This window comes from Equus przewalskii, chromosome 10 (assembly GCF_037783145.1).
Source record: "Equus przewalskii isolate Varuska chromosome 10, EquPr2, whole genome shotgun sequence".
In the NCBI taxonomy this organism is placed as follows: domain Eukaryota; kingdom Metazoa; phylum Chordata; class Mammalia; order Perissodactyla; family Equidae; genus Equus; species Equus przewalskii.
Window position 1 is genome coordinate 23,022,948 of NC_091840.1, and position 256,619 is coordinate 23,279,566.

A 256,619-nucleotide genomic window follows, 5' to 3' on the forward strand; every position below is an offset into this window, starting at 1 on the left:
CAACCTGAGTCCCTTCTCTGTGCAAAGCATTGCCCTTCCCTGGACTAGGAGGGAGTGGGGATGGAGTGGCGTGACGTCGGATTGCCTGACTTCCACCTGCCCATATGACCTCGGCCAGTCAGCCTTTCCATCTCAGTTCTTCATGGGTGAAGTGGGGATAACAGTACCTACTTCAGAGTTGTGAAGATTAAAAGAGATGATAATGCACATGGTAAACACTCATGTTACCTGCTTTTATTCCCTTCCTTTCAACAAATATTTCAGTATGTAGTCTGTGCTAGAAGCTCCTAGATTGAGAGATACATAAAGGTTAATGGAACAGAGCCCCTATCCTTTTGGTGGAGATGAGCCGTGGAGTCAAATCACTGCCCTAAATTGAAATCTCAGGGTGTCTCCCCTGCCATGAGACATGCTGCAGAGCCCTGTGGAATGGTAGGTCCCACCTGAAATCCACTCATCCTGCATGAAATCAAGGCCTGGTCTGGACTGGTCATCTGGTGCCTACATGGTCCCAGTGCAACCAGCTGCCTGCTCAGTTGTCCTTACTGAGTCAGTAGTGGACGTGAGGGAGGCACGTTCTAGGTCTTTGAACTTCAAAGGATAAGCAAACTTGCCTTTCCCCCATCCACGGTTAACCAGTTCATCCAAGCGTTTAGAGCCTTCCTCCTTCCTACACCCCCTAGCCAGAGGCCACCTGGTTTTAAGACTCACTAAAGATGATCAGTAAATGATAACTGAGGTAAATAATCAATAGGAATTAAGCAGATTTTATTTTTTTTTTTTTTTTTTTTGCTGAGGACGATTTGCCTGAGCTAACATCAGTTGCCAGTCTTCCTCTTTTTTTTTTAAATGTGAGCCACTGCCACAGCATGGCTACTAACAGAAGAGTGGTGTAGGTCTGTGCCCAGGAACAGAACCCAGGCCACTGAAGGGGAACACACCGAACTTAACCAGTAGGCCAGTGGGGCTGGTCGTAGCAGATTTTCTTTTTTTTTTTTTTGAGGAAGGTTAGCCCTGCGCTGACATCCACCACCAGTCCTTTTTTTGCTGAGGAAGAGTAGGTTTGAGCTAACATCTGTGCCCATCTTCCTCTACTTTATATTTGGGACGCCTGCCACAGTGTGGCTTGATAAGCAGTGTATAGGTCTGTGCCCAGCAAACCCCTGGCTGCTGAAGCAGAGCATGCAAACGTAACTGCTATGCCACCTGGCTGGCCCCCCTAGCAGGTAATTTTTAAGAGGGCATCTTGGCCTGTCCACTCCTTGCATGTGGGTTTTCCCTTTTCAATATGTTTGAAATTTTTCACAAAATTTTGAGGGAAGGGGATGAAAAAAATAAAGACCAGAAGAAGATACGACCCAGTATCACTTACCTTTTTTTTTTTAGATTGGCACCTGCACTAACATCTGTTGCCAATCTTTTTTTTTTCTTCTTCCCAAAGCCCCCAGGTACATAGTTGTATATTCTGGTTGTGAGTTTGTGGGATGCTGCCCCAACATGACGTGATGAGTGGTCCCATGTCCGCACCCAGGATCCGAACCAGCGAAACCCTGGGCTGCCGAAGCCAAGCGTACAAACTTAATCACTCTGCCACGGGGCCGGCCCCTCTCTTACCTTTTTTAAAAGCGCTTGATTTAATATAAAATTGGTTTTCTAAATAGGAACACAAATCAGTTTCAGGTGGATTACAGACTTAAATGCAAAATTAAAATTTAAACTTTGAGGGGCTGGCCCCGTGGCCGAGTGGTTGGGTTCGCGCGCTCCGCTGCAGGCGGCCCAGTGTTTCGTTGGTTCGAATCCTGGGCGCGGACATGGCGCTGCTCATCAGACCACGCTGAGGCAGCGTCCCACATGCCACAACTAGAAGGACCCACAACGAAATATACAACTATGTACCGGGGGGCTTTGGGGAGAAAAAGGAGAAAAATAAAATCTTTAAAAAAAAAACATTTAAACTTTGAAAAGTAAGCATAGGAAGTTATATTTATGACCTTAATATAGGGAATGATTTCTTAAGACCTAAAAATTAAAAGATTAATAAATTCAACTATGTTTTTTAAATAAAGCCCCATGGCCTCAGTCTTCAAGAATAATTATAGTATTTCCCAAGTCTCTAGAGCAGAAGTTTTAAAATAAGCACAGTGATTTGATAGTTGAATGGTCTTTTGAAGGCTTTAGTGATTAGTTCTTGTGCTAACTGAAAAAAGATCAGCCTAATTTATTTATTCCTCTGTCCCAGACTCTGTCCCTCGCCCCAGTTTATAGTTTAAGCAGAAGCAAGAGGACTATAACACCAAGAAAGTTGAACAACACATTAAAAATATGTATCTTTTAAAATTAACTTTTAATTTACAAAAGGAAGGGATAAATAAAATTTTAAATAAACACGAATTAATGCACTCAGTGTTGAGCAGCACTGTTTGGGGCAGAAGCTCCTTATCCATATTGCCAGGCTTTTTGCCTCACTTGGCCAGCTCAGCTCAGCTTGGGAGGCTGTGTCCTGGGTTCCAACAGCTGTTGCTGCTGAGCAGAAAGAAATATGAGCCTGGGGCTGCTTGCCTCCTCCCCAGGGGTAGGACACATGATGGTTTGGCTCTTCACCTGGAGCCCGCTGAAGCAGCTGAGGATTTTAACAAGGCTTCTGGTCAAAACAGAGCTCCAGAGAACCAGGCTGGCATCCGTCGCCTCCTCTTGCAGCAGGGTGCCCCTGGGCCTAGGTCAGAACCAGGTAGTAGCCATCTGGATTCTGCACTGAAAGCAGTAAAAAGGGCACCATTGAAGTGAGGCAGGCTCCCAACCACTGCTAGTCTACCGCTCCCAAACCTCCAAGCCACCTGCAGTGCATCTGCCACACCCACGTGTTCTTCCACCCTCACCTGGAATCCACCTCTTTAGGAAGCCTCCCTGTGGCCTGTAGCACAGCAGGCATCTGAATAACCAGAACCACAAGTCAGGTGCTCTGCGCCAGAGAATGTCCAGCAAGCACCTACCCTTCTGCCTTGTATGGTTTGGAGCGGGTGGGCAGGGGGCCTTACCTTCCTCTCTAATAACCTGCCTGACGTAGAAACAGGCATTTTTTTTCTCTCATGAGAATGCATCTACTCGGTCACATTTTTCCTGAACAATAAATAGCTATCTTTTAGCTGTCTAAATCTCTGTCCCTTTAACACAAAGCTGACCTTCAGCAAATGTTTACCATTTGATTGGGACACTGCTCGCTGCTTCCCCCCCCACACACACATACACGCGTGCACCTTCAAGGAACCTTTTAATTTCATTAAGGAGACAATATAAATACAACCTTACCCTTTCTAGGGCCTGCCAGATACACTCCTCTCCCTCTAAAACCCCTACCTTTCTTCACTACAGCCACGAAGTATGATTCATCCTTAAGATTCTGAACCACCTGCAAGGGAGAAGGGGTCACTAAGACAATTCTGTTCTTAGAGCCAAACAGAATAAGCTGGGGCAGGGAGAGGGAAACTGGGCATGAGGTAGAAGAGTGATCGAGGCCTTTGTGGGGTCTTGTAGGGAACCGCTGCCCATTTACCTGGTCATTGAGGAGAATGAGGATGCCCCCAGGGCCCTGGTGGAAGAGGTGGTGGATCTGATTGGCTGGGAGAGCCAAGAGCTCTGCCAGTTTCCCCATCAGCTCCACAGCACTAAGTTCATTCAGAGAGATCTCTTGATAAAAGCCTGGGGATGTGGGCAGCACAGAGGCAGGGTCAGTGGGGGAGAGGGCCCAGAGGGAGCCCCAGATACCAGGAGGAAGGAGGGGGCAAGGTGACAGCCTCATGGCGGGGGTGGGAGGGAGTAAAGAAGGAAAACGCTTGTACATCCACTTAGTCCCCATCCCTATTCCTCACCTTTGGGAAGACCTCAGATTGAGGGGAGCCCCAGTTCAAAGAGGAGATGGGACATCTACATATGAATGACTGAAACCCAGATACAATAACAAAATTGTAATGTTCTAATCCCACAGACTCATGGAATGACAAAATCAGATGGGTCTAGGGAATAGAACATGGTGGAATCAACCCAGGGAAACACCCTGGAAGGAGAGAACTAATCTGATCATGGAAGACAGGAATGCCAAGGAAGACATCCTAGGTGCCAGGAACCATGGAGCATCACCCTCTCCCCAGGCCAGAAGAGGTTTGATGCAGCCACACCTGAATTTCTTGTCTGCTGGAGAGAGAGGCTCGAGCCTTACCTGAGTCGGGGTTCTCAGCAACCTCATTCTCTTGCCTAGAAGCCTCTTGAGCCACATATAAAGTCAGCCGATGACGGATGGGCCTGGGCCAGGAAAACCGTCTACGTATCAGCCCTTCATACCTGAACTAACAACTCCCACTTCTAACCGCCATCCCTGGGAGAGACCCTGCCTCCTCCCGAGTGTCTAGGGGGAGAGGTCACCAAGCATTCCTTCAGCATTTAATGAAAGCTGAACCCTGGGGGGAGAGAAGATGAGAAAAATCCATCTCTGTCCCCAGAAATTGATGCAAATGGGATACCTACACGAAGAGGGCACAGGAGCCTAACATTTTAGCCCAGCCCTGCCATCCTTGCTCTATGACCCCAGGCAGGTCACTCTCCTTGGGCCTTAGTTTCTTCCTCTGTAAAAAGAGGGAATGGAACTAAGTGGTCTTTAAGATGCCTTCCAGCTTGAACGTTGTATGAAACAGTACCACTAGCTGAGTTGGTAGGTGCCACTGAAATGGGGAGGGGACCCTAATTGGCAGTGCCCAGCACCTGGCTCTAAGAGTATTGAAAAGGCGGATCCCGTCGGCAGCCCCGCAGATCTGGATAAGGTCCTGGCGGGTAAGCTTCAGCAGATCCGTGCCTGCAGGGTCAGACAGGGCCAGATTGGGGGAAGAGACCTGGGATCAAGCAAGGGTGGCAAGGGACACTGTCCAACATTAGTCTATGAATGGCCTTAGTATGTCCAGACATGGGAGTCACACTTGGATTCAAATCCCAGCTCTGCCACTTGCTAGCTTTGTGTCCCTGGACAAGTTATTTAACTTTTCTGAGCCCTGTCCACAAGGGGTAGTGTATAAATTGCATGGGATAATACATGAGAAGAGAGTCAAGCAAGCCAGGACAGAGACAGGCTTCCTGCCTGACTGTCTGGCCCTCAGTCCCCTATTGGTTTGGTCCCTGCCAGACCCGAGCCTCACCAGTGAAATTGGCCAGCATCCGGCAGTAGGCTGAGAACCGGTGCCGATGCAACCACTGCTGCGTCTCTAGGATGGAGGCTCCAGGGTTCAGATCCTGAGGCATAAAAAGGACGGTCCAGATAACACCATAGACCCACGGACTGAAAACAAGGGGGAGGAGAAACAGCCCCTGCCGTTGGGGACCAGGTCTGAGAGGAGAGGTTCATCCTGCCACGGGAAGTGTCTGTCCATTCCTATCAGGGAACAGTTTTGCGATTTGTGGCCATACCACGTCTGTCCACCAGGGAGCAGGACCACCCTTTTCTGGAGAGCGAGATGAAGCCGCTGAGAAGGCTTTCGGATAGTGGGGTCGAGAGGGTTGGAAAGGGAAGACTCACTTCAGCTGGGCTGCCCGCCAAGCTGTCCAAGGCGAATGGTGGTGAGGAGCAGAGCCTGTGGGGGAGCAGAGAGTCATGGGCTCGGCGGAGGAGGGCAGCCAGTCTCCCGCCCGCCACCGTTCCCCAGGCCTGCCCTGGGATGCAGAGCCTGTTGGTGCATCTCACGTCTTCCCCAGAAGGCACAGGGCTGAGCCTCTTCCCCGCCTCAGCCACACCCGCAACCCTGCCCTTTCCCCGATGCCTGGGCCGAGGAGCTCTTCCCCTCACTCTCACCCCAAGGGCTGATAGGAGGTGCTCATCCCGCCTCACCTCTCAGGCGACAGGAGCTTGCAGGAGTAGGGGGAGGTCAGAGCGCGAGGGCTGAGAGGTGAGTGGGGCCCTGCACTGGGCTCTGGCCACGGTGGACACTGTGGGCAAACATACAGCAAGGTCGGCCTGGACGGCCTGAGGGCCATGGTGTCTGTGGGCTCACCTCCCTCCATCTGTCTATTAAGAGCAGACAAGAGACCTGCCTTGGGCCAGACTAGGTCCCTGCCCTAAAAGGAGACCCTGACGAGTAGACCAAGTTTCCACACAAAGGAAGAGAGTAAGCTAGCCTATAGATCTGTCTGGGGGAGTTGGGGAAGGCTTCCCGGAGGAGCTAGCCAGAAGCAGCAGCAGGATGGGGGTGCTCCAGGCAGAGGGAGCAGAAGTGAGGTGGTGGCGACGGCAGGGCACAGGGGAGGCAGCCTGGAAGGCGTCAGCTCCCGGAAGTCTTGAACAACACAGTGCAGTTTGTCCTTGCAGAAAACGGGTGGAATCACGGTGGGGCTTGATGATCCTGGAGCAGGCGCAGCCCTTGAGGCCTCAGTTTCCCCACACGCACGGTGAGGCTCTTTTCTCCGAACTTCCCCTCCTGCCCCCAGCGCCGCAACACACACACCTCCACGAAGACGGTGCTCTCACGGGCGACCTGATACTTGTCTCTCTCATGCAGAGGCTGTTTCTCAATCTTCTCCCGGTCAGTTTTCAGTTTCCGGTCAGCTCCTTTGGGCTACAGGAGGGTGACAAGGAAACCCAGAGGCCCCTTCTTTATCGGCCCACTTCTCATTACAAAAGGGGATCTAAGAAGGGAGCAAGTCCCAGCCCTCCGTGTGCAGAGAAGGAAACAGTCCCGGAGACTGGGACCGCAGGCTGAGCGTCCACAGCAAAGCAGGGCCAGAATCCACACAGCCAGAGAGGCAAGGTGACAGCCCTAAGAGGGAGGGGAAGGGGCCCCGGTGCTGCCGGTACCTTGAACACCTTGATGAGGCAGCCAGCCGAATGCAGGTGCTCGGGCGCAAGCTCTTTGTCACTGGGCTTGAAGGTGTCGATGCGGAGGCGGAAGGAGACTCCTTTCTCGCCGCCCTTTTTCCGCGGAGTGAACTCAGTACTGATACAGTGAACCTGAGGAGAAGAAGCCACGGGAAAGCGGGGTAACTCCAGGTCTCACCCACCTTCACGAGATTCCACCTCAAACCTCTTATCTGCCTGTCACCTGTCAGCCACTTACCACACCAACTTTCCATCCCCAACCAGTGTCTGTTTTTAAGCCTCACTTTTTAGGTTCTTTCCCTCGTTAGAAGTCCTTCAGTGGCTTCCCATGGTTAGGGGATGAGAAGCAAAGCTCCTGACCCTGGCGTTGGAACACCTTCCAGAGTCAAGCTGAGCCTTTCTGCAAGGCTGCTCTCTCCCAGCCATCAGTGAGCCCAAGGACCTAGCCAGCCACATCCTGACATCCTGACCCGCAACGCGCCTGCAGAGCTCTCCCGAGAATCCTTTCCCTGGAAAGCTCGTCCTGCTCACCTCTGCGCCTTCCAGGGTAGGGCTGTCAGTGGAAATGCGGCATGCTCGGTTAAATTTGAACTTCAGATAAACAACAAATAATTTTTTAGTGCAAGTATGTCCCAAGTATTGCATGGGACATACTTATAGTAAACTTATTTATTTATTTATTTATATAAAATTTAAATTTAACTGACTGTCCTGTATTTTATTTGCTAACTGTGGCAGTCCACTCCAGGAAACCTTGCTGGCCCACACCTCACACCGCGGGCAGCCTCTGTGTTCTGCCTGGTCCCGGGATTCCAAGGGCAAGGAGGGTCTCCCCGTCTGTTTACACCTGCTGCCCCCACTACAGCCTCCCACAATCCTGTGAAGACAGTTTGAGAGTCTGACTTGACAGGTGGGGAAACTAAGGCTCAGAGAGATTACGTGGCCTTGACAAGGTTCATGCTAGGAAGGGGTGGAACTGAAATTGTGCCACATCTGCCTGACACCTAGTCCAGGTGCTTAGACCATGGCGGGCACGCAAAAAAGGAACTTTCATGTGACTTTTGACAGTATTGTTTGATTATAAAGAGAAATCTATTCAACATAGGAAAAGTGGAGAACACCAAAAAAGTATAAAGAAGGATATAGACCTCTCCCATCCTTCCCCTTCTCCACGATAGCCCTGTCAACAGTGCAGTACTGTCTCTGCCCATCTTTTCCCTGGGCAAGAAAACAGAGAAAAAAAAGACGTGTATACACACACTTTTTATACATATAAAATAGAAATCAAACTTTAAATACAAGTTTGTATTCTGCTTTTTCTTTATTTATAGGAAAGCAGTTTCTCTTGTCAGGAAATATTTCTCAGAGACATCATTTTAATGGGTACACAATTTCCACTGTAAGCCTCTACTAAAACTTATTTTAAAGTCAATCCTCTTCCCATGGGCATTTTGATTGTTTAAAATCTTTCAATATGAAAAAGAATGCTGCCATGAATAGCAGGTAAATAGATCTTTGTGTACTTATTGAATGCTGCTATAGGATAAATTTCTTGAAGTGGAACTGCTGGGTAAAAGAGTATGAACATTAAATTTAATAAATTTTGCCCAGGTGCCACTCTGCCTACAGAATGGGTGCACCAATTTGCATTCTCAAGATATGAGGACGTCTGTTTTTCCAAATCTTACCAATAATAGTTTTTTAAAGTCTTTGGTAGTTATATATATGTAATTTTAATTAGCATTTTCTTTCTTTTTTTTTTTTTTTTTGAGGAAGATCAGCCCTGAGCTAACATCTGCTGCCAATCCTCCCCTTTTTGCTAAGGAAGACTGGCCTTGAGCTAACATCTGTGCCCATCTTCCTCTACTTTATATGTGGGACGCTTGCCACAGTATGGCTTGATGAGCAGTGCCATGTCCACACCCAGGATCCAAACCGGCGAACCCCGGGCCGCCTAAGTGAAATGTGCACACTTAACTGCTGCACAACCAGGCCAGCCCCTTAATTAGCATTTTATAAGGCAGAACTGCCTACATTTATTGATAATTTGTATCCTTCTTTATAAATCGCCTCATATATCCTTTTCCCACTTTTCTATTGAGGTTTCATGTATTTTTTCTTATTGATATAAAAACTTTCTATATATTTAGGATATAACACATTATATGTCATGTGGCAATTATTTTTCCCATTTGATATCTCCTTTTAATTTTGCCTACGTATCTCAGACCACTAATTTTTGTTTTGTTTTGTTTTTTGCTGAGGAAGATTAGCCCTGAGCTAACATCTGTTACCAATCTTCCTCTTTTTTTACCTTGAGGAAGATTAGCCCTGAGCCAATCTCCCTCCACTTTATATGTGAGTTGCCACCACAGCATGGCTGACAAGTGGTGTAGGATCGCACCCGGGATCCGAACCCACAAATCCAGGTTTGCCAAAGCAGAGCACACCAAACTTAATTATTATGCCACACGCCTGGCCCAGACCATTACTTTTCATGAAACTAAGTTCTGTCCTGTGTTTGGCAGTTTCTTCCATTGCTTGATGTTTCACAAGTCCTTCTCTGTGGTGAGATTCGATCAATGTTTATCCATATTTTTCCTCAAGGTGCTTTGTGGTAGTGATTCATTCTTGTTGTCCCCTCACCCCTACCCACACTCACCTTCCTTTCCCACCTAGGCTGCTGCCACTCCCATCTGACCTCCAGCCTCCTCCCCGTCCCAGCTTCAGACTTACCTGTAGGAAGATGGAGGTCCTCTTGGTCGGGTCCCAATGAAACTCCACCGTGTTGAGTTGTGAGGGCAGGACTTGGGGTTCTATCACCCCCACGGACAGGGGCACATCTGCAGGCACAGGGTGGCAGGCAGGGAACAAAGCTCAGCTCTCCCCACCCACAAGGGCTTCCCAGCCAGAATGCGGCCCTAAAGGGACCCTGCTCCCTCCCCACTCACCAATGTCCAGGATGCGGTCCCCAGGCCGGCTCCACCTCCACCCATCCAGCTGTTGCTGCTCCGTGTACTGTAGGCGCCGGTCATGGAACACCACACGCGCCACGCTCTGCAGGGACAGGAGGGCACAGCTCACAGGTCAGAGGGTGCCCGGGCATTTGGGAACCAACTCCCACACCTGGGGTAAGCCAGCCATCCCACCCTCTCCCCCAGCTTGCTTCCCACCCCCAGGGGCATAAGGACTTAAAACCACTAGATCCTGTCCAGATGCCCACCTGCCACTCACCGGCTGTGAAACTGGGGAAGTAACCTAGAGACCCTGAGCCTCAGTTTCCCCATCTGTAAAATGGGGGAGTCAATCCCTTCCCACTCTTAGTCACCCTACCCATGTCTTTTCTTTGCAGCACTTATCAATTTGTAATTTCATGTAATCTGTGTAATTGCATGTTGTCCCACTCAGTAGAATGCAAGCCCGCTGAGGGAGGGAACTACCTGTTTCTTTCTGCTGAATCTCCAGCCCATAGAACAGTTCTGGCAAAGAATGGGAGCTAAATAAATCATTTTTTTGAGAGAAGGAATCATGCGTGTGAATAACGCTATGTAAACGTATTTCTAAGTCCCAGTTCTGCTACTTACTGGCTCTGTGTCCTTGAGAAAATGCTTAACCTCTCTGCACCTGTTTCCTCAACAATTCCTGCCCATCACTGAGCTGTTGTGAAGGTCAAATTAAAAGTGGACTTGAGAGAATTCCACTTGACAAGTGGACATCACGATGGTGACATTGGCTTCCTGCCCAGAGGGACAGTCATGCCCAGCCTTTGCCAGTTCTGGGGCCAGGGGGGCGGATGCACCTACCTTCAGCAGCCGGGGGCACTGGGTGGCATCACCCAGCTTGGGGTTCCAGAGCATCTGCACCTCATAGGACTGGCCTGGGAGAGATTAAAAGGCTGTGTGAGCCCCACTCTGAGGGGCAGAGGCAGTGCTTGCCACTCCCAGACCACCCTGGGCCCGGCCTTCCAAGCCCCTTTCCTTCCCCAAGCCCAGCGAACCCTGGTTCAGGTAGGTGAGGGTCTCCTCTCCTTGCTTCACTGCCGGCGAGGTGGCTGCACAGAGCACATACTGGAACGCGGGGCAGGGAGGCTCCGGGCCGGGGACGTTGGGCAGCTCTTCCTGCTTCAGGTAGGGCAAGGGCAGGGACTCCCTGCCAGGGAGAGAAGGGCACCGCCTGCTTTCTGCCCCCGTCCACCCCACCCCCAGGGGGCTTGGACTCTCTCTGCCAGCTCCTCCCTCCAGGGAGCCTGCATTTCCTGTAGCAGGCACCCCAGCAGCAGCCAGGGCCTAAGGGGCCCCCAGTCAGCTCCTCTGGCCTCTGGGAGAACTCCCTTAAGAGGCAAATCCTAGATATTGCTAAACATCTGCAAACATCTGCCATCAATTACTTGTTTGCAACGTCAGGACTTGCATGATGCCCAGTAAGTGCCCCAAAAGAGTGTCCTGAGTGGGTGGGCGGTCAGGGTGTTTGAGACCTCCCAGGACCCACTAAACTCCAGGTACATTCAACCACTTCCCCACCCAAAAAGGAACCTGAGAGCAGGAAGCCCATCTCCCTTGGCTTGAAACAGACAGCCCTATCATGTTGACCTCAGTTCAGACCAGGGTCTTTGGTGGGGCTGGGGAAAGAGATCTGGCCCTTACCTGAGCAGGCTGCTTGGAGGTCCGGGGTACAGTTCCCCAGGACTGGGCCACAGGTGCTCCGGTTGGTTGTGCCAAAACAACATCTTAGAAAGGGAGCAGGGCCAGCTGTGTGACAGAGAGCTCTGCACTGGGTTGGGCTGGACCCACTGGGCCGCCCGCCCGCAGCCTCAGCCTTTATACACAGAAGCACACGCACGACAGGGTGGAGCAAGGCCTGGGGCCTCCTATTGGCTGAGCACCCAGGGCTCTAGGAAAGTCGGGAACCATTAGGCAGCCCAAGCTGGCAGGACTCAAGAAATGATGTCCCCAGGGCTCCCCACCAATCATTAACTTGAGGGGGAGATGGTGGTGCTGCAAAACAAAGTCACAAGGGTGAATATACACTCCCCCACCTTCCCCAAGAGGCCCAGGGACAATGAGAGGGCACCGTCAGGCTTCAAGATGGGCTCCAGACCCATAAGCCATGCAGAGCCCTGGAGACCCACAGCCCTGGACCCCTCACACGACCCTGTAAGAGGAGCCTGTCTACTCCAGGGGACAGGACAAGCAGACACACAGCATCACATGGGCCTACAAAGGGCCTTTGCTCCCCACTGGCCTCCCTGCTCTCTCCTATTACACACACACACGCACACACACACAGGTGCAGTGACGGCAGGACACCTGTCCTTTCACTGGGGGCTGCCAGGCTAGGAGACTAGAGTTTACAGAACATAGTCCAGCTTGCTGTGGAAACAACTCAGGGGGCAGCACTGGGAGGGAGACCCCACCTGTGGGGAGGAGGGGAGCATGCCTGGGAGCGCCCCCTCCTAGGGCAGTAGAAGGAGAGGAGCTCCAGTAGGGCTGGTTTCTTTGTCTCTCCTCTCCCTGGGACATGAGGCGGCCTGTGTTTATGGACAAATACAGTCTGTCTGGGGGACAGCTTCCTTCCCCATGCTCAGAACACTGTTGTCGCTGTACACAGGCAGCCCCGGGCCCCTGCGCCCACCGCCCACTACTGTGTTTAGTATAAACAGACCAGGAGCTTGCAGAGAGCAGAGGCAGGGCTATAGAAACATGGCTTGACTTCATGTGACCCTCGCTATCCCGGCTGTGTGATTCTGGGGGGCCTGCCTGGGAGAAAGGGAAAGCCAAAGAGTGCCCCTCACACACCGGGCAGGGTACCTCCATCTCCAGGTATCTGGGCCTTGTCCTGTACGCGCTTTCTCTTTCCATGAAGCCAGACAAAGTGCAAGGGGGGAGGACAGGGAGGAGCCCGGAGGGAATGGGAAACACTCCAGCCAGGGACACCGAAGGAGTCTGAGTCCCCAAGAGCACTGTGATAAGTTACCCCAAGACTGAAGGGACCCATCTGTTGCCCGAAGTTGGATTCAAGGCCAGGAGGCCCCCAAGGAACCCTGCAAGGTGGTACAGAGCGGGGAGAGTAGAAGGGGTGCAGGTGGGGCTTGGGCCTGGCCGGGGGTGGGGGGTGGCAGGTGTGGGAGTGTCAGTGGGGCAGAGGACATGAGGTAGAAAAAGAGACGAGGACGCCACAAGGAGCTGGTCCTAGAGTGCGACTCCAGCTCCCGGACCCCCACCCGCTCGCCCTCCACCCCCTAAGCTGTCTGTAACCTCCCCTTCCCGCCCTCAGTCCACCTCTCTGCTTCTCTCGCTGCTCCTCCCTCCTTCCACCCGTCTCAGAGTCTCTGTGCTTCTGTCCCTGTCCAGACATTGCTGGGCCTGTTCCTGGTTGTCCTTGGCCCCCAGTGTAAGGAAAAAAGCCAGGGCTTGAAGTGGATGGAGCCGGCACTCACAGCCCCCTACTCCACTCTTTCGCTCTGCCCCCTGGGCCAGGCACAGCACAGGGTCTGACCAGAGGCCTTAGGAATCTTCTGGTCCAGCCTTTCACTCTCAGAGGAGTCTCAGGCCCTGGGGGGTATGATGCCCCCATGAGGCAGGGTGACTGCCCAGACTCCATCTCTTCACCTTTCTGAACCCACTTTCCTCATCTGTAAAATGGGAGCAAGGCCTCCCTCCCACTTAGTGTGGCAGTGAGGATTAAAGGAAATTCTGTGCAGTTGCTTCTTATTCCAGGGTTTCATTCTCAGGAGCTCCCCTTCAGGGGAGCAGGGACACCACTAAGGACTCCAGTGTCCCCACCAGAGCCCCGTCCTAGCTGTACAGACCTGACTGTCCCGGAAGCTTCCCCACACACAGATAATTTCAGCGATAATTTCTTGAATTACCAGTTTTTTAAATGGATTTTTCCCATCCCAAATGCTTTGTCATTTTCTAGGCCATGGCTTAACCCAATCCTAATAATATCCTTTGGGATTCCCTAAGCCAAGGAAGTAACTTTTTATCTGTAAAAATTGCTGAGAAATAACGATTCAGTGTCCTTCTCCTCTAACCAAAATGTTTTGTTTTATTTCATTTTCTATCCCGAGGCAACATTCCAATCTGGAGGGTTGGAGAGTGAGGTTTACCCCTCCCTCACAGAAAGAGGGGCTGAGAGGAGAAGAGTTTCTCATTCATTCATTCAACAAACCATTATTGAGCACCTACTGTGCGCCAGGCTCACGCTCTCTCTCTTCCTCACACTAGTGTGTGGGACCTGGGGCAGGGGACCTGGGTGGATGGAATCCTGCCCCACCCAGGGCTCGGGCACCTGCTGTTACCCTCACATGGGTGGTCAAAAGAGCTGGGCCCCGAGTTCCAGGCAAAATAATTTTAAACAGGAACATATGAGAACACACACATGAGGCTGACAATACTATGTGTCAATCTGTGTGTGGTCAGTGTGTCTGTGTACACAAATGCCACCACCCCAGGAGGGTGGTCTTTCCTCCCAGCAAAATGTCTGTAGGGCAGAGACAGCTCCACAGGTCACCGCATGAAACAGCGCCCCCTGGAGTTAGCATGTGGCCCTGGCTCCAAGCCCCAATCCTTCATCCCTGAGAGTCCCTCACAACCGCCAGGAAGTCTCACCTCGGAAAGGGGCTCTCTGTTCACACATCAGAGGACACTGCCCGCTTCTTAACCCTTCCTGCAGCCCAGTCGGTTGGCGCTGATGTTCTCTATGTCCTGGCTCTGCCCTTCACCAAATTCTGCCCTAGCAGTCAACTGGTTGTGCAGTCCATTCTTTGTGTACTTTGTTTAATGTCTGCTTTCCCTTCAGAGTGGAAACCCCCTGAGGGGCTAAGAGAGGTGTGCTGGTGTTGGGGTTAAGAGTATGTTTCTTGAGACGGACTCTGAGTTGAAGCATAGCTGTTTCACTTCAGGCAAGTAACTTAACCTTTCTGAGCCTCATGCTGCTACTGTAAAAAGAGGATGATGAGAGCCTCCACTCCATAGGGCTAGAGTGAAAACTGAATAAGATAACAACTGAGCCCTCAGGGAACGCAGGTGTCTTTTTCTCCATGTGTCCCCAAGTGCCTAGTACATCATAGGTTTACTTATTTAACAATTAAAAGTAGAGGTTTATTGGGGCCAGTCCACTGGCATAGTGGTTAAGTTCACACACTCTGCTTTGGTCGTCTGGGGTTCGTGGGTTCAGATCCCGGGGGCAGACCTACACACCGCTCATCAAGCCATGCTGTGGTGGCGTCCTACATACAGTACAGAGGAGGACTGGCAAGATCTTAGCTCAAGGACAATCCTCCTCAAGCAAAAAGCAGAAGACTGGCGATGGGTGTTAGTTTAGGGCCAATCTTCCTCACACACAAAAAGTATAGGTTTATTTACATAACACTTACAAATGTAGAGGGTCTGATTATTTCATAAACAGTATGCTCAGTATGACTTCAGAGTGCTTTTCAAACAGTCTGCCTTGTGAGGTACATGCCATTTGTTTCTACTATTCTCTTATTGCCTCCCATTCTACAGATGGGGAAACTGAGGCTCAGAGAGGTTAAGTAGCTAGATCAAGGTCACAGAGCTAGGAGGAGAAAGAGCCAAGGTCTGAACTCAAGCCATCTGGGTCACAGTCCTTGCTCTTAATCACTGTACTATGCCCTACTCTGCCAGATAAACATGTGTGGAATTTTAAAACGAATCTCTAGGCAACATTCCAACCTGGACAGCTGGAGAATGAGGTCTACCCCTCCCCCCAAAAAAGAGGGGCTGATGGGGGACACGTTCCTCATTCATGCATTCATTCATTCAACAACTCCCAAAGAAGTATCAGACCCAGGAACCTGGATTCCTATGATCACACAGTGACCTCAGGCCTTTCTGAGATCCAGCCTCTCCAGCTGCAAAATGGGGACAAAATATTTTCTGTTCCATTCCTGGGCTGTGAGCCCTGAAGATGAGTAATACGAATGATAGAGGCTGGGCTGCTGTGGTTTTGATAGATGAGGGGGTGCCAGTGATGGGGCAGGACGGGCTGGAAACAGGATTTGTGGCCTCATGAAGTGTGGCTATGATAGGGGTCCTGCTTGACTGGGGAATTCCCTTGTGGAGGCTGCAGGAGGGAGGGCAAAGTATTGCAGGCAAGGGACGCAGCTTGCCCTGAGGATTTAGGGTTGTACAACCACCCCAGGAGGTAGGATAGTCCCCAGTTACAGACTAGGAAACAGATAGGTAACTTGCTCGAGGTTACTAGATCGTAAGGAGTAGGCTGGCACCTGAGTACCTCACTGCCCTGCACGCCTGCTGTCCACCCAGTCAGCCTGGCCAAGACACAGGACTCCTTCCTGTCCATCCCCGCAGCAAAGCCTTTGGCCAGAAGGAACCTAAGAGCCCACTACCCTGGCCCTCTGTTTCCAGTTTGCTGCCCTTGGGAGCCAGAGGAGTCTCTCTAAGACACAGGAAGGACCATTCCCCTGTGGAGACCCCCCATGGCCTCCTTTCGTTCTCAGCACCATTCTCAAGCTGGGCTGTGGAAACCCCTGGGTAACCGTGGCCTGTCTTCTAGGCATCAGTGGCACACAGAGGTTAGTGGTTAAAATCATTTTTTGGTAGGAAAACCAACATGGATATTCATGGAGTCGAATGCAAGGCTTGCACCGACATTTTATGTAGAGCCATGTCTTCAAATTCCTTTCAGAGTCTGGGTGCACCACTTTGCCTCTCCCCCTACCCCCATCCCTCCACGGCGCCACCGGCTTGCTCAGCAGGGCTCCTGTAAGTGAGACGGAGCAGCTCCTTTGTGCAGGAAAACCCAGCTCCAGCATTCAAGGCCGTTTGTCCACTTTCTGCTGCCTGTCCCTCTCACCACTCCTCCTCCTCCTTGCTTACCTGCAGCTTCCAGAACAGGCTGTTCTGTTTCACACCTCTGTGCCTTTGCCCGGGCTGTTCCCTCTGCCTAGAATACTCTGGTCCCTCTGCCTTCCAGCCCACTCCATAGCTTCTGTCAAACTCAGCCTGAGACGCACCTTTGTGCCCACGGCGCCCTATCCCGAAGTCTGCTTAGAGAGACCCTCTGTGTTACTGCGCTCTCTGGGTCAGAATTTGCTGGAAGGCCTTGAGCACAGGGATCAGGCGCCCCCAGTGCCCAGAGCCACTCCAGGCACTTTGTAGGACCTCCTGGTTTAGATGTCTCAAATGTAGACCCTCACAGGCCCTGCCTGGCAGCCCTCCCTGAAGGACGTCCACTGCTGATTTCTGTGCAGTCTGCAGGGGGCGGTGTGGGCCCAGGCTGGCCCCAGGCTCTCCCGTGCTGTTTTCAGCCGGGTCTACCCTCTTCCAGCCAGAAAATCTCTCCTTAGGAGGAGTTAACAAGCTGGACCTCGAAGGAGGAGTTAAAGGCAGTGTCCATCCTCAAAACCTCCTCGGCATCGCCACCCTCATGCTTCTCCCACGTAGTAATCCAGAGTCACCCTCGCCTCTAACGCCTGGGGCCAGTTGCTTGCAAACCTCACCCTCCCTCTTTCCCATCAGCTCTTAGCAACAGCCTCCACCCCAGTCTGTGCCTAGGACCCATGTGCAGGAAAAGATCCTCCTTTAAGAATCTGGGACCCTCAGGGCTCATCTCTCTCAAACAGCTCCCCAGTCACTGGGCTCCACCCTCTTGCTCACCCCAAAGTGATGACATTGCTGTTACCTTGGTAACAGATGCTTTGTGGGTGAGTAGGGGGAATGGACTAGAGAAAGAAAGTGGCTTCAGGACACTCTTAGAGGCATGGGAAGTGGGGGGTGGACAAACTGGCACAGGGCCTGGGGAAGGGCAGCCAGAGGCTGTGACCACCCCTACCACCACCACACCACGGCTGCTGTCAGTCCTATGTCCCCAGCCTCAAGGAGAAAAGAGAGACTAGAAGGGAATGTCTTCCTGGAAAGAGAGGTTTTCCTCGTGGAGGAGAGGGAAACATCCCAACTCATTATCCCCCTCGCAGGAGAGCAAGTCTCCCGGAGAGCTCCAGCTTGGCGGAGGAGTGGGGGAAGGGATTGCATAGACTAGAGCCCAGGTTGTTCCCCTTCAGGGAGCCTGGGGCACAGAGAGAGGGAACAGCTCACCCACAGCATGTTAGGGACAGTGCCACCGGCAGTGGGAGGGCAGCTCTATGCCAGTGTCCCGAGCTCCAGAGGTTGGTGGCAGCAGGGGGTGGAGGGGCCCTCCTCCAGCCCCTGGGGACCTGGCTGTCCCAAATGCCACAGCCGGGAAGTGTGTCAGGCACTTGCGTAAGAGCCTTCTGTATTTCCATAAAATCATAATTACCGATGCCTGCCATTGGCCTTAGCTCATTAGAGAGGTATCTGCCTCTGGGGCCCCGGGGGCGCCTGGCAGGGGAGAGAGGGGAGACTGGACAAGGCCAGGCCTCTCCTGTGTTCTCCACGTCCCCAGCCTCACTGAACTTGGGCCCTCTTCCTCTCCCAGCTGGGAGATGAGAACCCAGACTTGGCCTCAACTGTGACGGACGCCCCTACCCTAGGAGCCCCGATTCTAAAGCTGGAGAGAAAGGCCAGCCATTCATGTTTTCAGCTTGGGCTGTCCTTGGCAACCCATGGGGGCAGAGGCCACAGCAGGGAGGGGCTTGAACTGAAAGTGTTTATGGGAGAAAATAGGTCAGTCCTTAGGGAAGGAGATGCAATCCTTCACCTCAGAGAATCTCAACCTCTCAGAGTGGAGGGGCCCTGGGGGTCATTCAGGCTGGTGGTTCTTAATCTTTTGGGGATCTTAGATTCTCTAAGGAGCAGATGAAATCTCTGGACTCTCCCCAAGAAAATGCTTATCCTCCAAATTTTTACACAGCTTCATGGGGTTCATGAGCTCCCTGAAGCTCATCTGCAAGCCCAAGGTCAAGAATTGCTAATAGGGCCGGCCCCATGGCCGAGTGGTTAAGGTCACGTGCTCTGCTTCAGTGGCCCAGGGTTTTGCCGGTTTGGATCCATGGCACTGCTCATCAGGTCATGCTGAGGCAGCATGCCACATGCCACAACTAGAAGGACCCACAACTAAGAATATACAACTATGTACTGGGGGGCTTTGGGGAGAAAAAGGGGGAAAAAAAAAAAAAATCTTTGAATGGAATACTACTCAGCCATAAAAAAGGATAAAATCATCCCATTCACAAAAACATGGATGGACCTTGAGGGTATTATGTTAAGTGAAATAAACCAGATAGAGAAAGACAATCTCTGTATGACTCCACTCATATGTGGAGGTTAAACATGTAGACAAAGAAAACAGATTAGTGGCTACCAGGGGAAAGGGGGGGTGGAGGGTGGGCACAAAGGGTGAAGTGGTGCACCTACAACACGACTGACAAACAATAATGTACAACTGAAATTCCACAAGGTTGTAAACTATCATAATCTCAATAAAAAGTTAAAATAAATAAATTAAACTTAAAAAGAATCTCTAATAATAATAATAACTATCTGCACTTACTCTGTCCAGCTCTTTACATATATTAACTCATTTAATCCTCAAAAGAACACTAAGAGATATACAATTATTGTCCCCATTTCCACCTGATCTAGTCCAATTCTGTCAATCTAAAAAGAAGAAAACTGAAGTCCCTCCAGGCCAAGGTCACAGAACAGAAAGAAAAGTCAGACCAGAATGAGGACCAGGCTCTCTGAATGTGCTGGACATTGTGATGCATGCAGATTTGAAGTCATCTGGTCCATCCCTCTGTCCCCCCGCTCCACAGAGCCCAGCGCCGGCTCTGGTTCACTCAGCTCTCCCAGTAAGAGGCACCCCAGTGCTTCCATTAGGGCTTCCCGTCTACAGAGCCCTTCTGAGAGTGTGATCGCCACCATCCCTCTGCAGCACCTCGCCCCTTGTGCTGCCCATCCCTCATTTCTGCCCTCGGAACTTGAGATGGGACAATGTTCCTCCTTCCCCAGGAGGAGCTAGCCTGGCTGCTCCCGCCTGTCCCCAGCCACTGCAGTGGGAGTTGTCGGCACCGAGACAATGACTCAGACTCAGTTCATGAAAGACCGCTCTGAAACACGAAAGCTGCAGGCCAGAAAGGACATCCGGAGGTCATGGGATCCAGCCCCCGCCTCCTCCACATCTGCCCCACCTCATGCTTCCGATGCCAAGACCAGATGGGCCCCAAGGCCCACCAACTTCCCTGCCTTTCCTTGGTCACCGGTACCGCCGATTCCCGTGGGAATACTTCCCCGTGTCTAGTGAGACTTTCCTTCTGTGTCATTCCCCATGGAATAACAGGCGCCAAATGACCCAGGAAAGTGAGGGAAGGAAGCTGTTTCTTCTCTCTGCCTCAGGGAGAGCCCTGGGAAATGACAAGTCTTCCAGAAGAATGGAGAGAAAGAAGGAAATAACTTTCCCTGCCCGTCTTTCCCGGGCTAGGGGGCATACTGGGCTAGCTCATTTGTTCCCCTAACAGTGAGGTAGGCACAATCTCCATTTTGCTGATGAAGACATCAAGGCTCTAAAAAGCTTAATTTCCTACCCAAGGTCACACAGTTAATTAGTGACCTTACAGGTATTGGACTCTAAGGAAACCAGAGGCCCTGCTCTTTGGGGAGAAACAGGAGGACCTCCCCCCAGGAGGTCACCAAACACAGAAGTCCCCGATCAGTCCAGCTCAAGACAGGTGGAGGGCCAGATGACCCTACCTCAAGGTGCTCCAAGCATCCCTAAGACTGAGCTGCCCAGGGAGGGGACATTGGGCTGAGCAGGACTGGGCAAGAGGGAGGAGGGCAGCCCTCCGAGGGGATTGGAGGTAGTGAACAGGCCTTTGGAGAAAGTGGTTTGAGGGCTGAGGCTAGGTGCTATTACAGCTCCTTTCAGGACAGCTGGCACTCAGAGCATCTGTGGCTGCAGTGAGTGGATCTGGAGGGGGAGAGGACCAAGCCCCCACAACCACAAACCCTCTCGTCTGCCCTTGTCCTACTTCTGCCACTGGCAAATAAATCTCTATTCCTGGACACAGTAACCTGAGCAGTGCTCCAACGGTGAGCTCGTCCTCCGGAGGACAGAGATCGCATGAATGGCTATGTGCATGGGGTGGGGGGCAGGGGGAACACAGGGTTCAGTCCCTGTCTTCCAGGGCTGGCATAAAGTCAAGACCCTCTGGAGTGCCACCCCCCAACCTCATCACCCACAGCAGATGGAGGAAGAGGGAGACTTAGACTCAGAAGTCTCTCTGCCCACATCCAGGCAAGGATTCTCTCAACTCCCAACCTAGCTCCCTCTGGACAAGCCAGGAGATGAAGCTAGACCTTTTGGTCAGGGCAAGAAGGGACAGGAGGTGAGGGAGGAGGACCTGGGGAAGTGGCAGGTAAGCAACATGCATTAGAAGAAGCAGACAGGCCAAGTGGACAGAGGACACCTTGGAGGGTAAGAACCCGCCTCCCGCCATCTCTCCCTACCGGCCCATCTACCTCCATTTGCGGTAGGATCTTTAGGAGGGAGGCGTGTCTTGGCGAGGTCTGGGGACCTTAGGTGTGAGGATTGAGGCTTCTTCTCTCCTGAAGTCCAGACACCAAGACTGGAAAGGTATAGGGTTGTCCCACTTTCCATCCACAAAGGAGGGCTTGTCAAGCCTGGCCTTTGACACATGGTAAGTCGTCCTTTCTCTGCTTGAGGAAACCCCTACCTCATACTCCAGGGGTGTGTATATTTGGAAAGAGCCTGTCCAGGGCGGAGAGACATCCAATGAATGGGGCGCAAGGGTCCCCATTCTTCTGCCACTGCACTTTCAGAAAGTCCTAATTTTGATTTCACTCTCAGCTGTCCTTCTGCAGATCCAACTTATTTCTATTCTCCCCAACCCCATTCAGACTCTACTATGATCTCCGGAGGCTTCCTTCAACCTCGTCACGCCCCCTCATTCGGGGGTTTTCAGTGTAAAACTGGCCGCTTCCACTTCTTTACCCTTCAAGCCCCTCCCGGTCTTGTCGAGCCCCCCCCCCCCCAGGCTCCGCCCAGCTCGCCCTCCTGGCCACCGCGGCAGCCAATAGCTGAGAACCTGATTTGCATAGCGGCGCGGGGGTGCCGCGGAGGGAAGGGGGAGGGAGCAGACGACCTCCTAAATCAAAGTTAGGAGGCGAGGACTGGGCGGAGGGGCCGCGGGTGCCGGGCTGGGGCCGGCGGGGTGGTGGGGGGGAAGGGGCGGGGGGAGGGGGATGGGGGGCGGGCTCAGAGGACGGCGGAGCCGGCCGGACACGGACAGCTCCGTCTCTCCCTCCCTCGGCTCATCCCCGCGTCCCCACTTCCCTCCTCCCCTCGCTGGGAGCAGCATCCTCTGCAGACCCTCGGTCCTCACTCCTGGGCTTGTCCGGCTTCCGCGGCTCCGTGTAATTACCTTCCCTCACCGGCCAACCCGGGAACTTTCTCCGCCCGCGCCCGGGAGTAGGGGGTGGCCTTGCCTGGGTGGGTTTCAGCTGGGGTTCATTGGGGGACAGTCTCTGGAGAAGGGCTTCAGGGTCCCAGAGAGACGCCCGCCGCCCGCAACCTGCCCCCGGCGGGCCTGCCGTCGGGTCTCGGCACCCTCTCTTCCCCTCTCCCCGAACCATGACCGAAATGAGTGAGAAGGAGAACGAACCGGATGACGCGGCCACCCACACACCCCCGGGGACCGGCTCTGCCCTCCAGGAAACCAAGGTAATTCGGGAGTCACAAGGCCTGGACCTCTTGCCCGGGGCGCCCCCGGCCCAGGTGCCCTCCCGATGCGGTCGTCACTGTGGGCCCGGGTGCCCTGGGGTCAGGATGGCGGAGCCCCTGTGATCCTTAAGGCTCCGCGCGGCGACCCGCAGGGAGTGGCTTCGCGAGGAGGGGCCACAAGGAGCCCCCATCACACGAGCACGACACGCCCTTGCGCGCGTGATGAGCGGACGCGCTACCGTGACCCTCAGGGAGGTGGTAACTGGTCTTTGTTGGAGGGAATCGGCGCGGCGGAGGCGGAGGGAGTGTGTAGCTGTGTGTAGCGGGTTTGGGACGGTGTACGCGCCCGTGTGTGCGTGCGAGGCGCACCCCTCCCGTGTCTGCCAGGTCTCTGTCGTAGCTCCGTCTGTCCCTGTCTCTTTGCCTGTGTCTCTCTGAAAATGTCTCTACAACCTGTTTGTCTCTGTCTTGGTGTGTCCCTGTGTGCGTCTCTCCCGGATTCTCTTGGCGTCTCTCTGTGTTTATCGGAATCTCTCTGGATGGCTCTCTCGGACCCGCCGCAGTCCTGCGTTTTCCTGCTCCTAACCGGGTTAGGCTTGGGGACGTGAGGCCGCGGCACAGGGGTGCGCAGCTCCGAGTCGCGCTGGGGGCTGCCGCAGCGCGGGCCATCGCGGGCGGGGACCCGGGGACTGCTGTTGCGGCTCCAAAGCAGAAAGACAGGCAGCCCCACCCCCCACCCCGGGATCGGGACAGGGGGTTGGGGGGGCGGCGGGTAGAAGCAAAAAGAGAAGTCATCGTAATTAATGAATGTCATAATTAACCCTAATTATGTATGATTGTTACTCCTGCGGGAGTCACAATGAATAAATTATTCCCCAGCGAAGTCAGGCGGAGCCCAGACTCCTGGCCCTGGAGGGGGTGGGGGGAGAACGCCGCTGGCATTCAGCTCCCGCCCCCCACCTCTAATCTGGCAGCTCCCTCCCGAAGTTCTAGGTTTTCGCGGCTGACCCGCAAGAAGTTCTGCGGGAGCAACCTGAGCCGGCTGGAGATGAGGAGAGAAGGGCCGTGTCAAGGGTGCTCCCTGCCCCCTCCCAGACTTCAGGCCTAGACCTTCTCCCCTCTCCCTTCCACCCTGGTATTTGCTCCTACTCTGCTCCTGTCCTCCGGACGAAGAGGGGACAGCAAAACCCAGAAATGGGTGGGGTTTTCTGCTCCTCCTGGTATCACTTGCTCATCTATAGCTCTTTTCAATGTCGATCTTCCTCCTCATTCTGTCTTGACCACCCCCCAGGATATGAGGTTAATTCAAGGTCAAGGTCATCAAGGATGTGACCAGGGGGAGATGAGTAGGGCCAGGGTGGGGTCTGGCGGAGGTACCCCACGGAGCTCCCCATCCCCAAACCAGAGGGACCCAGTAGGTCTCCACGTCCAAGTCTTCAGAGCCACACTTGGCCTTCTCCTGCCCCCTCCAGAGAATGGAGACCCTGGGCTCTCAGACAACAGAGTTAACTCCCCCTCAGAGAGCCAAGTCTTCACTGGGAGCGGAGTGAGTTGTTGGGGTGGGAGGGTATTGCTTGGCATAGTTGTGACAGCTTCTTTCAAGCAGAGGGTCCCAGGAGCTGAGCCTCACTCTGAGTTCCAATGCCCCTGACCTTCTCAGGTGCTGTCTAGTCGCCCTGGACAGACATACACAATCCCCCTGCTTGCTTCCCAGAGGCTGGGGGGCCTCCCAGGCCCTGCCCGGCTCCTCACCCTGAGGCCTGGCCACTCCTTCCCCCACTTAAGAGCTCTCTGAAAGCAGGCAGGAGCACTGGGCAGTGCTGCCTCAGCAATCAGCAGGCTGCAAGCTCAGCTGTGTGACGACGGGAAGGTCAGAGCCCGGCAGGTCTTGTATCTCCCTCCGCCCAGCCCAAGGACCCTCCAATGCCATCACCTCTGGGTCTGAGCCCTGGAGATCCAAGGAACAGCGGAGGAGGTGGAGTGCACACCTGACCTGGCACCTCTGTCCAGGCCCATTGGAGCCCTGCCCCTTTGCCCTCCTCCCTTACACCTCACCCTTATGAAGAACTCAGTAATAATACAGGCTGGCCTGCGCGTCTGGGAGGGTAGTCATCAGGATGGCAGATGTGGGCAGAGAGAATTCAGGGCCTTTGCCAGCCTCCTTCCATCCCCCCATATCAACCTGTTCCAAAGAATCTTCTGTCTGCAGACTGTAGGGGTCGGGGAGAGGGAAGAGAGTATGTTGGTTGCTGCCCACCCAGCTCAGTTTGGGGCAGGTACAACGGGGGGGCTGCTGCCCATCAGGCAGTGAAGCCAACATTCCATTTATTCTTATTCTTCAGTGTTTGCAGGCCCCTAGGCATTTCTTGTCAGTCCAAGTCCAGCCTCCTGCCCACCTACGGTTAGGTCTCACCCTGCACTCAAGCTACTCAGTGACCCTCCTAGCGTTGGCATCACCCTCTTTGGGTACCCATCCCATCCTACTACATAGGGCCTGCCACCACCCCCTTTGGTGCCATCCATAGGTCCATAGGAATACCCCGCCATGCCAGCTCCGCCATCTGAGTCAGCTTGTGCCACGACTGCCAGCACCTGCTGCCTAGTGCCCTTTCTGAAGCTGGCAGGAAGTGAAGAGATGCTGTGGGGAATTGAGGAAAGAAGGGATTGTGCAGGGTTTGGAGAGATGGGGAGGAGCCAGGCAGGCCAGTCCCTGCCTCTGGGAAGAGATTCAGAAGAGCAGGACTGGTGGTCCAGGCTCTAAGCCAGAGAAACTCCTGGTGCATTGGGAGGGAATAGGATCCAACTGGGCCAACTTGCCAAGGTACATGGCAACTTCTCCCCATGCCAGGAAATGGGTCCTGGGACAGTGAGGGTGCCAAAAAGATAGCTGATGGGGAGATGGACAAAGGTCCTCTCTGGGAACTAGGAGTTTGGGAGTAGGAATACCTGGCCAGGCTGAGCCAAAATGAGGTTTGGGTGGCTAAGCCAGATGTCTTTGGAGTGGGCAGGCATCAAGCCACTTAGCAGAGGTGCCCCCATCCTGTCCTCCAGTCACAGCCCTTGACATCTGCCAGCCACCCTAGGTGGCATGTTGTTCCTTCCTGCTTCTCTGCTCTCCTGGGATCTGGGGCCCACAGCTGAGCCAGGAAGTTGGTGGGCAGAGTGGGGGCTGCCCTGGTGCTGGGGAACATTCTGTTCCAGAGGCCTCTGGTACCCTGCAGAGGTGGCTTTTGGCACTGAGGCCGAGTGGGGGGGGACCAGGAAAGAGCACAGGCCGGAGATTATGGAGGCTTGAAATCTCCTTCTGAGGATTACTATGGAAATAATGGCCTTGGGAGGGGGGAACTTGATTGATGTCTTCAAATATTTAAAGGACTGATGTGTAGAAGAGGGAGTAGCCCTTTCCGGAGCCAAGGGAGGAACAAGAGCCCATCGGCAAAAACCGCAGGGAGGCAGGCTTCAGCTCTATATAGGGAAGCACTTTCAGTGATTGCAGCTGCCCAAAGATGGAATGACTGTCCCAAGAGAGGGTGTGCTTCCTGTCACAAGAGGTGACCAATAGAGTGAGACAACCACTCAGGGGATGTGGCCAGGGCAGTGCAAGGTGAGAGGGTGGGCGGAGATAGCTCTAGGTGGCCAGTCTTTCAAGTCCCCTCTAAACCTAAATTTCCTGGTTGACCTGGTGGACAAGCCCATGGCACACTTGAGGGGCAGAAGCGAAGGCCAAGGCGGGACCCAGAGCAGCAGGATGCTTCTGGTCACTTGGGCTCAACAGCCAAAGCCACTGTTTCAAGTCCTGGCACTGCTACTTACCAGCTGAGGACTCATGATGAGTAAGCAGTTTAACCCATGAGCCTCAGTTCCTCATCCGACAAGTGAGGCAGTAATTGTCACCACCTCAGAGGGTAGTGCCAGGAGTAACGAGATGCCGCATAGAGTGCTAACTCAATTCCAGTGCTCTGACAATGACAGCCCCTCATTATATCTATAAGTTTATGTTTTTGCTTTTTGGACCAGAACCTTGTATTGCTTAGAGAGCATCTAGTCTTGTCTCATTCCTCTTGGATGTGGGGAAACTGAGGCTCAGAGTGAGGAAGTGAAGTGACTTGCCTTTAGCAGCAGGCTTAGTTTTGCCCCTACCTCCAGTGCATCCTCTCAGAGAACTCGTGTGCTCTATGCCCGTGGCCCCTGGGCAGAATGGTGGGTGGTTCACTCCCCTCTCTGCGCCTATCAGAGCTCCCAGAGCCACATTCGGCCCACAGAACACATTTGCATTCTAATTAATTGTCCCTCTGGCATCTGGGACCTGGGGCCCTGTTTCTCATAGACACACAAAGGAGCCCACAGTGCTGTCCAGGAAGCTGGATTTGGAAGGAGCTGGGCAACTCAGCATGCCAGACACCCCAGGGCTCTGGCCTCTCAGCTGGCACACCGGGGCCTGCCTTGTGCCCAAACATTCCCCTCTCTGTTTCCCCCTCCGTCTTGCTGCCTGCTGGCCTCCCCAGGGCTGGAGGGGCCACTACTTCCATCCCCTTGGCACAGTTGCCAGGCTGGCAGCCATGGCACACAGGCTGCCCAGTGTGCCAGCTGGGGACCCTGGCCAACTCTCCCTGCCTGAAGCCAGGCCACTGGCTCCCTTTTTTTTATTGCTGGTGGAAAGGAGTGGGCAGGGGTAGGGGAGCTCTCAACAGGAGGGGAGCAGGGCAAGGATCTGGGTAGAGAGGATTCCAGACCTCACTGTGGGCAGACTCAAGAAGGATGTGTTTGGGTGAGCAGTGGAAATGACTCCGGGCTCACTGCAGAATCCACCCTGTGCTCCAGAACATGGGCTCCATTTAGGATTCCAGCCATTTGCTCATCATTTATTCAACAAACATTGACTGAGTGCCTGTTATGTGTGGAAGCCCTGTGTGGGGATTTGAAGCAACTGTCCCTGCCCTCAGGGGGCTCACAGACCCCGGGGGGCAGTAGGAAGAAAATGACAACATAAACTGATTGGAGCTATAATAGAAGTCAGTAGTGGGTACAGCGGGCCCCAGAGGAGGGAGTGGTTCCACTAAACGGAATTCCTGCAAAGACAGCTCCTGAAGGAGGAAGAGTCATTGGAAACCCTGAAGGATAAAGAGGGTATTAACTGGATAAGGCAGAGAAGAGGACAAACACGTCAAAAGCTCAGAGGCATAAAACACGATGAGTTCAAGTCCTCCTGTCTGGGCTGCAGGTGGAAGACATGAGTTGGAAGGGCAGGTTTGGCCAAGTTGCAGAGTCTCTTGACTGGGGCAGGGGCTGGAATCCTGAGGAGCTATAAAGGTTTCAGCAGGATCAGGGATCACCATAAAGGCAGCTGGATGGAGAGCAGGTGGGCATGCTTAAAGTGGAGGCGAAGGGCTGTGGCCCTGAACCAGACTGAGGGTGCTGGGCCTGAACAAGGGCAGGGCTGTGGAGGTGATTGTAGGTGAGGGGCTGGGGAGGTGATTGTAGGCAAGGGGCTGGGGAGGTGTTTTGGAGGGAGAATCAGCCCTGAGGATGAGGGTGCAGGATGACCACTCCCCACCCCCTAGGCTGTTCAAGAACACAGCTGGAAACTGGGGACCTGGTGTGTTTTGTTTGGCCCCCAGAGTATTATTTTTTTTAACTCGAGTAAATGGTACACCCATACAATGAAATCTGTATAGCCATAAAAAAGAATGATGAAACTCCTTATGTATTCGTATAGAACGATTACCAAGATTTACTGTTAAGTGAAAAATCAAGGCAGAGGAAAAATAGTATACTGCTATTTCTGCAAAGAAAAAAGGAAATAAAACCTCCTGAATTTGTTTCTATCCAATTTCACATAAAAGTCTGGATTTCTTTTGAAAAACTGGAAAACCTGGCAACACTGGGCTGGCCATACAGAGTAGCCTTTATTGGCCAGAAAGGCCAGCAGCTGCTCCTTGGGTCTCTAGTTTGCCACAGGCCCCACCACTCCTATGTGCCTACTCAGCCAGAACTCCTTTACCCCTGGAGATTACCTGCCTGGCTCCTGCAGGCATCTGGGATTGTGACCCACCTGCTGCAACTTGGCAGCCTCTCTCTCCATACTTCATATCACCTCTGGCCCTCAGCCTTCAGGCTGCTGCTGACCAAGGAGATGTCCTGGAGGGAAGCCAGCCCCCTCACGGCTTCCACTCACAGGCCCTCTTCCTCTCTCAGCTCCAGCGGTTCAAGCGCTCATTTTCCCTCAAAACCATCCTCCGAAGTAAGAGTGTGGAGAACTTCCTCCTTCGCTCGGGCTCTGAGCTCAAGTGCCCCACCGAGGTGCTGCTGACGCCCCCAACCCCGCTGCCCCCTCCCTCCCCACCATCGGCCTCCACAGACAGGGGCCTGTCCACCCCAGCCCCCTCCCCCTGCCCAATCCCACGCCCCCTGGCACCACTCAAACCAGTGAGGCTGCACAGCTTCCAGGAACACGTCTTCAAGCGAGCCAGCCCCTGTGAGCTGTGCCACCAGCTCATTGTGGGTAGGTGCCTGAGACCCTGAGGTGGCAAGGGAAGGGGCCGAGGTGCATGCTGGGAGTGGGTCCAGGGAACTGCCTGACATTGGGGCCTGGCTACTCAGGGCTCCCAATCCTAACTGTGCCCCTCACCCTGGCTGGACAAATGAGCACCCTTGGCAGGGTGGATGCCCAGTGTTGCTGTGTTTACTAACAACACAGGCTTCAGTGCCAGTTCACATGCTGACTGTATGAGGGGTAGGCACAAGGCTCCAAGGCTGGCATGAGGATGCCCAACCCCCGCTCTCTCCCCATACCCTACCCGCCTCCTTTGCTCCTCACCCATGGGTGCATCCCCTCTTGAACAACTCCTCTTGCCGAACCCAAATTCTTCCCAGGAAACTCCAAGCAGGGCTTGCGATGTAAGACCTGCAAAGTCAGCGTCCACCTCTGGTGCTCCGAGGAGATCTCCCACCAGCAATGCCCAGGCAAGACGGTGAGTGGTGACCATGCGAAGACAGCTGGCTGAGTGCTCCCAGGACTGGCATGTGGGGGAATGAGTGCACCTCAAGGCTAGTTCTTCCTGTGGGGTGGTCCTTGGCCTTGGGCGAAGCCAAACTCTCGGTGAGTTGTGACCTCCCCGTGCCCTCTCTCTGCCCCCTCTTGCCACAGTCCTCCTCCTTCCGCCGCAACTTCAGCTCCCCGCTCCTGGTGCATGAGCCGCCACCCGCCTGTGTCACAAACAGAGAGTCCCCACCCACGGGTGAGTGTCCCCCAGTTGGCCCTGATCCCAATGTGGTGCCATGAGAAACTCATGTATTCCTCAGATGGGCACCTGAGTCATGTGGCACTGCCAGTTCTTGACACTGCTACCACTTCCCTTCTCTGGATGCTCCTGTCCTGAATGTCGGGTTCATTCATTCATCTGTCAACAGACACTTTATCGAGCACCTACTAAGTGCAGGCACTGTGCTAGACACAAGGACACAACACTAAAGAAGGTGGAGTTCACGGTCTAGGAAGGGAGCTATCCATCTAGAAATGGATGATCACACAAACATCACTTAGTCATCATTCGGACGAACGCCTGAAGAGAGACAGGCAGGAAATAAAGAGAGGATAAAGCAGGCACCGTCCTCATTTGCACAGACATGAAGGATGGGGAGTTAGTCCCCTGAGGATCTGGGGAAGGCTGGTGTGGGCAGAGGGTGGCATGAGGCAGGAAGGGGCACACAGTTAAAGAAAGGACGGTGTGGCTGGGGCTGAGGGAGTGAGAGCAAGAGGGTACAACGTGACCACGGGTGCAGAGCGGGGCCCATTTTAGAATTGTTCTTTGGACTTTATTCTAAGGGCACTTTTTGTGTCCTTGCAAGAGTATTCTGGCTCCTGTGTGGATTGGAGGGGCTGGAGCGGAAGCAGGGAGCCCAGTTGCGAGGCCGTGACGGTTGCTAAGAGAGTTTGGTAGCTTGGACCAAGCTGGTAGCAGTGGAGATGGAGAGAAGTGGGCAGATTCTGGAAATGTCTGGGCGGTAGGACTAGGTGATGGAATGAATCTGGGCAGCGAGGAGAGTGAAGGGTCAAGGCTGCTCCTGGTCTCTGCGTGGGCACCATGGGAGGACTTGGAGCTCTCACTGGGATGAGGAAGACCTGAGAGGGGCAGGTGAGGGGAGATGGGGAGTTCGGCCTAGAGCATGCTGAGCTGGGGAGCCGCGGTGGGGGGAGCCAGGACCAGAGATACGGGGCTTCAGGGCAGAGCAAGGCTGGCAGCTGGGTGCCTGGCCTTGAGGGTGGATCCTTGGCAGGGGCCAGCGGGAAGGTGGACCCTGTCTACGAGACCCTGCGCTATGGCACCTCCTTAGCGCTGATGAACCGCTCCAGCTTCAGCAGCACCTCTGAGTCCCCCACGCGGAGCCTGGTACGGTGGGCACCAAAGGAGAGCCTTGGGGGCAGGGGTCTCAGGGTGAGGCTCCAGAGGCTGAGCCCTTCCCTCTCTCTGACCCCAGAGTGAGCGGGATGAGCTGAATGAGGATGGGGAAGGCAGCATCCGCAGCTCGGAGGAGGGCCCTGGTGACAGTGGTGAGTGGCTGGGGACCAAAGGGCAGGAATGGAGCACAATGTGAACTGCTCCCTGCTGTCTCACACCCTGGCCCCACCCTGGCATCCCCAGTATTCACAGCCCCAGCGGAGAGCGAAGGGTCAGGAGCAGAGGAGAAGAGCCCTGGACAACAGGTGAGATTATGCTGGCACTGAGCCCCCGCAGGCCAGGCAGGAAGGGGATGTCGCTGGCTCATAGGTGGGTGAGAGCATGGTGAGTGGGGCCATCACTGCCCCATCATTTATCCTCAGTCTACACGGACAGGCAATGCCAGGGCGGGTAGGCACGGGGAGCAGGGGCTGTTACCCCTCCCACCACTGGCCTAACACCTATTGCACCCATTCCTGCTCCCCCAAGGGTGGGCAGCTCCAGGGTGCAGCAGGCAGAGGAGTATCCCCCTTCTCCATCCCTGGCCCGGTCCCCCCAGGGGTGTGTGAGTACAGCAAGTGGGAGAGTCTGACCTCTCCCTGTCATTGACCCAGGAGCACCGTGTCCCACCTCCTAGCCCCCCAAGGTAGGCAAGGTCAGGGCAAAAGGATAGTGGGTGGAGTGAGGAGGGGGTTACCCTCCCATCACTGACCCAGAGCTTTTCCACAGGTCCCCAAACCCCCCCTGCGAAAGGACGTGGGGCCCATGTATTCCTACGTCGCACTCTACAAGTTTCTGCCCCAGGAAAACAATGACCTGGCTCTACAGTAAGTCCTCTTTGCGGCCCAGCCCCACTGGGCAGCCACCTGCTCCCACCTCAGGGGTCTGCAGTCCCAGAGCTTGCAACATGAGTGGAAGGGGGCCCTTCAGGAACCTCCTTGCATGCTTGAGGCTGCTCAGCCGAGAGAGGAGCCGGAGCTGCACAGAGCCCAAGAGTGATTGGTGCTGATGTCTCCTGCCACCTGCCTGGGCTCTGTCGTCCAGAGTGCCTGCCATACCTGTGGTCACACAGTGTCCTCTGAGGGCATCGAGAGGCCTTCCTCAGCTTAGGGGGCCACGCAGGGGGTCTGGGGGCCCAGGATTGTTGGGACGCAGAGAGGGCAGGTCCCTTCTGGCCCATGTGTTACCCCAGCTCTCTCCTCCCAGGCCTGGAGACCGGATCGTGCTGGTGGATGACTCGAATGAGGACTGGTGGAAGGTGACTTGGCAGGGGGGTGCAGAGGGCCCACGGCAGGCGCCTCAGCCGACCCCTCTCTCAATGGGCACTGCCCCACTTTCTCTCCAGGCCCCAAACATCTCCCCTTCTCTAGCCGCTGGCACTGGCCAAGCCTAGGACCAACCCTTGGGCCTTGCTCTCAGTTTGATCCTCCCTGCCTCAGCTTTGTCCCTCTGCCCACCTTGTACCCTTTCCAGACCAGAAGCCACCTGACTGCCAGGAGGCTTGAACGAAGAGAGCCCACGGTCTGGAGGATGACGGCATGGGCTCCGAGTGGGCACTGGGTCTAGAGAAAGTGGTGCGGCCGGGGGTGGCGCTGGTGCTCATTGCCAACCTCGTCCCCAGGGCAAGATTGGTGACCGGGTTGGCTTCTTCCCAGCCAATTTTGTGCAGCGGGTGAGGCCAGGCGAGAACGTTTGGCGCTGCTGCCAACCATTCTCCGGGAACAAGGAACAGGGTTACATGAGCCTCAAGGAGAATCAGGTGAGTGCCTGGGCTCTGTGGTGGCTGGAGAGGTGGACGTGGGAGAGAGGCAGCATGGGCTCTGGCTGGGTGAGTGCCCTGGAGGAGGATACTCACAGCCTGGCAGCAGCAGGGAAGACAGGTTAGAGGCAGTGGGACGCAGGGTCCTCTTTTCCTTCCCTGCTGGGGAACTGGGGCTGCTGACCAACATAGGCAAGGGCAGCTTGGAGGAGGGGAGGAGCCCTAGATTAGGAGTCTAGAGGCTCGAGTTCGAATGCTGGCTCTGCCTCTGGCTTGTGTAAACTTCTCCCTCTGTTAGCTGCCCTGCGAAATGGGAGTGGGGCCAGGCATGACCAGCTGATCTCAAAGGTCAGCCCTAAAGCGCTATTCAGTATCTGCTGATGTCCTGGTCTTGCTGCTGCTCCCGGTACTCTCATGGGATCTGCTCCCATCACCCCAGCGGAGGGCTCCATCCACATCTGATGCTGGTCCCATCGTCCCCTGGGATGGCCCCCTGGGAACCATCAGCAGGACTCGGGCCCAGGGCTGCAGGCAGTGCCAGGCCTCAGCTCCATGTCTCTCCCGCTCAGATCTGTGTGGGCATGGGCAGGAGCAAGGATGCTGACGGCTTCATCCGCGTCAGCAGCGGCAAGAAGCGGGGCCTGGTGCCAGCCTATACCCTGACTGAGATCTGAGAGGAGCCAAGAGGACCCAGATGCCACCCCTGCCCATGCCCAGCCCTTGCATCTGGCCCTGGAGGGGGAGAAGGCCTCTGCCCACATTTTTCCTCCCTCCGCCTCTCTCCTAGGGGCCACTCACCGTGGCTTGGGAGCCTTTGGCACTGAGTGGGTGGGGTGCCCTGAGGGGGTTGCTCCTCTGGGACTTGGGGGGTGGAGAAGGAGGAGAAAGTGAGAGATGGGGGAAGTTCCAGATAGGTCCCCCCAGTGCCAGGCACCCCCTGTCCAGTTGCCATGCTGAGTCCAACCCTGGGGGCATTCCTGGGGAACGTACCTGCTGCTTCTTCCAGAGAGCCTTCCTGTGCCCACACCACCTTTGCATGCCTGACACCGCCCCTCTGCTTGGGTCTATGTGTGTGTGGCCATGCGGCTGCCCCTTTGGAAGTGGGGCCTTGGGAAGGTCCTTCCTGGGTCCCTCAGCCCTCCACCCTGGGTTGGGAGGGTCCTGAGTCCACCTCTTGGTCTCACCACCTCTGTCACTCCATCACTTCTCAGGAAAGTTCTGCGGGAATCTCTCCCATTACTTGAAACCTGGGCGGACAGAGGAGGGAAGGGCTGAGGTCCGGGGAGGGTGTGGCAAATCAGACTGTGCCCTCAGGTAGAACAGTCACCCCAGAGCCGCCTCACCTTACCCTTGTCCACTGGAAAAGGACACCCAAGAGCGGCTTGAACACAAAAACCCATCTGAGAACAAAAACTGACCCATGCTTGGTTCAAAACGATCCCCATTTCACTGTTAGGACTCTAAAAGCCCCCAGCGGCAGGACCACCAGCCAGGGGAGCCTGTGCTTCTCAGTTCCCGTCGCAGGCCTCCCAGGCTCCCCCAGGAGCCCCACCCTCAGGACTGACCTCGCAGTGGTCCTTCCTCACCGCTTCCTCCAGGCTGTGCCCAGGACAGGGCTGCCGCCTTGGGGGTCCCTTTTCTGGCTGTATCTGCTCCCTTGTCCTGCACACAGAGCTGTAGGAGGAAGAGGGAGTGGAAGACAGACAAAGAAGGTGGAACATTCTGTTTGGCCACGAGGAAAGGAAGGGGCTAGACAACCTGGGGGTGGAGTGGGCACACATAAAGGGGATCCTTCCCTTGCAGGTTGCTTTTCTCTGGTGCCAACTTCCCTCTCCTCCCAAGCTCAGAGCCTCCTCCTCTTGTGCCCCTGATCGTGCCAGCCAGTGCCCCATCCTGGGCACAGTCACACCCTCCCAGGGAGTGGGAGGGACACATCCTCATTCCCACTGGCCCCTGCCCCACTGCTCCCCTGCAGAGGTGGGGCTCAAGCCACACTGCCCTGTTTGCTGCCATGAGGCCCCCCCAGCAATGTCCCAGGGGCGGGCCCAATGCCCACTGTACATGAGGCTGCATGATGGGTCTGCTGGGGCACTGCAGAGCCCCCAGACCCCTAAGTAAATGTTTCTTGTCCCAACCTGTCTGCTCTGTGTATCTGCTTGGGATAGAGGAAGGAAAAGGGCAAGGAGTGAGGAGGGGGCTGGAGATACTGAGAGGGGACAAGCCTGAGGAGGAAGAATGTTGATCTCAGAGAGGAGGGGTGTGGGGCTGACATGCAGGGGTCTCCAAGCCTCCTCACTCGCTTCCACCCAAGCAGCCTGAGATCGGTGGGATTTGGGAGGTGTTTGGGAGAAGGGGCTGGGGAGAACCAAACGGGAGAACGTCGTGGAAAGGACCTGAGGAAGTGGGGGTGGGAAGAGGTCTGGGAGACGCTGGAGGGAGAGAGGGAAGGGTTGCGGTCACTTTCTAGTCGATGCGCCCCTGAGTCGCACAGGGGGCGGGCACCATCTCAGGATCACACACGTCCGGACTGTTCTCGCCCACCCTCCGAAACCAGCCCCGAAACCAGTTTCGGGCCTGGGGGCTCAATACCCATCGGAGATCAGTCCCATCCCCCGCAGCCCCCTAAGCCCGAGGCAAAAAAGCTGGCAGCGGGGACAGTGGCGGACAGTGGGGCCCTGAGATGACTCAGTCACGCCCGTCATCGGGAGCCTGGCACAAAGGGGGCCGGGCGGCGGCGCCCCTCCCGCCGCGGTGCCCGCCGCCCACCTGCCGGCAGAGCAGCCTCTCTCCCGGCCCGCCGCCCCGCCGGCCCGGCCGCGTCACCGCCGCGGAAGGCACGTCCTAAGCTATTTATAGGCGGAGGGGAGCGCGGAGGGAGCCAGAGGCGGGCTGCGGGGGTGCCAGGGCACCGCCGGTGCTGCCAGAATGCAGAGGGCGTGAGGGCTGCTGCTCCTCATAGGCACCCATCCAGTTCCGGCTTCCAGCCTCCCACCCCAAAGCAAGGTAGGCCGGGTGGGACCAGCCCCTGAGCTTTCTTTGGGCCCCTTCACCCAGGGAAGGCGCTAGAGCTTGGAGGCGCTGGGCGGGCGGAGCAGGAGGAGGATGACTCCCCCTTCCTAAGACCCCTGATGGTGAGAGTGGAAAAAGGGGTCATAAACCCAGTCCCTAAGGCTTAAAGAGAGGGGAGCTTGCATAAATAGGCACCTACTGTGCCGCAGGAACCATGCCAGGGATGTCTCAATGACCCAGTGAGGAAAGTGGTGGTACCCCCTTTCACAGATGAAGAAACTGAGGCAAAGATTTTAGGTGACTTAACTAGGGTCATACAGATTATCCAGGCCAACCTTTCCCCTTTTATACATGGGGAAACTGAGGGCCAGAGTGGACTAATAACTTGCACAAGGTCACCCAGTAAATTAGTGGTCCAGCCAGTCTCAGAAATCATGTCCCTTGGCTCCCAGTTTAGCTCTTTCCTCACCCCACCCTGGGTCCCTAGTGCCTTAAACCAACAAGATAGAAACACCCTGACATGCTGGGCCAGGGGCTCCAGGAATCAAGACCCCCATCCCATGGGAGACAGTGAGAGCCTTGCAGCCAAGCCTTCTGTACACCCCACTTGTGTCTGCCACCAGCTGGCCTGGACCTCCGCCTCCTCCCCAGCCCATTTGCCGCACTGCTGAGCACAGCAGCTTTTTCTGGTGGCTGAACCACTGACAGCATGCTCACAGCCTGGGGGCTGGGAACAGCTGGTGCCCCCACTATAGCCTCTGCCCTCCTCTGTGCCCACTCCGGGGGTGGCTGGGCCAGCAACACCACTGGCCTGGGGCAGAGGATGCCCAGGAACCTGCTGGTGGTGCCAACCCACATTTGGCTCTGTTGTCTGACCCACATCAGCCTGAGCTTAACCTGTCATGTACTGTGTGGGGATAAATTTTACCTAGGCTTAAGGGACACTCAAAAAGAAGGGACGTCGGGGAGCCAGAGACAGGAGGCCTCAAAGGGCAGAGAGATGGATACCAGGGGGAGGGGGGAGATAGACAGAGTGATCCCTCTGCGCAAGCCCACCCATCTTGCTAGTGCCACTCCCTTCGGCCCCTTCAGCCTTCTTCACCCTCCATCCTTAACCCCCTCCTCCCAGTGCTTGGGGCAGGCTGGGGGCATGTGGTGTACTTCCAGCCTCAGCCCTCCCTGTGCTGTGTGGGGAGCCAGCCAAGGTGGTCCCTCTCTTAGCCTCAGAGAGAGCACCAGGAAGGAGGCCAAGGACCCTGTAACCCCTCTCCAGCTCGTGGCCCTGCAGCAGCCACTGAGCTCAGCTCCCTGGCTGCAGCCCACTCTGAGTCACACCCTCCCACGTACGGAGGAATCAAAGGCAGGCGCTAGCGTCCATGCAATGCTGAGATTCTAGGGAGTCAGAGGCCCCTCCTGGCCTCAGTTTCTTCCTCCAGAAAATGAAGAGTTGGACTTGCTCAGGGAGTCTTTACCTGGGGGCCATGAACTCCTTTAAAGGGCATGCAGAATTATATGATGGGACCAGGTGTATGCTCTCGAGAGAATGGACACATCTTTTAAGCAGAATTTCACAAGGCTTCAGGACCTGGAAGAGATCCAGCAGTTACTTTAGGGGACCTGCCTGCTAAGGGGACCTCCCAGGCACTCCTCTGGGAAGGAGTTAGAGGCCCATGATGGCAAGAGGTGACCTCCAGGCCTGGGGTGAGCTTAAGAAAGAAGTGACTAAACTCAAGGCTTCCTAAGAGAGAAGCTCCTATAACCTGGTACCCTTTCCCTCCCCACCCTCAATAAACAACAGAAAGTCAGGTGGTTGCCCATACCTGCAGCGACCTGTGGGAGAACAGCACCATCTCCTGGTTCAGGCTGGGAACTGGTTTCGGTGCTGCAGGCTCAGGACCCTGATGAGGGTCCTGTGCTTGGGTTACCTTATTCTCCTTCCTGTCGTCCCTCTACTGCCTAGAGGGGGTGGAGGTGAGTGGCCTTCAATGCCCTTGCTCCTCTGGTCCAGGTCTGGGAAAGAGGTGTCCCCCGCTCCAAGCTGGGAGCTTGGCCGAGGCCCTTCCCCTTCTAGGCCACAGCACCCCCACTTGTGATGGCAAAGGACTGGAGCAGGAGCTAAAGGAGAAAGTGCACACAGGCTGCTGCAGTGGCAGCAGGGACCCCCGGTCAGTGTCCTCTCACCCCAGGCTCTGGTGCACCTGGGTGCTGGTGGAAGTCATCTGGGCATTTCTCATTGAGTCCGGGGTTCCATGCCTTGGGCTACGCCCCTCTCGCACCCTGTCTAGAACTGAACGAGAACACTAGAGGCATAGCTGGAGAGGGGTCTGCTACCCCCAAGACCACTTTAACCCTGCCTTTCCCAGGCAGGTGTGCAAGGGAACAGCTACCCGGTACATCCCTTGAAGGGTTGGCCTTCGCACCCCAAAACGAAGTTCAGCAGAGGGATGAAGGGCAGGGGGGTAACCAGGATGGGCATGCCAGTCCTAGATGAGCCCAGTACTAAAGGTGGCAGCCCCAACCCAGACCTCTCAGCGGAGTCAACACTCTTGTTTTCTTTTTTTTGAGGAAGATTAGCCCTGAGCTAACACCCACTGCCAATCCTCCTCTTTTTGCTGAGGAAGACTGGCCCTGAGCTAACATCTGTGCCCATCTTCCTCTACTTTCTATGTGGGACGCCTACCACAGCATGGCTTGACAACAGATGCCATGTCCACACCTAGGATCCGAACCAGTGAACCCTGGGTCGCCAAAGCAGAACGTGTGCATTTAACTGCTGCGCCACTGGGCCAGCCCCAACACTCGTGTATTTAACTGGCTGACAACCCCTTCCACCTGGATATCTGTCCCTCAGACCACCACCCACTCAATATATCCAAAACTCAACCCTTCGGGGTTCCTTCTCCTGATCACCAAAGGTATCTCCTGCCCAGTCCTCCCAAGCTCAAGGCCTTGGGACCAAGCCAGGCTTCTTCCTCAGCCCCCACAATCAATGTCTACAGTCCCATTTTACTTCTAAACGTCTTGAATCCATTTTCCCCACCCACGACACTGAGCATTAGTTCGGGTTGTCTGACTCCAACCCATCACTTCATGTCTGCAAAATGGAGAAAATAACCACCCTGCTTTACGTTATGAAGATTGCAGTCAATATAAGGCAATGCAAAGTGCCCAACAGTACTTGGCTCACCGAGCAACTACTTCATCGAAAAACTTATTGGCAGTTATGACTACCAGTTAAGTGGCAAAATAGCACCTCCTTCCTATTTGTAAGAGGGGTATGAATTCATTAACCAACTCACAATGGCTTAAGACAACGTTTTCTATGTTATGTGCCTTTATTCCAATTTCTGCTAAGCCTTTTCCTTTGGGCCCTATGTGATGGGTATAAACCAAACCTGATAGGACAGAAAAAAAGTTTACAAGTTGGGCTGCTCAAAACAGCTTCAGTTACACTACAGTAAGGCTGTTTAAAGGCAGCTCAGTAATCAGCAGTTGGAATACAGGTGTCATAGCTTCCAGACTGGTGGTAGTTGAAACCACCATTGTCCTGGAGTTCTAGAGCAGTCTATTTCAACCTTGGACTTGAGTGCACAGTTGAGAAGTGTAAGCATACTATTGTTGCTTTTTTTTTTTTTTTTGAGGAAGATTAGTCCTGAGCTAACATCTGCTGCCAATCCTCCTCTTTTTGCTGAGAAGACTAGCCCTGAGCTAACATCCGTGCCCATCTTCCTCCATTTTATATGTGGGACACCTACCACAGCATGGCTTGCCAAGTGGTGCCATGTCTGCACCTGGGACCCGAAGTGGCGAATCCCAGGCCACCGAGAAGCAGAACATAGCAACTTAACCGCTGCACCACTGGGCGGGCCCCATCTCTGTTGCTTTTTAAACAATGTGACAACTGTGTCACAACTATTGGTTCCCAAGCAACACTTGAGACCGCCTCCGAGGTGCCACCCCTGTTCTGCTGAAAAGGGCAGTTTTGAAGCACAGTATTTCGGAGGCTTGGGTAGAAGCCATTCCTAGGCCCCGCACCCCACTCAAACAAGGTAAAAACATCTCTCCCATGGATAGAGGGGGCATGTGCGTCCCCAGAGGCCAGGGGCCAAGAAGGAAATCAAACAGGCAGCCTATACAGGGCCTGCATCCCAGTCCTCAGTGTGTGGCCAGTTCTGACCCTCTAAACAGTGAAGACGCAGCAAGCAGTCAGAAGCTGTGGAAGCAGAGGTAGGCAGACACAGGCTTGTTTTATTGAATGGTTGATCTACCGAACTGTCGAGGCCACTATGTACAGACAAGAAAGGGGGAGGCTTTATTTCTTGGTCTCTTCCTCCTTGGAGAGAGTCTTGATGATTTCCTCTTTCTTGGCCTGGAGCCGCTCTTCGCGGCGCTTGCGTGCTTCCTTGGTCTTAGACCTGCGGGCCTCAGCCTGGTCCCTGGGTAATGGAAGAGAAAAGATGAGCTGCTGGGCAGAGAGAAGCACATGCCCAGACTTCTCCCTTGAGCCTAGACAGCTGGTGGAATACGAGTTGCTGAGACCACCAAGAGCTTCAGCTTCAACTAACCCAATTTCTATCCCAACAATGATGGGAGGTGGTGTGTGGGTGTGTACAGGACAGAGGAGGATATACCTGTAACACAACAGCTGAATTCTGGACAGACTGCAGGCAAGTCAAGATTAGGCATCGACACTTTTTTTTTTCAGGAAGATTAGCCCTGAGCTAACATCTACTACCATCCTCCTTTTTTTTTTTTTCTGCTGAGGAAGACTGGCCCTGAGCTAACATCCATGCCCATCTTCCTCTACTTTATATGTGGGACACTTGCCACAGCATGGCTTGACTAACGGTGCATAGGTCCCCCCCCCGGGATCGAACCAGCAAACCCCGGGCCACCAAAGCGGAACATGTGAACTTAACAGCTGCGCCCTGAGGCTGGCCCATCAGCACATTTTAAATGTCTCAGAAGATCCCTTATAATGAAGGTCAAAGAATCTGCCCCCATGACACAGAGGCCAATTCCTGAAAAAACTTACGCCAGAAGCTTCTTGCGAGCCTTGTCTGCCTTCAGCTTGTGGATGTGTTCCATGAGAATCCGCTTGTTTTTGAACACATTACCCTTCACTTTCAGGTACAGGCTGTGATACCTGAAGGGTACAAGCAGAGGATCTGGTCAGCAATGGATCAGAGTTTGGCCCTGTGGTCTACCCCTCCACACAAGGTCCCTAAGTACGCAGGGCTCCTTTCCTCTCTTCTGCTGCAGGGACTACTTCCCCTAAACCAAGACTGTGCAGTTTCTGGACAGAAGAGCTCAACCAGCAGACAAATTCAATTCTTGGGCTATCCTGATGGTTTATGGGGGGAAAAAAGAAAAATAGGACAGAACGGAAGAACTTTCTTAGAAAGGCCTAAGATACAGGACTCCGTCCCCAAGGTCAATGAGACAGAGCTTAAATCTGTGCAAAGATCAAGACATCAAAGCAACAAATGGGTGGGTAGGTGAGTGGGGTCCCACCCAAGAGGAAGCTGTGCTTACATGTGGCGGTCAATCTTCTTAGATTCACGGTATCTTCTAAGCAGCCGGCGCAGGATTCTCATCCTCCTCATCCAGGTTACCTTCTCTGGCATTCGAGCATTGGCAGTACCCTTTCGCTTACCTGCAGGGAAGATGAGTTAGGCCCACAATGTGCATCTGGGGCTCAAGTCAGTTACTAGAGCCAGCTAATGGTCACAATGATAGCTGGCAATTTCTGAAACACTTTATAAGTCACCGGGGTCATGTGCCTAGTGCTTCATCTTATTTTAAGTAGCATTATTTCCATTTTACAGATGATGATCCCAAGTATTTAATTTCTTTCCTTTACTCAATTTTTAAGGAAGCACAAACAAGGCAATTATCCCCCATTCACTCCATGCAGAAGGCGGACTTGACACGGTATGCACCAAGGCAGTATGCGAAGCTGGAAAGGGCTTTAAAGGTGGTGTGACCTTCATCTCCCTAAATCATCCTGACCCTCGACAGTGGTTTCAGGATTTACTGGACAATGGATTTAAGCACCCTGCAGAATCCTTGGCATAGTGCAGATGCTCAACAAATGTGACCTCTTTCTACTAATACCTTCAACTCCAACACTGTCAACTTTCTGATTCATACAGAAGAAAAGCACACATGCAGAGTAAGAAAAGGGCTCAAGATGAGATAGAATGGGAAGAAAAAGATCCTGAATATATCTCAGTCTAGACTTAAACATTTATTATTTCTTAAGTCTTAGAGAAAGGGGAAGAACACACTTACCGATGCCCATATGCCTGCCCTTCCGGCGGGCCAAGGTGTTTTTCCGGCATCGAGCCCGGGAATGGACAGTCACAGGCTTCCGGATGATCAGGCCATCTTTGATCAGCTTCCGGATCTGCTGACCTGGGAAAACAGAACAGACCTGGTCAGTCAGCTGGGGCCTAGCCCCAAGAACACCAGCCCCAGAGTCCAAACAGGACAGGACAGAGACAGTGCTCACATCCCTAGCCGAGTGGTCTCAAAAACGGTGGTTTGGCTTGGGGCTGGCCCTGTGGCCAAGTTCCCACACTCTGCTTTGGTGGCCCAGGGTTTCACCAGTTTGAATCCTGGGCGCGGACATGGCACCACTCCTCAAGCCATGCTGAGGTGGCATCCCACATGCCACAACCGGAAGGACCCGCAACTGAAAAATATACAACTGTGTACCAGGGGGCTTTGGGGAGAAAAAAGAAAGATAAAATCTTAAAAAACAAAACAAAACAAAATGGTGGCTATACTGGAACTTCTAAACATTTCTGCCCTGGTAGATGTTTTATAGCATACTAAAAATACATATATTTGGGAATGCGTGATCAAGATAGTGTACAGACACAGCCTAGTCCTTCAGATCCTATCTTTCTCACCGATTAGCTACTGGTCTAAAACAAGGTTAGGAGCTTTGAGCACAAACAATACCACAAATCCAAGCAGGTTGAGAAATTCTGTGATACTGACAAAGATTCTCTGCTTGACCAAACTTTCATCAATCTCCTGAACCTTCTCCTAGGCCCACCTGTGCATTTCCTTGTAAATTCTAGTTTTAGTAAGAAGCTGCTTAAGTCAGTTTAAGCAGAAACCCCTACCCTTGATGTCAGATCAGGTTCATCATCAACCGCCATTCCCCTGGTCAGGTATGATCACCCTGGCCTGTCTTCGCCAAGAACCCTGTTAGGTCAGTTTAGCCAGAATCTCTCTTACCTCTAATGTTTCCTCTTACTAATTTTCCATCCACTGACCCCCACACCATGCTCCTTGGCTATAAATTCCTACTTGCCCATGCTATATTAAGATTTGAGCCCCATCTCTCCCCCACATTGCAGTGGTCCCTATGTCTTTCATAATGGTCCTGAATAAATCATGCCTTACCATCTTTAACAAATGTCATTGAATACTCTTTTTCTGTAACCACGTTACATGGAATTAATGTGGGTATGTTGATGCTATCTGCAGGATGACAACTGTTTAACTGCCTTGAATTATTCTATGCCAATAGGCCTCTACTAAAATCTGAGGCCTCAGGTCTTTCAAACTCACCACTTCCTTTCCTTAGCCATCTCTACACCCCAGTCCCTGCACCTCTTCCTTCACATAGCTATACAACAGAATAGCTACTCTAGTAATCATCATTAAAACATCAGGTGGTTCCTTTAACTTCTATCCTGTCATTCTGGCAAATGACAGGAGGAGAACATCTGGCATCCTTGCACTCCTGGGACTCCTCCATTTTACAAGACCCCCAGACTATGAGCTTTCCTAGGTTTGTTAAGAGTCAACACAATTGTGTCACCTTTCATCTCATGGAGGAGGAAGGGGTAGGGCAAAGAAGGGACATAGACCCCAGGAACTCACGGGAGTTGGCATTGGCGATTTCATTGGTCTCATTGGGGTCCAGCCAGACCTTCTTTTTGCCACAGCGGAGGACACTGGAGGCAAGTCTCTTCTGAAGCCTGAGCATACTGTAACAAAGAGAAAACACCATCAGGCCCTGGAAGCCATTCCTGGGTGAGAATGAGCATCCCCAGCAAGAGCTGCCCACCAAAGTCTTCTGTGGTTACCAAACATGACATATGGGAAAGTGGATGTGTACGTGCACTTAGTATTAAGGGTGAATACATCTCCCCCAAGACTTTTGCCACCAACGCCACATCTTCAGAATAAGAATCTTTCCTATATGACGATCTTTCTTAAAGCTTAGGGCTGTGCGTTCCTGTAGGGGGCAACTGGCCACCCTGGGATGAAGACAAAGTCCAAGATGTGCCTCAGTTTTCTCTTCTGGAAAATGAGGTTGACAGATACAATTGGGATGAAGTGGGGGCTTATGCCCTTTTCTGGTATCCTGCTCTAAAAACAAATGTTTAAAGCGAAGAATCCGAGGCCAGTGGACCCAATTTGCTAGTCTAGTCTAGTCCTTTGCTACCCAGGCTCCTTTTCCTCGTCTTATCACAGTAATAAACTACGTTCAGCTAGCCTTCATCTTCTCATGAGCGGTCTCTGGGGTGGAAGGCGTCAAAGTGCTAGGGGTCGCCCAAGTCTCGGCAATCGGAGGCCTGTCCTACGTCATATGGAAGCAAAGACAGGTTCGGATCCAGGTGCGCCCAGCCAGTAAGGAGGCCACTGCCTAGTCCCCGCCGCTGCCTTTCCTCTGCCCGCGTGGATCGCCTCCGTCCCGCGCGGGGCCCGCCTTCCCCAGGCCCCGCGCTCCCGGGACGCTCCCCACCCCCACCCTCTAGAGGCCGGGGCCTGGTGTGCTCCGGCCTACCCCACACTCCGGGGTCGGCCGCGTCAGGGCCTCTCCAGCTCATCTCTCCCACCCAGGGCCGCGGTACCGAGCCCGGCTGTCCCCCGGCAGGCCGGATCAAACAAGACAGGAGACCCACATGCCCTCACCTCATGGCTGCGGCCGCAGCAGCAAAAGGAAAGAACTCCGTCTGGCCAGGCTCCTCCCATTATCTGTGAGGGGGAGAGCCCATCCCCCACTCCGCTTTCGCCTGTATTCTCCTCGGGTCCTTTCATCTCCTACCACCCCAACTTACTTAAACCTCTGTAAAGACGCGGAATAATAGAAGCCTAATATAGAGAGTCGGTTTTAAACTTAAAAACATAGAAAATATACCCCTTCGGTAAGGCAAAGTGGTATAGTCCGACTTCCTACTAGGCACGCGCAGTAAGGGTACCTGGTCACGTGGGCAGTGGCAGCCGGAAGTCAGGGTGGATTGCGCAGGCGGGATAGGGGGTTTTGCTAGAGTGGCCTAGTCTTAGCAGGCGTCCTGCGTCTTCCAGACTAATGCTTTATTAGCGGGAAAAAAAATTATGAATGAAGCGAGAGAGAACAATGAGCGCAGGTATCAGGAAAAAGCAACCTGTAATTCACTCTCCCGGTAGAGTGGGAGCCTCTGGCGTGCAGAACAGATCGCTAGATATGTTTTTTGCTTCACTACGGTGCTTAATCTGTTAGCGCCTCAGTTTCCTCCTCTGTAAAGTGTACCTAATCCTAATATTTCCGTCATTCATTTGTGAAAATCACGTGAGTTAACGTTTGCAAATTGCAAAGGAAGGCATCAGGACAACAAGCTCATTGATGGTGGGAACCAGTCTTTTGTTTGGTTCTCATGGAGCTGTGCACATTGTAGGCACTTGAGAAATGGTGCACAGTCTGAGTGAATGAACAGTTGTGAGTTAAAAGAATAAATTTTAAAAATAAAAAATAAATAAATTTGAATGATGGGACCACCCATAATTCTTTCCTCTTTTTCTGAAGCACCCAATGCAAAAACCCAAGGAGAATATTCTGGGGTCTAAGAAACCTAGATCTGAGTTCTGGCTCCACCTCCTTGCTTGGCTCAAGCAGATCACCCCATCTCTATCACAGGAAGTTTTCTGGCTGCCAATTAAAGCTGAGAAGGTCAAAAGAGACGGAGGGAAGCAAAATTCATGCCACTTCTTCACAACACAATCAGTGTCATCCTCATTTTACAGGTGAGTGAGGTAGCAGAATTTGAAAATCCAGTTCTGACTGCAAAACCCATGCCTTGTCTGTCATGCCAGGGTCTCTCGTGTCCAGGGAGCAAATGGGAACCTTGCTAGGGTTGGATCTGTTCATGGAACAATGCTAATGTGCTTCATCCTCACTCTCCCTCAAAGTAATGTGATCAGAGAAACGACTTAGGCTGCCCATCCACTTGTTGCAGAACCCAGAGCGAGGAGGAGGCGTCAGTGTATTCCACAGTCTCTCCTCCAGCAGAACACAGCAGGCTGGCCTTATTTTAGGGTCACTGAACCCGGGAACTTCTCCATTCTGCTTCTCATCTCTATGAAGCACGGGAAGGGGCACCTATGGCGGTAAGAGGTCCTCCTGTCTTGACTGACTCCTGTACAGCACCTTACAGCATCTCCAAACACCCCAGCAATCCATCATTTAATTTCATTCTCCCTCATCCTCCTAATAATCCCAGGTGACAAAGACAGCACAGTACCGGCAACCCCATGTTGCAGGAGAGGTGTGGTGATTTGTCCAGGGCCATGTGACCAGACAGACCCTTTACCAAATTGGCACCAGAGTCTCTTGCCAGAATCCCCTGTTCCTTTTCTCTCCACAGATCATGGTGTGTGGGGTCCAGGCCTTGGATATTTGTCCCCAAATCAAGGATGAAGGGGTAGCAATTCTAGGGCAAGAGCGTTAGACCTGATTTTAGCCAGTTTCTCCTCAGCTCCACATTTCTTCCTCCTCTTTCCTCTCTCTTCCGAGAACAGGGACCTCACCCAGCCCCACTCCTGGCCTTTTGGGAGGGCCTGAGAGATACTAGCGACTAGGGCAGAAGAACTCCTGGGTTCCTGGGATTTCTTGTTCCTGTCTCTGTTGGGACTCCCTTTGGACAGCCTCCCCACCCCAGCCTCAGCCTCCGGCCGGCCTGCACTACCATGTTGTAGGTGGAAGGGCCTTTCTGTTTGGTTCTAGGCGGCCCGGGCGCACACTGGGGAGAAAGGAGTTAAAGCCAGGTCCCAGGATAACCGGGAGCGGGAAGTTCCGGTGGCCCAAGCTGGAGTGGAATGGGGAGACCGCTAGGAAGAGCGGTTTGGGACGGAAGGGGGCGTAGGTGCCAGCCATGCTAATCCGCGCTTCACCCCCATCAGGGCTCGGCATCCACTGGTAAGCCGCACCCCCCGCCCCCAGCCCCAAGGCCGGTTTCTCCTCTCCCCTCAGAGCGGGCCGCCCTCACCCCGGGCCAGACCAAGGCCAGCGCCGAGCCCGGTCTAGAGCCAGGAGGGGCGTGCCTCCCTCCGGCCGCCCTCCCATTGTCTGTGCGGAGCCGCCGGAGGGGCTGCGAGGGGCGGGGCTGGGGCGGGCAGAGGGAGGGAGGGAGGGAGGGAGGGGGCGGGGGGAGATGCTGAGCCTTCAGGGGCGGAGGAGGCTGCGGCCGCAGAGGAGAGAGCGGGAGGAGGGAGGGAAGGCAGGAAGAGGGCAACCGAAGACCGGGCCAGGTGGCTGCACCGGTTGCTGGCTGCGCTGCGCTGCTCTCGGTTCCGACGGCCTTTCTCATGCGCTGAGGGCGCCCGGCTGGGCCGGGCCGGCGGCCGGAGGGGAGACTCCTCTCCATGGTCCAGAAGACCAGCATGTCCCGGGGCCCTTACCCACCCTCCCAGGAGATCCCCATGGAGGTCTTCGACCCCAGCCCACAGGTGAGGCATGGTGGCTGGGCCCGAGGGGAGGAGGTCGCCTCCGCGTTGCTTGTGGGGTCGGCTCGGGGGGCGCCGGGCAGGAAGGGGTTCTGTGCCCGGCGCCGAGGGGAGAGGGGCGCCTGCGCGCCCCTCATCATGCCGGGTTAATGATTGATGGGCGCTTGGCCCGGAGTTGGGCTGCGGTTTTGCGGAGCGGGAAGGGGGTGGTTGGGCCGCCTGTCATCCTCGCCTCCTCCTCTCCCCCGCGTCGGGGTCTCTGCTGCTCGGGTACTGGCTCCAGTGGGTTGAGAGAAAGGGTGCTGGCGGGGGGATCCGGAGATTGAGCGAAGCTGGAGAGCGAGCTCTGGCAGAGGGGGCGACGCAGAGCACGCTCAGGGGCGTCGGGCAAGGGTGGGTGGGGCGGGGGTGGCCCCGGGAGATGGCCGAGGAGATGGTCAGAGGGCGGTGCCAGCAGGTCTTCGGAGCCGCAGACACTGGTCCTGGAGGGTCGGGAAGGGGCCAGGCCCCCATCCCAGACACCTCAGCTCCATCCCTGTGTTGGACCAGCTCCCCTCCCCCAACACCCACGTTATCTCTCCCTCCGCACCCCACCCCCCAGCCCCGGAAAACGCCTCCAAAGTTTGGAAAGTTGGATGGATGCCAACTCACTGTCCTGGAGGGGAAGAAGCTGTGTTACCTTCAGGAGGGGTCTGCCATCCCACCCCCACTCACACTTTGCTGTGCCCCTGGTTTACCCCCAGGAAGGGGCATTCTTGGGTGTGGTTGGTGACCAGCAGAGTCTGGGGGGGTCGTGCCAGGGAATTTCTCTGGGATATTATGTCCTTCTCCAATCTGGCAATACCCCAAGGGTAGGATAGCATTAACTCTTTTCTTGCTGTGGCCAGTCTCGAGCAACTGTAACCATCATGATAATGTGGTTGATGGGCATGTAGGGGGGGTCAGATCAGACCTAAAAATACCTCCTTTCTCCACCCTAGGCCCCTTGGAGCCTGGGAGGCAGCTGACTGGGGCCTTCCTTTCAGCTGTCCCTTGTCCCTCTGGGTGCCACTCCCTTTTCCCAGCCTGGGGTGGTGGTGGTGTGAAAGAGTCTGGGGCTCACTGAGAGATCCTCTTAAGTTTGTAGGGGTCCTCGATCCTAGAGGTTGGGTGTATGTCTAGATTGAGAGAAGGGAATGAGAGGGAGGCTTCTTGAAGGGTTCCGAGGTGCCCTTCTGTCCCATCTCCATTTTCCTTCCTGTACTCAGGTCCAAGGAACCAGAGCCCCCAGCCTCGTGGTGGCTTATCTAGCTTTGTTGGCAAAGAAACTCTAGGATGGAGGCTGGCGGCGGGGGCTTGGAGGGCCTGAACCCTCAATTATTCTACCCTACTCTGGGCTGGCTTGGGGCTAATGTGTGTATGTGAGTAGGGGAGGGCAAAGAAGCAGCCCCCTTTACAGGAGGCCTGGAAATCCCTGAATGCATGGCTGCTTGAGATGTGAGGCAGCGTCCACTCCACTCAGGCCAGGAGCCCAACCAGTGAGACTGAGCCAGCCTACCTCAGGGACCTGTGGGGGCTCTGTCCTAGGCTGGCCTTGGGGCAGGGCCAAGGGGCATTTAGATTGACGTAGCCTGGTGGGTACCATGGGGACAGCGTGTGGGCAGTGGCAGCTGGGGGTTAGAGAGAGGAGGCTCCATCTCTCTTACCCCCTTGGGAAGAAGTGTGACCACTGTGGTGGTGAGGAGGGGGCTGAGACAAAGTCTTGCCAGGGCTGGGGTGGGGATAGCTAAATCTGCCCCATGGCCCTGAGCCAGAGTTGGGCTTGGGTGTTCACTTTCCAAATGCAGTTCCACACCCCCCACCACTCCCGGATATCTCGTTTTGGGTCTCCAAGAGCTGAGAGCTGCCACTCCCCTCTGCACTCAGCGAAAAATGAAAAATGAAGGCGAGAGTTGGGCATGAGGAGAAGCCTGCCTGGGCCCGGTGGCCATTCCTCTTTTCCTCTTCTCTGCTCTGGGGCCACAGCACTCTCAGGCCCGCTCTGCTCCAGTTGAGGGGGAGAGGGCGGGGGACTTTCCCCAGCTCTCTCTGCCTGCTGGCCCCCCCAGCACTGCAGGCAGCCTCTCCCTTCCCCCAGGCCTCTGCAGCCTGCCCAGCATCTTAATTAGCTTTGCTGCCTAATGAGCCTCCAGCTTGTCAGTGCCTCCCCCTTCCCAGCCTCTGCGATTTGGTTTGGGGGTTTCTGTGTGTGCTTCCCAGCGCTCTTGTACACTGTCCCCCACCCCAGGGCTGTGGTCTGGGCCTTCCCTCCCCCTCGGGCTGTACCATCTTGGGAAGAAGGTGGGGGGGGGCTGTTCCGATCAGGGAATGATATTCCCGAGGCTTGGCTGTAGCTCTGGGCCTGATGGGATGAGGGTTGGGAAAGGTGCTTTCTGATTCCACTCTTGTCCCTTCCTGGCTTCTCCAGGGCAAATACAGCAAGAGGAAAGGGCGGTTCAAAAGGTCGGATGGGAGCACGTCCTCGGATACAACATCCAACAGCTTTGTCCGCCAGGTAATGGGGAGGCTGGGCTGAGGAGAGGGAGGTGGCTGGCTGGTGGAGACCAGCATTGGTGAGCTGGGTCTGAGGCTTTCTCCAGGCACCCTCCCCCATGTCATTTGTCACCTGCCTGAACCACCCCATCACCCTCACACCCCATGACCTCTCCTGCATATACTTTCAGCTGCACCCACTCCCTCAGCCCCCGTCCGTCCAGCCCCTCCCCCAGCACCAAGCACCAGCCCCTACTGCCTGCCTGCCTGCGTCATCTCATTCAGGGACAGCCTGGCCTGCCTCCTTCTAGCTTGCTTCGGGCTGTCACCCACTCCCCCTGCCGGCTGTCTGCTTCCATGTCCTCCCCCAGAATCTGTGACAGCATGAGGTAGAGGCAGGTCCTAAGAAATGCGGAGCCAGGACATTGCAGAGCCTGGAATTCTGGTTAGGTATGGGTCCAGAAACCGCCCTTCTCACATCCAGATAGGACTGTTCTTTAATATGCGGAGAGAAAATGCGTTGAGGGAGGTGGGGTAGAGGCAGGAGGGAGTTGGTTTTAGAGAGGACTTTATCCCAGCACCCCTGACTGACGTGGGTAACTGAATAGCTTTCTGGGATCTGGGCTCAGTCAGGAAGGTGCCATTCTCGTCTCTATTCTAACTCAACCCCAGGTCATCTCAGGCTCAGGGAAAGGCAGCGAGAGAGGCATTTGGTTGTTATGACTACAGAGCATCTCAATAAAGCCTGGTACCCAAAAAAGGGGAGAGGAGCTCGGGAGCAGACAAGGAAAAGGAGTATGTTGAAGAGGAAATGGGCAGGGCATATGAGGGCAGAGGATGGTAGAGAGGTCATCGCCCCTTGGGCGGGAGAAAGGATGGTGCCAGGTAGATCCACCACAGACTGGAGTAAGGCCCTTGTTTGTGATTCTTCTGTCTCTACAACACTTGGCACATCTAAGCCCAGGCTTGACCCGAGAGGGTCAGGAAAGGGAGCCTTTATCCCAGCATCTCCTAAGTATGCATACATACAGGAAGTCCTTTTTTCAATCTCTCCCTCATCCCTCCTGTTGCAGGGCTGGGTCAGGACCCGGCTAGGAAGAATGACACTGTGCTTGGTGTCACCCCTCTTGACAGAAGAGGGCCTTGGTTCTTTCAGTGTTTGCCGACCCCAGGGGGTCAGACCCCAGCCTCCAATCCCTCCTCCTCTCATCTCCCCAGCTCTGACCCCCAGTAGGTGGCGGCGAGTGGGGGGGCAGTCCTTGCCACATCTCTGAGCTAAATATACCCTAGCAGTTTGCACATGTAGCAACTCTGCTTGTAACCTGAGCCCCCTGGGGGAACGGGCAGTTTGGGCCACCCCTTAGGCCAGCAGGGCCAGGCACTGAGGGCGCCAGGATGGAGGCGCCCAGCCGGACCCTTGCAGTGGTGAGCTGGTGATGGGGTGGGGGGTAGGGGGGTGGGAGCAGCCCCTCAAGAAAGCTGGTGGGGGGGCCTACACTCCAGCCTGTCTCCTTGCCTCCTCACTGTTTCCCTGCCTCCCGCCATTTCTTATATGTCCGTGTGCATGTGTGTGTGTTGGGGTCAGTAAGTGCCTCTCTATCACTCTATCTCTGGGTCTCATTCTCTGGCTCTCTGGGCGTCTGTCCCCCTGGCTCTGAGTGCTCCTGTCAGCAGGAGAGTGGTAGATTGGCCGGTTTTCACTCTCCTTCCTTTGGATCTCTTTTCCAGCTCCTTTTAGAGACCCCACCCTCCACCGTTCACCCACTTTCCCCTCACGAGTCTCCCATTTTCTTGGTTTGAGGAAGGGGATGGACAACAGCGCTAGCTAAGGACAAGGGCCCTCTGAGGAAGGTGGGACTTTGTCTTCGCTCTTTCCCAGGTCCCCTCCATACTAAGCTAATGGACATTCCTGGCCAAGTGACCCTTTCATGCCTTCAGGAAAGGACCCCCACATCTCTGCAGTTCTGCTCTTTCCCACATCATCTCCCGTCCCTTGCAGCAACACCACCGCAGCGTGGTCACACAAATCCACACCTCCTGGCTCCTGCCCTCACGTGCCACACACACCCTCAGAGACGCAGACACCTAGGACCCCCCTGTATGCACTCATGTGTACCTGTGTGCATTCAGTCATGCACATCCAGCACTTAATCATGGAACACACCGTCCTAAATACACTCGAAGTTGCACATCCAAGCAGACCCATGAATAAGTATGTTCATTCACACTCAGGGTCTGGACAGGCTACGTGTGTCTTACACATGTGTCTGCATCCCTGAAGGAGTTCCTTGTGCTCTGGGATGGTCAGGGTGGTCAAGGCCAGCTTCCTGGCACACCCAGACTTCTGAGCCTGCCTTGACCCCGGCAGCCGGCAGCCCTGGTATTGGGAAAAGTCCTGCCCCATATTCTGCTCTTAACTTGCCTCTTCCGCCTGTACCACCCCAGGAATCTTGGGTTCTCTTTTGTATCTCATGAGCCTGAGGGTTGGGGCTCTCCTGATTCTGGCAGTGGAGGTAGGATTCTGTCTTCTCTCATCTTTGAGCAAAAGATAGCAAAATTTTTGATGGCTGCATCATGCCGAGCAGGCTGCCTACTGCCAATGGTGCAGAGCGCTCAGGCCTAAGCTGGTGGCTATACTGGGAGCTGGGAGGACTCACTGGGCCTCTGCTGAGTCTATCTCAGCCGGTACTGGGGGCAGGGGAGGGAAGGAGGAGCAGGGAGTGGAGACGCGTCCCCTGGCACTCCTCCCCTGTGCAGTGCCCCTATCAGGTTCCCACCCCTCCCGGGGCCCCAGCAGCTGTCCTTGGACCTGCCTTAACCCCCTGCTTGCTGCTGTCACCCTTCCTAGGGCCACACTCTTCCCTGGGTCCTGCAAACCTCAATCTCTGGCTGCTCCCATCTAATACCACCTTTTTCTGGCCCTTGTGGCATCATGCTGGGCTGCCTGGGGTTTGAGACATCCATAATGGGTGGTACCTCCATGCCTTCTGAGGCCCAGGAGCTGGGGAGGCAGCGTTGGCCCTGAGCAGGCCCTGTCTGTTTTCAGGGCTCGGCGGAGTCCTACACCAGCCGTCCGTCGGACTCCGACGTGTCTCTGGAGGAGGACCGGGAGGCCTTAAGGAAGGAGGCAGAGCGCCAGGCATTAGCCCAGCTCGAGAAAGCCAAGGTGAGAGAGGCGAGTGGGGCTGTGCTGGCATTATTTCCCCCACCCCCACATCTTAGAGACAGCCTGGATGGACCCAGGGTCAAGTCTCGGCTCAGCCACTTCCTAGCTGGTGTACCCCTGGGCCTCGATGTACGTCTGTCTGTCATCTGTAAAATGTGGGCCCTAATAGCTGCCTCTTTGTGCAGTATAATAAGTGCCTAGTACTGTTTCCACACATAATAGGAACTTGAGAAGTGCTAAAAGTTTTCACTTCTTTCTGGAATCGAACTTCTTGGGCTATTATAAGCTGTGGGATCTCAGGCAAGTCACTTAACCTTTCTGAGCTTTAGTCTTCTCATTCATTAAAATAAAGATAATAATAGTACTTAATTTCATAGGGCTTTTGTGATGAATAACTAAATGAAATAATGTGTGTGAGACATGTAACACAGTACCTGGCACACTAAACGGTAGTAGCTATCATGATTATTACTATTACTATTATTATTAATTATTATTACCATTATTATTATTCCTTCTGGGTTTCATTCTGGGCTCCCCAACCCCGAATACTTATCATTCCCCAGTGCCATCCTGCACCCTGAGAAGACAGTGCTATTTTTTGCTTTCTTTCTTTTATTGCGAAATTTAACGTACATACAAAAAACTACATAAGCCATTCAGTATATGTTTAAACGAACGATTTACAACACAAACCTCCACATAATCACCACCCCAGTCAGGAAGTTGTACATTACATTGTGGTTTAATCTGATTGTCATCCTCCCCGTGCCTCCTCTAGACCAAGCCGGTGGCATTTGCTGTGCGGACAAATGTCGGCTACAACCCGACTCCAGGGGATGAGGTGCCTGTGCAGGGAGTGGCCATCACCTTCGAGCCCAAGGACTTCCTGCACATCAAAGAGGTGCGGAGAGCACTTGGCATCTGGAGGGAGGGCATGGTGGTGGGTGCTAGGAGAGGGGCATCCAGAGTTCTAGTGGAAAAAGACTTTTGACCCAAGCAGAGCTGGGCTGAATCTATATGATCTTAGACAAATCTCTCCACGTCTCTGAGCTTCTAATTTTTCATAAAATGGGGTGGTAATGCCTAGGTCACAAGGTTGTTGGGAGGGTTTGTGATGAGGCTTGTAAGTGGAGGGGCAACGTGCCAGGCACATTGTAGGTGACATGTAGGTGTCAGCATTTATTCCTCTCCCTGACTTTCCAGGGTAGGGCAGGCACATGGTGGAGGAAGGACTCCCAGAACAGGGATGTGCTGGGGATGGGGTGGTCCATAGCCCAAGAGGATGCTGGTCTTGGAGTTGTCCTGAGAATCGGGGCCTGTACTCAGAGGCTGGAGCCAGGGGCCAGGTTCTTTGAGGCTGCCACCCCTTGGGCAGGGTGGGCAAGTCTGAGGGTGGTTTCCCCTGGAGGATGGCTGTTGGCTCGCATCTCCAGTCTCCCTCTGGGTCTCTCCCACCCCACCTGCCATTGTTGTTTGCAGAAATACAATAATGACTGGTGGATCGGGCGGCTGGTGAAGGAGGGCTGTGAGGTTGGCTTCATCCCCAGCCCTGTCAAACTGGACAGCCTGCGCCTGCTGCAGGAACAGAAGCTGCGCCAGAACCGCCTCAGCTCCAGGTGTCTGGCTGGGGGCGGGGCACTCCCAACCCTGGGAGAGGCCATCCAGCCAGGACTAGGCCTCACATGTTGACGCATTGCCCTGAGGGCACAGAGCAGCCTGTGGCATCACCACTGGGGCTGGAGGATCTCCTGGGGGGTGGGCAGCATGTGAGAGAACAAGATTCCCCCACCCTCACGCCCACCCCTTTGTTCACGGCTCCATTTGCCTCTCTGCCCACACAGCAAATCAGGTGACAACTCCAGCTCCAGTCTGGGAGACGTGGTGACTGGCACCCGCCGCCCCACGCCCCCTGCCAGTGGTAAGAGCTGCCGCCACCCCAGGGGGTTCAGGGAGCTCCTGGGTGGGGTGATCTCCCCACTGCCTGTCCCCTCCTTTCCCTGCAGTAGAGGCCATCCCTATCGTGAGTCCTCCAAACACATGCAGTGGTCCCCCCTCCATGAAGAGTAGGGCGCCCCACAAGCTGGGCCTGTCAGCGCCCATCCTCTCATGTCTCTCCTCTCCCATTTCTTTGGTAGCTCCATCTCTCTGCCTGACTCCCCTACCCCCCGCCCCCATTCATTTCTCCCAGCCCTGTTCCATTCACCTCTTCTTCTTTCTTTTTTCCCCATCCCATCCCTGCGTTCTGTACTTGTGTCTCCATGTCCATCTCACTCCTCCCCACCTCGCCTCCCTCCTCCCTCTCTCCTGACTCTCCGGTCCAGGTAATGAAATGACTAACTTAGCATTTGAACTAGACCCCCTAGAGTTAGAGGATGAGGAGGCAGAGCTTGGTGAGCAGAGTGGCTCTGCCAAGACTAGTGTTAGCAGTGTCACCACCTCGCCACCCCACGGCAAACGCATCCCCTTCTTCAAGAAGGTAATTCTTACTGGGTTCTTGCAAGAGGGGAGGGGTCAAGGCCCAGCTCTTTGGCAGGGGGAGGGGGCCTGGAATAGACTCAGATGTACCAGCCTGATTCTGTGGGATCAGGGCTTCCTGCCAAGGAAGAGGGAGGGGGTAGAATGCACCATCTCCGCATACAGTCTCACCCAGCCCCAGGAAGCGATGGTTCTTGCAATCGAGGTGCCCCTTCCCTTGGAAGGCTGCCCCCGGCCCAGAAGCAGGGTCAGGTGGTAATGAAACTGACCTTTTCCCTCACTACCGGTGGGACAGTCCATGTTTGCCCCCAACCCTCACATGTGAAGGGGAGAGTGGAATGGTGGCCCTTGTTTGTCCTTTTTGGACTCCATGGGGCTAGGGTAGGCACATGGGAGTCTACTGGCTGCAGAGCAGGACAGTTAAGGGAACCCTTAAAATGGGCAGGTTGGCCTGCACTGGGGTTAGGAGATGGGCACCAAATTAGGGGCTGTCACCCTTTCCAGCTCTTTTCCAAAACCCAGAAAGGGGGCAGGGTAGTCTGAATATTCCCGAGTCCACTGAACTGGCCGTCAGTCCTGTTCCCAGCCCTGATCCAGGGCTATCTCTGGCTCCCTCTTGGCATGGGGTCCCGTCCCTTCTCTCTGGCTCTGTCTGTCACTAACACGCATGCCCTGTTATCTCTCCTCGTCTGCCCGCTCTCCCTCCCTCTCTTGTCCTGGTTCCTTCCTTGCCCTCTGCCCCTGCCTGGGTGCCCTCCCCTCTCTCTTCCCCCTCCCCCCACTTGGCAATCTCTGGACCCAGCCAAACAGAAGCAGAAGTCGGTGAGTATCACAGCTTTCTGTGTCTCCCTCCCCACCCCCTGGGATGAGCTAGGGGGACCTGCTAACACCCATTCCCTTATCTGCCCACCCCCATTTCCCCCACCCTTCCTGGTTCTCCCTGGCCATCCCTTCCCACCGCCACTCTGATCCCCATATCTGGGCTCTGGGACCAGGGGGAGGAAAGGATGCATGAGGGATCCTGGAGGCTGGGGGAGAGGGGCTAATGCCATCTCCACTCTGGGGTTTCCCCTGCCTGCTTCCCCCCAGACAGAGCATGTGCCCCCCTATGACGTGGTACCTTCCATGAGGCCCATCATCCTGGTGGGACCGTCGCTCAAGGGCTATGAGGTAGGAGCCCCTAGAGGGGAGTGGACCCTGAGGGGCCCAGACCTCCAGAGAGACTCCATAGAAAGGTCTTCAGACCCCAGAGATCCCCCGGCAGGGCCTTCCCAGGGTGTCCTCCCCAGAGGGCTACAGACCTTCAGAGAAACCCCCCAGAGGGGCCCAACCCAGAGGGAGACTCACTCAGAAGGATCTATTTTCCCCAACCCCCCACCCCCAGAAAAGTCCTCCCAGAGATACCACCTAGACGGCCCTTTGGAACCAGAGACCCTATTGGAGTCCCCCAGACTCAGAAGGAACCCTCCCTCCCCCGCATAGGGGCCCAGTCATCTCAGGAACTTAGGAGGAAAATGGAATGTGAGGGTACAAATACCCAGCAGCCCACCCTTCCTGAGTGGCTTTAAATGCCTGACTTCTCCTCCCTCAACCCCCAACCTCAGGTTACAGACATGATGCAGAAAGCTTTATTTGACTTCTTGAAACATCGGTTTGATGGCAGGTAAGACCCTGGGAGCTGGCTCCCCACTTCCACAGTGGTCCTCTGCTGCTGGGGATGGGCGGGATGGCCTGAATGACAATCCTGGGACTCTTGGACTGAGGGATAAGAGGCAGGCCTGGAGTCTGGGAAGTGGGCAGGGCATTCTAGTCCACCCTGACCCCAGACTCCCCTTACCCCATCCCCCAGGATCTCCATCACTCGTGTGACAGCAGACATTTCCCTGGCTAAGCGCTCAGTCCTCAACAACCCCAGCAAACATATTATCATTGAGCGCTCCAACACACGCTCCAGCCTGGGTGAGCCTCCCCTTCAACAACTTCCCCCGCCCCTGGGCCCCACAACCCCTGCCCCAGGCCAGGTGTGGGAGGGGAAGGAGAGGAGGGGCAATCTCTAGAAGTGTTCTATCCACCACTGCCTCCTGGGGGAGCCCCTTCCATTCCTCCTTCCCCATGACTCCATGTCCCCCAGCTGAGGTTCAGAGCGAGATCGAGCGAATCTTCGAGCTGGCCCGGACCCTTCAGTTGGTCGCTCTGGACGCCGACACCATCAACCACCCAGCCCAGCTCTCCAAGACCTCACTGGCCCCCATCATTGTTTACATCAAGATCACCTCTCCCAAGGTGGGTGCAGTGGGGACAGGAGTGCCGCCTGTGTTCAGATCCCAGCTACTGCTCACTAATGGTGTGACTTAATCTCCCCGATGAACATCATGGGATATTGTGAAGATTCAACCTAATGTGAATACTTAACACTTAGCATTAAGGTCTGGCATAATGTACCTCATCGTCTTTTAGCTATTATAAATATTATTATTAGGGTCATGCAGGCCAGGCCCCTGTCTCCACTCTGGTTGACTTCCCATCCTCGGTCGAAAAAAACTGAAGGAATTCTGTGCTTTTTGTCCCAGTGTCACCAGCTGCTTGACAGTCAGGAGGTCTTTCCTGTTTTTTGAGTTCAGCCCTTTGTGCGGCACTGTCTTGATGAAGATGGAATCGGTAGGAAGGCTGATTGGCTTCTTGGTCACATTGCAGGTCCATTAGTTTTCCCTCCTAGCCGTTAGCGGGGGCTTGAGAATCATGGAGGTGGAGTTTAGGTGACCGATTTGAAGTTAGGAGACAGCATGGCCTTCAAATCCTAGCTCTGGGTGGCTTATTAATTAATTAAATTCTGTTGTTGGTGTTTTTTTGGTGGTTGTCTTTTGTTGAACTTGGGACCTCGGGGGGATTATTTATCCTCTGAGCCTCAATTTATCCACCTATAAAATGGGGGTCATAATCCCTCTCTTGTGTTATTATTGAGAGGATAGGATTGGAGGTAATGATGTAAAGAGCCCGGTGTTCTGTCTGATTCATGATGGCAACCAGGGGAGGTAACTGTTATCATCTCATGATAACACCCTATGAGCTGAGCACCCTGGGCCAGTTACTTAACCTTTCTGAGTCCCAAGTTTCTAAAGAGCATAAAGAGGATGATAGGATTTAAGTGCTTCCTGGGGTGGTTGCAAGGATCAAATGAGATAATGGATGCAGAAACATTTTGTGAACTAGAAAGTAATAGATACTTCCATTTCCCCGTGGAAGAGCACTGCCTGAGGTGAGGGGTGAGGACTCTTGAGAGGCAGACTGTCTGGGTTCACCTCCCAGCGCTGCCTCTGACCAGCCCCTGCTCCTTTGGCAAGTCACCTAAGTTCTTTAGGCCTCAGATTCCTGTCTGCAAACAGGGATCCTCAAATGGTGGTTGTGAAGATTAAATAAATGGATTAACCATGCAAAGTGCCGGGTACCTACGAAGCACTGTATCTATTCTTTTTTGTTTTTTTAAGATTTTTATTTTGAAATAATTTCAAGTTTACAGAAGAGTTACAAGAGTAGTACAAAGAACTCTCATTCTTTGAACAAATTCACTAATTTTTTAAACAGCTTAAGATGTAGTTACTCACATTTCACTCAATTCAGCCATTTAAAGTATACAATTCAATTGTTTTTTGGATTCACTAATTTTGTACATGTTGCCACATTTACTTCATCCTCTATCTTTGTGTATGTATGTGTTATGTGCATATGCATATGTGTGTATATATCTGTATTTTTTTCCTGAGCCATTTGAGAGTAAGTTGTAGATGTTGTATGCCTTTATCCCAAAATGCTTCAATACGTATTTCTTAAGAACCAGGACATTAACTTAGATCACCACAGTATAATTGTCAAATTCAAGAAATGTCATCTAAAATACCGTCCCTCTTCAGTGTTCACCAGTTGTCCCAATGATGCCCTTTATGGCAATTTCCCCTGAACCCAGGCACCAATCGAGGGTCATGTGTTGCATTTAGTTGTTATATTTCTTTGGATCCTTTAAACTGCAACCATTCCTCAGCCTTTCTGGGATTTTCATGTCACTGACATTTTTGAAGAGTACAGATCACTTATTCTGTAGACCGTTCCTCAGTTTGGGTTTGTCTGGTGTTTCCTCACAACTGGATTTAGGTTTTGCATTTTTGGCAGGATACCACCAAAGCCATGTGTCCTAAGGCCTGTATCAGGAGGCACATGATGTCGGTTTGTTGCATCATCGGTGATGTTAACTTTGATTATTTAGTTAAGGTTGTGGCTTTATGTTTAGCTATTATTATCATTATTATGATTGAGGTGAGAATTATAATAGTGGCTGCCTAGTGGGATTATTGTCAGGACTAAATGAATTGATCATGTAAAAAGCACAGAATAGTGCTGGTACATAGCAAGTGTCCCAAGGATGGTTGCTGTTAAGGTGGAGGGAAGTTGGCCTGGAGAATGAGGCCTGTAAAGAACGTTAGAGGAGTTGAGAAGGAAAATCACTGCCCTTCGTACAGCTGCTGCCAGCAGAGCTTCCCAGGAGAGGCCGGCATGGGAGCCAGGAGAGAGCCTGAGCATCATAGATTAGAACGGACAAGGGCTGGTGAGGTCAATTCTGAAGAGGTGGCCGGGGTTGCGAGTCACTGAGCATCCCCTGGCCCTGACGTGGACTCTCCATGCTGATTCCAGCCAGGACCTGCCTCTCTGACTTGTTGCATTACGGGGTTCCACTAGCTCCTCTTCTCCCCCCAAACCAGGTACTTCAGAGGCTCATCAAGTCTCGAGGGAAGTCTCAGTCCAAACACCTCAATGTCCAAATAGCAGCCTCGGAGAAGCTGGCGCAGTGTCCCCCCGTGAGTGCTCAGACCCAGGGGAAGGGAAGGGGCACATCTGGGTTCTCCTGGTTTCCTCTGGCCTGCGTGGGAGAGGGTGTGACCAGGAACACTTGGGCCTAGTTCACAGGCGCATAGTGGTCTCTGGGGAAAGAGTGCTGCATTGGGCAGTCAGAGACTGGGTTCAAGCCCCAGCGGCACCACTTCTCTGTGGAGAGTCCAGCCCGTCCCTAACCTTATATCTAGAGTGAGGGAGTTGGACTATCTGGGTGCCAAGACCTCTTATAGTTTTGCCCATGTATATATCTGAGAGCCCTCCTTCTCTTTCTGGACATCCAGAGGTCTCTTTTTAATTTTGTCCTTCAACCCTGTGACTCCGCCCACTGCACCCAGGCCGCACCCTCACCCCCTTGGTCACGCCCGGCTCATCCCAGCCCCGCCCCTAACCCCGCCTCCACAGGAAATGTTTGATATCATCCTGGACGAGAACCAATTGGAGGATGCCTGCGAGCACTTGGCCGAATACTTGGAAGCCTATTGGAAGGCCACACACCCGCCCAGCAGCACCCCGCCCAATCCGCTGCTGAACCGCACCATGGCTACGGCAGCCCTGGCTGCCAGCCCCGCCCCTGTCTCCAACCTCCAGGTACAGGTGCTCACTTCACTCAGGAGAAATCTCAGCTTCTGGGGCGGGCTGGAGGCCTCGCAGCAGCCCGGGGCAGTGCCCCAGCATCAGGAGCACACCATGTAGGTGCCCCCGCCCATCTCCCCTCCTGCCCGGGGCTTGAACTGGAGCTCAGGGAACCTGGGGAAGGAAGGAAGAGCTTTATTTTGTAAAAAATGTGGTGAGTGGCAGCTTCTGGTGTCTGTGGTTTTTATGGGATTGGAGCTGGCTGGTGGTGCCTCCCTGGACCTGGTCCCATATGGCTACATCTGCTGCCCCGAGGGCTTTTGGATATGAGGCCTGATTGGAGACCTTATAAGACAAGTGACTAAGAAGGAAACATGAGGAAGACCCAATATATTCATTTGCTGGACTCCATACCCACTTTAGACCCAACAGAGGAGGGGCTCTCAGACCCAGGAAATCCCACAGAGCAGAGCCATTAAACCCAGAGAGATTGCCTCCTCCCCCAGAGCCCTAATCCCAGGCAGCCGCTCAGAAGGGACCCTGGAGGAAGCATCTGTGAGTTGATGCTGCACCTTCCATCCTTCTCCCAGTTAAACAGATTCTAGGAAAGGCCCTCTGATGGGTGCCCCACCCTGCCTCATCCGCCACCCATAAGAGCCACAGCCCATCTCTGAGATCACATCATTAAGTATTTGGTTCTAGATTAGAGCCAGAAGAAACCCATTAAATCATTCTAGACCATTGCTTTTCAAATTTGTTTTCAGCAACAGAGCCCATCTGTCCACTGAATCTTAGGTGGATGCTCAGTATGTAGATAAGCATCCTTGCTATGCTCAGAGGGAGCCAGTGACGTGGCCTCCCCTTTGCCTCTGCTTCACCTCCATGGGGACCCCTGAAGCACTTCTTTGCCCTCCCCACTCCACCCCAGATCTCCACGGGAGTTTGGAGACTGCTGTTCTAGTATAATCCCCATCACACCACCATAGGGAAACTGAGTCACAGAGAAGGGCATCATCTGCTCAGGGTCACACAGCTTGACGTGGCGGGGGATGGGACTGGAACCCAGGCCTCTTTGCACCCCACCCAGCAGCCTCTATGGTAGCAGTGGCCATCGTGTCACCTTCATGTGACATTTGGTGATGAGGACATCATCTCCAATAGGGGATAGAGACCCACCAGCCTTCCCCGGCCTGCAGCTTTGAGTCTTTTTTGGGGCAGGGGAGGAAGCCCATCAACCTTGGAGATTCTGTCATTTGACTAGGAAGTGGGGGAGAAGTGTAGGGTTCTAGAAGCCTGTGATTAAGGTCTGCCTTGAGCTGAAGGAGCTGGGTTAGTGAGCTTGAGCTGAAATCCCCTCTTGATATATTTGGAAAACCGGGGCAATGACTAACCCAATCAACCACTAACAAGTGGCCATACTAATGAGCTGTTAATGATGCATTGATGACCTGCGTTGAGGAAGCCATGACTAACTGTTCATGGGCTCTCTACCATGGTTACCAGGAGAGTTCATGCCTCCTTGCGCCTTATGAAGGCTGAGCGCCCCCTGTGCCAATAGAGGAACAAATGCCCTGAGGTCTGTCCTGGGCAGGGCTCTAGAGCCCTTTGCCTGGCTGCCCATCCCCTAGAGCAGCACCCTCCTCCTTCAGCCAGGCTGGGTGTCTTGGTGCTGTCACTAACCTGCCTTGCTTTATTGTGTTTCTCTCACCTCTGCCTGATCTGCATGGTGTGTGCCGTCTGTCTGCTAACCAGGGACCCTACCTTGCTTCCGGGGACCAGTCGCTGGAACGGGCCACCGGGGAGCACCCCAGCGTGCACGAGTCCCCAGGGGAGCCGGGCCACCCCCCAGGCCTTTACCCCAGCAGCCACCCACCAGGCCGGGCAGGCACCCTGCGGGCACTTTCCCGCCAAGACACGTTTGATGCTGACACTCCTGGCAACCGAAACTCTGCCTACACGGAGCTGGGAGACTCATGTGTGGACATGGAGACTGACCCCTCAGAGGGGCCGGGGCTTGGAGACCCTGCAGGGGGCAGCACCCCACCAGCCCGTCAGGGATCCTGGGAGGATGAAGATGATGACTATGAAGAGGAGCTGACCGACAACCGGAACCGCGGCCGGAATAAGGCCCGCTACTGCGCGGAGGGCGGGGGTCCAGTTCTGGGGCGCAACAAGAATGAGCTGGAGGGCTGGGGGCGGGGTGTCTACATCCGCTGAGAGGCAGAGGACATGCAGTGGGAGGAAAGGCTCTGAGCCCGGGGGAGGGGAGGGACAGAGGGGCTCACCACAGGGGACGTATCTTGCCTCCAGGGGGCGCTGTCTCCCTCCTTTCAGATGCCTTTGCTCGATGTTTGGGATTTCTGTGGTGGTAGCATCCCAGCTCCTGGGAGTCCCTTAAGCCCCAGCTGTAGGTTTTTACCTACCTGCTGTGGGGGGGGGGGGGGGTTGCCCACCTTTCTGCAGTGCCCCTTTTTCCCCACCTCAGGGGGCTCTCTCCCCTCACTCTCCCAGAGAAAAGGTGCACTTCCTTAACTCTTTGTACTTGGGCCTCTAAATGAGGGTCCTAAATGGGGTGGCCCTTTCTTTTCCAAAGCTGGAGTATTTGGGAAGGGTAGGGAGCTTCTCCTGGAGAGGGAGAGCACAGACTCTCTCCCATGAAGGCTCTCTTTCCCAAACCCCAAATCCAGGATCCCTCACCATGTTCTCCCTCCACCCAGCTTCCTGGCAGCATTGTCTGATAGATAGGTGAAGGCTACAGCGGAAGCCCCATGGGGAGCTTGTCTTGGGGGGGAGGGGTCTCTGGGTGGAAGCTGGCAGGCATCAGCAGTAGTGCCCTCTGCGTGCCCAGGACCTAGAACCCTGAGGAGTGGGTTGCAACCCGTGACACTGCTACCCACCCCACCTCTTCCATCCTTGGCCCTTGCCAACCCTAGGAATGAGCTTTGCCTACAACATCCCTTGCCTGCTGCCATCAGAAGAGGGGGCCCCGCTGCGTCTGAGCCCCCCATGCTTGTGTCACCTCAGTGTGGAACCCATAGACCACTCTGGTCCGCCTCATCTTGAAACCAAAAAACTGCTCCTTCACTTTCACTCTCACTCTGAGGCCCCAGGGGAGAGGCCCTCTGGGTTGGTGCCCAAGAGGTGATCACCCCAGAGGTTGCCTTGGATCTCCCCTGGGGGGCTTGGCTGCTGCTGCTGCTGCTACTGCTCTGTATTTGCCTCTTGTGATCCTGTCCTTTGCCCATGTCCACTCCCCCCAGGAGAGGCCGTGGTACCCCCTCTGCCCTAGAGTGTCCCTCTGCCTAGCATCCCCTAGCCCAGCAGCTCTGCCCCTCCCCAGCATCCCAGCTGGGCCAGAGAGAGCCGATTGTGCCAACGAGGACTGGGCCCTGCCCAGCTGCCCACCTCAGGGATGGGCACCTCATGCCTGTCTCGCCACCTCCTGTGCCAATGTTGTCCCACCTTCCCCACGTTGGGGGTGGGGTGCAGCTTCCACTTACTGGTTAGAAGACACTACTGCCCAACCTTTCCCCTCCCTGTCTGGTGTCCTGTGCCCCCATCTGTCTGTCTGTCTGTACTACCCTAGGAGAAGTATTTTGCCACATATAAAACCGCCTCCTGTCCTTTGTGGCCGCCTCCTGAGCCTGCTTCTTTGTTCCCACACACGGTTGCCAGCCTATCCTGACGTGCGGGGGGAGTGAAGGGGTGGGTGCAGGAATAAGCTGTGCCCCAAGTTGTTTACTCAACAGCAGAGATGGGGCTTTGTTTTGCGGCTCTCTGATGCATCATGTTCAAGCCTGACAGGAGCTGGGTGGCCGGTCTCGGCTCCCCACTCAGCCCCAAGCCCCACCCATGCCTATCCCATCTCGTAAGTAGAGCCAGGGAAAACGGGAAGCTGAGGTGGGACATCAGGTATTGCGGGTGTCATTCAGTGGGTGAGATCCAGACCCGCTGGCACAATGGCCTAAAGGCTTGTGCTTGTTTTTCTGCTCCTGTGGCTTCCGCTGCTCCCCAACACCTCAGGAGGGGGAGGAGCCGAGCTTCCGGCTCCCTCCTGCTCTGATACCCCACGATTACCACCCCCCCAGCCCCTGTCAGCGAGCTTTGGGGGAGGAGCTGAGTATTGGCGACTCCCCCAGTCCCAGCCTGAGAGATCAAGAAAGGAAGAAAGTCAGCAGGTGACTGCCAGTTCCTGCTATCACCAGCTGGCAGGATGTAGACTTCTGACGGTTGTTAGCTGCCATCACCTGTATCCTGCCTCACATAGCACCCACAAACGGTTTCTACACTTCTGGTTCTTTCTGGGGTGGTGGACTGGGAGGACTAGAGCTCCTGGGTCCTTCACCTGAATGCTCCTGCCTAAAGTGTGTTTGTGTAGAGGGCAACAGACATCCGGGTCTCTCTGGATGAGGGGTTAGCAGACCCAAAGAAAGAGGAACTGGGCAGGCCCACAGGTCAAGTGGCTGGCCTAAGGTCCCCAGAGAGTTGATGGCAAAGCTAGCTCTGCTGGGCCTGGAGCCCAGTCTCTGCCCCACAGTGTGCTGCTCTTGCCACTGCCTTTCAATGGACTCAATCCTTTATTCCCATGTTTAGTCATTGGACATACATTTATTGAGCACCTACTATGTACCAAGCACAAGTCTAAATGGGAACCACAGACAATTCAGGACACCACAATGAGCTCTCTGATGTGGGGAGCACTGGGCACTGGGGGAACCTGGAAGAGGAGTCACTCCCTAACCTGGGGAGCTCAGGGGAGGCTTCCTGGGGGAGGGGAGGCTTGAGCAGAATCTAGAAGGTTGGTTAAGGAGTTAACCTGGCCAGAGAAGTGGGGGAAGTGTTCAAGGCAGGGGAAGCGGGGGACATGCATGACCTGTTCTTGGCAGTTCACTCGCAAAGTGTGCTCTCAAGGTGGTGGTCAGAGAGGGGTCAGCAGGAGCACGTCACAGTGGGCCCTGAGTCACATTAAGGAGCTTGGGCTTTGTCCTGAAGTTGGTGTGCAGAAACGGAAGGATTGTAAGCAGCATTGGCAAGATGGCCTTGGCTGTGCTTTGGAGCATAGACTGGAGGACCTAGCCTGGAAACAGTTGCAGGACCCCAGGTGAGAAATGAGGAGGGTTTGCGTGAGGCCACAGCAGTAGAACGAGAAAGCAGGCAATGGGTGCCAGTGACAGCTAGCAGCATCGAGAGCTCTTGGAGAGTGGTTGGAGGTGGCCAGTGAGCGAGAGGGAGGTGTCTGGGGAGACTGTGGGTGGTAGTCTTCTCAGACATGGAGGAAGCAGGTAAAAAAACCAGGTTAGAAATAGAAACAACATCTAGCTTTGGACAAGGTGGGTTTAAGGTGCCTTTGGGGGACAGCCAAGAGGAGAAGAGCAGAAGACAGCTGGGTGCTTGTTCTGGCACTCCATGGAGAGCTCCCTCTAGGGTGGAGCCTGATATTTTGAATCAAGGGCAGGGATTATTAACTTCAGTTTACAGAAAAAGCTCAGTGAGATTAAGCAACATGTCCATAGTTACACAGCCGTGAAGCAAGGCTTGTACTCAGATCTTTGGATTTCAAGTTCTGTGGTGTCTGTGACCCCCAAGATGCTAATTCCCCTACCCCAGGATGCCCCAGCTTTTGCAAGGGGAGGGGCATTGGGGAGGGGGAAGCCGGTGTCTGAATATTTTTCTGTCTCCTCTCCATGTGCCTTCTGCCTGAAATTGCATTTGCCCAGAACTTGCAGGCAGGGGCATTTCTAGGTGGCTTGGAGGAGAGAGATATTTTTATTTCTTGGTAACCACAAGCCCTCCACCAATGCGCACTCAGCACACTGGTGGTTGTCAACGTGTGAGAATTTCAACAATCCTGAAGTCGGCTGGGACTAGGCTGAGAGAGGCTGGTGCTACTACCACGGCCGCCTCAGGGACTCAAGAACTGAGGCGCCGGGGACCCCTCCGGCCTGGTACCCTCCTCTCATTCCCTGACTAGCTGCTTCTGTCTTTGTATAGGTTCTGCCCCAGAGTGAGGAGGTCAGAGAGGCCTCAGTCCCAGGAGTGGCTGAAACTTTCCACCTTTCGAAAATCAAGTGAACTGAGCTGGGGCCACAATAGCCTGGGAGCAAGGGGGTGTTCCAGTCCCGTACCTAGAGAAAATTCATGTCTTAGCCCCAGTAATCACATCCTCAGGGAAGTGTGCCTTGTCTCCCTTTTAAATCAGGCCTTCCCACCTACTGTGTCTCAGGGTTGTTTTTTTTGTTTGTTTTTTTTGTTTTTGGTGTGTATTTGTCTCCTCCTCTAGACAGTAAGCTCCATAAGACCCGGACTGGGTCTGTTTCGTCTCCTTGGCATGTTTCCTAACTCCTGACTCATATTTGTCAAATGAATGAATAAATGAATGAATGCCCTTTAAGATCCCAGCTCTAGGCCTCACAGCAGAGACGGCTCTTGTCTGTTTACTGACTGTGCTCAAAAGCTGGCAGAATGTCACTTTCAATTCTGCATTTGGGGGAGGGAGGGCAGGGTGCACTAAGAGGTTCCTTTGCCTCCAGGAAACAGATGGTAAAAATGCTTAAAACATTGCCGTTTCCCCCAGCACCCTCTGCGCCCCCACCCTACCCCACCCAGCCACAGCCCCAGCTCCTTCTCCCCTAGGGCTGAAATGGAATCACCCAGACGGGCTCTGATAGTCAATTCTCCTAACTCTGGATACCAAGCTAGGTGGGATGGAAATTCTGTATTCAGTGAACACAGAATTTCCCTCTTCTCTCCACAAACTTCCCAGCCTTCCTCAATCCTCTTCAACTGGTGTTCATACTCCTTTTTTTTTTTTTTTTTTTAATACTCCAAACACCATTTCTCAGGCTGTAGCTTAACTCACTGTACTTCAGTCCCGTAGTAACATGTTCCTCCCGTGTGCCGGGCACTGGACCAGGCGGGGCGTGGAGGGAGTACACAGGTGAACAAGACAGGAACCCCCACCTCTAGGACTCACAGTTGATTGAAAGAAACAGACATGGCAGTCTACAACCTCAGTGTTGAGAGAAACCCATTTGGCTGGAGAACCAGGCCAGAGCTTGGGAAGTAGGTGGCTAAAGGGTCTCAGGAATCCTCCTTTCTGAGAAGGTGAAAGGTATTCAGGCAGAGGAAATGCAGAAGCAAAAGTACAGTTGGAAAGAGCTGGGCATGTGTGGGCAAGGACCAGTGGGTGTGGAACATGGAAGAGAGCCTGCAAAGGCTGGTGGGGCTGCTGCTGGAGGCTCTTGACTGTAAGGTAAGGAGACTGATCTCAATCCAGTGGGCAATAGGGAACCATTGAAGGTTTATGAGCTGTGGAGTAACAGACTCTGAGCTGTGCTTTAGGAAGGTTAACAGGGCTGTGAGGGGGATTCCCTGGGTAAGGGGGAGGCAGAGGCAGGGAGACCAGTGAAAGAGTTGTTCCCTTGGAGAGGGGAGCACTAATGGGCTGTGGGAGGGCAGTGGCAGTGGGGTAGAAAGAGCTGGTTCTCCCATGTGATGAGTGGCCTCTCCTTCTAACCACCCCCTCAGCCTGAAGATGGTTTGCCTTCCCCACTTCTCTTTTTGTTTTCTGGTTTTTCCCAGTTTAAGCAAAGAAGGAAATTCACAAACAACAAGAGGCTCCCCCTTCCTCTCCCTCCTCCAGTTTGGCTCTCTCTTGGCCCAGGTTCTCCTCTGCTGGGTCCTAGTATCTGGGACCCCACTGTAGGGTCTCTGACTGAGAGTCTCTCCTCTTGCTCCATCCCCGTCTTCAGATGTCCACCCTCCGGGGTCAAGGAGCTGTGCACAAGCAGTCGGTTTGTCAGTGAATCGTAGAAGCAGCCCTGATTTGTTCCTAGAAGACGCCTATCACCAAGGGACCCGCACAAGGAGGGGAGACCCTGCCCTTCCCCAAGAGAGCTCCCTTTGAGTGGGCCTTCAGGACCCACTAGTGAAATAACTAATGATCTCTTGAGGGTTGGCATATTCTCCCAGCTCAGAGAGGATCGGTGAGCCCTGTCTGCCCCACACAGCTGGTAGATGCGGAAGGCGGGTGGCCTAGGGTTTTTCTTCAGTCTAGTGCCCCCAGACACGGCTGGGGGCTTGGAGAAGGGAGAGCTGGGATCCCGTTGTGGGCTCTGTGCTGAGTCTCTTTGATTTGCACTAGGGAAGCAGTCGACCAGAGAATTCTGGGGTTTACTCAGGGGGAGGGGGAGGATGTGGAGTCTGGACTCCAGTTTCCTTGATCTCCAGGGCTCTGGACAGGTAGTTGGTTATCACGGTGACATCCATAGTGCCCGGGAGGGGCCAGCGTCCCAGGGGATTCCCAGGCCCAGCAGGTGATTCGTGGGGCTTCCGTGACCTCATTGACAATTGCCCGGCCCTCCCCGGAGGGCGGGGCTCCAAGCACCCGGGTTGGACCCGGACCCCAAAAGACCGCCAAGTCCTGCCTTTGCCTGGCCCGGGATGAGCCATGGGACAACTGATCGCCAAGTTGATGGGCATCTTTGGGAAACAGGGTAAGAGGCGCAGGGGGCATTCAAGCGACTGCTTTACTCCAGCTCTCACCTGGAGCTCCCCGATCTGGGGTTGTCGGGGTGGATACGCTGGAGGACCTCGGACTCGGAGGGTCCTGCGTGGGCGCTCCTCGCCTGCTCCGCACCCTCCCCTGCTCCCTCCGCTCTTCGAGGGCCCCGTGGCTTCGGTGCTCCCCGGGGCGCAAGGCTGGGCGAGCCTCCTTCCTCCTGGCTAAAAGCTGCCGCCGGTTTCCTGCGATTGTGACTTCGCGCTCGGCTCTCTCCCCAGACCCCTTCTCTTGGCAAGCCCAGAGCGCCCCGGATCTTATGAACTATCACTTTTCTGGAAATGTGGAGCGAGGGAAGTGGGGCTCAGCTCTCACTTCCACTATCCGGGAGTGGCGCAAATGTCCGGGGCCCGATGGGAAAGAAGTCTGTCTTGTTGGTTTTAGATGGAGGAGGCGGGAGGGGGCGCAGAAGTGGTCAGGAGAGCAGAGGACTCCCAGGTGGGGACACCTGTCTCCTTCCTGGGAGGCCTGGTGGGGCACACAGTCCCTTGGTCATCGGGTTTGGCCCTGACCCTGCCCTTCCCTCGGATGCCTTCAGAGCACAAGGTTATCATCGTGGGACTGGACAACGCAGGAAAGACCACCATTCTCTACCAGTTGTGAGTGACTCTGGTGGGGAGAGGAGGGGCCTGGGCCTTCCCACCAGACTGATAGGCATTTGGACCAACCACCTGAACGCTTCGCTGGGTACCCGCGTTCAGCTGTAGCCAGGAGGAGTGATGGGGGGAAGGCTGGTATGATCTTCCTTGTGTAGTAACCCCTCAGTTCAGTGGCTCCTCGGCCTGGCATTCGAATCCTGCACAGTATGGGCAACCCCACTGCTCCCCGCCATTTACCCCCGGCCCCCTGCCAAACCCGGTTGAGGCCTTGACGCTGTCGCAACCTGCCTCTTCTTCCTGCCTCCTTGCTTTTCGACCCCCCTGGCGGCAGCTTCTTCCTTTTTAACTCCTGCACCCCACCTTTGCCTCTTAACTGTCTCCCCCTTCTGCGGACCCAAAGGGGAGGGTCAGCTTGGGTCCGGCTGAGCTCCGGAGCTTCTGGTCTAGCAGAGTCTGGCGCTCGTGCTGACAAGTATCCATCGGAGCGTTTCCCGATATTCACTCTCTGGATGGCCTCTCTCCCGTTTTGGAGCCTCCAAAGTCTTTACTTAGGACAAATTTTCCCCTGAAAAAGTGATGTATGTAAATGGTTTTTTAAAAATTAGAAGAAAAGCAAAATCCAAACAGTACAAGAGCATATAGTGAACAGCAAGTTTCCCTCTGGCTCCCAACTCCCAGGTTGACTTCACAGACCTTCCAGAAGCATTCCTTACACATAAAAACGTGTGTTTTCTATGTCACTTTAAACACAGCACCTCTCTGTTGGCCCTCACTTCTGTCTGTCTCTTTTTCCATTCCCTTGCTGCTCAAAGTGTGGTCCGCAGACCAGTAGCATTGGCATCACCTGGAAGCTTGTTAGAAATGCAGAACGCTGGGCCCCGGCCCACACCCGCCGAATCAGAATCCGTATTTTAACAAGACTCTCAGGTGATTGAACGTGCAGGTGATATTAAAGTTTGGGGAGACGGCTGTGATGAGTCTCCCCTGTCTGGGGTCCAAGCCCAGGCAGGACTTGGTCTCACTCCTGCCTGCATTCCCCCGGGGCCAGGAGAGGTCAGGTCAACCTGGGCTGAGTTGTTCTGGGTTAGATTCAGCCTGACTTGTGAGCAGAGGGGTGGAGGGCCAGAGCTGGGAGTGGACCGGCCTGAGCTCTTGGTACCTGCTCCTACCTCCCTAGCCTGATGAATGAGGTGGTCCATACGTGTCCCACCATCGGCAGCAATGTGGAGGAGATTGTTCTGCAAAATACCCACTTCCTCATGTGGGACATAGGGGGACAGGAGGCTCTGCGCTCCACCTGGAACATGTACTACTCCAACACTGAGGTGAGGAGGGCACTGGGACTAGAGGGGCTGTGTGATTTTAGCCAGACCCTGAACCTCTCTGAGCTTTGGTTCCCCCGCTTGTGAGATGGAGATCATAATAATGACCTCCCTGAGTTGTGAAAATTAAATAATGAAACAATAGCTAATGCATATGTGTCAAATACTTAATGCAGCACAGTGCCTGTTAAAATTTTTTAATACTTCCTGGCAGCTCTGTCTGCTTGCTGGCAGCTTTCTGTTTGATGCACTGAATGGGGTAAGCCCTTTTCTCCAGGGGCCTTACTTTCTCACTGCGGCAGTGGGAGAATTCAGTGGTTTAACTCTGGAGTCGAGATGGAGCTGAGTTCAAATTCTGGCACTGCCGTTCACCAGCTGTGTGGCCGAGGGCAAGATACGTCACCTCACTGGACCTCAGTCTCCTCATTGGTAAACGGGGATCACAACAGTTCCAGTGCCACAGTGTTGCGGCGAGGCCAAAACGGAGTCATGAATGCCCAGTGCTTCGCGTAGCCTCTGGCACACATCAGAGGTTGTGCTGTGTGCTCCCCATGTTTGCATGGAAAAGGGAATTAAAATGGGACTACGACACTGAGATCTTGAGACTAGACAGTTTGTTTTCTGTGGGGTTGGCATCAGGGCAGGCAGAGGCCAGTGGGGGAGCACAGTGGGCAGGAGACACATTCACCAAAGAGAAAGCCCACCACTCATGGTTCCCCTCTGCTGGCCAGTTCATCATCCTTGTGATTGACAGCACGGACCGGGATCGCCTGCTGACCACTCGGGAGGAGCTGTATAAGATGCTGGCCCATGAGGTAAGCCCTGTGCAGATGGGAGAGGGCCCAGTGTCCCAGCTGTGTGACCTCAGCCTACCCCTGAGCTTCTCTGAGCTTCATTCCTCATGCCCCAGTCTCTGCGAACCTCTATCCCAGGAGCTTGGGCGGGGCTAGTTTATCCCAGGTGAGGGGCAATGATGTCCTCAGCATAACTGATCACAGAAGCCAGAGCTGCTGGTTCTGGTCCTGACCCCACCTCTCACTCATTGTGGGACCCCAGACAAGTCACTTCACCTCTCTCAATCTCAGTTTCCCCAAGTATAAATTGGGGAGGATCATTAAAATCCTACCTCATGAGATTGTTGTAAGGATTATATGGACTGGTTGGGAGGCATTCCACAGGCTGTTGGTGGCATTTGATGTGGTTGCTAGTGTCGGAGCTGGGCCCCCATCCCCGCCCAACCTGGGCATGGGCCTCTCTTACGGGGACAGCAGGGGAGCCAGGCAGTGGGAAGGGAGGCTGGGCCCTGGCAGGCTGACTGGGGCTGGGCTCCTCTGTCCACAGGCTCTGCGAGACGCTTCCGTCCTGATCTTTGCCAACAAGCAAGACATGAAGGACTCCATGAGTACCGTGGAGATCTCCCGATTCCTCACCCTTAGTGCCATCAAAGACCACCCGTGGCACATACAGGGCTGCTGTGCCCTCACTGGGGAAGGGTTAGTGACTGCCCCACCTGCACCTCCAGAACCTGGCCCCACCAATGGATGACCAACCATCAGAACCTTCTGCTGTCTCTCTCCTGTCAGAATCTGGCTCACAGTTAGCTCCCGGGCCAAGCCAGTGGAGCACCTACTCACAGTTAAGAGGCTGTGGGTAAGCGGTGAGCAAGACAGAGTCCCTGCTCTCAAGGGGCTTGTTCCAGTGGGGAGAGAGGCGACACTCCACCTACACACAAACATTTTAGGTACTGATAAATGCTATGAAGAGAGTGAAAGTGGGTAACAGCGGCAGGGATGGGTCTGACTTAGCTCTAGTGGTCAGGGACACCCTCTACTAGGAGGTGACTTTTGAGCTGAGACCTGAATCAAGAGGAGACAGCATGGGAAGAGCTCGGGGACAAGCCTTGCAGGCAGAGATCACGGACTCTTTCTGACCTTGAGTTTCCTTATCCCTAAAGAGGCGGGTAATTACACCTGCGCCCTCCCAGAGTTTCTGGAGAGAGTAAATGACCCCATTCAGTCAACATTAACGTGCACGTGCACCTACTTTGTGTCGGGCCCTCTTCTAGGCACCGGAGAAACAGCATTGAACAAAACAGACAAAAATCCCTGCCCTCGTGGAGCTTATTTTCCAGTGAGGGGAAACAGACAATAAACAAGAAAAATAAGGAAAATATATAGTAAGTTAAAAAGGGATGAGTGCTAAGTGGAAAAGTCAAGTAAGAAAGGGAGACTGGATGGAGGTGGGGGCATGTTGTAATTTTACATAAGGTGTCCAGGGAGGGGCCACTGAGAAGGTAGCTGCTGAGTAAACAGCTGGAGGATGTGAAGGAGCTGGGTCACCGCCACGCAGAGGGCCTTGCCTCGGGCCCAGAGAATTCCCTTCTCTCTTCCTTCTCAAGTGGAATCACAGCAGGCTGAGGAGCTGGATGCCTGGTTGAAGAGGCGGGGAGCCTTTAGGCAGATAAGCCCAAGGAACTACGCATTTCTGGCAGTGTCCTTGCCACCCCCTGGGTCAGGAACTCCCCTCGCCCCCCCCCACAGTAGGCTCAATTCAACCAGCATTTCCTAAGTACCTCCCATGTGTCATGCACTGTGTTGGGTGGTACAGACATGACCAAGATCCCACCCTTGCTCTGGAGTTGCTCACAGTCCAATGGGAGAACTTGCTTCCGGAGCCTCTTCCTAGGCCTTTGAAGTCACCCTGACACTACCCCCAGTGATGGGAAGGGGCAGTGGAAGCTTGCCCAGAGACCTTGCAAAGGTGGGTCTCCAGGACGCTTTCTCAGAGAAGCCCTCCCTGACTCCCAGACATCCAGAGGCCTGTGCACGACTCCTTCCTAACCGTTATCACAGTATGGTTAGAGAATTATTTGTTTCATCATTTGTTTTACATCTATCTCCTCTGCCAGACAGTAAGCCCCAGAGAGTGTGTCTGTTTTTTCACCAGTAAGTCCAGGCACAGTATCTGATGCATAGTAGTTCCTCAGTCTGTTTATGTTTGTTGGTTGACTGAATGACCGGATGTAACTTCGGTCATCCCCTCAGTTGGCTCCGGGCACGGGCTGAGAGCCTGAAGGCCATCATCCTCAAGGGACATGCTAATCCTTGCCCTGTTCCTCCCTCTCTGCAGGCTGCCCGCCGGGCTCCAGTGGATGCAGTCTCGGACCACTGCCAACTGATGTCCCAGCCTGAGGCAAACCAGAAACTTTGGGGGTTTTGCAATAAGTACGTGGGTGGAAAACCCAAGGGACTATTTATTACTTTTCTATGATTCTCTGGTGGGACCAGGGGCAGCTGCGGACAGCGAGACTGCTGCCGTCTACACAACCCCCACCGAGGAGCCAGACTGTGCACCCTGAACTGCTGCAGGCAGGACGGCAGAGAGAGCCGCCCCTCGCTCCAGGGGAGCAGACGTCCTTGCAGACACCAGGGAAGCTGTTGGATGTGTTTGGAGACTAGGAAGTAGAGTCTCCCCGTGCCCCGCGCAGCCCTCCTCTCTGTAGGAAAAATGGAGGCAGGGGGTGGGCAGGGAGCTGGAACTACTTTTAATTTCCTAGAACCCCATCCCAGCTTTCCGGCCCTCAGCCATCTTTGGGCAAAGGAGATTCCAGAGAGGTGAAGGGGGTGGGCTCAAGGGAAGGAGGGCAGAGCCAAAAGCTGGGAGGGGAGAGGGAGGAGGACAGGACGTCCCAGGCAGGGACAGTCCTTCGTACTGCAGGGCCGTCCGCTCCTCCCTGGCCTTCCCATTCCCTCTGAGATGCTGGCTCTGACCACAGCTTTTGAGCTTTAAGCCACTCCATCCTTTGCGCTTCACTCCCAACGTCCTTCCAATGTGAATCCCACTCCCAAATGTCCCAGATTCCTAGTGTCTGCTTATCTTGTCTGTCTTTTTGTAATGACTTTTTTTTCACATTGTATTAGGATTTTTAGAATGATTGAAGACATGCCATTGAAAACTGATCATCTCTTATTTCTGCCTGCTTCTTCTGCCTGTGCCTCAAACTGGCTTTTGGTTTTTGTACAAAGCTCTCAGGCAGGGGGAAATCCACCTTGGCAATGGAGGGCGGGCTGCCTTAAGGTTCCATCTGGCTGGCGGACTGGCTCCTTGGCCCTGGGTTCTACGGTCCACTGCCAGGTGACTGACACCTGGCTTGCCAGGACAGAGAGCTCTTGGCTCTGCCTGGGCCTGTGGAGGGAGTAGTTTGATACTGACTCATGGAGGAGGGGAGTACGGGTCCTCGGGTTGGAAAAGCCCAGGAGTCCCATCTAGGTAGAGGTGGAGACAGGATGGAAACCCAGGCTGCCCATCTGTATACAGGTAGCAGTGCTATTACCCTGGAAGACCTGGGATGGCCCTGGGGCCAGTGGGTCTCTCTCCTTCCCAAGTCAGGCAGTAGACATCTAGGCGAGAGTCTGGACACAGATATAGAGAGACCAGGAAGAACTCAAGAATTCTAGCCACCCTCACTCAGATTCTGTGTTCTTTCCACCAGGTTACCCTGGCATAGTCCTCAGATAAAAGTACAATAGAGAAAAGGGACTATCATTGTCTTATTCCACAGAAATTCATCCTAATGAAAAGCTCTTGTTGTCTTGGGGGTATAGCTCAGTGGTAGAGCATTTGACTGCAGATCAAGAGGTCCCCGGTTCAAATCCGGGTGCCCCCTCTCCGTTGCGGATCTTTACAAATTTTATCTCAGTCCCGCGGTCACCTTTTACAGTTCCGTTGCAAGCGAGAGGGGGCGCATCCTCCTGCCGACGTGTTTTGCAGGCGGGTGAGGACGGAGTCTGGGGCCCTGCCAATGCACGTGCTCAGCCTGTGTGCCGCTAAGCTCGGAACGCAGTGCAGATGAGGGCCGGGAGCTCCGGGTCGACCCTTGGACGGTGCGGACGGCCCAGCCCAGTAATGGTAGGGCGGAGGCGGGCGCACCCTCAGCTTGGCCTGCCGGGTGACCCGACGGCTGTTCTCAGTGAGCGAGGCTGTTTCCAAGGGCGGGACTTGAGCTGGGGCGGGAAGGCTCGGAGAAGCTCACAGGAGCGTGTGGGACAGAGAGGGGTGGCGAGAAGCAGTAACAGAGCTCTAGCCGAGCAGACGGGGACGCCGGCCCATAGGAGCGCCCCCGAAGGGAAGGATCTCGAAGGATCTCGAGGGACTTCCCCATATCCCCAAATTGGGTTTTCTTACACCATCAGTAGAAATCTCTAACTCAGAGCTTCAGGAAAGAAACCCTGCGTCCAGGAGAGCAATCTCAGATTTATAATCTTTTCAACTCTCGTTAAAGTAGAACCTCACTTCTGTTCGTGAGCGTCTCAGGACGCCTGCGCAGCAGCAGCAGCGCCAAGAGACTACCCACAGTCACTCCGCCGGCAGAGGGGGTATAGCTCAGTGGTAGAGCATTTGACTGCAGATCAAGAGGTCCCCGGTTCAAATCCGGGTGCCCCCTCGCCATTATCCTTTTTTAGGTCCCGAAATCCTTGTCTCGAGCTACGATTTATTTTAAAACTTTTAATTTTTTTCTTCCACATTATGTTGACATTTCCTCCGCCACCTCTCTTTTGGGCAGACAAGGAGTGGTGAGACAGTGCAAGCAAAGGGAATTGTTAAGCAGTGGCTCTCAAAATGTGGTCTTGGAACCAGCACCACCACCTGGGAACGTGTTAGAAGTGCCGCTTCTCGGCCCCATCCCGGAACCACTGAAGTAGAAACTTGGAGGTGGCGCCTAGAAAGCTGCGTTTTAATAAGCCCTCCAGGTGATTCTGATGTGCGCTCCAGTTCTAGAGGCTTACATTTAAAAAAAATTTACAGGTCATTTGCTTCTAATTATTTTCAAGTTGCTGTTTCAGCCTAAGCCCGTATAAGAAATCTTATAAGACAGATTGTGGGCACCCTGGACGGAGGCATATACAAAAACACCGGGGCTAGAGCTGGAATTCTGTCCCGGGACCTCTCACTTGACTTCCCGGAAGGCAGGGGCGTGTGGCCCCGCCGGGTCAGAGCCGGGGGTCGCGGACAGACCCAGACCTGGGTAGATCTGGAGAAGCGAGGGAAACCGCAAAACACACGCGTTGCTGCTCCTCACGTGCCCGCTAGAGGGAAACAAGAAGCCGCAGCTGGAAGCGGCTGCCTATTTGATCCTACTGGCGAGTCGACGAATTCGGGATTTAAATTAGACAACAAGAAGAACTTACAGACAGTTCTTGACTTGTCACATTGTAAGGGAATAGAGGGCTTAAGGTTGGAGGAGGTCGTTCCTGGGACCCTGGGTCCTGAGGAAGGAGGAACTGGGATTCTGAGAGCTTAGAGTCTTCTTCTCAGGTCCTCTCTTTGGCCTCAGTGTCAGGGAACTCATCCCTTCCAGCCCGCAGGGTTCCTTCTCCTGTCCCGACGCATGTCCCTCTTCCTGGGGAATTCCCCAGTGGCGCTCAGCGTCCACGCTCTTCCTCTCCGCGATTTCCAGTCCTAGTCCCCAGCCCCATAGAAGCCAGGGTGCCCCTCACCCCTCACTCTCCCACCCTCCAGCGCGCCAGCTCCTTGCCATCGTACGAAGTAGGTCAGGGGAGGGAAGAGGCACCTCTGTGTCCTGACCTGATTCCCTGCTGTCTATTAAATCTCCTAAATTGCGGGTATTTTTATTCTGTCCTGAAAAAAAAAAAGGATCAATCCCCAGAGCCTGTTACAAGGTGTGGCCGGTGGGGTGAGACATCTCCTTGCTTTGAAGATTGATTGGGTGGGGCCCTGAGCAGGCCTGGGGTCCCCAAAGAGGAGAGTGACCTCGGTTACTTTCTGGGGTTGGGTAGAGATCCAGGCTATTTCAAAATAGGCGTGAGGCAGGCCCCCTCCACCACATGTCCCCTGGATTGGGGGGCAAGTTTGTGCTGGGGGGGCGGCGGGATAAAGCGGAGAGGAGTCGTGGTGGGGCGGGGGGCGGAATTTGGGCCTCTGCTGGGCAGAGAAGCTGCAAGGGAAGATTTCTGGGGTGGGAGTGGGCTTCAGAAACCCACAGAACTCTAAGGAACAGCGCAGAAAGTCTGGAAGGCTGGTAGAGCTGAGTCGGGGGTATGGCAGGAGCCCAACGCCGGAGGAAGGGGCGCCAGTCGCTTCCTGGGGTCTGGCCCCCGGGTCTTCTCTCCGCGGTTTTGCCCGGGGGAGTGGAGGAGGGGAAGCGAGGCAGGAGCTAAGGTGCTGGGGGTGAGAGGGAGCAGTGATGCTCTACAGGGGTTCTCCCAGCCCAGGGGCCCCCGCCCTGTCCCCCTGCTCCGCCCCCGCCCCCAGTCTTGGGAGCGGCTGCGGGCGCCCTCCGGGAGCGCGGGGCGGGCGGGGCGGGCTGGGGGAGCCTGGGGAGCTCCGGGCGCCGCGCCCCCTCCCCGCCCCGCCCCCGCCGCGGCCGCGCTCCGGGAGGCCGCCGCCGCCCCGCTCTCTCCGCCCGCTCGCGCTCCCGCAGCCGCGCCGGCCCCGCGCTCCGCCGCCTCCGCGCGCCCACCCCTCGGCCAGCCCGCCCCGGGGACCGCGCCGCCCGAGCCCGGGCCGCCTCCCTCGCCAGGGCCGGGGCAGCAGCCGGCCGGGGGCGGGTCCTCCACCACCATGCGGGGCGAGCTCTGGCTCCTGGTGCTGGTGCTCAGGGAGGCTGCCCGGGCGCTCAGCCCCCAGCCCGGAGCAGGTAGGACTGGCCCGAGGTGGCCCGGGTGGGCCAGGCGGCGGGGAGGGGGCAGGCAGGCGTGGGTATGGGCTGGCCCGACAGGCTGGCGAGATTGGGGAGGGGGTGTTGTCCGCGGGAGGGGAGGAGCCCTGAGGGCTGTGGCAGGTGGACGGGACCCCACTGTCCCAAACACGGAGAGTGTGTGAGTGAGGGTGCAGGCGTCAGACGCTGATGCCCCAACCTCTCCTTCCCTCCTCGAAGGACGCTGGAGGGGCCCCAGGAGCGGGGGCTCCATAAGGCAGTGGGCTCTGACCCCAGAGGGGACAGTGGGAGAGTTAGAGAAAGCCCTGGTCACGCCGGGCGAGGCTGAATTCTGGTAAGATGCGGAGCCTGGGAGCCTCCTGTCCCAGCTTTGCCTCCTCTTTCTCCTCCCTGCCCCGCCCGAGCTGACCAGGTCGGGTCTGAGTCGGATTTGGGGGCTGGATGGGAGCAGCCAGGGGGATGGTGGACACCCTGTGTCTCTCCCCCGGCAAGGGCAGTAGTGACGGGTCACCTTCCTCTCTCTGTTTGGTACCTGGAGAGCAGTCCTGGGCCCAGGAAGAAGCAACTTGCTGCTCCCCAACGCCCCAGCCTCAACTCCCACGAGGGTCTTCCTGTCACTCCTGCTCTGCTCTGCCCTGCCCTGGTGGCCCTTGGCCTTTTGCTGGTCTGACTCTAGATGGGGGGCTCCTGTCCTGCACACTCCTCTTCCCCTACATCATTTCTCCACAATCGTCTCTCCCACCTGGAAGTCCTTTCTGAGATCTACCTTCAGTCCCTTGTGTAATAAAAGGAGAGCCATTTTTCGACACATAATAATGTTACATTTTCCTCCTTTCTCCCCATGCGTTCAGCCTTTCTCTGGGGTTGGGGAGGTGGGTAATCTGCAGTCAAGCCTTTTGACGGAGAGAATTGGGAAGACAGAGCTCCATGCCTCACTGGCACAGATGACCCTCGGAAGGGATGGAGCGGGTGGGGGCGTTGGCGAGGGTGACACTGTGGTTGAGCCGATGTGTCTCAGGGGTGCGCTGGCATCATGCAGAGCTGCAGTGACAGCGTTCTGGACTTTAATGGTCCCTGTATGTGGCTGGGACAGGCCTGGGTCCCTGTGGAGGAGGGTGGGGAAAGGTGCCAATGGTGGCGGTGTGGGCAGAGAGCAGTGGTAGCTATTGTCACAAGAGGCTGCTGGTGCCCACCCACCAGTTTTCAGGGAGACCACCTAGAGAGTGGCTAGAGACTTGGCTTCTAGTCCCAGCATCTCAGTTGCTGTGTGACCTTGAGCAAGTTACTTCCCTTCTCTGGGCCTATTTCCTCACTTATTAAGTGCGGCTGTGGGCAAAATCTTTGACTCTTGGTGGCAGGATTATGAGAGATCTTTTTTCTTTTTTATGATTGCCTTTCCATTTCAGATTTGTTATGATGTGAATGGGTAATTGATAATTTTGAAAACAAACCCTATAAAAAGAAAGGGATTGGACTGGTCAGTTTTTGAGGCCCTCTGCAGCCCCAACCTGGTGAGATCTTCTGAACTCGAGATGTGACTGGGTTGATGAGGGAGGGCTCTGAACCCCCGACTGAGTGGGGCGTACCGTGGAGAGGGTTGGGGAAGGGGCATTGGGAAGTAAGGAGGATGCTCTGGGGGTGGCGGGCAGACCCAGGCCTGGCTGAGGGCTGCCTCTTCAGAGACACCTGGGAAAGCCAGGAGGAGGGGGCAGCAGAGACTCAAGTCACATCTCTAAGTAGAGGACACTGTGTCTTCTCGGCTTCCACAGAGATTCAGCCAGGAGAAAGGGACTTTCTCTGCAGCGGGAGAGGCTGGTTCCACCTAAGGAAGCTTTAGGAAGCCGGAGGGGGCGGCTGCTGACTCTCAGCCCAGTGGTTTTTCCGCAAGGCCAGCTGGATTTGAGGGAAGGACTGTGTGGAGGCAGGGGCAGCCTTCTGGGGAGGACAGATGTGGGGGTGAGACACTGGTGAGGGCCTCTGAGGAGGGTCAGCCCCGTGGTGGGGCTCTTGTGACTAGTGCCCGTGTGACCTGAAGAGGAACTGCCATCCAGCCCCAAGACTCCGAGTCCTCCAGGCTGGCCGGGGGGCGGGGGTGCCCTCAGGAGGAAGCTGAGCTCTCCCCTCCCTCCTGATGGATGGGCTGGTTTGGTGGAGCTTTGAGACTTCATCCATCATTAGAACGGGACTGGGAGAAAGATGAGGAGAGACCTAAAGATGTAGTCAGGGGGCAGGGGAGACCAGGAGAGGCTGACGGACAGGCAGATGAACGGACAAGAAGATGGCCTTGGGGTGCAAAGGGGGAGTGGGGGGCACAGAGGGCCTGGCCCAGGTGCAACCAGAGGCCCCTAAAACAGACATAGAAGGAAGAGGCAGCTGGAGGTGGCGTCCTGGCCTGAGAGTCAGGAGACGAGGCCCAGCACCAGCCCCTGGTGACCCTGGCAACTTCCCCGTGTCTCTGAGCCTTGGTTTCCGCCTTCTGTAAAGTGGGATTTGGACCAGATTGTCTCTAGGGTCTCTTGCAGCCACGACTCTGCTTCCAGCCTCCTCCTTGCCCACCAGAGACTTCCAGACAAACGGAGACTAAAATCCAAACTTCTTACAGCGGCCGTCAGACAGCCTCTCCTCCACCCCCACCCCTGCCCTCACTCTCCCCACGTCCATTCCTCAACACGCTCAGGCTGCTGTCCTCTCGGATCTTCAGGGAACTGGCTTCTCACCCAGGCCTCAATCAGCTCAAGGGCCACCTCCTCAGGGAGGCCCACCCTGATGGCTCTGTCCAGAGCAGCAAGAACTCCCAACCCCTCCTCCCGTCTTATTCCTTCCTAGCGCTTATCACTACCTCACGTTGTCTCCTTTGCTGCATTGTTCATTTTCTATGTGTCTTTCCCAGCTAGAAACTTCGTGGGCACAGAGGTTGTGTCTGCTTGTTCACTGTTGTCGCCCCAGCACCCAGCACAGTGGGTCGTACGGTAGGGTCTCATTAAATGTGTATTGAATAAGTGAGTGAATCAGAGGTGGTCACAGACCCCAGACTCTCCCCGTCGAGAGAAACCCAGAGAGCCAAACTCTTCTCTCCTCTCTTCTCCTCTGAACTATTTGGCGGTCCCTTCCTGTCAGTTCCTCGTGCCTCCCTCCCTCTCCCCAGACGAAGGTCCTTGGTGGGAACCTGCCTACTGGCAGGAGGGGAGAGGCTGCGGTTGGGGGCTTTGTAACTAGGAGGCAGGATTTCAGCTCAGGGTCTGGAGCTTTTCCCAAGCTCCTCGGAAAGTCGGTCCTTGTGTGAGACCCAGGGAAGGCAGGAGGACTTGGCTGGGTGCTTTGTGTACACTATTTTGTTTAAGACCCAAAACGACCTACCAAGTGCAGGTTTTATCACCCCATTTTACAGATGAGGAAACTGAGGCTGAGAGAGATTATCCAATTTGTCCAACATCACCGTCAGTAGGGTTCACTCTCAAGCTTGTATGACTCCGACCCTGTGCTCTTTTATTGCTGTGATATTGCAGTGAGGGTTTCTGGTGGGGCTGTGTCCCAAGGGAAGGGTCTGCTCAGCCCTGTGGATCGCAGGGACTCAGGGCATTTAAACATACCTTTCTCCCTCCCTCCCTCCCTTCCTTCCTCTCTCCCTCCCTTGCTTCCTCTTTCCTGTCCTTCCTTCCTTCCTTCCTTCCTTCTTCCTCCCTCCCTTCCTTCCTCTCTTCCTCCCTCCCTCTCCCTTCCTCCCTCAGTCCCTCCCTCCCTTCCATCATCCACATGCACTTACTGAGTGTTTGCTCTATGTCAGGCACCTGGAGCCTACAGATGTTCAGGCAGCGGTGCTATGTCGGGATCAGGGCTGGGGTGGCACATGTAGCATTTGAGGCGAGAGGGAGAGATGTCAGGGATGCACTGGGAAGACGTGACGTCTCGTTAGACTTGAAGGATGAACAAGAGCTCATCAGGAGAAGGGTTTGTTTATGGAGCAGAGTGGTCCTGGCTATTTGAAGCCCCATGACCAGAGAGAGCAGGGCTGGGTCCTGGAGAGGGCTTTAGGGAGACAGGGGGCTGGAGGAGAGAGCAGGGATCTGGTCACGAAGGGCCTTGAATGCCTGGTGGGCAAGCTGAGCTGGAGGGCTGTGGCGAGCCGGAAGCAGGGGAGGGATGGAATCAAGTTTGCCCTCTAGACGGATGCTCTAGTGGGTGTGTGGGAGACTAGCTGGAGGGCATGAAGGGTGGAGGCTAAAGTAGCTACTGGACTGAGAGGTGGCTCTGGGACTGGAGTGGCAAGCTCGGGTGATGGGTGGGATGAGGGTGTCTTGGCCCAGGTGCTGGGGTGGCGCAGTCTGGCCTCTTGAAGTCGGCACATTGCTTCCTGCCCCAGAGCAGGGCAGTGGCACGTGAAGGGAGCAAGGGCACTACTGCTGGGCCGCCCCCCTGCATCCCAGGGGACACAGTCTCCCAGGGCAGCTCCCAGAGGCCTAGTGGCACCCAGTGAGCCCAGCTCACAGCCACTCCAGCCCTGGGGCCGTCCCTGCTCCTTAGGAAACAGCCTGAGGGTGCCTGTCACCTCTTATTGCACTTTCTGTGGTCTGAGCAGACCCCAGAGCCAGGCTGCCTGAGTGCAAATCCTGCCACGGACTACTTGTGGGACCTTGGGAGGTTCCTTAACATCTTTGTGCCTCAGTTTCCCAGTTTGTACAATAGATCTAAAACTAGCTCCTCCGTCATGGAGTTATTGTGGGGATTAAATGTGTTAATGTGTTTAAAGCACTTGGAATAGTGCCGGCACATTCTCTCAAAGTTTGCTGTCATTTTTATGATTACTGTTCCTATTGTGACATCCCACTAGATTGGCTGCTACTTGGGGGCATGGGTGAATGGATGGATGGATAGATGAACAGCGTGTGCTCTGGAAGCTGCTTGCCGTCACTCACCGGCTGGTACACTCGCACGCAGAGGCGTGGAATGGGTGCTGGGGAAATGGAGCTCTCCAACAAGAGTGGCTGAGTGTTGGGTAGGTGTGTAACACATGCGTGAGCATGTAGAGAGGAGAACCAGGGCATTCAGACAAGTCTGTGTGTTTGTGTGTGCATGCACAGGCACGTGGGCCCCTGCACACACACGTCAGCAACCAGCTGTGTTGGCTCCTTCCATGAGCTGAGGGGGTGATGTCCTGTCCTAGCCAACTGGTTGGGGGAAGGGTGGCAGGGAGACAGATGTGCTGTCGGTGGGGAGGGCAAGATTCAGGGCTAGGCAGGGGTAGGGCAGGCTCCTCGGCGACCTCCTCTCCATCCCTCGCCTTGCTCTCCTTCATGGACTTGCCTCTGACCCCGGCCCTGAGGCCTCTGGTTATAAAGCTTCTTCTTTATGTTTCTCGCTCGGTGGTCATGGCAGCCTGTGCCATAGGCATGATTTTAGTGATGAGGAAACTGAGGCTCAGAGAGGTAAACTGACAGGTCCAGGGTTGCATAGCTTGTGGGTACAGGGGTCCCCTCCCTGACCCCACCTCTGACTGGACCCTCTTTCCCTGCCCTCTCCCCAGGCCTCAGGCCCCCACCACCCAGGTACCCTCCTGTCTCAGTTGCAGGATTATGATGCCTGCAGATCTCCAGCATCCCTTTCCAGGCCAGCTCAGCTCCTCTGCTTGCTCTGCACATGTTCCTTTCCTGTTCTGGCTCCAGCCCAGGCCCGAGGGCTGCTCACAGGAGGACCTGGGGAGCCAGGCAGATCAGCCCGGCACAAACAGTTCTGTCTCCAGAGGCAGCTGTGGGCCCCACCCGAGAGGGACAAGCAGGCCCTGGCTTGGGGTCTGAGCCAGGGGCAGGCTGCCTTCCTAGCACTGGGCTCAGGTCCATCTTAGCCAGTGGGCATCTTGGGGCAGGGGTCTGGGGATTGCCCTTCTCCCCACCTTCTCCAGAGCATCTGGTTGAGATTAGGGGCAGAGAAGTGAGAGGGGGCCGGCAAGGGTCCAGCAGGCACCAGGAGCCAAGAATGACTTAATTGGATAAAATGTCTAATGACAAACCAGGGCCCCACAGCAAAGAGTCCTGGCCCCAGCCCCAGGCCTGGTCTTGGCCAAGCCTTGTCTCAACTTCTGTCCTTGCTGGCTCCCAAGAGTTACCTCCAATATGGTGTCCTCAATTATGCAGTGATTGAGCACCTACAGTTTGCTAGACACTGAGGATGTACATTTGCAGAAGGCAGGGAGAGTCCTGGGGGACCTCGAGTCTACCAGGGAGATGGGCAGGTAGTTACGAGGCCAGGAGAAGGGGCTACATCCAGGAGCTCCGGGGAGTGGGTGGGGGCAGGCTGAGGCCGAGAGGGCATCTGACATAGGGCAGGGCCTGAAATGGATGCAGATGGCAAGGAGTATCAGACCCAACTCTCTGGTGGTCTGTGTCCCATAGACACATAGTAGGTGTGACAATTGGAGTGACAATATAAGACACATCTTTGGGGGCATGAATCTTTCTAAAGTGGAAAAGCATAATTTATATGTCATTTAGGGTAAACTTAATGACCTAGAGGAAACTAGAGAGAACATCAAGTCTAGGAATGGCTGCTAAATGGCCTGTGTGCGGCCGCTTTCCAATCCTGTGCCCATGGCAGTCATTGCCAGTTGATCATGACAGTCTTTCCTGCTAAACACAGAAGAAGGCTCAGAATTTGTCTTCATTAGAGTGCTAATCAAGAGTGTCACTAATCGACTAGAGATGGCTTTTGAGATAAAACCTATTCACCACCCTTGATGGTGTCTAAGCTCTTTGTTTCATGGGAAAAGTGACTTGCCTGAGTGTTTGCTGGTTGTGCTAGAACTAAACAGTGGTCCCCACTATGGAGACATCTTGGATTGTCGCAACCTGGGGGGAGCTGCTACTGGCATCTGGTGAGCAGAGGCCAGGGATGTTGCTAGACATGTTACAATGCCAAGGACAGCCACCCACAGCAAAGAGTTATCCAGTCCAAAATGTCAACAGTACCAAGGTTCAGAAGCCCTGAACTGAAAGAACTCTCCTCTCTGACCTCTAGTGCCTGGAGTCCGCTGGAAGTTGAGATTATGTGCTGTTTCTGGCAGAGAGATAAGGAACTGGCTTGGAATGTTCCAGAGCAATGCTTCTCACCCTTGTCTATGGAATTAGGTCCAGGGCATCTCAAAAGCTCCCCTGGGGATCATTTAAGAATCCTAATGCCCAGACCAGACCACAGAACAATCATATCAGAATCTCTGGCAGGGGTCGGGGGGGGGGGTGGGATCCAGACATCGGGAATTTTTAAAGCTCCCTGGATGATCCCAGTGTGCTGCTGAGGTTGAGAATAATCACCCCTTTGGAGGTTTGAAACTTGTCTTCACCGCTTTGTGACCTTCACTGTGTGACCTTCTTTAACCTCTGCTGCTGATTCCTGTCTGCACAATGGAGAGCATCGTGTCTGCTGTGGAGGGCCGGGTGAGGGCTAAAAGTGCTACATGTGCAGACTGCTTAGTGTGGAGCTCAGCACATGGCTCTCAGTGCATGTTGGGTGTCACCTGTCCTGGTAGTCAGTGTCCCCAAAGTCAGTGTTGGCATGGGGTCAGGGCCTCTGCAGAGTAAGTGGGCTGGTCCCCTTCCTGGACCTGCTCTCTGGACTGCCAGGACTCAGCTTTCTGTCCCCTTCTCCCAGGTAAGGATGCAGATCGAGGCTCTGGATGGGCCACCAAGGGGACCACGCAGGGCTGGAATCGGAGAGCCCGAGAGAGCCCTGGGCAGGTGTCGGAGCCGGACAGGACCCAGCTGAGCCAGGACCTGGGTGGAGGCACCCTGGCCATTGACACACTGCCGGATAACGGGACCAAGGTCGTGGTGAGTGCGGGAGGAATGTGGCAGGGGAGGGAATTGGAGGCTCGTGGGGTGGGGGGAGCTCCCCCAGTATCCCATGTACATGTGTCAGACACATAAATCACATATCCTTTGGGGTTGGCCCTGGAGGTCAGCGTGGAGAGAGGGATCCCAGGGAAGGGGACGGAAGCAGGGCTCAGCCTGGGTCATAAAATGTTAGCATCTCAGAGCTTCATAGGCTGCCTACCTCCTTGTGGACCCAGAGAGGTGGAGAGACTTGCTCAAGGATGCACAGCATGTCTACAGGCTTCTTGACTCTGGGCTCTTCCCTCCTAGGGCCTCCACTAAACCTGAACGAAGGTGGCATTATTAGTCCCCTCCAGCTGCCAGCTCGGGCCCCTCCCCCACCTCATTTCTGCACAGACCGTATGGCCCCAAAAGGTTAATGGTTGCAGAGGCTCGGGCTGCTCAGCCTGAGGGCAGAGCACTCTAAGAGGAGAAGGCAATTAGGGTGAAGCTCCGGGGAGAAACTCCGCTGCCTGGGGCACTTCTGGGAGGGGTGGGGAGGGGGGCCAGGGAGGGAGGCAGCGCCGCCCTTGCAGTGTCTGGCCCTGCTCTCTAGCTGGCTTTCTGGGGGGCCCACGGGGGCCTCTGTGTCTGTGGGTGAATCTATAATTACGTGTCTGTGTCAGCGAGAGTGTGTTTGCACATGTGTGAGGGTTTTTGTGTATTATGCACATTCACCTGTGTGTCTGTCACATGGGCTGCTTGAGTGTCTGTGATGAGTGAGTGTGTGTGACTGTGTGAGTGTGGCCATGCCTGTGTGTGTAAGCACCTATGGCTGTGAGTGAAGAGGGTGGGTTCTCAGGATGCAGAAAAACTGTGAAACAGGAAGCAACAAAAGGATGTGCTTCTCGGCATATGTTTCTTTATTTTATGTTTTAATAGCGACTCTTTTAAAATCAAAGAAGTGCGTGCAGATAGTCAAAAAGGTCAAATAGTGCTAAAAGCAGAAAATGAAACACAGCAGTCCAGCCCACCCACCCACCCTGGAGACCTGCCCACCCCTCGCTCAGAAGGCGCCACTTCAGTCTTTCCTCCAGGCAGGCCGTTGCCTCCGTATTTCTAAGTAATTTGCTTACACTGCTGCCTCTTGGTTAATCTGTTTAGACCTTATCTGTTGACTGCCTGTGGTGTAGATGAAGATTTGCCATTTATGTAGTCCCCCAAGTGTCATTTTATGCTCTCAATATTTTTAAATCCATGTGCTTTGCTTTGTATCATTATGATCATGTAAATATTGTTCACCAGGAACCCGAGCAGGGTAATAACATTGTTGACTTTCTTGTATAATTCCTGTTTTTCCTGAATCCTCCCCTCCACCCCCACTACTGTGTAGTTTTCTGTACTTACAATGGCATATATTCATACACATCCGTTAGCCTCAAATACAATTTTTGTTGTGGTCAAATCTGTCAGCTCTTTTTTTTCCCCGGAAACCCCTCTCCTGTTGTCCCACTCCGACATGGACTGGCTGCTCGCCCACCTGCCCCACAGCCATCCTGGACCCCCCCCTCCTTCTTCATCCTTGGAGCCCCCGTGCCTCTCTCCTGTGCTGGACCGACGTGTTCTCCTGACCGTGGGTCTTCTCTTTCCTGCCCCACTCCTTGTTTGTTTGGCTTCCTGAGGAAGGTTACACAGGAGGACAAGCTCTTCTGAGAGCTTGCATGTCTGAAAATGCCTTCATTCTATCCTCACACTGGATTGATGGTTTGGCTGAATATAGAATTCTAGACTAAAAATAATTTTCCTTCAGCAGTTCGCAGGCATCTCACTCTTGTCTTCTGGCTTCTGATGTCACTGTTGGGAGTCTTGGTGTCACTCTTATGCCCCATCTTTGTGTATAACTGCTTTCCCCCACCTCTGGAAACTTCCAGGCTGTTCTCTGTAACCCCAGCTTTCTCAAAGTGCGGGGATGGGCTCTGCTCTGGCTGTTTCTCTCACCGCGCTGGACATTTGATGGACTGTTTCATTCCAGAGTCTTAGATTCACCACTCTGGAAAGTCTTCTTGTTTTATTTCTTCGATAATCTTCTTCCTACCGCATTCCCTTCTTTCTACATTCCCCTTGGTTAGATGTCCATCTCGAGAATTGACCCTTGAACTTTCCTCTCTCTTCTGCTGTCTACTCCTTTTGCATCGTTTGTTGTTTATTTGTCAGTTTGCTTGTTACTGTTGTTGGTGTTCCACTTTCTGGGAGATTTTCTCAACCTCATGTTCTTAATGGTACTTGCTTTTTTCTACTATCATAATTTTAATTTCCAAGAGCTCTTTATTATATTCTGATTATTTCTTTTTTTAAAAAAACTCTTTTTTTTTGTGGTCATGGGTATATTATATTCTCTCTCTAAAGATATTTTAAATTTTTAAATATTTTTTTTTTCCTGCTCTCTGCGTCATTTCTGTCTTTCTTTTCTTGGTGGGGGAGGGTCTAATGCAGGGACAGTTTGCGTCGGAGTTGGCAGGGTGAAGGAAGACGACAAGGGATGGTGAAGCACTTTAGGAATAGCAGCGGCACGGAGCAGTGCAGACCTCAACCCCTGAGCTGGCCGGGAGGGTGGTCAGCCAGCGGGAGCCCCCGGAGGGACCGTTGCGCAGGAGCTGTAGCAGTGTGGGTGCGAGAGGGACCAGTGCCAGCCCGCAGCCTGGAAGGAAGGGAGCAGGGTAATTTTTCTGCATCATTTCCATGACTGATTTTTCCTTTGACCTCAGGCTCTGACATGGCTTGGCACTGTTACTGGTCCTGTCTCTGTTTAAAATTTTGATATTTCCTTCGTCATGGATTTTTCTGCATTCATCTTCATTTTAAAATCTTGCATTAAAATATTCTCTATCTTGATGACTGAGTTTGTTGGTGCTGCCTTAAATGTTGCACCTGAGGCCAGGGTGTCTCTCACTTCACCCTAACCCCACCCTGAGGAGGAACTTCAGAGGACGCAGCCCCACCCGCTTCCCGTTCTGCCCTGTCTTCTCCATCCTGCAGAAGCCAGGAGCTGTGGTGGGAGGGTGGAGTGGAAGGCCAGGGCAGGAGAGGTACCTGAGTGAGGGGACACTAGAGGCCCCCCCGCCCCCAGCTTTGTTGGGCCATCAGTTAAAGAACTGATACTTGCTCTGGCCAGACGCCATGGTCAGAGGAGCATGTCCCGGCCTGTGCAGAGAGGACCTTGCGGAAGAGAGCTACAGAGATGCAGCGTTCTGGAAGCAATTGTGTGTGGGCGTTCAGAAAGGGCAGTGGGGATCATTAAGAGCTAGTATGGATTCAGTAACCCCAGAGCTTAAAAAACAAGACAAATTCTCGGGCTCCACCCTGAAGACACTGCAGATGGAGCCTGGGAATTTGTTTATTGAACCCCCATGTGATTCTGACGGTTATCTAGCTGTAGAAACTTCTGATCTGTAACATGTCAAACCAATTTTAAAATCAGTTGCTAGACTGACCACCAGAACATGAGACTTTCTATGCACCACGTGGCTGCACTTGACCACAAGACTTTCACCATCTCCGGGGTTTCATGGCCCCCTCAGCAGCCACACATCAAGAGTCCATGTGAAGGAGCAAGGCCACCCTGGCAGGAGGCCCCTCTGAGATCCTGTGGGCTGCCTCCAGCTCTGCCCAGAAGATAGGAAGGATCAGATGTCCACATCAGACTTCTGTCTTAGCTGGAAGAGAGGTCAGATGTCAGATCAGGAACCGGAAAACCTCCTGGGCAGGCTGAACGAGGGTCGGCCTCACACTCGATGAAACTCCCAGAATAAATACAAATACTGGTACTGAAGTTCAAAGCTGGGTGGGAAGGATGTGGCTTATCGGCAGTTCATGAGGAAAAGACTTGGGGCTCCTCACTGCCTGTGGGCTGAGGATGAGTCAGGAGTGTGAAGTGGCTGCCAAGGACGGAGGTGGGAAGCCAGCTGTGTTAATGGAAACCCACGGAAACCCATGAAACCTAGGGACCAGGGCTGGGACTCTGGGGTTCCTGTGGGGTATTTCTTGGCCTGAGCACAGCTGAGGGGCTTGTGTCCCTTGGTAATGGCTATCTAGGGACCAGAGGAGTCCAGAATGGTTGAGGGAGTATGGGGTATTTAGCCTGGTATAGAGAAGGTTCTAGATGTGGCTGTTTTCTAATAGCTGCAGGGCTGAGACTGGGGCAGAGGGAGGAGACTATTTTTCTCCATAGCAATTATCCCTTCCTGCACTGAATTATCTATTTATTTGTTTATATGGCCTGTCCTCCCTGGAACCGAAGCACCGGGAGACCGGGGACTGTTTTATCCCCGTTGCCAGTGCCCAGCAGATGGAAGGAGCTCCTTCTGTGAAGGAACAAAGGAAGCAGGGATTTCCCCATCCCCAGAGGCCTCCAAAGACAGGGTTGTGGAAAAGAAGAGGTTGCAGCTGGGGTGGTCATTGCACACAGTGGCCTCTAGGACCTCAGCTCTGCTGACTCTCAGGCCCCCACACACAGAAGAGGACTCAGTGCTTACACGCGCCCGAGCATGTGTGTGCACTCCCGCCACCCGCGTGGGCTCGTGCCCGAATCCTCAGATGGGCCTGTGCTCCATCCCGGCTCTGCCTGGAAACCCTTCAGCCTTGCACTGAGCAGTGTTCAGTCGGGAACGCTGATGGTCACCCCCTTCAGCACAGCCAGCCTCAACACCACCCCACCTCACCCCGGGCTGTGTGCCCACACTGACCTGAACAGTGGGCAGCCTCAGCCCCTTGGGAGCCCTGCCAAGGGGCCCAGAGATGCCTGCTTCTCCTGCATCTCTTTTTTTTTTTTTGAGGAAGATTAGCCCTAAAGGTAACTACTGCCAATCCTCCTCTTTTTGCTGAGGAAGACTGGCCCTGAGCTAACATCCATGCCCATCTTCCTCTGCTTTATATGTGGGATGCCTACCACAGCATGGCTTTTGCCAAGCGGTGCCATGTCCCCACCGGGGATCTGAACCGGCAAACCCCAGGCCGCCGAGAAGCGGAAAGTGCAAACTTAACCACTATGCCACCATGCCGGCCCCTCCCGCATCTCTTTTTTAAAAATTTAGTTTAATTTTAATTTTAATTTTTGGTCAGTGTCTCTCAGAGCTGGGGTCTCTGGTTGGAGGAAACCTGATCTAGACAACAGCTTGGCAGCAAAGGGCGGGGCACGAGGCGGCTGGGGAAGGGGACGCCTCAGCCAGTGTGAATTGGTCCGTTGCAGAGTTTTCTTGGGTCTCAACAGGAAAACATTTCCACTGTTTATCCACATCACAGCCTGGTTGGTGCCAACAGGAACCAGGATCTGGGTTCTTCTGCCCTGGTGCCATATCAAAGGACCGAGGGCCTGGCAGGTGGGCTGCCATTCCCTTTGGCTTCCCCCACACCCACCCAGTGCCACCTTATCTTCCTTCCCGGCTCCCCAGTACACCCTCCTGGCTGTGGCTTCCCTTCTGGCTCAGACGCTCTGGCGCAGCTCCCTCACTTCGGCCCCTCTGCCCAGCCCCCATCCCAGGCCTTCTCTGGACCCGCCCTCTCTAACCATCTTCCCTTCTCGCCCCCTCTGACTCAGTTCTTTCTTCCCAGTCCATCAGCCCAGCCCCCCTGCCCAGCCTTCCCTACCCAGACCCCTGCCCAGATCCCTTGACCACCCCTCCTGCCTGGATTCCCTGCCCAGCCCTCCTGCTCAGCCCCTCTGCCCAGACCCCCAGCTCAGGCCCCCTGCCCAGAACCCCAGCTCAGCCCCTCTGCCCAGGCCGCCAGCTCAGACCCCTTGTCCAGCCCCCCTGCCCAGCCCCCCAGCTCAGCGCCCCTGTCTAGTCCCTCTGCCCAGCTCCTCTGTTCAGCCCCTTCTACCCAGCACCCGCCGCCTGGCCACCGTGCCACAATGCTCCTTCCAGCTCAGACCCTCTTGCCTTGGAGCCTTTGAGGCTTCCAGCCTGCATTCCCAGGGTGAGCTGGCAGCTCCAGGGGCTCTGGTCAGAGCCATCTCCTTCGGTTTCATTCTCATACCCACTGTACAACCACATCCCAGTGGAAAAAGAACTCTTGTCTGGACTCAGGCTTTCCAGAGATTTTCCCCCAGACCAATCCTGAGGCCCTGGGGAAGCTGGGAATTTTGAGGCAGAGGGAGGGGTTGGGAGAGCCACAGTGCTAAGTCAGAGACCCAGGGATATGCCACGGTTTATTCCCCAAGAGGCTGGAAGGAGGAGGCCTCAGACAAAGCTGCTCTTCTAGCCTGGGGATTTCCAAATCCTAGTCCAAGTTTTTCTCGGTTCTGTGGTTCACATCTGAGACAGAGTTTGGGAGGAACCAAGTTTAAGAGCATACAGATTTGGAGGTTCCCCCTGAAATGGAATAGGTTCACTCCGAAAGAGAAAAGACTCCCTCCTCCCACCCTAGTCCTCCCTCGGCCCAGCTCCCCTGAATTCCTCTCCTCTCTGGCCCAAGCGAAACTTCCCAGCTTGTCCTCCACCATGGCAGGCCCAGGGAGGCTGAGGGCCCTGCAGCGAGGCAGGCATCACGTCCTCCGAGACAGTGGGGCACGAGAGGGACAAGTGAGTGAAATACCTGCCTGGTTTCTACCACCTCTCAAAGGAGGCAACACCCAGAAGGAGACCTCCAGAAGGCCCCCTCCCCAGATCTAAGCGCCTAGGGGAGATGGGACAGAGAGACACGTAGCACGGACGCATGAGGAGCAAGCAGTGCCCGTTGAAGAACCCATCATGCCGGAGCCCTCAGGGGAAGGGATGCAGTGAGGAGGCCCATGGGGGAAGACTTCTGGGTGTCAAGCGTGAGATGGGTGGGACGAGGGTAAAGTCAGGAGCTGAATATTGAAGAGAGAGCAGAGATTCCGTGAGAAGAATGGGTGTCTAGGGAGGAGGGAAGTAGAGTCCCGACGTCCCGTCTCCAGCACTCTGGAAAGAGTCTGGCAGTCCTGGCCCCCCTCTTGGCCCTGGCACATACCAGCTGCATGACCTTGGGCTGGACGCTTAACCCCTCAGTTAATGAACCTGATGGCACAAGCCCCTGCTAGCTTCAGATTTCCCAAATGGGTGGTAAATACTAATCCCACGGCGTTGAAATTCAAGAGCAAGGTGTGACGAGGCACGTGATGGGTTCTCAGTCCCTGTTGTCTCCCCTCCCCCTGCTGGGCTCAGCAAGGCTCCCGGGACCTCTGCTGGCTGCTCTGCTCCAGGTGGTCCGTCTCCTATGCAGGTCCCTCCTGGTGAGCCTTTTCCTTTTCCTTGGGCAAGTTGGGTGGGTGGGTGGTTTCTTTCCTGCTTGCTGAGGTGAGATTCGCATAACCTAAAATTAACCATTTTAAAGTGCCGTGCATTTAATACATTCACACTGTGGTACGGCCATCACCTCTGTCTAGTTCCAAAGCATGTTCATCTCCCCAAAAGGAAACCCTGTACCCTTTTCTTTAAAAATATTTATTTGTACTTTTAATATATTTTTTTAAAGATTCTATTTTTTTCTTTTTTCGCCCCAAAGCCCCCCGGTACGTAGTTGTATATTCTTCGTTGTGGGTCCTTCTAGTTGTGGCATGTGGGATGCCGCCTCAGCGTGGTTTGATGAGCAGTGCCATGTCCGTGCCCAGGATTCAAAGCAATGAAACACTGGGCCGCCTGCAGTGGAGCGCGCGAACTTAACCACTCGGCCACGGGGCCAGCCCCAAAACTCTGTACCCTTTAAGCAGTTGCTCCCCACTGCTCTCTTCCTTCAGGCCCTGGCAACCATCAATCTGTCGTCTGTTTCTATGGATTTACCTCTTCTGGATATTTTGTATATAAATGAAATTATACAAATAGGACGTTTTGTGTCTGGTTTCTTTCACCTAGCATAATGTTTTCAAGACTCATCCATTTAAGGCTGAATAATATTCCATTGTATGGATATGCCATAGTTTGTTTATCCATTCATTTTGTTGATAGACATTGTACTGTTTCTTCCTTTTGGCTATTGTGAATAGTGCTGCTGTGAATATGTGTACACATATGTGTTTGAGTTCCCGTTTTTAACTCTTTAAAGGTTTAAGGGGTGTATTCCTAGGGGTGGAATTGCTGCATCATATGGTAATTCTATGTTTAACTTTTTGAGGAACCTCATACTGTTTTCCGTAGTGACTGAACCATTTTATATTCCCACCAGTAATGTATGAGGGTTCCAGTTTCTCCACATCCTGGCCAACACTGGTTATTTTCCCTTTTTTTTAGTCATCCTAGTCAACTTATAGTCATCCTAGTGGGCGTGAGGTGGTGTCTCATTGTGGTTTTTCTCTGTGTTTCCCTAATGACTAATGATGTTGAGCATCTTTTCATGTGCTTGTTGGCCTCCTCCTCTTTGGAGGAACGTCTAAGTCCTTTGCCACTTTTTTTCTTTTGTCCGGCTTTTTAATTGGGTTGCTTGTCTTTTTGTGTTGGGCAACTTTCTTAACCCCTCTGGGCCCATTTCTTCATTGTCAAATGGGAATGCTATTGTCTATGTGTAATTGCAAAAGTGTTCTGCAGTAATTGACATAAAGGGCCTGCACAGGGTCAGGAATGATAAATGTTAGGTGACTCTGAATTAGGCTCTGGTCTAGGGTGACTAACCGTCTGGGTTTTCTGAGGATGGTTCTGATTTTAGCACTGAACGACCAGCATCCTGGGAAATCCCTCAGTCTCAGAAAAACTGGGGCAGTTGGCCACCCTACTCTGGTCCCAGGTACGGTAGGTAGTGTGTATCCTTGCCATGCCATCCCTCTAAATCTCAGTTTCCTCATCAGTAAGGTGGGACTGAGAATGCCTCATAGAGTTGTTAGGAAAATCGGTGGAGCTAATTGGTTGAAAAAGTTAACCAGAAAGGTCTCGGAAGACAGAGTCGTGCTTTTCCCCCGAGATCTTACCTGGAAGTACCTAGGAAGTACCTAGGAAGGATCCTAGCAACAGAAGGGGATTTCCTGGCCTGGAGGCTTCAGCGGCTACTCTTCATTCCCTCACTACTGCTCAGAGTATGGTAGGGGGGCGACCGCACTGGCAGCGCCTGGGGGCTTGTTAGAAATGCAGAAGCTTGGGCCCCTGAGACCGGCAGAGCCAGAGTCTGATTCCCAGGTTGTTCGTGTGCACGTTACAATTTGAGAAGCACTGCTTCAGGCCCAAGGCTTTGAAGATGGGAAATAATCCAGGATATGGAAAGTCCATCAGGAAATTCATCACAGTAGTGTTTATGAGAGCCTAAAAATTGGAGCTACCTAGATGCCCAACAATAGGGCAATGGCTAAGAAAATTGTGGATTTTCTTCTGAGTAGATGGCCGTGAAGCCATTATAAATGATGGTTAAAAGACCCTGTTCAGCATCAAAAACTGCTCTAGGTGTCATGAAACATGACAGAAACAGTCCACACAACTGGATGATCAGCAGGATTCCAGCCATGTGAAATTATACACATACGAAAGAGACGAGAAGGAAATCTGCCAGCCTGGGGCCAGAGGAGGGGTGGGGGAGGCCCGTTTTTGTTTTCCTTTTTCCTCGTTGTCCTCATTCTCTGTGGTTATGTGACATATATTTCTGCTATCAAAACCTCTGGTTGGCAGATACTCCTCCAAAAGCCCACGTGATGAGTCAGTGTCAGGATAAGATGATCCCTCCAGTGCCATGAAGTGTTGGGGGCATTAACAAATGCTTCGTCTGGAAAGCCAGTCCACACCCTCTTTCCAAGCCTGGTCCAAACCCCCGCTTCCAGGGCCTTCTTTGGTGAGGCTCATTCACCCTGACCCCTCTTGACCCCTGGCACTCAGTGCCAATGCAAGTGCCCCTTTGTCTAACCTGGGTCCCAACTTTCCCAGGTTAGACCAGGGGACCGGCTTTCTGCACTTCTGCGCTGAGGAGTGTTCTCTGTGGGTTTATTTCTGCCCGAGGCTGAGGGCGGATGGAGGTTAGTGTGTGGAGACAGGAGGTAAGGGAAAATAATAACAACAAGTAACGTTAAAGGAGCCCTCCCTGAGTGCTGGCCTCATTCTATGGCCTTACGTTTAATCCACCCAACAACCCCAGGAGGCAAGGTATGCTGGAACAGAGAGGTGAAATGCTTGTGCAAGGTTGCACAGCTAGTGAGTGGCAGAGCCAAGACAAGAATCCAAGTCTTTCTGCTTTTGGAGTCCTTGGAGACAAAAACGAGTGACACGTTGGTCCAGACAGAGGGTGCTTCTTGATTTTCAAACTTTATTGTGCAAAAGAATCTCCTGGGAAGCTTGTTCAAATGCAGGTTTGGATCCAGCAGGTTTGGGGATGGGCCCCAGGATTCTGCATTTCTAGCGAGCTCCCAGGTGATGCTGATGCTGCTGGTCCCTCGGGTACGCTTTGAGTAGCAGAGATCTAGAAAATGTTCCTGTTGGTGTTGTAAGGCCTCATGGGATGGTGGGGGCAGGGAATGGGGTGCCCCCTCCCCCAGGAATCTGGGCAGCACCTCCTGGGTTGGACCCAGCTGCCTGGAGCGCTGTCCTGACAAGCCTGGCTGGCTGGCTAGGCCCCTCCAGCAGGCCCTGCAGGGTGCCCTTGGTTGCTTGCCTCGGCATTTCCACCTGCCAGTTGGCTGGCAGGTGACGGGCCGATGGTGACAGCTTAGCCAGAGTTCCTGTCCAGAAACGTCTTGAGCTCAGCCAAGGTAAATGCTGCCCCGCTGTCAGAAATGAAGTGCCTGGCAGGCTCTGGGCATGAATAATGAGGCAGAAGAGACATTGTAACAGCAGACATTTCCCATGGAGCTGGGGCTGGTCTTGAGGAGGCAGCCTCCACGATGGAGACCTCTCCTGGAAAGGTCCAACAGAATCATCATAACGGTTCCAATTACCAAACGCCTACTGTGGACCAGGCGCGCTGGGCTGAGAGCTTTACATTGATACATTTTGTCTAATCCTTTCAAGAACTCTGTGAGAAAGGTCACTGATGGCCAGAGGGAAGGGTAATATTTGGCTCCAACTATTATGGAATGGAGCCAGTTTTTCGAGCTTGGGTCTGTCTGAGTCCACAGCCCCTGCGCTTGATCCTGCAGCCGTGGTTTTCAAATTGCACTCCAGGGAAGGCTAAGCGTTCCCAGAGGTGCTTCACGGGCTGCTGGGGGATGGAGGCTGGAGAAGTCCGTAGCTACAGGCCGGGTTCCAGGCCCTTCTCTTCCCTTCCCCTAGAGTGGCTTTACTTTGACGTGATTTATGTATCGAGCTTCCTTGGAAGATTAATTGGAAGAAAGGATTTCATGGCCAAAAATATTTGAAATCCAAATCATGCTGCCTCCCAAAACGACTGTCGGTTATTGACTAGGGCTTCTTGTGTACGTTTCAAGGAAACGTAGTTCCCCCTGGGGGCTTGCCAAGTGGTCTGGCTCGTGCTACACTCCCTGACCCTGTGCAATGTCAGGTCACTCCATCATAGCTTCTAGCCTCCCGTCCACAGTGTCTGGAGGGCTGCCCTCTGGGGTAAAGGGACTGTCCCACAGACAGCAAGTCAAATGTGGTGACTGGCTGTGAATTGGGTGAATTCCTCGGGCGACTTCACTGCCAGCACAGCCTCTAAATCCTTTTTAAGAGACGTAGCTTACAGTGAAGAAGCCCTCGGATTGACTGGCCTGAGGAGGCGACTTGGGACCTTATATTAATTAGGATACAGATTCAGCCGTTGTAACAAATGCCCAACTCGCGTGGCCCTTAGACGCAAGCGAAGTTTATTCTTCTCTCGCATGGAATAGTGTGAGCACAAGTAAGCAGGGGTTGATGTAGTATCTCCATGGTGTTGGGGACCCAGATTCCCTCTACAACATGTGCCTTCCGTGTTGTGGTCCAAAATGGCTGTTTCAGCTCCCACCATCACATCTGCATCCTAACCAACGGGAACTGAGCAAGGTGAGGGCCCCCCATTCCTATCGAGGGCAATCATTCTGCTCATCTTCCATTGGCCAGATGTAGTCATGTAGTCACACTCAGCTGTAAGGAGGGCTGGGAAATGTAGTCTAGCTGGGTGGTCATGCGCCAAACTGAAACCAGGAGGTTCTGCTACTGAAGGAAGAAGGGGAGAATGTTACTGGTAGACATTGATCAGTCTGCCGTGGGTGGACTTCCACCAGCAAAACTGCCGGTGTCGGTGGCAGCGTGATCAGGGACCTGCCGTTGCAGATGGGAAGCACCCCCAAGATCGGTGAATTCCAAGCCCCGTGACTGTTTTCCCAGGTGGTCAGTCAAGAAGTCAGCAGTGATTGACTCTGTAGAAGAAAAAACACAGCAGCCAGTGTGCTGCCAGGGAAAAGTTCTAGAAATTTGGTTTCTCACTTCCCTCTTCCCATTCAGATTCTCACTGTCTGAGCCTCTCTGATCACCCCATGAGCAAGACTGTTTTAGTTTATGCCTTTTGGGTTCCGAGGAGCCGTTTGAGCTGTCTTGGGAGGAAGGTTTATAGTGAGGGTGCAAGGACCCATCATGGGATTGAAGGGCTGGAGATGAAGGGCAGCCTGACCTCAGGGACCCTGAAAGCTGTTGGGAACCAGGGCTGCTTTCTCTGTCTCTCCGGGCCCACCTCAATTCTTGTCTCTTTGTCACTGTCCAGCATATATTTCTTGAAGCCAGATGCATGTAAGATCTTCCTTCCTTCTATGGACCAGCAGTCACACTTAGGACAATGCCCTGATGACATCAGTCACCCATGTTCCACACTTGCTGCCCTATTGGACTCTCAGTCCCTTGGTCTAATACATTTCCTCTGTGTTTAAGCCGGGAGGAGCCAGGGTTTCTCTTCCTTGCCCTGAAAGCATCTTCCTTGCTAGTTTCACTTCCTCAGGGAAGAGCCTGAGGAATCAGGAGACGCCTTCCTGTGTGCGGGATGTCCCAGCTATGAGATTGCTTTCCATGGCCTGAGATTCCCAGAGGAGGCAGCTAGTCCCTTCACGAGTGGTTTTTGTGTCACTGCCATCAGCGATGGGAGAGGATGCTGTCCTTGTCAAAGCCACACTGCACATTCTCAGCACAGCCTCCGGCACCATCGGCTGTGGGATCCTGGTGCTTGAACTCATTTAGCAAGTGGATCCCTAACACTCACCATACGCCAGGTGCCAAGCCCTGTGCTAGGTAGGTGCTAGGGGTGAGGAGATGCACGTGACACAACCTCTGAGCTCTGTGCTCCATAAAGGATCCACACTGCTTCTTCTGATGGGAGAGATTTTAAAGATTTTATTTTTCCTTTTTCTCCCCAAAGCCCCCGGTATGTAGTTGTATATTTTTAGCTGTGGGTTCTTCTAGTTGGGGCATGTGGGATGCCGCCTCAGCATGGCTTGATGAGCAGTGCTATGTCTGCACCCAGGATCCGAACCAGCGAAACCCTGGGCCGCCGAAGCAGAGCGTGCAAACTTAATCACCCGGCCACGGGGCCGGCCCCCGAGATGTGAGAGATTTTAACCAGTGACTGATAAGTGGTCCAAGTTGCCTTCCAGGGGGGCAGTTACTTAAAACCTGAGAAACAGTGGACAGAGGAAAAGTCATTGTCTTTGAATGAGAGTGACCTGGTTTCAAATGGTTATGTGGGCTTCAGTTTCCCCACTTATAAAATGGGACTAATTTGAGTCCTCACGTCCCAGGGTTGTCATGCAGTGACACATTTGAAATGCCCAGCACATCTGTCACAGCTCTGCAAATGCTGGCTTCCCATCTCCTTCCTCCCCGTCTCTCAATCCCGCCCTCACCACCGACTTCGTTCTGGGAAGTCGTCCCCTCCTCTCTGGCTGCAGTTTGGCCTCACTGATCACCACGGAGCCTCCAAGCCTGGAGCTCTGAAGAGATACAGCCCCGGCTTCACTGTCCTGGAGGTAATCAAAGTCACCAGGACAGCTGCTCCCCTGGGGCCTGTTTGGACTTGTGGCAGATTCCGCATGGCACTGCCCCTGGGGCAGTCCTTCCCCGGGCAGGCCAGCTGCACTTGGCACTTTTGATGCCTGAAGCAGGGCGTCGGCCTGACCCCCTGGCCCGAGCAGGGACTGCAGGTGTGGATGCCCTCGCTCTCCCAGGGTTCTGCTGACTTGTTGGAGAGAACTTCGGCTGCGAGTTGGAGGCAGCAGCTCCTTTAATTTCTGACTCTCCTTGAGTCAGCAGAGATGACAACTTCATGTCAGTTAAGAGGTGCCGTTGGAGGGCTCCTTGGAAACTATTCTGTCCCAGGACCCCCCCAATGGCACATGGCCTGGCTTGTCAGTAGAGCAGCATGAGCTGGGGCTGTGGACCGTTTGTCCTTCATGGGGAGCAGAAGACTCAGAGCAATGGGCTGGTGAGACGCGTCCCCAGGTCCCCCACCCTCTGCCTCTTGGGCGAGGCAGCAGGAGACAGGTGAGCGTCCGCTTGGGCTGCACGACTGCAGAGCGTGGCTTCCGTCCACGGCTCTCATTTCTGACGCTTGGAGGTTTGTGAAACTCTCACCAGGCGAGTCCTGGGAAGCAGGTGATGGGAACCAGACTCTCCTCCAAACCTGCAAGCAGCTCTTTTAAACACAGGCTGCTCAGGCTCCTGGGTGGCAGTATTCAGTTGGCTCCCACCGTACCTGAGTGCACCTGCTCACTGTCTGCGACCGTCCTGCTGTGTTTGGTAACACCATCCCGTCCTGGTCACCAGGGTGCATGTGGTAGCAATAAAACAGGCAGAGGATGCGCAGGCCTTCCACATACTGTGCTTTGTGGTCATTCACTCATCAACACGTCCTCCAGCTGAGCACACACTCTGCGCTTAAACACCATAGGTAAAGGCTGACCTCACCTATGAGGAACTTACGGTCTTACAGGAAAGGCAGGTGTGGAGATGACAAGTCTGAAAGCCAAGGGAATCATCACAAGTGAGCAACCCGTTGAGAAGAAGCCCGAGGTGTAATGAGAGTGAATGGGGGCATCAGGGAGGCATTCCTGAGGAAGTGACTGCTGAGCTGAGGCCTGAAGGACGAGGAGAACTCGGCTTCTGGATGGAGTGAGAAAGAGGTTTTCAGGCATAGGAGGTACCAACGTCCTGAGGCAGACAAGCACTGGTGATTTCAGGAACTGAAAGAAACTCAGTAGGGCTGGAGCACAGAGCCAGACTACCATGCATCAGGAAGGATTTGTGCCTGTGTGTAACAGAGGGCTGAATCCAGGGACTTAATGAACATCCCTCCAGGGTGTCATCAGGGACCCAGATTCTGTCCAACTCTCCACTCCACCATCTTTAGGGTGTGACTCTTGTCCTTATCCTCACAAGATGGCTGTTGGAGCTCCAGCCATCATATCTACATTCCAGACAGGAATAAGGAGAAGAGGAAAGGTAAGAAGGACCAGCAGTCAAATCTGACCTCTTTCAAAAGGCACCAGTAGAACCTTCAGTTTATCTCATTGGCCAGCCTGTGTGGTACCCCTTAAGACATCCAAGGAATGAGGTTTTTCAGCTGGCTACCTTGCTACTTGCTACAAAATCAATGTTCTGTTAATAAAGAAGAGGGGGAAATGGATGTTGGATAGACATGTCCAGAATCTGCCCCACAGGGCCTTGTAGGTCATAGTAAGGAGTGTGACCTTTATTCTACGTGAGCTGGGGAGCCACAGAATGCTCTGTGCAGGGTGGTGACAAGGAATGGGGAACAACTCAGAGTTGCCTCACTTGAGCCACAGCAACACACACCTGTGGGCGTGTGTACTGGCTCCCTGGGGCTGCCATAACAGATTACCATGAACTAGGTGCCTTGAAACAACAGAAATTTCTTCTCTCACAGTTCTAGAGGCTAGAAGTCCCAAAGCAAGGTGTCACCATGGCCGTGCTCCTCTAAAGGCTCTAGGGAAGAATCCTTCCTTGCCTCCTTCTAGCTTCTGGTGGCTCCCAGCAATCCTTGAGGACTTCCATGGATGGCGGGGGCTGTTTGCAAGGGGTGGGGATCTTCACTGGGCAAGTAGGGGGATAAACTGAGCATTGAAGGAGTAGGAATCTGCCAGGGGGAGAAGGCCAGGAAGGTCATTTCTGGCAGGTGGACCAGCATGTGCAGAGGCATGAGTGACCACCAGTGGCCTGGTCTGGTGAGTGGGTGCACAAGGGTACACAGGGGAACCAGAGAAGAGAAGCTAAAGAGAAGGCGGAACTGACTCATGGTGAGACCTTGCATATCAGGCTGAGGTTTGGGTTTCATCTCGAGGGCAGTGGGAGCCCCAGATGGCTCGTGAGCGGAGTGATGCGACCTCGCACATGTTTTAGATTTGTTGACGGCTAGCCATACTGGGGCTGGGTGGAGGGGCAGGAGTCTGGAGGCTGGAGGGGAGGACAGGCAGTGGCAGTGGGAAATCTCCACCAGCCCCACACCCCCGCCATGTTTCTTTCTGCTCATCTTCCCCCAGCCCTGCGCCGACCCCGGGTCCCCAGAGTGCGTCACTTGTCAGAAGAGCAGACTCTGCCTCCTGGCGGGTGGGGAGAGCGGGCATCCCTCGTCCCTGCTCATGCTGGGTCCAGGGCAAGGGCTGGCTGGGCAGCTGGCAGGTTGGCAGGGAGAACATGGTCTGCTCTGCTGTGTCTGCTGCTACTGCCGCTGGACAGCCTGGTTCATGACCCACGACGCCCGGGGCTCCTCGAGGGTCAGCAACCCCGTCTCCGCGCAGCGGCCAAGCCAACCTGCCCGTTCTGCCTCCCTTCCTCCCGCGGCTGGCGCGCCCGGGTGGGCTGAGATGCTGTGACATCGCCTCCTCCCCTGGCTCTTCCGCCCTTTCTGCCAGCCATTTCCCGGCCTCCTTTCAATCCTGGCCCTAAATGCTCCTGAAGCAGGAGAGGCTTTACAGAATTAACTCCCAGCCCTCCGCATTCTGGCTTTTTTGTTTTATCCCCATGGGACACAGAGTAGAGGTTAGAAATATGTCCTGAAGGAATCCTGGCTGCTCTTCTCCCCTTTCTCAACACTCCAGCGACTGTAGTATGGCCCTGCTTTATCTCTCTGTGTGAGGTCTGTTTGCATAAGTCCCACCTCCTCCATCAGACTAGCAACTCCCCAAGATCAGGGTCTGCCTCCATCTTTAGACTGGTGGCTTCTACGATCCAGTTTTTAATTCTCCCTTAAACAGCGTACTCCCAGGGTGGGGACTGTGTCTCTCCCCCAGTCTGGGAGCTCCCTGAAGACAAGGGCTCTGTTTGTGACCCCTCAGTCCGAGCTCTGCCTTGGGTGTGCTCCGCAGAAACTCAGGACAAGCCTCCTGACCCATCTGGGAATGGCAGGGCTGAGCATGGGTACAGCAGGGTGGATTTTGCTGGGGCCAGAGCTGCTAGAGCTAGGGGCCTAGTACTGAGCTGTCTGGGGCCGAGGAGAGCCCATGGGCTCCCAAGCCTGCACCAGCCCTCTGGGGCACAAGTCCAGCACCCTGGGAGGGCGATGACTTCTTGTATCCAGAAGTCTGGGTTGGGGAGGGGCAGGTGGTTCCTGGCATGCCGGACTCCTCATGCCTCCTGTGGGGTCTGTCTTGGATGGTGGCAGGAGGACAACCACAGCTACTATGTGTCCCGTCTGTACGGCCCCAGTGAGCCCCGCAGCCGGGAGCTGTGGGTGGACGTGGCTGAGGCCAACCGGAGCCAAGTGAAGGCCCACAGAATCCTCTCCAACACCCACCGGCAGGCTTCGGTGAGTGCCCCGGTCCCCGGCAGGCTTCGGTGAGTGCCCCGGTCCCCGGCAGGCTTCGGTGAGTGCCCCGGTCCCCGGCAGGCTTCGGTGAATGCCCCGGTCCCCGGCAGTGCTGCCCTAGGCTGGGAGGCTGGGGGCCGGCCCACCCCACCTGCTAAGTGGGCATGGCTGTGGCCTGAGGTCTGTGGCCTGGGAGCTGCCTTCCAGGGGATCCCGGGAGCTTTGCCAGAGTTAGGGTGCTCACCTGTGGTCCTGGGGGCCCGCCATGGACATCCCTGTTCCCCCCACGACCCCCACCCCCATCCAGACAAGCATGGGGCAGCCCCCTGGCCTGCAGCTCGGCCCATGCTGACCCTCCCCCGTCCCTTGCAGAGAGTGGTCTTGTCCTTCGATTTCCCTTTCTACGGGCATCCTCTGCGGCAGATCACCATAGCAACCGGAGGTAAGGCTGTGTCAGTGGGGAGGGTTTGAAGATCTCAGCCAGAACTTGGGGGACCTACCTGGGGAGGTTTACCAGAGACAGGGTGGTATAGATGGACAGGGGAGGGACCCACGTTTGGCACTCTTGAAACTCCACTCTCAGGAAGCAGGGCAGTGGGTGTGTCAGAATACTTCCCTCACATCAGCTGACTTGCTTGTATGTGTGTGTTTCCCTCTGGGCCGGCTCAGGCCAGCGTGGGCAGTCCCAGTGTCCCTGTGGTTCTGAGTCTGTGAATGAGAGGGAAGGAGAGACTGCACTGAGAGCCTGGTTCCTGGGACCAGGCTCCCTGTTGGTATGAGGAGCCCATTTTTCATTCCTGCGCACTTTCCTAGGGAGAGGGAGAGGTGGGAGTTTGTGCCCACCTGGAGGCACAGGGAGAAACTTCTCTGGTCTGGGACCCTTTTGCTCCATACATGCCAGACCCAAAGTCCACCAGGTAGGGATGGGGGACAGAGGTCCAAAGCTTGCTTCCAGCCCCATCTGCGCCGCTCCTTCCTGCCCTTGGGGAAAAAAGCCCAAGGAAGCAACCCCTCTGGGCCATCTCTGGTGATTCGTCTGCACTTCTCCCCACCCAGGCTTCATCTTCATGGGTGACGTGATCCATCGGATGCTCACAGCTACTCAGTACGTGGCCCCTCTGATGGCCAACTTCAACCCTGGCTACTCCGACAATTCCACAGTTGCTTACTTTGATAATGGTGAGACCAGATTTCAGAGTTTAAGTCACCCAGCTCCAGGGCTCCTTTGGTCCGGCCCCTGTAGAGGAGTCCAAGGCCCAGAGAAGGCAAGGAACTTGCCCAGAGTCACACAGCAAGGCAGCCACCACACTTTTCTGTATTCGGTTTCCTCATCTGTAAGATGGAGACAAAATGCCTGCCACCCAGCAGATCAGATGAGATACGAAGTGAGAGTGCTCGGCTCTTAGTAGAGGTGAAGTAAATACCAGGGACCTTTCTTGTTTCTTACTCTCACAGGTTGTCCCTTGAGCACCCACTCCCCCACCCCAGGGAAACAGACATCTCTCCTATTTCTCCTCCTTTTCCTTTCAAGGGGTCAGGATAGGCAAGAAGGAAGGGTCGTGCCTGGGCTAGGACATGATCAGGCATGGCATCCGGGGGGCTGAAGCAGGGTCTTCTGCTTCCTCCCAAGCTTGGAAGCCAGGCTACCAGCTCCTGCCTCCAGTCGAATTTGCAGACTGCCTCCATCGTCCCTAAGGGACCTGACCTGTGGCCCCTCCACGCCGGCCACCATTTCTGCAGGGCCCTGCTCCCTGCACTACCTCCCCGTTCAGCCAGGTCTCTGCTCTTCTCCCCAGGGACTGTGTTTGTGGTCCAGTGGGACCACGTCTACCTCCAAGGCCGGGAGGACAGGGGCAGCTTCACCTTCCAGGCAGCTCTGCACCGTGACGGCCGCATCGTTTTCGGCTACAAAGAGGTGAGGGGGCCCAGCTGCAGAGATGGCTGGGTCTTGGGGCCTTTCTTTCACTCAGCAAATATCTGTAGAGAAGCAATGTGCCAGGCCTGGGGCTTGTGCTGAGGTGCAGCCGTGAATAAGGTGGCTGCGGGCCCTGCCCTTGTGGAGCTGTGAGTCTGGTTGGGAAGATAGACAGAAATTGCAGGAACAAATGTGGAATTGCCACTGTGACAAGTGCTCGGAAGTGGAGAAGCTGGGTTCCAGGAGAACCCTTCATGGGGCTCTTTATCCGAGCAGGTGTCCAGGAAGGGTTTCCTGAGAAACAGAGTTGAAATCTGCAGGATGCATAGGAGTTAAGGAAGCAAAGAGGAGAGAGAAATGTGTTCCGGGAATGCACGAGCAAAGGTTCTGAGACAGGACAGAGTGTGGCTGGAGGGGGAGGAGCAAGATGGGGCAGGGGAACAAGCAGATCTGCCTTTGACTAAGGTCCATGTGGCTTCAGAGTAGAGACAGATCGTTGGGGGCTCAGAGGAAATGCTGGGAGATAATTTATGAGAGGTGATGCCAGCCTCGGGTAGATGGAGGGCGATGGAGAGAACTGGAGAGACAGTTAGCAGGCTAATTAGCAGGATTGGGAGATGTATCAGCTGGAGGAGGGGAAATGAAGGAAAGGGAGGGGCCGAGGGTGATTCCTAGTTTTCTGGCCTGCGTGGAGGTGCCATTCACAAAGATGGAGAAAAGGAAAAGGAGCTGGTGTGGGGAAGACTTGGAATTTGGGTGGGGGCCCATTGGGTTTGAGATGTCTTGGAGTCCTCCAAGAGGCAACGCCAAGCAGGCAGGTGGGTCTGGGGCTCAGAGGGAGGTCTAGGTTGGCCCACGAGGGTTTGGGGGGTAATGGAGCCTCTTCTTCCTGCTGCAGATCCCTATGTCAGTCCTGGAAATCAGCTCCTCCCAGCACCCCGTCAAGGCAGGCCTGTCAGACGCCTTCATGGTTCTCAATCCATCCCCAGAAGTACCAGGTGAGTCCCCAGGGATCCAGCGGAGACGGGGACTGGGTTGGACTCAACTCACACTGGGCAGGCTGGTGGGGAGTGGATGGATGGCGAGAGTCGAGTGGGAACTAAGGGGAGAAAGAGGGCATGGTGAGTTTCCATCTTTCTCTGTTAAAGCAGAGGAACCATTTTTCCCACTAAAATCCCCCATGGGAGGCACCATTCTTAGTGTTAAGAGGAAAGGGAGCCAGCGCCCTTCCACTCAGCACCACCCCCCTTTAGAAAATCTCCAAAGACACTGAAGTAGGGTTTATGGGTCCTCCCAGAACACAACCCTAATGCCCCCCACCCGGGTGATGGAAGGAGCGTCACAGGGGGTTTCAGGAGACAGGAAAATCCCGTTTCTCTCCCATCCCCCCAACCTGCATCCCCCAGTTTCACTTCCAGGAGGCAACCTGGCCTGCTAGGCTATTTCTAGAGCTACAAGCCTTCAGGGAAGTATGTATACGTGTATTTAACACAAATGATGGCATATGCTGTCTGTCCTCTGTTCTGCTCCTGAACGAAGTATATCCTGCCCATCATTCCACGTCAGCACACATCTCATTCTGTGTAGTGGCTGCATGATAGCCCATTGCATGGATGTGCCTTAAATTAACCAGTCCCTGGGCGCAGGCTTCTCAGTTGTTTCCAACCTTTTGCTACAACAAATAAGGCTGCAGTGAATCTTCTTGCAGGTAGGTACTTTTATGCCTCAGAGTGAGTATTTCCATCAGATAAATTCCCGCCACTTCACCTGCCCCTCCCCTGACCGCCCCCCTGAACTCCCAGTGCTCTAGCGAGGGGCTGAGCAGGGACCTCCAAGATCCGGCCCCACGGCTGCAGTCGGCGTCTGCTCTAAGTCGTTGGTTCACGCCTGTACTGAGCTGGTTGCCAGATAGTCTCAGTATCATCCTAATTGTATTAGTTAGCTACTGCTGCATAACAAATTACCCTGAAACTTAGCAGCTTAAAGCAACAAACACATTATCTCAGAGTTTCTGTGGATCAGGAAGCAAAGCATGACTTAGCTGGGTCCTCTGGTTCAGGGTCTTTCACAGGCTGCTCTCAAGCTGTTTGCCGCCATTACAGTCATCTCAACGATTGATGGGGGGTCTACTTCCAAGAGCTCTCGTGTGGTTGTTGGCAGGGTTCAGTTCCCCCCTCAGTTCCTGCCCTGTGGACCTCCCCACAGGACAGCTCGCAGCATGGCAGCACCATCCATCAGAGCAGGCAAGGAGGGCAGCAGTGGAAGATGAGCAAGATGGAAACCAGAGTCTTTTCATAACCTGATTTTAGAAGGGCCATCCCGTCACTTTTGCCATATTCTGCTGGTTGGAAGCAAGTCACTAGGTCCAGCCGGTGCTCAGGACAGGATTGCACAGGTGTGAATGCCAGGAGGCAGAGATCCCTGGGGGCCATTTTAGAGGCTGCCTCCCACCATGACTATAATCCTGTCCCCAGGCGCTGAGCTTTACAGTATCTTACTGGATCCTCCTCCCAACATTGTAAGTGAAGTCTGTACCTTTGTCCCTTTCTAAACGAGCACACAGAGGCTCAGAGAGGTGGAGTGACTTGCTTGTGGTCACCCAGCTACGAAGGGGAGAACTGAAACCCAGATCTTATGTTTTTTTTAAACCCCGGGATCCGCCATTGAGACTCTACATCTGACCCACCCCCACCCCACCCAGAGGGGTGAATCCTTTCCTCCTCAGTTCCCCAAACGCCCCCCACCATATGTACACCCACCGCAGGCTGTTTTGCAGGAAGAACAGTTCTTGGTGTCCATACTCCACCCTTCCCCGTGCATTACAGAACCGTCAGGAGCAGGGTCTTTGTTTCGTCTGTGCCTCCCTCACACGGCTTTGTGCACGGCAGAGTCTCAGGAAATGTGTTTTGGATCCAGCTGTTGAATGAGGGCGAATTAGAGGAAGTCAGTTCCCTGGGGAGGGTCTGCATCTGAGGCTCCTCTGTGATTCTGGAATGAAAGGCTGTTTTAGCCATGGAGCAGGGAGGCGGGGTAAAGAGGGGTGGGGGAAGCACAGTCCGCCTGAAATAACAGGAGGGAAGCTGCGCCTGTTCTGTGAGGCCCGGAGACGCAAGCGCTCTGCCTGCGGAGCCTCCGGATTCCGTGACTCCAGGTGCTGTTTGCTGAGGTGTTAGGTCCACAGGCCAGGTGAAAGCCGCCCGGCAGCTCCAGCCTCCAGTCTCCCTTCCCTCTGTCCCCTATTCCTTCTTGTCACTGCCAGACAAATCTGATCATATCACTCTCTGGCTCCTTGTTGCCTATAGCATTAAGTCAAAATCCTTAGTGTGGCATTCAAGGCCCTTTGCAGCTGGGCACACCCTACCTTTATAGGCTCCCCTCCAAACCCTCTCTGTCTGGGCAGCACTGGTCTGCATGCCCTGTGTCCCCCAAACATGTCAAGGGCTGTCTGCATCTCCGTGACACAGTTCCTCGTATAAAATGCCCCACACCCCAGCCCTTTCACCCCTTGGCAAAATTCTACTCACCCATTGCTCTAGCTCCATGCAGCAGGATTCGTGGTTTCCTCCTCTGTCCCCTTAGCACTTTGTCATCACACTGCCCTGCTCATCCTCCTTGTCCCCAACTAGCTTTGCGCTCCTTGGGAGCTCACTGTGGCCCCAGCACCTAGCCCAGGGCCTGTGGCAGGGCAGGTGCCCCCAAAAAATGAGTAACAGTGCAAGTGAGTGTCGCTGAAGAGAGTAGGTGTGGCAGAGACCCTGTCCTCCACTCCATGGTGACCCTAAGTGAGAACAGGGCCTGACACCACTTGAGTCTGGGGTGAGTGCTTTGGTAATTGCATCTCTTTTTGTCAGAGGCCTTTAGCTTGGGGCTCCAGGCATAGACTTGGAAGGAATATTGAGATGCGAGTGGAGCATATGCCCATGCATATATTTTTCTGGGACAGTACCCGTGGCCTTCATTGGGTTTTAAAATGGGCTGTGATCTCCACTTTGGGGAGTGATGGCTTTTATGTGGCTAAGAGGTCAGATTCCTCTGGGTCTGATATTCAACCCAAGAAGTAGAGAATTAGTCTGGATTAGGTTGAGCTGCAAATAACAGTAAGTCCCGAATAACCAGAGCTTAAATGAGACAGAAGTTTAGGGAGAGCCCTCTGGTCTGCAGACCCTATTCTTACCAGGGATAGTCCCATTGTCCAAGCCCACCTGGTCCTATAGAATGAATGGTGTCACTGTCCTTGTCCTCAAGCTTGGCTCTTCCCTGCCTGGGGCACTGTGAGGAGTGGAGTCTGGCTCCCCGCTATTCAGAAATCACCCAGAGGCTGGCCTGGTGGCGCAGTGGTTAAGTGCGCACGTTTCGCCTCGGAGGCCTAGGGTTCGTCAGTTCGGATCCCGGGTGCCGACATGGCACCGCTTGACAAATCATGCTATGGTAGGCATCCCACATATAAAGTGGAGGAAGGTGGGCACGGATGTTAGCTCAGGGCCAGCCTTCCTCAGCAAAAAGAGGAGAATTGGTGGCAAATGTTAGCTCAGGGCTAATCTTCCTCAAAAAAAGAAAAAAAAAAGAATCACCCAGCCACTGAACCCTGTCTGGGGCACTGTCTCCTCGACCAGGGTCCAAACAGTCTCCTCTCATCCCTGCTTGATGCGTGGAGGGAATTCTGCACAATCTCACCCCTGGGGTTGAGGGAAGGAAATACTGAAAACAGCCAGAGTTTTTCTTACCATCAGTTCCTTGTATAAACTGCTACACAGGCTTTGGAGCAGAGAGTCTGCAGAGCGTGCTTTGATGCAGAGAAAAGATTCATGTGCAACTAGCATCTTTTTGCAGAGGCACACAAAACTTATAGGGTGGGTTATGTACTGTTTATTTGGCTGGAGGGGCCCCCAGAAGTCAATATAATTTCCTCTACTCATTTGTTTAAAAGCAACTTCAGTGTAGCCAACATCAAAATCAACAGATTCTGAATTAGTGGAATCAATTAATGAGGTTTTCATTATAAAAGGCTCCAAATTGTAGCTTGCCCCTTGGCTGGCCCCAGAATGGCCTCGGATGATCCTAACACGTGGGCCTTCTCCTTTACCAGAACTTTCCTTTCCCCTCAAAGGCAGACTTGAGTCCAGAAATGTGTCAGAGGCTTGTACCTTTGTGCTGGACTGCTGGGTGAGGGAGATGGGAGGCCCTGGATCTGGCTGCAGGGGGGTGGGAAAGATGAGCCAAGTGAGGGCGTGGAGTGGGGCAGTGTATCGTCTCCAGATCTGGCCCATTTTGTCTTCCTGCCTCTCCTGATAAAGCCTCCTGTACAAGCTTCATCAGAGCTTTTTATCCATCAGGGGCCCTCCTCCCCTCTTTTCACTCCTCTCTTCTCTTTTTCTCTCTCCTCTGCTCGCTGAGTCTTCCCATTGCTTGCCTCTTCTTCTGTCTCAGCCCCTTTCCTACTTGGCTTCGGTGCTGAGGAGGAATCTCCTGCCTCCCCTCCTGGGCTGAAAGCCCCTTGAGATACAGGCCCCTCATTGTGTTTATCTCTGGGGTCCCCTGTGGGGTGTGATGCATGGTTATTGAACGAATAACCAAATGAGCAAAGGACTACATGAGTGAGTGAATGACAACTTTTTCCGAACGAGCGTCTTATATTTTTTGTATCATAATCATCTGTTTTGGAGGGAGGTTTGTGGCAGAGTCTGTCTGTCTGATTTCTTCTGACCGATCAAACTCTCTCCCACTGGTGTCTGGTGCTGAAACAAAACAGGACGTGTAAACGTCTCTTTTGAGCCATTAACATTTCTTGATTGGGCGCCAGAGCTTTCCATGTATGGACCTCAGTAGTTCTGAATCTTTGATGATCGGAAGCAGAGATAAAATGGAACATCTCAAAGTGTCAGAAATGTGGCTTTGGGGTGGCCTCCGTCCTGGTTCCGGAAGGGATCTGCTGGTCATACGATGGACGTCATCGTCCTTGGGCGAGCCCAGATGTTGGCGAGATAATCCAAAAGCAAATAACTCAGGCGGGGATATTAAAGGTTCTGTTGATAGAGAAATAAAAATATTACCAAAGCCACACACTCAAACAAGTACAAGTTGGCAGTTGAAGTGAGCAAATATTTTTAATCAGAGATAGATTTCCGCACACCACCCTCATCCGCCTTCCTACCACGCTCATCTCCCCGCCCGGCTGATAGGGCTGTGCTGGGTTGTGGCACACGTTTGAGCATCTCCGGCTGCACCCTTACTTGAGGCACAGCCCCAACTCTGTTCCCCAGCCTGGCTGGTGGGGAGACCCCTCCCTAGATTCTGGTGTGATGTTTGCTGGGAGCCCCGCCTTCCCTGGCTGCCATTTGGTGTCTCTATCCCTGAAATCTGCTCCCTTGACAAGTCCGTGTCTCCATTTGTGCCCTGACCCTGACTCTCTCTGTCCCTCCCATTTCTCTTCCTTCTGACGGAGGGTGAGTTCTCCCCAACATCCTTGAAGGTGGGGGAAACCTAGAAGCCATCTCTCCTCCTACTTTAAGCTCTAACTTAGGAAGGGGCATGTCTAGCTTTCTGTGGCCCACTGGGGGCTGCCCTTTTGAGAAAGGCCGTAATCTGTGGTCGGCTGGGGAGGAAGGACGTTCTTCCTTTGGGCTGTAGGCTGAAGTTATAATAAGTTGCTGAGGTTTTCATGACTATCTGTAACCCATTCATTCGTTCACAGTCGTTTCTTGAGGCCGTGTTAAGTGCAGGGCCGGGGGCTAGGGGCTACAGTACAGAGACAAACAACTTGCAGGCTCTGCCCTTGGGGCGCTTGCAGCTTGGTGGGGTGGGGGGCCAGCCAAGTAAATATTGACCAAGCAGTGTAACAGGTGACACTGGACATTGCACAAGGGGTTGTGGAGCTCAGAGGAGGGCCACTAACTGCACCCAAGGGTGGGGAGGCCTTCAAGGAGGGTGTGTCATTCGAGCTGAGCGTGAAGGATGAGGCAGATAGAGGAAGAAAAGTTTCCGTCAACTCTAGACCCCACAGCCTCAGGACCTTGGGCGACCTGGAGTTTCACATTTATTTTTTATCCTATTATATTTTGGTGCTAAAAGGGTGATTTTTCAGGAGGAGAGATGGGTAGTGGATGGGATGGAGCTGTGAAAGTCTGCCTAGAACTTCCCCATCCTCCACCTAGATGTCCTGCATGCCCCAGGCTCACTCAAAGCCCAGGCCATCTTTATACGGCAGTTGGTGTCACACAGGGAGGGCCCTGCAGCACATATGGGCCTTCGTGTGAATTGAAAATTGGTGCCTCCTGTGGGCAGATGAATTATAGAAAGGTGCCCTTCCTCATGGCAATCTCTCAGACCCCACACTTGCTTGACAAGGGGCCTTTCTTGTATCAAAATAATCTGTTTGTGTGTGGATGTGTGTGTGTGTCTGTGTGGATGTGTGTCTGTGTCTGTGTGTCTGTGTGTGTGTGGATGTGTGTGTGTGTGTGTCTGTGTGGATGTGCACACGCTCACAAAGGGCTCTTTGGACCTCTGTCCCCCGGCTTTGGAGGGAGGGCTCTGTCCTCCCCAGGACCTTGGTCACCCTGTAGACAGCTGGTAGTTACTGCCTAATATTTATGAGGTTTCCCTCCTGGACCTCTCCTCTCTCAGACTTAGGGTTGTTTAGGAGAAAAATAAACACACCATTACTCAATCTTTGGGATGTTGGCTTAATTATTTATTTTTAAGGAAGTTGTGAATGTTTCCCTTTAACTCTTTTAGAAACACAAATAAAGAAACCATATGCAGTAGTGTGCTGGAGCGCTGACACTGATTCACGAGAGCAGACTGACCACATCTCTGCCCGATTCCGTGCTCAGTGACTCCAAACTGGTAGCTTGAAATCAGCCACGGGGAAGTATTTACACCGTGGAACTCAGCAAATGCGACAAGTCCGGACTCCTCCTGCCCGTCCCCTGCCAGGAGCCAGTTGTTACACATTTTTCTACACAGCTTTGGTGACCTTGGGAGCTGCACTGGCTTCGAGGCCTGAGTTTTAAGTCTAGCCTCTGCAAAAAAAAGAAAGGCTGTGTGCCTTTGGGCAAATAATGTCACCTCTTTGATGTCACTTTCCTCCTTTGTGAAGTGGGGGGAACAGCGATGTCTGTCCGTGTCCCTGAGAGAGTTGTGGGAGGAGTCATATCCTGGTAACCTCCAATGATGTGGGCCCCGTGGGGTCAGGGCCAGGTCTCTCTTGCATGTCACTGAGTGCTCGGGACTTAGCGCAGCCCCTGGACGTAGCAGGTGCCCGGACCTCTGTGTTGAATGAGTGAATGAATAGGGTGCCTGGTGGTGTGTGCTTTTGTATGAGTTTTCTCATTTAAATAGATGTTTTCCATTGAAGGCTGTGGATAGGCTTGGTAAATTGTAAAGTGTTATACAAAGTTTTATCAGTTCGTGGGTTAATCTGTCTGGGCCTCAGTTTCCCCACTTGTGAAATGAATGGCAGGACAACTTGCTGATGCAGCTCTCAACATGATTTATGTGAGTCTCCAAAGTGGTGGCCCACCTCATGGCTCGTAAAGCCCACACCTGGGCCGGGCTGACCTGGGGAGCACCCTGCAGGACGACCTGGACCTCTCCTCCCACCCGAGTCGTGGTTCTTGGGTGGGGCTGGGGACGTGGTGGGAGATATCAGAGCATCTCAGATTGCCATTTTAGAAAAAGTCTAAAAGTCTTTTCATCTATAATTACAGTTTTTTCCTCCCAAGGGTGTTGTGGTAGGTGTTTCTGTCTTTCCACATCACAGACAAGAAACTGGGGCCCTAAGGTTATCCAGTGAGTCTGAAAGTTTCTGCAGGGACCGAGGTGGGATGTAAGCCTGGCTCCAGACCCTGAACCTCGCTGTGGCCTCCATCCAGGAGGCGAGAGGTGCTCCAAGGTCAGCCTGTCCATCTGCAGATATTGGCAGAGTGCTCACTGGGGTCAGGTTCAGGACCGGATGCTCACAGTCTAGTGCTCCCCGTCCTCCAGATAGACCCTAATGACTACGTGGGGAAGAGGAGGGAGCTGGTCCAGGGGGGCTGCTCAGAGGAAGTGGCTCTTGAGCTGAATCTGGAGCCATGAGCTAGACAAGGAGAGAAGGGATGGAAGGGTCAAGGGAACAGCAGCTGTGAAGGCACAGAGGCATGCAGAAGCATGGGATCCCCTATGTCAGGAGCAGCCAGGCCTCTGCACCGAGTAGTTGAACCTGCTTGTGATATGAAGCTCTCCTCTCAAGGTCAGCTCCGTCCGCCGGTCTCCCTGTGGCTCAGCATCACTGTCCCGGGTTGAGAGTTTACTTCCCGCCCTCGGTGGCTGCCTACTGACTCCCTGTTCCACTGGCTACAGTCTCTTGCCCACCTGTCAGGCTCCAGGTACAGGTGTCGGATTGCGCTGGCCGTGAGATGCTCCTGGCGACAGGCTCTGCCTCTGTTTCAGAATCTCGGCGAAGGACCATCTTCGAATACCACCGTGTGGAGCTGGACCCCACCAAAATCACCAGCATGTCGGCCGTGGAGTTCACGCCATTGCCAAGTGAGTAGGGGTCATTGCCAGTGTGTGAGGGCATTCCACTGTCCTGGAAAGAGCTTTAGAGTCAAACAGACTGGGTTCCATTCTCAGGCCCACCACTGACGCCTGTGTAGATATGGCCACCTCACTTCTCTGGGTCTCCATTTCTCACTTGTCACATGGGCCTGACACCACCTCCCTCTCAGAGCTGTGGGAAGGGTTAGAACCACAGTAGGTGGAATTGAGGATGTAAGAGGCAGCTCCGATGCTAACTGGCACAGCCCAGGCCTGGGGTGTGGTTTGTGCTTGATGGATGACAGCTATTGTTGTTGACACATAATTGAAACCCAGGAAAGATGCACCTCTGAGAACTTCGACGGAGTCCTCAGGAAGGTAATCCAGGAACTGAATTAATTGGTCCTTAAAGTTTTCATTGTATTTTCCTTAGGGGAGGGGTAATCCTGGACTCCACAGGCAGAAGGCAATAGAGGAATTTACCCAGGAGCCCCTCAGGAACCAGGGACCCCAGCCCTCTCCCTTTGTACCCGACTCACCTACAGCTGAACGCACCTCATGGCCGAGGCCCCAGCGGCTGTGGACCTCGCAGGATGGGGTTCGATGCTCTTCAGGATGTGGTCAGGGCAGCTTGGGAGAGGGAGGGAAAGGAGGACCGCACTCCCATTCTTGTCTTTTTAAAAGATTGTTTGAATTTCCTCTCCTGTCTCATGGTGCCTCCCAGCTTCCTTCTGGAACCACGGCCTTCTCCACACCTTCTTGTGTCTCTGGCTCTCCCTCCCTATTCCCTGTAGGTCCTGGGAGCAGGGGGTAGAGAAAGAAGAGGAGGAGGAAGGTGCTTCTCGGATGCTGGGCCACCTCTTAGCTGGGGCTCAGCAGGTGTCCTCCCCTGGAAAAGAGGAAGAACCCAGACACCAGGGGGTCACAGGGCTACGACACCTTGCAGGTCACAGCCCCTCCCTCACCCCAGTCGCCCTCCCTTTAGGCAGGAGAGATTGGGGTCTGAGAACCAGGGATTCCTCAAGGACTGGGGAGAGCAAACCTCAAGTCCTCGGACTTGAATAAAACTGCTTTCAGGAGCAAGGACGCCCAAGGGTAGGCGGAAGAAGCCAACCGCCCTGGGAATGCGTTTCTGGGACACTGTGTGTACATTGAAGCCACTTCCCACCCCTCCGGTGAATTTTGTGAGCGTTTAATAGCATGCAGGACATCTGAAATGCAGATGAGAAATAAAGGTCAGCGGGTTTTATGAATACCCCACAAGGTGCCTAGGGTTTTTTCTCAGTTTGACTAGAGCCATTTAAGGGGCCTCCAGAGTCACTGGGAGTGACCATTTCTCATGGGAGGCCAGGGGCACCCATGTGGGTGCAGCTGGTGGGGGAGGGGGCAATGCTCCCAAGGCTGTGATTTGGCTTTGTCCTCAGAAAACCCTGCATCCCATAGCCCCAGGCTTTCTCCTCCACCTTTGGGTAGGGAGGACTTAGCCAAGATTCTTCCTGAGGTGTGGATGGGCTATCTCCAAGCCGTCACACTCTGCACTCCATGGCCGGTCCCTCTTCTAGAAGAGACTCATGAAAAGGTGGCCAGGGGTGAAGGTGGAAGCTGGGGCAGGGGAACCCACAGTGGGACCTTGAGGCTAAGAGCTCAGGCTTTTGGCTCAGATAGACATCAGTTCAAACCCAGACCTGCCAGTCTTAGCTCTGTGACTCTCTCCAAACCTCAGTTTCCTTCTCTGTAAAATGGGAATACCAAAAGCATCTATACCTCGAATCCATAAGCATTTGTTAAGTGCCTACCACATGCTGGGCCCCGTTCTTGGCCCTCTGCATACACCAGGGAACAAAACATCCAGAGAGCTCTTGTTCTCGGGCCAGGCCAGTCCCTGCCTGTTTTCTGCTGATGGCTTCCATCCACCCTTCCAGGGCCTGTAAAGCCCTAGTAGACAAAAGGACACATTGCCATCTACAGCCAGTCCTTCCCACAAAGTGACTGAAGGTGACCACACTGTGCCCACTACAGCTTTTTTCTCACTCACCAAGGGCTGGTTCCCAGCTGCCATCTTGTTTGGGATCCATGGAATGCATATGGGTTCCCTAACTAATAGATTGTGGTAGAGTCCCAGACAACTCACATCATGAGGAAATGCATGTGAGGTTATGCATGAGTGGTCATTTTTCTGTAGTCAGCTGTCACTTCTTCCTGCTATCAATGTGCTCTGCTCAGCTGCTCATCCGATGAGCCCTTCTACTCTACACAGTTATTCTGGGTAAGGGCCTGTCCCTCCTTGTAATAAAAGGCATGGGTTTTGTGCCTCCGAGGTCATTCTGGGTCACTGAAGTGGGTAGCATTCAATTGCAGGTGAGCAACTCTTAAAATCCAGCCCCTATACCTCCTGCTCCCCTGGCCTTCTCTGCTCCTCTGCCTGGCTGGTGCCCCGGGGATCCACGCACCCTCCAGCAACCTGCTCACACTGACTCCTCTGTTCTCCGACCCTGCCCTGCTCAGGCTAGGCTCCAGCTGCCACTCCTCCTCATTCCTACCACCCTCTGCCTCTCCCCTCTGCCCAGCCTGTTAGCATCCTGGCTGCTGTTGGGAGCACTCCTGGGATGTGGTCCTCCTGGGCCTCTACACACAGGGGCCCTTCTGCTTGGACCTCTCCTCCCCCTGGAGAACTGCCGGACTCACTTCTTCCCTTCTCCCAGCCCCTGCCCAAACATCCTCTCCTCAACCTCCCTGAGTAGAACACCCCCCTGCTGTCATTCTGTTCTACTTCTTTCACAGCCTTCTCTCAGCAAACCCTAGTGTAGACGAATTTGTCTGTGTCTTTGTGGGTTGTCACCTCCACTAGACTGCAGGCTCCTTTCGGGCAGCACTTCTGTCTGTCCTGGTCACCGCTGTATCTCCAGCACCTGGGTCAGCGCCTGGCCCGTGGCGGGCATTTTGTTGAAAGAATGAATGGATGGGTCAATGAGTGAATGAATACCTGATAGGTACACTGAGAGGAATGAATAAGACCACGGTCAATAACAATAAGAGGCATTTACTGGGCTTACCACTTGGCCGGCTCTATTATAAAGCCCCTCTAGGTCTTACTTCATCCTCATGGCAGGTCAACCAAGCAGATAGCATCATGATCCCTCTAGTACAAGTGAGGTACTGAGGTACCAAGAGGTTCAGTAACTTCCCAAGGAAGATGTAAGCCTAGATGAGCAGAGATGTCAGCACACCCCTTGGGGGTAGCTCATTTCCAAGAGGAGAGGGACAAGAAAGGATGAAATTATATACGCCTAGTTTACCTTCCCAAACTCAGCGCTCAGATTTCCTTGGGAGAAGGCGAGTGAGGAGGTGGAGGGAGGCTAGGAGCAGGACTCTGACACCCATCCCTCCACAGGGACCGAACGTCAGGAGTGGGGAGTGAGTGCTCCCAGCAAGCACTGGATGGGCGTCAAGCCAGAACATCTTAAACAATGCTTCTCTGTGATTATAAACAAAACTGTATTATAAACATTAAACTTGCTAAGAGACCAGATTTTAATTGTTCCCACCATGAGAATAAATGATAATTACGTGATGTGATAGAAGTGTTAGCTAAGATGGCAACCATATTGCAGTATAAATTTATCAAACCAAAACGTTGTACGCCTCAAACTTACACCGTGTTGTATGTCAGATAGATCTCAATTAAAAAAAATCCTTCTCAATCCCGTAGTTGTAGGCAACAGCTCAGAAGTATGACTTCCAAGGCTAGGTGAGATCCCTTTGTACATGCTTTTAGGACCTTGTAATTTTCCTTCAGAAACCTCATCACAATGATACTATATAGGTATTCTTGTTTGACTATCTGTTTAGTGTCTGTCTCCCCAGATGACTATAAGGCCCAGGAAGGCAGGGACCAGGTCTCACTGCTGAATCCCCAGCACCGGCTCAGGGCCTGACCTCCTGATGACAGAAAGAAGAAGGAAGGAAGGGAGGGAGAGATGGCGGAATTGAGGCTGGACTCGAGTGAAGGTGGATGAATGACCTCTAGGGTGCCCGCCTGGCAGAGACTCCATAGTTCTGTAAGGAGCCAGCGTTCAGGAAAGTTGCACCTTTTGAAGGCCCGCGGAGAGCTGGTGCTGAGGGGCTGCTGGCTTCTCTCTTGCAGCCTGCCTGCAGCATCGGAGCTGTGACGCCTGCATGTCCTCGGACCTGACCTTCAACTGCAGCTGGTGCCATGTCCTCCAGAGGTTTGTGCCTAGGCTGACCCTCTGGTTCCCTCAGGCAGACTGTGGAGGAGGCGGGGACAGTGGTGCAGCCCCACCCCCAGCCTCGGGCCTCCTGGCCAACATGAGGGCTTCTCTGGCCAGTGACCCTCAGATCAAGAATGTCACAGAAGTGAGTTTCTCCCTGCAGGGTCCCTGTGGTGACCCGGGGCTCCTGGAGGACCATTCAGAGATTCCAGCTACTGCAGCTGCCTCCTCTCACCTGGAAAGGGTTGGTTCATCCTAGGGTGGGGCTTTGCAAAGAAGTGATCCACAGCTGCAAGTGTTCCAGAATCAGCTAGGGCTTGGGTTAAACCTACAGATTCCTGGGACCCACCCCAGGCCCCCCTGCATGGGGATCTCTGGGAAAGAAGCCCCGGAGCCTGCGTGTTAACACAGTGCCGCATCTGCGAACAAGCGTGAGATCTGCCGGCTCAGAGACGGCATGATCCAAAGACCCATTGCCATTGGGCAAGAGCCCCATGACCCCAAAACACCATCCAAGGATCTTTCTCAGGCTGTAATGGTTTCCTGAAAACCAGGGGTGTGGAAATGGCAGGCGTCTGTGGAAAGTTGAGGAAGCTCCCAAGCTGTGTTTGCTTAGTTTTGGAAGCAGAGAAAATTCTGGATGAGATTCAGGGTCAGGGATAAAGTTCTTAAATCCGACTCATCTTCCACTCCTTGCTCTGAAATCACTTCCTCACAGATTAGACCCAGAATTCTCCCGTCCAAGACAAATAAATGGCAGGAGAAAAAAAAAATTTCTTTGGGGACTAGGGCTCTCATTGGAGTGGGGAGCCCTATGAACTCCAGGAGCCTTTAAGACAGTCTTGAAAATTGCAAATTACAGAGTCTCCGAGTTCCATGCAGCTGTCATGCAGCTGTTGGCGTTTCCTTCGCTCCTTTCCAATGTCCTGGTGTAGAAATAGAAGCTGTTGCCATTACAGGTGGCCTACCCAGCACCCAGGACGCAGCACAGCTCTCGGCCAGGAGGAGACAGGGTCCCTAGTCAGGCTTCCCAGGTGTTTTTCCCACCAGCTGTGCTCTTATTCACTCTCTTGGGGCCTCAGTTTGTTTTTCCTGTAAAATGGACTGGGGTTCTGTGAGTGAGGAACGTGCCATTATTTAACTCCTTAAATACCAAACAGCATTTCTGCAAAGCCTTCAGGGCGCTTTGCATGAAAGGCACAGAGCCTCAGGGGGTGTACACAGGGTAAACCCCAGGTGGGTTCTTCCTGGAGCAGAGCTTTGCTGCATGGTCCATCTATACACTTTCAAGTTTGGGAGCCACTGTCTGAGCGTGGGGAGGTAATCCAGATGACCTGGGATGAGCCCTGGAATTCTGGGGACAGCTGCCACTTTGTGACTCAGCGTCTAACAAGAGTTGAGCCATGAGAACTGTAAAATGGGTCAGATGAAGCAAAACCCTCGCAATGACACACCCCCATTTACTGCCTACGCCCAAACGCAGTGACCGGGACAGTTTAATGAGGGTTGCTCAGGTAGGGGGAGGGCAGGGCCTCGGGTGGGACACTATGGTTATGCAGCTCTAGGACAGAGACGCTCCATCAGAGAGCGTGCAAGGCTGACTCAGTGCTGGAAATCCTCTTCCCAGATGCCCGTGGGCCTGGGCTCACCCCAGCACAGGCCCCTCCTTGCCAGCTCTCTGGAGCCTCAGCTACAACTGGGAGCCGACTCCAGATCCCTAAAAAGCCAGAGGGCAGACCTGGTGCAGTGGGGCCGGCCACCATGGTCTCTCCTACCAACAGCTGCTTGCAGTCGCCACGTGGGATCTTGGCTTCCCCTTCCCCTGCACCCACTCTGCCCTCTGCAGCCTCCCAGGGCTCTCTCTCCCTGCGCTGGGGCTGGATCTGACTTAGACAATTTCGCTTACCATGCAGGTGTCCTCCTTTCATCCCACAGTGCCCCCCAGTGGCCCACTCTGGAGTCTAAGGGTGACCTTAACTCCAGGATTTGGCTCTGGAAATGAGGGTATTATCCGTGCCTTACAGTGTCGATGAGAGGGTCCCACGAGATGGTGCAGGAGCAGCCTGTGACTGGGGCAGCACCTGGCACTCAGGAGATGCTCGATAAATGGCCATTTTTTGTGTTCTTCTTTGAATCTGGGTTGGTTGGCTCAGGGCTTCGAATGTGATACTTTTAGACCTATGTCAAATGTTCAATCCTTGAAAGAGTCAGTTAGTTTGGCCTAAAAGAAGCTTTAGTTCCCATCCCCCAATAGCGGCCCTAGTCCTCCATCCCCCACAGCACTGGGCACGGAGGACCGAGTGTGGATGCCTTAGTTCAGCCGTCCCTGCTACGGAAGGAGCAGCTCAGAGCCTATGGGAGCATCTTCAGAAAGAAAGACCGAGGGGCTGGCCCCGTGGCCGAGTGGTTAAGTTCACGTGCTCCACTGCAGGTGGCCCAGTGTTTCTTGGGTGAGGACATGGCACTGCTCATCAAACCACGCTGAGGCAGCGTCCCACATGCCACAACAACGAAGAATATCCCACATGCCACTACCACGAAGAATATACAACCATGTACGGGGTCGGGGGGGGGGGCGTGCTTTGGGGAGAAAAAGGAAAAAAATAAAATCTTCCAAAAAAAAAAAAGAAAGAAAGACCGAGAGTGCCTGGAAAGCCCTGGCCTTTGGCCTCACCGGCTCTCGGGCACGTGGGCGGGCACTTGCCAGTGCAGAAAGTTAACTAGCCACGAGTCCTTCCTCAGCACTGGTGGCTCGTGATGTCCTTCCCGTGCAGATGTCCGTGCGCACGCCTGAGGAGGGCTTGGTGGGTCCCCCAGCACCAGAGTGAGGAATGGAAACGGGAGCGCAATGCCATGGAGAACATTCTCGGGTTCATCCTCATGCCCCCACCCCTTCCCTAGGGAAGTGCTTGGCACCGTCCAGCCGTCTGAGCTGCACAAAGTCCTCTTGGGTGACCCTCATCAGCCAGTTTTTAATCTCTCCCAGCCCTTGGCAGGACCCTCATTTTGGCCTTTTAATGATCACTTGGTGTTGGCTAAATCTGCTGATGTCCACCTTCGGCCCAGCCTCTCCTTACCAAGTTTAGGCCCCTCCACCAAGACGGGGGCTCAGTGAATGAGCAAGATGAGAACATGTGTGTGAATCCCCTGGATTCTCAGCAGTTTCATGGCAGCCCAGAGTCAAGGGGGCCTTAAAGGCCATTAGCAGTCATGCAGTCCATAAGCCCCTACACATACACGTTGGGCAGAAGTGGCTTTGGTCCTGGGGAGCTGGGTCAGGAGGAGGGTGGGGATGCTGGGGAAGGAGTAGTGGAGACAGGAGGATCTGACTCCTGACCCCTCAGCTGCCTGGTGTCAAGGGCACCTGCCTGGTGGTCTTGGGGAGCCTGACCCCTCTGGCCCTGGGAGGTTAGCCCCTCCTCCCTATCATCAGAGAGCTGTTACTGCATGGGGGGAAGTGCAGGGGAGGGCTTCTCTGCCAATCTCATCACACCTCTGACCTTTTGGTTCCCTGCAGATGCTCCAGTGGCTTTGACCGCTACCGCCAGGAGTGGCTGACCTACGGCTGTGCCCAGGAGGTGAGAGGCTTAAGTGAGCCAGGTTGTGGATATGGTAGGACTGCCAGCCAGCTGCTGGTCTTCTGGCTCTTCTCAAGGTGTCTTTGGCTCTTGGTGAAATTCCCCCTTCCACTGGGGACTTGGGTCCTCTGGGAGGCTGTGTACCTGGTGACGTTCATGAAGGGCCTGCCACTGCTCCAGCCATTGGGTTTGAGGGAGGCAGTTGTTCTGGGAGTGACGAGGGTTGTTCCAAGCACCTCCCATGTAGAATCCCATAGAGGTCCCTTCCCATTGCTGGAATTTTCCAGAATGCTCAACACTTTGATTCTGGGTGGGGTGCATCCTATTTTCACACCTTATTCCAACACAGACAGATCCATTCATCCATGCGTCCTTTCTCCCTCCCTTCCGCTCTCCATCCCTTCTTGCAGTGCAAGCACATTGCGTGTGCCCAGGACGTCACTGCATGCTGCTCTGCTTGCTCTGATTTAATCCCAACATGGCCCCAAGAGCTGGGGGCCAGTACCGCCAGCATTTAACCATAAACCCTCCGGACCCCACTGCCACGCACTCACCACCATCTGTTTTATCAGTGAGGCTGGGTGAGCTGTCTTTTTCTGACCTTAAAAAAAGACTCTTGTCCAGCAGCCCACTTCTGACGTTGGCTGTTGGTGAATGTACAGATTTGCTCTGTTTACTTAAGATTGGCATCTCAGCTCCTTCCTTGAGGAAGGATTCGAGGCAGCTGACAGATAAATTGCCCTGTAAGATAAGATGCTTTCAGGATAAAGTGGAAGGCTTAAATGCATTCAGGGCCCAGCTTTGGTTAGATTACCACGCTTGCACCATGCACCGGAATCCTAAAGGTTCCAGCCACTGAGGGATGAAGCTGCCCCCACCGTCCTCCTGTTTGAGGGCTCCTCGCTGTGTGGCGTGCCCACTGGCGAGGCCTCTGTGCAGGGCAGCGCTGGGCCTCTCTTGCAGGCAGAAGGCAGGACGTGTGAGGACTTCCAGGACGAGGACCACTACTCGTCTTCCCCCGAGAGCTCCTTCAGCCCCTTTGAAGGAGACCTCACCACCACCTCCTCCTCCCTGTTCATCGACAGCCTCACCACGGAAGGTAAGGCCTGAGCCTGGGTGGGGAGGAGGGGAGAGAAGCCACGGGGGGAAGAGCTGCCACCCTGGAGCATCGCTATCCCTGATGGGGGTTATCACAGATGAGTCGGAATTGCCCCGTCCCTTCACAGATGAGGGACCTGAGGCTCAGAGAGCTGGGGGTCACATACTGCTGAGAAGCAGAGCCAGGCTGAGTGAGTGGACTCCACGCCCAGGTTCCAAACATTGTGCTGGCCCATGCCAGGGCTGTGGGACAGAATTCACTGTGGCCAGGGGGAAAATTAATGCCCCAGCCCAGTGCCAGGTATTTTGTATAATATATCCCAGTTAATCTGAACAGCAATCCGCACAGAACCAGCGAGGTCTCAGCATCTGTGAAGCAGGCATGAGCTCAGGCCACACACTCAGACGTGAGAGAGAGAGTGCCTAATTTTTCTATAACTTTGCTTCTGGCTCTTGACCCTCGCTCAGCTGGGGGGCGGGGGGTGGAATTCCACCTCAGCCACCTGGGGCTTGGCTCCCTGCTGCTGTGACCTGTGTGGGCAGAAGGTCGGAGTGGGCAGCTCTGTCCATCTTGGGCTGCTGCTGATCCGTCCCTGCTTCTTTGGGCCTGACTCTCCCCAGGGGTTTCCCTGCCATCTCGAGGCCTGGGTGTCTCGAAGAAGCTGCTGGAGGTCCATCCACTGGGAAGCACTGCGAGGTGTCTGGGGAAACCTTGTGCAGACCCGCCAGGATTCTTTGGCTATTTCTGAGAAGTTCCTCTCTCTCATCCTTTTTCAATACATCACATGTTTTAGCCCCTCGCCCTTAGGCTACAACTGAGAGACTCGTAGGTTTTTATCACCTCCCCTGAGCCAGATACCTGCTTGAAAGGGGCACATGGAAAAGAGGAAAGGGGAGAAGAGCAGAAGTTAATATTTTAAAACATTATTCAGCCACAATCCCATTTTTTAGATACAGAAACGGGCTCATAGGGCCAAGGTAGGTTACTCAGGGTTACATGAGGAGTAAGGGGTAGAATGTTCTTTCCATGGCGTCCCCTGCCTTCTAAATGCAGCCTAGAGAATTAAAGCAGGAACTCATGGATCTGGCCAGAGGGAAGTTATATAGGAAAGTGAACAAACGATAGGAAGAGCCAACCTTTTCGGGGGACTGACCATGTGCCAGCTAGAGTGCTACCCTTGTGCAGGCATTAATACTCACTAGTCCTTCGAACAATCCTGTATGTTGATGCTCTTTTATCCCCATTTTATAGAGGAGACACTAAGGTTCAGAGAGGTCGATGACTTGCCCAGGGTCACACAGCCAGGAAGAGGTGGAGTCAGGTCTCATCCAGCTCCAAAAGCAGTGATCTTGCCCCTCGACTCCACTGCTTTTCTTGGTGCTGAAAGAAATAGAAAAAAGTCTTCAGGGATTTAGGGGACAGGGAAAAATAGTGAAAAGTGGAGAAGTGAGGCAGAGTCGGATGACACCCATCACTCTGAAGTTGCCTGGGAATAACAAGGAGCTGGTTAAGGCACAGGTATTGAAAGTAGCATCATGCTGGTGCTGTGGGGGATTAAATGAAACAGGAGCAGGAGGAGACCTTGCCATCAGCAAGTTAAAAATCCAGTCCAGAGGTGGGAGTCTACCCCGCGCAGTCTGTCTCACATACAGGGAGATGTGAACGAAGAGGTTACAGCACTCCAGCCAAAGGGCCCCGCCTGGGCAGGGCAGGGTTAGAGAGCAGAGAGTTAGCTGGAGCAGGTTGCTGGAGGGTGCGTGGACCCCCTGGCACCAGCCAGGCAGAGGAGCAGAGAGGGCCGGGGGGACCAGGAGGTATGGGGGCTGGATTTTAAGAGTTGCTCACTTGCAATCAAATGCTACCCCCTTCAGTGACCGAGAATGTCCTTGGAGTGGCAAGCCTCCACCACAAAGCCCATGAGTTTTATCACAAGGAAGGACAGGCCCACACCTGGAATAACCGTGTGCAGTAGGAGGGCTCATCTGATGAGCAGCTGAGCGGAGCACATTGATAGCAGCAAGCAGTGACAGCTGACTACAGAAAAACGATCACTCACGCAATAACCTCACACTCGTTTATTTCTGTGTGAGTTTTCTAGGACTCCACCACAATCCATTAGTTAGGGAGCCAATATGCATTCCATGGACCGCCAACAAAATGGCAGCTGGGAACCAGCCTTTGGTGAGTGAGAGAAAAGCTGTTGTGGGCACAGTGTGGTCACCTTCGGCCGCTTTGTGGGAGGGACCGGCTGGAGGTCCTTTTGTCTGCAGGGGTAGTTGTGGACTGGGCTATCATGGATTTCAATGATCTACATTCAAAACAAGTTGATTGGAATCAAGGTAATTTGCCCAATGATATTTAGGGTTACTTTAGTCAGTTTTAATTAACCAATTCATTATTTTCAACTCTTGCAGTAACAAAATAGACTCAGAGTTGTTTCTTTTTTTTTGAGGAAGATTAGCCCTGAGCTAACTGCCACCAATCCTCCTCTTTTTGCTGAGGAAGACTGGCCCTAGCTCCCATCCGTGCCCATCTTCCTCTACTTTCTATGTGGGACGACTGCCACAGCATGGCTTGCCAAATGGTGCCGTGTCCACACCCGGGATCTGAACTGGCGAACCCCGGGTCACCAAAGTGGAACATGCACACTTAACCGCTGTGCCACTGGGCCAGCCCCTAGAGCTCCATTTAAATCCCCTGTTTATCGAAATCCCTAAAGAAAGATCCTTCTAAGTCTACAACTGTCTATTTGTCTTGTTTTACTTTCAGTTTTTAGGGGTGCTTTTTAAATTTAATTTTTTGTAGTTATGTAGTAATTAAATGATAGTTTACGTGGTTCCAGAGTCAAATCTACAAAAGCAGGTATATTCAAAGAAGTTTAGTTTCTAGTTCTCTCCCCATTCCCTCTTTCCTCTGTAGGGAGCCATTGACAAATTTTCTTGTGGTTTATTCTTCCATTATCTGATGTGATTTTTTTTTATATTTTAAGGTTTATTGGAAATGTACAGCACAGCAGGGTGCCGTATCCAGGCACTGGGAATGGAAAGAGGTGGGGTGCTGGGGGCTCACAGTCTAGGGGAACAGTGGGACCCAAGATGCTGCAGAAACAGGTACCAAATGCAAGTGGACACAGAGGAAGACACACCCATCTGTCCTCTGGGAAGTGACAGGGCCAGGGCCAGGACCGGGGTGAGGCAAATGAGGCACTCCACTCAGGTATAAAATGTAGGAAGACACCAAAAGAAAAAAGCAATGATCATAAATAATATTTTAATGTAATATTTATAAAAATCAAAATGAATGCCAAAATTCCATGATGAATAAAGTATCAAAATTTTAAATAAAGACAGGATCGGACCCTGTTTCGCTGGTGTCACCCTAAGCCCAGCCCTGCAGAGGGCATTTCAGAAGTGGGACTTTTGAAAGAGGGATGGTAAAGGAGAGGAAGGGCATCCCTGCAGGAGGAACAGTATGTACAGCTGCTCAGAGGCCTGAGAGATCTCCAAGGTCGGGAGAGCCTTGGGCCACTTGTTATGGCCACTGCCACAGGGGTGAGTGGTGGCAAGTAACAGGAGGAAAGAAGACAGGAGACAAATTGTGAAGGGCCTTGAGCATCTGTGAACGAAAGGGACCCAGTAAAGCCTTTAAGATGACCTGGATTGTAGAGGGGCTGGAGCGGGAAGGGAAACGAAATGCATGCTGGGGGCCATAAGTTGTGGAACGGTTCAATTTGTTTCAAGTTTTGGTGCTTAAAGCAGCCATCTCCAGTCATCTAGAACCTTCTCCTGACCTGGAACTCTTGCTCTCCTTTTCCCATATGACTCCGTGGGGCAGAGCCACAGGAAGGCCAACCACTGGGACTTATCTAGGAAGCCGCAGGACATGCACCTTGAGGTGCAGAGAGTGTCGGCGTGGAAATCTGTCCTCCACACCGTCCTCCAGGCAAATCTGCTCTGGTGACACACACACCCTCCTCAGATCCTTCAGCGTCCGCATGTCCCTGAGGAGAACGCGAAGGGTCCTCGATTTGGCTTTCCAGACAGCCGTGCCCCCACCCCAACCTCACCCTCACCAACCCCCACTCACCTCCTCTCCGCCCTCCAGCTCCGCTGAACTGCTGCTTATTTCTCAACTGGCCTAGTTCTTGCTGACTCGGGGCCTTTGCCCACACTCTTTCCTCTGTCTGGAACCCTTTTTGCCAGCCCCATATCTCATCCTTGCTTGACTCCCTTTGTCTGGGTGAGGCCCCAAGTTAGAGCTTCATTGTGCTGGATTTTAACTGTCTCTCCATCCCCCGCACATGTTAACTCCCTGAGGGCAGAGACCTCCTGAGTCCACCCCCAGTGCCTACTCCCGGTGCTCAAACTCGTAGTAGTAAACACTCAATAAAGAGTTCTTGACTGAATGAACGTAAGACTAGGAAAAGTTGGCTTGTTCATGGCCTTCTATCATTACACTGCTGTGTGACTTTGAGTAAGTCACCTCCCCTCTCTGTGCTTCAGTTTCCTTGCCTCTAAAATGAAGGATGGGACTGAATCTCCCTAAAGTCCATTTGGACCTAAAGTGACAAAGGCCATAATGATTCCACTAATCTTGCGCCTTCTCTCCTTTCTCTTTGAAGATGACACCAAGTTGAATCCCTATGCAGGAGAAGATGGTGAGTGCAGAGCTGCCTGCCCCTCTTCATCAGACCACTGCCTCTTGGACCCCCCAGAAGAGGGGTGCAGCTATCACTTGGCCTCTTTGCTTTCATTCCAACAGCAGCCGGAGTTTCCCAGGCCTCCTGCTGGGTGGGAAGGCAGAGGGGCTTCTGGGCAGGCCCCCTGGACGGAAGGAGCTTGTGTCTACCTCCGGGCATTTCTCATCTCAGCCAGGAACGCCCTGCAGTTCTTCTCCCGGCCTCTCTGCTCTGGAATATTCACCGCCCTGAAAAGAGCAAGAGGAGGAGGGAAGGGCTGTGCTAGAGCAGGCGTGGCAGTGTGGGGCCTGTGGCCATTGGCCTCTTGTCCCCTTGGGCCTCACGGTCATTGAGGGGTGGAGAGCAGTTTCTCTTATGTCAGGTTTCCTTTGTTTCCCACGCTGAGTGGGCACAGAGTACACAAAAGTTGTCCACCACAACTTTTACGGGGCTCCAGAGGTGGGGTCTCCTGCCCCCAGGGTCATCTGGAAGAAGAATCTCTCTGATGACGTGAGGTGGCCCCACCTCCCCTCCCTGTACCCAGAGCCAGCTCAGGCCCTCCTGCAACCACTGCAAGGGGGAGACGGAAATGCCTTCCAGCTCCAGCGGCTGGGAGCTTGTCATCTGGGTTCCAGCAGCAGAGGAGAGGCAGTTGAATGTGGTCTCCCACCAGAGATGGAGCCATTACTTCCCCTCCCTCTGCACCATGTGCTCATCGGCCCAAGCCCTGACCATTGGATCGTCAGGGTCACTGCAGGCTGTGGGCTGAGTGCCAGCTCAGGGGAGGCTAGCTTGGGGCGTGTCACGTCAACCCCTGGACCTGTTGGCAGATAGAGGCACTAACCATGCACTGGAGTGCCCAGGGTCGTTTCTGTCCTGGGTTTCCTCTGCAGAGAGGAAGGGATGGGGAGATCAATGATTTTGGATGCTTACAGCATCCTATTAAAAATCCCCACCCCCTGTTGACTCCCATCCCACCCACTAGCTGTGTAAAAAGGATGTGATATTTCTATTGCTTCCATGCTTACCTGTTATCTCTACTTCATTATCTCCACATCCCGTTAGGGTAGGGAGAGGAAGCAAATAGCCACCCAGGTAATATGAGGGAACAAGGCTGCTTGGTGGCTGACACTGACTGCGTCCTTGGGCAGATCCCTCCGCTGCTCTGTATGTCTGTCACCTCAGCCACACGAGGAAGGGGTTGGACTGGGTGAGCCTCCAGCTCTGTGGTCTATGGAAATAGTCTGCTCCTTGGGATGCATTTCAAATGCTTGGGATGTTCTCAGCGAGTGCTTGCTGGCTTAGTAGCCCTTAGAGGACCTAGTCCATTTCTTTTACTGAGCTCCTACCATGGGTCTGCATTTTTTCTAAGAGCTGAGGACACAGAGATGAATAAGACACTGTCCCTGCCCTTTAAGAGGTCACAATCTGGTAGTGGACAATGACAGGTAAAAATATGGTCATTTTGCTATTGCAACAGCTGATACTTTTTGAGGTCATCCAGGATGTCAGCCATGGTCCTCAGCAGCTGACATGAATTACCTCATTTTAACCCTCACAATAACCCTAGCAGGTAGTTATTATTATGATCCTTGTCCTGCAGAAGTGATAACTGAGACCCAGAGAGGTTAAATAATTTGCCCAAGGTCACACAGTTAGTAAGCGGCAGAGCCTGGTTTTGAACCCAGGCAGCCAGACTCCAGATGCCAAACTCTTCACCATCACGTGCCCTTTGTGAATTCCTTAAACGTGCTTATGTGGCACAGATAATCAGAGAGAACTTCTCTTACGATCCTTGTTAGATGCTTGGGCAACTTTTAAGTGATTTTGGAAAACCACCTGAACCGTGCCAAGAACCGGGTTAATGCCATACTCATGATGATTCCACCCACATCCCATCCCACGTTTTCACATATTTGATGAGTAGACCGGAAGGTTCTGTTGGCTTTCATCTCTGGGGCTTTGTCAGAACCCGGACTCCATGGCCCCACCTCCCTTATTCCCCAGCAGCCACTCTCTGACAACTCTCCACAGGCCTTCAGGACAACCTGTCCCCCAAGACAAAGGGCCCCCCCGTGCACCTGGGCACCATCGTGGGCATCGTGCTGGCGGTCCTCCTTGTGGCGGCCATCATCCTGGCGGGCATTTACATCAATGGCCACCCCACCTCCAACGCTGCACTCTTCTTCCTCGAGGTCAGTGTAGAATTCCGTCGCAGCTCTGCCGTCTGCTTCTGCATCAGCCTTTCCCCGGCCATTCGGCACCCGCCTCTCCCCAATCATCCCTCACCCCCACATGCCTGGCTCATGTTCCTACCTGAGGAAGCTTCACGGACTCCCTCCTGGCACACGGCACACTGGCTGGCGCCCTTTTAGTCCTAACCCCTGGGGCTCTGCGCCTCAGAACATCAGCAGCCCTCCTGTTCCACTGGACAGCGCATCTGCTTTTGCTCCCCTGTTTGTGAAATCAGAGAGCCCCCAGAGGAAAGAAAGAAGTGCCAGACATGTCCATTTAGTGGCCGTGTAGGCAATCCCTAACGATTTATGGTCTCTCACGCCCAAATTCCAGGCCTGGTGCCTATTCAAAGCCACAGTGGAACCGAGGTCTCTGCCTCTTTGCCTGCTGTTGGGATGTCTAGATTAGAAGTGACAAGTCATAATAATCCCAGGAGTTGCTCTTTCTGGGAGCTTTCACTGAGGATGCTACGGTTTTGAATGTCTCACAATTCGGAAGAGCCAGCTGAGGTGCAGCCTGGGAAGGAGGCCCAGCCCTCCACTCTCAGCTGCTCACCACTCTCCACGTGGCACAGCGGTGGCGCCTCTGTGACCGCAGTCTCCACACGGTCATGAGCCCACTGACCTCATTACCCAGAGGCCTAGGTGGTTCCCTCGTCTCTGTTTAGACAGCCCCTGTTTCTTGTGAGTCCTAAGCAGTCATTCAAAGTCATAGCCTACATGGGTATCACATGGGGGCCCCCAGCCACAGGGATGCTGACGGGGCAGGTCTGAGGCGCACCCAGGAAGCTGCGTTTCCATAGGCCCCCCACGCTGGTGCAGGAGCTGTACTGTCTGGAGGGTTAGCTCAGCATTCCTGGAGCCTCCCTGATCGTTCCGCCTCTTACCCGCCCCCTCACTCTCCACATTCTCAGGGCTCAGCTCCACGTGTTGCTGAGGCCTTCGCCTAGTGTCCTGCAGTCCGCGCAGAGAGGGGTGAAACGGCCTCCTTCCAAACTCGGGCTCCCAGCAGGTTTCCCAGTGGCCAAGGGGTCACAGTGGGGAGCCTTTGGGGGGAGGACCCTGACCTTCACCTGGCTCACAGGAGGCCCCCAGTGCCCTTGTAAAAGAGTGTTGGTGCCCAGTGCTGTCCCTGAGGGGGGGTGTCCCCAGTTGGTGAGGTCGTGCCCGCTGACTCTGCGTCTGTCCCCTGCAGCGGAGACCCCACCACTGGCCGGCCATGAAGTTCCGCAACCACCCCAACCACTCCACCTACACAGAGGTCGAGCCCTCGGGCCACGAGAAGGAGGGCTTCGTGGAGGCCGAGCAGTGCTGAGGGCATCGGCTCTCTCCTTGGAAGAGTAGGAACGAAGACCCAGGCACCCCAAAAAAGATGAGTCAAGGCAACGCAGAGAAGTGACTTTCCCTGGCCTCCTCCGAACATACCCTGGCTGGGAAGATGAGACAGTGGTTTGTGGTGCCAGGGCACCCCAGATATTGAAGCAATGGGCAGAAAAGCAACCCCACTGAGTTGGTAAGGAACAATAACCTGATTTCATCCTGTTTTGATGCAAGGGGTCTCCCTTTCCGGGTCTCTCAGTGGTCTACTCTGTAGCTGCCCAGAAGCCCCTCCCACCCGGTCCTGGTCACCCAACAACCCTGCATACGACACAAGAGAACTAAACTCTAGATTGGGGCACCGTGTGCCAGGGTCCATAGACTCAAGAGCTGGTCCTCGTGGCTATGGATTCGTTTGTGTGTTCAGCCCCAGCTTCTGTGTCTCCAGGAGTCTGAAGAAGGAGTTCTTCCCAACTGTTACACACAGGTCTGACTCCCCCAGCCCTCCATCAAGGCTTCGCTCCTCCACTTGCCCTATCTGCTGAGAACGGGTACTTCTGCATCGAACGTGTGTGCCGCCCGCGTCTCAGCCGTCACGCAGCGGTGGCCCAGCCTCGGCCTGGCGAGCCGAGCTGTGCGCGGCCACGTCTGCAGCAGCTCTTTATTCCCTTGGCACGTTTGGTGTCCGTTACATTCACTGGCCTGTTCTGGCGGTGCCACTAAGTCCCTCCAAAGGCAGGGCTTGCCTGATGAGCATTTTTCCTCCTCTGAGCTGGAATTTTATAGCCATTAAAGATGAACAGGGTGACGAGAGGGCTTCTTGAGACTACCCAGCAGGGAACTTCACTTGGATTCTGTTGAGAAGCAAAGCCACCAGAACGGTTGGGACAGAGGAAGCTGGCGCTGGAAGGAGGGACTTTGTATGGAAAACCTTGACCTGGACAGTTGCTGCCATCTCCCCAACTCTGCTGGGTGTTTCTGGGGCAGAGAGTTTAGGCTCCCAAACTTAACATAGTTTTAAGGGAGTTCTGTCCAGCGATGAGTTGGGGCTCCTTCTGAAGTGCATTTAAAATTAAAATCTATAGCTTGCCCTCATTCAAAGAAAAAAATAGCAGCAGCAAATAAACGTTAAAATCACAGTCTCTACTTAGTCACGTCCTTTTATGCATGTCACTGGGACGCTGCAAAAGAAAGAAGTTAAAGTCCAAGGCCTCGGGAGGCGGGGGTGGGGGGTCCACAAATAACCAGACGCATCCAAACACCTGGCTGATGGTTTTCCAGTCGCTTCTTGGTTTATCCTGAGGACGCTAACGACAATCCGAGGGAAGCACAGACCTTGGCAGTATGTATGTTTGCTTCATAAACCAGACAAGGAGGAGATGGGGAGGGTCTGAATTTGAGAAAGAAAAAAGACAATGCAGCAAAGAGAATAGTGTCTTTTTCAAGCTTCTGATGGACAGAGAGGTCTGTAACAGCTCTCGTAATGGGAGAAGCACAGCCTGGCGCTGAAATGATCTGGGCTCCCCACACTCCTGGCCGGCAAAAGGGTGATTTTTGCTCTTGCCCGACCAGTAAAGCATCTATGACCTTTATGTGTTTAAAATGGCTAGAGGGGCCATTTGTTTTGTGGCCAGTGCACAGCCCCATTTGTCCCATTCCCAAACTCCAGCATGCTTCCTCCCAGTGGGAGCTCTGCCAACCGCTCTGGATTCCTGAAGGGAAAGAACACCGAAAGTGAAGCAAGGGGCAGGAATGCGGTGAAGCCTCTGCTGTAACCGCTGCAGCTGGAGAGAGATAGCACTAGGTGCCTCTGGCCCCAGTCAGGGCGCCTGGCTGGCCCCTGGGATGGCAGTGGTGAGGGCAGTGGGGCTGTGTGGCAGCAGGTAGCCTGCTTGGTTTACAGCAAAAAGAACTAAAGATGTGTCCCTAAGAGAGACCTCTGGACACTCAGAGCCTCTGGATTTCTTGAGCCAAAACACGCAGCCCAGTCCCCAAGGAACAGAGCCGGCATCCCAGAGTGAATGCTGGTTCCCAGCTATCCTTAGGATCTCTCGTGAGATAAGCGTTTCTTAGATAGACCCAGGAGTTTTATTCCAAGGTTTAGAGCAGGTTAGATGGGTAGCTGTAGAGAGGGACCCACTCAGAGAGTGAGTGACCAGAAGGGGACACAGGGGTCTCATGGTCAACCCTCCAGCTTTGGCTGACAATCCGGGAAGACAAAGTAGAACTTCATACACTGCGCGCCATCAACCACAGGGAGCGCGCAGACGCCCAGGCCCCTCCGCCCCCCGGGCGTGCACCATCTCCGAGGAAAGCAGGCGGGCGGCAGGTGCCTTCCCCACACGGTGTCTTTGGGCATGTGATGCTACTGTGATCCTACTTGGGGGATGGGAAGGGTCCGTGAAAGTTCACCACTGCGACAGGAAGCTTCAACCCTGTGAAACAGGGCTCTGGGAGCTGTCTGTGTTGTACCCAGAAATCAGAACCTCTCAGGGAGGCTCTGCTTTACACCAGAACTCTTAAGAGAGCAACAAGAAAATGGGACTAAGAAGAGGAATGCAGAGGCCCGGCGTGAGAGGGGACCCTGGATCAGGCTATAACCACAACCCCATGCTCCTTTAGTCAGTGGCCCCTAACTTATGGACTTATCCAGTAAGGTCCCAGGGTTTCTGACTGTAGAACTTGAGTACATATAAAGCCAGCCATCAACCCCAGCATCCAGGAATGCTCCAGGTAGAGCAGACAGGGTTTCCCAGCTTGACTGACTGCCCGTCTCCCTCCCACCATAGGGAGGGTGAAGCCCGATATATCACCCACTCACCCCAGCAGGCCCCTGACTCGGAGGTCACTTCTTCAGGTCTCAGGCTGGGGCCTGAGGTTGAAAATGTCCTTTTGTCACAATCAGAGCTTCCTGATGGGAAATAATTTTTAAATGTGTGTGTTTTGCTAGAGCTCTCCTGTGTAATGTATGCTGTGTGTATACATATTCAGGCATATATATACATAAGTATATGTGTGCATACACATGCACACACACATGTGCATTTTATTGCTAAAAACATTGGCTGAAGCTGTAGCTGTGCTCAGCCTGTAGCTTGGTTTGTTAAATGAAGACAGCGGCGAGAGCTGCCAGCCAAGCACACTATTTGAAAAGCAGAGTGTTCACCACCTGAGCTGGTCACTCATTTGGTTGTGGGAAGGGCGAGGGCTGTCTTCTCTGGGTCCTGGAACAAATAACGGACTTTCAAAGAGCACGGATACGGGCTGCACCCAGACTCCCTGGCCTTGAGAACCAACACCAGGGAGAGTCACAGATAAAATGCAGCCAACCTCTCTCCCTCTTTCCACTCCCCCCTCACCCCAAGAAAAACCCACCTGAACTTACTGCACAATTAGAGGGATCTGGGGATTGAGGGCACTCGAGCTGTCCCAAATGCACTGATTCACATATTTAGTGTAAATTCTCTGCATGGACTCTCAGTGTTAATAATAAAAGGCAACATTCTTTTACGACTTCTGCTGTGTGCTAAATAAAGGGTGAAGGATTTTGAGTGACATTCTGCAAATCACCACACATACCCTAGGCCTGAGGACTGACATCTTCTCTAAGGACCTTCCCTGAGGAACAGGGGCAGAGTCTCCAGCAAGCCGCCCATCAGGGGTGCTCTTCCGGACGTCGGTCCCGGCTCCAGGAGACGCAGTGTGGAAAGAGGCTCTAGCTGCTTACTTACTTGGGGTTTGCAAATCCCTGGAAGTAAACCTCATGGGTTTCTAATCTACTACTTAGAGACAAAAAATAAATCTGCCTAAGTTGATGCTGCCACATTTCTGGATGCTTTGTATTAGAACCACTTTAGCAGCCTCATTGTGTTTTTATTACTTTGCATTTTTTGCTCACAAAACGTGGTTAAGCAAACCAAAACAGAGAGGAAAAATTTGAACTCCTCACAGCCAAAATCAGCTATGCCAAATTTCAGGCTCCAAACAAGCCAATTTATAAATAAACATGCTGCGTTTGCCAAATAAGGAGGAATGTGTTGGAGAAGGCAATGTGGAGTGGTGGAGAAAGTGCCGAGCTCTGCGGGGCGAGAGAAGGCGGGAGCTGTAGCCCCAGCCCTGTCCCTGAGAAGCCGTGTGATGGGGGCCAAGTCACCTAACTTCTCTGAGCCTGTTTCTGCCTCTGTGACATAAGGGGGAGGGGGGACCAATTGATCTAAGGTGGGAAAATGCTCCTCTCCTTAGCAAACACCCTCGCCTATGGTGATGTTTTTTTTCCCAGTTCACACAGCAGCTCAGACCAAAGCATCCCTTCCTTTCCACTATCCTGTTAGAGTGACCAACTTGTTCTAGTCTCCCTGGGACTTCTGTGGTTCTAACACTGAGAGTCCTGTGTCCCAGGAAAGCCCTCAATTGAGGGCACCCTGGGACAATTGTGTTTTTTGTTTTTTGTTTTTTTGTTTTTTTTTTTGAGGCAGATTAGCCCTGAGCTAACATCTGCTGCCAATCCTCCTCTTTTTGCTGAGGAAGACTGGCCCTCAGCTCACATCCATGCCCATCTTCCTCTACTTTATATGTGGGATGCCTACCACAGCATGGCTTGCCAAGTGGTGCCACGTCCGCACCCAGGATCCAAACCGGTGAACCCCGGGCTGCTGAAGCGGAACGTGCGCACTTAACCGCTGCGCCACCAGGCTGGCCCCATCCTGGGACAATTGTTAATCTATCCTTGGAGTCTATTCTGACTCCATTGGCTGAAGAGATGTTCATAATCTCAGGCATTTGTAGAGCATTTTAGAGTTGGACCTAGCTATTCAAAGTGTGGTCCTCACAGGCAGCGTCAGCATCCCCTGGGGGTCAGTTGGAAATGCGGAACTCAGGCCCACCCACCCCAGACCTACTGAGTCACAATCTGCATGTGAGCAGCTCCCCGGGTGACTCAGGTGAAACGCATGACAGTTTAGGAAGCTGTCCTAGGAAACAGTTTTACCTACATGATTGCAGCCTGTTGGGGCGGCTTTATTCCCCCCCATTTCCCAGTGGAGGAAACTGAGGCTCAGGCAGGTGGCTTACTTGTTTATTTATCCATTTGATCCATACTCATTAAGCACCTACTGTGTGTCAGGCACCATTATGTGACTTGCCCAAGGTCACACAGCTAGTAAGTAGCCGAGACAATCCCCAAACCCATACCTCAGGCGGCGCCAGAACCACAGTTTAATGTGGAAGCTGACTGCAGCTCAAACAGGCCTCCCAGGGCTGTAGAGAGCCTCAGAAAGATTCATAGAAATAACTTCAGATACCCATTCTTGGCTCCCGAAACTGTGAGCCTATCAGCTATTTATTTACACAGTCCCAAGAGCTTGCAAATGTCCTCATTGTTACCGCCTCCCTCTCATCCCCCTCCCATACTCCAGCGACCAACCGGCCCACAGGAAGATTCAGAAACACTCTCCATAAAGTTTCACACAACACCAAGGCCTTACCTCTGTGCTATTTATCTTCTTGAATGGAGGGCAACTGGTTACTTCATTTGCCACAATGGGGCTGGAAGGAAGAGAGATGGGAGGAGAAGAGAGGATCCTTACTTGAACTGCTAAAACCAAAGAGAAATGCTTTGGGGGACGATTTTTCCAAAGTTCATGAAATGTTTTTACATTTGGTCCCTAGAGATAGCTAAATCATGCGCATGGTTTTCCACAGAGCTGAAAGCACTGAAAAAAAAAAATCTGAATATGGGCCAATAAAATGTCATCATGCATTCCCATCTTGGGTTAGAACCTTCCCGTCCAGCTCCAGTCTTCCTTCTTCAAAGGTATTTATTCAGAAATTGACTGTCACCACCACGGGATCAGATGGAGTGTCCAAAAGGAAGAACATAAGACTCACTGTGTCCAGCTGAGAAATGTCTGAAAATCCTCAAAAAATAACAGATGTAGTTTCTCCTCCGTTGATCTGCCCTCCGGTCCCCTCAGTTTAGATCCCATTTTGAATTCACAGACATGCTGCTCTCAAAAGACTCGGATGCGGTGGGTCAAGTGTCTAACAGCAATCGTTTCGCCTTGACCCCCCTCTCCCAAGGAGCAGTAAGTAATTCCAGGAGCCGCTTCTCAAGGCCAAAAGGGCAGCCTGCCCCAGGGCCACCCCCTGCCCTCCCCAGAGCTGCCGACACCCCTTCTGTTCCTTGGGGCTCTTCTCTGCCAAGCCCTCTGTGCCCGCTCCTCTTCTGCCTCCAGAGACAAGCATTTACCCCTCTTTCACCGCGGAGGAGGAACCAAGACTAACAAAACTGGGCATGAACAAAGCTTATTTACCAAAGTCCTGGTCTATTTACTTTTGTCCTCTGAGATGACAACGATGGTGGTGTGGTGGTGGTGGCTCACATTTACTAAGTGCTGATCATGTTCCAGGCACTGTTTTGGGAGATTTCTTTGTATCATCGCCTAAGGGGCAGGTGCTGTTGTCATCTCTACCTTTGGAGGAGGCCACTGAGGCACAGAGTGCGAGGGAATTTGCTCAAGGTCACCAGCTAGGTCACTCAGGCAAGGTAACTAGAACTCAGCAGAAGTCAGCTTCGGTTCCTGAGGCCAGGCCTTGTCCACTCTCCTACCCTCGACGCCTTGACCCACCCTCTAGCAAAGGCCCTGTGGACCCTTTCCTCCATGGAAGCCTCATTTCCCAGCCAGGAAGTGGAATTGGGTGGGATGAGGCATCATGGCCTCAGTTTCGAGGGGAAGTTTTAAATCTCTGAGGCCCCACAGATGGGATGACCCCCAGTTCACTAGATGTTAACTCTCTAGAAATGAACCCTCTTGGGGTGCTCCTCCCATCCTTTGGGCCACACGTCTTGGAGACTGTTACCTGATGTTTTCCAGTCTGCAACAGCCTAGTCTACGAGAACGGCTCTCTTGTCCAATCCCCCAATCCCTTAATTTTACAGAGGGAAAACCGAGGCCCAGGAAGGCCAAGAATGACTTGCCCAAGACCACACAGGCAGCAGGAGAGCCCAGGCTGCTGGTTCTCAGAGTTAGTGTGTGTGGTGGACAAGTGTGTGAGCTCTGAGGTAAATGCTGGGGATGCCACACGCCATCTCTGTGACCTTGCACAAATTACTCAATGTCCCTGCTCACTTTCAACATCAGTTAAATGGAAGTGATGAAAACAACAGCGCCTGCCTCACAGGCTTTAGGAGGATTAAACATTCCAGAGTTGGAGCCAAGCACGGCACTCAGGAAGTGCTCGAGAGTCTTGGCTCCTTTTTCACTTGTTAATTACTAAATGCAACATCACCTATCATCCAGGGGGTTAATGGATTTTCTGGCACTTTCTGCTGCCTTTATGTTTGGGCATCATTTCCACCAGAAGGAGGAGCTCTTCTGGGTGACCTGCTCAGCAGGCAGTTATCAAGCATCTGCCTCTCAGAAAGCCTCCCACTTACCCCAGGATGGGGACAGACACCCACCACCATCCCTACGATGGGGCGGCTCTCATCACTCTGAAGGAAGCGGGCATTGAAATGTCTCACTACTCTTCGTTCTTAGTTTTTCACGTTTATCTTCAAAACACTAACTCACTTTGGATGGTGAAATGATGTAATCTACACAGAAATTAAATTATAATGATGTACACCTGAAATTTATATAATGTTATAAACCAATGTACCTCAATAAAAATAAATTTAAAAAAGAGAAAAAAACTAACTCATTTTCTTGTTCTTTAGGGGAAAAAAGGAATATGATAAAGGGATGACATGGAATTCAGCCTGTAGAAATCAAACCCTGGATCCTTCCCTCAGGATTAATTTTGAGGGAGGGTCTCAGTACCCGAGGATAATTGTTTTGTAAATAGACCAAATGAGGCACTGGGTTTACTTTTCTAGTTCCTTTCAAAGCTAAGTTAGATTAATTGTTGCAACTCCTTTCTAAAGACAGATTAAACTAATAAAGCACCTACAATGAGGTTCTGCACGGAAGAGGCACTTAGCATGTTTGTAGAAAGGAGGAACGTAGAACAAGAGGCATGCCTCTTAACCCACACAGAAACTCCTCTTTTCCTCACCTGAGAAATCTCTCTCGTGGAGATCTTGATGGAAAGAAAGAGATGAAAGCCTTCACGTTCTTTCAAAGGTACATAAGGCCAAGACAAGTGCCGATCTGGCTCTATCGCGGGCTTGAGCCTTCAGAGTGATACCAGCCCTGATATCAGTTCCCCTACATTAAACCCAGCATATGTGGGATTAAAACCAAAGCTCTCATCCCCTTTCACTGCTCATTCCTTGGCTTACTGGCACCAGAATCCACTATCCACTGCGGACAACCAAGAACACCCACCTGCAGATTCCCTTATCTCACCATCCTCCTTCCTGCAAACAGCCTCACAGGGCCAAACACAGGCTGGCGGGAAAGGACCAACCAGCCAGGCCCCAGTCTCCTCCTCCCTACAAGCAGCTGCATTCCTTACAACCTTTAAAAGCCCTTGCCTCCCATCCTTCGGGGAGATGAGACAGTCAAATTTAAGGGCTCACTCTCATCTCCCGGCTGACGTCACCCAAAAAAAAAAAAAACCCTTTCCTTGCCATAAGCCTGGTGTTCCAGTTTTTATTTGGCCCCTCTTGTGTGATGAGTAAAGAACCTGTGTTTGTAGCAGGTAACACAATGGGCCTGAAGGTGGGACAGACCTCCCCGCCTGCTGGGAGGGAACCTCTAATCCCCAGGTCCACAGAATAACCAGAAAACCCAAATTCAGAATCCTCATCTCTCCTCTTGCCTGCTTCCTCTCTTCATGAGAGGAGAAGGTTGGTGTCGCGGCAGCCCCCAGAAGGGAGACTGCAGATCCCCAGGCATGGGAACACTTCTGCCTCACACAGGACCCAGGGCTGGGTCCACTGATTTCTGGTTATTTGGCAAAAAAGTGCAAATTAACTCTCAGTCCTCAGCACCCAAATATATGACTCATAGGCAGCGCGCTAGAAAGGACACAAAATGAGGAAATGCAGAGCAAAGTGCCAGAGGCTCTGTGAGCATTTCTGGAACGAATTCCTTCCTGGCCCGGTCTCCGTGATCCAAATGCCCAGTTTCTGGGGAAAATCACTTTCTGCAACACAAACACCCTAGGAGAGTGGGAGGCAGGGGATGGTGGCCCTGGGCACATTAGGATCAAGCCCCCAGAGGCCACAAAGGAATCTCTCCTTTCCTTTGTTTATGCAGTTTTACCAAAAAGGCCCTTTGAGTTAGTAATTCTGCCTTTGAGACCTCAGAGAAGCAGAAGAGCTCCCTCTGGGCCTTCTCTAAGGTTTCTCCTGGTTCTTCTCCTTGGATCTGATGGTTAAAGAAATAGCCACACAGTGATTTCTGTTACTTCCATCTGAGTTCCTTCTTTTCAGGCAACTGAGCAGATTTGACAACTAGCAATTACAAGAACCTAAATGTGCGCAGGGCTCTCGCGCCACATATATTTCCTCCACCTCGTAAAACAAAGCTCCTCATCAGTTTGGCACGTATGGGGGTCCCTCTCCCGCCTCCACTCTCACTCATGATAAAAGGATCCCTTGTTTAGGGCTCTGCAGCTTTCAAAACACTTTCACATGTTCAAGTCTCTAAGGCAAGGCAAGCAGAGCTCTTGCCATTGGCGCCATCAGAACACCCCGCTGCTGATGCTCCCCCAGCCCACGCCCAAGCACGATGCTAAATTCAGTACAGGTATAGCCATACTTCAGACTGATCGATCTTAGTTTTCAAAACGCTTTCTGAATACAGTATCTCATCTGAGCATCATAGTTCTCCTTCAGGGTTGGCAGGGTGGAAACTAGTATCCCATTTTAAGGATAAAGGAAACGGAAGCTCAGAGCACTGAATGATTTTCCCCAGCACTACTGTCTCTGACCAGAAGATCAATCAGAATTTCAACTCCACCCACTACTAGTAATATAATGACAGCTAACATTTATGGAGTGTCTTTCATGTTTCAAGCAGCGCTAAGCATCTCATAGGCATTTCAGCCAGAAGGTAGAAAGGAAGCCAGTGACTTTCTCTCACCGCTGGATTCCCAAGGATGTCAATCCAAACGCACTTCTTGGGCACCTACCCTGGGCCCAGCAAAGTGAGGGCTTTGGAAATACAAAAACTAAGAGCTGGTCGCATTTACAGTACTTACGGTAGAGTCAGTGAGACAAGAAGAGATTGTGCAAAACAGAGAACAATGCAACCTAATCCATATTTATGGCCTAAATTGTAAGCAGGCCAAACTCTCAGAGTTATGGTAGCTCAAAGGAGAACTAAATGGAAGATTTACAGCTTCACTCTTCAGTATGGTCGCCAGTGGCTACAAGTGACTATTGAGCACGTAAAATGTAGCTGGTCCCAAGTGAGATGTGCTATAACACACACTTTAAATTGTAAAAACTTAGTACCAAAAAAATGATTGTGAACATATCTCATGAATAATTTTTATATTGATTACATGTTGAAATCATAATGTTTTGTATATGTTGGATTAAATAAATTATTAAAATTAATTTCACTTTTTAATATGGCTACTAGAAAATTTTAAATTACGTACGAGACTCACATATTTCTATTGGACAGTGCTGATTCAAATAATGATCAGTCATCGACATGTTTTAGATGCCTAACTAAACGCTAAGCACTCTATGTGCATTCCCTTATTTAATCTTTGCATTATCTCCACGATTTCATTATTATTCCATTTTACAGATGAGGAAGCCATGGTTTAAAGGAGTTAAGTATATAGCTATTAAAAAGGATAAGTTAGAGGGTGCGCAACAGTTAAGTGTGCACGTTCCGCTTTGGCAGCCTGGGGCTCGCCAGTTCGGATCCTGGGTGCGGACATGGCACCACTTGGCAAGCCATGCTGTGGAGGTCTCCCACATATAAATTAGAGGAAGATGGGCATGGATGTTAGCTCAAGGCCAGCCTTCCTCAGCAAAAAGAGGAGGATTGGCAGCAGATGTTAGCTCAGGGCTGATCTTCCTCAAAAAAGAAAAAAACCTATGTATTGCAATGGAAAGTGTCCACAATAAGTTGGTTTTTTAACAATGATCATCCACTATCATAAAAATAAAACATACCTATATAATTTGCGTGTGTGTGTGTATGTGAGGAAGATTTGCCCTGAGCTAACATCCATTGCCAATCCTCTTCTTTTCTTTTTTTTTGGCTTGAGGAAGATTAGCCCTAGCTAACACCTGTGCCAGTCTTCCTCTACTCTGTATGTGGGACGCCTCCACAGCATGGCTGATGAGTGGAGAAGGTCAGCACCTGGGATCCAAACCCATGAACCTGGGCTGCCGAACTGGAGCACACAGAACTTTAACCACTTGGCCACAGGGCTGACCCCCTATATAATTTATTTTAAATAAGGACATTAAGTGACTTGCCCATGGCCATCCAACTAGCTAACTGCATGGGCAGGACTTGAACCTCTGACAACTCCAAGTTCATGCTCGTATCCCCATGAGAACCCACAGAGATAAAAAGGCTTTGGAGGGCCTAGGAGCTAAACTCCCACACACGTCAGGTCTTCTCTCTGCAGTATTGCTAGAAGACAGCCAGTTAGCTTCAGCTTGAATACCTACAGTAATTGGGAGTTCATTATCTTTCTAGGCACTATGCCCATTGTTGGCTACCTGTTGTTAGAATTTTCCTCCATTAAATGAGGAGAAATCTGTCCATCCTAAGTTCTGTCCTTGAGTTTGGGACCCTCACAGAGGAGGTGACCCACTTGAGCTAGGCTGAAAGTATGAGCTGGCTTGTACTGGTCTCTAAGGAGAGACCTCAAGTGCAGTTCCAGCAGGCTCCTCACTGCTTCGTGGGGAAGGAGCCCCAATCCGCCCTACAGCCCACTCCTCCCACTTCCCCTGCCCAGTACTTCCTGTGGACTGACCCACGTAAATCTTGCTTGCTTGGTGTGCACTGCCTCCATGATGTGGTTGTGGGACCACAGCTGCAGCAAACATGAATTTCCATTCATGGGAAGGCCTCCCACCGCTGAAGGGATAATTATTTGCCTGCTGCGCTGACAGGTTCCCATCTGGTGAAGGCTGAACACTGTGTCTTTAGAAAAGACCCCAGAAAAGGCAAGCTCCTGGCCCGGCTTTGACAGATTCCCTCAGCTACTCTAAGGGGAAGAAAGAAATTGCTGGAGTAGTGTTTGGAGGTAGGGCGGAGAGACAGAGAAGAGAAGAGGGAGAATCTGGGATGCTAATGAATTCCTTGTGATCTCACTCTCCTCATTCCAGCACATGCTCCTCTGCAAAAATTGACGGGGCTGCCTTGCCAGCCGGAGCCTGAAAATGTGGCCAGGTAGACAGAATCCCAAGTCCTAGAGCAGCCTGTGAGATGCTGGCTGCCTGCTAACAGACGAAGGTCCAGGGCAGAAAACAAGAGAAGGCATCGACAAATGGGGTCCCCACCCCCACCCCATCCCTGACATTCTGCTTCCGGCGTCTGCTTTCCTGGTCTGCCCCTCTCGCAGTGATAACAGAGCGGTGGATCCAGGAACATTTACAGCCAAGAGAAGTGGCACCAGCAAACCCTGCCACTGCCTCTCCCCTCCTCTCACTGCCACTTTCAACATCAAAAAACAATCAAAGAAATGCCCTTTAGGAGCTTTAATAAAGAGTCTGAAGTCTATAATTGGATCCCCAGTTCCATTTCATCTACTGAACCTGTGGGAGGCCCTGAGTGGTCAGGCCTGCAGGCCAGCCATCTGCCAGCAATCACGATTGCAGGTTGTTCCTAAGAGTTGGTGCGACTAGCACAGCTAGGCTCGAGTAAACCTACAGAGGCATTACTGATTCAGCCAGTTCCTGGCTTTGCCCTCAGTGCTTTGTACTCTCGCAACAAATTTGTGAGCCAGGAGTTATTATTATTAACATTTTAGAAATGCAGAAATGGGATTCAAAAGAATTAAACGACAAGATTACCCAGCCAATAAAAAAAAAGAAAAGAAAAAGGCAGAGAGGGGATTCGAACCCAGGTTTATCCTGCTCTAAAATCTGTACTTTAAAAAACAAAACAAAAACCCAAAATTCTTATTATGGAAAATTTCTAACATCACCAAAGCACCACAAACTAGTAGCATGAACTGCCATATACCCATCACCAAGTTATAGTAACCATCACCACGAGGCTGCTCCTGTTGCAGATCTACGCCCATCCATTCTCCTTTATCGGGTTATCTTGAAGCAAACATTAGATATCATGTCATTTCATCCATAAATAGTTCAGCATGTATCTCTAAAAAAGAAGGATCCTCAAAATCTGTGCTCTTGATTTCCTCAAAATAATGACCCTGGATGAGAGATTACCAAGAAACCGCCCAGAAAAGTTGCAAGATTTATATCACCCCCAGAGGGGAATGAAGCATTCCCTGGCTGCCTGTGGCATTTCGGCATAATGTGGGGAGGGTACAGTCATTATCTGCTAAGTCCAGGAATGCCCGCTGGCAACGCAACCTCATGTGGACCTGCCCACCTGGCCACATGGACAACCCATTCTTACCTGTTACCCCAGGTGACATTTACCTAAAGAAAATGTTGCCTAAGCAGTTTTTTCCAGCTATATTATCTCAGAACTTGTTAGCCTGTGGGCTGTCCTATGTGCACAGACAAACGTCAACATTTACTCAAAACATCTACTGTGTGTCAGATGCTGAGTTAGGTGTTTCCATATGTATCAGGAACCTAACGCTTGATTTTTTTAAATTTTAATTTGATTTTTGTTATTCAAATTTCCATTTGGTTCAGAATTCCATCTTGCACTTGAATATTATGGAAGGGACTACATGTAACCCCTTCAGGGGCTGAATTCATCAATCAGCAATGTTTCTTGAGAATGTGTGTGAGTGTGTGAGCATATGCACATGTGTAAGCTATCCTGCAAGTCATCCTGGAGGGTACCAAGAATAGAATACATTTCTTGCCTTGTACTGCAGAGGAAGAAATTTCACTGTATTCAAGTCTGCAAATACTTAGTAATCTCCTTCTTCCACATCACAGTGCCTGTCCTAAGGAACTTGGAAGTCTAGTAGGATGGTTAAGACAAAGTACACAAACAAGTAGATCTACAAGGCAGAACATACCAACTGCCACAGCAGATGTAAAAATAACACGTCATGCGAGTTGAAAGGCAGTAGCAATAATGCGTGACTGGGGGAAATCAGCAAAGTGTTGATGGAGGAGGTGGCATGTGAGACACAGACTGTTTCACAGGGATCACGGTTCACTCTACACGCCATGAACAACAGACTGTAGAGGCCACTTACTGGGTTCTATGCTCCAGTTTCTCCTTACCACAACACGGGTGACGGTCCTTACCGAGCATAGCCAGCTTTGGTCCCATCTGTGTTCTTCTTTGATGAGTCCAAGGGGTCCCCCACTGTTCTGGGCTGTCTGCCCCTTACTGTGAAATTCTTGTTGCTGGTAGTGATGGTTCTCGAGGTTTGCTTGTTAACCCCAGGAAGCTGGGTGATGCTGCAGCTCTCTGCGTCTCCAGCAGGCGGGTTTGTTCATCGAATCATTGGTTTATGGCACGCCATGAGATGACAAGGGGGTTTGAAGCACTCTTGGAAGAAGAGTTTTACCCTCTGGGGGCAGGGCTGAAAATAGACTCATGGTTAGGGTTTTTACAGGCAGAGGTGATGGGGGAGGGACCTGAAGAAGAAAGGCACAGAGGCAGGAACAGAGAGTGTTCAGAGAGTGCCAACTGGAGGATGGGCTGTGGTGGAAGGCAAGACAGGGAGAACCAGGGAGGTGCATCTGGAGAAGCAGGCTGGGGCATTTTACAAAAATGCTTAAAACGTGCTGAGGACTTACACAGGCAATGGAGAGCTAATGAAGAGATCTGGCAGAACTGTCACATACCTTAGGAATGTTAATCTGGCACAGCAAGTAAGATGGATTGGAAGGGAGGGGAAAAATGGAAGCCAGGAGACCAGCTAGAAGGTTCAGGGTGTACAATCTGTACTCATCTGCTTACTGATCCACAGCCCCCGCTGGAAAGTGGGCCCATGAAATAAGCCTTCTACTGGCTCTAAACATCTTGGGAAATAGGCCTGCACTGCATTGTTTGTTAACCAGTGCCTGACACACAGTAGGTGCTCAATAAATATTTGTGCCTGGCACATAGGAAGTATTCAATAAATATTTGTTGAAAGAAAGGAAAAGAGAAGGACAGAAGAATGGAGGGAAGGAGGTAGGGGGGAGCCAAACTGTAATAGGCTGTGGAGATGGTTTAGAGGAGAGGTAATGCATGCCTTTCTGTGGTGGTCGACCTGGTAGAAATGGAAGGTGGGGGAGCCACAGACATTTCAATAAGACCATCTATAGGATTTAGCAAGTGACTGGATGTGGGAGGAAAGCAAGAGTGAGGAATCCAGGATGACGGGGAGAACGACGGGGCCATTCATAGAAATAAGACAAACAGGGGGAGGAGCAGGTTGGTGGGAAAAAGCAGCAGAAATTATTTTCATCGTGGACATTTTGAGTTTCCAGTCCCAGCCGGGCCACCACAGGTGGCTGTCCAGTATCCGTGGAGCTACAGCTCAGGAAGGAGCTTGGTGCTACAAGTACAGACTGGGAGGCATCTGCAGAGAGGTCCTAGTGGGTCGTGGGAGTGGGTGAGATCACCAAACAGAGAAGAGAGAAAACAAGAGGCCCGAGGGCAGAGCCCTGAGGAATGCCAACACTTTACGGGAATGCAACAAGCAACTGCTGGAGAGAAAAGGACAATTGGGAAAGTGCAGCATCAGGATGGCCAAAGAGGAGGGTTCAAGCAGGGGGAGGTGATCAGCAGGGCAGATGCTTCAGAGGTCCACTGGGACAAAGCCTGGAAAAGAGCCCACTGGATTTGGCAACAGGAGGTCACAAGAGCCCTCAGAGGGTGCAAGGACTGTGATGCACAGAGGGTGGGATCCAGATTGTGCTGGGTAAGAAAGGAGTGGGTGGTGAGAACCAGGAGGCAGCCAGCTGAAACACACTTTGAAGGGTTTTGGCAGCCATGGAGAGAAGAAGGAAGGGCCACGGCTTGAGGCGGAGGCAGGGCTGGAGGAAGAGGTGTTTTTAGAATGGGGGAGATGAGAACCCATTTGTAGGCGGAAGAGAAAGAAGCAGTGAGGCAGAAAAGGAAGGAGACAGAGGGCATGGGGGAGCAGAGCAAGGCCCCAGAGAAGAGGGGAAAATCAAGAAGGCACTTTTTTTAAAAAGGCTACAAATCATAGGAACTCATAAGTGGTGACAATAATAAGTCCTTACATTTGAAAAGCAGTGAAATGCAATCTACGAGGCATTTTTATATGCTTTATCTCATTTAATCCTTGTGATGGCATAGTATTATCATGTCTACTAAAACACAGGAGGTTAAATGACTCACCCAAGATCACATATCTAATAAATAGAAGAATTTGGGATCAAAAGTCAATCAAGAGGGGCTGCCTGAGCAGCATGGTGGTTGTTTGTGCGCTCCACTTCAGCAGCCCAGGGTTTGCAGGTTCGGATCCCGGGTGCGGACATATACACTGCTCATCGAGCCATGCTGTGACAGCGTCCCACAAACGAAATAGAGGAAGATGGGCACAGATGTTAGCTCAGGGCCAATCTCCCTCACCCAAAAAATAGTCAATCACCAGAGCCTCACTGATTAAATAAATGCCTGCAGCCCACACTGGGTTAGGTGCCAGAGATCCCGAGAGAACAGGAAATCCTCCTGCCCTTGAGGAGCTCACAACCCAGTAGGTTGAGCTCCATGCTACTGACACATAAGCTCCAAGCCATAAATGAGCTCAGCGGAGGGCGCTGATTCAGGCCGGGAAGGGAGAGGAGCAGGATCCAAGCGAGGCTTTCGAGAGGAGGTGACGTTGATCTCAGTCTGGAAGGATAAACAGGAATGAGCTGGCTAAGAAGTGGGCAACCAGACGAAAGGCGTTCCCAGCAAAGGAGGCTGGTGTGCAAGAACCTGGGGCCTTTGGGAACTGTGAGCCACTCACAGAGGGTAGGTGTGGCAAATTCAGGAGAGGTGTGTGCCAAGATCGGGGTGGGGGTGGGGGATGGCATGCTACCCTGAGGAATTCTAATTGTGTCCTTCAGGTGAGAGCGCCAGTGAAGGGTTTTAAGCAGGGAAATGATGTCATCAGATTTGCATTCTAGGCAGTCACTCTGGAGAAGCCTTGGAGGCAGTGTGGAGGGTGGATTAGAGGGATGGATTAGAGCAGGACGTTACAGGAAGCGGGGAGACCAGTTAAGATGCAGATGTAGTGGCCCAGGCAAGAAGGAATGAGAGCCAGCCTGGACCAGGGCAGTGGCATTTACAGTGGAAAAGAGAATGAATATAGTTATAATATAATATAATATAATATAATGTAATATAACATAACATAATGTATATGAAGAAAGAACTGGCCAGCCTTAAAGGAAGAAGGAGATAAGGAAATAAGGAAACAGAAGGGTCTAGAATAATTCCCAGGTTCTGGCTTAAACAGAAGCAGAAAGAGAAGCAGACATTGGTGGAGGTGGGGAGTTGGGTAGAAAAATGAGTTCAGGACATATTGGGTTGAGAAGCCCAAGGGACATCGGGTGGAGGAACCCAGGAGGGAAAAGAGAAAATGGTCTCTCATGCAGCCTTGAGGAGCACTGGCATTTAAGGAGCAGGTGAAAGGGAAGAGACCTGAGAAGGAAGTCAAAGGAGAGGCCACAGAGGCAGGAGAGAAAAAAAGGAGAAAATGATTTCCCAGAAGATGCTGAGATGAAGTGGTCACCTGGGAAGATGCTACTGAGAGTCAGTAAAAAAGAGCACCACTGGGGCTGGCCCGGTGGCGTGGTGGTTGGGTTCGTGTGCTCCATTTAGGTGGTCCAGGGTTCTCAGGTTCAGCTCCTGGGTGTGGACTTATACACTGCTTGTTGGGCCGTGCTGTGGCGGCATCCCACATACAAAATGAAGGAAGATTGGCACAGATGTTAGCTCAGCAACAATCTTCCACACCAAAAAGAAAAAAAAGAGAGAGAGAGAGAGTACCATCTTTGTTTGCTTTCAAGAGGAGGGGAGATGTCTTCCTCCAGGCTGGTCAGGGGAGATTTTAGAAAATAGAAGGAAAGTGCAAAAAAAAAGTTTCTTTCAAGCTGAGAAATGGAAGGAGAGAGGGTTGAGTCCATCTCCTCTCCTCTTTGCTGTGTTTTCTTGACTCTTGCTGCAATGATCTGTGCATTCAAAGAAAATAAAACATGCTATTTGATGAAATGTGGACAATCAGATGTTGAAAATGTTTCTATTATTTGCTTCAAAAGTAGACACGCTGAAAATGGAGACCATCCAATATGATCATGCTGTCCTTAAAAATGTTCCTTTGATAAACGGTAAAGTGTTCTGTTTACCAGAAACGTTAACGAGGAAAATAAACCACAAGGCTGTTTAGTAGTATTTCAAATTTGAAGTTAAAACCATAAGAGAAAACAGGAGGCAAAAATAATGCAAAACTGCGTGAACATTGCAGATCTCAGCTGCCCTTGAAATCTTTTTTTCTGCCGAACGTTATATAATTCTTCATCAGCCAAAGATATCTGTTTCACATGCTAAAATTCAGTAAGCACATGTCATACTTAAAGGATGGGGTATTGAGAGGAAAGAATAACATAAGGAGATGGAAAAAGGTTTGGCGCATAAAGGTAATGCACACAAAGGCCTGAGTATTTTCCAGAGAAACTTTAAGAATACTATTGAGGGGCCAGCCCTGTGGGCAATTGGTTAAGTTCGCTCACTCCGCTTCAGCACTCGGGGTTTGCCAGTTTGGATCCTGTGTGCGGACCTACACACTGCTCATCAAGCCATGCTGTAGCAGCATCCCACATAGAAGAACTAGAATGACTTATAACTAGGATATGCAACTACGTACTGGGGCTTTGGGGAGGAGAAAAAAAAAGAGGAAGACTGGCAACAGATCTTAGCTAAGGGCCAATCTTCCTCACCAAAAAAAGGTTTCTTTAAAAAAAAAAAAAACACTCAGCTTTGGAAAAAAAAAAAGTATATTATTGAAAAATAAGTGATGCAGACTTCCATTTCAGATGGTATAACCAACTCTCCTGCTGAAAGCTAAAAATTCTGGATGAAATACTAAAAATATCTTCTTCTAAGTAGGTGAATGAAAGTAAGGAATATTCAGCCAAAACTAAGTGACAGTGGGAATGCAGAGAGACAAATGCAGCAATTGCCAAACCAGTTATCTCTCAGTTTTCAAGAACTTAAGGAGCTCCAGGGACAGGAGACAGAGCCCAGGGTCTGCCTATGGTGGAGATTCTAACTGGATACCCTCCCATACAGGTGAGGCCCTACGAGCTATGCTTTCACTGTCAGGCTAATCTAGAAATAAATCTAATCCTTCCACCTGGAGGGTCTGCAACCAAAATGAGCTTTCTTGATTCTTGGTATAACATGAAAGTGAAACAAACTCCTGAAAATGTGTAACCAAAAGCTAGCTTTAACACAAGTTTGCAGCACAGATTCATATTGGTAGGATGGTCTGAAAAGCCTCCAGCAGAGAATTTAATGTGAAGTGGTCCTACATGCCTGAACTGCTGGAAGAGGCAAATGCAAATCCTCTCTAGACAAACCCACCTTTATTTCAGGCCCCCCCAAATTCCCACAGATAAAGTTTTAAGAAATATAAGCTCAAAGTCAAAAATCACAAAACCCAAGGAAACTAGGCACCTTGAGCAAGAGAAGCAGAAACACAGGCGGCAGAATCAGATTCACGAAGACTTTAGATATAGGAATTATCAGAAATATGATATAAAATAACTATTTCAGAGCTTTTAAGAAACAAAAAAGGGAATTAACAATGTGAGTCAATGATAGACTACAAAAATGATCAAGCAGTTTTTAATAAGTAAATACAATTCTGGAAATGAAAAATGTAATAATTAAAATTTAAAACTCAGTGGACAGATTTTAATAGCAGATTGGACGCACTGAAGAGAGAATTAGTGAACCAGAAGACATCTGATGAAATGACTCCAGCTACAGCACAGTGAGAATTCTGTACCCACTGAAAATCTAAAGAACAAAGGTAAAAAAAGAAGAAAGATTCTCAAACAAATAAAAACTAAAAGCACTCGCTACCAAAGATCCTCACTCAAGGAAATTCAAAGTAGGTACTTCAGGCAGAGAGAAAGTAATCTCAGCAGGAAGGAATGATAAAGAAAGGAGTGAAAGGTGATAAAGGTAGTAAAATAGTCAAATATTATCTATTTTATCTAATCTACTATTGACTACACAAAACTATAATAATGTTCTATGGCATTAAAAAACTAATAAAAGGGTACGAGCTGCCATCTGGTCTCCGGGGCTGTAGTGCAGGTCCAGTCACAGCTCTGTGCCATCCCATGGCCGTGGACCTCAACAAGGGCCACTAGGTGACCAAGAGCCCGAGCAAGCCAAGACACAGCTGCAGCCTCGGCACCTCATCGAGCACACAAATTCCTGCAGGACATGATCCGAGAGGTCTCCGGCTTTGCCCTAAACGAGTGGCGCACGGTGGAGCTGCTCAGTGTCTCCAAGGACAAGCCGGTGATCAAGCTCATCTAGAAAAGGGAGGGGACACACTGCACCAAGAGGAAGCAAGAGGAACTGAGCAACGTCCTGGCCACAATGGAAAAAGCAGCTGCCAAGAGGATTGAGCCCCCCACCCCTACCCCACGCATAATAAGAACTTCACAGAAAAAAAAAAAAAAAAAACACTTACAAGATGGAACTAAAACACATAACCCAGTAACATAAGTCAGAAGGTGGGTGATTGGAATTAAAGTTTTTTAAGGTCCTTACAGTATTCGGAAGAAGGCAAAAGGATAATGATTTACTTAGGACTTTGATAAGTTAAATATGCATGATACATTTTTAGATCAACCACTAAAAGTCCAGGAATATTTAGCTTTCAAATTAATAGAGGGGGAGAAATGAGGTGATAAAAAATAATCAATCAAAAAGGAGTTAAGAGAGAAGAGGAAAAATAAGCATAAAAAGGGAGAACCAAATAGACAACCACTAAAGAAAGAAAAAGAATATATCAGTAATTGCAATCAGTGTAATGCAATAAACGCTGCAGTGAAAAGATTCTCAGAGTATTGAAAAATCTAGCTCCATAGTTTTTAGAAAACCAGGTTAGAACATAAGAATACAGAAAGGTTAGACTCAAAAGAATGGAAAAGACACACTAAGCAAATCTAAAGTAAGAAAAAGCTGATACAACTACGTAAGTATCAGACAAAATGTACTTGAAAGCAGAAAATATTACTAGATATGAAGCGTCACTACATAATGATAAAATTATACTGCAAAAACCCACAGACTAAAAGAGGAGACTGAAAATCCATCATCAGAATGGGAGATAGTCATACTTTCAAGTGATCAATAAACTGAGCAGCCAAAAACCCCCAAATCAGTAAGGATTTATGGAATTTGAACAGCACAATCACCAAGCTTAATTTAATGGACACATGTAGAACAATGCCAAAGCAACGTTCCAAAATCTTACAAGGACAGCACAGGGAAGGAAAATTATATACCAAGTTCACTCATGAACATAGATGCAAACATCATAAGTAAACTATTAGCAAACTGAATTCAACAATGTTTAAAAGGATAACACGTTATTATTAAGTCGGATTTACTCTAGGAATGCCTTGGAATTTAATATTAAGAAATCAATTAATTATTTATTTTCTTCCATGTGATAATATTGTGTTTTTGTAGGAAAATATCCTTATCTTTAGGAGCTCCATACTGAAGTATTTTACTGTAGTATATCATGATATCTGCAGGTTACCTTCAAATGGTTAAGAAAAAAAAATATATATATCATTTACATTGTGTGTGTGCATATATGTTTACGACACATGGAAAAGCAAAACTAGTAAAATGTTAATTTTTGTGCCTAAGCCATAGATACATTTGTGTTCATTGTACTATTCTTTCAACTTTTATGTGCACTGGAAATTTTTCATAATGAAAAGTTATGAAAGAAGAAAACCAAGTAATAAAATTTCCTCCATTAACTGAGTAAGGGGAAAAAATGTTTGACAAAATTGAACATACATTCATGATTTTAACAAAGGAAAACTATTAGCAAACATAATGGTGATATGTAAAAATCATTTCCTTTAAGACTGAAAACAAGACGAGGATGGCTGATTTTCAATATTGCACTGGAGACCACCAGATTAAGAGCAAGTATAAAAATTGGACTGAAAGAAACAAGACTGTCATTATTCATAGATGATATGATTATTTACATTGAAGATCTCAAAGAATCTACCGATATATTAGTAGAATGAATAAGAGAATTTAGCAAGCAAGTGTATTAGAAACAAAATCAGTAAATGAAAATCTAGGGCATTTCTATACACCATGTACTAATAGAAATTGTACTTTTAAAAGCTATCATTTATAATAAAATCAAAAATATGAAGTACATAGGAATAACTCTAACAAAAAATGTGCCAGACTTCTATGGGGAAAAATGATAAAACTTCATTAAGAGATATTAAAGAATACTAAAATAAACAGAGGGCTATACTATGTTCATAGACTGCAAGATGCGCATTAATAAAAATGTTGTGTCCTCAAATTGATCTATAGAGTCAATGCAATCCCATTTGACAGTTTAATTATTAAACCTTTAAAAGGAAGGAGATTCTGACACATGTTACAACACGGGTGAACCTGGAAGACGTTATGCTAAATTAAATAAGCCAGTCACAAAAGGAAAAATATTGTATGATTCCACTTGTATGAGGAACCTAGAGTAGTCAAATTCATAGAGAAAGAAAGTAGAGTGTGGATGCCAGGATGTGGAGGGAGGAAAGAAGGGGGAACTAGCGTTAGTGAGGACAGAGTTTTAGTGTGGGAAGATGATAGAGCTCTGGAGATGAATGGTGAAGATAGGTGCACAGCAATGTGAATGTACTTAATGCTACTAAACAGTACACTTAAAAATGGTTAAAATGGTAAATGTTGTGTTATATATATTTCACCACAACAAAAAATGGTTGAAGAGGAGGAAGAAAGGAGATGCAATTGGAGAGTCTTGATAATATTCTTTCCTGGCCTGGAAATAGCTTCACAAGTGTTTGTTTTTTGGGTTTTTTTTTGGAAGATCAGCCCTGAGCTAACATCTGCTGCCAATCCTCCTCTTTTTGCTGAGGAAGACTGGCCCTGAGCTAACATCCGCGCCCACTTCCTCCACTTTATATGTGGGATGTCTACCACAGCATGGCTTGCCAAGCTGTGCCATGTCCGCACCCAGGATCCAAACTGGCGAACCCCGGGCCGCTGAAGCGGAATGTGCGAAGCCACCTGCTGTGCCACTGGGCTGGCCCCACAAGAGTTTGTTTTACTGCTGTTTTTTAAATTAAACATATATGTTTTCATGTGTGATTTTGTATTCATGCCATATTTCTCTTAAAATTTTAAGCACAAGGGCTGACCCTGTGGGCTAGTGCTTAAGTTTGATGTGCTCCACTGTGGCGGCCTTGGGTTCAATTCCTGGGTGCGGACTCACACCACTCATTGGTTGCCGTGCTATGGCAGCAACCCACAATAAAATAGAGGAAGATTGGCACAGATGTTAGCTCAGGGCAAATCTTCCTCAGGGAAAAAAAATTTTGAGCACATATATACACACAAATATTAGAAATATAAACATATGTGGTGAAACTATAATGAAAACCAAGAGAACTTATAAACACAAAAACACTAAAACTGAATGGTGGGCTACACACTGAGGTCCATTACATCATGATTCTTTATTTCTTACATATATTTTGCAAATACTCTTTTTTATTCATTCAATATTTAATAAACGTAGTTTAAAAAGGAAACCCTAACAATATATATTTTTTTAAGTTTTGGCTTTATTTGCAAGTTTGGCACAGCGGCAAACACTGAGGCTGGCTACTTAACCAGGCTTGTCCAGGCTGCCCTCTTTCCTGATACCTTTGTGGTGAAGCGAGGGGACCACAGTGATCTGAAAAAGTACTTGTGATGTGACAACTAGACAACTTTAGTACATAACAAAGTATAATTCTCCTTTACGCAAGTGGTCAAAAGGAGAACATGGCCTCCTTTGGGTCATCCCAAAGTCTCACTGCAGCTCCTCCAGTTCCTTACAGGGTAGAAATTGGGCCACTCTGTCCCTTGGCTGCATTCAGCCCATTAGCTTCTCTGTCTTTTTCCCAACATCAACAAAGGAATAACACGTAAAATACAACCATGTGAAAGATCCTGTCATATTTGACAAAGGAAACATTTTTCTAGGATAAAATACCGAGTATCTTTCCTATTCTATCAGAGAGTGAGTAGGGCTTATCCTGAGGGGCCAGAGGGCCATTTGGCTGAGCCCTCACAGTCACGAAGGACCTCAAATCTAAATCTTTGACCTCATCTCCAAAGGAGGTCACAATACAGTCACAAAGGCACACAAACGAGATTAAATGAAGACATTGGTTATGCAGCTTTAAGCATATGTCACAATACGAAACGACACTTCCTCTAGTGCCCTGCGAGTTAATATTTGTTCTCAGTCCTATCATTATCTGGTGACGGGCACAGTTATACTGCCATGCAGTTCTTGCTTGGTATTTTAACTTATTAAATGTAAGTATTTAAAAATTTACTACTGATTTTATAACACTGTTTTGAGGTTTCTTCATTTTATAATAAATCCGGAGCCTTTAAAAATTAGGGTTGCCAGATTTGGCAAGGAAAAGTACAGGACACCCCGTTCAATTTTAGTTTCTGATAAACGACAGGCAATTTTTTACTGTGACTATGTCTCATGCAAAATTTGGGACACGACGCTAAAAAAAAGTCTTCGTCATTTATGAAAAATTAAAATTTAACTGAGTGTGCCGCATTTTATCTGGCAGCCCTGTGGATGGGAGTACCCAGCGTCTCCACCTCTGTGTACCCCGAATGGGTGGAAAAAGAAGTAACGTTTATTGAGCGTCTGCTACGTATGAGCCAAGTGCACGACAAGTGTGACCTCATTTAAACCTTGCAACAATCCCATGGGGTACATATTAACACTCCACCTTACAAGTGAACACAAAGCTTGAGCACTTTATTCAAGGTGAGACAGCAAACACAAGATGGATGAAGAGTCAAATTCAGTTTTTGCTTCCCAAATCGGTGCCTTTTCTCCGTCAGTGCACTTTCCATCAAAAAGCTTTCAGATGGCCTTTTTTTTAATATAAGGTTTTAATCAAAAAGGGAAGGAGTTCTGGAAATACTCCAAAGTCTTTTCTATCATAATAATATTTCATGTGAAATTTTTTTCATATCTAATTAAATTTGTTTGCATTAAGTGTAATGTAATGATAAGTGAAATTTGCATAGCCTGACGTATTTCAAGGAATTTATTTTAGTGGAGAGTTTTGTCTCTGAAAGTTCAGGTAATCTCTTTGGAACTCAGTTTCTTCATCTGTAAAACCGGAGGTGTTCTCTGGCTGCTAAAGCGCTTTCCAGGTCTCCACCTGGAGGATTTCCACGCCCCATTTCAGAAAACATTGTCTTACACAGCTCTCTGCTGCCACCTGCTGGAAAAACTACAGCGCCCATTTCTGCTAGAAATGTGCTCTCTATTCAGTCATCAGTCAGTCCCCTTGATCCCGTGGCTTGTACACTTAGTCATTTCAGCCAATTAATGAGAATTATAGTTTTCTGAGTTTCCCCAGTTTCAGTGTTTTCAATTTATAAAACATTCCAAATGAGTCAAGGCTGAACTGTGACCCTCCGGAAACGAATTGTTTAGCAGCTTTTCCCAGAAGGGAGTATTTTTCATCCTTGTCCAGTGTTTCTTGATGACTGTCCTGCCAAATCTACTCGATTTGCTTTAATAATTGCCATTTGTGTTGCATTCACAAGGTCTGATAAGGACTATTTAATAGAACAGAAAAAATATTTTTCTTAAAGTATCTTTTAAAGATTTCTGAAAGATTTCATTGTTGTGCTTCAAGAAGACGAAGATGCAATGCTCACCTACTTTCACACGCACACACACACAACCTGGAATACACGTATATATATATTTTTAAACCTGGGTGCTTCACATCTAGAAAAATTTTTTTAACTGGAAAAATTTTCCTAAATTAAAGGCTAAGTGTTGGCCTTAATTTTTTTACATATAGACTTTATATTTTAGAACAGTTTTAAGTTCACAGCAAAATTGAGTGGAGGTTACAGAGATTTTCCCTATACTCACTGGCCACACACACGCACAGCCTCCGCCCCCAGCATCAGCATCCCCCACCAGGGGGGAACATTTGTTAAAACTGATGAACCTACAGACACATCACTGTCATTCAAAGTCCATAGCTTACATTAAGGTTCACTCCTGGTGGTGTACATTCCATGGGTCTGACAAATGTCTAATGACAGGTATCTAGCATTACAGTATCATACACATTAGATTCACTGCCTTACAAATCTGCTGGGCTCTGCCTATTCATTCTTCCCTCCGCCCTAGCCTCTGGCAACCACTGATCTTTTACTGTCTCCATAGTTTCGCCTTTTCCAGAATGTCATATAGCTGGAATCATACAATACATATGCATACAATACGTATACAGATACTTTTCAGATTAGCTTCTTTCACTTCGTAATATGTATTTAAGATTCCTCCATGTCTTTTCATGGCTTGATAGCTCATTTCCTTTTGACACTGAATAGTATTCCATTGTCTGGATGGACCACAGTTTACTTATCGATTCACCTACTGAAGGACATCTTGGTTGCTTCCAAGTTTTTGGCAGTTGTGAATAAAGCTGCTGGAACCATCCATGTGCAGGTTTTTGCGTGGACACAGGTTTTCAACTCCTTTGGGTAAATACCAAGGAGCGCTATTGCTCGATCATATGCTAAGAATGTATTCAGTTTTGTAAGAAATCACCAAATTGTCTTCCAGAGTGGCTGTACCATTTTGCATTCCCACCAACAATGTATGACAGGTCCTGTTGCTCCGCATCCTCACCAGGACTTGATGTATCAGTGTTTTGGATTTTGCCCATTCTATTAAGTATGTAATGGGATCTCACTGTTGTTTAAATTTGCAATTCCCTGATGACATACGATGTGGAGCATCTTTTCATATGATTATTCGCCATCTGTATATCTTCTTTGGTGAAGTATCTAGTCAGATCTCTTGCTCCTTTTTTAATCGGGTTGTTCATTTTCTTATAGTTGAGTTTTAAGAGTTCTTTGCATATTTTGCGCGACGGTCCTTCACCAGATACATCTTTTGCAAATATTTTCTCCCAGTCTGTGGCTCATTGGCCTTAATCTTTCAAACAATTAAAACCGTTTCCAGAATTCCCATCATAACAGTAAAAGTGCAGCCCAAATAATTCAATCCTAAAATATAAAATATACAATTAAATTTATTGCCAGTTAGGGTTGAGTCAGCTTCAGAGGGTGGGAGCCCATAGCCAGTCTCTTCATATCTGAATCTGAATTATCTCGGGGTTTTGTTGTATAGCTGCCTGGAGCTTGATGCAGTCTCAAGGGTAATAAAATCAGAATCCTACACCTTTCTAAAAACTAATCTTGGGGGAGGGCTTCTTTTGAAGGGAGATCAGGAAAAGATTTTGAGAAAGGAGGGAATGCCCACTAACTTCTATTTGTTCCTTCTGCCTCATGATTTCCCAGACAGAGTTATCAACTGGCTTAGATATTTGAATACACTTACTTAATACCATACTCATTAAAAATCCAAAACTACTTTCCAATCCTACCCCATCTCTTCCATTTATGGTAAAGTAATATATAACAGTGCATAAAAATTTTTTTAAATAATTGCAAATAATATAGGCTTGATACAGACAGCTTGGAATACACAGAAATGCACAGAAGAAAAAGAAACTTACTTAAACCTCCCTTAGGGGCCGGCCCTGTGGCCGAGTGGTTAAGTTCTCGCACTCCGCTTCGGTGGCCCAGGGTTTTGCTGGTTCGGATCCTGGGCGCGGACATGGCGTCACTCGTCAGGCCACGTTGAGGCGGCGTCCCACATGCCACTACTAGACGGACCTGCAACTAAGATATACAACTCTGTACCAGGGGAGATTTCGGGAGATAAAGCAGAAAAAAAAAAAAGATTCTCCACAGTTGTTAGCTCAGGCGCCAATCTTTAAGGAAAAAAAAAACCTTAATGTTGCCGTGTAAAATAACTACTGCTGACGTACTAATAGCGTCATTCCTCCCAGTATTTTATATACTTATATGTACAGTTTTTCTTTAAAAATAGTATAATACTGTACATATTATTTTATAGTCGACTTGTTAACATAGCACTTTTCTAAGTAAAATTTGAGGTGACCCAAATGTAAGTACTCGAACTGGCTTCATGCCAGATGCTGGAATTGAAAACTTTGGGAAAAGACACTTAACTCCCAGGACCTTGCTCTCCTTGTCCAAAAAGTGAAGAATTTCTGCATTCTCCTGCCTATTTTTGGATGAAATCTTGTCTCCATATTTCATCCTAAGGACTCTGTGGAACAGCCCCTAGTTCCACATCCCGTTAGTTTATATGTATTTTTATTTCTTGTTAGTATATTTTTTCCAGCTCCCTATGCAAATCACTTGAATCTGTCTCATTATTTTGGCTAGCAATTTTTGTGATTCAGCTGACTAGACTTTAAAAATAAAGACTAAAAAGTAGATACCCATCTTTTCAGTAAAAAGGAGCACAAAAGAGAAGCTAAAAAAATCACCAATCGTTGGACTTTACTTTTAATATTTAAAGAAATAAATGTACAAAAGCATAGGATGGAAATTACCATATTTCAATTCAATTCAAACAATTATGATTTAGCAGGAAGAAAAGGTAACAAACTTAGGGACCAAAATAAAGCGACCTCAATAGAAGACAAGAAATGTCTCAAAAGGATGGAACAGGATTTGGAAACACTAAGGAAATCAAACTAGACAGAAAATGACTTTGTCCAACGAAGGGACTTAGAAGTGGTTTTCACTATTTTCAATTATATAAAAGACAGAAGTCCATCACGAGGCTTCTCTAACAAGAACCAACAGGAAATTGGTTTCGTTTGTTTTTAGATTAATTCAGACATTTAAAAAAACTGTTGCTTAAGGGATGGGAAACCAGAAGACAAAATGTACCAAAAACGGAAAATGTGCTTACCTTTTGTACAGAGACTCCTCTTGTATCCTGCTATCTGTTCTTCCCTTCTTATATAGTAATACAATCCCTATTTTTTAGCCGGACACACGGCCCTCTGAAATGCTTCCCAGTTAGGAGTAAATGTGATACTAAGTTCTGACCAAATCCATGTCAAAGGAAGGGTCCAGAGGAAGTTCCTTCTCCCCCCTTTCCTCCTTCCTGCTGGCTGAAATGTGAATATAACAGCTTGAGCTCAAGCAGCCATCTTGGGCTGAAAGGTGGAAGCCACAGGTTGAGGACATGGAGCAACAAGAGAGAAGGAGCCTGGGGTCCAGATGACGGTGGAGCTGCCATGCCAGCCCTGATTGCTCATCTCTGGATTTTGTTTATGTGAGAAAAATAAACTTTATCTTGTTTAAGCTACTGTAGTTTGGAGTTTTCTGTCACTTGAAGCCTATCCTAATTTTAAGTGATACACTCTTAAAACCAGAAATTTACTTTAAAAACTTTATCCTAAGATGAAAAGTGCTCCTTGCAGCATTAAGTAGCAAAAAATTGGAAACAACTCAACGATGTAAAACTAATTAAACAAATTTGTATATCTTTATAGTGAAGCACTACATAACTAGTAAAAAGAACAATATAGATCCGTATTTATTGGCCAAGAAAAATCCCATTAGGAAGAAAACGTCACAAAGTATTATCAGGGGTTACCTCCAGATAGAAAGATTATGCTGATTTTTCAGGGGGATGGGAAGAGGGATTTGTGTATATTTTTACGTCTTTCTGCAGTGAACATTGATTTCTTGTGGGGATATTGACACTTTTTTCTAACTGTATGTTGTTGGAATCAAAGGACTTTATGGAATATCCTTCCTCAGAAGTTTTTACAAAATGTTCAAGGCAACCAGCTGTTTTTGAATAATTTAGGGCAGCTCTCCTCCTATTCTGGAATTCAGGGATGAAGATTTTTTTTTTTTTTTGAGGAAGATTAGCCCTGAGCTAACATCTGCTGCCAATCCTCCTCTTTTTGCTGAGGAAGACTGGCCCTGAGCTAACATCCATGCCTGTCTTCCTCTACTTTATATGTGGGATGCCTACCAGAGCATGGCTTGCCAAGCAGTGCCATGTCCACACCCGGGATCCCAACCAGCGAACCCCATTCCGCCCAGGTGGAATGTGCACACTTAACCGCTGCACCACCGGGTCGGCCCCTGAAGATATAATTTTATCGCTATGGTGGCAGTCAAAGGTAAAGGGAATGCTATTCAAGACTTTCATGACATAAACTAATAGACAAATGCTCATTTTATTAAGTAGTAAATAATTGCAAGTGATCTTCCTGCCCACATGTGGCACATTTGAGAGTCAGTTTATATTCGGATCCTTGCAAAATTCTGAGTATCAACTAAAACACCACCAATACCACCTAGGTTTGTGTGGGCATGCATGGGGAGGGGGAGGGAGACGCCGGTGCAGCAGGGGCATTGAGAAAAATACCAAGTTAACTAACTCATCTCTAATTTGAGACTCCATTGTTAGTGACTTCAAAGAGTTCACAAACTCACAGGATAAGGAAACCTGTATATAAGGAACCACAGTTCAAGGCAGAATGAAGAACCCATAGAGAGGTACCAGCAAAGGATGAAAAAGGTTTAAAAGAAGAAAAACGTTTTTCATTATAGGGATTTTAAAAGTTTGAAGACTCTTAGAGGAGGTGGCCTGTGACATGGCCTAAGTAAGTATATCTCAAACTTGACTGTGGATTTTGTTTACATGCAGATTCCAATTCAGCAGGTCTGGGGCGGGGTGTGAGTTTCTGCATTTCTCACAAGCTCTCAGGTCATGTTGCTGGTCCAGGGACCTCTTTTCCAGAAACAAGGGCCTAAAGGCTATCTTAGGATGTCAAAAAGTGGAGTCTGAAGAGAAAACTTTCTGAGCAGAGAAATCAGTGTGAACACCACCACCAGGGTGACAGCATGGGGTTCCGTTTTGGGGAAATAAGGAGAGTTTGGGACATAAGCCTGGGGAAATAAAATTTGGCCACACTGAAGCAGGCCTTGAAGGCCAAGTTGGGAAGCTTTTATTCAATTAGAGGCAATGGGGAGCTACTGAATGCTTTTGGGCAAAGGAATGATATAATCGGTAATCAAAATTCTCATATAAATCTCTATAAACAAAACAAGCTTAATTAATCAACAAATACTTGAAGTTAGTGAATTCGGAGTCCATCAGCAAATATGTCTTCAATTTTCACTTGCTGTTATGAATAGAAATTAAGTATGGGGCCTTGGAAGGGGCCATGCCAGTAAGGAGGCCCTGAAGCTTAGGTTTCTGGAGGCTCATGATAGATCCATCTGTGTATCTGTCCTTCTTCCGTACGTGAAGCATTTAAAAGAGATACAAGGCATCTTAAGGAGTTCACAGGAGGGAAAGCATATTTATTGAAGAAACAAGCTTCATGCAGGGTGTGTGTGAATCTTAAAGTGGGTCCTGGAGGAAGATTTAGAAAGGAAGGAAGTCATTTTTGATGGAAGTTTCAGCACAAAGAGGTGGGGGTGAAAGAGGAAACACTCCCCCTACCTCTTATTCCTCCTCCCCCTCATCCCCACTGGAGTAGCGCGTTTGTTTCCTTAAGAAGGAACAGAATACGTATTAGTCCAGGTTGGGTGCTTATGACCAGGAGTCACCAGAAGGCAGAGCCTGCACTTGCACTGCAGTTAACACTGGGCCGGCAGCAAATAGGCATGGATCAAATCTAACAAATGAACAAGCAAATGGGGGAGAAATAGAGGACACTGAAGAAATGGCAGAGGGACTTGAGTTTGATGTGGCTGGAAAGGCAAAGTCACCGTAGGCCCTGAGATGGAAAATGACAAGGTGGACCCCCAGTACTTCTACCTAAACTGAATCACTGATCCAGCGGACCCCTGCAGTACTCATGTGAGAGACACATTGCCGAACTCAGCAGCACACGGCACAGCCCTCATTCTTGAAGCCCGCTCCTCATTCTTGAAGCACTGCGTTTCAGGCTTCTGTGAATCCATACTCTGCTGGTTTTTTCCAGTTTAATCCATTAGATACTTCTTTTCAATCTCCTTTGAGAACTTATCCTCCTTTTCCCAATCTCTGAATGTTGATATTCCTCTAATATAGAAAACTCTTAAATTTCTATCTCCAGCCCAGAGCATTTCCTCCAACCTCCAGATTTATACATTTGACTGCCTCCTTGACATCTCCACTTGGGTGTGTCATAGACATATCAAACTTACTATCTGCAAAATTAAACTCTTAATTCTCCACTAGAAAAACTCCTCCCCACTTGCATATCTCAATAAATGAGATTGACATCCACCCACTTATTAAACTCAGAAGCTTGGGACTCATGCCCATCTCCTTCCTTTCCCTCCAAGCCCCATATCCAATCTATCAGCAAATTCAGTTACTTCTATCCTCAAAATATATCTCCAACCTCTGTCTCCAGGGCCACCACGCTAGTGCTGCAACAACAGCCTAACAGACCTTACCTCTTCCACTCCCACCCGCCTCATTCATTCTCCACATAAAAGCCAGAGCAATCTTGAAATAATGTAAATCAACTCATATCACTCTTTGCTTGAAACTCCTTGATGATGTTCCAAGGCACTTTGAATAAAATCTAAACTTCTCACCACTTAGGAACTTTGTATCCATTAGGCACTCCTGGCCCACTGCCTAGGAGCTGAGACCTTGTCAGAGACCTATAAGAAATGTTTGAGACGGGGGAAAAAAGAACTGGCTCCAAAAAATTTCAAAGTCAAAATTAATAAATGTTTGTGACTCCATAATATAACATGTCAACTAATCCAAAATTTCAATTCAACTTTTATGTAGTTATTTATATATTTTATTTAATGAAGGATGTGGGTACATATTAATTTGTCAGATATAATGTGGAGTTGGTTTCCAAAAGCTGGAGTATATAAGCCCTCCAGGGGTTCTAAAATGGTCCCTTTTTAGGGCCTAAAAGGTCCTGCATATTCCCATCTGTGTCACCTCTTCATGCTCTCTCTGATGCCACTGTCCTACTTGCTCACTAAACTCAGCCAGCCAGGCCTGCAAATTCCTAGGATGCACCAAAATCTTCCCTGCTGTTCCCCTTCCCCTCAGGCCTCCATCTGACTCCTTCTCCTCCATCAGTACTCAAATTAAATGTCACCTCCTCAAAGGGACCTTCCTGACCAGCCCCTCGCAAGCAGGCACACACAGCCCTCAATATCCTATCTTCCTCCATAACACTACTCTCCATCTGTGGCGATTTTATTTTGTCTCTTTATCCTATCTTTCCCGTTAGACTCATAAACTCCATTAAGGCAGGAAACTTAAGTGTCGTGCTCTCTGTTGCATCCTTAGGGCCTACTCCAGTGACTGGCGCAGAACACGTTTCAATAAATAGCTACTGAATGAATGAGAACTCAATCTTCAGCGGAGGAGGGCCAAGCTAGAAAGATGAGTCTTGGATTCCATCTTGAGAAGCTTGAGGCGCTCATGCTCCTTTGATTCTAGGCACGGAAATAGGTTTAAAAAGGAATGTTTAGAGAGTTTTTCCAACAGAAGTTTTGATGAAAGCCCTTGTCACTTACCCTACTAGGGTGGAGGTGGGGAAATCAAATATTGATTCAAAACGAGGTTGAAGGGAAAGGAAGTGGTTTGGAGCAGACTTGAGGCGCATCAGCCTTGGGCTCCTCCTTTGCACCCTCCCCTCCCCCAGACCCTAACGGCTCCACCCCTTCCTGTCTTCAGCCAGAAGCAAAGGGTGCCTTTGGCCTCGGTGCAGACTCAGAGGACCTCATTCGTTAATTATTCATCACGTAGGCGGGCCCTATGGGGTGGCACCGGGAATTTTACTATTCATAAGGGGGCGGAGTCTCCCTCCCCGGGGAGCTCTCCAGAGAGGGTTCTAAATATTCATGAGGGAGGAGGGCACCATGGGAGCCGGGGTTCTTGCTATTCATGAGGGGGCGGGGCTTCCCTCCCGCTGGGGCTCCTGGGAGGATTCTAAGCTCTCCGGGAGGCCACGGGGGGCGCCTGGGAACCCGGAACGCGGTACCAGAGCCGGCGGGTGCCGGACCCTCCGTCTTCTCGGCGGGAAAATCTTGAGGAGATATTTTCTTTTTGAAAGATTAAGAAATTGGAGGATGGTGGGGCAAAACGACTAAATCCCATTTTCCTGTGATTCTTTAGGCGGCATACTATCCAAATCTGTGGTAAAAAGAGATTTTTTTGCCCCAGTACTTTCTTGAGATAGTTTCATCTTTTCATGGACTGGAGGGGGCGGAAAAGAGACCACAGTGTGATTTGATTCTTAGATTGGCCAGTTTCGCTGTTCTGGCCTCCCTAGGTTACCGCTCTGGAGGCGTTCGGGGCTAATACCCGGGCGAAGGCGTGGGTCCCTTGAGGGGGCTTTTCTTAGGTTCCAGCAGGATAGAAGCCCCGGGGAATTGCTGTTAGACGGTTTTCTCTGGAAGGGGGAAAAAGTTCATCCCGAGGGTCCCAAAGCCTTTCACACAGAGTCAGGAATGAGTGGGGTGGAACGGGGCATTGAAACAGTCATTTTATTACTATTATTTTGGTCTGTGATTCTCACTCTCTAATGGGGGGTGAGAGGAAACCAGCAATCAATTGGGATTACACCTTTAGGATTTTCAGAAAAGTCTGCTGTCTCCCCCCAAAATGTTGAGGTCACAGTGAGGAAAATAAGGAATTGTTAAGAGGAGATTCCAGTTTGCAAAGAATTTGGGCCACTGTGTTTTAATCCTCTCAGAGGGTTGAAAATATATGTACTCAGTGGTTGACACACTAAAGTGTCCCCAGGTATCAGGGGACAGGGAGTGAAGACCCCACAGACCCCACCCAGGCCCACTTGACACTTTCCTCAGAGAAACAGGACAAATCCTACGCCAGATTTCTATTTGTTATAATGAAAAAGCTTTAAAAACAACCTCGTGGAGGTTTAAATTAAGGATTTAGATTCCTCTGCTTGGGGGTATTACATGCAGATGCTTGTAGAAGTATATCTAATTGCAGGGAGAGAAATTACCATTTTAATAACAAATTACAATGGAAAAAGCAGATTACAAAATGCTGTGAACAGCGAGCCCCCTCTTTTGTTAAAAAGAAATATTTGTATATAGGTAAAATTCTGGCATGATGTAAACCCAAGTATTTACGAGTGAATTTAATTTTCTTCTTCTTTCTGTGTTTTGTAAACTTTTTGACAATGCACGTACATTACTTGCGTAATTTTAACGATTGTTTAAAAATGCCTCCTGATTTTAAGTGCTCCGCGAGTGCTGAAGCGCAGTGCTGCGGGATGGTTTGAAAGGAGGTTCACCGTATGCTTTTCGCTCAGCACTAAATTTCTTGGGCATGTTTTCAAATATCTAACTGATTTTAAATTGATGTAAGTCGGAATGTAACCTTTTAGATGAATAAGTAACAATGTGATTTTAGCAATTTTGTGACAAGAGGAGAAAGTGCACTTTGGTCAGATGTATTTGTAGCTCTGATGAAATGTCTTAGTTGTTACTTCAGAAACAGGGAGCCTAGATTGGAGTCGTAGTTATGGTTACGGACGTGTATCTTTTCTGAATTGGAGCAACAGTGACTCGAAGTCACTGTGTGTGATGAGGAACGTTCTTTTGAAGAATTATTTAAAGAATAATAATTATTATTTAAAGAGTAATATTTTTTTTAAAGAATTATCTTTTAGTGTAAGTAAATGATCAGTGATTTTGATAAATTCCCTCCAGGAAATGTTCATTTTGAAATCGAGTTGTGTAGGCCCTTTCAAAGACTTATCAGTTACTATTATTAATCAAAAGTAGAATTGAAGGAAAAATTATTATTCATGTATTTATTCTGGTCTTAGTAATTTTACAAAACTTTAACTTCCCTGTTTATTTGTGTATTATACCGCACATAATTGGTAATAGTAATGCAACCTTCGTAATCTGTTAGGGCTAGTAAATTTTAAAAGCTCTAAACTTAAAGTCTATTTTTTATCTCTTTGTTTTATTGTTTCTAACAAAAGAACATGTCAGTATTCAGTTTGAAACAAATAGAAAAACATTACTACAAATTTTTGAGGCTATATTAATACTTTGATTTTTTTTAGAATGTAAAGATTGTAAAAGCAACATACTAATTGACAGATATTGAATTTGTTATATTGTTTTTTTGTGTTAAATCTTTTACTTTTTAAAATTTTGCATATTTCTCTTCTTAGAATATATCTCAGGGGCTGGCTTGGTGACGCAGCAGTTAAGTGCCCGCATTCCGCCTTGGTGGCCCGGGGTTCATCGGTTCAGATCCCAGGTGCGGACATGGCACCACTTGGCACATCATGCTGTGGTAGGCGTCCCACATAGAAAGTAGAGGAAGATGGGCACGATGTTAGCTCAGGGCCAGTCTTCCTCAAAAAAAAAAAACCCAAAAACAAAAAAGCAAAACAAAAAGAATATATCTCAGCCAAATATATGTCTCATTTTCTACTAAAACTCTTAATCTAACTAGAATATTTGCCTAAGAGGGAAAATCTTTTTTGGGGAAGGGAGATTGGAACTTTTATTTTTCATTTATCTGTCTTTTTTTTTTTTTTTTTTTGGTGAGGAAGATTGGCCATCAGTTAACATCTGTGACAATATTCCTCTATTTTTTTTGTATGTGGGTTGTCACCACAGCATGGCTGACGAGTGGTGTAGGTCCACACCCAGCATCAGAACCGTGAACCTGGGCCACTGAAGTGGAGCATGCCAAACTTAACAACTAGGCCATAGGGACGGCCCCAGAGGGAAAAGATTTTTTAATATTTCATTTCATGCTGAGGTGAATGGATTCTACTGGTGGGAACTCTGTAAACTGGACATCATACTGAAAGTTTTGTAAATATAGAGAGACACTTATTGCCCACCCAAATATCAACCTCTTCATTTAAAAAAACAACAGCTCTTCATTGCTATAATTTCCTTTCTTTTTTGTCTCTTGGACTTTGTTTTTCTAACCAGGATAAATTCATGAGATAAGAAAAAGGATGGCATCTAGAAGAAATACCAGTTTCACTTTGATTCCCAACCAGAAATATAGACGTAGTAATCGTCGATCCAGCTATTTTTCCAACACCCGTGACTCAGATTTTCAGCCTTTATCAACACTTGGAAATTTTAAAGCCTTGCCGTTGGAAATATTCCTAATAATCTTAAGATATTTGTCAGGTGAGGTTTGGAGACTCTGAGTAGGCTACATAGACACTGGAATATTTTAATTTTTCCCAAGAACTAGTTTGCCATCTTAGGGCCTGCTAGGATGTTAACGGTGTTCACATGAAGTTTATTTTCTAAAATTTCGTCATTCTTAGGTAGGGGGTACAATGAGAAACTATGATACTCAAACTCTTTAAAGCATGTCTTTGATTATAATGACATGGTAACTTGTCTGTTACATCCCAAAATGTTTCTAATTCATTGAGCACTGGATTTAAAACGATTTTAAGATTTTCCCCTTTTTTATTCACTTACAATGTTTATTTTTATTATTTCGTATTATTCTTAATGAGCTAACTTATAAGTTAACGTGTTGTACTAATAGTAGTGTTCTTGTATTTAAGCCGCTCATTTCATGTGTGTATATATTTCTTTTGGTAGTGAAGGATATCAGCATGCTAAGCATGGTGTCCAAAACAGTCAGCCAGCGTATTATTAATTACATCTCAACCTCATCAGGAAGCAAAAGACTTTTACTACAAGACTTTCACAACCTTGAGCTGCCTGGCGGAAGACAAGACTCCACGATATTGGAACACTACAGATCTCTAGGTGATTTATAATGAGAGTTCTAACAAGAACTATACTTAATTAAGGGGATTTTATTATACAATTCTGTAAGGCCCATGAGAAGTGGACTATTTCCTAAAATGTGCCTATTTCAGTGATACTCTTACTCTTCAGTATGAGGACTTTCCCTTAACAACAGTCCCTTACGCTTATCTTTGATGATGAGAGAATGCACTTTAAGGTAAAGTGTCAGTTCTTGTGATTTCACGTGGATATGTCATCAATGCTTATTGTCGAGGTGGCTTAACAGTTTAGGAAATTGATATATTTTCTATACTTTGCTTCCTAGGGATCTAACGAGTTTTATCTCTATACCTCTTTTCCCTTTCAACCATAATCTAGTCCTTAAAATAGGAAAGAAATTTAGATACACTATTATAGAAGATCACTTATTCTTTTATCAGAAAAAACTGTTTTCTTTTCTTTAAGCACTCTACACACTAATAAATCATTATGCTATGATTAAATTAACCTTCTCAAAGGAAATTCTGTATAATCTTTCTTCCCTTGATTTGTAATCATTTGAGTCTTTCACCCCATTCGTTGATTTCATTCTCTCTAAGAGTGCTGAAATAAAACTCTAATTTTGACTGTCTAATGACACCAATTTAATTATGAAAACACCTTATAATTAACCAAGCATGGCAGTAAAATCAAAGTGACGTTGAGATTTAAATAAAGGCATAATAGTAAGTTAAGTGATTGTTACCTTTTAGTAGCCCAAGGGTGCCTAGCTTTAAGACAATAAGACCATATATGTGTGTAAATACTCAAAGTGCATTTGACAAGTATATTTAATAAGATTAAATGAATGATATGTAATCTTATTACAATGTTATTGGTTTCAGTATTTATGATCAGGCTTAGTAAATCTGTAACAGAATATGGCAATTACTTTTTGCTACTTGTCATTGTAAATATCTTTTTTCAAACATCATTAGTTGCAGAGAAAACGGTACCTGGGTAAAAGAGATTATTGTTTGGTTTTGATCTGAAAGAACTTTTTCTCCCTAACCAAGGCTCAGTTATTTAAACAAACAAAAAAAGCATTAAGACAATTATGTGGATAATTCAGTTAAAAAATACAAGTATATATTGATCTTAATAGCTAGCTTTCTAAAACGGTTTTATTTGTGTAATGATTTCAACCTTCCATTTAATTTTGCTGCAGACATCTGGCTTATGACTGATTCTTTAGGTAAATGTTTGATGTACTCACCGTTTTCTCGTACTGCCATTCCTATCTGATCTGTTCTTGTTTTCAGACATAAAATAACATTTTCAGAATCCTGCACTCTGAAGATTATAAATTTTAATTTGCTTCTTCATACAAAACAGAGCAGATGGCCAGTGTGGAAAGCACATTACATCTGACTCTGTTTTAGTGGGAACAAAGTTAAAAAGTTGGTCTCTAAAGGGTATAGCAGAGCACCTCTGTTAAAAAAATAAATAAGTCAGCCAATATTGGTTTTTATGGTAAATTGCAACCCTTAAAAATAGGAGTTTTACTTTAGAAAAGGCAACCAGCTTACAATTATAGCTTACAGTTCCCCAGCTATGATATGCCATGGGAATGGATGCCAAAACAGGAAAGGAAAAGAACTCAGCTAAAAACCAAACACTGAAAATGGCTTTTTATGTACAAAAATAAGGAGGGTTTATGTTTAAAACTCAATTCTGGTCGTATGTTACCCAAACATAGCAGCTTCTAAAAATAAGTTAGATTCCCATAGATTCTACAGAGTTATATAAAGTAGTTATTATGTTACATTAAAAAGTAAATGCAGAGAATATAAAAACTGAAGAAAGTCATGATATTCAGGTATTTATTTTCCTACCACATATCTTATTTTTAGTTTGAGGACATTTGCCCTTATAGAAATGTTAACAGTGTATTGCCATTTTAGGAAAACCCAAGACTTAAAGTTAGAGGAAACAAACCATACACTTCCTGTCACTGTAGTTCAAGTTACGTATCTCACGGGGAAGCTGAAGGGTGTTTTTTTCCTTTCTTAAATATTTGAACACAAAATTCTATACATTCTTAACATGCAAGCTCCATAAAAGGACATATTTGAAGGAAGGAATGGATATTTCATCCAAACTGGCTGCTTTCTGCTAGCAAAAATGACTTCTAACCTCTGAATTTTAAGTATTTATGACGTTAAGGTTTTTTATTGGAGAAAGGAATACAAAATCCCTTTTCCCATTCTTTCCATGTTTTACATTAACAATTCAAAATATTTTCCTTCATGGACATAAGGTTAATTTCTAGAGACATTGGAATATGTTTTCTGTGGAATAAAGACAATGTGAGGGGCCGGCCCTGTGACCGAGTGGTTAAGTTCACACGCTCCACTTAGGAGGCCCAGGGTTTCAACTGCCTGGATCCTGGGTGCAGACACGGCACCGCTGGTCAGGCCACATTGAGGCAGTGTCCTGCATGCCACAACTAGAAGGACCTGCAACTAAAATATACAACTGTGTACTGGGGGGATTGGGGGAGAAAAAGCAGGGGAAAAAAAAAGACAATGTGAAGTTTCCCTAGTGTATTTTTTGTCCTGTTACTGTATCTTTTTAGATCTAAATACTTTTCCATATTTGTCCTGTTGTATCAATTTCACAATTTTTTTAGAGATTTTATGTCAGTGGCTCTTAGGTGGACGTCAGAGTCACTTGGTAAACATCATATATTATAAGTGTTTTGCACCCTTCCTCCCAAACTTCCTCTTAAAAATCATATCAGCTCACAGTCCACTATGGTATACCATACTTGACCCTCAGGAAACATTATGCTGTGTTTTATAGATATTCTTAAATTAGTTGCATTGTGGTTCTCATTTTTTCATGTGTCTCTTGCTTTCTCAGGTCTACTGTTTAAAAGATGTACGTTGCTGCTACCCACAAAGGAAAGACTAAAGTACATTCACAAGATACTCGCAGAAGTAAGATCATACTTCTGAATTAGTTCACAATCTTGATTTCCAGTAAAGATATTTTATTATTAATGTCTTATACTCATTTAAAATCTATCTTTAATTAGTATAACCATGAATTAGTACTGAAAAATTGACTGATGATAATCTAATACTTTCTGAGTACTTAAAGATTATAAAACACCAAAATGTAGTATAGTAGTCTTTTACTTATTATAAAACAATTTTTATATATAACTAAGTGCATCATTTAAGTTATTAAGTTTATCAGAGTATAAAAATATTTTTGCCCCACATGGGAATCCTGAGGATGTTTTAAAGTGATGATTTAGATACTTTATTAAAATGAAATAATTTCAAATCTTAAAATCTTACTGTTTAAATATACAAAAACTTAGGAAAGCATTCTTAATATAAAAAGTGACAAACCTTTTATGATAATTTATGACTTGGAAATGTATGTCAGTGTGTTTGGGCATAATCTCTACATAAGACATTGAGTTTTACTATAAAAACTCAAACACACATACAGTGCTGGCTACTCAGTTCTACACTCAATAGTATGCAAACTGTTTCTGCTGCACTGGCTTTTTTCATGTCAGTATTTGCATTGAGTTCAGGTCTATATTACTGCAGCAGCTTTCCAGATATCTTTCTGCCATCCATTTCTCCACTCCCCCAGACGTTCTGTATGCCGAATCAAGGTTGTTCTTCTGAAAGCATCACTTTCATCAGATTAATTTTCTTGCTTACAAATCTTTCAGTGGCTACTCAATTTCAGCAAGATAAGGTCCAAAGTCCACAGCTGGTATTTAGGGTTCTCTTTTACAATGCAACCTTACTTCCTACTGCTTTGAGCCTAATTAAGCTGGTTATATCTTTCTTCCCAAAGAAATCTTTTTTATTCCTGCCTCTGTACAACTTTGTGCATGTTGTTTCCCTCACCAATCCTTTCCATGTGTTATATCTGAATCCTACTTTAAGACGTTGCTTGTTTCACATCCTTCGTAAGCTTTTTTGACCATTCCCAAATTTATCTTTTCCCTGCTTTCATAGTGTCTGATGTAGTGCTTATTCAGTCATTTTAGCATTTATACATATTCTAACCTGAATTATCAAAACAACTTCACGTGTATATATCTTATTATCCTAAATAACTTGTGAGCTCCTTGAAGGCAGAGAATTTGTTTTATTTTTCTTTCATAATTCCCTCCTATATAACACAATGCTAATCAGTTATTTAGTGTATTAGTTATTTTCAGTTAATACTGAAAAAATTCTTGCATATCTCCATTAAATTTGAATGTCAAATCATTGTACAGTTCCATTGAAAAGGAGGAATTAATAGTTATTTTATTTACAGGTTTCCTGTTTTAAATTCAATGGCTGTGCAGCTCCTATGCAATGTTTAGGATTACCATGTTATGGCATGTTTTTACAGGTACATTGTTTTAATAAAAGAAGGAAAGAAATGTTTTGAACTGTTAACAAGTAGAGCATGTAATCTATGTTTCCATAGGTTAATAAAAGTAATAATAATCTAAAAAGAGAACAAAATAAAATTGTAAAAATTTGAGAATGTATGAATCTAATAGTGTGTTGCCACCTCAGATTTTCTTCTTGGATTTCTCCTTGGTAACACATGTTTAACCTTTATTTGCTCTATACCAATGTCCTCAAAGTTTTCAGCCAATTGTAAAGACTGGAAATAGTGTGGGGTTGTGTGTGTGTGTGTGTATGTGTGTGTGTATAATTAGTTTTAAATCTTGGGCTAGTATTTAAGATGTTATTTTAGAAATCAACTGTATGAAAAAATATTTGTAACTCTGGGAGGTGATAGATATAACTAACCTTATTGTGGTAATCATTTTGCAATATATATATATATTATATATATATAAAATCACAATGTTGTATATCTTTAACTTATACAATATTATATGTCAATTATGTCTCAATAAAGCTGGAAAAAAGAAATCAACCGTATGATTTTAAGAACATTTTTGGCAATCTTTTATTGTAAACAGATAGCATAATTTAATGTTATTCAATTTTAATAATATATTATTAGTATATTACACTATTCTAAGCAGTTTACATGTATTAACTTATTTAAAACTTACAACAACCTTATGAGATTTATAACAGTTTTACAACAATCTTGCTTATATCCCAGCCTGCCAGCCACCATCTGCACGCCCAGGTTCCAGGGGTATAGACTCTTCTACTTGCCATTTTCCAAGATAGATTTTTGCTTTTTGTTTGTTTGTTTTAGGACAGGTAATATGAGCACGTGTATTCATGTAAAATTCAAAAGGTACAAAATGATATAAAGTGAAAAGTAAGTCTCTCTCCCAGGCCTGTCCCTCGCCCACCGAGTTCCCCTCAACAGAAATAGCCAATGTTAGCAGTTTCCTGTATGTCCATCCAGAGAGAATAAGATTAATTTTTAAACTACTGAAGTCCAGTTCAACTATTCTAAGAAAAATTTATGTGATTAATCAACCTTTTCAACATCTAATTATAGTGATATACCATTTGAATTTCCTTTTCATATATGTTTAACTGTACATTCTGGTTTGCTCAAAGATAATTATTAAATTTTGTCCTAAGAAGAAGTTTTTGCTTGTTCACATCCAAATATTATAAATAAATGCTCATAACTGTCACATTAAAATGAGATCATTATTATTTGTAAGAAATATCATAAATGATAGCTAGAGGGGATCAGAGGGATTCTACTGTAGTCGAAAACTAAGCCCAAGTGTGGTCGTGAGTCAGATGTCTAAAGCTGTCCCCCAGGGTTTGGGCTTTTATTGTTCTCCTCATACTAACAGAGTTCAGGATTCAGTACCATGTGGCAGTTCTCTGAAGATACACCGTTTACAACCAAAGACAGACTGGATTTTGAAGGATTTCTAGATTTTGTTTACGTAAAATTTCTTACTAATTTCGACAGTTCTATAGAGATAAAAATTGTACATCACTTCGCTCATGTGCTACAACAGTTATGCACATAAGGCCATAGTGACTTACATTTTGATTCGATGGTCTGAACATCTGCAATGTTTCCTTTATTTTATCATCCTTAGACTTTAACAGCAGGTTGGGATGAACTTGAGTGCCATCGTGTTTACAACTTCTTATGTGAGCTGAGTAATCTGTCCCGCAAGATGCAGACTGTTGTCTGCAGCAAACCAGGTAAAGAACTACAATTCAGAAATAACATTATACTGAGATTAAAATGGAAAAAAAGCAGAGTTCAAAAGTGTGTTTAAAAATAGGTTGTGGCATCCATTTGTAGTCAAAGGACAAAGAAATGTAAGGGAATGATGAAGACTGAATTGGATGGTGAGACAAAAATGGCATGTGATTAGAGAAAGAGAAGCACTCAGAGGGCTTCAACTGTATGCATAATATTTTATTCCTTAACCTGGGTGGAGGATACAAAGGTGTTCGTTACAGTATTCTTTGATCCTTTATATATACCTGAAATGTTTCATATTTTTAATATTATGGAACCCTATAATCTAGCAGTTTCACTCTGAGAAATTCCCACAGTGTGCACCAGGAGACATGTATCAGAATGAGCATTGCAGCATGTAACCATGACAAGCTGCAAACAACCTAAATGCCCATTGTCAGGAGAACGGATAAGTGAATTGTGTCATAATCATACAATTAAAACTATTAGTAGTTAAAATGAATATCTAGAGCCATGTGTATTAATAGGGATACATCTCAAAATATAACTTGAGAAAACAGATTACCAAATGATACTTTCAATATGTTACTATTTATATAGATGTTAAAAACATGAAAAATAATTCTATATATTCTTTATGGTTACATACATATGTAAAAAAGTATAAGAACGTAGTTGAGAGATGTGATAGTTAATTTTGTGTATCAACTTGAGTAGGCCATGGTACCCAGATATTTGGTCAAATGTTATCCTGGATGTTTCTCTGAAGTTACGTTTTAGATTAACATTTAAATCAGTAGACTTTGAGTAAAGTAGATTACCCTCAGTAATGTGGGTGGGCCTCATCCAATCACTTGAAGGCATTAATAAAAAAAGACTGACCTTCCCAAACAAGAAAGAATTCTGCCAGGAGACTGCCTTTGGACTTGAGCCACAACTCTTCCCTGGTCTCCAGCCTATCGTCTACCTTGCAGATTTTCGGCTTGCCAAGCCTCCACAGTTGTGTGAGCAAATTCCTCAAAATAAATTCTTCTCTATGCATGTACTCTATACACATCCTATTAGTTCTGTTTCTCTAGAGAACCCTGACTGATACAGGAAAGACAAAACCCAATTTAAGATGGTGATTACCTCTGGGGAGGAAGGGGAAGAAGACTGGGAGTGAGATACAAGAAGCTTTAACTGTATCTATAACGTTTATTTATTTTTAAAAATCTGAAGCACATATAGCAAAAAGTAAAGCTTTGATAAAGCTAGGTGATTGGTATACAGTATTTGTTATGGTAACTCTGCCTTTCTGTCATCTTGAAATATTTCATTGTAAAACAAATTATAGATTAAAAAGACAGATTTAGAAGACCAATGAAACAATAACAAAATTAATTCATGTCCCTACTTGATCAAAAATTTTTATTAGCTCCCTGATAGCTTCAAAATAAAGTTCAAACTATTTATTCTGGCCTTCACATTCTGATCCCAACCTGCTTTTTCAAACTTATTGTCCATTATTCTGTATATCAGTTTGATATAGACTAGGCATATTGCTCTACCCACTGTGTCTCAAATACCTCTTCTACCTCATACCTTTCATTCATCGTCTTTTTTCCTGAAGTGCTCTCTCTCCTCATCCTTTAGGATCCCATTTGCCTGGACTCCTCTATAAAGCCTTTTCTGATCTCCCCAAGCCTGCAGTAATCTGTCTTCTCTAAATTTCTGTGTTACTTGGCTTAACAAATCAGGGGTACTTGCTTATATATGGCCTTAGATCATTGGCAGACTTTCCATTTACATTTGTCTTATCTATAAATAATTTGAACATAAACGGTATAAAAATGTAAAATAGTGCCACCATTATGGAAAACAGTCTGGCCATTCCTCAAAAAATGAAATGTAGAATTATCATATGACCCAGAAATTCCACTCTTAGGTATATACCTAAGGGAATGAGAACAGGGGCTTGGACAGATGCTTGGACGCCAATGTTCGTTGCAGCATTATTTGCAATAGCCCAAAAGTGGAAACAACCCAAGTGTTCGTCAGCAGATGAATGGGTCAACAAAAAGTGGTGGATACACACAATGGACTATTGTTCAGCCATAAAAAGGAGTGAAGTTTTGGTACATGCTACAACATGCATAAGCTTTGAAAACATGCTGAGTGAAATGTCAGACACAAAAGGAGAAATATTGTATGATTCCACTTATATGAGGTACCTAGAACAGGCAAATTCATAAAAGCAGAAAGTAGATTAGAGATTACCAGGAACTAGGGGGAAGAGGGAGTTACTGTTTAATGGTTACAGTTTCTGTTTGAGGTGATGAAAAGTTTTGGAAATAGACAATGGTGATAGTTGAACAACATTGTGAATCTAATTGATGCCATGGAATTGTACACTTTAAAAATGGCTAAAATAGCAAATTTTCTGTTATATACCTTTTACCACAATTTAAAAAAATGAATAATGTATTTAAAAATATCAAATTATATACTTTAAATGGGTAAATTGTATGGTGTGTAAATTATACGTATTTCAATAAAGCTGTTAAAAAAACACAAGATAGTACTTCATACTCAATAAGATGGTTGAAATTAAAAAATTAGATAACAACAGTGTTGGTGAGAATGTGGAGAAATGAGAACGCTTGTACACTGCTGGTGGGAATGTAAAATGGTGCAGCCACTTTGAAAAACAGTCTGGCAGTTCCTAAAATGATGAAATATTGACTTACCATGTGATTCAGCAATTCCACTCCTAGATATATCTCCAAGAGAAATGAAAACATATGTCCACACAGAAATTTGTACATGAATGCTAATATCGGCATTATTCATAATAGCCAAAATGTGGAGATAACCCAAATGTCTATCAATGGGTAAATGAATAAACAAAATGTGGTATAGCTACAATGGAATATTATTTGGCTGTAAAAATGAAGTACTGATACACGCCTTATGGATGAACCTTGAAAACATTATGCTAAGTGAAAGAAGCCAGTCACAAAAGACCACATACTGTATGATTTCATTCATGCGAAAGTCCAGAATAAGGAAATCTATAGAGACGGAAAGTAGATTATTTGGTCACTTAGGGCTGGAGGTGGTAAAGGATGGAGCAATAGAAGAGTAATAGCCAAAAGAGCAAGGTTCCTTTTTGCGGTGATCGAATGTTCTAAAACTGACTTGATGACAGCTGCACATGTCTAAATATACTAAAAATCATTGAATTGTACGCTTTAAATGGGTAAATTGTATGATAAGTAAATTGTATCTTAATAGAGCTGTTTAAAAAAAACAGTCCCTTGATAATCTAACATTTTTACAGAGGAAAATGAAGTAACGTGTCTTTGACCTATCTAATATGCACATCAACCTTTCTAGAAAGAATGGTTTACAATTCTTTTGTCTTCATAGGAGGTGCCCGAAAACTGGAGTTAAGGATCAGACTGTTCTGTAGGAACGTTCTGCTTGATCACTGGACACATCGAAGTGATTCTGCCTTTTGGTTGACGCGTATATTAAAACCATGGCCAATGGTGAATCAGGCAAGATTACTGTATATCATCTTTGGACCAATATCTCCTCAAGATGGTGAGCATCCAGTTTTTAAGGGTGTATGTTACAAAACTGGTTAATTGCTTTTACTTCAGGAAGGGTATCTTTTTGTACCTGCTCGGTTTCATCATTCCTACTGACTAAACTGTGGCTCATGACTTCATAGATGTATACTACATGAACTTGTATGTAACTTAAGTTTCAACACAGAAACTGTTCTCCTGCAAGCCATTACCAAATATATTCTCATCATCTCTACGGAAATAGCTGCTTTTCATTTTTAAACATTATCTTAAATTTAAACATTTAAGATTAAACATTAACTTCAGATTATGTTTGCTTCTAGAGGGGACTAGTAGTGCCACTGAAGCAAAGTAGTAGTCAGAATTGATGTATTACTTAATTTGGGGTGTGTAATATGATTTCTTGCAATTTTTTGCCTTTCTGATTAAGATTTGCTTAGATTAATGTTAAAATTAACTTGCAGTTCTTCAGTTCACATTGCCTTATGTAGGAGGTAACCAGTTTACGGTATGCTGAATAGCAGCAGGAAGCCAGTCTGGGATTCAATTTCATTGTGTGTAATTCACAAGGAGAATTGGTCCTAGCTAAATAATAAAACAATTGACAGGATTACTCTGTTTTGATAGAAATGTTTGGAAGATTCTCAATTATGGTATACCCTCCTTTTAGAAGGACATCAGATTTTATTTATCTTAATAAGATTACATCAGTTGTTTATTCCAATTTCTGTTATAGGGGTAGCATTATCTTTGAACTAGAAGCACTATTTTGTTTGGTGAAACTACCTTTTCTTTCTTTCTTTCTTTCTTTCTTTTTGAGGAAGATTAGCCCTGAGCTAACATCTGCTGCCAATCCTCCTCTTTTCGCTGAGGAAGACTGGCCCTGAGCTAACATCTGTGCCCATCTTCCTCTACTTTATATGTGGGACGCCTACCACAGCATGGCATGCCAAGCGGTGCCATGTCCGCACCTGGGATCCAAACTAGCGAACCCGGGTAGCCAAAGTGGAACGTGCGAACTTAACCGCTGCGCCACCAGGCCGGCCCCAAAACTACCTTTTCTTTACTTCGTTTAGCTATTGTCACTGTGCTTCCTTCATCACATCAGTGAGAGACATTCACATTTACACTATTATCAGAACTGACCTTTCATTATGAAAGTTAAAAGGAAAGCAGCATGTATAAGTAATGGATTCGATTATGCAATCCAACTTCCTTTTTAAATAATCCATGAAGTCTTTATTACAAGCCAACTATTCTGTCATAGCCTAGTTTTGTTTCAATTCTCATTCAGGACAGGTGGTTTGGCAGAAAATGATAGAAGATCCTACAGATGATTCCAGTCTGAAAGATTTGGCCGATGCTATTAAACTATTATATGACACAGGCACCAAAGAGTGGACAGCAGATGATGTTATCAGTCTTGTAGATGAGCTATCAGGTAAAAATATGTATTTACTATATAGAGTAATAGAAATTTGTTATTAGAATACAGTTATAGAATTGTATGGCTAATTCTTTAGGTAACAAATGACTTACCTTTTGGAAATAACTAAATGATCTAAAATATTTAAAGAATTTGGCATTATGTTTGAAGAGAATGCATATAATAAACTTACTTTTCTTCAATTGCAAATTTTATAAGTATGTATTTGTTACTATTATTATTTGAAAGCTTCATAATATGCTCATTTTGCAAGTTCTCAGAAACCCCCTCCTCGGTTGTGTGAGAAAGCCCCCTCCTGCTGGTACAGGAGAGGTGGAACAATTTTTCCCATTCTTGCATAATTCTTTAGATTCTAAAGTTTACAAGGTTTCTTTCCTTTCACAGGATTAGACCACTTTCCCTGTTGATCTATGTGTAGGAGAAATGCTCTGTCTGTATTACTAGTACATTTGTGAGAGCTACCATGACTTGGCAGTAATCTAGGTCTCCAGCTGAATCCTTTAATTGAAAAACTAAAGCATTTTTTCCTGAGCTTTTCCCTTGGCACTAATTGTATTTCTAATAAAGTGATATAATATTGCATGCATTTAATAATGTTTACTGTAGCTGTTCTGTAATTTCTAATTAAATAACTGCTCTTCCTCTAATAAAAGTGGTTCCCCGTGAGTGGCTTCTAGAGAATAACGCACGTCTCCTAATCCTAAGTGGGAACAACATCTGTTTCACTTTCATGGCCAGTAAAGCTGTGAATGGACGGGCCATTGACCTGGCAAGGCTGATGGTCTTTTTGGCTTTGGTAAGTAAAACATAAATTTTTCTCTAGCAAGTTGTTTGACATTATAGTTGAGCACCCAGGGAACTGCCCTGAAGGAACTGAAATATATGCAAAACATTTTGAAAAAATAAATAAGTATATATTTTTATAAAATTTTTAAATATATGTAATAAACTATAGTATTTAGAATCATTCCCTATGTTAACCACTCCTCAGTTCATATCTAGATTGTCACTATACAGCTCTGCCAAGTTATATTCTTTTTTTCAAATTCTATTAAAAAAAATAAAGCATACCATTTGATTTGCTTCAGAATAATCAATGGGAAGCAGGGAGAGGATGTGGAAGTGAATGGTGGTAGAGGTGAAAGAAGATTGGTAATTGTTGAAGGTGGAAAATGGGTACTGGGGGTTCATTATACTATTCTCTCTACTTTTGTGTAGTTAAAATGCTTTTCAAAATAAAACAGTTAAAAATAGGGGCCGGCCTGGAGGCGCAGCGATTAAGTGCACATGTTCTGCTTCTTGGCGGCCCGGGGTTTGCCAGTTCTGATCCCGGGTGTGTACGTGGCACCGCTTGGCACGCCATGCTGTGGTAGGTGTCCCACATAGAAAGTGGAGGAAGATGGGCACGGATATTAGCTCAGGGCCAGGCTTCCTCAGCAAAAAGAGGAGGACTGGCAATAGTTAGCTCAGGGCTAATCTTCCTCAAAAAAAAAATTTAAAAATATATTTAATATCATTCAGTTAACACAAATTGAGTTTTTACCATAGACCATACACTGTGTGCGATGCTAGGCCTGTGAAAATTAATAGAAAAAATCTCTGACCAAAACCTGCTTTCAGTCTTTTGAGAGATATCAAAGTGTATATAAATAAATTCAGTGTGATAAGTGCAAAACTTGTGTACAAAATAATACAAACAGAGGTAGCAGAAGAGGAGCCAGCCTTGGGTGTGTGGAGAGCACAGAGAAGGCCTCCCCAACCCCAGCAGGTACAGGCTTTGAAAAGTGAACAGGAGGAGTTCACCACACAGTAGTAGGGGCAAATTCTTCCAGCATGTACCTGCATGTGTTACATAGAAATCTCGTTTATTTTGCTACCATCACAGATGCCAGCTCAACCAGTGCTTTAAAAGCAATGGAATAATCTTCCATTTGGCTGTTGTGAGGAGTTATTGAATGTAATCCATTTCTTTCTTTCTTTTGAGGAAGATTAGCCCTGAGCTAACTGATGCCAATCCTCCTCCTTTTGCTGAGGAAGACTGGCCCTCAGCTCACATCCATGCCCATCTTCCTCTGCTTTCTATGTGGGACGCCTACCACAGCATGGCTTGCCAAGTGGTGCCATGTCCGCAGCCGGGATCCAAACTGGCAACCCCCGGGCTGCCGAAGCAGAATGTGCGCACTTAACCACTGCTCGACCAGGCTGGCCCCTGTAATCCATTTGTTATGAAGCAGAGACAGCATCTTGATCAACTCAACTGCTAAAACTTGAATGAAACCTCTGTGGCTCTTCTTAAGATGTGAAGATAGCTACTAAATTAACTGTATTCTCAATGTAAATATTTATTTTAATAATTATGCAGATTCATGCAAAAAAAGAAGAGGGAGAGAACTGGAACTGCATGGCTATATTCAGGGGCCTATAGGCAGTTCGGGATTATTTCTGAAGGGTAAAATGTGCAAAAGAGGAGGAGGAGGTGAGTTTAGATAGGAAGGGAGAGGCTGGGTAAGGAAGGGCCTTGTAGACCATTCTTTGGAGCTTGAACACATTCCCTTCCAGGGAGCTGCTGAAACATTTTAGGAAGGGAAAAGACATGATTGGTTTTATATTTTTGGAAGGTCACTTTGGCAGTGCTATAGCAAATGAAATGGAGAGGAAGTCACTAGGGGTGGAAAAGCCTTCTCTAGAAAGCCTTCTCTGATTAACATCTCAACTCTTTTTTTTTTTTAAAGTTCTTTTTATTTTTTCCTTTTTCTCCCCAAAGCCCCCCAGTACATAGTTCTATGTTCTTTGTTGTGGGTCCTTCTAGTTGTGGCATGTGGGACACTGCCTCAGTGTGGTTTGATGATCAGTGCCATGTCCGCACCCAGGATTCGAACCAACGAAACACTGGGCCTCCTGCAGCAGAGCGCACGAACTTAACCACTCGGCCACGGGGCCAGCCCCCTAACATCTCAACTCTGATCATTAATATTCCCTAAATTGCCTGCTTGTCTTCCCTTTGTTGGCATTTGCTAATAATGTTCTTAAGCCATTGTACGTGTGGGGTAAGTCATTTCCCAAAATAGATTGCAAGTTCTTTGAAATCCAGCACTGTGTCACTCACTTCTTTCATAGTGCCTCGTACAGTGCTTTACACACAGTAAGTAGTCAATAGATCTTTCCTGTCAGATGAACATTATTTAGTTACACTATATAGTTTATTTTCATGCTGTACATTATTTGACTATGTTAGTTAAATTGACCATTTAGAATGTTAGTAAATAAACCTTTTTCCTTTGTCAGTTTTAGCTATGAACATGTAATCTTTACTTTAAATATTTATCTTTTAAATAATAGACAAATAATCCCTGTAACTCTCAAGATGGAAAGCTGATAATACCATAAAGTTTTCTTGCCTCTTGAAATTGCCTGTTTGTCTGTCACCCTCATTGGACCCCTGGAAAATAGAGGCCGTGTCTTTGTGGCTTACCATTGTATCTCTAGCTCTTAGCATGTGCTCAATAAATATTTATTGAATGAATGAATGAACAGAAGTCTTATTTTTCATATATTCAATAACTATTTTCAATATCAGTTCTTACATTAATAAATGATATTCTACGATAGGCTTGACCCAGTCTTTTATTTACTTCATACTTTTTCCTGATAAAATTGTACGATTGGAAAGCAAAGGAGCATTAGCTATAAGAGCATTTCCCATTTATAGATTCAATATAATGTCACGTGTAATAAGTTATATAAAATTGTAAACCCTCATTGTTAATATCATTTTCAAATTCTACAGCTTTCTTCGCATGAAGATTTACCATAATGCTTTGTATGTCTAAATCAGGTCTGCGAGAAAGAACTATACTGCATGGATTGGGCAGTGAAAATGATGCAAAAAGTCTGTAATGTCTTTAGCACTCCAGTGGAAAGAAATAACTTCCTTCAGAGTGTGGCAAATGCATTTGCATGTGTTATAATGGAAATGATGCAGTCAATTATGTCTGGTGAGTATGCATGGAGATAGTGCAAAGATGTGAGTAAAATGCATACTAGTCTTCACTTAAGACAGAGATCATTCTGGGTAGACTTTTATTTCTAAACTAAGAATAAAAGAAACAGACATTTTTTGTTTGTTTGTTTTCCCATGAGATATATTTAGTTCCTGGTTTTGCTACTTTTAAAATTTGGTGTTGGTTTTAGTGAAAAGCATAAAGTTGAAGAGTCTGCTCTGAAAGGAACCAATTTCAATTTTGCACAGAAAAAAATTTTAACTTGCTCACTTACCAACTATCATAATCATCATAATAATATCTTGTATTTGTGCAGTTTCATCATATATTATCTTACAGTTTTATTAGGTAGCCCACAAGATAATTAACCCTACTTTACAGATGAGAAAACTAAGGCTTGGAGAAATTCCCTGACTTGCCCGAGGTCGTAAAGTTAGAAGCAATAAAGTGCGGACTAGCATCGTTTTCTTCTGACTTCTAATTCAGCGCTTTTATAAAATTCCATGATGTCAGTGGTTAATGTCTGACTTAGTAAAGATCACTAACTAGTTTTCTGTCACACTTTCTTAGGGAAAATTGGAACATGTTATGTTTCAAATAAATCATATATTTAAAAATTTAACTGTCATTTTCTTTTCTCTATTGTCCATTCCTGTGTATGGCATATAGGAGACCATGATGAAGACGACAGAAGCTTTTTGAATCTGTTCCAACTTGTGCATGCTCAGGCTAACTTCCATAAGGAGGTCTTGTATTTGACCATGAATCCTCTCTCTACCTAAATACTCAGAAAGCCTTGCGTTTAGAGAATACCTCACTGAACCAATAATTAAAAGAGTACTACTTTTTCACACTCAAAGAATAGCATTCATGGGACGTTTTTTATCACCTGAGTAACCTAAGAATTCAAAAGCTGCATAGAATTTTAGAAGGAACTGCTTACACCATTATTAAGATAAAAATATCATGCAAACTCAAGAATGTATTGAGTTTTTTTGGAAAACAAGCTGTGCTTCTCCAGATTTTGGTAAACCTAATACCAAATTAAATGGAACATTAATGTCCAAGAATCTGGGGCCAGCCAACCTCTGTGTGTGTATCTTTGAAGCAAGAGAAAATTCTGTTTTATAGTTAGAGCAGACTCAAATTCACTGAATAGTCTGTATCTGTTCACTTTGCCTAGGTTGTATAGAAGAGCCTAAAATGTTTTGTGAGATTTGCAATATGATGCTTTGGAATATGCAGATATGAATCACATTCTTTATCACCTTCTTGGCATATGATTACAAAGAACATTATATTTTGTTCACATTTTGCCTGAATTAACCAATCAAAAACCAAAAGAAATATGTGTGTGTATACATATCCATACATATATATGTGTATGTATATATACATATAAACACGCACACACATATATTTTCTTCTTTAAGACAAATCATACAAAAAGTATATAAATAGAAGAAGACATATATCGTCTTCATACAATCAAATCATCTTTTATTCTTTCCTGGGGATTAGAGTAAAATGTTACAAATAAGAGAAAATACAAAGTGAAAGGAAGTAGCTATTGTGCTGCCAGAACAATCTTCACGAATAATTTTCACTTCTTCCTAAAGCTTTTCTCTCTATCTTAAAGAGTGGAATTTGAAGGAAAAACGGAAGCAGGGATGGTTAGAGAGGCCCATGAGAGTATGGGAGTTTTCTTTGCTCAAGTAAATGGATCCCAAGAAGCTCCAGGACTATTTTCAGTCTGACTAGCATTTGCCACCACTACTTTTACTATTAAATTAGAAAGTAATAGTGTCTAACAGGACTGAAATAATGCTGGAGCCTTCCTGGATCTCCCATTTTCTTCTCCTGGGGTTTGATCACTTTACTTGTGATGAAGACACACCCCTTCCCACTGGACTTCTCAGACTGGTTTTCTTTCCCTAAACCCTTGACTTAACTCACCTCTGGAGGTGATGAAGGGAAGAAACTCTAGAAGATATGGAGATCACCCACAGAAGTGGGGTATAAATTGTGGGAAATCTCAGTAAGAGATTCATGGGATTGAGGAAGAGTGAAAATTGTGGAGAAAATATAAATTGAGGTAAGATTTTACTATATTTCAGTAGCAAAGCACTAACCTTCAATTTTGGTGGGCCAAAAATTAACTGCCTTTCTTTGATGGATTGTCCAGCTATAATTCCTTTGGTGGCAGGAATTTTTTCTCCAGAGTTTAGCCTTTGCATATTTATACAGAAACAAAGACCTTCCTTTTATGCTGGTTTCATTTTCTTCTTCTTAATTTAAGAATTCACTCACAACCAAATTATAAAGATTAAAGTTGGCAGAGGGGGCCGAGTGGTTAAGTTTGAGCGCTCCACTTCGGCGGCCCGGGGTGTCGCCAGTTCGGATCCTGGGCGCGGACATGGTACTGCTCATCAAGCCATGCTGAGGCGGCATCCCACGTGCCACAACCAGCAGGACCCACAACTAAAAATATACAGCTATATACCAGGGGGCTTTGGAGAGAAAAAGGAAAACTAAAATCTTTGAAAAAAAAGTTGGCAGATATCAGAGTACAAAATACCTTAATTAGCTTTTGCTTTTTCCTCTCTCACTGTTTTTCCCATATATGCCTTGGAAAGCCTAATCCATTTATTTATCAAAACATCTGTGATTCCAAGTTGAGAATATATGCCCATTAGATTATTTGAGGAAAAAAGAAAAATAAATGAAAAAAGTAAAAATTTTAATATAAATAGTGAATATTTTAATATTTTACTAAATAGATATTTAATTTTCTTAGAGAAAGAAATCTGGCATTGTAAGGTTTCCTTGAATTCCTTTAATTGTCCAAATCTCCACAGCAGTTATTTTCAGCAAGTTTACAAAAGAAGCATGGTTTCATTTAAAACATTTTTGATCTGGATTTTGAAGCTCATTACACACTTGAACTGACACGACTGCTGCTGTAAATTTTTTTTAAATCACATTATTGCATTATTCTCAATGATTGTGAGATTATCTCACCATCCTCAGAAATTTGGAACATAAGAAATGTGATTCATTCTTTGGGTGCAGTAGATAAATGATACCATCTTGCTACCCAGAAGAAGTAAACTGACAAATTCCTCATCAATTACTAATAGATAAAAATAACATATGAAACCAAATTTATAGTTTCTTCGATTTGAGAGTCCAGTTTTTTGCTGAATACATTTGTCATCAGTAATAAAGCATGATATCAAATTTTAAAGTGAGAGATTAACTTGCAAAAACTTGTATTACTCTCATTAGTATTGATATTTAAGTGATGTTATAGGCAGCCGTATGGCACAAAAAAGGAGCATTTGCAAAATGAATAGCCTGAAAACCCTAGAAGATTGTTCACTTCTATCTCTGGGACAGTCATAATAACAATAATGTAAACTACTAGTAGGCGAGACAATTTATCCTGTACCTTTTTCTAAATTAGAAGATTAACCTGGGCTTCTAGCTTTTTCTTTCCTTCTGATAGTGACTTCCTCAGTCTCCTTTGACTTTGATTTGTAGGATGGTTTTTACTTCCACTAGAAGGCAAGCTCAACAACACATCATTATATTTATCTTTACTATTGTTTCTAAACACACACACCATACCACAAAAATACTAATAACAAGCTAATGATGCTACTTTTCATAGAAACTAATGTAAAGTTTATATCTTGTGATAAATACTCCGTGCCTTAAGAAACCACAGAACATCTATTGTTAACACTTTTTTGGATAATTCCTTCTCATGCCCTTCTGACCCCTTGACTTGAACATATTCACAATGCAGGCAGTAAATTCAAGCATTCAAGAAGTTGCCGCGGTGGTTGATCAGACTGCTCTCCACAGCAGGAACAATAGGCACCTTATTTCCTGCTTTCCCATCCTCTCATGACTTCGTTCATGCTTTCAGTTCCTCTGTTAATAACAAAGATTTTATTGCCAGGATAATTATTCACCTTTGGAGATTAGAGCAAGCATGAATGTCCCGCAGAAGGTGCAGCTGGAAGGACCATCTTATGTCAACTTAAAAACCATGTGATTATTACTTCAGAGTTCACCTCTTTGAGTGAGTAGTACTCAATTATATGATTACAGATTTTTACGTCAATAAACACAGTGGAGGGTGAAAACACGAAGCTGCTACAAAAGCCTCTTTGGTTATGAATACCTTGTAGCACTGTGACTTCTTTACCAATTCCACTAGCAGGTAGCTGTGAAACCTGTAAGAAAGGCTATGGACATGTATATGCTCCTTGGTTTCCTGAGACATCACTAAGACAGGAAAGACGACCTGAAAGGCAGCTCTACTGGACAGTCTTCTGTAGGTTAAAAAAAAAGTGCCAAAGGACTAAGAACACATTTTTCATCAAGAGAGCAAATATAACTCTAGAAAATCCCTCAAGTAACTAGAGACTTAAAAAAAAAAACCCAAAACTTAGTTCCGCTCTTGAAAGGCTTTTAAATTAAAGAAAAAAATAATACTTGTTGACATTCTAAGATCACTACTTTCTTAAAGGCACAAAAACCTGAAAAATATGCACTGTTATTTTTAAAGTATTGTATTTATGGTAAAATGTCTTTTATATTTAAATACTTAATATTTGCTGTTTTATTTACTTTGTTATTTATTCATATTAATAAAATTAAAATTAGAAACATTTCTAACTTGTTCAGAGTTTGTCATTATGCAAATCATTGAGTGTGTAATTCCTTTAAATTGTTTCTTGTGGAGGAACTTATTTTTATTTAAGCTGTTAAAGTTTTACCATGATCAAAAAATGAAATATCTTAATATAAAATAATGTTTCAATTGGCTATATATTTATGTACACATATTTATGCTTAATATTATAGTGTATAAATAAATTAAATAGTTTCATCGACTAGCAAAAACTCATAAATTGAACAGTAATCTATAAGTAGAACAGTATTCTATACTATTCTACTATTTATTTGGACACCAAACTCCCAAGCAGTTAATATTCCAATTGGTGCTAAAATAGAAATGCTACAATTATCATAGTTTAACACCAGTTTCAAAAAACAAAATATGTAATTAAGTATTGTGGATTACCTGCAATTTCTCATAACTACAAGATCTTAACAGTGTTTCTCTAAGAGCAAAGAAGTTCTTAAATATTTCTAAATGTATCTGCCTTAGCATGTTTGCATTTATAATGGAAGTTGTGCTGATGACTTTCTGTTTCCTCTTTTATATGTGACTTTGGTTTTATTTTTGTTTAAAATAGATGGGAGCAAAACTGACTTAGAAGAGGCCATTCTAGGCTTAGCAAATATTTGGAGTGTGATAAAGCCAAAGCATATAATTTACAATTTTCCACTTCACCTCTGCTTAAGTACTTTATTAAGGGAAATTCCCTTTATTTTTGAGTAATATAAAATTAAAATGATACTTTTAAGGGATTTTGAAGTTTGAATAATGCTAATTTTAAGCCTTTTAAAAGCAAACAAATTTTCTGAAATTTAATAAATCATATCAAGCTAAGTTTCAAACTCAGAAAGTTTGAATTTGATTCCATACAACCAGAACAATGAGTCTTAGGTGGTTCTAACTTAGTAACAATTGTCTTTTCACTATTTACCTGTTTCCCAAAATATATCCTTTCTCCTAAAATAAAATATGTCACTTTTCCACACAAACCCCTTATTTTTATCAAGAAACCATACATTCGTGGAATGGTTCTCAGCATCACGCCACACTCATCTCTTTGTAAGTGATCTAAAACTGATGTGAGCCAAGTACAGTTCCTGTTTTAGAGGACAAGATCACCCTGACACAGATTGTAAAATTAATACAAAACTTTATATTATGGAAGTAACTTTTTTCAGTGTTTTATTATGTTTTAGGATGTCTATATACAAACAGTTTAAATGTGAAATTTAAAAACTTTTTATCGAAATGATGAACACAATAAGACTCTGTTATAAACTGGCATAGGCACAGAGTCATGAAATTTCTTCTAAAATGTAATTATTTTTTAAAACCATGCTATTCTACAACTAATTGAAAAGATGGGTAATCTTGCATTCCTTACATTGTGCTGAAAATCAGTGTTATATATCACTGGTATATGACTGAAATTGGCTGATTTTTTCCCTGAATTGCTTAGTGGTTTCGACTTTATATGGATACAGACTGAAGAGCCTTGACCTCGTAAAAGACTCCAGAGCAAGCTTGGTTAGAGACTATACCGTGAAGATCTACACCACCATAATTAACCGTGTAACCTGGACCCTCCAAAATACTGACACTTGCCCTCGTTACCTAGGCAAGGACATAGAGCTGCTATCTTGACTCGAAGTAGAACATGTCAGTTTGAAACACGAGGTTATGCCAAAGAGTCAGAGGAAGGTTTTAACGGGAAAGGTCACGTCAAGGACTTCACAGGTAACTGAAGACCATGGCTGAAGGCGTTAGTGCTCAGAGCCATGCTTCTTGCATTAGTGTGTCTGTCAGATTACCCCCATGTAATATTGCATTTGTCAATATTCCCTGAACACTTCAGGCAAATTATCACTGAGATACGTTTTGGGTAAATAAATATTGTCATTTTCTCCTCATAATGTGGCTGTCGGTGCCAAAAAAAAGTTTTGCAGTTGAGTTTTCATTATAAAATGTCATTTGGGGAAGGCAGAAAAGGGAACTACTGGCAAACTATTAAGAGTTTGTTCCGTGGGAATTCTGATCTCAAAGATGTAGCTTCCAAAGATAATCATTCTAGAACTGGAGAATTCTTAAGTGGAAAGGGACACTAACAATTTTCTAGTCCAACTCTTTCACTTGTCAGGAAAAAATGAAACCCTGAAGGTTAAATGACTTACTGAAGGTCACATAATTTGTTGCCAAGACAAATCTCCCAAAACAGTGTTTTTTCTTGGCCAGAATTTATGCAAGTTTTCCATTTTAATTGTGACATATACTGCCTCGATCTTACGTCTTTTTAAAACATGGAAATTGAACATGATGGTATGAATAAAAACTATTAAGTTAATCTTTCTCCTTGTTTATTTTTAAGCTAGAAAGGAGAATCAAATGTATAACAATTATGATAGATTTTTCAAAAGAATAGATACTACAGATTTGGGGCCCAAGTCTACCCTGGCCTCCAAAATACATGGTTTCTTCACCCTAACTGGACAGAAATATGCTGAAAGGTTTTTTTCCAGAAAAGGAACATTTGACAACATAAAAATCGTTTATTTTGGGATAAGAGAGATATTTTTCCCAAATAATAAGATAAGTATAGCCATCTTGTTTCAATAATTTATAATTCAGCCAGGCACAAAGAATGAGGATAATTAACTGTTTCTCTCTTAAAATGAGAAGCTGGGGCAGAAGTGGTATGGAATGGGGAAGATACGATAAATCTTAAAAACTCAAATGACAAGTTCCTTCTGGCTCGAGTGTAAGACAGGGAAACCACACAAGCCCAGATTGTGCAATCTGTAGAGACAGTGAGTGATAAAGTGACGTCTCATAGATGAACAGAGACAGCGCGCTCTTGAATTTACAGGGGAAACCCTGCGTGTGAGCGGGAAAGGAAGGAACATATTTTAGCATAATATACAGTTGCATTTAGACCTAAGGAAAGCCTATAAAATGAATTCTGAGCAGTTCTCCATGGTAACTTGAATGAGTCCACATTTCAGCTCTGTGTTCTCAACACCCTCTATCTACACTCACACACGCACACAGTATCTGCCAGCAGGGCCCATGAATTCCTCACGTCCCAGCCGAGCGCCTGTGCCTCTGAGCTCAAAAAGCCCCTTGCTTGACAGGGGTTAACCGTATCCGGGAGGCTCTGGAAGAGGTCTGCTGGGCAGTAGGACTGCTGCTGTTGATAAGAGGCCTCTTGTTGGATTGGAGACCAGGAGCTGTAGGAAACCCAGAAAAAACAAGGCTCAGATAGGAATAGCAGCAAAGGCGTCAGCTCCCGAGTACCGGTCACGGACTAAGGAAAGAATTAGGAGTTTCTCTCCGCTCTGCCAAACCCCACAATTGGGAGAGAACAGACACGTCCCCCAAAATCCCACTCCCAAGTAAATTTCATTTGCTATTCCATCCTCAAGTGAGAATGAGTCACTAATTAACTGTAGACGCAGTTACGCAAGCATAATTGTACACCACTCTGCCGACATACAAAGATGTGTTTTACCTTTAATTACTGGAAGAAAATGGGTAGTTTGGAGTTTGAGCACCTAATTGAAGAAAAAAATTAGGAAATAATAGTCCCTCCCAACATGCACACCACTCCCAATCCACTCTACCTAAAAATCCCTTGCATTGTGGGTTTTACTTTTCGTTTTAAAAACCATTATTTTAAATTAGGTCTCAAAGAAAGAAGGTGGCATTTCTTATTCTTTTCAGAGTGGTTTGAGAAATGCTACATCAATGCATCTGAGAAAAAAATAGAAAAACAAGATCTCTTTTAATTTTGTTTTTGAATCAATACCCGAAATGACGACCAGAAGCAAAAATCCACCGGTGCGTCAACAAAGCAGGATGCTCGGCCAGCCAGCTTCATCCTTCCCCCCTGAGCTGTTCTCCTGTGGGCTCCCCGCCGCAGCTACAGGCCGCTAGAGCAGATAGATAATGTAGGACAGAATGACCAGGCCTATGATGGCAAAGAACATCAGGATGAAAATATCCAGCATTGTGGAGTCCTTGGCCGAGGAGGCCTCTGGATTCCCGGGAAATGTGAGCTGCAAACACAGAGGTTGCAGTTAGTGGAGAGAAATGGCTCCCTCTTCCCTCCACTGCTCAGCCTGTGTTCTTTTCCCCTCCTCCTCCCAGGGCGGGAGACTCAGGGATGCTGCAGCTCCATCAGCAGCTTACCTCCTCCCTGCCCTCCCCGCCCCCACACCACAGCCAACCAATCACAAAGCCCAGGAGTGGGTAACCAAGGAAGTGTCGGTTTAGACCAGGCAGAACCGAAGAGGCTCAATTTCTCCCCAGGAACCCAATCCCACCCCTTAGTGTCTAAGTGGAGTCTGCATGATACAGACGTAGGAGGAGATCTGATCTCTATCCAGATCCCCTGCGAAGGAATCTTCCTGACGGCCTTTCTTCTTCCTTTTTCCTCTCACATATCCTTGGCAAATTATCTCAGAAAAACAATGGTTGGGAGTTGGGTGGGCCATTGGCAAGTTGTAAAGGTCACGTTATGGAGGGATGTGGACAAAGGTCTCGTATGAGTGTCAGTTGACATCTCTGGGGATGGAGCTAACGCTTATGGGACTCCTATACTGTGCCAGATATTGCACGTGTGGTGTAATTTCAACCTCCCTACAAGTCTTTATAGATGAGGCTCAGAGACGGTCAGGAACTTGTCTAACGTTTCATTGGAAATGGCAGAGACCATGATTCAAAACTAACTCTGCACACTCCAGAGACCACACTCCACTCTCGCCCCAGACCGGCCCACCCCACCAGTCTGAGGCGCCCCCCAGCCCTACCTGCTCTGCTCAGTTTGCGATGCGTTTTGCTCAGAGCACTCCAGTTACAGTGTGAGCACTGGCAGTCTCTCCTCCAGCTAGTCCTTGTCTCTTTGTGGTCGTTACCCACATTCTTGTTCTCTTTTGTGTCCTCTTCAGAGAGCTCAGCATGGTGTTACCCAGAGGGGCACTAAAGACTTCTCAGGCCCATCCCTGTCCAGTAAGAGCATCCAGAAATGCAAATTCGGGTGGCCTCTCCTGAGGGGAAAGGGTGGTGGGGACTCAGTTATGTTTTGTGTTGTTTTTATGCCTTTTTACGAGTCTTATTTCCTGTTAAATTAAAAATCTCCCTGTGGCAGTGTCCTTGGCTCCACCCCAAACAGTTCAGGAAGGTGAACGAAGCCTCCCGGGGAGAAGGGGCTGCAGCTTCACAAAAGGGGGCAGGCCAGCGGGAGGCACAATTTGCCCCCTCATTCCCTGCTTCTCATTTTCCTCCTGCGAAAATATCAGGCAGGCAGCGCCTTTGGATGGGGAGCAGGTGTCAGTATTGTCTTTAATTATCCCACCAGCGCTGCCTCCGACACTCCCTACACTGCCCCGCCCTGCTGACTCCGCACATCATTCTGCTGACGACAAAGGCTCACTTCAGGGAAAGCCAGTTTTTGCTCCTTGAGCTGCTTTCCTGAAGCCAGAGGACGCCTCACTAGGAACTGCCCTTCCGCACAGAGCAGCTGGACACAAGGCTGACTGGTGGCATAGAGCTGGGGCAGAAGGGTCTGGATTCCTTTACCACTGTCCCCTTTCCAACCCCACAGAAGAGGCGAGGCTACCTGGCCTTCCGGTCAGAGGCCAGACCCAAGGCACCCGGAGCAAAGTGCACAGCACAGGTGATACTAACATGAGAGGTGCAAAGGGCTTGGGTGCAAGGCCCCTGGGGCAAGGTCACATCACGAGGTTGTGAGCATCACAATGAAGGGCCTAAAACCTCCAGCCCTGCCACTAGCTGCGCGACTTCCCCCAGACCACTGCCTTTCTGGGTTTCTGTGAACTTCACCTGTAAGATGGACACCGCGGTAGTTACTTCTCTCACAAGGCTGTTCATAAGATCAAAGAAAACGTGTGTTAAAGATGATCCTAAGGCATTGTGAACACGGCTCTGGGTTGCCAGACCACTCTATAGATGGCTGCATCCCGTGTCTTATCCCACGGCAGACTGCCCCAGTCCTGTCATTTCATTCCCCAAACATGTGCGAGCTCCTGCTAGGTGCAGACACTGGCAGCCAGCTAAAACTGCCCCAAGCTGAGCTTCTTCATTAATTCAACAACTATTTGCGCGGCAGTGCTGTGCCTGGCCCTGGTCAGGCACTGGGCATTGAAAGACAAATCAGACCCATTACCTGCCCTGTGAGCGCACTGGCCAGTGGGAAGCCAGGTGCAGTGAAGGAATTCAGCAGTAAGACTGAGAATATGGGAGCTCAGGGAAGCTTCTGAGAGTGTCACCAACCTGGGCAGGATGTAGCCAGGAGCAGACTTGGGGGGAGTTCTCAACCAGGAGGAAGTAGGTGCCAAGGTCTGGGTCCTTCTCTCCCTGAAGGGCTGGCTGCAGGGCTCTCAGGAGGGCGACGGGCCACCGCCCCCCAACAGATAAGACAGACAGAGACAGACAGACAGACACACACACACACACACACCCACACACACACGGCAGCACCTCAGAGCCAGAGCCCCAAACAGATAAGACACACACACGCACGCGCGTGCGCGCACACACACTCACGGCAGCACCTCAGAGCCAGAGAGAAAACCAAGTCCACAGGTAAAAATTAGATTTTTATTTGAGTCACCAGGAGAAAGATTCACTTGTGGTCCAAGTCAAATGTTCAGAGAGATTTGATCCCAAGCACAAGCCCACGAGGGAGAGGACCAAAACAGACCAAGAAAAGACAACCACCCCATATAAAAGGACGAATGGACGGCTTCACACACACGGATGAAATGTTTGGACAGAGGCAAATTTCACATGGTCATTTCTGTTTCTCTTTAAATACAGGTTTGTGGGGTGGTATTTTTTGTTTCCAGCTATTAAAAAAAAAAAGGCCCAAAAGTGCATATGTGAGGGGGAAAAGGCAGAAATTAAGCAATAAAGTAGTTTTCCCTGGAGGGACATGAGGAAGAAAACAGGAAGCAGTGTTGAGAATTTGCTTTTCTCACCATTGGGCTTCTTGTATTTTATTACTGGTCCACTAAAGTTATATTCACATTCTAGTTTTGATGCATCTTCTTTCCTGGGATTAGATTGGCTAAAAGACCTCTGCGAACCGTAAGAAAAGACCAGGGACTCAGCCCAGCCCTCAGGTTCTGTGCTCTTCTAGGGATGGAAGGTTCTGGAAAGGAACAAGGACTCCCAGCAGCCCCTGGGTCCCTCAGCACCAGTGTGACAGTCCCTTCTCTCCCTGGGGGTGTGTAAGCAAAGGTCCCCTATTTTAAGGATGGAGGAGTAGAGGGGCTGGTGGCAAGGTCCCTGTGGCTGGCTTGCTTTATTTCGGATGGAAAATTAAGCTGAGTGAAAACAGGCTGCTTCTTGCTCCTCCAGGCCCTCCTCCTGGCCTCTCACTACCCTCCCAACTGCAGGTCCTCCAACAGGATGTGTCTCTGAACTTTGGTCCCAGAATCAATGTTGTGCTTTGAGATCAAGAGGAAACGGAATGACCAGCGCCTCCCACAAGGCTCCCCAAATTGTTCCCTCTCTGCTCCCTCATCCCCAAATAGCCCAGTATAAGACACTCCACCCGCCCTCACTTCAGCTGGGGCTGAGGAAAAGGGGCTGGTCAGGCAGGGCTCCTCCTCTGGTCATTTCCTCAACCCTCTGATTTGGGGTAAATATTCCCAAGTCAGCTCACAGTGAGGACCTGACTGCTGAATGCGCCTACGGGCCCCTCCTCCCCTGCAGGGTACAAGGATGCGAAGATGTCCACTGGGGGCCTGGGTGGACTCAGGGTGACGACGGGAGGGGGAGACCCAGAGGGGTGACAAGAAAGCCCAGAGATGAATGAAGCCAGGCAAGGGTCGTCACAGCCACCACCGAGCAGGAGAAGGGACTTGGAGATAGCACCATCTTTCCCTTCCTCATCCCGGGGTCTGTGGTTCCAGTTTTGTAGCCCTGGGACCCTCTCCCTCTGCGCCAAGGGGGGCTTTAAGTAAGCGAGGGGGAGGCCTGGGGAGAGAGGCCCCCAGTGATGCACCACAGTGTGGGTGGCACAGGGGCCTCTAGCCCCTTACTCTGCAGCCCAAGACAGAGATGGGGGAGGAGAAAGTGCCTGGAGGCACGAAGCTGTCCCCCCACCCCGTACTCCAGCAAGTACATCACCAGCCCCCCAACTTCTCAATCATCCCCTTGCTTCTGCCCAGCACACTGGGGGCGGGGGCGGGCGGCTTCCTCTATTTAGGGATGGAAGGAAAGGAGGAATTTTCACTCCAAAGGAACAAGGAACTTCTCTCCCCTAGGGCCCTCCCCTTTCACTGTGGGTTTTGAGGAAGATATCAGGGGAAGGCAGTTCTGTGCACCCTCACATAAGCCCAGACTCCTGCAGGCCAGTGCCCTGGCCCCTGCTCTCACACTCAGGCTCACACTCATGCTCACACTAGCCTGTTGCAAACACACATGCTCCCACCCCACACACTAAGTCCTGGAGATACAGAGGGTCCTGTGGCTTTGCACAGTTCCAGTCCACTTGGCACCAGGCCGGGGAGGGGAGGCTATAGATGGCCCGAGACATCTTCCCACAAGCAGTAGGGAGGAGTGGCCCACCTAACTCAGATCTCAGGGGCTGGGCTGAAGGCCAAGAGGCCTAAGGCTTCCTTGCCCACCTTTCAGAACCAGCTTCCAGCCAAGGAGGCCAGCCAGGATCCCTGGAGATCAGGGCTGGGGGGAGGGCAAAGGACTGCGGGAGAGAAGACCCTGTTCGCCTCCTCCCTGCAGGGGTCCCTAGAGTAAGAAAGGTGAGAACTCAACCCAAGCCGTGCTCCCGGGGAGCCCCTCGCCCATGCTGCCGTGCGCCGGCAGGCAGGCAGAATCACAGTGTGAGAAGAAACACGCGAGGGAGGATGCAGGAGTCCCAGGCGGGAGCCTCACTCTCCTGTGTTGTCCTTGAGAGCAGGAGGCTGTGAGAGACTCCCTGGAGGGCCCGTGGCCCACCCGAGAAGCAGAGGTGAAGCCCGTCTCACTGGTCCCTACGCCGTGGCAGCCCCCCACCCGTCCCCAGCTCCAGCCCAAGGGCAAGGACAGTGGGGTCTCACTCCCGGGAATGTATGAAGCCCTGCCCTGGGGGCCCTGGGGGTCTGGGGCTCACCCCAGCCCTGGAATGTTTGGCTGTGTGAGGAGGTGGGCAGGAGGGTCTGAGGGGGCAGAAAAGAGAGAAGGCAGAGGCCTGGGGGCCAGCGGGTCTCCCATTCCAGACCAGCCTCACCGGCCTCACCCCCCCAGAGAAGTCCACACCTGTTCCATCCAGAGAGAAAACCGAGAAGCTGGTCAAAGGAAAAACCTGCCCGAGGAAGGAGCCCGCGAAAGTGGCAGAACAAGGCTTCGGTTGGCAAAAGAAGCTGGAGGAGGGTAGGAATAAACAAGCTGTCGCAGATTTAAAAAAAACAGACACTGAAGGGTGGACAGGTCACGCCCAGGACGGATGCGATGCCGGATGCGATGCCGTGGAATGCACTGAAGACAGATGGGGGCGCGCGGTGCCCGGCGGGCTCAGATGGCTTCCACGTAGTTGGCCGGCAGCATCCCCGTGTCGCCGGTGCGCTCGACGGTCCCGTACATCCAGCCATCGTCGATCTGCTGCACGTTGACGATGGTGTCCCCATCCTGGAAGGAGACCTCGTCCTCGTCGGCGGCACTGTAGTCGTACACAGCACGGTACCGCTTCTGCAGGGGTGGGGACACAGTCAGCCCAGGGCCTGGCTCCCCAGGGGCCTGCGCCTTTCTCTCTGACTCTCTGGGACCCCAGAGCAGGGCCTGGGTGGCAGCGAACTAGGACCCAGGAGACAAGAAAGGGCTGGGCTCTGCCACGAATTTTCTCACTTCTGTGTGTCACTTTCTGAGAGTGATCACGCTTTTTACAATGTTTCTGGCTTCTACTAAGGACCAGGCACAAGACAGGGACTGAGGTTACAACAGCTCTGCCCCACCTCTCGGAACAAGAATGCTTAGGTCCAACGGACAAGATGCCGGGCCATGTTTAAAACTATGACATGCCCTGTATGCTAGGGGCCGGCCCGGTTGGTGTAGTGGTGCCCTTGCCTGTCGGCTCAGGTCCACAGGTTCGGATCCCAGGCATGGATGTATACCACTCGTCAGCCTATGCTGTGGCAGTGACCCACATATAAAGTAGAGGAAGACTGCCACAGATGTTAGCTCAGGGCTAATCTTCCTCAAGCAAAAAAGAGGAAGATTGGCAACAGATGTTGGCTCACGTCTAACATTCCTCAGCAAAGAAAAAAAAAAGGACAGGCCCTATATGCTATTATCTATATTATTATAAGCATCTGTCTTTTTTTTGAAGCTATGATGAGTCTGGCTTCACTCCTAAGTTCAGGACAAAGACCTATTCTTGGGAGAAAAATGAAAAACCTCCAGGTGACACAAGAGGTGTCTATCAGGTTCACCTTCCAACCTCGGCCAAAGTCTTATGCTTAAGCCCCAGCTCTAGGAAATGTCCCATAAAACCACATGAAATCCAACAGTGGTCTTGGAGGCAGGCAAGATTCTAACGTCCTCTGACCCTCACTGCCCTTGACATCAACTTGTCTCTAGGGGCCAGCTCAGCCTTTGAGGGGCCAGGCCCTGGGACCTGTGTGGGGCCCGGCAGTGGAGCCCAAGTGCCAACTGGTCCAGGGCTGAACGAGCCCCTCAGGACGCTCCTGGATCCGCCCCCCGCTCCACCCCACTGCTAGAACCTCTGCTCCGACCTTCTGTTCCGGCCTCTGGTCGGCCCCCTCCGACAGGTCACCCACGGTGATCTCAGGGGCAACTTTCCAAAATGCAACCTGACTGTGTTACTCCCCCGGTTTAAGTCCTTCAGAGGCCCCCATCCTCTTTAGCACTAAATTCAGACTTTTATCTTCAAGCAGCAGAGACGAGCTCCAGCAGCCCCGAAGGCTGTGGGAGAAGAGGTCACGCTCCTCATGAAGTGAGTGCGGTCTCTCTCACCACGCACGCTGCCTCTGCCCCGGCCCGAGTCCGCCATCTGTGCCTGCAGCCTGCACAGCCCCCTCACTCCCCTCCCTGCCCTCTACCTCCCACTGCTCTTCTCAACCAGCTGCAGAGCAATCCTTTAAAAACCCGTCAAACCCATCATGCTGCATAGCTTGCCAGTCACAAAGGCCTTCCTGTGGCCTCTGTGTCCTTGCCTGACCTGACCTCATCTCCTACCCTTCCCCTCTCTAGTCCCCTCGGCCTTCCTGCTGGTCCTTGAATTTTCCTACCATATGCCTGCCTCAGGGCCTTTGCAATGGCTGTTCTTGCACCACTCACTCCTTCACTTTATTAAGGACTTTGCTGCTCTCTCTCCCCTCACCCTGCTGTCTCTTTCTTCACAGCACGTGCCATGACCTGGCCTTACATTATATACCTACTTACTTATTGCCTTCTTATTTGTCTCCCTGACCGGAAGGAAGCTCCAAGAGGGCAGGAAGGTGGTCTTTCATTCAGAGCCGAATGCCTGCTGTCTGGGACAGGTTTAGTGAGTATCTCAAGGACTGGCTGCTCTATCTGGAACCTCATCCTTCGGACGACCTCCCGGGCCAGCCTAGCACCCCAGACAGCACTGACACTCCCTCACCTGTGTGTCCAGAGCACGAGGCTCCAGCGGGCCATTTGTCTCAGGCGATTTTATTTCTCTGAGGATTGTCTGTCCTGCTCCTACACGAGCTACTGTGAATTCCCAGGCGCCCGGCACAGAGCAGCTGAGCTTGGACGGGAGCTCAGGACAGGCGCCCAGCGCACCCACTAGTGGGGTGAGTAGCACGACTTATGGACAGGGCACTTCAACTCTAAGGACAGGTAGGCCTGAGCTGGCCCGCTCCCACTCCCCTCATTCATTTATTCAGCAATGTTGACGAGGGCTGCTCTGTGCCTAGCTCGGAGCAGGTGACCCCCAAGGGATGCTGCCCTGTCCGCACAGAGCTTCAAGCCCGGGGGGACACAGACCGAAGTTAACAAACAACAACTGTTTTAAGTTGGAAAAAGTGCTCTGAAGGAAACCGGGGCTGGGGGAGTGATAGAGACGTCAGGGGACACCACATGACACAGAGCTGTTTGGGAGGGCCCCTCAGAGGCAGGGCAAGCTGAGATCCTAAGCACACAGGCAGTCATCCCCATGAAGAGCGGGGAGCAGGGCCCGGGTCTGAAAGGCCCCAAGCAGGAAGGGGCGTAGTATGCTCCCAGGGAGCTGGAGTCAGGAAATCTGGGCGGTTGTGGGGGTGACTTGCCCAAGGTAACTCGTCCTGTAACACAGCACCCCGATCCCAGCCTAAGGGTCTGCAGAGACTGAGATCCATGTCACCTGCGAGTGACAATCTGGGGTCAAGGGTCAGGGGAAGCCATGACCTCCAGGGGGTTTCTAAGGACAATCTATGAGCTCTGTCCAGTAGGCCCAGCCACCTCTGGCCTCCTCCGGCCTCCAAACTCCAACCTCTCCCCTCTGGCCAACGCTACTCACCCCGCCCCCGCCTGGGGTGCTGCGCTGTATGGAGACCGGGGCGGCAGGCTCCTTGTACCCGCCATAAGACTGCGCCGCCTGCTGCTGCTGGGGCTGCTGGTAAACTGCGAGAGAGGAGGAGACGGGGCTCAGACACTGTCTTGCCAAACCTGGCCCTCCCGGAGCCCACCCCTTCCTCCGTGGAGCCCGAACAACGTATTTCCACCCCCACGCCCTTGCTCAACCTTCACTTCTCAAAAGCTTATCATAAGCGCTCATTTGCTGGGGCTGCGGCTCCCCCATCCCCGGGGGGCCCAGCACAGGCCTGACCCGATGGGGCCCGAGGGTGTGTGTGTGTGTGTCTGTATGTGTAAATGAGGCTTCCTCCACCCTGAAGCTGGCCTGGCCTCAGGTCCCCTGCCCCCACAGGCCTCACGCTCACCTGGGGCGCTGGTCGGGATGTGGTGAGGTGGCTGCTGCTGCTCCTGGGGCCGCCGGTAGCTGCCGCTGCCCTGGGAATCTCGGCGCTCGGGCTCCAGGCCCTCGCCCCCGCTGGGGCCCATGCGGCTCTTCTCAAACTCCTCGTGGTACTTGATCTACAGGGGCAGAGAGCGCTCGGTGAAGGACTCACAGCAAACCAGGCAAAGCTCCCCTCCTGTTGCCACTCAAGATCTGGATGGGAGAGAGTCCTGGAGGGCTCCAGACAGAGAGCCGGGTTCTCATCCGGGGGCTCACCAGCTGTGTGCCCTTGGGCAAGCTACTTAACCTTGCCCAGCCTCAGTTGCCACCTCTGTAAAGTGGGACACTGGTGTCTACCTCAGGTGTTGCTGGAAGAGGCAGTGAGATGACGATGTACAAGATCCATGCAAATGAAAGCACCAGACAAAGGTGAGCAGTCATTCTTCTGCACCCGCGGCAGGGGCTGGGGGCTGCCCTGTTCTGCCCGTCAACAGCAGCAGGAGCAGCGACTCCTGTTTACCCAGCACCTCCGAGGTGCCAGGCACTGTGCCGGGAGTGCCACATCCCGGCTCATTTTACTTCATCAGCACCTATGGGGGGGCACATTACAGTCCCCATTTCACAGACAAGACGGAAACTAAGGCGCTGACAAGCAAAGTGAGCTGCCCAAGGTCACGCAGATTCCGGAGCCCACCCTCTAATGGTTGGGCGCTTCTGTCTCTTGTGGGCATGACCTCACAGAGACCAGAGCCCGGGGCCCAGCGACGCTCTGCTGAGGACTCCAGCACCCCGGGACAAGAAATGCCGGGCCCTCCCTGTGGGTGGGTCGTTATCTTTGAGATGGGTTCCTTCTCTTGTCAGGTTCCAAAAATGGGCAAAAAGAGACCCAAGGAAGTCACACACCCCAGGCGCTCAGCAAGGACTGGTTGAGTTGAACAGATCAGGACCCTGGAGACCTTCCAGCGTGGCATTTCTTAAAATCTGTTCTTCAGATTGTCTGCTTCCTACCCACCTGAGCTGCTTATGAGAATGCAGGTTCCAGGGCCTCCCACAGAATCTACAACATCAGGGCTGGGGTTCTGGAATAACCTAGCATTTTTGAAAAGCTCCCCAGGTAAGTCCAGAGCCGCCTCCGGAGCAGAGGTTGGCAAACTGAGGGCCCTGGGCTCACGAGCCAAGAATGATTTCTACATTTTTTTAATGTTTGGGGGAGGGGGGTGGAAATCAAGAGGAATTCTCTTTTGTGACCCATGAAATTTCTATGAAATTCAGATTTCAGTATCCACAAATGAAGTTTTACTGGAATGCAGCCACACCCACTTGTTTACCTATGGCTGCTCTTCCATTCCAATTGCAGAGCTGAACAGCTGGAACAGAGGCCCTGCGGTCCACACAGCCTAAAATGCGTGCTATCTGGCCCTTTACAGAAAACGTCTGCTGACCCCCGCTTGCCAAAATACTCTGCACACTCTGATGGTAAAATATATTTTAGCACAATCTTCCCAAATTAGACCTATTTTATAAATTACATGAATGTATCACTTTATAAATATAGAATGTACACTGTAAAACTTACACAAAAAATATGAATTAAAAAAAGGTTGAGGGGCCGGCCCCATGGCACAGCAGTTAAGTTGGCACGTTCTGCTTTGGCGGCCTGGGGTTCGCCAGTTCAGATCCCAGGTGCGGACCTATGCACAGCTTATCGAGCCATGCTGCGGCAGGCATCCACAGCATAAAATAGAGGAAGATGGGCATGGATGTTACGTCAGAGCCAATCTTCCTCAGCAAAAAAGAGGAGAATTGGCAGTAGATGTTTGCTCAGAGCTAACCTTCCTCAAAAAAAAAAAAAAAAAAAAAAATGCTGAGATGACAAAGAACCAGAGCCTGGAGTTCTAAGGTTTTTCTCTGCATTCTCTGCACTCTCAGGGGCACATAATGCCCATACCCCACCTTGAAGAGCTCTGGCGGGGTCTACTCACTTTTCACTGGTGGGGAAGGGAGCAACCCAAGAAAGGTGCGGAGGCCATGGTTTGGGTGTTCTAGAAGTGCTGGGCTGGCGGAGGGTAGGGGAGGAGGAAACTCGGAAAGCAGGACCCTGAAGGAAACTGTCCTGTCCCAGGCAGGCCCAGGCCCTGCTTCTCTCCAGGCCTCAGACCACCTGACTTGAAGCTGGCTCTCACTTCCTGTCTGCCGGGATCCTGCCTTGCAAGTCTCCCAGTGGAATCAGCGTGGGAGTAGGGGTAAGGGACAGGAGACGGCAAGGCCCGTCCTGCTTCCTGGAGCAGAAGGAAGCAGTGATCCTGTGCTCTGGAAGCCCCTGGCCCAGGTCTGACCAGCACTGTCCCAACCCAAAGCAGGACCCTTCGGCCATCCACTCCCACTTCTCTGCTGCCTTCTCTCCCGCTCCCGGGCATTCGCTTTGCAAGGAGGGCAAGAGTTCACACTAGGCTGGGCAGGGCTTCCACATTAGTAGCTGGGCTAAAGGTCTGCAGGCGTGGCCACTGGAACACCTGCATCACCTCTGCTGGCTGGATGATGGTTCCTCACTGCAGCCTGGGCGGGAGCACAGGCAGGGCAGCAGCAAAGTCCAGGACGGGACCAGACTGGTGGCAGAGAAGCACCTCACTTTGGGGTTTGGATCAGGACCAGCCCCCTCCTCTCCCTGTTCCTTCCCTTCAAGCCCAAGCAGGGACCCACACCCAAATGGTGAAGCAGGCTGAGCCTGTTCCTGAGGGGGAGGCAGCCAGTCCTGGCCAGACTGAAAACGCACTGGACTCCCCAACTCCCACTCAGAAGGGCACCCAGGGGTGGAGTTCTCAGACACAGGGCCAGTGTCCCGCTCTCAGATTCCTAAGACAAGGGCATAAAGTCGGTCTCCTTCAGTGACCCCCATCCACCGGTGAGTGTGGGAGGACAAGGAGAGGGGACATCTCTCCTGAGGCTTCCAGGCTCACAAGGCAACCGCCCTTCCAACTTTTGTCTTGAGGTGGCAAAGGTCAGCTTCCCGTGTTTACTTTCTGCTAATGAAGAGGGCTGACCCCAGGAGCCGGTGACCGGAGGAGGGACAGTGCATATGAGGAGGTGGACAGAGGCCTGCACTGGGGGCCCAGCTACCCTGAGTGACAGCCCCCTTCTCTGGGTGTGACTCTATCTGCATTAGTGATCGGGTGATCGCCTATCTGGGTCCCAGGGTGCTATCCTCTGGCAACGTCCTACAGACTCAGTCTTTCATCACGGGCTGCAGCATCCCTCCCATGCCTCGTCCCTGGGAGATAATGAGCCCTTCACTCACTCAGGTGACCTTGGGAGAGTCCCCTTCCCTCTGGGCCTCAGTTTCCTCATCTGCAAATGAGGCCATAGCACCATTTGCTCCCAGGTGGCCCTGAGGCTCCTGACCAGCTCTAGGAACCTAACCAAACTCTAGAATTGAAAGCAAGTATGGACACGCCACTACATGTGGATAAATATTTAAAACTAGGGCCAGGTGACTGGGGTGAATGGTCCAGTGGCAGCCGAAACACAAAAGAACCCTCCCCATCACCAATGCAGGTACCACCTGTTGTTATTATTAATAATCTTCATCTTTGCTCAACTCTTCACATTAAGTTCATAAAGGCTCTTTGCACATTACCTCCCTTGTCCCTGATAATAATCACCCTAAAAAATAAGCTGGACAAGTACATTTCAATTCCCATTTTACAGAAGAAGGAAATGAGGCTCAGAAGTTAAACGACTTCCAGAGGCAGAGCTTCCATTGCTCAGTAAGGGCCGAGGCTGGTCACACAAGGACAGAGTCACAGCTGGACGGGCCTTTCCTGAGGGCAGATGTGGAGCAGGGTGACCACGTTCCTAGGCTGAGTTCATGTTGTTTGTTCTGAATAAATATGAACAGCACCCTTTTCACTCTCCAACAGGCACATTAAAGGGTGTTAGCACATCCGAAAGACAGAGAAAGATCTTCCAGACTCCAAGGGCCTAGCTGATCCCTGCTCCAAGCTCACCCAAGTCTGATCTTCTAAGTGCCCTGAACAGGAGTCACCATGGCCCAAAACTGTCAGCAGAGCCCCAGCTTAAGAACGGTCCTGGGTCCCCATGCAAGGATGTCACACTCTGTGCCCATGAGATCTAAGCGCACGTGGTGGGTTGAGGGCCCAGGCCTAAGGACCCTCCGCAAACATCCAGGCCCCTGCTAGCCAGGACTCCAGGTCCATGCCACAGCTAAAGAAAACACATTTTCTCTGCTAGCTGCTGTCCTGCTTTCTAAACCCCCAGCTCCCCTGATTGTGGTGGAAAACAACAGTCTGACTCTCCACACGACGCTCTCACATGATTCTACGTCACAGCTAATGGGTGAGCATCAAGCTTTCAGTGGAATAATCAACTCACTGGACAGAGTCTATTTTTCACAACAATGTGTCCCATTTGCTGAGGGCCTATTTTGTGCCCTGACAGGCATTACTCATTTCCTTTCCTCAGTCAGCCCGAGAACAGCGTACCATCATCATCCCCACTTTACAGATGGGGAAGCCAAGGCTCAGGGGGTGGGGAAGTGGTGGGTAAGGCAGAATCCAGGCCTAACATCAGATCCTTAGTCCTCAACCACCAGGATGTACTGCTCCCTATTAAGAGACTAACAGGGGCAGCCCCGTGGCCGAGTGGTGAAGTTCGCGGGGGCTGCTTCAGCGGCCCGGGGTTTCGCTGGTTCGGATCCTGGGCGCGGACATGGCACCGCTCATCAGGCCATGCTGAGGCGGCGTCCCACATAAGAGAGCCAGAGGCACTCACAACTAGAATATACAACTGTGTACTGGGGGGCTTTGGGGAGAAGAAGAAGAAGCAAAAAAAAAAAAGATTGGCAACAGATAGCTCAAGTGCCAATCTAAAAAAAAAAAAAACCCATTTGTTTTTTTTAAAAAACAAGAGACTAAGAATATTTTGTTTTTAAAATAAATGTAAATCTGTCCTCAACTTCATTAGTTATCAGAGCAATGCAAGTTAAAACCACAATGAGATACCATGACACGCAGTCAAAAATGGCTGTGAGGAACAAGCCTAAGGACGTAGAGCGACAGGACCTCTCGTCTCTGCTGGCAGAGGGTAACCAGCACAGCCACTGGGAACATAGTTCAGCATTATCTGGTAAGGTTGAAGGAACACACACTCTGAGACCCAGCAACTCCACTCCACATTAATACTAGGAAATATGTATGAGGATGTCCATAGCACGTGGGAGCAATCCAAACGTCCATCTGCACCAGAATCAATAAAATGCAGTATAAGCATTAAACGGAATACTATACAGCAACAGAAAAGAATGAACTACAGCTACATGTAAACACGGAGATGAATCTTTAAACCCAATGTTGCCCAAAAGGAAGCAAGACACAAAAGAATACATACTACATGTTCAAAATCAGGAAAAACAAAACTATAGTGTTCAGAAATGCACAGTGACATACGAAAAGAACAGCACAAGCTTTCAAAAATTAAACTTCAGGGTTGGCCAACAAGCCTGCCTTCAGGCCATTTGACTCTGGGGATGGAATTTTGTTTGGCTTCACCCTTTACTACTGATTAGGCCCAGACTCAAAGACTGAAGCTAACTTAAGGAATATATGCTAATTATTTTTGACTGACAGAAACGCAAAGGATTTCTGCCTATAGCAAGCATATCGCCAGAGTTTATGACTTTATGGTCCTGTAGGACATTAACCAGTTCTGTATCTAACTATATCCAGCACTTTCTTTCACTGACTAGACATCACCTCTGCCTGTTGCATCCTCCCGCTGGTTCCTGATAATTAAGTTACATATGACAGGGGCTCACTACATCAGAGTTAGGTTTTAACACTTTGGAAACTCTGTTTTGACCGCGGTGCAGTAATGTTCTCCTTCTTGACTTGCATGGTGAGTGCGCAGGTGTTCACTGTATGTGTTACTGGGTGTTATGTCTCACAGAAAAAGTGAACCGACTCAAAATTATATACAGAAAATCAACATATAAGTAAACATGTTGGTAAATAAAGGCAGAGCTTCTCTACTTGAAGACAGTAGCCCCCTTAAGGCAGCCTCAGCAATTAAAGTTTCCGGCCATCACAGCCATGGGAGCTCCTGACTGGAGGCCAGGATGCCAAAGGGGTAAACTTCACCCCAGAGCGTGTGGCCTTGTCTTCTCACCCCTTTGATGCCTTTAATGAAGACACAATTACCACAGGTGTGTAACTTACAAGGATCTTGCTTCCAAACTTTCTACACATTCTCAGTACTAGACAATGGCCACACTTCACCAAACTTACTCCACGTCCCTCCTTCAGCCACAGTTAGAAAGCAGACAGGTCTGCCTTTAAAGTAACAATCATGGAAACCATTTATCAAATGCCAAGCACCTGACATTTTCCTCGCAAGCATGTTTTACGGTACAGCCGAGGGTCCTCGTTTTTACAGATGAGGAAACCGAGGCTGAGCGAGGCCCACCCAATCGCTGAAGGACAGAGGCTGGGATCCCTCCAGTCACTGGCTCTACCCGCTCACCATCTCACCTCTGGGCAGGACTGAGGACAGATCACAGACACCCAGTGCGCTGAAACACCACCCAGGGAGACCAGATGCTTGTTTTTAAATATTTAAAAAAAAATTTTTTTTTGAGGAAGATTAGCCCTGAGCTAACTGCTGCCAATCCTCCTCTTTTTGCTGAGGAAGACTGGCCCTGAGCTAACATCTGTGCCCATCTTCCTCCACTTTATACGTGGGACGCCTACCACAGCATGGCTTGTCAAGCGATGCCATGTCCACACCCAGGATCCGAAGCAGAGAACCCCGGGCTGCCGAGAAGCAGAACGTGCGCACTTAACTGCTGCGCCACCAGGCCGGCCCCAGACACTTGTTTCTAAAATGCTCTCGCTGGTAAACCCTCTAGTCTGCGGCATATTCCTCCAGGGAGGCAAACCTTCATCTCTTTGCAGGATGGTCTGACCTCTGGGAACTGCCAGGAGTCATTTGGTGCTAACCTGGGAAGTGAGTGACAAGCTACATACAGGAACACTATTTTGGACACAAAACAAAAAGAGTGGCTCTCAGCACCATCTTTCCCACAACGGTTCTGGAGGTGGGACAATTTAATGGCTCTCAGTGTGGTTTAAATTTCCCTGGGGGTTCTGGGGTGCGGCCAGGCCTGGCGCCTCTCACTCAGGGCTTGGGGAAGCTTTTTCGGACTCTTAGGTGATGATTCTCAAACTTCAGTGAGCACCACAGCGACCCAGGGAATGTGTTTAAAATGCTGGTTCCTGGGCCACCCTCCCAGAGATGCTGATTCAGGTGGCCTGGGGAGGAGGCCTGCGAGCCCACAGGTTCAATAAACCTTCCCCAGCGATTCTAGTCCAGTCGTTTGGAGGCCCGCGTTTGACAGACTAACTGCGTTCACTAAACCCGAGCCTTCCAGCTTTGTGGTCACACCTCACAGGCCCGAGCTGAAGCTGCAAAAGCAGAAGCAGGTCAGGTTCAAGCCACCTCCCCCATCTCCCAGCAGAGGACAATCAGCTAATTGCAGCCCTGTGGTTAAGGAGAAGATGCTTATCTCCGGAGGTGTGGATGTCTCAGCCACACTGAGTTCTGTTACTAGGGCTCCTCAGACAACCCCTCCAATAACCAGTGCGGGGGAGGGAAGAAGAGTGGGTGCAATAGGCTGGAAGTGGAGTATTCTGGAAGCCTTCCTGAAAGGGAGGCAGGGATGACTGGGTTTGCTTGTCTCCTCCCCCTCTAAAACCCACAGGCTGGAAGCAACGAGCGAATGTAGGGGTATTGGCATGGTAGGCGGGGAGCAAGCATCCGATAAAAGGCAAGTCTTCACAGTAAAAAGCCACAGAGGCGGAAGAGTCAAGATCCCACTTGTGAGCCATCCCAGGTTCTCCCCATCACCCAAGGCCTCCCCTCCCTCCCTTCCTGCAGACACACACCTCTAAGGTCCTCCAAGACACAGCACGTCCTTTACCCCTTCTTTACCCCTGGGAGGTCTGGGCAACATGGGGGAAGCTCCAGGGGTGAGGCCAGGCCCAGGCTGATGAAGAAGCAACTGAGACAGGCTTTTGTTTGGTGGGGGAGAAGGATTACAGCCCTCAGGGACATGTCCTCCCAGCCCAAGGGAAGCACTCCATTTCCTCAAGCAACACATTTCAAACTGCGGGTCAACAACCTGGTTGTGTAACGGGTAAACAACCGTTTAGCTGAGGCTCAACCAGCATCTTTACAAAACAAAACACAACAGAAAATATCTGAATGCACTCCAAGTAGTAGGGACTCCTTCACCAAAGTTTTGATCCTGTTTTCTCTCTAAGTGAACAAACACGCCTGTTTCGGGGGTCCTGGTGTAAAATGTATTTCACATTGTCGGTTGCAGTCAAAGTTCGACAGCCACAGACTGGGCCATGGCTGGTTCTACTGGCTTGGGCCCTGGCTCACGAAACCCCCCTGAGCCACTGCTGGAATCCACTCTAAGCAGAGCCCAGCCAACTTCTAGAAGGAGCACCCTACCAAGGAGGCTGGGTGGAGGGGTGGGGAGGCATGTGGAGCCCAGGGGGCAGATGCCAGGTGGGCTACCTGAAACCCAGGCCCTCTCCCAGCCTCCATCCCGAGTCCCTGAGCTCAGAGTGACACTGCGCAACTCACCAACCCCTTCTTGTTACCAATATGAAGACAACCGCTTGCCTAATCCTTCATTTGTAGGACCTCATAGCCCAGGCTGGTTGGGCACACCTTGCCGCTCTGTGCCCAGGACCCATCCTCTGGCCTGTGGCCCATATCCTGTGCTTGTGGCTCACAGCAGTGCCCTGCCCCCACATACCCGAACCCTCTAGGCAGCCTCCCCACAAGCCCAGAGCCACAAGGCTGCTGATCTGTGGCTCTGCCAAGCAGGAAATCAAGGCCTATTCCCTGGCCACAGGTGCCATGGGGCCTGTGGATCCAGCAGCCACTCTCCACACCCAGCCCTGCCACAGCCAGTGCTGACTGTCCTGGGCCCAGGAGGGCCCAGGCCAGGGCGTGCGGGGCCAGCGGGCAAAGCTGGCTGGGGTTTTTACACAGGAAGGAAGAGCAAGCGAGGTGGGGGAGGAGGCTGGGGGAGGGCGGAAATGACTACAAGTCAGCACCCAGAGGCAGACAAGGGGGAGGCCAGCCCCTCCCCACCTCTGCCACCCAGTTTTGACCTTTCTGCTCAGACAAAACAGCCAGTCTGGACCCTAACACCCACCATAACCAGGAAAAAAAAAACTTCAGAGAGTGGGGGAGGTTGATTCGGCACATAAGACCCTCCCTGCACCCCCCCCAAAAGTACAGTCCTTTCAAGGTGGAAATGCCATGTGGGCGGAGGGTGGCAAAGGGGAGTCCGGGGGTGCACAGAGAAAGGCATGTGGGAACTCCAAACCCTTCCCTTCCCTCTGCTCAAGCAGCTGCCAGCCAGGCCCGCCCAGGAGAGCAGGGCCACAGAGAACTGGGAACTGGCCTCGTTCATGTCTGCCAGACTGGCAGGGAGGCAACGGGAAGGGAGGGCAGTGGTCAACGTGGGAAGCACGGGGAGCAGGGGCACTTACGTTGCTGATCTGGTCCTGGGTCTTCTTGATTCTCTGGAGTTCGGGCGTGTCCGCCACCACGCTGAAGCCTTTGCCCTTGTTCTTCTCAAACTCCTCCTTATAGCGCACCTGGAGGGCCGAGGAGGGGGCTGGAGTCAAGCCAGCAGGAGCAGAGGGGGCCCCGGCCTGTGGCCACCTCTGAGGCAGCAACTGGCCAGGAGAGAGACCCTGACGGAAATCCCCCCTGTAGGGACATCCACTTCCCAGCTCAAAGCAGAAGCCTTGGCCAAAAAGAGTCAGACTAATAATAATAACCCACGAGTATGTATACAGTACAATGGGAGTGGCAGGCCCCACACCAGATGCTTTACACACACTGTCCCATTTGAGTCTTACTATACACCATCATTAGCTCCATTTTACAGAAAAGGACACTGAGCCACAGAGGGACAAAGTCTCATGCTCAAGGTCACACAGCTTAGCAGCCAAGGTCCAGAGCCCCAGGATGCAAACCCTTGCCTGCCTAACTCCTGATCCCTCCCCGCCGGCCCATCCTGCCTGAAAGCTATAGGAAGAAGATTCTTTCCAGAGCTCCAAAGACCGCCCGGCCCTCACCCTAGGCAGGATGCAGCCCTACCCGCGGAGAGGCCGGGGGAGTTTCTAAGCGACCAGCTGAGTGAGAGCTGTGCCAAGGGACAAAGTTGGCGTCCAGAAAGGAGGGCGGTGAGACAGCCATTCTGAAAACTCAATCAATGAGCCTTTGACAGGCCCCAGTGGCTTCCTGGAGCCTGCCAGGCCAGCTTCTGAGGTCAACGCCACGGGAGGGGATGAAATTGGTGGGGGACAGACAGCACTTCAGAACAGGGTTCCAAGCTCAGGGGAAAGGCCCTGCCACCCTACCACTGCCCGTCTCTTCCGAGAATTCCACCGAAACTCGAGTACTCAAGTCAGACATCAGAAAGGACTTCTGAACTCTAAAGAAACTGAAATACGAGGACTGTCTTGTCCTCCCCTAGGTGTTCTGAAGAACAGAATGGAGGCTGGAAATGCCCATGAGACAGAGAAATGTTCCTTGGCTTCCAGAGCCTTCACTGTCCACCTCGGCAGCCAGCTGTTCCAAACCCCACCAGCTGCCTGGATTTCCTCCATGGGGGCTGCACTGTCCTGGAAGCAGGTCAGCCCAGGACATGAGGCCTGGGACCTTGGGAATTTCCAGGATGACAAGCCCAGGCAGCTCCCAGGCATGGAAGCATCTGGCCACAGCGCTGAGCTGTACTCTGACCCGACCGACAGCACACACGAACGTAGCCATGGCCACACCTGTCAGTTCCTCTGTACATTGCCAGGGGTCAGGGGTCCTTGTTCATCCCCTGGAGCCTTGGCTCACCTATCCATGGGGTTCTTCTTCCTAAAAGGTTCCAGAACCTCCTTTGTTCTGATCCAGACTAAAAACAAAGGCCTGGATGTGCCAGTTCCCACCAGACCAGAAGTTAACACAGTGGGTACAGGTACCAACCCACCCAAGGGCCCAGGACAGCCCAGCATCAGCTCTTCCAGGAAGGCCTGGCCAGCAGGCGACAATTAGTGTTGGGGGGAACCCTGGGAAGGGGGCATCAGGGAAGGCAAGGCACTTAGAAGCAAAAATACGGAGCTCCAGATGCAGAAGCCCCAAATCCAAAACCTCCCACCTAGGTTTCCTCAACTGTAAAACGGTTGCCATAAGAATCAGTTAAAATATGGGGAGGGGGCTTCCTATCACCAAGCATGGGCAAAGAGCCAGAGGGAGCTGGTACTAAGCCAGGCTCAGTCTCCCCGGAGACCCTTGCTAAGCGATCTTGGGCCAATAATGTAATCTCTCAGGCCTCAGCTTCCACATCTGTAAAATGGGGATCACAGTACCACCCGTTCCAATCAATGGTGCAGACTTCAGCAGCTCTGAAGCAGCACACGGCAGGGCTCAGCATGTACCGATGCCCAAGTGTGAAAGTGCTCTGTCAACACTAAAGTGCTGAAGAACTGCCAGTCTCCACTCCTTCCTCCACTTCCTGGCCTCGAAGGGTCAGGCCCCTAATCCAGGGGAATAATCACCATGGCAACACTGCAATGACATCAGCTGGTTCCCAGGCTCAGGAGCTGCCTCTCCCTCCCTGCTGGGGAAGGATAACTCATGCCACTCCTGGCACAGGGGGCCCAGAGACGGCAGGGCGGAGCTGGGTGGAGTGGGGCCGAGAAAGGGTGGGAGCCTGGGCTCAGCACCACTTTGCTGTGTGTCCCTAGGCAAGTCAGTCTCCTTCTCTGGGTCCCCTGATCAGCAGGCTTTTCAGCTATCTCTAAAAGCCCTCCCAGCTCTGGAGTTGGTGACCATTTTTAAGCACCTGCAGGCCCTGATTATGGAGAATCTAGGTGGGGAGGACTCTCGAGAGGCCGTTTGGTGCTGGAGCAGGTGGCAGGGGTAAAGGGTGGGGAGCCAGGAGCGTGGGAAGGGCCCTGCCCAGAGTCCCTCCAACAGGGCTCCCTTGTCACCCAAGCAGGAGTGTTGGCCCTCATGTGGGATAGCTCACCAGGAAGTGACAGGGGTCTCTGAGGCGGGAAGGGACCTGCCCAAGGTCACTCAACCCAGTTGTTGGTAGGGTCTGGGTGCAACTCAGCGCTGTGGTCGGACGACTCCCTGCCTGGGAGCTGCCTGGGCCTCCCACCCTGGACGCGCCCAAGGCAGGGCCAGGACTGACACCTGAGGGTCCTCAGGCCCAAACCACCCTGGCCAACAAAACTCTCCTTTTTATATGTAGATCTATTAATTATTCTCCCTGGATCTCTCCTGTTTGTCAAGCAACCCAGCAAACAGCAGGTACAAATAAGTATTTACTGGGCAAACGATGAATGAATTGAAGAGACAAAATCCCCAAACAAACAGGCGGCAGAATTTGGAAAATAACTGCCTCGCTGACCCAAGAGAAGCGGGAAAGGTCATGGCTTTAAAAAAAATAAATTATTGAAAAAAAAATACTATACCAACAATTTCCACTTATTAGTGCCTACTATGTGCTGGGCCCACATACTAGGTAACCTGCCCCTTCTACCAAACAAGAAATCAGTTTTACAATTAGACACACGCAGATGGGGAGAAGAGCTAATGAAAATGGCCAGTTCTGGGAGCCATCATCAAAAGGTCCATTCCTCATATGGCCAATAGACACATGAAAAGATGTTCATCATCGCTAATCATCAGGGAAATGCAAATCAAAACTACACTAAGATATCACCTTACACCCGTTAGATTGGCAAAAACATCCAAAACCAAGAGCGACAAATGTTGGAGAGGTTGTGGAGAAAAAGGAACCCTCATACACTGTTGGTGGGAATGCAAACTGGTACAGCCACTATGGAAAACAGTATGGAGATTTCTCAAAAAGTTAAAAATAGAAATACCCTATGACCCAGCCATCCCATTACTGGGTATCTATCCTAAGAACCTGAAATCAGAAATCTCAAGAGTCCGTTGCACCCCTATGTTCATCGCAGCATTATTTACAATAGCCAAGACGTGGAACCAACCTACATGCCCAGAAACTGATGATTGGATAAAGAAGATGTGGTATATATACACAATGGAATACTACTCAGCCATAAAAAAGACAAAATTGGCCCATTCACAGCAACGTGGATGGACCTCGAGGGTATTATGTTAAGCGAAATAAGCCAGTCAGAGAAAGACGAACTCTATATGACTCCACTCATAGGTGGAAGTTAGTATATTGATAAGGAGATCTGATCAGTGGTTATCAGGGAAAAGGGGGGGTGGGGGGAGGGCACAAAGGGGGAAGTGGTGTACCCACAACATGACTAACAAAAATGTACAACTGAAATCTCACAAGGTTGTAATCTATCATAACATTGATAAAAAAAAAAAAGGTCCATTCCTCAGCTTCATCATGCCCAAGTTGCATTTCCTCTCCTTTCCAGAAGAACAGCAATAGCAAACATTTATTGGGTGCCAGCTCTATGTCAGGAACTGTTCTAAATGCCTCATATATACTAACATCCTCACAACCCTTGGAGAGAGGTAATCCCCACTTTACAGATGAAGCATTAAGGCTCAGGGAGGTTAAATAACTTGCCCAAGGTCACACAGCTAGTGGTGGCAGATCTAGGATTTGACCTTCAGCCAGCTCAGGCAAGAGTGACATGCGTATGCCTTGCTGGTCACAGGATCCAAGATAGGAGAACGGGAACTCTGTCGCAGGGCATGGCGCGGGGCTCTGCTGCACTGTCCTGTCCCCTGTGGCATTTCCCACACCGTGCTGGGACAGCACAGGACGGTAGAGGTGTGACGATGAGGGAAAAAATGAAAAGGAACCTTCTCCTTGCACTTCTGCCTGAGCTGAGGGGGCTGCACAGACACCCCCAGCTCAGCCCCAGCCCAAAGCTGCTGCATCTACTCAGCCTGGGGCTGGGGGGTGGTGTGGGACAGCTGCAGGGTGGGGGTGGGGGGGGTGGCGGGCAGCTGGGCCCCAGCTGTCAGTTCCCTGGCTCAGCCAGGCCTGGGCAGGACCACCCAGAGGGTCATTTCTGGTCAGCGCTGTGGTTACCTCCCCCCCAGGGGAGGTTCCAGGTGTCCCAGACACCCAAAGTACCATTTTGAGAACCAATCTAGAGATAGGAAAACAAAGTTGAAATAGCACAGGCAGCTTCCCAGAGACTCAGAGGGGCTGAGCCGCATGATGCAGGCCCAGGAGGGGACCCTGGAAAGACAGCAGCCAACGCCCTGTGGGTGGGGCAGGGCGGCAGACGGGCTCCCACTTCCCTTCCTGCCAGCACAGGCGGCTCCAGCCGGCCCTGCCCCCACAGGGGCCTCAGGAACCAGAACCTGTCACCACCCCCAGCCAGGCCCACTCAGCCCTTCCAAGCCTCAGAGCATCGGGCCCAGCCCCAGCCCTCCAGGCAGCTGGGCTTGCTGTCCCCATTTTACCAGGAGGAGAGACACTGCAAGGCGGGTGGTCAGGCGTAGACCGCACAGCTTGGGGAGGCGATGGGAGGCAAAACCAGGCCTGCAGGTGGGCAGGGCCCCTGCCTCTGCTGTCAGCCTACCCCAGCCCCAGCCCCAAGGAGTCCGGGGTCCCACCAACAACTGCCAACCAAAAGCCCCTTGGTGGAGACTGCCTTCTACAAGCCCCCAGACCCACTGGTGATGTGTGCACCTGCGGCCCGAGAGCCAGGGCTTGGTGCTGTGGCTGCAGAACCGTAAGAACCAAGGGCTGACGTCCGCCTCAGGGCAAGTGGCGTGGCCTCTAAACCTCAGTGTCCCCCTCTGCACAACGGGGATAACCATGTCCTCCTTCCTCAGGAGGATGTGAGGCTTCACTGAGGTCAGGGCCTGGCCCTGAGTGAGGACCTAAGGAAGAGTGACTGCCACCGTCATGATGTCCCCAGCCTGCCTGAGAGCCAGGGGCCTGGAAACCCAGGAGGCGAGCAGGGGCCCAGGCCCCCCAAGGAGCAGGGAGCGCAGGGTGCCCAGGAAGCCTTCAGACCCCCTGCAGGAGGGGCTTCCTTCCACAGACCCCGCCCCTCAGGGATCGGGTTCCAGGGGCAAAAAGAGCAAAGGGGGAGAGAATTGGGCGGTTTGAATTCCCCCTCCTGAAAGCAGGGCTGTGGGTCTGTGTCTCCTGCCCCTGCCTGAGCGTGTGCACACAATCCCACACCTCTGGGCCTGCACCTTCCCAAAGACCCGCTACCCCCCCCCCCGCCCCCACTGCTTCCTCCAGGTCCCAGGTCCCAGCACTCAGGGTTCTGACCGCCCTCTCAAGCTATGGGGTGAGTACAGGTTGCCCTGCGATGCTCTGGCCTGCCTGCACTGTGAAGCCCCCTCCACCCCTGGCCCTAGTGGGCTCCCTATAGGATGGGGAGCCTGGGCCGGTCTTTCTTGTGCAGACCAGGCCCAGGCCCCAGGCTGTCTCTACCCTCTTCCTGCCCACTGGGCCACCCGGCCCTCCTCTTGGCCAAGGTCTGGTATCTACACCCGCTCCCCAGGAACGGCAGCTTTCCCGCCACAGTGTGTGTGTGTGTGGGCGGGGGGGCCCACCCGGGCTGACATCTATGAGCTGCTGCGAGGGAGAAACTAGCTTTCCTCACTTGCTCCCCATCACTGTGGGACACATGGGAGGCCTGAGCCTCAAACCCCACCCCGGCTGCACACGGTCAAGGTCACTGTACTTGGAAGCGAAGACCTCACTTACTGTGTGTGTCTCTTGGCCTCAGCTCCCCAGAGCAGGGTCAAGGACAAATGAGGCAAAGGAACCAAAAGCACTTGCTAAGCTACAAAAGCTCTCACCAGCTTAAGGGACTATCGTGTTTATTATGAAGGTAGAGACAGTTCTCCTTAGGGAGCTGGATGGAAAACTGGAAAGAGTGCAAGTCCCAGAGTTAGACGGAAGGGCATTCAAAGTCATCAGCATCCATTTCCTCTTGCGTGAAGTGGGGATGATCCTGCCAGCTACACAGGGCCGTTGCGAGAACGACTGAGCTGATATGCTCAGAGCATTAAGCAATTACTACGTCAGCTGTCAATACTGCTATTATCTCTGCTGCTACCTCTATGATCTTAGCAAGTCCCTTCACGTCCACGGTCTTGGTTTCCTAATCTGTACAATGGGAAAAACAGCCCCTCCCATCACAGGGTGGCTGGAGGGTTAAATGCAAGAATGCATGCGAAGCCCCAGGCGGTGCAGGGCTGGCTCACCCTCATGTGACCTACTGGGAGCCAGGGACCCAGGGAGGTGACATCAAGATCAGGCAGTCGGAGCCCTGCTCTGGAGGCATCAGATCCCCTCTGTGGCCCAGGTGGATCCTCCACAACACTTTCCTGGCCCTGGGCGCCCTGCCCTCTTGGTTAGGCTCCCCAGGAGTCTTTGCTGAAGCCCCGCCCCACCCCACCCCCAGTCCAGGCCAGGCTTGTCCCAGAAGCCCCCCCAGAGCCCTAGGCAGGGTTAGCTGCTCTGGTCTCAGGGCTCTGGACCTTTCTCTTGTTCCTCACGGCCTCCGCAGGACAGGATCCCCGACTCCTCCCCAACTGCAGCCGTGTCCACCCCACCCACCCAGTAGGCACTGAGGAAAATCAGGCCCAAGGAAACAAAGGCACGAGAGACCCCCAGGCAAGCTCCCCTTCACAACCTACCCTCTGAGGCGTGGAGGGGCTTGGGGAGAGGACTGCAGAGCGGGGCTGTGTGGCCTCAGACCGGCATGAGCCTGGAGAGGTGGGTTCCCTCCTTTGAGGGTGGGTGTGAGCGGAGAGGAAGAAGGGAACAGCTTCCTAGAAGAGGTGGTCTTCAGGAGCCCGAGGTGAAATCTCCCAGAGCAGAAGGAATCAGACACCCACACCCCTCAACCCACTTTAGGTAGGAAGGGGAGCATGCTCTCCCACGCTCCTTTGATAAAGTCAGGAAATATGAAGCAACCGGGGGAGGGGAGGTAGGGCAAGTGCTAGGATTTCCGCATCCTGGCCTTGCTGAGTAACCACAGAGGGAGGGGGCCCTTGCCAAATCCAGGGGTTACAACAGCCCCCCTCCCTGCCAGGCCACGGCGCCAGCCCCGCCCCCTCACCTGACTCTGGAGCTCGCTCTGTTGCTTGAGGCGGAGGTTTTCCGGGGTGTCAGCCACCATGGTGAAGGACTGCTTGGGGTAGTGTCTGCAGGACAGAAAAAGCAGAGTGGGGGTTACTGTGGCGAAGGGGCATGACCCTCTAGGCTTCTCATGGACCTGACTCTCTCCCGGCAACTTCCTCTTAGCTGTGGGCAGCCCCTGGCCCTGCCCCGGCAGCAGGACCACCATCCATGGCCCACGGCCGAGGGGAAGCAAGCATTTCTCAGACTCAGCCTGGGCTGACCTGGGAAGACACATCAGGCCCGAGTGGCTGGCCGGCCACGGAGAACTGTCCTGAGCCAAAGGGAGGCCATGGGGACACTGTCTGTGGGTTTCAGATCACCCTTGTTGAGGATAATCCATGCCTTAGAATCTACCGCCCAGGAGGGCCCAGCCAGACTGGGGAGAATGGGCATGGGGTCAAGACAAAGCTTTAACCTAAGACCAGACAGGGAGACCAACCAGGCAGAGGAAGCCAGGAGGGATACAGAGACAGAAGTAAAGGAGAAAGGGACACATGTATCCAGGGGAGCTTCCTGGAGGAGGTGGTGAGAGAGAGAAAATGCGGACATCCAGTTGTGTTTCAAATAGCTAACAAGGTCCAACTTAACTGGAGGGGAGGCAAGAGATAAGCTTGAGGTCAGAAAAGAGGTCACGCTCGGGTGACAGATGACAACACTGTAACAACAGTTGATATTTGCCCTGTGCTAAGGGCATACATGTCTTAGTTCATCAAATTCTCAAAACTGCCCTATTATCTCCTTCGACAGGTAGGAGAAGTGAGGCTCGGAGAGGTTAAACAACGTGGCCAAGGCACAGGCCAGTAAGTGGTGGCATCTAGACTCGCACCCCATCCCCCCAGGGCCCAGGAGCCTGAACCAAACCCTCCAATCTCCAGACACAGGACAGACCAGGGGTCTGTCCCCCAGAAAGAGGGCTGGCGTGGAGGTAGCAAGAACCAGGGCAGCCCTCAGAGTTGGGCCTGCAGGGACCTCCAGGACCGTCCGGTCCAAGCCCTCATTTCCCAGAGGAGGGAACAGCGGGCTGGCACCGGGCACCTCACTGACTTCATAATTAACTTCTTCATCACATCGGTTTCCTGTCTTCTCTCTCCACTACTTCTCTATGAGCTGAGGCATTTTTTGGTCTCTTTTGTTCACTGATTTATCCCAAGCTCCTCTGGTTCACTGATTTATCCCAAGCTCCCAAGCTGGTATTCAATAAATATTTGTTGAATAAACAAATGTCACGCCAGGTGTTGAGGCTAGGCTGGGACTAGCACTGGGACCTCCTCCACGCCCCCGGGTCTCATAAAGTCCCCCAGCAAATCAGCCAGAGGAGAGGCAGCCTGAGTCACTGCGGTCTGTGTGTCTCTACTGGCATGTGAAGCGGCTGGGGCTCCACACGGCTCTCAACTATTTCAGAGACTGGTGGGCGGCTTCTCTGAGCAGGAGCCGAGCTCCGGCCATTTTTAGCCCTAGGTGACCACACCCCATCACAGCTGTGACCACCGGCAGATGCCTGGTTCGCAGGCTGTCCCCAGGTAAGACATGGACGGCCTCCCTCCAGGCATGTGCCGCCCTGGCCCTGGAGCTGGATGTGAGCTGCCCTCCTGCCTCTGAGCGCTCACCAAACCTGGCGTGTTCTCCAGCCGCCTGCACCACCCTGAGCCAGAGCTACCCGTTAACACAGCCCTCGGCCACCACTTACGAAGGGCAGGACGTGCGGTTTGGTGAACTAAACTAAAGGGGGGTGTGACTAGAAAGGGCACAGGGCTAGGCTCTGGCCCTGCCACGGAGTCGCTGGGTGACTTTGGCAAATCCTTTTCCCTCTGGGCTAGTTTCACTGTCCTGGACCTAGGTGACGCCAGCTGTGCCCCTCCCTTTAGCCTCCACTGCCCACCTGGGTCCTGCCTCCCAGGTCAGCCCAGGCCCGCAGCTCCTCCAGCAGAGGGAGGGAGAGAGAGAGGGAGGAGACTGAAAAGCCAACACAGGTGCCTGCAGCTGGCAATGGAAATGGCCCAGGGATGAAGGTGAAGCTAAGGCTGTGGGCCCAGCCCCCAGGCTTGGCCTGGGTCCACGCAGCCAGGGCACCCACAGCTGAGGAGCTCCATTCACAACTCCTTTGCAGTTCCAGAGAAAGGGAGGATCAAGCAGGAGTCTGCTCCCAGAGACCAGAAAGAGACTAGCAGGAGAGATCTAAGTAAGATCTCCAGCAGAACTGGCTGGCCCAGAGGTCCTAAGAGGGAGGGTTCAGGGATGACCCTCCCACCAAATCAGAGCATTCTGAAAGCATCATGGGGTGGCAGGTGTGGTGAGGAGAGCGTCTGTAAGTAGAGACTCGTGGCAGAGGGAGGTTAGGTCCTGAAGCAGGGGACGGAGGAGAAGACCTCCAGGGCAGCTCTGGCCCCAAGCCCGAAGGGTCAATTCTGAGAAGATGGCGCTGGGGAGCATTTGGTGGGGAAGGGTGGCTGGCCGGCTTGGCAAATACATGTGCTCAGGAGCCAGTCTGCAAACCTGGGGTTTCCCACTTGCCTGATTGTACAGGGTGAAAAGGGAGTGACAACTCCAGTGGCCCAAGGACAGCCACACACATGCACCCGACACGCGCCCCTGCCCTGCTCCTACACACGCTGTTATCCCTCACACACGATGAATCTACAGACGGGCTCTCTGCAGCGACGCATGTCTCCTGCACTGAGGCCAGCAAGTCCACACGTGACAGTTCACATTACAGGTCACATTCACACACCCCCTACACTCCACCAGAAGGGTCTCAGGAGACCCCCCTAAATGCAGTGCCTCTAGATGGGGTTGGCGAATATTTCACCCTCTCTTTGGAGCCTCTGTGACCCCCCAGATCTCAGCCCCCTACAGCCAGAACACTAATTCCATCAGAAAGGAAGAGGGGACCAGCCTAGATGTCGACTCGACTTAATCCGGCAGGAGGAGGAGGGGGGCGTTAATCCTGCATCAGATTAACCAGATTAAAGAGGAGATCCAGAGCCTCCAGTCTCGTACCCCCACCTCCTAAACCCCAAGCCCAGGCCAGCAGAAGGCAGACACGCAGCACCAGCTATGTTCCTCCTGCTAGGTCAACTCTGTCCCTCCCCACAGTCCCCAGCCCTGGCTAGACAACCCTGCCTTTCCTTCCCCTGCTCGCTGCGCTTCAGGTTCCCATGGCAACCTCATCTTCAGCTCCAGGCTGGAGAGCAGCCAGAGCAGCAGAGAGAGTCTGTGGGGGTGGGGGAAGAGACACAGACAGCAAGGGTGTCCTCAACAGCGGAGGAGCCCACGAGGGCAAAACCAGGAGACTGTGTCTGTAGGATGCTTGCAGACAATTTAGATGAGGCAGACAGGTGCCACCGGTTTGTTTTTAGCAGGGAGGAGACAAGAATATTAGTGCTGGGCCCCTCCCCCACCAACATGACTGCCCTTGAAGAGGGCTCCAACTGATTTGACCTCTTTCCAGAAACAATTGCTGGGAATTTTACCTTTTCCCTCCCTCTCTGCCCTCGGAGTGAAGCTGCCCCCGCATCACCCTCAGATCCCAGGTGAGATGAATGGATGCATGTGTACGCCAATGTAGGCACTGAGACAGACGAGGGGCCACCTGCCCCGGCTAGTGACCCCACTGGAACCCCAGCCCCACCAACAGACTGGGCCATGGTGAGAGAACAAGAGGCCAGGGTGGGGAGAAGCGGGCGTCCCAATCCTGGCCTGGAGCTCGGTCCAGAGCACAGCTGTTATTTGTCCCTTCTGTGGGCCAGCCTGCACCCGCCCTTGTTAATTATTCCAAGGGGTGGGCCCTCTGCTGATACCCCTCCCCACCCTTGATAGCTACTCTGGGGAAGAGAGAGGCATGGAGAGAGCCCCCAGGACAGGAAGCCTGGGGGCAGCGGAAGGGATCTGGCATCCTTGAGGGCGAGAACAGGGATGGGGCAGGGCTATCAAGCAGCTGTTGGCAGCAGCCTAGGCCTCTGGGAGAACTGACAGGCACAAAAAGTGACTTCTTGAAATACTGTATCCTGTGCACATTCTCTCTTGAAATCCGCCATAAGGCTTTGGGCTAGAAAAGACAGGCGTTATCACCGTGCCTGCTTCACAGATAAACAAACTGAGGCTCAGCGTCAAGGACAGAGACCTTGCCCACTGTACCCTCCCCTACACCACAGCTGTGCCGCCAGCTAAGGGCAGCTGACATCTGTCTCTCAGGGGGACCCCGGTACACCCCCAGCCGTCAGGGTTCTAGGAAGGATGTGCGTGGCAGGGTGGGTGGAGAACAAAGTCCTTCATCTTCCAAACCCAACCAGTTTCCAAGCTCGGCCATTACAAAAGAACCCCCAGTCAGAAGCCACCTACTCCCTAAACCTTTTCTAAAGCAGGTGTCCGAAGAGTCCAGACAAGGACCTGTGGGGACGCAGGAGAAGGGCCCCTCCCCTCGTGGGTTATCCCTGCAGACTTCGGAGTCCCCTTCGTGCTCTGAGGGACTATGAGGACAGGGAGGAGGTGAGAAGCTGCAAGGCTCTTGCTTAGGGGCTTCCTGGTGACAGGGACAACTTGCAGGGCACTCCTGGCGCTGCCATCAGCTGCGTCCCAGAGGCAGAACAAGAACAGACCAGACATCCTGAGAGCCCGGCTCCCCCTTTCGACACGCAACCTCGCCCCTTCCAGCCTGGGACCCCTTCAAAAACCACAGCTTTTTGTTCAAGGAGGAACAAAACTACATCAACAAAAGCAACAAGGAGCCTTTGGTTTTACCAAAAGGGAAAAAAAAAACAAAACAGCCCCTACATCCTGTCTCTGGAAGGAGCTGCTGATTCCCCCGCTGGGAACACTGCCCACAGGCGGGCAGGCGGGCAGCAGGGAGGGCTCCCTTCCAACCCAGCTTCTCACCAGTCCCCAGGCCTGAGGGGCTGAAATGGTGGGGATAGGAAGCAACAAAGAGGCATTGTTTGACTAGAGAAAAAAAATGAGCAGCCAGAAAGATCAAGGCTAGACGTGAAGAAGAACTTATCAGACCTCAGGGGTTGCAGACAAAATAAAAAATCAAAGCCGGAACCTGCCCCTGATGACAATACATAAAGAGAAATGATTCTGCCAAGTTGAGTAAGGCATGGAAACCCTGGGCCTCAGTTTCCTCATCTACAAAACAGAGGAGTCAGGAAGCAAAGTGAGGCGAGGTTCCTTAAGGCCCTGACATCTCTGAGAGTAAGGATTTTGGAGTGGGAGGTGCAGGGGCTGCCTAGAGGCCACATCTGGCCACTGTGGATGCCCCTTTGAGCCTGCCTCACCCATCCCAAACACACACCCCTCCACTCCCACTCCAGGTGCTACCCCAGCTCCCGAGGACATCTGATCCCATTTTTCCCAGACAGAGGCAGAGAATTCTGGAAAGGCAAGAAAGCCCCAGGCCCCAGTCCTAGATTTGCCCATTACTGCCCCAGCCCCTAAGAGCAGCTGGAATTCAAGACAGCTGGCTAGAATCCAGAGACATTTCGAGCACCCAGCCCCACCAGGCAGGGCCGCAGCCCACTCTCTGAGGCCCAGGGGAAGGAGCAGGACCACAGCCCTGGCTCACCAGAGATACCTCCATCCTCCTCAACCCCTCAGCCTGCAGCTCAAGGAAACTGCAGGGCAGACCCCAGATATCCGCAGTCAGCAGAGAGGGGCAGGCTGCAATTGAGGACCCCTCTTTCTTCTTCGGCCCATGTCCACTCCCCAATTGACACCCCAAAACTGGTTCCCTGCCCTGTAAAGCCACCTCAGGTCTGCAGCCTCCGCTGATTCGTGCCCCGGCCCCCCACACTGATTCATTCGAGGAGGAGGGAACTGGCACATTTCTCCCACCCCCACCGGCCCCTGACCTCCAGACTCCCAGACCATCGGCAAGGAGATGAAGGGGCAGGTTTGTCTGTGTGGACACATCTGCCCCACTTTCACTTTCTGAAAATGTAGCTTATGAAACAAATAATCAAGGACATGAATATTCCTCTAACCAATCAAGCACCTCACCTACCTAGAAGCCTCAAGAAAGAATGAGATTAATAGTGGTTCTTCCACTGCTGGCTACTGTGCCAAAGCAGGCACGCACACCTCCAGCTTGCCATAGCAAGGCCTGGGTGGCTCTGGCCTAGGAAGTGTGAACACAAACACAGCGCATTGAATTCGACTCTCGGGCACTTCTCCCCATCCCCTGCCTGGCGGCACGTGCGTCTGGGTACGCACCAGGAAAGGGAGTAAGTGCCTGTCTGTGGAGGTTTACCACGGGCTGGGGGGCCCAGCTGGGAGCTCTGGTCTGTGTTCTCTCCCCTGCCTCGCCCCAAAACAAATCTGGTGCAAGGAGAGAAATAGAAGAGGCTTTTTTTTTTTTTTTTGAGGAAGATTAGCCCTGAGCTAACTACTGCCAATCCTCCTCTTTTTGCGGAGGAAGACTGGCCCTGAGCTAACATCCATGCCCATCTTCCTCTACTTTATACGTGGGACGCCTACCACAGCATGGCTTTTGGCGAACCCTGGGCTGCTGAGAAGCGGAACGTGCGAACTTAACTGCTGCACCACCGGGCCAGCCCAAGAAGAGGCGTTTTTGCTGCTTACGGTCACTTTCCACAACTTAAATCTGTCTTGAAAAGCCACTGGGGAAAGACAGACAGCTTTCTTCTCTCTTGACCACCCCCTGCAAGACCCTGGCTCAGGGACCAGCCAGAGACAGGCAGAGCGCAGAGGCCTCCCCGCACATGGAAGCCACACGCTCCTGCCCCCGGGGGCCCAACTCCCTGGCAAAGTGCAGGGAGACATTCCCTGTTCCTCAGGGTTCTGAGCAGGAGGTGCTGCCAGGAATGAAGCAGACATGAGGTCCACAAAGCAAGGCCAGAATGGGAATTGGGACAAAGCTACACCCTGCAAACCCCAGGATTCGGGAAGCTGAATGTCAGTGGAGATTGGGGCCGCAGGCAGGAAGAAACAAGAAGGCATGGGAGTGGACACTCAGCACGGGGCCAAGCACCCAGCAGGTGCTCAGTACTCTTGGGTCTAGGGTCCAGCATCCCTGGGTAGGATTTCATAACCATGGGGAAACTGAGGCTCAGACAGGTCCAGAGGGCACTCCTTGCAGGCCAGGCTTGCGTCTGGTTTACCCCGGAATCCCATGTCTGGCGCGCCGGCACAGACCAGCTGCTCAGCAGACACTGGCTGAGGGAGTGTGAGCGCCTGGGAAAAGGCACTACTACAGCTGGAGACACAGCCAGGCCACAATCCCCCAAGCTTCAGCCCTCATCCAGGCTCCTTCCCACAGAACATCCCAGCTGGACCGAAGGTCACCTGGGCAGGCAGAGGCTATCGGTGTAAAGGTGGGGGGGGGGAACAGAGAGGGGTCAACCTGCCTCGGTGGCTGGGGGCCAGGGGAGAGAGAGGGGAAGCAGCCTTCAGGGAGAGGCGCGACATCTTCTGCCTCCCCCGGGCTCCCAAACCCTGCTCCCCACCCCCACTCGCTGCAGCCTCCCCAGAAGAGGGTGGAAAAAGTAAGCTGGGACTTTGGCAGCAGGCTGAGAAAATGCAGAGAAAACAAGGACAAGCCTCTGATTTCTTTCTCCAACTCCCAGTGCTCACTGAATTCTAGGCTACTGGAGTCTAAGGAAGGGACGTGTAGAAGCATAGGTCCCTGCCACCCACCAGGCTCAGGGCTCTGCCAGCCTTCTGCCTGGAGGGGCAGAGGGGTGGAGGCTCAAGAAGCTGTCCCCTAAGGAGCCTTCATGCCCAGAACATAGCCTGAAGTGGTCCAGCAATCAAGGGGTTAACTGCCCTGGCCTCTGGCTTTGCTGAACCCCACCCGACTCCCCAAGGGAAAGCGGAAGTGGCAGAGAATCAGGACTCCTGTTGAGCCCTTAAGAATTCAAAGAATGTCCCATTTCCCTTGGGGGGGGTGGGAGGGGTTGGACGGGGAAGAGGACCAGTGGAAGCTAATAGAAGGGGCAGCTGAAGGAGGAGCCAGGACAGAGCAGTGACCCTCCTCCTACCCCAGGCAACCTTCCCAGCGTCCCTAATCCCTCCCACAAGGGACAACACTCGTGCTGCTTCTTGGGTGTGAGATTTTATCAGAAATCTGTTTCCCCAGCACCTGGCACAGGCTGGCAGGCAGCAGCCGGCAGGCAATAAATGCTGACAAATGATCAAACCCCCAAGGAGATGAGGGTGGGGTATTAGCAGGAGAGCGGGATGCAGTAAGGGAGAAACTGCCTTTCAAACAGGTTTAAGCCCCAATCCCTTTTAGACAAGTCCCAAATTTTTACTCCTGGGTGAACTTCAGCTGCAAAGAGCCTCCGGATGGAAAATTTTTAAAAAACAAACAACCTGGACTCAAGTCAGATACCGAACTGTTTTGAATACTGATCTGACCACCTACTTCAAGTGACTTGACCTTCCGAAGCCCCCACCTGCTAGGACGGCTGTGAGGTCCTGTACGTGCTTGGACTTGCCTGGTTTGCACTTGCTCCGCTTGAGCTCAGCCCGAAGATGGAAGGTGCTGCCCTCTCTGGAACTGCATGGGATGTTATGGGGGGACCCCCCTCCCCACAGCAGGCTAGGCTGCAGGTCCCAGTGCAGAAGGAACAGAGGCCAGGACAACTCCACAGCTTCCCTCACAAGGTAGGGAAGACATTTGCCCCAGGCCAGGCCACACCTTCATGCTGCCCTACTTCTCAAAAAATGACCAGGAAGGGCTGAGGCCAGGGGCCCCCAAAGCCTAGTGCTCAGACCCTTGGGGAGGAGGCGGGTGAGGGAAGGAGAGAGTCTGCAGCTTTATGGGGAGGGGAAGGAGGGAGGGCGAAGCAGAGAACACAACTGGGCAGAAACAGGGCAGGTGACTTATTCTTGACAGACCCTGCAGCAGGTGCAGCGGAAAGAACCTGCTCCCTTTACTGGGTTTGAACTAGCCTCTCACTAGCCATGTCATCTTGGGACAGTCCCTTCCGTTCCCCAAGCCTCAGTTTCCTTCCCTGTAAAATGGGAATAACAGCCCTTACTTCAACCAGCATCGGTGAGGACGAATGTGATTAATACTTATCAGGCAGCGTGTGGAAGCGCCCAGCAATGTCAGCCGGTGGTTATGAGAATGGAAGGAAGAAGCGGGGAGGGAGCCGAAGTGCCCGCCCAGCCCCTGCCCGAGGCAGGACTCACGCGTTGCAGTAGGGCTTCTTCTCATAGCCCTTGTAGTTCTTCATGTTGAGTGTCATCTTGCAGCTCTCGCAATGGAAGCATGCTTTATGCCAGAACTGGGGACAGAAGCAGAGGGAGGACATCATCAGACACCAGGACGTCAGGAAGCGGGGCTCAGGCCCTAGGAAGGAGCACTCCATCCCGGGGACTGCCCCAGACGCGCGGCCGTGCAGAGAATGCAGAACCACTCCGGGTGAGCCGGGGACATCTCAGGTCACAGGCTCTGGCAGCTGATGACACGCCCCTTCCCTTCCCCACTCCTCCCCAGTCAGCCATTTGAATGTCAGGAGGCGGAGAAGAGCAGACATGGAGGTGAGTGGGGAAGAGGCCAGTTATAAGGAGTGGCGAGCAACCCCCAGAAGGTCAGCTCCACCTCCCCCACCACTCCTGCCCCAGGCTGGAGAAGCCTCATTGATTATGCAAAGCGGCACCAGGGTTGCTAAGAAGCCACTGCTCTAAGCGCTGGGGCAGCTCCTCAGCATTAAAAAGGCCTAGAGAAGAGGAGGAGGGCCCTGCCCCCACGCAGCCAGGCCCGGGACCCAGACACTCCTGGCCTCTGGACACACATGAGCCCGGATGATGCTCCAGCTCTGACACCTCCCACTGCGGGACCTTAACCAGAGGAGGGGATGGGTGCCCCAGCTCTAGCTACCACTCCCACCCCTCAGCCAGATAACAGGTAAGAGAGCACCCAGCAGGTGGTCACCGATGCACTGAAAAGCTCTGCTTAAAAGCCTTAGAGTGGACCCCCCATAGTGGACATCAAACCTCCTCCCTGACTAGCTGGGTGACCAAGTCAGGGCCCACACCTCTGAGCCATTTCCATGTCTGTTAGAATGGAAATGATACCCACCCCTCCTGGACTGCTGAGGATTAACGAGAAATCACCCACCAAGCCCTTAACACAGCACCTGGCACCTCTACGGACCGAACATCAGGTGCTGGGCATGGCAGGTAGGAACCTCAGCCTGAGCCAAGGGGCTCAGCAGCTCACACTGGAGGTTTGTGTGCGTTGGGGCGCAGGCGGGGCATCACTGTGCCCAACCACAGCTACAGCGTGTGTGAGTGAGAATGTATGACAGGAAGACTTCAGCAAGGCCCAAGGACCAGGGAGGGAGCAACCAATCCAGGATGGCTGATGGAGAAGAACACAGTTGAAGACCATGAGGGAAAGGGAATTGAGGCAACAGAGTGACCCCATCCTGAGAAACGTTGATGCTCAAGCAAACCTTTGCAAATGAGACAGAAATCTGCCCCTGGCAGCCCAGGACAAGGCCCCGGGATCAGCACCAAATGAGCCCAGCTTCCAGGACTCCCAGAATCCGGGCCGCCGGGATGACCTGGCTGGCCTGTCTCTGCCCTGTTTCCCAGCAATCAAAGGAGACACTCTTGATCTCTCAAAGAAGGAGCCCAGAGGGGCCAGCCCCGTGGCTGAGTGGTTGAGTTCGCACGCTCTGCTTCGGTGGCACAGGGTTTCGCCGGTTCGGATCCTGGGCGCGGACAGGGCACCGCTCATCAGGCCATTTTGAGGCGGCGTCCCACATGCCACAGCTAGAAGGACCTACAACTATGTACTGGGGGGATTTGGGGAAAAAAAGCAATAAAAAAAAAAAGGAGACCAGAGCCAGGCAAGGGCCCAGGGAGACTCTCAAAGGGACCCAGCTCAGGGCTGGTTCTCAGCCATCTGTCAAAGAACTCCCCCAAGGCAGTGCTTTTTCAAAATGTGTTTCCCAGCCAAGGGATGCTTCTGGGACACTTGGGAGGAGGGGACAGAAAAAAGAAGCTGAGAGGTTGGGATACCATCTCCTCTTTCCCGGCCCACTTCATCCAGAGACCATGGGGTAAGTGGGGGTTATCGCTTTCTAACAGGGTACTGTCCCTGTCAAGGAGATCCAAAGGAATCTCCAATGGTGGAATAGTAAACGAAGTGATAGGAGAACCTCTCTTTTGGGAAGAAGGCCAACTGGAAGTCTGGAAGCAAAAGGATGACTGGCCTAAGCTTGGCCCCCGCCCACCGGGGCCTATCCTGGAGCCCAGCCCCAACTCCTCCCGGTGCAACACCCCAACACATACAACCCACCAGAAAACTCGAACAGGGCAGTCCCCACCCCCACAAACCCCCAAAACGACAGCCCCTCTCCCTCCCCCAATGCCTGGGAGGTGCTGGCAGAGTGCCCCAGTGCTGTCACCACCCAGTCTGCTGGCCTCTGCCTGCTTAGCTGCACATGCCCCTGCCTGGGCCCCCGCCTCCCCTACCCCCGCAGGGGCCTGCCAGGAAAAACATTCTCTGGAATCCAGACCATGACCCACTTTCACACACACACACGCAGGAATACGCACTGTCCTAGGACTGGGGACCTCCAAAACTGCCTGCTGATTGACTTGGGGGAGACAAAGGGAGAGACACTCCCTATCCTAGCAGAATAGGCAGGTCCCCACCCTGGAGCCAAGCCCCTTGGGAAGAAGGGCAGGGTATACTGACAAGGCTGGGGTAGAGGCCCAGAGCCCAATCCAGGGGTTCCACAAGATCCCTCCCTGCTGCCACCGAGAGCAAGGAGAGCCTCCATACAAGGGGATGGTGCACGTTTCCATCAGTAGCTCTGACCCCCCATCACCCCCAGAGAGGCCCTGCTCTCAGCGAGACACATTAGAGGCTGGGGTGGGGGTCACCTATTCCCTTACAGGGGGATCCGGAGCAGAATAATGAAAACGAGAGTGGACCGAGTGCCTTCAGGGGAGCTACCGAACTCAGTCTCCCCATCTGTAGAGTGGAGCCAAAACCATGGTCCCTCATGGGGGGAGTTATGAGACATCAAAGGCACCAAGCCTAGGATAATGCCTGGCACCCCTGGCTGCTTCATGTCACCTCCCTCTGCTGTCTGGAGGAAGGTTCAAGGTTCAAGAAAATCCAGCAGCTCCAGCCACTGTGTCCTCTTTGGGATAGGAAAGCTGGGGGAGGTGGAGGAGCAGAGCATGGTGAGTCACTCAACAGCCCCTGTGGGCCAAGCCTGGGCCCACCTCAAGATGAAACCCCATCCCTGTCTCAGTTGGCTCTGGGGAAAGGCACAGTCAAGGAAATAAGTCAATACAACCCCAAAGGACCCTCTGTCTGCCTCCTCTCCTGCCCCACAAGCCCTATCCCAGAGCAAGAGTCCCCTCTTTCTTAGAGGCCCCAGGTAAGATTTCAAAGAAGCATTCCCGGGATGCGGAGCTCAGGGGAACAGAGCACACCTCTGGGCATGCAACTCTGATCCTTCCAGAACGCTGCTCTGGAAGGCCATCGTTTCCCTATTTGCAAAAAACAGACCTCTAGTGCCTGTTCGAAGCCTCTCAGCCCACATCCCAGGCCCAGAGTCGCCCTCAACTCCCTTGCCTGCAGCTCCAAAGCTGCAACCCATTCCACAGACAGGCAAACAGAGGCTGATGGGGGCAGAAGCAAGAACCCAGGAATCACCGTGGAGGTGGGCGAAGCGGCTCCTCCCAGCTCTGGCTGAGGGGCTACAGCGAGCTTCAGGTCACTGTGTGGCAGCCTGGCATCTTGCCCTCTGCACCCCGGCTGCCTGGGGTGACCATGACTCAGGGTTGGAGTATGACACCCTCCCCTCCCTTCCTGTCGCCTGGGGTTACAGTCTCTCATCCTTCAGGGGTAACACCAGCCCCACCCCGGCCAGGTCACCAGCCAAGCTCAGCTGGACACCTGGGCCTCTGGCTGAAAGGCACAGACCTTGGCTGTACCTCCACAAATTCCCAGGGGCAGAGGATTATTCCTAGTACCCCAGTTCCCCACAAGACCCCAGGGCCAGGAAGGGGCGGACCACTTGGGACACTCATGAGATAGTGTAAGTAAAAGTAGTTTTTGCAAACACACCAGGTAGAAGAGCGGAGCACAAAGAGCTTTAGATTTGAATTCCAGCTCTGGCTGAGAGAGGAATGAGCCACATGACCTGTCTGAGCCTCCGTCTATGGGGTTCATAATTTACAGGAGCAATCACATCTGTCTTGCGAGGCTGCCATGAAGACTGAGCCTGGCACATCGCCGTAAGTAGTCGCTACTATGAATGGATGGTCGCAAGGTGATCGTGAGGTACTCAGCTTCGGCTAGGAAAACGGGACGTCCCAGCTGTCCCCTTTGTTGTGTCCAGCCCAGCCTCCTGCTACCTTGCTACCCACTGTGGGGCTGAGGTGGAAGGTGGCTCAGACACCCAGAGGCAGAGAGCCCTCCTAATGGGGGGTTCCAGGGGAAAGGGCGGCGCACCAAGCCTCTGCCCTTCCCGAATGTCTCTACCTGTTTCAGGAGCCCGGGAAAGCAAGCCAGGGCAGGAGGCCACGGCAAGATTCTTGACAATACAGGTCCCCACATACAAATGCTTCCCAACAGGGTGTGGGACAAAACCTCACCTCTCTCAGAATGTAGAGGACATTTTGAGACAGCCTCTCTCCCCTCCCAAGGGCCCTGCAGCAGCTCTGCCGAGGGCCTGGCACAGAGTAGGTGCTCAATAAATATTTGCCGAATGAATGAGTGAATGAGGTCACCCTGTTTCTCCCCCAACTGCAATCCCAGAAGCCTGTGGGAAAGAAAATCTCGACCTCCTTCCTCCAACTCTGTCATCAGCAATACATATTTATTCAGCATGCAGAGCACACTGGGTATTGCAGGTTGGGGGCAGGGTGGCCATCAGAGGTGACATGGCCTTTACCCACCTAAGCCTTTGGGAGATAAGGCCCAGGGAGGAGAAAAGGCTAACACCAAGGACGTAGCTTGTGCTCTGGGTCACATGGTGAGCCGGCTACATGCCGTAGGGAAATCATAGTGAAATGGGTGAGGCTGATTTGACTCTCTCCTATTGTAAACGGGAAGCCTTGGGAAGCTGGTTAGCAGCCACACCTGCGGGACTTAATGTTCTCCCCCTCCCAAGTCTCAGTCCTCCAGGCACCAGGTACCCAGTCCAAGTGCCTGTCCTTACTGCCTGGAGGAGGTTGGGACCAATAGTCTGATATCTGGATATTCCAAGCCTCCTGCTCAGTGCAGGGGTCAAGGTCTTCCCAGGGCCACCTCCTATAGAGAGAGCTCTATAAAGAAGGAGAAATCACCAACTCCCACTTCCCAGGGCAACCCCCCCTGAATGTCCTCTTCCAGCTAGGACAAGAGAACAGCTGGGGGGAGGGCACTTTGCAGGAGCCCTGCCCCCTTCCCCTCTGACATACGGCATCAAAGGTCCTTACAAGGGGAGCCAGGTGTGGGACTGGACAGAGTATCCCAGAGAGGTAGGGAGGGCACAGCCTATACCACACCCACTCCTGGGCACTTTGGAAGGCACTTTAGTGCACTGCCCCACCTCCAAGGAAGTGACATCACCCTACCCATATGACGGAGCGAATACCGAGGCCTAGAGCCATTCATAAAGCTAGCAGGAGCAGACCAGGAACTAGGACCAAGTCTTCCAACTCCCGGGCTAGCAATGCCTCCATCATATATTGTTTCTGCCTTATATGGATGAAAGTGCCCACAGCCTCTCCCCAACTCATGACTGCGGAGAAGGGGGGCACAGGGAACTCAAGACGCAGAGGCCGAAACCCCTACCACCAGAAAAGAGGAAAAAAAACCTAGTGTGCAAGGACAGAGAGTCCTTCAGCTAGTGCCTCCAACTCAAGTTCTGCCCCCCAGAGGCTGGCACGGTCATTGGGAAGGTCAGCACCCACATCCCTTGTGCCCACAATATGGCTCTCCTCTCCTCCTGCCCAGCCAGGGCCAAGAGAAGCAGTGAAACAGCAGCAGCCCCATAAGCCCCCTTCCTCCAAGAGCAAGTTCAAATGGATTTCTGAACCTCAGAACACCACCCCCTCACCCTGACTCAGAGGCCAAAGGTCGCTAAGGAAGCTCCAACGCCCAGGGGGAGGGGAGAGACTAAAAGTATCCAATGAACTGTCCTTTCCCAAACAAAACCTGGCTCCCGGTGGGCAGTGAAACTGGTCTCAGGGCTCTGCACCCCTCTTCCATCCCATGGCCCCCACCCCTGCCAGTTCAGATGCAAAGGAGGGAATATTCGGACTTGGAGGCAGCTTTGGGAGGTAGGGGAAAGGTAGGACGAGGAAGGGGCAATCACAGAGGCCTCTCCTCCAGTATGGGGAGGAGGCGCAGAGAGGGGGCAGACTGGCCTTAGGATCTTAGGGAGCTTAAAAGAGGACTGGATCCTACCCCAAACTGCTGGAAACACCCAGTTCTAACTCTCCGCCCCCCTCCAAAAGTATAATGGCAACCAGATGAATGAGTCCAGCAGGGGAGGGGAGACGACGCGTAAGGGCCCCCAGGGGACACTGAATTTGCAGAAGGCCACCCTCCCCTTCCCCCCCACACCTCCTCCTTTGCTTGGCTTCCCCCGAACTCAGCCAACCCCACCCTGCATCGGGGAAACCTGCTTTGAAAAGTTAGCTCTTTGTTCTACAAGCCGGTCTCAGGCTCTGAGCACAATTTCAGGAGGTCTCTGCGAAGCGGCCCCCGCCCACCCTACTCCAGCACCCGACCCCGCCCCGCTCCGGCTGGGCGGCCCGGCACCGGGAGCTGGTTTCTAAACTGAGGTGGGGGCTGGGAAGCTCCGGAGGAGGTCTGCTGGTCCATTAACCGCTGAACCACCAAGGGGGCTGCAGGTCGTCCAAAAACAGGGGTCTCGCAGTGGGGCTCGGGTCCTTATCCGAAGCTCAATTCACCAGACGCAACGCTCGCCGACTGATTAGCCCCCGCCTCGCAGTCTCCAGGCCAGGAAGCCGGGCCATTCGGGGGCACAGCAGACGGTTTCGCGGGGCCCCCCAGCCACTGCCCCGCCCCCCCGCCGCCCCGCGCTTCCGCCTACTTGGCGCTCGGCGCCGCGGGGAGAGGGAGCGGCCGTCTCCTCTCACTCTCCAGGCCCTAGGGGGCGGGACTGCCCCCCTAACCTTCCCCACCCCCCACCCCCAACCCCGGGGCCTGGCTTCCCTACTCCTCTTCCGTCCTCCGAACCCCGGGGCACAGAGCCTACTCTTCTCCAGTAGTGGCTGCCCGCCACGCATGGACTCCTCGCCTCGCCTCGGATCTCCTGGCTTCCACACTGGGGTCTCTCCTCACACCCCATGACACCGCCCTCCTTCCTTCCTCCCGGGATCGCGGGAATGAGCGGCAGAGACCCGGCCCCTCTCTCCTCCCTCCATCTGGATCCCTGCTCAGAGATTGCAAAATCGCTTCTCCCGGTTCCGGGGCTCACCTTATCCAGACAGTTCACCTTCTCCGTGGGGTACACGATCTTGCCGCACCGGGCGCAGTTGGGGTTCATGGCTCCGGGAAAGGCTGGGGCGGGGACGCCCGAGCTCGCGCGCGTTCTTTCCCCGGAGCGAGCTGGCGAGAGACGGCCGCGCCTGCAGCTACACAGGCAGCGGCGACGGCGGCTGGAGCTAGGGAACTGGCCTCCGCCTCCGCCCTCCTTCCCCTAATAAACACAGTGGGGAGGAGGGGCTGCACCGGGGCGGGGACGCGCCGCAGGCGCGGGCAGGGGCGCGCGCGGCGAGGCGCGCTCCCCGGGCGACGTGTGGCTGCGCGGGGGCGGGTTCCGGGGAGGGCTGCGAGGCCGGGGTGCACGCCTCGGGGGTGTCCGGAGGCCCGCTGCGCCCCTGCGCTCTCAAGCAGAAGGTGACTTGGAGAGGCGCGCCCGGAAGCCAGGCGCGGGCAGCCGGCTTTGCCCAGGGCCTTTCCCGTGCTGGAGGCGGCGCGGAGCCAGTCTAGCCGCACATCTGGGGCCCCCGGACTGCGGGAGGCGGCCAAACCCTACACACCCATCGAGGGTGGGGTTGGAACCCTCCAGAACCCCCAACCAGATTCACCAGATTCGAGGACTTTTCTTTGTACTCGTCGGTAACTGGCGTGAACCTGCGGACCAGACGGGAACCCCCTGCTCCGCCCCTCAGTTAGCTTCCCTTCCCCCCTCATCCTTTTCCACATTTGTAGGGCGGAACGGGTCCCTCCCGCGTGGACTCAGCGCCTCGCAGCCCGGGATAGTTCTTCTCCATCCCCCCCCCCCCCCAAGCCCCCGCCGTGCAACTTCCCAAGGTTCCCCGGATCTGGGCGCCTTCTTTCCGCTTGGCCCCCTTGCCTCCTTCATTCCTTTCTCCTTAGCCTCAGTGTAACAGTGTCTTAACACCCAAAAGAGCCGTCTCCAGGCGGAGGAGCTGCCTGGGGGTATAGCTCAGTGGTAGAGCATTTGACTGCAGATCAAGAGGTCCCCGGTTCAAATCCGGGTGCCCCCTTGGTGGCTTTGCCTTCCTTCCGTAACTAGTATTTTAATATTGGGTCCTAGGTTAAAAGAAAACAGAAAGACAATTTTTTTCAAAATCCCTTCCTCGTTTTCCAACTTTAGCGGAAGCTTTCGATTTTGCTTTATACTCAGCAGACGGAGGAGGGGTGGGTACGTGCATAAATCATGTACAAAAGCTGCGCGTCGCCGTTACCTGCTCCAGAGGTGTCGGAATTTCCGCGGCCACCGCCAGCAGCCTCAAATGTGTCAGGCAGTTCGAGGCGCCAGGTTCAGGGGACAAAATGACTCCCTCAAGTTGCCGTTCCGTTTCCAGTGGGGTTGGGTTTGAGTCAAGAGAGGGAAACCCACAGACACAACCTTTCTCCAACTTCAACTTTCTTTATTACCGGTGATACGGACTTGCTGTGTTCACCCTTCCCTATTGCTCATGACACAGGCAGAGTGAAAGCATTTCGAGAACGTTAAAATGGCCAAGGCACACCTATAAGCTCATTTTAATTGACAAAAATAAAGTTAGATGCTGATGCAAACTGATATAAACTAATGTAGTGGTTCTCAAACTTGAGCGTGCATCAGACTTACCTGGAGGGCTTGTTAATACACCCCCAGTTTCTGATTCTGTAGGCCTGGAGTGGGACCCCGAGAATATGCATTTCTAACAAGTTTCCAGGTGATGCTGATGCTGCTGGTCAGGGGACCATGCTTTGAGAACCACTGAACTAGTAATACAAGACCATGGAGTTTCATAACCTAAAGGTGGGGGAGTTATCTGTTGGCTGCGTGACAGTGTCACTGTAGGGCCAGAGGAAAACGATAAGTGTGAAGGGAGCAAAGGCATCCCCCTCTACTACGTTTTGCCCAAAAAAAGGAAAAAGAAAGGAGAAAGGGAGAGGCATGCTGCCTAGGTCAGGGGGCAGCTGCGATATTTTAAACCAGGAATCTGGTTGTGTCATCCCTCCGCCCCGGGGGAATACTCCAACGCATTCTTTCCCCCTGGCTCCCATTACTGTGAGATGTATCTCGAGGCTGGACATGGAGATTGAGCAGAGCTGCTGTCTCGTGCAAAGCCCAGACCTGAGAAATAACCAGCTTTTCACTCCTTTCCTGCACGCCAGGCCTTAAACTTATACCTGTAGGTTTATCAGGCCAAAGCCCTGGCGTTGAGCTAATATAAAGAAAAAGAAAGCCATCCACTTTTCACCTTCGATCTTATGTCTCTGCTGTGTACTGTTAAACTTCGCGTCTACATAAACCTTCTGAACTTCTGTTCTCCTAGTCTTCCCCGTCAGAGTATGAACTAGGCAAAATAACATTCTCCCTCCCCGGCACTCCATTTTTACCCCCAAAGAAACTATAACATTAAATCGGTAGATCTCGAACATCTTGGAGGTAGGGTTACAGGAGTTCTGCACCTTCTTTCTACCTATTGGTACAGGTGGGCTTTTCACCAGGGTTGGGGTATACGGTTCAGACGCAGTCCAGTCATCCCAGTGCAAACTCTAGGGTGTTGCTCTCTACTTCTCCGGTACTAGGAACACTTGAGGGAGGAAAACCGGGCAGGGGGAAGAGCAAGAGAATCATCCAAGGAGTTTTGGGTTCAGAACCGGCAGACATCAGGGCTGTTTTGAGTTATACCTGAGTGGATCTTCCAGGGAGTTTTGGATTCGGAATCAATCTGCAGACATTCAGATTATTTTGGGTTCTACCTAAATGGTTGTGGAAAACATAAAGGCAGACGAGGGGGCACCCGGATTTGAACCGGGGACCTCTTGATCTGCAGTCAAATGCTCTACCACTGAGCTATACCCCCTCTGCTGGTGAGCTTTTGATAAACTCTTTTTATATCAGTCAAACTTTTCATACTAAAACTATTCAAAATCAGTCTTCTTGCTAAGTGATGCTGAATTTACTAATAAGGAGGAATAAAATAAAAAGACTAGCTGAAGAGATGGCATTTTGAAAGCATGTGAACTTGGATACCAATCTGCCTTTTCTAGGCTCAATTCTTTATCCAAAATCCCACCCATCTCTTTACCCGAAGAAGTCAGAGAACAACCTCTTACAAAACTGAATAGAGAATCCTTTCCTCTGGTCTCTCTAAAAAGAATACAAACACGAGCTAAAAAGACATCTCCACTGAGAGACCTTGCCTAGCTATACTCTCTACTGGTCCCTCTCTCTTTTTATGGAGCAACTACTATGTGCCCCACTCTAGGTGCAGAACATACTTTCAGCAGAAAGACACAAAGGTTCTCACTCTCACTGAGTTTAAAATCTAGTAGAGACAGACTAGAAACAAATGCACAAATGAATAAACAAGTTGAGAAGGGAAATGATTAGCAAAAACCCCAAGAGGATGTATTAGGAAGCTTCCAGGGGGCTATTTCAGGTTGGATAGCCATGGAGGATTTTTCTGTGCAGGTGACTTTAGAGTTAAGACCCGAATGACATGAAAGAGGCAGTCATTTGGCCATCTGTGGAGGGTGGGCATTCCAAGTAGAGGAAGCAGCTACTGCAAAGGCCCCACGGCCCAAGTGGCTGGAGGAAAGTGGACAAGGGGAGAGAGATTCAAGAGAGTTGGAGAAGTAGCCAGGGCTGCAGAGGGCCTTGTAGGCCAAGGTAGGGGGGTTGGATTTTATTCCAAATGAATGAAAAGCCAGACATTGGACAGTTTTGAGCAGAGGGATTTGAAATCAACACCCACACTGCTGTGGGGAAGATTCACAGGGAGTCAAGAATACATACGTACAATGGAATATTATTCAGCCTTAAAAAAGAAAATGTTGCAATATGCAACAACATGGAATATTATGCTAAGTGAAATAAGCCAATCATAGAAGGGCAAATACCGTATGATTCCACTTAGATGAGGTATCTAAAGCAAACTCATAGAAACAGAGAGTAGAATGGTGGCTGCCAAGGATGAGGAGAGAGAAATGGGGAGTTGCTAATCAATGGGTATAAAGTTTCAGTTACGCAAGATGAATAAGTTCTAGAGATCTGCTCTACAACATTGTGCCTATGTTGACAATATTGTATTGCACACTTAAAAATCTGTTAAGAGGGTAGATCTCATGTTGTGCTCTTTTTTTTTAAAAGACTGGCACCTGAGCTAACAACTGTTGCCAATCTTTTTTTTTTTCTGCTTCTTCTCCCCAAATCCCCCCGTTCATAGTTGTATATTTTAGTTGTGAGTCCTTCTAGTTGTGGCATGTGGGATGCTGGCTCAGCATGGCCTGACGAGTGGTGCCATGTCCGTGCCCAGGATCCGAACCAGCAAAACCCTGGGCCACCGAACCCTGGGCCACCAAACCAGTGTGCATGAACTTAACCACTCAGCCACAGGGCCAGCCCCTCATGTTGTGTTCTTACTGCAATAAAAGAAAAAAAAAGCGTGGACAGAGAGAGACAGGTTAGGATTCTATGGCAGTAGTGCAGGTGAGAGATGGCGGTGATGTCTTAAACTACAGTGGTATATTAGTTTTCTATTGCTGCTGTAACAAATTACTACAAATTTATTTGCTTAAAACAACATAATGTATTTCTTACAGTTCTGAAGTTCAGAATTCCAAAATCAATCTCACTGGGCTAAAATCAAGGTGTTGGCATGCCTGCATTCCTTCTGGAGGTGTTAGGAGAGAATCAGTTTCCTTGACTTTTGTAGCTTCTAGAGGCTGCCTGCATTTCTTGGCTCACGGCCCCTTCCTCCATCTTCAAAGCCAGGGTAGCATCTCCTCCCCCTCTGATCTCTGCTTCCATCCTTACATCTTCTATCTCTGACTCTGATCCTGCTGCCTCCCTCTTATAAGGACCTGTAATTACATTGAACTCATCCAGATAATTCAGGATAAGCTTCCCGACTCAAGATCCTTAACTTAATGACATCCGCAAAGTCCCTTTTATCATGTAAGGTAACATATTCACAAAGGGATTGGGATGTGGATGCATCTGAAAGGCCATTATTTAGCCTACAGTGGAAACAGCAGAGCTGGAGAGGAGTGCACGCGTCCAGATTGACAGAGGCGGGGAGCCATGTGCTTCCTGTGTGCTGGATGGCTCAAGGAAGGTGAGAGAAAGAACCAAGAAGGACTCTTATTTTTTGTCTTCACTATCTGAGTGGATGGTGGTGTGGTTTCCTAAGATAAAGAACACTGAGAAAGGAGTAAGTTTAGAAAAAAAGATCGAGTTTCTTTTTAAAACTCTTAGAAAGTAATAAAGTACAGCCCCCTATCCTCATGGACTTCACATTCTAGTACAGGGTCAACCTGTTAAGTTTAAGGTGCTCCACAGACTTTTAAGAGGAGATGTTAAAAAGGCACTTGGAGATCCAGTTAATTCTGGAGTTCCGGGAGAGTTTAGGGTTGGAAATATAATTTTGGGAGTTGTCCGTGTATAGCTGGTAATTGATGGAGATAGTCGATCCAAGCTAGATTTGGCTCATACCAGCTTGTGAGAACTGATGGTTAAATTTTCAGGAATTTTTAAAGCCAGTTGATTTCATTTTGGTAGTTTGAAATTGGCAAGTGGGAGTATTTGTACCGTGGGAACTGGCTACAAACCAGGTCCCCTGGAACTAGTTGTTAGCCATTTACCAGTGCACCGCTGCTTCTGACTGATTCTGATTTTCTTCAAAAAGGAAGAGGCCAGCTCTTCAGCTAAGAGAGTGAGGAGGAGAGGTAAGGTGTGGGAGGTTTGAGACAGGAGAAAGTGGTGAAATAATCCTTTTGGAGAGTGAGAAAGTGAACCTAGTCAGCCAATGGTGTAGGAGTACTAGACAGAGAGCCTGTTTGACATTGTGGAGTGACTCAGACTTGTGAGCTCTGCTCCAACAACATTCACCTGCTTGGGTGCAGGCCTGGTGTAATGCGATAGTTGAATTTAATTAGGATTGTGGTTTGGCTGGCAAGTACAACCTACGGCTTACAGTTAACCAGAAACTGTGCCAACTACCGCGGGGAGTACAAAAAGGAATGCAATATGATCCCTGCCCTCAAGGAACTTACAGTCTCGTTAGAGAAACAAGATAGAAACTCCAAAGGGAAAAATAACTGACAGCGGAGAAAGCAAAAGAACAGAGTAGCAGAACTGTGGAGATAGGTAGTTGATAATGAGAGAAATGAAGTCACAGACTGTCTTAAAAATTAGTAGTGAGAAAGAAGAAATGGACAAGTGATCACAGCCAAAGGAAGGATTTTCCAATCTAGGGGAAACCTGTTGATGTTTGAAGGAGCCAGGGGAGAGGAAGTGACTGAAGATGCTGGAGAGAATGGAGACAATGGGGGCACATCTAGTACAGGAGCAGAGAGGGTCTTGGGAAGGACAAGGGAAGCAACTCCTCTCATGCGCAAAGCCTTAGGCTGCGGATTCAGTGCAGCTCAGGTTGCAGGCAGGGAGGATGGAAATCAGACAAAGAATTCCCAGGTGCTACAGGCAGAAAAGGCTGTTGTTGATGGAAGAGAGGAATCTCACCGCATACCCCCACAGGACTTCAAGCCTGGGTCAGTATGGATGTCGCCCTTCTTTCCCATCACTTGGGTCTGAATCGCCTCTGTAATCCTCTTTTGGTTCTTTAGTATCTCCTTCAGGAAACCTGAAACAGCTGATCAGAAATAACAAACCACTGTTAATCACCAGAGGCAATGGCTGGTCAGTAAATACTACAATTAAGCTGTAATCTCTTTCTTTCCAGCAGAGGGGGTATAGCTCAGGGGTAGAGCATTTGACTGCAGATCAAGAGGTCCCCGGTTCAAATCCGGGTGCCCCCTGGTGTCTTCACTTTTAAGCCATAACACCCTCAAGATGGTCCGAAAGAAAAGCAGTAACTCAGTAAGTAACCCTGTCCATTCTCCAGTGTGTCCCGGGAATACAGAAAGCAATCAAGTACAGCGTCATGGATCTCACCTTCTAATACTGAAGGCGAATTGAATAGAGAGGAATTACTGTACAATGTGGTATCTGCAACATTTCTGGTGTCCTGTACATCTGTGTGGTTCTCAAAGTGGGGTCTGGCTATTGTGGATGTCTCTGAGACTCTTACTAGCAAGAACAATGAAGTTAATAATATTACATTATTTCATTTCACTTTTGTTCTTTCATAAGTATAAAGTGGAGCTTTCCAGAGGCTATATGATGTGTGACATCACAACAGATTAAATGTGGAAACATGAAAATCCAGCTGTCTTTCGTTAAGCCAGATATCAAAGGGATTTCCAAAAGAATGTAAAGCAAAGCCACTCTTCTCATTCAATTATTTTTGTTTGGAAAAATGTAGTTATTTTCCATTTTAAAATGCTATGTATTTTAACAGGTAATGGGCTTATTATCTTAAATGAATTAATAAATACTTTAACATTTCACAATTTAAATTTCTAATCCAGTCAATGTCAATAGATACAACCTATATAAGCAAAAATTCTTTGAGGTCCTCAATAATTTAAGAATGTAAAGGGATCTTCAGATGAAATATATTTGGGAATCACTGTTCTAAGTAAAGAGGTGGCTAGGGGGAGAGCATGTTGGGGTTGTGAAATGACATACGGAAGAGAGGACATTTGAGCAGAGTTTTGAAGGACATATAGTGGATAACGCAAGAAAGAGTCCTGAAATCCTAAGCAGTTTGGTGTTGCTGGAGCGTGAAGTGTAAGAGGCAAGGTGATGGGAGATGAGACCAGGGAGAAGGTAAGCCATTTCAGGAAGAGACTCCAATGCTGTTCTAAGGAGCTTGGGCTTTATCCTGTAAGCACTAGAAGGTCGTTTCCCAGACCTTTGGTTTTCATGAACCCTTGAAATTACGCAACAACAACAACAACAACAAATGGTGGCATTGGGAGGGTGGAAAGCCAATATAGGATTAAAAGCAACATTTTAAATTTTTTTTTTTTTGAGGAAGATTAGCCCTGAGCTAACATCTGCTGCCAATCCTCCTCTTTTTGCTGAGGAAGACTGGCCCTGAGCTAACATCTGTGCCCATCTTCCTCTACTTTCTATGTGGGACGCCTGCCACAGCATGGTTTGCCAAGCAGTGCCATGTCCACAGCCGGGATCCGAACCGGCAGACCCTGGGACGCTGAAGCAGAACGTGCGAACTCAACCGCTGCACCACCAGGCCGGCCCCAAAAGGAACATTCTTAACACCAAAAAAGTTGAAAGAAGATAATTCCAGAATAATAGGCAGTCCTTTAAATTAAGCAAATGTAGCTTTATAAGAAACACTATATTTTCCAAATATTTCTAATTTTGCCATAGATGAATGAAAACTTCTTCACGCAAGGATCCTGACATATGGAGACGATTGAGGTCAACTTCTTCGTTTGTTCAGCAATCAATCAACATGTATTTATTGAGCCAGGCCCTATGATAAGTGCTGAGGATATACTATTGAACAAAAAGGACACAGACCCAGCCCTTATGCAGCTTATAGACTAGTTACAGATGAGTTGGGGCGGGGAGGGGAGGGGGGAGGTCATTCAACAAATAATCATCAAATATATATCTAGGAGTTGTAATAAATACTATGAAGACGGGCCGGCCCAGGTGGCCTAGTAGCTAAGATCAGCGTGCTCCACTTCAGCAGGCAGGGTTCAGTTCCCAGGCGCAGACCTACACCACTCGTTTGTCAGTGGCCATGCTGCAGCGGTGGCTCACATACAAAAAAAGAAAGAAAGAAAGAAAGAAAATGGGCCGGCCCAGTGGTGCAGCAGTTAAGTTCGCACATTCTGCTTCTCCAAGGCCTAAGGTTCGCCGGTCCAGATCCTGGCTGCAGATATGGCACCGCTCGGCAAAAGCCATGCTGTGGTAGGCGTCCCATGTATAAAATAGAGGAAGATGGGCATGGATGTTAGCTCCGGGCCAGTCTTCCTCCGCAAAAAGAGGAGGATTGGCAGTAGTTAGCTCAGGGCTAATCTTCCTCAAAAAAAAAAAAGAGGAAGATCGGCAACAGATGTTAGCTCAGGGTGACTCTTCGCAAGAACAAAATAATAGTATGAAGGAAAAATACAGCATGTTAAGAGAACTTATAAGAAGGGTATCTGACCTAGTATGGGGGTCAGGGCAGATTTCGCTAAGAAAGAGACATTTAAGCTGAGATCTGAAAAATCAATAGACATGAAATACATGATGAGAGTAGGCAGGGTAGCATATTCCAAGAATGTGTGAAGCCTCTGGGTATTCAGGAACATGTCCAGTATCTAGGACTAAAAAACCAAGCCTGCAGAGCAAGAGAGAGCATGGTGTAAGATGAGGTTGAAAAGGCAAGATGATGCCAGATCAGGAGTTAGTAGGACATGATATGGATTTTAACTTTGGTTCTGAGAACAGAATTTTTTGGAGGATTTTCAGGAGAGTGACATCCTAATGTTTATAGTTCTCAAAAATTATTCCGGGCCATTGTATGAAGAGTGAGTGGAAGGAGTGAGGAGAAATAGAGGCCAGAGGCCAGAGGCCAATAGGAGCCTTCAGAAGTAGTTTAGGCAAGAGATGGAGGTGGCTTGGACCAGAATGGTAGCAGAGCAGATGGAGAGAAGTGGATAGACTTGAGAAACATGTAGCAGGCAGCCTGAAAAGAACTTGAAAAGGAGTCTCAGATGGACACCTGGATAGATGGTGATTCCATTTATCAAGAGAGACAAATCTGGAAAAGAAATCATACGTTCAGAAACGTGTGGAATTTGTTTGAAAGGTAGAAAGAGAAACTGGTAGCCAGAGAAGCTGGCAGAATGAAGTCAAGGCATTTTAAGAGTATTGGAGAGATTTATAAATTTATAGACTTTTTTTTTTGAGGGAGATTAGCCCTGAGCTAACTGCTGCCAATCCTCCTCTACTTTATATGTGGGATGCCTGCCATAGCAAGCGGTGTCATGTACCGCACCCGGGATCCGAACTGGCAAACCCTGGGCCACCGAAGCAGAATGTGTGAACTTAACCACTGAGCCACCAGGCCGACCCCTAAATGTATAAACCTCTTAATGTTGAAGAGCCCCAGAGCTTCGTCCATGGTTTTCTTTATCTACCCTTACTTCTTTGTGATCTCATCCACTATCATGGCTTTAAATATACTTATTGCTGACAACTCCCAGATTTATATCTCCTTCTCTCCAGAACTCCAGGCTTACATGTCCAACTTGCTATTTGAATCTCTTGTCTGACAACTAACTCAACGTGTCCAATACTGAACTCCTACTCTTACCCCCCAACCTGTTCCATAGCTTTCCCCATCTCGGTTGATGGCAGTACCATCTTTCACTTGCCCAGACCTAAAGCCTTGGAGACATCTTGACTCCTCTCTTTCTTTCACACCCCACATTTTTTTGGCTCTACCTCCAAAACACATCCAGAACCTGACCACATCACATTACCTCTACTGCTACCACTCTAATCCAAACCACCATCATTTCTCTTCTGGGTTTTTTGCTGTTTTTTTTTTTTTTTTTTTTGCAGGGAAAGATTCACCCTAAGCTAACATCTGTTGCCAATCCTCCTCCCTTTTCTTCCTTTTTCCCCACCAAAGCCCCAGTACATAGTTGTAAGTTTTTCTGGTTCTTGTACGTGAGCTGCTGCCACTGCACGACTACTGACAGATGAGTGATGTGGTTCCACACTGGGAACTGAACCCAGGCCACCTAAGCAGAGTGCATGGAACTTTAACCCCTGGGCCATCAGGGCTGGTTCTCTTCTGGGTTTCTGCAAGAGCTTCCTGACAGATCTCCTTACTTGCATCTGTGTCCTCTCCCAGTCTAGTCTCAACTAGAGTGATCCTTCTGACATAGTAGTCAGATCATGTCCCTCCTCTGCTTGAAACTGGCAATGGTTCCCCATTTCAGCCCATAAATGCTGAATTCCATAGTGGTGTACAAAACCCTACACGATCTGGCTCCTCTTCCCTGGACATTCCTATTCCTAACTCCTTCACCTTAAAGTCTTTGCTCTAATGTCAGCTTCTTCCATGAAGCCCACACTGAACATTCTATTTTAAATTGCAATCTGCCCCTCCTCCCACTTCCTGATGCCTGTTACCTTGTTCTACTTTTATTTTTTCATACTGCTTATCACCATCTAACATAGTATACACCATAATCATATCTATTGTTTAGTGTCTAATATCCACCTTCACCACCACCCCAGCAGAATGTAAGCTCCATAAGGGCAAGAATGTCTACCTGTTTTGTTCCCTGATGAAGTCTCACGTATGCCCAGGACATCTGGCATCAAGTAAGCGCTCAAGAAATATTTGAATGAACATATCGACAGAAGGAAAGAAGCCAGAAGAATGGGGGAGGTTGAAGCTGTGAAACGGGTCATTAATAAAGCAAGACATCTAAAATACAGATGGATATGGGATCAAGCACACATCTATGGAATTATCTCTGGCGCTAGACTGGAACTTCTCGATTACATGACATCCTAAGGAAACCGTTTAGACCTCTTTCTCCCTCGGCCATCCACGCCCTGTGTTCTCTGGAAGCCTCTACACAACACAGACCGTTTTAATCATTTCCGAACCTCTAGTGTCCTGCGAAGTCCCCGCCACATACTAAGTGCTCAAACAAGTTGTTGGGCAAATTAACAAACCAATGTTTCTGTGTCCCCAACTACTTTCGAGCTCGTAAAGACAAGACACGCTGTCATCCGCTTTTGCAGCCACCAAGCCCTCGCCCTCCCACTTGGCAGCGAGAGCTCCAGCCGATGTCCACGACTTACTGCGTAATAAGACAGCGACCTCCGATAAGAGACGCGTGGAGCGAGCTCCGGGTCACGTGATGAGAGTGGGCGGGGCGTCCAAAGTTCATATCCCAGCGTCCTTTGTACCTACTTCCTCTCTGTCCTTTTTCTCGTTTCAAAATGTCAAAGCGAGGTGAGCTTTTCGGTGTGAGGGAATCCTTCGCCATCTGTCGCGAGGTGGCTGCTAGCCTGGCGGGGAGTGGCAGCCATAGGCAGCTGGGGTGCTTTGCTCTCCTCTAGGCCGGAGAGGGAGAGAAGGGGCACCGCGAGAGCCCTGGACGGGGCCCCGAAAGTGGCGGGGGTGCCTGGAGAGTTGAGCTGGCAGGATGCGGTTATGATTGTAGACCGAGCTCCGCGGGATCGCTCCGCGCCTAGCGCCGCAGTGATGGGGTTGAAGTTGGACTGGCTTAGGCCGCAGAGCGGGCGACGTGTGTGGTCTGCCGCCTTGCAGGGAGAACTACGTGGTGCAAAAGTTGGAGCGAGGATTGAGTCTTCCGGGCCCCTTAGTCTCCACGTAAGGGTGGTGATAGGACTTGGCTGTTTGGCAGGAGAACTGGGCGGCACATGGGGAGGGAGGGAGTGGAGTCCTAGAGACAGCGAATGTATACCGTTTCCCAAAGCATGGGCGGATGAACTCAGAGCTTGAGAGTGTGAAGGCAACTCGCAACCATGACCCCTCATGTCTCCCTTCCTCCCCACAGGACGTGGTGGGTCCTCCGGTGCGAAATTCCGGATTTCCCTGGGTCTCCCGGTAGGAGCCGTGATCAACTGCGCTGACAACACAGGTGAGACCTACGGCCGCGCCCTGCCGACCCCCCCTTTTAAAAGCACTCGGTGGGCCTTGGCTGATGACCCACTGAGCCGTCAAGAAGGGGCAGAGGAAAACACCGCTTTTGGGTGAAGCGGCAGCGTGTGGTGTTGTTTCGCTTCAATCGGCGGTGTGACAGCGTGTTCCACCGTGGGACTCACTGGTTGCGAGTGTGAGCGGAGTGGCTTTGGAAGGGGGGGGGGGGGAAATGTTCCACCGGCAGAACTGCCGAATAGGCCCTCAAGAAAGTTCATTTTTGTTTACATCCTTCTCTAGGAGCTAAAAATCTGTATATCATCTCTGTGAAGGGGATCAAGGGACGCCTGAACAGACTGCCTGCTGCGGGTGTGGGTGACATGGTGATGGCCACGGTCAAGAAAGGCAAACCAGAGCTCAGAAAGAAGGGTGAGTAGAGGGACCGAGTTTTCGTTGTCGCCTGGTGGACAGTTGAAGGACTTCTTCATTGGAAAATGGAACAACGATTTTACGATTCTCAAAGCCTCTTACAGCTTTATTTCCTTTGAGAGGCAGCGAGAGAGAAACACCTGCAGTTGAAGTTCTGCTCTTGCTGTCTCAGAGACCGTTCTCTCACCGCCTGATCTTAACTGTGTTCATCTTGCCCTCTTACTCCTTAAGTGTAATTGCCACACTGTGGCCATGGCCCAGCTTTCAAAAATGTAAATCTTGTCTCTTCTCTACTTAAGTTCTTCACTGGGTTCCAGTGTAAGCTGGCGGCTTTGCATATCCCTGCCATTTCCCCCAGCAAGTTCAGCAGGTAGTTATAGACCACCTCACGTACCTAGAGAAGCAAAAGCCCTGTCCTGGAATTTACAGTTCACCCTAACAGCGCCCTCCCCAGCTCTCTACTCGTTTCAGTTGTTGGTGTCTCGCTCTCACCTATACCCCTTTTTTTGTGCCTCAGATCCTTTGTGCATCCTATGCCACCTGCCTGGAAGACTCCGATCCAGTCTTCTTCAGCTCACTTGCTGACACCCTCCCTCCCCACCCCTCAAAGAAATCCTTAATGTGGGTGGTAATTTTTGTGTGCATAACATTTACCTAAGTTTCGTAAGAGCAGGTAACTGGCTTTAGTTCATTGCTGATTTCCTTGGCTACAAAAGAACATGGTGGTACTTAGTAAATGTATTTTTTTCATAGGTGGTTTAGAGCTCAACCAGGTGAGATCATAGCTTTAAGACTTATGTCACCAAGGTTCCTTTTCTGGAACTACTAATTTGAAAGGGAATAATGATACTTGAATACTTTCTCAGGCGGCTGTGAGATTCAGGTGATGAGCATGTAGAGCGTCTGGCCTATTAACTAGTGCAGAGTTAGAGGTGATGTTTTTCATGCTTTACGGCAGGTTCTTTTTATAGAAGAGATTAATTCAAGATCGTACTTGTCAAAAGTTTGGCATGGGTACTTCCAAATCTCTTCTGATGGAATCTAAAACAGGGAGGTGCTCATTGCTTAATTGTGGGCTGCCCCCCAAAAGTTTCCCCACTAGGTATATGAATTAAAAGGGGAGGCCTCGGGGCACTTCTGACTTGTGTCCTTGCTGGCTTTAGAGCTGCTGATACTCAGTGCACTTGAACTTTTCAGCTCCTGAGCTTACTCCTGTGCCTGCTTAGTGTTGTTCTTCCTGAGAAGTCCTCGCCTTTCCTTGATGTACAGTGCAAATGTAGCAGGGCTCAGCCACGTATATCAGTTACTCTTGTAGGCCTGCGTCTGCCGCCCGTCGCCCCACTACCCAGTTTTTAGCCTGTTGGTCAGAAGTCTGACTGTGTTCACCTTTAATATCCACTTGAGGACTTGGTGGGCAAGGAGTAAGTAGCATTGTGGTTAAGCATTGATGAATCAATGTGTAGATTGGGGTCAGCGTGCAGTGGACAGGCTCCCCTCTTAGAACACTTGCTGGGTCTGATCTGTGGCCTCGGGAGCCGTCAGGGAAGGGCAGAGCAGTCCGCCATCACTGTGGGTGAGATGGCAGCAGGATGTGCTGTCTGTCTCAAATCAGTGTGGGACAGACCAGAGAACACTCATGATTTTAGAAATAGTTGTGAGTTTCCATCTCTGTGTCTTCTTTGGTCCTTGTTTCTGCTAAGTGAATACATCCCTTTACCTTAGACATATGTAACTTACAGAGATGTAGAAAGGGACAGGATCGGAAGTCCAGAGACCTGGATTTGTGTGGCCTTCTTTATCCACTAGATTCATTTGTGAGAATTTAAATGGTTCTAAGTAGATGAGTGTCCAACAGAGGAGGCACTCATGAATGTTAGTTACCTGTCTCTTAGTGTGTATCCCGTTGTTAAAAACTTGATCAGAGGCTGTCTGTGTACGTAGATACATAATACTTGCCTCAAGCATAGCCAGGATCCCTGTCCTTATGAAAAATCCTGTATTTCCATGGTCTGATTTTGAATGTAGACATGTAACTGTTAGCCCTGTTTTAAAAGAGGAAAACTTGAACTCCAGAAGATTAAGTAATTTGTTCGAGGTTTCCAGGTTAGTCAGTCAAGATTTCCATCCAGGTGTGTCTGGCTCTAGTTCTTTCAAGTGCAGTGGATGCTTTGTCTTGAAGGTCTGGGAAACTTCCCTTCAGTGCAGGTAGGTTTTAAAAAGTTACTTATGACCCTAGAAAACAGTTCTTCAGAAATTAAACATAAGGGTTAATTACTGAAGAAATGCAAGTTGAATTTCAGTTACCCAACTCTCAGACCTCCAAAAGATGATCTTTGTTAATATTTTGTTGTATGTCCTTTTTTCCTGACTTCTCTGCAAAAAATTAGCTTCTAAACTTTCCTCTGTCAATGGGACCATTACGTTCCCATAACCAGTTCTTGCTTTACAGATGATTATCTTACGAACAAAAAATTGCAGGTGATTAAAAAATTAAATGATTCTGTTCTGTGCGTGTGCCATGACATTATTTAGGTTAATTCCCAGTTTTTGCTCTGTTAAAACAACCTATGCCCTGCAGTTAGAAAGGCATTTGAGATAGGGTAGAGTGTATGGCCGAGATCCTGGGCATACTCATGAAGTTCAATGAGTGTGTATGTACATGTGCTCGCTAGCAATGACAAGGTTCCTTTGGGTAAATTGGTGTGTAAACGAGTTTATATTTGTAAAACCCGACACATGGTACACATTTAATTCCAACAAATTCTTCAAAGCAGTAGTTTTTAGATCGAGGTATGTACTTTCTTGGAGATTTTGATATCTACTGGGCTGGAATATTGCCTAATGAGGAGTTAATGCTTGGCCTCTCCACTCATTCAGTCTGGGGGTAGGGTCCCATTCCCGGTTCTGTGATTAGGATCTTAACAGTGCCCACCTGTTGGATGAAGTGGGGAAGAGTATAGAAAGTGCTTAGCAAGGTTTCTGCTGGTGTGTTGCTAATTGTCCTCCCAAAAGAGTGCAAACTTACACTTGCAAGGAAGTGCAGGTAGTTTTGACTTGGAGTAAGGTCTTTACTTAAGGGATGATTGGTGTTTCCACTGTCTCTCATACGTGGTTTTAGGAAATGCAAAACTAATGATGCGTATACATTATGTCCGAAGGGACGATGTTTGGGTAACTACGAGGTGTGAACTGCTTTTTTCCGGTGGCACTGGGACCTCACAGGTTAATGACTGCTGTTCTTTTTTCCCTCTTAGTACATCCAGCAGTGGTAATTCGACAACGAAAGTCATACCGGAGAAAAGATGGCGTATTTCTTTATTTTGAAGATAACGCAGGGGTCATAGTAAATAATAAAGGAGAGATGAAAGGTAAGGAGGGCTCCTTGTTGTCCCTCAGGTCTTTAAGATTGCAGGATGACTTAGCTCTTGGGTCTAGGAATGTGAGCAAAGGACCCTCTAATCTTACTGATCACTTCGTTCTTTTTTTTTATGCAGGTTCTGCCATCACAGGACCAGTTGCAAAGGAGTGTGCAGACTTGTGGCCCAGGATTGCATCCAATGCTGGCAGCATTGCATGATTCTCCCATGTATTTGTAAGGGAAAAAACCATTAAAAGTTATGTGCTCCCAATGCTTGCCTTCCTTTTCATTTCCACATGTCACTCTTACTGACACTACCTAACCCTTGTCTCCTTTGTAAAATGAAACTACTCTGCGCACACTTTCTGTGGGCATGTGTAAAAAAGAGAAACACAGTCCTTGCACTTTTGTGAGTGTCCAGAACTTCTGGGACTTTCCATTTCTGCTATAAAAACTTCAGTTATTTGGGTTTGGAATCCTTAAAACAAATTGCAGGGAATGGATGCTGCTTAATGACAGGTAACTGCTCTGCTGTTAGGTATTTGAGATAAGGTAGAGTGTATGGTCAGATCCTGGACACACTCGTGGATTCAAAGAGTGATGTGAGGGGGACCAGGTACACGTGTGTATGTGCACACTTTTACAGTTAGTTTTCTTTGAGTAAATTGGTGTGTAAATGAGTTTATATTTGTAAAATCTAATGTGGTAATTGCCATGTAAATTTGCTCTCATGGAAGATGATTAAGTTGCTAATAGTATCTGCAGGTTTTTTGCTATCAAAATGTTGTGACAAGATGGCCATATAACGTATCTCACAAACCCTAGTTTGAGAATACTAAGAGATGATATAATTATGCCAGCACAACAGGTGTGAACCCTGGCAAATTCTGCCTTAAGAGATGAACATTGCAGCTTTTTTTCCCCAAACTGTAAGAGTGACATTCAGGGTCTGGGAAAAATGAGTACTCAGCTGGTTTGGGTCAATAGTCTGGTGTAAAGATGTTAGAACAGGCTTTTTAGACTAAAGTTTGTGTTCATATGTCTAGTATCTGAAAATACTCGGCCTTCAGTGTTATCTGTAAGTTGAGTATAATGCAAGGCTGAAGATTAGAGTGTACACGAAGACCAGCACATAGTTGCTTGGTGAGATGAGTTCTTTTTGTCCTTCAGGGTTTGGAATGGAATATACCAGAACTAGAGAGCAGAGTGCTTCTCAACCTGAGGAGTTAAATGTGTTCAGGCTATTGTTGGTGCCTCTAGTCACTTCTGACTTCTAGTCACCCTGTGTACAGCAGAGTTGAACCCTGTCTGGTCTTTTTTGCACCCTTTTCTCACTTGCTGGTGCTGTATCAGACTGCTATTCATAGGGTTTTCATGGCTAGTTTTTTCTTTCACAAGTGTGTGGCCAGGTCTTGCCTCGTCTTGGTCTGTAACCTCTGTTGAAACCTGTCCACCCTGCTGGTATTTGAAATACCAGTGGCATAACAGAATCGCAGAAACATGAGCTATCACAGAATGACAGCTGGCAGGAAGGTTCCTTGACCTGGAAAGGAACCTGGGTTGTGGTGGTGGTGAGAGTGCTGAATCTTTTTTTTTTTTTTTTTTTTTGCTGAGGAAGATTCATCCTGAGGTAACATCTGTTGCCAATCTAGTTTTTATATGGGTCACCACCACAGCATGACTGTCAAGTGGTATAGTCCACACCTGGGCTCTGAACCCATGAACCCATGCTGCCCAAGTGGAGCTGCAGGGCCGGCCCCAAGAGTGCCAAATCTTAACCACTAGACCACCAGGCCATGTCCCAGACCAATTAAGTCAGACTATGGAGGTAGGACCCAGGCATCTGCACTTTTTAAAACTCCCCAGGAGATTCCAAGTTGCAGCCAAGATTGAGAATTGATGCTGTCTAGACAGCCAACCTAGGTTTTAAGAATATTAAAGAAATCCAGAAGTTTCTAAAACAGAGCTGTCTTCCTTTACCCCACCATCCAGCCTGGTAAGTTTCAAGTCTTTAATGTGACAAGAAGCTCCCAGGCCCTCCATAAAAATGAATCCTTTTTATCCTGTTGTTTGACAGATGTGTATGAAATTTCTCACCTTCCTACTTCAAATGTGAAATGTTAGGGCTGGGCCTGTCATTTTTCCCCTTTACTTGTCTTCTTATATCCTCCAGGTTCTTTCCAAGGTTCAACAGAATGGACTCAAGCTGTAGACTTATTTCCTGTCATTTCAGATTTGATTTATAGGCGCTTGTCATAGAGTAGAACGATTAAGCATGCTGAGTATTTAATTACTAGGATGAGTGATTTTTGTGTATGGATATAATGCAAACTTTTTCTAATGTGCCTTCATATAATAAAAATATTGATAGTGAATATAAAAGAATCCTTCCCTGAGCCTGTGGCCTCATCTGTGAAGGAGGGTAACAGCACCTGAGAGTTGGTTTGAGGAACAGAGGAGTTTGTATAAGGCGCTTTGATATGGCGGCCCAGGTTCAGTTCCCTGGCACAGACCCACACGTCTGTCAGTAGCCATGCTGTGGCAGCGGCTCACATAGGAGGACTAGAACGACTTACAACTAGAATATACAGCTA

The 256,619-nt window shown here is 50.4% G+C and overlaps 9 protein-coding genes, 1 long non-coding RNA gene, 6 other non-coding genes and 1 pseudogene across 62 annotated transcripts; 12 read left to right on the forward strand and 5 right to left on the reverse strand.

Annotated features, from left to right (window-relative positions):
- Positions 1 to 2,325: 2,325 nt before the first annotated feature.
- On the reverse strand, positions 2,326 to 22,036 carry LOC103552945 (transcription factor CP2-like protein 1). 10 transcript variants are annotated; one of them, XR_011523009.1, is made up of 17 exons: positions 21,274 to 22,036; positions 11,494 to 11,844; positions 10,848 to 10,999; positions 10,654 to 10,727; positions 9,802 to 9,907; positions 9,587 to 9,693; positions 6,830 to 6,982; positions 6,480 to 6,590; positions 5,867 to 5,964; positions 5,558 to 5,612; positions 5,181 to 5,274; positions 4,753 to 4,843; positions 4,214 to 4,296; positions 3,551 to 3,696; positions 3,355 to 3,406; positions 2,602 to 2,751; positions 2,326 to 2,520 (listed from the first exon to the last, which is right to left on the reverse strand). XR_011523009.1 is itself a non-coding variant. In XM_070560506.1 (17 exons), the coding sequence occupies exons 2-16, from the start codon at positions 11,574 to 11,576 to the stop codon at positions 2,892 to 2,894; spliced, it is 1,443 nt and encodes a 480-aa protein (XP_070416607.1). In that variant the 5' UTR covers positions 11,577 to 11,844; positions 21,274 to 22,036; the 3' UTR covers positions 2,326 to 2,751; positions 2,877 to 2,891. The 10 variants fall into 10 exon arrangements, 5 of the variants coding, with proteins under 5 accessions (XP_070416607.1, XP_070416606.1, XP_070416608.1 ...); XM_070560506.1 differs by adding an exon at positions 2,877 to 2,929 and having other exon boundaries at positions 2,326 to 2,751; XR_011523010.1 differs by lacking the exon at positions 3,551 to 3,696.
- Positions 22,027 to 34,826, forward strand: STAC2 (SH3 and cysteine rich domain 2). Of its 3 annotated transcripts, XR_011523013.1 has the most exons (12): positions 22,033 to 22,495; positions 28,691 to 28,997; positions 29,369 to 29,466; positions 29,643 to 29,733; positions 30,773 to 30,885; positions 30,974 to 31,046; positions 31,138 to 31,199; positions 31,548 to 31,579; positions 31,663 to 31,760; positions 32,140 to 32,191; positions 32,555 to 32,692; positions 33,262 to 34,826. XR_011523013.1 is itself a non-coding variant. In XM_008523267.2 (11 exons), the coding sequence occupies exons 1-11, from the start codon at positions 22,406 to 22,408 to the stop codon at positions 33,364 to 33,366; spliced, it is 1,227 nt and encodes a 408-aa protein (XP_008521489.2). In that variant the 5' UTR covers positions 22,027 to 22,405; the 3' UTR covers positions 33,367 to 34,826. The 3 variants fall into 3 exon arrangements, 2 of the variants coding, with proteins under 2 accessions (XP_008521489.2, XP_008521490.1); XM_008523267.2 differs by lacking the exon at positions 31,548 to 31,579 and having other exon boundaries at positions 22,027 to 22,495; XM_008523268.2 differs by lacking the exon at positions 31,548 to 31,579 and having other exon boundaries at positions 22,460 to 22,750.
- A 608-nt stretch (positions 34,827 to 35,434) lies between these two features.
- CACNB1 (calcium voltage-gated channel auxiliary subunit beta 1) lies at positions 35,435 to 64,668 on the forward strand. Of its 9 annotated transcripts, none has more exons than XM_070560494.1 (18): positions 35,435 to 35,695; positions 45,624 to 45,730; positions 45,943 to 46,093; positions 46,710 to 46,901; positions 47,301 to 47,431; positions 49,875 to 49,961; positions 52,986 to 53,105; positions 53,887 to 54,009; positions 54,588 to 54,724; positions 54,950 to 55,026; positions 55,430 to 55,584; positions 56,673 to 56,753; positions 57,188 to 57,246; positions 57,433 to 57,542; positions 57,715 to 57,866; positions 60,335 to 60,430; positions 60,870 to 61,055; positions 62,793 to 64,668. In XM_070560494.1, the coding sequence occupies exons 5-18, from the start codon at positions 47,348 to 47,350 to the stop codon at positions 63,255 to 63,257; spliced, it is 1,932 nt and encodes a 643-aa protein (XP_070416595.1). In that variant the 5' UTR covers positions 35,435 to 35,695; positions 45,624 to 45,730; positions 45,943 to 46,093; positions 46,710 to 46,901; positions 47,301 to 47,347; the 3' UTR covers positions 63,258 to 64,668. The 9 variants fall into 9 exon arrangements, with proteins under 9 accessions (XP_070416595.1, XP_070416597.1, XP_070416596.1 ...); XM_070560496.1 differs by lacking the exons at positions 35,435 to 35,695; positions 55,430 to 55,584 and adding exons at positions 44,996 to 45,096; positions 56,386 to 56,405; XM_070560495.1 differs by lacking the exons at positions 35,435 to 35,695; positions 45,624 to 45,730; positions 45,943 to 46,093; positions 46,710 to 46,901; positions 55,430 to 55,584 and adding an exon at positions 56,386 to 56,405 and having other exon boundaries at positions 47,100 to 47,431.
- RPL19 (ribosomal protein L19) lies at positions 39,916 to 44,966 on the reverse strand. 4 transcript variants are annotated; one of them, XM_008523270.2, is made up of 6 exons: positions 44,642 to 44,966; positions 43,604 to 43,710; positions 41,996 to 42,118; positions 41,237 to 41,357; positions 40,737 to 40,847; positions 39,916 to 40,137 (listed from the first exon to the last, which is right to left on the reverse strand). In XM_008523270.2, exons 1-6 carry the CDS (start codon positions 44,644 to 44,646, stop codon positions 40,014 to 40,016), a joined length of 591 nt encoding a protein of 196 aa, XP_008521492.2. In that variant the 5' UTR covers positions 44,647 to 44,966; the 3' UTR covers positions 39,916 to 40,013. The 4 variants fall into 4 exon arrangements, with proteins under 4 accessions (XP_008521492.2, XP_070416621.1, XP_070416620.1 ...); XM_070560520.1 differs by having other exon boundaries at positions 44,581 to 44,650; XM_070560519.1 differs by having other exon boundaries at positions 44,514 to 44,647.
- Positions 64,669 to 65,786: 1,118 nt separating the features above from the next.
- Positions 65,787 to 75,480, forward strand: ARL5C (ARF like GTPase 5C). Of its 20 annotated transcripts, XM_070560516.1 has the most exons (8): positions 68,222 to 68,292; positions 68,792 to 69,535; positions 70,139 to 70,199; positions 71,012 to 71,126; positions 71,377 to 71,524; positions 71,799 to 72,336; positions 72,863 to 73,014; positions 74,651 to 75,480. In XM_070560516.1, the coding sequence occupies exons 6-8, from the start codon at positions 72,073 to 72,075 to the stop codon at positions 74,697 to 74,699; spliced, it is 465 nt and encodes a 154-aa protein (XP_070416617.1). In that variant the 5' UTR covers positions 68,222 to 68,292; positions 68,792 to 69,535; positions 70,139 to 70,199; positions 71,012 to 71,126; positions 71,377 to 71,524; positions 71,799 to 72,072; the 3' UTR covers positions 74,700 to 75,480. The 20 variants fall into 20 exon arrangements, 8 of the variants coding, with proteins under 8 accessions (XP_070416611.1, XP_008521494.1, XP_070416614.1 ...); XM_008523272.2 differs by lacking the exons at positions 68,222 to 68,292; positions 71,012 to 71,126 and adding an exon at positions 65,930 to 66,141 and having other exon boundaries at positions 69,270 to 69,535; positions 72,253 to 72,336; XM_070560513.1 differs by lacking the exon at positions 71,012 to 71,126 and having other exon boundaries at positions 68,012 to 68,292; positions 69,270 to 69,535; positions 72,253 to 72,336.
- A 635-nt stretch (positions 75,481 to 76,115) lies between these two features.
- Positions 76,116 to 76,187, forward strand: TRNAC-GCA (transfer RNA cysteine (anticodon GCA)). The gene has a single exon. It is a non-coding gene; the product is annotated as a tRNA-Cys (tRNA).
- Positions 76,188 to 76,892: 705 nt separating this feature from the next.
- Positions 76,893 to 76,964, forward strand: TRNAC-GCA (transfer RNA cysteine (anticodon GCA)). The gene has a single exon. It is a non-coding gene; the product is annotated as a tRNA-Cys (tRNA).
- A 1,946-nt stretch (positions 76,965 to 78,910) lies between these two features.
- On the forward strand, positions 78,911 to 134,352 carry PLXDC1 (plexin domain containing 1). 3 transcript variants are annotated; one of them, XR_011523012.1, is made up of 16 exons: positions 78,969 to 79,178; positions 86,838 to 87,016; positions 104,501 to 104,644; positions 105,017 to 105,086; positions 105,701 to 105,823; positions 106,441 to 106,559; positions 107,458 to 107,557; positions 115,989 to 116,084; positions 120,220 to 120,301; positions 123,822 to 123,882; positions 124,846 to 124,981; positions 127,080 to 127,162; positions 127,971 to 128,091; positions 129,603 to 129,638; positions 131,694 to 131,854; positions 133,089 to 134,352. XR_011523012.1 is itself a non-coding variant. In XM_070560508.1 (14 exons), exons 1-14 carry the CDS (start codon positions 79,103 to 79,105, stop codon positions 133,206 to 133,208), a joined length of 1,503 nt encoding a protein of 500 aa, XP_070416609.1. In that variant the 5' UTR covers positions 78,911 to 79,102; the 3' UTR covers positions 133,209 to 134,352. The 3 variants fall into 3 exon arrangements, 2 of the variants coding, with proteins under 2 accessions (XP_070416609.1, XP_070416610.1); XM_070560508.1 differs by lacking the exons at positions 127,080 to 127,162; positions 127,971 to 128,091 and having other exon boundaries at positions 78,911 to 79,178; XM_070560509.1 differs by lacking the exons at positions 127,971 to 128,091; positions 129,603 to 129,638; positions 131,694 to 131,854; positions 133,089 to 134,352 and having other exon boundaries at positions 127,080 to 127,413.
- A 19,145-nt stretch (positions 134,353 to 153,497) lies between these two features.
- On the forward strand, positions 153,498 to 153,987 carry LOC103552964 (large ribosomal subunit protein eL36-like; annotated as a pseudogene).
- A 13,394-nt stretch (positions 153,988 to 167,381) lies between these two features.
- Positions 167,382 to 187,960, forward strand: FBXO47 (F-box protein 47). 3 transcript variants are annotated; one of them, XM_070562145.1, is made up of 12 exons: positions 167,396 to 167,625; positions 169,647 to 169,771; positions 170,425 to 170,631; positions 171,061 to 171,231; positions 174,118 to 174,194; positions 175,549 to 175,626; positions 177,278 to 177,386; positions 180,802 to 180,978; positions 182,260 to 182,406; positions 183,066 to 183,208; positions 186,248 to 186,407; positions 187,083 to 187,960. In XM_070562145.1, exons 3-12 carry the CDS (start codon positions 170,451 to 170,453, stop codon positions 187,193 to 187,195), a joined length of 1,356 nt encoding a protein of 451 aa, XP_070418246.1. In that variant the 5' UTR covers positions 167,396 to 167,625; positions 169,647 to 169,771; positions 170,425 to 170,450; the 3' UTR covers positions 187,196 to 187,960. The 3 variants fall into 3 exon arrangements, with proteins under 3 accessions (XP_008521499.1, XP_070418247.1, XP_070418246.1); XM_008523277.2 differs by lacking the exon at positions 169,647 to 169,771 and having other exon boundaries at positions 167,382 to 167,625; XM_070562146.1 differs by lacking the exons at positions 169,647 to 169,771; positions 187,083 to 187,960 and adding an exon at positions 186,795 to 187,032 and having other exon boundaries at positions 167,382 to 167,625.
- A 1,266-nt stretch (positions 187,961 to 189,226) lies between these two features.
- LOC103552954 (uncharacterized) lies at positions 189,227 to 195,333 on the reverse strand. Its single transcript, XR_545362.2, has 2 exons — positions 194,912 to 195,333; positions 189,227 to 194,333 (listed from the first exon to the last, which is right to left on the reverse strand). It is a non-coding gene; the product is annotated as an uncharacterized lncRNA (long non-coding RNA).
- A 2,371-nt stretch (positions 195,334 to 197,704) lies between these two features.
- LASP1 (LIM and SH3 protein 1) lies at positions 197,705 to 238,530 on the reverse strand. Of its 2 annotated transcripts, none has more exons than XM_070562147.1 (7): positions 237,695 to 238,530; positions 230,421 to 230,515; positions 221,209 to 221,293; positions 213,634 to 213,741; positions 204,033 to 204,186; positions 203,612 to 203,715; positions 197,705 to 200,817 (listed from the first exon to the last, which is right to left on the reverse strand). In XM_070562147.1, exons 1-7 carry the CDS (start codon positions 237,761 to 237,763, stop codon positions 200,644 to 200,646), a joined length of 789 nt encoding a protein of 262 aa, XP_070418248.1. In that variant the 5' UTR covers positions 237,764 to 238,530; the 3' UTR covers positions 197,705 to 200,643. The 2 variants fall into 2 exon arrangements, with proteins under 2 accessions (XP_070418248.1, XP_070418249.1); XM_070562148.1 differs by lacking the exon at positions 237,695 to 238,530 and adding an exon at positions 237,165 to 237,278.
- A 128-nt stretch (positions 238,531 to 238,658) lies between these two features.
- Positions 238,659 to 238,730, forward strand: TRNAC-GCA (transfer RNA cysteine (anticodon GCA)). Its single transcript has one exon. It is a non-coding gene; the product is annotated as a tRNA-Cys (tRNA).
- A 1,746-nt stretch (positions 238,731 to 240,476) lies between these two features.
- TRNAC-GCA (transfer RNA cysteine (anticodon GCA)) lies at positions 240,477 to 240,548 on the reverse strand. The gene has a single exon. It is a non-coding gene; the product is annotated as a tRNA-Cys (tRNA).
- Positions 240,549 to 244,431: 3,883 nt separating this feature from the next.
- TRNAC-GCA (transfer RNA cysteine (anticodon GCA)) lies at positions 244,432 to 244,503 on the forward strand. Its single transcript has one exon. It is a non-coding gene; the product is annotated as a tRNA-Cys (tRNA).
- A 5,035-nt stretch (positions 244,504 to 249,538) lies between these two features.
- Positions 249,539 to 254,296, forward strand: RPL23 (ribosomal protein L23). Its single transcript, XM_008523279.2, has 5 exons — positions 249,539 to 249,587; positions 250,156 to 250,239; positions 250,539 to 250,667; positions 253,922 to 254,035; positions 254,162 to 254,296. The coding sequence occupies exons 1-5, from the start codon at positions 249,575 to 249,577 to the stop codon at positions 254,242 to 254,244; spliced, it is 423 nt and encodes a 140-aa protein (XP_008521501.1). The 5' UTR covers positions 249,539 to 249,574; the 3' UTR covers positions 254,245 to 254,296.
- On the forward strand, positions 250,270 to 250,403 carry LOC139074265 (small nucleolar RNA SNORA21). The gene has a single exon (XR_011523801.1). It is a non-coding gene; the product is annotated as a small nucleolar RNA SNORA21 (small nucleolar RNA).
- Positions 254,297 to 256,619: the final 2,323 nt, after the last annotated feature.

Coding starts and splice junctions, on each gene's coding strand:
- LOC103552945 (XM_070560503.1), bottom strand. CDS start 11,576: ATGTTGTTTTGGCACAACCAACCGGAGCACCTGTGGCCCAGTCCTGGG. Junction 9,908..10,653: donor AGTGCCCCCGGCTGCTGAAG/GTAGGTGCATCC, acceptor CTGTCCCTGCAG/AGCGTGGCGCGTGTGGTGTT. Junction 4,844..5,180: donor GATGCTGGCCAATTTCACTG/GTGAGGCTCGGG, acceptor CTGACCCTGCAG/GCACGGATCTGCTGAAGCTT.
- STAC2 (XM_008523267.2), top strand. CDS start 22,406: ATGACCGAAATGAGTGAGAAGGAGAACGAACCGGATGACGCGGCCACC. Junction 28,998..29,368: donor GTGCCACCAGCTCATTGTGG/GTAGGTGCCTGA, acceptor AATTCTTCCCAG/GAAACTCCAAGCAGGGCTTG. Junction 29,734..30,772: donor CAGAGAGTCCCCACCCACGG/GTGAGTGTCCCC, acceptor GATCCTTGGCAG/GGGCCAGCGGGAAGGTGGAC.
- RPL19 (XM_008523270.2), bottom strand. Junction 40,848..41,236: donor AAGAAGATTGACCGCCACAT/GTAAGCACAGCT, acceptor TGTACCCTTCAG/GTATCACAGCCTGTACCTGA. Junction 40,138..40,736: donor GCTCGCAAGAAGCTTCTGGC/GTAAGTTTTTTC, acceptor TCCATTACCCAG/GGACCAGGCTGAGGCCCGCA.
- CACNB1 (XM_070560494.1), top strand. CDS start 47,348: ATGGTCCAGAAGACCAGCATGTCCCGGGGCCCTTACCCACCCTCCCAG. Junction 49,962..52,985: donor CCAACAGCTTTGTCCGCCAG/GTAATGGGGAGG, acceptor GTCTGTTTTCAG/GGCTCGGCGGAGTCCTACAC. Junction 55,027..55,429: donor CCCCACGCCCCCTGCCAGTG/GTAAGAGCTGCC, acceptor TCTCCGGTCCAG/GTAATGAAATGACTAACTTA.
- ARL5C (XM_070560510.1), top strand. CDS start 65,909: ATGACCTGTTCTTGGCAGTTCACTCGCAAAGTGTGCTCTCAAGGTGGT. Junction 72,337..72,862: donor ATAAGATGCTGGCCCATGAG/GTAAGCCCTGTG, acceptor CTCTGTCCACAG/GCTCTGCGAGACGCTTCCGT. Junction 73,015..74,650: donor TGTGCCCTCACTGGGGAAGG/GTTAGTGACTGC, acceptor CCCTCTCTGCAG/GCTGCCCGCCGGGCTCCAGT.
- PLXDC1 (XM_070560508.1), top strand. CDS start 79,103: ATGCGGGGCGAGCTCTGGCTCCTGGTGCTGGTGCTCAGGGAGGCTGCC. Junction 105,087..105,700: donor GATCACCATAGCAACCGGAG/GTAAGGCTGTGT, acceptor CTCCCCACCCAG/GCTTCATCTTCATGGGTGAC. Junction 107,558..115,988: donor TCCATCCCCAGAAGTACCAG/GTGAGTCCCCAG, acceptor CCTCTGTTTCAG/AATCTCGGCGAAGGACCATC.
- FBXO47 (XM_008523277.2), top strand. CDS start 170,451: ATGGCATCTAGAAGAAATACCAGTTTCACTTTGATTCCCAACCAGAAA. Junction 171,232..174,117: donor GGAACACTACAGATCTCTAG/GTGATTTATAAT, acceptor TTGCTTTCTCAG/GTCTACTGTTTAAAAGATGT. Junction 175,627..177,277: donor GTTATGGCATGTTTTTACAG/GTACATTGTTTT, acceptor TATCATCCTTAG/ACTTTAACAGCAGGTTGGGA.
- LASP1 (XM_070562147.1), bottom strand. CDS start 237,763: ATGAACCCCAACTGCGCCCGGTGCGGCAAGATCGTGTACCCCACGGAG. Junction 221,294..230,420: donor AAGAAGCCCTACTGCAACGC/GTGAGTCCTGCC, acceptor TCTGTCCTGCAG/ACACTACCCCAAGCAGTCCT. Junction 204,187..213,633: donor CCCAGGACCAGATCAGCAAC/GTAAGTGCCCCT, acceptor CTGCCCCTGTAG/ATCAAGTACCACGAGGAGTT.
- RPL23 (XM_008523279.2), top strand. Junction 250,240..250,538: donor CAACTGCGCTGACAACACAG/GTGAGACCTACG, acceptor ATCCTTCTCTAG/GAGCTAAAAATCTGTATATC. Junction 250,668..253,921: donor ACCAGAGCTCAGAAAGAAGG/GTGAGTAGAGGG, acceptor TTTCCCTCTTAG/TACATCCAGCAGTGGTAATT.